Source organism: Ovis canadensis, chromosome 2 (genome assembly GCF_042477335.2).
Source record: "Ovis canadensis isolate MfBH-ARS-UI-01 breed Bighorn chromosome 2, ARS-UI_OviCan_v2, whole genome shotgun sequence".
NCBI classification, from domain to species: Eukaryota; Metazoa; Chordata; class Mammalia; order Artiodactyla; family Bovidae; genus Ovis; species Ovis canadensis.
Genome location: NC_091246.1, coordinates 157,586,699 through 157,875,056, shown reverse-complemented (window position 1 = coordinate 157,875,056; position 288,358 = coordinate 157,586,699). Strand labels below are relative to the sequence as shown.

Below are 288,358 nucleotides of genomic sequence, written 5' to 3'. Positions count from 1 at the left end.
GAGTAACAGGCAAATTTGGCCTTGGAGTATGGAATGAAGCAGGGCAAAGGTTAATAGAGTTTTGCCAAGAGAACACACTGGTCATATCAAACACCCTCTTCCAACAACACAAGAGAAGACTCTACACATGGACATCACGAGATGGTCAACACTGAAAACAGATTGATTATATTCTTTGCAGCCAAAGATGGAGAAGCTCTATACAGTCAGCAAAAACAAGACCAGGAGCTGACTGTGGCTCAGATCATGAACTCCTTACTGCCAAATTTAGACTTAAATTGAAGGAAGCAGGGAAAACTACTAGACCATTCAGGTATGATCTAAATTAAATCCCTTAAGATTATACAGTGGAAGTGACAAATAGATTCAAGGGATTCAATCTCATAAACAGAGTGCCTAAAGAACTATGGACAGAGGTTCATGATCTTGTACAGGAGGCAGGGATCAAGACCAAATTGCCAAGAAAAACAAAAGCCAAAAGTCAAAATGGTTGTCTGATGAGGCCTTAAAAATCGCTGAAAAAAGAAAGCTAAAGGCAAAGGAGAAAAGGAAAGATATGCCAATTTTGAATGCAGAGTTCCATAGAATAGCAAGGAGAAATAAGAAAGCCTTCCTCAGTGATCAATGCAAAGAAATAGAGGAAAACTGTAGAATGGGAAAAACTAGAGATCTCTTCAAGAAAATTAGAGATACCAAAGGAACATTTCATGCAAAGATGGACACAATAAAGGACAGAAATGGTATGAACCTAACAGAAGCAAATGACATAAAGAAGATTTGGCAAGAATACACAGAAGGTGAAGGTGAAGGTGAAGTTGCTCAGTCATGTCCGACTCTTTGTGACCCGTAGACTAGCACCTACCAAGCTCCTCCATCCATGGGATTCTCCAGGCAAGAATACTGGAGTGGATTGCCATTTCCTTCTCCAGGGGATCTTCCCAACCCAGGGATCGAACCCAGGTCTCCCGCATTGGAGGCAGATGCTTTAACCTCTGAGCCACCAGCAGAAGAACTATACAAAAAGGATCATCATAATCCAGATAACCACAATGGTGTGATCATTCACCTAGAGCCAGACATCCTGAAATGTGATGTCAAGTGGGCCTTAGGAAGCATCACTACGAACAAAGCTAGTGGAGGTGATGGAATTCCAGTTGAACTATTTCAAATCTTAAAATATGATGCTGTGAAAGTGCTGCACTTTATATGCCAGCAAATTTGGAAAACTCAGCAGTGGCCACAGGACTGGAAATGATTAGTTTTCATTCCAATCCCAATGAAAGGCAATGTCAAAGAATGCTAAAACTACCTCACAGTGGCACTCATCTCACACGCTAGTAAAGTAATGCTCAAAATTCTCCAAGCCAGGCTTCAACAGTTGTGAACTTTCAGATGTTCAAGCTGGATTTAGGAAAGGCAGAGGAACCAAAAATCAAATTGCCAATATCCGCAGGATCATCAGAAAAGCAAGAAAGTTCCAGAAAAACAACTACTCTGCTTATTGACTACACCAAAGCCTTTGACTGTGTGGATCACAACAAACTATGGAAAATCTGAAAGAGATGGGAATACCAGACCGCCTGACCTGCCTCCTGAGAAATCTGTATGCAGGTCAAGAAGCAGCAGTTAGAACTGGACATGGAACAACAGACTGGTTCCAAATAGGGAAAGGAGTACTTCAAGGCTATATATTGTCACCCTGCTTATTTAATTTTTATGCAGAGTACATCATGTAAAATGCTGTCTGGATGAAGCACAAGCTAGAATCAAGATTGCCAGGAGAAATATCAATAACCTCAGATATGCAGGTGACACCACCCTTATGGCAGAAAGTGAAGAACTAAAGAGCCTCTTGATGAAGGTGAAAGAGGAGAGTGAAAAAGTTGGCTTAAAGCTCAACATTCAGAAAACAAAGATCATGGCATCCGGTCCCATCACTTTATGGCAAATAGATGGGGAAATAATGGAAAAAGTGAGAGACTTTATTTTGGGGGGCTCCAAAATCACTGCAGATGGTGATTGCAACCATGAAATTAAAAGATGCTTGCTCCTTGGAAGGAAAGTTATGACTAACCTAGACAGCATATTAAAAAGCAGAGACATTACTTTGCCAATGAAAGTTCATCTAGTCAAAGCTATGGTTTTTCCAGTAGTCATGTATGGATGTGAAAGTTGGACTATAAAGCTGAGCGCCCAAGAATTGTTGCTTTTGAACTGTGGTGTTGGAGAAGACTCTTGAGAGTCCCTTGGACTGCAAGGAGGTCCAACAAGTCCATCCTAAAGGAAATCAGTCCTGAATATTCACTGGAAGGACTGATGCTGAAGCTGAAACTCCAATACTTTGGCCACCTGATGAAAAGAACTGACTCATTGGAACAGACTCTGATGCTGGGAAACATTGAAGGTGGAAGGAAAAGGGAACAACAGAGGATGAGATGGTTAGATGGCATCACTGACTCAATGGACATGAGTCTGAGTAAGCTCTGGGAGTTAGTGATGGACAGGGAAGTCTGTTGTGCTGCCATCTATGGGGTTGCTAAGAGTCAGACATGACTGAGCAACTGAACTGAAATGAACTCCTGCCTGTAGGCAACCCCAGTCATCCCGACTTCTTCATCTTATCCCAGATTCTTGGGGTAGCTTTTTATTTTCTTTGACCTTAATCCTGGTACCACACTTATGTGCCCAAGTGTTGGATTGATTCAACATTCTGACCCCCCTTTTCAGTGTGATTTTAATCCTGTCTGCAACTTCAAATGCAAGGACTGTTCCTTATCATCTCTCCCCAGTGCTGACTCTGGAAAAGATTTCATAGATGTTGCTTGTGAACACCTAAGGACTAGGCGATGGTCAAGTGACAATGCTTTGTCAAGTGACAATGCTTGAGACAGCGTATTAAAAAGCAGACATTGCTTTGCCAACAAAGGTCTGTCTAGTCAAGGCTATGGTTTTTCCAGTAGTCTTGTATGGATGTGAGAGTTGGACTATAAAGAAAGCTGAGCACCAAAGAATTGATGCTTTTGAACTGTGGTATTGGAGAAGACTCTTGAGAGTCCCTTGGACTGTAAGGAGATCCAACCAGTCCATCCTAAAGCAAATCAGTCCTGAATGTTCATTGGAAGGACTGATGTTGAAGCTGAAACTCCAGTACTTTGGCCACCTGATGCGTAGAGCTGACACATTGGAAAAGAGGCTGATGCTGGAAAAGATTGAAGGCAGGAGGAGAAGGGGACAACAGAAGATAATATGGTTGGATGGCATCACCGACTCAATGGACATGAGTTTAAGTAAACTCCTGGAGTTGGTAATGGACAGGGAGGCCTGGCGTGCTGCAGTCCATGGGGTCACAAAGAGTCGGACACGACTGAGCAGCTGAACTGAACTGAACTGAACTGAATGCTTGAGAACTAGATGACTGATAACTGGTTAATCTACCTAAGGTGGAGTCTGTGGGAAGGACTGCTTCTGTTGCTGCTGCTGCTGCTAAGTCGCTTCAGTCATGTCTGACTCTGGACTTATTTCTTCTTCCAGGCTTTAAACTAGAATAAGAAATGCCGTTCAACACCTTCCCTGGCAGTAGGCATCCGTAAGTCTTACAAACCAGGAACTGAGCTACTTGAAGTAACTTAAGGGAGAAAAGTAAAAGCCAAGTATAGTTAGGACAGACTTTGATTTGAGAGAAAAACATTAAAAACACAATAAGTTCAGGCGCTCTCATAGCTCAGAGTTGCGCCAGAGCGTCATGGAATTGAGAACCGTAGCAGATGAGCTGCAGGTGGTCCCGTACTCAGGGGCACTCTCTTGCGCTCACATGCACTTGAGGAGAAGACTGCAGTGTTGCATCTGTGGAAATCTGACAGCATGCAGATCTTCCTTTCTGAATTTTGACAGGACAGTGAGTGTGGACGACTGGAAAGAGGAAAACCATCAGAGTTATTTTTGCCTCAGCAATGTGTGCCGAAGAATCCTTTTGTTCCCTCAAGTAGCTAGGTGTGGAAGGTCCCTGTCATTGATGTGTCAACCTGAGTATTTCATGCACTGCAGATATTACTGACCTGAGATGGAGGCAGATAACAAGTCAAGTTTCCTTGACTAACTTCCCTACAAAACATCCCTTTTTCACTGACAGGAGTGTGCTGATTGTTCATTTCTCTCGTAGAAGTAAAGAATTCAGGAAATAATGTACTCAAGATGGTGACAGTCACCCAGTCATCAGACGAAAGTAATCCCTGAGTCGGGAGTTGAAACTGTGTCTTCTCCACTTTTAGATGACTAAGGACTTTTTACTCCTACACAGGACCCACATGCTTCAGTACAATCTTAATATATAGCAACAGAAAAACCTGTCTCAACCCTCCACCCTGGGGAACAGGTAAATCAGTTGCTCAGTAGAGGTGGTCTTTAACAAAAGGTCAAATAAAATTGTTCTGGAGACTCTGGGAGACTTTAAGTAGCTGCTTAAGACAGGGAGCCACTTGCAAAGGTGAGTCCTTTATGCAGGGGTCTCCCTGCTGCCTCCATGTACGTTAGGTAACCCCACATTCCCCTCATTTGCCTGCCCTCTGCTTCAATCCAAACCCCACTCATACACAAAGCCTTGAAAGAAATTGAGGTAAGCCAGAGGTTATCAATTTAGTGAAATTTTGTTTAAAAACAAAAAATAATAATTCTTGATGAAAAAAAAAGGACTATGCTTCACAGAGTTGGCATTCATTTTTCTGTTCTGCCACTGGGGTCAGGTAAAAAGGTAGTCAGGTGGAACCAGAACACTTTAAATGTTTTGAGGTTGAAATTTGAAGGTAAGTTGCAACTATATTTCTGGATAAAACTCTGGATTGTTTTTATAATGGTAACTTGTTTCCTGAATGCTTCATGAAAAAAATTGGGTTGCAGTATCCCCCCAAACCCTGCCAGACTGGTAGATGATGATTCTTTGCTCCAAAATAATTTGCTCCAATGGCTTACATTTTAAATGGCAAGATATAGTAAAACTATGAAATACTTGATCTTTATGAAAATCTCTTAAGGCAGGAAATCTAAAAGAAGGCTAGCAGATTAAAATGAAAAAAGTGAGCAAAGCATTTCACAAGAAGGAAAAAAAGTCTTTGCAGAAAGGTTTTTGTTAACAGAACAACAGTTGGAAAATCAAGAGACAGTATACAAAGAATGCTTTTTTTACAGCTAAGAGACTGAATGAAGGATATTTACAGGCTCTTCAACTTCCAAATCTTAAGATGGACATGACTGTCATGAGGAAGGAATAAACTCAATTTGGTACAAGCCAAGAAATCCTTTTAGAATAAAAAAAGCCAATGAAGAATGGAACAATAGCATCCATGCCAAAAAAAAAAAAAGTAAGACATCTTGAATATAAAACACAGCAAGTTTATATTTAGAGGTTTCTTTTTACCTTCTTGCTTTTGAATCCAAGCACATTAAGAGAACCGCTTAATAAAACTAGCATTTCACAAACTCCTGTTTCAGCATCTTAATAAATAGGTCTATGATATGTTAGGGATTATATAATATACAGATGTTGGGTACGGGAAGAGACTCTCCTCGGTTGTGAACAGAAGTAACAAACACTGAGTTACAAACCCTGCTTAAAAACAGATTAAATGGATTGTCCCTGTGGATTAAAAAAAAATGCTTTTCATTTTCACCCTCATATTAATATTTCTTACCCAAGGGTATAGGAAGGAGTGTGCTTTGGAAATGATAACAAGTGCTTTGAACTTTAATGATTCTTATAAAATTAAAGTCTTTTGTCAACAATTCTAAAGTTATTTCTGCATTCTCAATGGACTTACAGAATACAAAAGCACCATCTTGTGGCTAAAAAGGAAAAGTACTTCAACACAAGCCAATGAATCACATTTTTTTTCACACATACTTTTTATGAAATATTTGTCAAGTTTAATTTTAAGCGCTTGGTAACTTTTTTCTAAAACAGATGGCTAACTGACTTAATACAATTTAGACACGAATGTATCTTTAATACATTTGTATATGGATATGATTCAAGATAACAAATCCCAGTATGTGATAACCATATGAGATTGAAATTCCTTAGTCAAACTGAAACAAAAATATAATTTAGCTTTAATAAAAAGAAAATTTAATCTTTGTGTTTTATTAATGAAACTTTTAATATAGTTTTAACTTAGAAGTATAGTCAGTTGTTTGTCCAGCAGGAAGTAGAAATTGCTCTCCCAGAATTATTACAAATAATTTTTTTTTAATGTTAGCATTTGTATATGGTAAATTTCTTTCATAGGGAGAAGAAAAGTAATGAGATAAGAAAGATTGAAATGGCAATAGATATTCCGACAGAATTTGACATAATATGAGATACAAAACCAGAGGATATTTTTGTCTTTTAGCAATACTGAATATCATGTCTTCTTATACATTGCAACTTCATTACTATTTTACCACTGCTCTCACTTTAGAACTGGGATAACCAAAGTACACAGAGATGGAGTAAACTGCCCAAGTTCATAGTGCCAGGGAAAAGCAGGAGCAGAATTTGAATCAGGACGTCAGGACCCCCCTCCTCATTTATCTAGTTCCCAGACCCCGTTCCTCAGCTATGGCTGGGCTGGCTGCACCAAAATCATCAGGGATGTTTTTCCAATTTTTGGAAATTCTGATTTAGTAGATAAGAACCTGAAGTCCAAGTCTGAAAAATTCCCTGTAATTCTAGTGAGAAAAAGCTAAAAATAACAGGCAAGATAAATATTGAGCAAAGAAGGACAAAATTAAACATCAGTAAATTCTCTTCATTTTGGTTATGTCTTAGAGTATCACAATTCATAATGCCACTTTCAAAATCTACCAAAAAAGCACACCTACTTTTAAAGTTTTTCCAGATAAGTTGAACTCCTTTTGTCAATTACTCCTTTGTTACATGAGTTCAGTTCAGTTCAATTCATTTCAGTCGCTCAGTCACGTCCGACTCTGCAGCACGCCAGGACTTATGGCACCCCACTCCAGTACTTTTGCCTGGAAAATCCCATGGACGGAGGAGCCTGGTAGGCTGCAGTCCATGGGGTCGCACAGAGTCGGACACGACTGAAGCGACTTAGCATCAGCAGCAGCAGCAGCAGCAGCAGCAGCAGCAGCAGCAGCAGCAGCAGCAGGCCTTCCTGTCCGTCACCAACTCCCGGAGTTCACTCAAACTCACGTCCATCGAGTCAGTGATGCCATCCAGCCATCTCATCATCTGTCGATAAACATGCTTAAAAGTAACATCAACAACTACTACCTATGTAGAAGATATTATGCTAGATGTTTTAGTTTATCACTTTTAAATAATGATAAAATATACAATAATCTTTATTGCAAATCCCATATAGCCAACTGATTCTCATAGAATACTTTTGTTGATTTTTGTCCATCTCTTTATCTATAGCCAACCTATGGTTGCATGTTAGAAACAATTGTAGTGCCTAAATGTAAATTGATAATTCTATTTAGGTTATTAAATGAGATAATAGTGAAAAAAAAAGAAGACATGTGTTGGACTTCATTCATTCATCAATGATTGAGTGACTATTTTGCTGAATTGAATAGCTTTTCAAATACTAGAAGACTATGTCCTCAGTTTTTGCACTATTGACAATGTGACAATTAAAAACATGACACTTCTATATTTAATCCTTTAATATAATATTCATCATCATTTCCTTGAATATAGAAATCAACCAAAGGATAATCCCTAATTTATATGGTCAGCAATTTGTGTACAGTATATACTATTGTATGTTATTTTCACCCTATGAATATCATTGACATAATTAACTTCAAAAACATGTAATACTAAGTACTACGAAATAATTAGGAGGTCATGAATTTTTAGTATATGTTACCTTTGAGTTTAACATAATTTATTTAATTGAAAGTTTATATAATTTAATGTTTAATAATGACAATGTTTAATAATCAGATTTCCAAATTCCTGAAAATTTAGCAATCGGCTCTTGCAAGCCAATGAGAGTAGATTCTAGCATACTTCTAACTATTCACATTTTATAGATGAGAAAACTAGGTAATCCAAGTGTGATCTATCCTATGTCTTAAAGAATATAAAACACAGATCATGATTAAAAACTCTTCAATTCCAGTTGTTACTTTTGCCCAGTCTCTGTACTATCTACCTACATGGTCTACCTGTATAACATTAGGCAGCTCTTGCTTATATATTGCTTTAAAATATTTTTCAAACATTTTTATGTGTGAAACTTTATTCCTGTAATTTGAATTTTGTGTCCTTTTTCTTCTAAAAATCTCCCATAAAAATCTGATCTATTTTTACTGTCAGTAAACTCTCAAAATTTTGTTATTTGACAATTAAAATTCAACTATAAATTAATTTAAAGCTACCTGTTGTCAAATTTCAAGATAGCCTTTAGAAATTAACTTAAAGTTAGCATTAGGTCCAGAGAAGGCAATGGCGACCCATTCCAGTACTCTTGCCTGGAAAATCCCATGGGTGGAGGAGCCTGGTAGGCTGCAGTCCATGGGGTCGCTGGGAGTTGGACACGACTGAGCGACTTCACTTTCACTCTTCACTTTCATGCATTGGAGAAGGACATGGCAACCCACTCCAGTGTTCTTGCCTGGAGAATCCCAGGGACGGGGAAGCCTGGTGGGCTGCCATCTATGGGGTTGCACAGAGTCGGACACGACTGAAGCGACTTAGCAGCAGCAGCAGCATCATTAGGTCTAATACAGAATACTGTTTTCTTTTGGGAAGCATTTTATTTAGATTTCTTTTTTTGAGTTATATATTAACTGCTTTTCTTAAATATCAAGAAGGTTAAGGAATCTACGACAGAAGTCACTTATAAAAAATAGATCTTATCATTACAAAATTCACACCAGCGGCGAGAGAATTAAATAAGATAGTAAGAAAGATGATTTTTTTAAGAAATTGATATAAAAGAAAATTCAATTATTTCTCTATTGAGAATTTAAATGTTTCTAAACTCCATGTAAATTTTAAATCTAGTAAATTTTTCAATAAAGGAGCATTTAAACTTTGCTTATACAACTTTGTTTCTTCCTTTCTCACTTATATGAAATGGAAAATAGAAACTTTCTGAATATAATGGTAAGTGTAAAATTTTGTCTGCACTTTTATCTCACTAAGGAAAGTTACCTTGGTAAAGATGTGGTAAATTTGAATTTGAAAACTAATAATTAATAGCTTGGCAGCTACTTTGAAGGAAACTAACCCAAAGTTATCCTCATCAATTTTTGATGAATAAGAAAAGGAACTAAATAATTGCACAGCGATATAACCACATGAATTATTTGAACTGTAATTTGATTATGTTTTACCCTTAAGATTAAAAATAATAATGGCTAAGCATTGACATGAAAAATGACCCTAAATATTAGAAGATTAGGCGGTATGTGATATTATATGAGGAACACTAAGAGTTTTCCCAGTCACTGTTTAAAACAGCCCTACTCATCACTGGTCTACAATGGCTGCCTGAATTCCCATATTACTCTTTCAGATATTTCAAAAAGACAAGACATGCAATCCAAGTTGTTACCACCCATTAACATCTCTACAGAAACTATACTGTCATATTAGCTAGTCACTCTGAAGAAACTACTCAGCAAAATCAAGTTGTGAAGTAACTGGAGTAAAGAAAATGAACGTCTATGAAGTTAAACATATAGAAATTTTCCATCACCTATGAAAGGCCACAGTGAGGGGAGATGGTTCTGCTACCCCTGGAACCATAATAAAGGGTCCAAATAGAAAAAAGGGCAACACTGAAATAGTGTTACATTGCTAAAATACATAAGTTGGTAGGAATTTTGTTTCCCTTGGAAGAAACAAATAAGAGGAAATAAAATTTTAGGTCTTTTATACTTTATATCTTATTCAACTTAAATAAAATTCATTAATTCATAAGCCAATTGATTAAGATTTTATTATTTCACTAGAAGTTGTTTTATTTTTCTTAATTTTTGTTTTGTTAAACAAGTCAAAGTTATTGTGTTTATAAAGAAATAGGTGAAACATTCCATCTGTCTTTCAAATTAATAGAATGGGAATCAGTAATTAATTTTAGCTTCAGCTTAATGATTAGCTACACTTGATCTCAAGAGATAAGCTCGTAAACCTAGGTTTGTCCCAATAGAAAAAAGATTTCAGATTAAATGAACCTGATATACATACTATTCTTCTCTCCTACCCTTCTGGAGTATCATAAGCAAATCCCACACATAATTTCACTTTCTTCGTAAATACTTCAGCATGTGTTTCTAAAAAACAAAGGCTTTTTTTTTTTTTACCTCTAATCACAATGTGATTATCACGAAAAAGTTCTCAACGTTGTCAAATATCCAGTTAATATGTAAATTTCCCCTATTGTCTCATAATTTGTTTATAGTTAATTTTTTCAAATTGAAATTCAGTCAAGGACCACAGACTGCAATAGCTATTAAGTCATTTTGAATCTATGTATTTCCCCCCTCTAGCTTTTCTTTATGGTCTTTTCCCCCAATGTACTTACTGAAGAAGCAGAGTTTTTGTTAGTAGTATTTTTCATACTCTGGCTTATCCCCGTGGTGTCAGCTAGCAAGTTTCTCTGTCTCCTCTTATATGAGTTGATAGTAAGATCTTGAGGCTTGATAAGAATAATGCTCAATGTTTGGCAAGACTGCCTCACAGGTGATGACATGTATACCTTACCTCCTGCTACCACAGTGTTTTGAGTGTTTTGGCTGTTAAGACTGATAAGGGTGTCAGCTTGGTTCATCCACCTAAAAATTCCCATCAGCACAAGCTTTCCCCTGTTTTAGCAAACTTCAATAATCATTCTCCAAATACGTTGTTTTATTAAGGAAAGCAAAATGATGATATTTTGATTTCGTTATAGGATGGAGTGGTGACTTCCAAGCTCATTCAAGCTGAACCAGAAGACAGAATTTGAAACATTTTTCTTTAAGGAAGGATTCTGCTCACATGTTTTGTTTAATCTGATAACCTGCTTTTAGACTTTTCTAGCTTAAGAGATTTTCATAAAGATCAAGTATTTCATAATTTTACTATATCTTGCCTTAAAAATATAAGACACTAGAGCAAATTATTTTAGAGAAACAATTCTCCTCCATAAAAAAAAAAAGCAACATCAAGAGAATGAGGAAACAAACTACAGACTGAAAGAAAACACTTATAAAACACATATCTGATGAAGGACGGTTATACAAAGAACTCTTAAAACTCAATAATAAGAGAATGAACAACTCAAATAAAAACGGACAAGAAACCCGAACAGATACCTCAACCTGAGATGTCAAGTAAGTATATGGAAATATATTTAACACCACATATTAGGGAAATGCAAATTAAAATGACAGTGAGACACCATAACACACTGTTAGAATGGCCAAAATGCAAAAAGGATATGGAGCAACAGGAACTCTCACTTCTTGCTGTAGGGAATATAAAATGATACAGCCACTTTGAAGATGATTTGATGGTTTTCTTAGAAAACTAAACATACTCTTACCAAATGATCCATCAATCTTACTTCTTCACATCTACCCAAAGTAGTTAAAAACTTGTGCACACACAAAAACCTGCATACCAGTTTTTATAGCAATTTTATTCATAACTGCCAAACTTGAAGCAGCCAAGATGTCTTTGGGCAGATAAATAAACTATGGTACATTTAATAAACAATGGAATATTATTAAGCACTATAAGGAAATAAACTCTTAAGCAATGAAGAGACATGGAGGAAATTTAAATGCATATTACTAACTGAAAAAAGCCAATCTGAAAAGACCATACTGTATGATTCTAACTATGTGACATTTTGGAAAATGCAAAACTATGGTGACAGTAAAAGATCAGTGATTGCCAGGGGCTAAAGGAGAAACATGGATAAATGGGCAAAGAACAGAGGATTTTTTAGGGCAATGAAAATTATTCTGTATAATACTACAATGCTGGTTATATGTCATTACACATTTGTCAAAACTCATAGACAGTACTATACCAAGAGTGAACTCAAATGTAAACTGTGAACTTTGGGTGATGATGTGTCAATGTAGGTTCATCAATTGAAGTTAATGTACCCTGTGGTCCAGGATGCTGATAGTGGGAGAGGTTTGGGAGGGAGAGACAGGGTAGAATGTAATGGGAATGCTGTACTTCCTGCTCAATTTTGTTGTGAGTCTAAAACTGCTCTAAAAGTAATGTTTTTATTTTTTTAAAAGACACATATACAGAAAAAAAAACCTCCCTTTATCAACTATTCAGTTACCCTGAGACACAATTCATACAAAAAGTCAAGATAAACAAGCTATTTCCTGTTACTTATCAGAATAATGAGATATTCTCTTGCATTTTCCAAAGGTTCATAGATTTTTAAATACTTAAATAAAATAACTTGAATGATAGGAGAAATAATATATAATGTATATAGTCCATGTCTTTATTTGCAAACAGGCCCATAAAACTTTTTCAAAGTCATACTTATTTTTCATTATTATATCTTTAGAAGAATTATGTATATTTGTTGCTGTTCAGTTGCTAAGTTGTGTCTGATTCTTTGTGACCCCATGGACTGCAGCATACTGGGCTCCTCTGTCCTCCATTACCTCCTGAAGTTTGCTCAAATTCATGTCCATTGAGTTGGTGATGCTATCTAACCATACAAAGCAGTTAATAGAAGTATGCAGTGGATAGAACACATTAGGAGTCAAAACACCTGTATTAAAAATGCTTAGTGATACCACCTGGTCAGGCAACCTTGAGACTGTGAAGTGAAGTGAGGTTGCTCAGTCGTGTCCAACTCTTTGCAATCCCCATGGACTGTAGCCTACCAGGCTCATCCGTCCACAGGATTTTCCAGGCAAGAATACTGGAGTGGGTTGCCATTTCCTTCTCCAGGAGATCTTCCCGACCCAGGGACTGAACCCAGGTCTCCCGCATTGTGGGCAGACGCTTTACCGTCTGAGCCACCAGGGAAGTCCACCTTAACCTATCTTCACTTTACCTTCCCCATATGTAAATAGGCATGATAATACCTAAGCCTTATGACAGGTAGACATAACGTATCTGAAATGTTGGTGCTTGACCAAAAAATAAAAGGATTATCAAAACAGATTTCCACTTCTGAAATAAAAAGTCATAAGACAATCTACTTTATTTTCCCTGCCTCTTCAAAGACAACTTTTGGAACAACCTAAATAGAAAAGCATCTATCTGATGTTTACAGAAAGTCAGGATGTCTAAATAACATTTTTGATAACCCTTGTCAAGTTAGATAGTTCTTAATTGGTTGGGAATATTCTATTCTTATTATTAAATAGGCCTAGACCATACTTGTGTTTTAAAGACAGGAAAATTATCAGAGATCACTCATAGAGGGTTTTCAGCCTTGACATAATGAGTACTATGAGCTTGATAGGTCTTTGCCTGGGGAGAGGGCTTCACTAGTACTTTGTGCGCGTGTGCAAAGTTCACTTCAGTCATGTCTGACTCTTTGGGGCGCTATTGACCTTAGCCCGCCAGGTTCCACTGTCCATGGGGTTCTCCAGGCAAGAATACTGGAGTGGATTGCCATGCCCTCCTCCAGAGGATCTTCCCCACCCAGGGATCTAACCCATGTCCCTCCTGTCTCCTGCACTGGCAGGCAGGTTCTTTACAGCTAGTGCCACCTGTGAAGCCCTTAGTGCACTGTTGGAAGTTTATTCAACAACTTCAGATGGTAAAGAATCTGTCTGCAGTGCAGGAGACCTGGGTTCAATTCCTGGGTCAGGAAGATCCCCTGGAGGCCCACTCCAATATTCTTGCCTGAGAATTCCATGGACAGAAGAGCCTGGTGGGCTATAGTCCATGGGGTTCCAAAGAGTTGGAAACAACTGAGTGACTAACACTTTCACTTTCATCCCTTTTCTCTACCCACTAGATGCCAGTAGCAAACCTCCCTACACATTTGTGACAACCAAAAAATGTCCTCCTGACATTGTCAAATGTCCTTAGGTGAGGGGAGGAGAGCCTAAATCACTCCCGGCTGTAGAGTAATAGTGACCTTCAAAATGTAAAAGATAAAATCATCTTAACCTTTTTCTAGAAAAATTGCCCTCATACTTTAAACTTTTCCTGCTTAAAGTATGACAGGCTTTTTTTGACCAGAACTGTCTTTGTGGTTTTTCTCTGAAACTTACCATAGTTTTCAATTGTATGGAAAGATAAGTAATAAAAGGCCAGGTATTAAATTATTTTGAACCTTTATACTCATATTTAGTTTCACTATTGTTCTGCTACTAGCAGCTTCATGGGAAATAGATGGGGAAACAGTGGAAACAGTGGCAGACTTTATTTTTGGGGGCTCCCAAATCACTGCAGATGGTGACTGCAGCCATGAAATTAAAACATGCTTACTCCTTGGAAGAAAAGTTGTGACCAACCTAGATAGCTTATTCAAAAGCAGAGATATTACTTTGCAGACTAAGGTCTGTCTAGTCAAGGCTATGGTTTTTCCTGTGGTCATGTATGGATGTGAGAGTTGGACTGTGAAGAAGGCTGAGTGCCGAAGAATTGATGCTTTTGAACTGTGGTGTTGGAGAAGACTCTTGAGGGTCCCTTGGACTGCAAGGAGATCCAACCAGTCCATTCTGAAAGAGATCAGCCCTGGGATTTCTTTGGAAGGAATGATGCTAAAGCTGAAACTCCAGTACTTTGGCCACCTCATGTGAAGAGTTGACTCATTGGAAAAGACTCTGATGCTGGGAGGGATTGAGGGCAGGAGGAGAAGGGGACGACAGAGGAGGAGATGGCTGGATGGCGTCACTGACTCAATGGACGTGAGTCTGAGTGAACTCCAGGAGATGGTGATGGACAGGGAGGCCTGGCTTGCTGCAATTCATGGGGTTGCAAAGAGTCGGACACGACTGAGCGACTGATTTTCTAGGCAAGAGTAATTGAGTGGGTTGTAATTTCCTCCTCTGAGAGATCTTCCTCACCTAGGGATGCAGAGTAAGTATGTTCAAACCTATTCTCTCTCCACACATTGAACATAATCTTTAAAAATAAGATTATAAACTCTTTCAAATCATCAGTTTAAATAGCAAATCATAAAGTTTTCATGCTATATTTTGACATATTTTCAGTGGATAGTTTGAAGATCACAAAAATTAATCAGTTTTCCATAAAAAGTCAACAAACACGCAGTCTTCAAACAAGGACTTTATAGGAGCCCTAGAAGTAAATACCCCCTTCTTTCAGTCTAGCCTAACCTCAAGACTCCATGAAGACCTTTATCTATTGCCATCTCGTGTACCAAGAATGACAAGCATAGTCTGAATTAAAACTTGTTTTGATTAAACCTACAGCAAGCTGTTCACCAGAATTTCTAACAAATAAGCCCTTCTGTTCACTTGTTAGAGTCATAATCAACAAGAAGCCAAAATAAAAATGCTGTTAGTCCATTAGGTTCCTTAATCACTGAGAAAAAGAAAGATTGAGAAGAATGAGTCACTGAGCTAGCAAAGAGTTAACCATTGGTTTAAGATGGGTCACATGAAAAAAACTAAAATATTTCCTCTCTAAAAGTCAATATTTAATACCATGCTATATGGTTATACATTTTAATGTCCATGTCAAAGATAAACCTATACACTGTTGATCAAAACTTTCTCATAAGAAGAGAATGACTTTTAGTGAGGAAAAACACACATTTAAATTAGTATTCCCATAACTCTGCTTGTGAAACTTAGTATCCACTCAATAAAAATCAGTCCTTATTGATCAATTACAAGGCATCAAAGCAATATAAATCCATCCATTTGACAGATTTGAGAAAATCTGGGAGAGGGAAGAAAAAACATGAAAATAAGTAAAACTTCCTTTGAATAATTTTCCAGTGGCATCCCCCCACAAATGACTATAGTTAAAAAGGAAGAACAAGTTTAACACTAAGTTCTAAGATAAATTTTCTTTTTGATCTTTGTGGGGAGAGCTTAGATATTTGTAAATATTCCCTGTTAACAAGATAAGGCTTTACAAGTGAGAAAATCCTTGAAGGGAATCATCTTATATTAGATGTCACTGTTAATATAACTGCTAATAAAAGTAATGATTACAAAGATGCCATAATTTGCACACATACTGTATGCTTTAAATATTTAATCTTCACCACAAACATGAATGTGGGATTATTATCTCTGTTTATAGGTAAGAAAAATGAATGCTATATTAAGCAAGAATTTTTTTCAAAGTCATATAGCCAGTATTATCAGTTTCATAATTCACATTTTTATGTGTATATGTGTGTCCTTCTGAGAAATCTCTTCCAAACATGTAGTAGAAAGATTTTTCCCTATGTTTTATTATGGAAATTATTTTAGTTTTAGCTCTTACATTTAAGTCTATAGTCCATTTTGAGTCTGATATGGGTTATGAATTTCACTAGTTTGCATCTAGATCCAAATTTTTCAATCTCATCTGTTCAATAAAAAATAATGAAAAAAAATACTATTCATTCTCCATTAAGTTACCTTGGCACCTTTATCAAAAATTAATTGAGTGTATATGTGTAGGTCTGTTTCTAACTTATTCTGTTCCATTGTTCAATGTATCTATCTTTAAATCAGTACTATATTATTTTATTTAGGATGACTTTATAAAAAAGTTTTGAAATCAGGCAGTGTGAGTCCCCTCCATTTTTGAATATTTTAAATTATTTTGGGTAATATAGGTCCCTTGGATTTCACAGTTTCTACTAAAAAAATACCCATTGGAATTTTGATGAAAATTAACATTTTTATCATTATTGAGTCTTCTGATCCATAAAAACATTATTGCTCCCAGTTATTTGCCTTCTTTGTTTTCTGTCAATAATATTTCATTGTTTCCAGTATAACAGTCTTGCATATATATGTTTATACATACATTAAAAAAATTTTTTTACTAAGTATTTGGTGGAATTTTATACTATTATAAATGGCATTTTTAACTTCAATTTCCAGTTTGTTTCTATATATGGAAATATAATTGATTCTTATATGTTGATTTTTACATGCTTTTCCATATCATTAATATAATGTTATGACCATTTCCTTATTTAGTCTTTTAACATAGAAAATTATAGTAACTGCTACTTAAATAATCAACCAACCTTGCATTCCTGGGATAAATCCAGGTTGGTAATTATGTACTATTATTTTTCTGTATTGAAAGATTTAATTTGTTAATTTTTTTGTTAATCATTTTTATGTCTTTACCTATGAGAAACACTGGTTTCTCATTTCTTATCTTGTAATGTCTTTGTCTAGTTTTTCTACCAAGTATCAGGGTAATACTGACTTGATGAGTTTAGAAGTCTGTCCTCTCTTGTTTTTCTGGGGAGAATTTATAAAAAGTTGGTAATGTACATCATTTCTTTCTTAAACGTTCAATAGAATTTACCAGTGAAGATAGTAGGATTGGAACTTTCTTTGTTGAAAGATTTCTAACTACAAATACTACAAATGTAATATCTTTAATAAATATAGGACCTTTAGGTTATATGTTTCTTCTTTTTCTCTTTTGTTTCAGTTTGAATGCTTTCTATTGATCTATTTTTAAGTTAACCAATTCTTCCCACTGTTATATCCAGACTGCTGATAAGCCCATCAATTGAAATTTTCTTCTCTGTTAGCATGTTTTTCATTTCCAGCATTCTTATTGGATTCTTTTTTTATCTCCATATGCCTGCTGAAATTTCCCATCTGTTCATGCATGTGTTTCTCTTTTCCACTACACTCTTTAACATATTTAACATAGTTATTTCAAAGTACTTCATCTAATGTTCCATAATCAGGGTCACATCCTGATTTGATTCTGTTGATTGTTTGTCTCTTGCTAATGGATTATTGTTGTTGTTGCTGCCACTTTTTTACTTATTTTATAATATTTAATCAAATGCAGGCATTGTATATAAAAGAAAAATAGTGAGATAACTGCTTAGTATTATGTAACAGCCTAAATGGGAAAATAATTTGAAAAAGAATAGATATATGTATATGTATGACTGAAAAAGCAATGTATTACAATCCCAGGCAGGGAAATCATTGAATTGTACACTTTAAAATTGGGAAATTTTATGATATATGAATTATATCTCAATAATGCTGTTATTTTAAAAAGAAAAATAGATTGATAAATAGTGAGATAAATTTAAAACAGCAAATGGACACATTTCTTTTTCTGCCAGTCCATGAGTGTGCAGGATGAGTCAATCTATACAACGGTGGAACTCGGTTTTTGTTGTTGCTCTAACTACCTTTGTGCTAAGTCGCTTCAGTTGTGACTGACTCTTTGCGACCGCATGGACTGTAGCCCACCAGGCTCCTCTGTCCCTGGGATTTTCCAGGCAAGAATATTGGAGTGGGGTGCCATTTCCTCCTCTAGAAGATCTTCCTGACTCAGGGACTGAATCCAGGTCTCTTAGGTCCGCTGCATTGGCAGGTGAGTTCTTTACCACTGATGCCACCAGGGAAGCCCCTAATTACCTTTAGTTTACCATAGATTTCAAATTCCTCTGGTGGTATACTGCTTCTACCTTGTGCTTAGCGTGAGAACTATCTGCTGAAGGGTGCTTATCAATATTTCCTTTCCATTCCCACCTTTCAACAGAGGTTGCATGCCCATCACAATGGAATCTCTCTCCAGAATTTTCTCCCTCCCCAGAGACAGACCATCTGCTTTAGTTTGTTATTAAGTGCAAGGTTTTTGTGAGTGCCTGGGAATTTTCAGTCTCTTGTTTGACCTTTTCAGGACTTTTTCTCTTCTCCCCATGGCAGCCCTGATATACCTTATATCAGTGAAATATCTTATGCAAAGTTGAGTTGCATGGCCCTATCCTATAACAGAACTCTGCTTATTATCAGTGCAAGATCTTGGCCTCAACCAAGTTTTTCCATTCACTAGTGGCAGACAACTTTTTCCTTCAACTCCTACCCCAGTGCAACCAAACTTTGCTTGATATCAATCAGGGCCTATGGAGAGTTACCTGCCCTTCCCCAGTGGCAGACAGCTTTCGTTCATGTAAGAAAAAGATTCAGAAAAGCACCAGACATTGCACCTTTCCCTCGATAGCAGGCAGTCACCATCCACATGCCTGTACCACTAAAGAGTTCCCCTCAGGTTTCCTTGCTTGCCTCCAATCCTATTCATGAGCACACAGGTGGGGCTCCTGGACAAGCATTGGTGAGCACTGGCAGGCTCTCTTTAGTGTGGTGTTTTCAAGGAATCTAAATTGTTATGCTCACTCAAATTTGACCTTTAAGAGTTTGCTAAATTTTTAGTTTGTATTAGTCACGGGTCTCCAGAGAAACAGACCAAACAAGATGTATATGTATGTGCACACACGTGTGTGTGTAAAGAATTTTATCATAAGGAATTGGTTTATGTAATTAGAAGCTGAAAAGTCCAGACCCAAAGGAGCTGATGGTATACTTCTAGCTTGGGTTTGAAGACCTGAGAAGCAAGAAATGATGCAAGTTCCAATCCAAATCTGAAGGCTGGAGAAGACCAATATCTGAGCTCCAAGTGAGGCGAAGAGAAAGAATACATTTTTACTCAGCCTGTTATTCTATGCAGGTCTTCCTGGATTGGAAGAGGCCCACCCACATCAGGAAAGGTGACCTACTTTACTCAGCTTACCAATTCAAATATTAATCTCATTCAGAAACATCTTCACAGACACATCCAATAACCATGTTAATAAAATATAATAATAATAAACAATGTTTAATCAAATATTTGGGCATCCTATGGCCCAGTCAAGTTGACACAAAAATTAATTTACACACATTGGTTTTCTTCTTATCTGATTTTATGGCTGACTCCTCTTTTTTACTGTATTCTATCAAAGGCAAATTTTGTGTGGCCCTTATCTCCTTGGGGGCTTTCCAGGAGGCTCAGAGGTAAAAATTCTGCCTACCGAGCTGGATACACAGGTTCGATCTCTGGGTCGGGAAGATCCCCTGGAGGAGGAAATGGCAACCCACTCCAGTATTCTTGCCTGGAAAATCCCATAGACAGAGAAGCCTGGCGGGCTATAGGCCATGGAGTCACAAAAAAGTTGGACACAACTTAGTGACTAAACAAAAATATCTCCTTGGAGGGGCTTGTCATCTTTAGAAATTCAGTAACACCAATTGTCTCGAGTCTCTGATAAGTACAAACAAGTTATAACTTTGTAAATTATCCCATGCTTTTGTAGTTAGAGTAGGAGCAACCTATATTCAAAAATAGAAGCAGTATTCCTGCACACTCCTCACATTCAGAGTAAAAAGCTTCTGAATCAAGACATGTTCACTGAACACCTGTCAAGTTTTGTTTTTTACAACTGGAAAGCTAAATGATAATGTAATGATATAATGTCTCTACTCAATGTATCACTAACATAGTACCTGAGAAGGATGGGTGGTATAACAACAAATAATACCAATATTAATAGTTCAGTGAAAATAATTTAATAATAATATTCCTTACTCTAAGAAACCAGGTCACAGAAAATAGATCCATTTCTCACAATAAATATATTATTAAGAGCTCAGTAAAAAAAAGCAATTAACTGTTTTATGAAATTGTTATTTGAAAATTGTTTTAGCTTCTCTGAAAATTATCCCAGAAATGTTCCCTAAAAAGTAATAGCGTCAAGGAAATTTTGTAGGCAGCAGCCAATTTCCACTTGCTTTTCTCCCCATTTTCCCTCTTACAGGCCATGGAAAGATGTCAGTGCAGTTGGAATCTTTAATAGAAAATTTTCACTCACTCTAACAGTTTAGCCCACTCAGTACAAAACAAACTAAGGGCCAAGGGTCAGTGCCAACAGTTCTTTGCTGTTTGTCTTATTATTGTTAAAATATGATATATGACAACTGTCCCCTGAATCTCAGTTTCCTGAAGACAATATGATAAATTTATTTCAACTATTCTGATGCAGAAAGCTAATTAAGTAAACTAGTTTAGCAACTGATCACGTTTCACTAATTTCAACCATCTGCTTCAACATTTGTTCCTATGTGTACTAGCTTTCATAACTTCTTTCCTCTATTAGCAATTAATGAAATTGTTAATAAGCTACATATATGATATGATGTTGCAACGATTTACCAAAGGGTTACATTATGAGGTAAATTTAACAATTGTAGAAAAATGACTCTGATAATCAAATGTTGTACAACAGCAACTAGTTTTCTTCTTAACTCATATTTCTCAATTAATCATTTAATTAACACACATTTTATACATAACCCATAATTTTAAACTCATGGTCATATTTACCACCCCTTTTTACATGCTAACTGCTTATATAAGACACATATTAATGCAACACAACCTCTGTGCAAATTCTGAGGCTTGATTTTAATTCACTGAGCTTTTTCATAAGATTTCCTTTCAATTATTGTGGAATGCATAAAGAGGCAAGCTATGCCACTATCCAGTTCCTATGCTGTGTTCAGAGAATGGTCTATGCACATACACTTACATCATGATTTTAATATTTTTAAATGAGATTAACTTACGAAGACCTTGAAACATAAGTCCTATTGAACTACTTTAGCTTCCTACAATAGCTTGATACATTCAGTAACATTCATACAAATGAAAAATATAAAATATCATTAGACTTTACTAAGTATTGGGCTTTATTTTTATGGCAATTTAAACAAATAAATATATTATCAGCTCTTTAATATGCTTGCATGAAATACATGGTCAGTGCTAAAAGTTCACCTCATCAATATTGTCTCCCTCTGATTTTAGCCACTACTCTTGCCCAAATACACATGCCTATACAGTTGATCCTTGAACAACAGGAGTTTGAACTACTTGGGTCCACTCACACCAGGATTTTTTTCAATAGTTGATACTACAATACTACACAATCCATTGTTGGTTGACTCTACAATGAATATGGAGGAACCACCAATATGAAGGGCCAGCTATAAATTCTATGCAGATCCAACTGCAGTAGGTTGCACCCTAACCTCCTGGGTTGTGTATATGCATGCTCTCACCCATACTGAAAACTACCCCCTTCTCTCTGATGACCACCACCTTCTCTTTCCATATCCACAATTAAAATATTGTTATAGAGGGGAATAAAACTGGATATTGTGAAATATCCAAAACATCTTCACAAAGATTTGCATCTTTGCAAACTTTGTTTATAGATGTGTATAGACATGTATAGCTGATCCTACACATTCCTCTTCCAAGTTGTCTGGATAACATAGACCTAAGTTAGGAATTTTTAAAATGACTTTATCAATTTACAGGGAATGATATGAATAAGAAAATATATCTGAGATCATAATATAACAATGAAAATATATAACAGGTTTCCAAATGACTTGAAAATGCAATTTGGAGTCTCAATGAATCATAAAATGGATACATTCATAGAATTATTTCCATCTTCCACTATGCAGTGTTCATCCTATGACTCAGGTACATGAAGACTGGACACAACTGAAGGACTGATTAAGCAAACTTACAAAACTCTGTTTAAAAAGGAGATTACAGCAACTCATTCTAAAGGAGAGAAAAAGGCACCAATTTGGTTCAAGTTCAGAAACTCAGCGTTGGTGAGGCCAAGCAAATGAGAAAATCCTCCATTCAGGGTATCGCTAGCTTAATTCCATAAACATGTGTTTTTATCTCCTTTAACCCATGAGGAGGTTGAAGTTTAAAGAATCTTGGTCAACGTCATAAAACTCAAAGTATAATAATTAAATTCACAGCAACTTGCCTAGAAACATTACTAGTATTAATCTGTATCCAGATCATTAATTACCCATCAATCATTCCCTGTTCCTCAGTCAATTTGCAGATTATATTTGTCCTTCCCTGTCTAAAAAATTTAATACCAAACTATTGGGAACACCTGTACATACTTCTTATGAAAAACTTACTTCTCAGGTTTTGCTTGATATTATAATTCATAGAGATAAGCAAGAATGCAGTATATTGATACAGTTGCATTTAGAATGGGGATTGAAGTAATATAGTATGATACTAAGCAGTCTTGTTCTCCTGTGTTTTACATGTTTTTGTATAATTTAGCAATTCAAATTTAAACTAATGCCATTTTACCATTGGTATATAGACATAATTTAAATAACTAAGAGAATAAAAATAAAAATAATTCAAAACATAAGAACTACATCCTTGGAAGGAATTGGGAGCCATATTAGAAAGATTAAACTCAAACTGATAACATAGTCTGGCCTTCTTTAAATATGCCCCTTTTTATGATGGAGGTAGCTTTCATTTTACAATGGGTACTCCATGGCTTAATTAAAACAATCAGGTTGAAAATCCCCTGAAACTGAGGCAATAGAACTTAGAAACACTGTTTTCTTCAAATAGTGCAAGAATAAAACTGTTAATCTCTCAGTTGTGTCTGAATCTTTGTGACCCCATGGACTATAGCCCACCAGGCTCTTCTGTTCATGGAATTCTCCAAACAAGAATACTGGAGTGGATAACCATTCACTTCTCCAGGGGATCTTCCCAACCCAGGGATCAAACCTGGGTCTTCTGCCTTGCAGGCAGATTTCTTTACCATCTGAACCACCTGGGAAGCCCTGGTGTGGGAATAGTAGGGAGAATAATTCCACCCTAATCTAGGGTTCACTGAAATTGCTCATCAACAAATTGCTTCATCAGTTATGTTTATATCAGTTTCACCACTTAAAAAGATTAAAGCCACTTTATATTTTGTATTTCATCCTAAGCAACATGCACTCTTAAATCTAGTATCCACAATTTTGAGAGCACACTAATCATAATTCTACAGTTTTTCAGTAACTCAGTGACAGAACTAAAATGTTATAGTATGCCCCAATGAAAAAAGAAGTTGTGCATGGGCCATGAAAAAGAAAACTTCTCTTCCTTACATCAAAAGAAAAAAGGAAAGGAAGGGAGGGAGGAAAGAAGAAAAAAATTGTGTCATGATTACATAGTATGTAAATATCACACCCAAAGTCATAAAACCCAATAAATCTATATTTCACTAAGGACCAAGTCAATAATGAATGAGTGAGAAAACAAGTGTGCCCAGTTTAAAGCATTGTCACCATACATAAGGCATGACTGACTGTTATGGCCCAGGGAAATTTGTGTTTTAATGGGTACAACTTGAGTGCATTTTGATGTTTATTAAGCACATATGAGAGCTTCTAAGTTTCACTTGTCATTTTCTAACACTCTTTACAATCACAACTTTTCCATTGTCTGAAATATTCTACCCCTTTCTTTTTTATTTTATAATTTTCTTACCTTTTTCCTTTCTATTCCAAGAAACCTGAGTGGTTCAAGTTAATTTGTTATCAATTTTACCACAGAAGATACATATCAGAAGACAAAGAACTAATTCATTAAGACCACAGTAAAGAAAAAATAAACAATTTGGCAGAACCTGAAATAGTTATAATTTTAAAAATGTGGTAAAACATAGCTGCAATATTTAAGCACCAAATTTAATCTGTAAACCAATTTAAACTGAAGCCAAAGTCAAAAGAAGATTAAAATGTTGGTGTCTACTCCCCTAGCTATTCATAGTCCTAAGAATGGAGCTTCCTGTCCCTACTGGTAAAGAACCCTCCTGACAAAGCAGGAGACCTGAGACACAGGTTCAATCGCTGGGTGGGGACAACCCCCTGGAGCAGGGCTTGGCAACCTACTCTGGTGTTCTTGCCTGGAGAATCCCATGGACAGAGGAGCCTGGCAGACTACAGTCCATAGGGTCACAAAGAGTCAGACATGACTGAAGGGACTGAACACTTAGCACATGGTGAGAAGCAGGATATAAGCAGCACCAGCAGCCACAGTGGAGGGCCCCCAAAACAGCTAGTGTTCTAGACAGAGACTCTGGTAATCTCATTCTGGCTCCATTCCCCTTTCCTAAAATAACCTCTTAATCTTGACCTCCATAACCTATGCCATGGATAAAGATGGAGACACACACCACAAAACTGGACAAGTGCGGCTCATTGGCCGGCAATGGGAAATCTGGTCCTAAAAGTTTCCTAGATCAGGGATCTAACTCTGCTGGCTCTGAAGGAGTAAGCACTGAGACTATCCCTGCCCTTGACCACCACTCTGAACACAGCCACTGGGCAGCCATATTTTATTGTGAGGGTGAGACAGAGGAGTTCCAAATTAATGGCTTTGTTCATTAATAATATGCCAATCATTTTCTATAATGAGCAAAATCTAATATGTCTAGCAATGTCAGGAAAAGCAACTATTTAGCCTTTTTTTTTTAACCACATAAGTGAAGCAAACTTATAACAATGACGTTTTTGAAAACTATCTTTTAAAGAACAGCATTTAAACCTTCTGTAATGACAATTTCAGGGTTATCATTTTGATTATTAGTTACTGACTTGGGTATAGTGAAATAATACCCTAGGAAGGCAGGTAGAGCTGCATAAACGATCCCTAGTCACTGTGCTTCTGCATGAAGAGTCTTGTGTCCTTCCTTTGAAACCTGCTATTATTTCTCATGACTGTCAATATGTTACCACTTTTCATCTGCTCCCTTACTCTCTATATGATTGTCTGGGTAAGGTTTTGAAAGAGTGCCAACCTCTCCTCTGGAGTAAACTCTGGACTGTCATTTATCATTTAGAGGACTGTTTCACTTACTCCCTGGTTCACAATTTGATTTCAAATCATGGGCTAAAATCTGCCTTTTGGAGCCATTGAGGTTCACCATATTGTATATGTTATTGTTGTTTTCCCAGAGAGCATGATACGTTTAAACTAGATTATCTTCTGTTACCATAAACAAGACATAAGAACTTGCCAAGAGGTTAATATATAGCCTAATAGCTTTAGAGAAATTCAGGGAACCTTGAAGTTTCATTCTCATAGGTGTCTTGGGTTTCCACTGAAAAATGTCACTTAAATAAGAAAAATATACCTATTTTCTTCATGACTAGCTCTGGTTATTTAAATCAGGCCAACTCAAATATATACATAAAACCTTAAAGCAAATCTTAAATATGCACCAAAGTTTATAGCTTTCTTCATGAGCTTTCTCTTACTTATTCCTAATAGAGTCCTTCATTTCGACTTTACTGAACCCCAGTCTTCTGAATCTGTGACCCTTAACTTTATTTCTTCCTCTGGTGTCTGAGCTTCAGGTTTTTTCAGTGAACCTGACTTGGATGTCCTTCTGGCTTTTGACTATGAATTACCTCTGGTAGAAATCTCTTACTATAATAGCTCCAGGAAAGGAAGGAAGGAAGGAAGGAAGGAAGGGAGAGGGAAGGAGGAAGAAAGGGAGAGAGAGAGGGGGGAATAAAGGGAGGGAGGGGAAAAAAGGGAGGGAGGGAGAAAGAAGCAGCAAATAGATATCCAGTCACAGGAGCTCAGACATTCATCCTCTACACTTTATATAGAGAGAGTATTTAGACTTCCAATTTCAAAGTCATTGTTAATTAGAGCAAGTTAAACTCCAGATGATATTTTGTCCAATAGGAAGCAAGTTACTTTCTATCTACCAACAAAGTGAAAGCCACATAGAATAGGAGAATGGGAAAATTATTTCATGACATTTTTCTTCATCATATGCATTTAACGACTTCATAGGATTAAGTGTGCACAAACTTAATCAGAAGCATGTGAAAGATAGTAATCACTGAACAAGAATATTTAACTCTTTTCAAAAACATGAAAATTGCCAGCCACAATTTTTAATAACTTGCTGACTATTCTGTAAGGATTCCGAGGGGACTTTTCCTATTGTCTTAGAAATTCTGTTGAAGCTCTAATAATGAAAATGGTAGGCAAGAAGTACATTTATCTTCTGAAAAATATACTACATACTCTGTGCTAGACCTAACTAAAAGATGGCAGAAACAATCTAATGATTCTATCAATTACAATGATCCACTTCTACCTCTATAGAGTAGAAAATAAACTGGAAAAAAAAAAAAGAAAATAAACTAGAAAGGGGAGTTGAAATGGTTCATCCAATAGTGTTGTGTCATTCATTTCCTTTCCCAACCTGTAAAGAAGAGAAAGAAATTGCTTCCCAATCACAAGTGAAGAAAGTTTGGAGTGCCTACAATTCAAACATGCATTTAACCTCCTAGCGAAATATTTGCTAAGCTAAGGAAATCTTGCAGAACCAGAAGTAAATGAGATAATGAAGAGATTGGAGAGTTTGTAAAGTGCCCATGGAGACCAGCAACACAGTTGAATGAAGAGATTGACATCTGCTGCCTGCTTAGAAAATGTTGAAGGCAAAGGGCCTGGAGGGATTGTCAGAGGAGACAATTCAGCTGGGAGATAAACCAGTCTTTTAAGCAGATGATGAGCTTAAAAAAACATAAGCCTCCTTAGGCTGGATGGTCACCCACTTAAAGTAGCTGGACTCAAGGCAAGTCATTGGGATCTTGTCCAAGATGGCTGCCTTCTGGATTAAGGATCTCCAATAGAGTGGGGTGTTCCGCCAGAGTCAGGTAGGATGTCACACAGAACTCACTGCTATGTGAGGGAATGGGAGCAGGTTCTGGACAAACAAGAATTTTGTTATACTATGAACCTAATCTCCTGGCAAAATCATCATGTGTTTTGGACAAGAGGCTAGTGACCATTTGCCAAAGGAGTTTTAAAATTCCAAATATTAGTATGAATTTTAGATGATGGATTGTGACCAATTCTAAAATATGTTCTGAAAAAAATCTATGATGCACTATACTGCACAAACAGATCTGTGCTTAAAACAGCACCAAAAATCACATTAGAGCATTCTACCACATCCTGTACTATCAATATTCTACACCTGATCTGGCTCTAAAGGCTATGTAGTGAAAGAATTATGAGAACAAAACCATGAAGTGGTTGTTAACTTAATGAAATAAGATGTTGATTTAACATTAAGTAGGGATATTTCACCCTTATGGCAGAAAGTGAAGAGGAACTAAAAAGCCTGTTGATGAAAATGAAAGAGGAGAGTGAAAAAGTTGGCTTAAAGCTCAACATTCAGAAAACTAAGATCATGGCATCTGGTCCCATCATTTCATGGGAAATAGATGGGGAAACACTGGAAACAGTGGCTGACTTTATTTTTTGGGGCTCCAAAATCACTGCAGATGGTGATTGCAGCCATGAAATTAAAAGACGCTTACTCCTTGGAAGGAAAGTTATGACCAACCTAGACAGCATGTTGCAAAGCAGAGAGATTACTTTGCCAACAAAGGTACATCTAGTCAAGGCTATGGTTTTTCCTGTGGTCATATATGGATGTGAGAGTTGGACTGTGAAGAAAGCTGAGCACCAAAGAATTGATGCGTTTGAACTGTGGTGTTGGAGAAGACTCTTGAGAGTCCCTTGGACTGCAAGGAGATCCAACCAGTCCATCCAAAAGGAGACCAGTCCTAGGTGTTGATTGGAAGGACTGATGCTAAAGCTGAAACTCCAGTACTTTGTCCACCTCATGGGAAGAGTTGACTCACTGGAAAAGACCCTGATGCTGGGAGGGATTGGGGACAGGAGTAGAAGGGGAAGACAGAGGATGAGATGGCTGGATGGCATCACCAACTCGATGGACATGAATTTGAGTGAACTCCAGGAGTTGGTGATGGACAGGGAGGCCTGGCATGTTGTGATTCATGGGGTCACAAAGAGTTGGACACGACTGAGTGACTGAACTGAACTGAGGGTTATTTCAAGTAATAACTTGGACTTTTGTAAACAGATGTTGAGGAGGACTTCTAAGAAATAGTATGACAATACTCCCAAAGTGGTAGATTCAGTTCAGTCGCTCAGTGGTGTCCGACTCTTTGCGATCCCATGAATTGCAGCCTGCCAGGCCTCCCTGTCCATCACCATCTCCCGGAGTTCACACAGGCTCACGTCCATCGAGTCACTGATGCCATCCAGCCGTCTCATCCTAGGTCGTCCCCTTCTCCTCCTGCCCCCAATCCCTCCCAGCATCACAGTCTGAGTGATGCTTCCAATGAGTCAGCTCTTCGCATGAGGGGGCCAAAGTACTAGAGCTTCAGCTTTAGCATCATTCCTTCCAAAGAAATCCCAGGGTTAATCTCCTTCAGAATGGACTGGTTGGATCTCCTTGCAGTCCAAGGGACTCTCAAGAGTCTTCTCCAACACCACAGTTCAAAAGCCTCAATTCTTCGGTGCTCAGCCTTCTTCACAGTCCAACTCTCACATCCATACATGACCACAGGAAAAACCATAGCCTTTACTAGACAGACCTTAGTCGGCAAAGTAATGTCTCTGCTTTTGAATATACTATCTAGGTTGGTCATAATTAGCACAACTAAAAGCCAAGGACCCAGCCCAAGTAGGTATGATCATTCATCCACTTACAGGCAGGGAAAACCCTGGGATTTATGGCAGGGTCAATCACAATACTAAATGTGATTTTTACCCTCCTTTCTAAAAATAGCCCCCCTGATTGACTACAGTGAACCTAATGAATGAACGAAATGACAGTCCAAATCTGACACTTTCAAACAAAAATTAAAGGCAATACTTCTGAAGCTAAAGTATTATTCAGTTCCAAATCTAAAAACAGGAAGAGATGAAAATGTGTATTGTTTAGGAGAGGGGAAAGATTTTGGATTTAAATAAGTGATTTGATCATGAGGTGAAACCTTTCATTGTGAACCACATACCTTCTGTACTTTAAAAAGCCAGAAAGAAAAACACCAATACAGTATACTAACACATATATATGGAATTTAGAAAGATGGCAATGACCACCCTGTATGCAAGACAGCAAAAAAGACACAGATGTGTATAACGGACTTTTGGACTCAGAGGGAGAGGGAGAGGGTGGGATGATTTGGGAGAATGGCATTGTAACATGTATACTATCATGTAAGAATTGAATTACCAGTCTATGTCCGACGCAGGATACAGCATGCTTGGGGCTGGTGCACAGTGATGACCCAGAGAGATGTTATGGGGAGGGAGGTGGGAGGGGGGTTCATGTTTGGGAACGCATGTACACCTGTGGTGGATTCATGTCAATGTATGGCAAAACCAATACAGTATTGTAAAGTAAAATAAAGTAAAAATTAAAATTAAAAAAAGAGAAATGCATGCATAGGCATCCCAAAAAATATGTACAAGACACGTATGGCAGCATTGATTCAAAAGTTCACCAAATAAAATGGATTAAAAAGTTAAAAAAAAAAACCTATTGCTTCTTTTCTAGACACAATTCTGCCAATTTTAGATCCTCCTCAAATGTCACAATTTTGATTTCTAAAATGATTTTGTTTTGATATGCCAAGTCACATCCTATTGTTTTAAAAGTCTTTTAAGTTTATTCAAACTACTAGAAATGACCTTTTGAAAACAATACCTGGAATATCCAACAAGAAAAAAATCTCTAAATTTGAAATTCATTTTAGGTTTAACAATTTGGAAAAATTAAGAGGGAATAACTTGGAGTTTTTTATTTTGTTTATCTCAAGGTTTAACTCAACTCAGCGGCTTTCCAAACACCAAATGTGGGGAGTATTTTGCTCTTCTTCCCGGTAGAGGTTTGTTTTTTTTTTTTTTAAAGAAACCTTTTATAATCATTCTCATTTTCTTATATTTTTCATAAGTGTATTAAATACATAGAGGATTGCTAGGTGATTAAGATATCCTTCTGTCTTTCTGAGTCCTAGAAGTCAGTTTCAAAATATTTCAGTTTTAGAGGTAAATAATGCCAAACACATTTTAAATTAATGTAAGAGGGAAATCAGGCTTCCCCAGTGACTCAGCAGTAAAGAAACGTAGGTTCAGTCCCTGTGTTGGGAAAATCCCTTGGAGGAGAAAATGGAAACCTACTCCAGTATTCTTGCCTGGAGAATCCCATGGACAGAGGAGCTGTCAGGCTACAGTCCATGGGGTCAGAAAGAATCAGACATGCCTGAAGCAACTGAGCACACACACACAAAAGAGGGGAAGAAAGTGCTATGTTAATAGGTCAAGATTTTAAAAGGTCTGCCCTTTTTGCTATTTTTAGTATATGCGTGGTAGGTAAGTGTGGCCCAGCTGTAGAAACATATCAAGGCATGTGTAGACTAACTTGAGCTTCAGAATTTAAGGCTCCTGTGGTATCTTTTGGAGAAGGCAATGGCACCCCACTCCAGTACTCTTGCCTGGAAAGTCCAATGGACGGAGGAGCCTGGTAGGCTGCAGTCCATGGGGTCGCCAAGAGTCGGACACGACTGAGCGACTTCACTTTCACTTTTTACTTTCATGCTTTGGAGAAGGAAATGGCAGCCCACTCCAGTGTTCTTGCTTAGAGAATCCCAGGGATGGGGCAGGGGGGAGCCTGATGGGCTGCCGTCTATGGGGTCACACAGAGTCAGACACGACTGAAGCGACTTCGCAGTTAGCAGTGGTATCTTTTCCTCTCCTGAGACCAGGCAGAACACACCGGGCAAGACAGGGTTGGGAATAAGTGAATTCTCTCTCTGAATCCTTTGTAACTAAGGAATGACTGTTTTTCTACCATCATGTCCAAATGACAAAGAAAAAAACTGAAAAAAATAAAAAGTTTGCATCTGTTAGGTACCACCTACATCTGCCTACATATCTTCATGACGCAGACCAAGAACATGTGTATGTCACTAGCAGAGGGGGCTGGAGTTCATAGCATGAATCCCATTGGCAAAGACGTATTTTAGTGGGTTGAATTACACCCATCTGATAAACAACATTTGGGTTCACCGCAGGGAGGGCTTGGAAAGAGACAGGCTGCTCATGAGGAGATACTGACACTTGGGAAGAAAGCAGGGAGGAAATGCAGCATAACAAAATCCCATTTAGCTACTGAAGATGACTTCTCCAGCATGAGAGTATGCTGATCATTACTATCTTGGAAGAAGTTACACAGATATTGATATGCTCAACTTTAAAAAAAAAAAAAGGTTCATTCTGCAAATACCTTCTTTTAGATTAAGTTATTTTCAAATAAATATACCTGTAGAATTATGCTGCAAAAAAAAGACTATAAGAACCAAATATCAGAGAATTTTAAAGACATTTGTGATAAAATCCTCCCACAGACTCAATTGGATTAAAACTAATTCCTCTTATCCTCCAACCTACTGAGAATTTGCTTATCCCCAAGCCCTGTCCTGCTCACTTCTCTTATATAACCTATAATGGAAAACAATCTAAAAAAGATATATACACACATGTATGTATATAACTGAATTACTTTGCTGTACACCTGAAACTAACACAATGTAAATCAACTATATTTCAATATAAATGAACCTAATTCCACTTCTGAGTCTGTCTAAAATTTTGTGTTTGGCTAGGTGAGTTAGCAATCGCTTATTTTTGAAGTCTATTTTAGCTTTTAAAGTGTATATATTGGATAAAGTGTATATAGTGTAGTATATCTGAAAGCAATCAATATTTTTTCTATTGACCTCTTACACAGCAATGTTGCTAAATTGACTTAGAAATTCTAATGATTTAGTTATAGATGCTTCATAATTTTTTATGTAAGCAATCCTATCATCTGATATAAATACAATGACAATTCTATTTCTTTCTTCCGAATTCTCATAGCTCCATTTTCTTGACTCACCACACTGGCAGAGCCCTGCAAGAAAATGTTAAAAAACAATGAATATTCAGTTAGATCTTTCAGTTCCTTAAATCGAAAGTAAATCTTTCAGCATTCCTGGTTCAGGATGGTATTTCTGGATATGTTTTCTAGATATTCTTTATCAAAAGGAGAGTCGATCCCTTTCTAGTCACAGTTTGCTAAGACTTTTGATCATGAATAAGAAATTTATTCTATGATAAGCTTTTTCTCCATCTATTGAGAAAGCCACATGATTATTCTTTGTTAATTTGTAAATGCACTGATTTTTTTTAAATGGAAAACCAATTTTGCATTCCTTGAATAAACCCAGTTTAATCATGATGTATCCTTTTTGGATATTACTATATTGGGATTTCTGATACTTTGTTTGGGGTTTTTATATCTATTTTCATGAGTAAGATTGGTCTGTACATTTTCTTTTGTATAATGCCCTCCTGAGGTTTTAGTGTCAAGGTTATATTTGCCACATAAAACAAGTTGATGAATGTTCCTTCTTTATTCTCTGGCAGCATTGATCTAAATTGATGCAGTTCTTTTAAACTGATAAAATTCATCAAAGATGACAAGTGGCTTGGGAATATTTTTTGTGGCAGAATTGGATTTTTTTCTGTTGCTTTAAGTTTACTTATATTTTAAATCCAGGATTCAGTGGTTTTAATAGTCAAATTATTGTTCTTTTTATGTTAGTTTTGGTCAGTTTTATATTTTGGGGATCTTATCCATATTTAAATTTATTACTATGTAGTTCATAATACACTCTTTTAATATTTTTAATTGCTGAAAGACCTATAATGTAATTTCTTCCATTTTTATATTGATTATCTGGCCTTTTAACTTTTTTTTCATCATTCTTACCAAATGTTTATCTTAGTCTTTGCAAAAAAACAAATTTTGGCTTTGTTTATCCCTATATTATGACTGATTTTTATTATATTATTTTATGCTTTATTATTTACTTTCAGTGGATTTAACTTGCTTTGCTTAAGTTGTTGAAACTGATGCTTGCTTTTTTGATGTTCAGTCATTCTTTTTTAACATATAAACATACAAATATATATCAGCTTCCTTGGTGGCTCAGATGGTAAAAAATCTGCCTGTAATGCAGGAGATCTGGGTTCAATCCCTGGGTGGGGAAGATACCCTAGAGAAGGGAACGGCTACCCCTTCTAGTATTGTTGCCTGGTAAATCCCATGGACAGAGGTGTCTGGAGGGTTACAGTCCATGGTATCACAGAGTCAGACACGACTGAATGACTAACACGTTCTTTCACTTTTCATACATATATATATATATCACAAGTTTGGATGTGTAGTGTTTTTGCAATCATTTATTTATACATTTTCCAGTTTTTATTTTAGTTTTTCCTTTGACTCATTGGCTACTTGGAAGTATGCTCCTTTAATTCCAAATACGTAAAAATCTTATGGTTATCATGCTGACTAGTTTCTAGCTTAACTGCATTGTAGTCTGATAAGATACTCTGTTTTCATTCATTTAAAATATTTGAGACTTGATTTGCAGTCTAAAATAATGTGTCTCTTGTGGAGGCATGGGGTGAAGATGGCAGAATGAAAAGATCTTGAACTAACTATCTCCCACAGACAGGGCAAAACTACCACTACACTCAGGACAATTCTCTGAGGGCAACATGAAGACCAGCAGAACAGCCCTTCCACAATCAAGAATATTAAGGAAAAAACACATTGAGATGAGGAGGAGGGGCAGAGATGCAACCTAGTCAGTATTCACACCCCCCAACAGAGGACTCACAAGCAAAAGGGATATCACAAACTCCCAGTACTCCCTTAAGGAGCAAGCAATTCAAGCCCCATACTAAGCACTCCCCAGGGCTGGGGTTTGGCACCAGGAAGATGAGCTCCAATAACTGGCTTTGAGAATCAGTAAAACTTACCACCCAGAGAGGCAGACGTTTGTAGGTAGCCGAGACTCTGTTCTTAAAAGGCTCATGCAAAAAATCACTGACTCTCAGAAAGATAAAAACAAATATCATATATTAATACACATATATGGAATCTTGAAAAATGGTACCATTGAATATATTTGCAGGATAAGATTGGGGACACAGACAAAGAACAGACTGGTGGACACACAGGGGAAAGAGAGCATGATATATGCATATTTATGGCAGGTTCACACTGTATGGCAGAAACCAACGCAGTATTGTAAAGGAATTATCTTCCAATTAAAAACGAAACAAAGCTCACTGACTCTGGATCAGCTGCCCTTACCTGACCTCCCCTGTGTTGACTTGCTCACAGTATACCTGCAGCCACAATGATCAGCCATTACAGAGGGCAGGATCATCTAAAAGCCAACTCAGCATCTGCTATTGGCCAGACCCATCTTCAATCCCTGAAAGAGAGGTGAAGAGAGCAGAGATTTGTGTTCAAAATTTCCATCAGTCACCAAGCTGAGAGTGGTATCTGTCTTATTATTGGTGAAGGGGCCCGCAGATTTTATAGCAGTATGGAGACAGTCAACTGGTTGGTTGCCTGGAGGATTTATGGAAAAGGAGACTGTAGCAATGAGGAATAGCTGGTGCCCTCTCACAGTAAGCAACACTAGGTCCTCCCATGTAGGGCTTGGCCTGCAGTAGCCTCGTGTCTGCCAGCTTCCAGAAAAGCCAATTGTGGGGCCATATTGTCCTCATACTGGTCATACTGACTTGGGCCGAGACCATTACTAATCAGTGGGTCAATCAAAAATCAACCTGGGTCATTGGTAAACCCATTACAGAGTTGGTGCATGTGTGTGTGTTAGTTGTTCAATCCTGTCTGACTCTTTGTAACCCCACGCACCCAGGTTTCCTGCATTGCAGGCAGATTCTTGACTGTCAATCCACCAGGGAAACCCAAGTGATGCTGTTGAAACAAGCTATTTTCCAGATTTGCAATGCAGAAGACCAGGCTTCAATCCCTGGGTCAGGAAGATACCTCAGAGAAGGAAATGGCAATCCAGTCCAGGATTCTTGCCTGGAGAATCCCATGGACAGACGAGCCTGGCGGGCTACAGTCTAAGGGTTTGCAAAGAGTTAGAAACAACTAAGCAAATAACACACACACACACCCGCAAGAATACCTCTTAAATTGTATTGAATAATTAGTTGCAGCCTGATGAGTGTCATAAATTGCTCTAGCAAGTTGGGGGAAGCAAACCTCTATGTAGCAGATTGAAAAAGCACCTGATATTCTAGCTGACCTGCCAAGACTTCCCCGGCATGACTCCAGCCTTTACCCAACTTCAGCTCTCCCAGCAAGACTGCACCCCTAAACACACACTCAAAAAATCACCGTTGTCCCTGGGCCCTGGGACACTCCAAGAAAAGCCCTGGTCTGTGCCCATGGCAATTTTAGCTCTACTATCAAATCTACCAAGCATAAGCAGTCTGCAGAGAGTGCGGTCTACACAAGGCCATGCTCCTAAGACGCACAAAGATAACTGTTCCAATTCACAGAAATTAACAGAAAGTGAAACAAAATGAGAAGACAAAGGAGTGGATTCCAAATGAAAGAACAAAATATAACTCCAGAGGAAAACTCTAATGAGAAGTCATTTACCTACGAAAGAATTTAGGGCAATAATCACAAGAATGCTCACCAAACTTGGAAGAACAGAGAAATATAATAAGAACTTCAGTAGAGTTACTCAGCTATTAAAAAGAATACATTTGAATCAGTTCTAATGAGCTGGATGAAACTGGAGCCAATTATACAGAGTGAAGTAAGCCAGAAAGAAAAACACCAATACAGTATACTAATGCATAAATATGAAATTTAGAAAGATGGTAACAATAACCTTGCATGCGAGACAGTAAAAGAGACACAGATGTATAGAACAGTCTTTTGGACTCTGTGGGAGTGGGAGAGGGTGGGATGATTTGGGAGAATGGCATTGAAACATGTATAATATCATATAAGAAACGAATCGCCAGTCTAGGTTCAATGCAGGTACAAGATGCTTGGGGCTGGTGCACTGGGACAACCCAGAGGGATGGTATGAGGAGGGAGGTCGGAGGGGGTACAGGATGGGGAACACGTGTATACCTGTGGAGGATTCATGTTGATGTATAGCAAAACCAATACCATATTGTAAAGTAATTAGCCTCCAATTAAAATAAATAAATTTAAATTAAAAATAAAAAGAAAATACAAAAAAGAATGAATCAGAACTGAAGAATACAATAACTCAAATGAAAAATACACTAGAGGGAATCTACAGCAAATTATTAATAGGTGATTCAGAAGAACACATAAGCATCCTGGAAGATAGAATAATGGAAACCACCCCTCTGTCAGAGAACTTCCAGATAGTTGGGACAAAAACTTATTCCATTTTGATATTGCAAGCATTTAGCACCATACCACAAAGACGGATACTGTGGATGAATAAATGCAAAAAGAGGAAAAAGGAAGGACATTTCTCCAGATACTTGATGATCATAAAATGTTCTCCTGCTGTGAAATTCCTTTCTTCTTGAGTGATGCAATGCACCTGGACTATAGGCTTTAAACTGTGTGCAGTAGTACATCTGGAATATCCGGACAGTAAGTAAAGTAGCTGCTGCTGTTGTTCAGTTGTTAAGTCGTGTCTGACTCTTTGCGGTCCTATGGGACTGTAGCATTCCAGGCTCCTCTGTCCTCCACTATCACCAGGATTTGCTCAAATTCGTGTCCATTGAGGAAGTGATGCTATCCTACCATCTCATCCTCTGTCACGCCCTTCTCCTCTTGCCTCAATCTTTCCCAGCATCAGGATCTTTTCCAGTGAGTCAGCTCTTAACATCAGGTAGCCAAAGTATTAGAGCTTCTGCTTCAGCATCAGCCCTTCAAATGAACATTCAGGGTTGATTCCTTTAGGATTGGTTGGTTTGGTCTCCTTCATGTCCACAGGACTCTCAAGAGTCTTCTCCAGCACCACAATTCAAAAGCATCAATTATTCAGTGCTCATCTGTCTTTATGGTCCAAATTTCACATTCATACATGACTACTGAAAAAACTATAGCTTTGACTATATGGACCTTGGTTGGCAAAGTGATGTCTCTGCTTTCTAACACTGTTTCTAAGTTTGTCATAGCTTTCGTTCCAAGGAGAAAGCATCTTTTAATTTCACGGCCGCAATCACCATCCACAATGATGGCACTCAAGAAAATAAAACTGTCACTGCTTCCACTTTTTCCCCTTCTATTTGCCATCTTGAAGTGATGGAACCAGATGCTATGATCTTAGTTTTTTGAATGTTGAGTTTTAAGACAGGTTTTTCACTCTCTTCTTTCACCCTCATCAAGAGGCTCTTTAGTTCCTCTTCACTCTCTGTCATTAGAGTAGTATCATCTACATATCTGAAACTGTTGATATTTTTCCCTGCGATCTAGATTCCAGCTTGTAATTCATCCATCCTGGCATTTTGAATAATGTACTCTTCATAGAAGTTAATGACCAGAGTGGCAATATATAGCCTTGTATATTGTGTATATGTGCTTGTGTGCATGCTAAGTCATTTCAGTCGTGTATGACTCTGTGCGACCCTAGGGACTATAGCCTGCCAGGCTCCTCTGTCCATGGAATTCTCCAGGCAAGAATACTGGAACGGGTTGCCATGCTTTCCTCCAGGGGATCTTCCTGACCCAGGGATCGAACCCACATGCCTGTGGCTCCTGCCTTGCCAGAGGATTCTTTACATTTGAGCCACCAGGGACTTTTCCAACTTAGAAGTAGTATTTTCTTTCATGTCTGGTTCTAACTGTTGCTTCTTGACTCACATACAGGTTTCTCAGGAGAGGTAAGATGGTCTGCTACTCCCATCTCTTTAAGAATTTTCCACAGTTTATTGTGATCCACACAAAGGCTTTAGAGTAGTCAATGGAGCAGAAGTAGGTGTTTTTCTGGAAACCCAATGTTGACAATTTGATCTCTGGTTCCTCTGCCTCTTCAAAACCCAGACTGAACATCTGGAAGTTCTCAGTTCATTTACTGCTAAAGCTTAGCTTGAAGGATTTTGAGTATAACCTTGCTAGCATGTGAAATGAGTGGAATTGTACAGTAGTTTGAACATTCTTCGGCATTGCCCTTCATTGGGTTTGGAATGAAAATAAAGGAGATAATTCTATGTGAAAATGAAATGAGAAACTCTTTTTAAAAAAGAAGAGAAAAGAAAAAATACCTATTTCTTCCAGTTATAAACAGATCTCTACATTAAACTTTCAATAACAGTTAGTTAATATGTCACTTTTTTAATTAAAAAATTATCATTTTGAAAAAAGTGAAGGAAAGTAATTTTTTTTAATGAAGTTTGTTTGACAAAGCTCAGTTAGATAGCTGGTCATCCATATTTTCTCACAAGGAGTCCCAAAGACAACATTCTATACTTTTAAATGTTCAGTTTTCGGCCTGAACCCTGAAAATTATCTCTGTTAACATGGCTAAACATTCACATAGCAAGCATTGTAGACTGAATTTCTGAATAAATACACACGTGTTCCTGTCTTTTTGAACAGCATGTCCTTCCTTGAGAAAATAGTCACTGCTATGTAGATTAACTGATTAGTTAAGTCCATACCACTCCAAATTTAAAATAGCACGAAGGGCTATATTTTCAATCTCATAAGTAGGGAGTTTTTGATTTGCATTGAGAGGTGCTTCAAAGTGTTAACAATAGCAGAATAAGACAAATCATTCTCTGTGACTAGGGAGTTTCTCCAGCTAATGATTGAGAGGAAATCAAAATGGTATCCCAATATTTTAGGGAACCTAAAGAGAACAAGGAAAGAGAGATCAAGTCTCTCTGTTTGATAGTCTTGTGGTCTTTGGTGGTTATGTTAATAAACTACAAATGTCTGTGTACAACTTGTCTGACTGCAAAGAGGGTCTTCAAAAGACTTTAAAAGTAACAGAGGTAACTTCTATTCAAAATGTAAAATTTACTTTTGCCACAGAGTGGAAGCATGTAACCAGAACAAAATCATCAAAGAAGAAATAGTCACAGCACTCTCCACCCACCTAACTCAACCTCCTACAAGCCAGTGCTGAGACGGGCCTTAGGTCAACAACAAGATCTCATTTTACTCTCATTAATATGGAGAAGATTATTGTGGTTTGTCAGAGAGAACTTTGAGCTGAACAAGGTGTATAGGGAGATACTGAAAAGCACAGGTTAAGGAAGATGAAGTAATAGTCAAGCCAAAAGTGAATAAATTGTACTTACATACAGTGTAAAGTTGCAGTATTACACAGCTCCAAGGGCACCATTCTCAAAGAACAAATTACTGGTGACTCCATATCATGCAGTTTATTTCCCCTAAGGACTTTGCCTGGTGAGGATACATGGAATCATGGTTGAGACAGTAAATGCTCCATCTGACAGGAGAAACAGTGAATGGTGACAAAGTCAAGAGTTCAGTAACTACAGCTACTGCTGTAGATATGTTAGAACATAAGAAGACTGCAATAGGGGCTGCTGATTCTCCAGTGCAGCTGTGGCTCTTGTAATTCTTTGAAGTAAAGCACAAAAATCTGTAGCAAGCTCTGAAATTGAAGCGTGAGAAGCATTAAATTTGAGTAAAGAAATTCCTTGATGTAACTAAATCAGTGACCTCATAGGGCTGAATGATTTAAGGAGAGGCCAAAGGCCTTGTACACAAAATGTCACCAGGGTCAGCCATTATATGCCATTCCTCCCATGTAGCCTATGTTCAGTTTTAACATTAAAGGACCTTGAAAGCAAAAGTACTCAGCAGTACCGAGTATCCCAGTCATACAACCATGAAGATGACTCCTTCTTGGCTTTTCTTTCCAGGCTGGGCTCCCTCAGAGGCAGAAAGATACAATTTAGTGAATGAAATTCCCCATAAAATCAAATTCTAGTAAGTGTTACCACCCCATTGGAGCTGGGGGTTGAAATATACATGAGAGAAAAGAAATAATTTAAAATTATTATTTTATGGACCCTGAATTCACATTCAATTCAGTTCAGTTGCTCAGTCGTGTCCTACTCTTCGTGACCCCGTGAACTGCAGCACCTCAGGCCTCCCTGTCCATCACCTACTCCTGGAGTCCACCCAAACCCATGTCCATTGTGTTGGTGATGCCATCCAACCATCTCATCCTCTGTCATCCCCTTCTCCTCCTGACCTCAATCTTTCCCAGCATCAGGGTCTTTTCCAATGAGTCAGCTCTTCACATCAGGAGCCCAAAGTATTGGAGTTTCAGCTTCAATGTCAGTCCTTCCAATGAACACTAGGACTGATCTCCTTTAGAACCCAATCTTAATCCCAAAAATATTTTGTAAGCACTTAATGTTCTCCGCTGGTGGCTCAGATGGTAAAGAATCTGCCTGCAATGTAGGGTCCTAGATTCGATACCTGGGTCTGGAAGATCCCCTGGAGAGGGGAATGGCTACCCACTCCAGTATTCTTGCTGGGAGAATTCCATGGACAGAGGAGCCTGGCTGGCTACAGTCCATGGCGATGCAAGGAGTCAGACATGACTGAGCAACTAACACACAAACACACGCAGCAGCACTTAATAGACTTTGCTTTTTAGGGAAATTTTATTTCCACAAAAAAAATAAGAGGAAGTACAGAGAGTTCCCACATATTCGCTGCCCCACACATGCACAGCTTCCCCCACTATCGAGATCTTGTATCAGCGTGGTACGTGGTGTACTCTTAATAAATCGTAAGATCTCCTCTTGATGAAAGTGAAAGAGGAGAGTGAAAAAGTTGGCTTAAAGCTCAACATTCAGAAAACTAAGATCATGGCATCTGGGCCCATCACTCCATGGCAAATAGATGGGGAAACAGTGGAAACAGTGACAGACTATGTTTTTGGGGCTCCAAAATCACTGCAGATGGTGACTGCAGCCATGAAATTAAAAGACGCTTACTCCTTAGAAGGAAAGTTATGACCAACCTAGACAGCATATTGAAAAGCAGAGACATTACTTTATCAACAAAGGTCCATCTAGTCAAGGCTATGGTTTTTCCAGTAGTCATGTATAGATGTGAGAGGTGAACTATAAAGAAAGCTGAGTGCCCAAGAAATGATGCTTTTGAACTGTGGTGTTGGAGCAGGCTCTTGAGCATCCTTTGGACTGCAAGGAGATCTAACCAGTCCATCCTAAAGGAAATCAGTCCTGAATATTCATTGAAAGGACTGATGCTGAAGCTGAAGCTCCAGTACTTTGGCCACCTGATGTGAAGAACTGACTCATTTGAAAAGACCCTGATGGTGGAAAAGACTGAAGGCAGGAGAAGGGAACAAAAGAGGATGAGATGGTTGGATGGCATCACCGAGTCAATGGACATGACTTTGAGTAAACTCTGGGAGTAGGTGAAGGACAGGGAGGCCTGGCGTGCTGCAATCCATGGGGTAACAAAGAGTTGGACACGACTGAGCAACTGAACTGAACTGAACTGAAGATATCTCCATCCTCTCCATGGAATTTGTGGCACCTAGAACATGCAAGTTTCACGTGCCAAAGGTTGATCACAAATGCATACATGAAAGGCAAGAAAAAGTTGAACACTTCTCAACATATATTCATAGAAAAATACAGTAGTCATATCACGAGGGAATAATAGGGTTCATTCCACATATTATCATATGTACTTGTATTTCCTTTCAAAGAGTCAGTCAAAGTGGAAAAGAGATGGGACAAAATCATTGTAAACAAATAGGAGACGATCAATTGAAAATGTTGTTTATCATCCCAAAGTACACACTGTTATGAAGAATTTGATTGACTCTGTCTTCATAATACAGATTAAAAATGAAAAGTAATCAAATTAGTGTCTGGGATTTTTTAAGCAATTTTTTGGCACTACAATGTTTTAATAGATTCTGCTTAATCAAGTGTGCCTTCTTAAATTGACTTTTGACAAAATTATCATGAAAATCCATGATTATAACCTTGGGATTAGTAAAATCTTGAAACACCTTCTGAGTCAGTCTTAAAAAGATAAAATAATCTTTATCAGTGCAGGACTAATAATGTTCTGTTGTATGAATCATAACATTTCCAAGCATGAGAAATTGAAGAAAATTTTTTTCAAAATTTCATAGTCCTCTCATATATTGTAAATACATTTTTGTATCCATTTATTGAGCAAATGCATAGGAACAAAATTCCTATGACTTTAAATGAATTTTTTTGTTTTGTTAATTACAATGCTGTATTAGGGAAATGGTTGGGTATGTATTTACATATGTATGAAGAGGAGAAAGAAAGGCAGACTGGTGTTGTCATGTCAGTGCTCACTGCAAATATATCCATGGTGATACCATAGCAGCCTCACAACTTCAAAGGGTCTATAGGTCACAATTTTGTAAGTATTGGTTCATTATGTTCTAGTTTCCTAAGAGCTAGTTAAAGTATATGGAAATTCTCCCACATTGAACCTATAAGATGAATCCAAATAGCCATTCAGCCATTTCAGAAAAGTCAAAATCATAGCTGACACTTGTTGAATGTGTTTTATTGCCTATGTACCTCTAAGCACTTAAAATGTTAATTCATTTAATCTTCACAGCAGCACTGTGAGGAGGTGCTCTTATTACCCTTCATAATACAGGTGAGGAGACAAAAATCCAGAGAGGTTAAAATGCCTGTCCCAGATCGCAGAGCTAAAGAGGGTAGAACCAGAATTCAAACCCAGATTGTCTGTCTCCAAAATCTCCACCTCATCTACCTCAGTTGGGTAGCGTATTTGGGATGGCCTAATCCTGGATCAGACGAGAGTGTTCCATACAGCACAGGACACTCAGGTTTCCTTCCCTTCTCCCAGTCACTGCCAGTAACAGTCCCCAGTCACTGTGACAATTAAGAGCGGTTCCCAATCCCCAGCTCTTACAGGCATCCACTTGGAAGAGGACTCCTCTAGGTTAAAAATACAATAAGCCTTATTCTCCAGGCAATGTGACAGCTCTCTGAGGGTCTACACACATGCACGCACACACACACACACACACACACACACACTCCAGTATACATACACATATTCACATACTGATACACAGCTAGGATCTTCCCTTCAGGGAAAAAAAGAATGTTAACCAAGTTAAACACTTTCTTCCTCATGTTATTGTCTCAATGAACACTGCCTTCCTTCCATCTCTAATATCTAGAGGGTACAGGTAGGATGAAGGGAAGATAAGGAAAAGAGAACAGAAAACAAAAAACCTAAAAGCAAAAAAAAAGAAGTAGGTGAAAACAGAAATCAAATACGAGACAGAAGAAATTGTATGTCTAGTACCTATTGAGATAGGAATTCACTGCTCATAAGTCACTGAATAAAATAAAAGCAGTCAGAAAACCAAAACTATTATCAGACTCAACTCCCCTTAAAAGGTGTTTGTTCATACCCATAAAGGTATGAATATTTTAGAACCATTGAATTTCAGAATGGAGATGGCCCAGCAATAGCTACCGTGCAAACCCCTCACCAAATGGGAAAATGCCCCCTGCAACTTCTATAACAGATGGCCACGCAGCCTCTGCCACATGTCATTTCCAAGAGTAGGCAGATCATTATCTCCTTTTAGAAGGAATACATGTCTCTTTTGTGTAGTACTAATTGTTAGAAAGTCGTTCTCATTTAGAACAGAAATCTGCTACGCCTCGGCCTCATTTCTAGCCTCTGGAACCATATGGAATGAGTTAAATCTTTCTTCCACATGATAGCTCTCCAAAATTTTGAAGCAGTTATTATGTTGCCCTGTGTCTCTTTTTACCCAAAATAAACATATGCACAGCATAGAATCTGCCCTCCAAAAATCAGTATACCTGGTAGTATGACCAGTGTCCTCAAAAACCCTGTTTCATTTCCTTCTCAATAATAATCTTTTTTGGAGCACTCAGAATCAGCACATCTGGTGTGTGTTTGTTTGGGAGTGCTCAGTGAACTCTGTACATACATATGTGCATAAATATGAATATGTACACACAAGCATAAACCACACATGGAGTTTGTGTGTTTGCACATAAATATATAGACACATATGTGTGCACACATGTAAAACATACACATTGCTCATCTCTCCTTTTCTCTCAAATATTTCTTCTTTGCATGGCTCCCATCCAGTCCAAGTTCATGGAGAGAGTTCATCTACTTCCAGGCTTATTTCATCCGCCTGGAAATAAGGTGGGGACTTTAGGGTTATATTTACATTCCTTAGTTCAACCATGAGCAGATGCTTGCGTGTTCCTATCTTCTACGTGCCCAGCCTTGAGTAGCTAGCTAATCTTCAGCTTCCAAGGAGAAGGAAACACTTAGAATTCTGTATCAGAGGAGCTGAGTAACTCTGAAGATGTGATCATGTAAACAAAATTCGGGTCCTGTGATAACTGCAAGCCTGACATTAATCTAAACCCACTTGTCTTTTCCTCTCTAAGTTTTATTTCCAGTTAAATATTTCTTCCCATCATTTCTGGTTAGTTCACCACTTGTCCATTTCCTATCCTATTTTCAGAAAGCAGAAAAATGAAATCCTCCTTCTTTGATATTGAGGAAATGTCCAAAGGGCCATGAGTTCAAATCGCTTTTATTTCTCGTATTTTAATTTGAGTTTTACAGTTCAGTACTTCAGCAAACCTCCAATGCAAGGGTTGTTTCCAGGTTATGATAATGTAATTGGATCCAAAGTCATTGTCATCCTTTCATCCCACAGAAAGTTATTTTGATCTTGCTCCTGGGGGCAGAAATTGAGTTGGAGGTGGTGGGGAGAGATATGAAGCAGCCTCTAGCTCTTTTTCAAGGATTTCATTTCATCCTACTTCTTCACAGCACACAAAAAGTGCCCTCAAGTGCCCTCCATAGCACCTGCCTTCTTCCCCTCCCACATTTCCCTCTCTATTCCTTCTCCACTCTTCCTTCTCTACTCTTGGTTAAAATAGAGGCTACAGAGAGAACAGAATGGTTCCAGGTTGAGACAATAAGAAGAAGACAAGTCAGGACATGCCCTGAGGGCATCTTTGGTACAGCACCTGGAATCGGGTAGAGGTGGTCCCAGCTGTGGACAGAGGGCTCCTCGGGGCTCAGGGCAGAGGGAGGGAGCCAAGCACTCATTTTACTTCACCTGACAGTTTTGCTCTGGCCAAGCCCTACAGAGACTCACCCAGGTCTTTGTCTCTTTAACTCAAGCCTTGCCTATGAGTCGTTGAAACTTAAGTGGGTGATATCGGAGAGTAACTGAAGTTGAATCCAATTTCTGCCAAAAGAGACGGGGGGAAATTTTTGGATCATTAGTGACAGGTTTTTGAAGGATAAAGTCCCTAGCATGCCTGTGGTTATTAGAGAATATTTCCTTCCACCAAGCAAACAAAGAAACACCCACCCAAGAAAACCCTAGTATCTGTAGAAACTACTAATGCCTCAAGAGCCAACCCTCCCACTTCCTATAGGAAGCATCTCATGACATCCTCCTCTCCACCAAGCTGGATAGAAACCATCATCCCATATCTGCTTCTCCATCACCCTTTGTCACTCCGTTCATGGGCACTGTGGACTGTCTACATCCCACTCCTTTCTGTTGTCACTCAGTGCGTTTTCCCCTGGATTAGAGGCATTGGTTTAAAAGTCAGTGGGATGCTCAAAGCTCTCTGACTGTCTTTGCTCCTGTGATGAGTTAGCTGCACTTTTCTCTCTTCGTAACAACTGATTCCAACTTTCACCAAGTGCCTTGTCCCCTGCCTACCAACTCCCAACTCCACTGTCTATCTCGTGCTTATGTAAAATCACTGGAAGCCCATCGTGTACAAATTCCCTGAACTTTATTTCCTTCAACTCCTCTCATTTTTATCTGCCCTGGAACAGGTACAATTTCAAAATGAAACATGCCCCTAGTCATTTCTAAAATGAATTAAATAATCCACCTGTGTTCTCAACCCTATTTCCTGTCTCCTCTGGGACCTCACTTTAATTTGATAAGGCTTTATCTACTCTTTGTCTTCAACCTTCCCACCCTTATGCCTTAGACTTCAAAAACATTCAAGTCTAGCTCATCTGAAAACAAAAAGCAGTTCATCAAGCCACTGATTAAACCCCTTTTATTTCCCTATTTATTAAAAAATTATACTATAAATGCATTTATAAAAGTATTTATTTATTAAAAAGTATTCTCTTTTTATAAAAAACTTAGTTACAAAAATTATGTGTTTAGAAGAGATATTACAGTGCAGTGTATGCAGTTTTCTCAATGAGTTGTTATCACCATCAAGAGGCCAAAAATTAGTTCTTGGGGGATGCCTCAAAAACATTCTACAATATTGCAATGGGTTCTGGCCCTCCAAAGCTTAGGGTTAGGGTTATAAATACAAAGTAGTATTTCTTAGTATTTAAATTCTCTCTCTTCAGGGAGAGTTTTAAATTAATTTTTCTCCCAAGGAGTGGACTCTGATAATGAGAAAGAGATCGAGAAACACTGACGTAGAGGATCCAGACGACATCATGAGTCCACATCTTGAACCCACCGCTACTTGGCTGGCTATGTGATCTTTGACAGGTTACTTAATCTCACTGTGTCTCAGTTTTCTTACCTATAAAGTGGAGATATCAGCACCTAAATCATAAAGCTGATTTTAAGTAAAGACTACGTGAGGTAATATAGGTAGTGCTATAAATGTTAGTCCACTCTTTCAACCAGTTGAGTCATATACACAATAAATTGGCTAGGAAATCTGGACCCTGCCAACCTCTTCATCTCCTTCTACACCCCTCACTCATGCTACTCTAGCTACCCTCACATTCTTATCAGTCCCCAAAATGCCAGGCTTGCTTCCAATTTCAGATCTTGATTTTTCTGTTTTTACCATCTGGAATCTCTTCCCCCAGATTTTCTCATGGCTCACGCACTCTCTTACTTTATTCAGGTTACTGCTCAGATGTTACCTCTTAAAAGAGGTTTCCCTGATTTATATTCTCTTTTCTTTCCCTCTTTCCTTTAATTTTCTTTCTAGCATGCATGAGTACCTAAAATTACACATTTTTGTCTGTTTATTTTGTTGTGTGTGAACTGCAACAGGATGGAACTTCTCTGGTTTAGTCACTATTGTATTCTTGGTGCCCAGAACGCTGTGAAAAGTAGCATTGATTGAGTAGTAGACTCTAAAGATAGAGTGGTAAGTAAAAGAAATTCAGTCTTTGCTTTCATGGAACCTAAAATCTAGTGACGGTTAGACATTAAACAAGAAAATATACATTAATGCTTAAGAAGTAACCACAATTACACAAGAGCCTGCTTTCCCAGATATTCCAAAGCAACACAGTACAAGTCATAGATTCTGCATGGTCCAGATGAGACCCTCTGACAGGACTGCAGATCCTTCTTAGGACAGAGAGCTAGGACCTGATTTCTTGTAAAACTTCAGGCTATACTAATGGCTACTCCCATTTTTGTGCTATCTGAAGGGCTATGAAACTAAAATGCTTAACTTGTCTTCTTGTTAAGAATTATTTTTATTTTTCATTTTTTAATGCTTTAGAGAGGTATAATAGACATACAGTGAAATACATGTTTTAAGGTGTATGACTTCATAAATTTTGATGTTGTGTTACACAGGAAATTATCACCAGGATCACAATAATCTATCATCCTTAAAAGTGCCTTTGTGTCCCTAATAGATAGAAAAATTAATTCATTAAAAATGGGCAAAAGGTATGAATAGGTCCTTTATCAAAGAATTTATGCAGATGACCAACAAGCACATGAAAATTTGCTCAATATCATTAGTTTTTATTGTTTAGTGGCTGCTGCTGCTGCTGCTAAGTCACTTCAGTCGTGTCTGACTCTGTGCGACCCCATAGACGGAAGCCCACCAGGCTCCCTCGTCCCTGGGATTCTCCAGGCAAGAACACTGGAGTGGGTTGCCATTTCCTTCTCCATTGTGTGAGAATGAAAAGTGAAAGTGAAGTCGCTCAGTCGTGTCCGACTCCCAGAGATCCCATGGACTGCAGCCTACCAGGCTGCTCCGCCCATGGGATTCTCCAGGCAAGAGTACTGGAGTGGGGCCTTCTCCGGTTTAGTGGCTAGGAAAGCATAAATTAAAAAGCACAGACTGATGCAACTGCATGCCTAAAGGAAAGACAAACATTGAAAAGCCAAATGTTGTTGAATTTGGAGCAATTGGAACTCTCATACAGTATTGGTGGAAATATAAACTCTGTTGATATAATTTTTTGAAAACTACTTTGGCAGTTTCTTAAAAGTTAAACATACCCTAGGCTTTTAAAGATGGGGTAGAGGCATTTAGTTGGCTCAATGGTAAAGAATCCACCTGTAAATGCAGGAGACACAGGTGACACAGATTTGATCCCTGGATCAAGAAGATCCAGTAGGAAATAGCAACCCACTCCAGTATTCTTGCCTGGAAAATTGCATGGGCAGAGTAGACTAGTGGGCTGCAGTCCATGGGGTCACAAAGAATTGGACACAGCTGAACGACACACAACTGAGCAACTGAGTGACAGATTACACACACATGGAGAGGCATTTATAGTGTGCTTTATCTGTATTCTAAGAGTCTGTGTATTTAATAAAGCCCATCCTTTTAGTAGGAAATGATCCTGTATATCTAGAAAAATATCTTTTAAACAGTCTAAACGCCTACAATTAAAGTTTAGATTTTATTCCATGTCTGATTAGACTGATGGCAAGAAGGGCAGTGAAAGTGAACAGGGAGCGTTCATTCTAGGGAATTCTAGTGAATAGGGAGCGTTCTGTTTCCCAGCCCACAGCTTACCTACTACCAATTCTCCATATAGCCACTAGTTTTCTATTTAAAAAACATGAGTGTATCACACTCTAACTCCAAATGCTTCTATTCCCTGAAAGAAAAAAATTTCTAAATCCAAAGTTGACCTAAGAGCATATCACAACCTAAGTGCAGCCAACAATCTGTGGCTCATTTCTTGGCAATCCACTAGAGAATCCAGTTATTTCAAACAGTTATTCGGCCATGTCATTCTCAAGTCTTTCTCCCTTAGTGCTCAGCTGCTCTTTCCTCTGCTGGAATATTCTTCCTAAGTTTCCCCTTTCCTATCTGTAAGGTGAATTCACACTCAATCATTACCACCAGGAAGCCTTCCCAACCACCCTGATAAATTATTAATAGTTGCTTGTTTCACCTTTCCCATTTTAATATAAATATTTTCCTTTGCCACTGAACCAAGCATAGGTTTTGATCCATTCATATCAAACTCATTTGATACTCTAGTTAAGCATTTAGATTCCTGTGCCCTATATTCAACCTCAAAATTGTTGAGAGTAGAAGATGAGAATCTGTATCCCTGCCCATGAGATTTTTTGATGGAAAAAAATTGAAAATAACTACATTAAACTGTGAGTTTCAGCTTTTTAGTTTTCCTAGAGCCTAGTGCATGGTTGGTACTCAATAAAAACTTGCTCACTATATACATGGTTACATATTCCACATGTATTTCAATCCCAGCATGTAACTATCTGAACTTCTTTTTTTTTCCAAACTATCATTGTTCTCTATACCTTTTCTGTCTGTATTAGTACAGCCTTTATCAGAGTCATCCTGAGCTATTTTCCTTTCTCCTCCAAATTTATAGTTAACCAATACCAATGGCTCTGTTGACTTAGTATCTGAGTTAAAAGTCTTGGGTTTATTCACAACCTGTTTCTTAGGGCAACTTTTTCCCCTTCTGATAACTAGTACAGTTCTTTATCCAAGGTGGATGCTCAATAGATGTCTTATTTTTAATTTATTAAATTTTTCTCAATCAAAATAAAATATTAAAAAATTTAAGTTGGTGAAGGACGTATGAAGCACAAATGTTGGCCTGACTCCACTCTTCAAATGTCTAAGCACAGTGTATTATCTTTCAATGGTAGAGGGCTTGCTTTCTTCAAACTTGGGCTAAATGGATTATGATTTACCACCAATAACATGGGAAAATTTTTCAAGGACATATGTTGGAGGGAAGATCACAGCAGTCTTCATTCTCTGGGCTTTAGACGATGAGGCTGTTTGTTAACCAGCTTCCAAATCTTATAAAAGAGGACATATATCCTAAGCTTCTGTGGCTGCCAGTTGTAGTCATCCATCTTTACTGGAAGAATCAGTTAAATTGTGATAAAGTTATCATTTTTATATTTATGCTACCCATGGATTTTATAAAAACTTTAGCTTTTAAATTATTGTTTTCAACTTTCTTTTTTTCATAAAATAAAATATTAAAAAATTTAAGTTGGTGAAGGACCTATGAAGCACAAATGTTGGCTAGACTCCACTCTTCAAATATTAATGAAACCTGAGGTCTAAGCACAGTGTATTATCTTTCAACTGTTCACAAGACCATGTTATTTTCTTGAATACAATTCCTCTTTTTTCTAAAAAAGAAAAAAGAATTCTGAAGGAAAAAAATGATCATATTAAAATACAAAAGCAAAATGATATTTAATATTTACTTAGGTTTCCCATTCAAATTTCACAAGTGAATAATTTCTTCATCTCATGTCTTTAACTGGAATCTCTAAATTTAAATCTAAATTCAAATTCAGTGATGCATCTGTAGATTCTCATTATTCTCTAAAGAATACACATTTGAAGATACTTTCCTTTTATATCTTTTATAATTAAGGGTAAGCAATTGAGTAAATATTGTAAAAGTCAATAGCTATTCGTTATTGGGAATATACTTTACATAGTCAAAAAACATACAAATATTCTGAGAGAGTTACTTTAGATACAAATCCAGGGAACTGAAACCAGAACTTCTAATATTCCACATTCTGATTGGGGAAATTTGAGAACATAAATTTTGAAAAATGTTTATTGAACTACTGATTATCAGTAAGAATGATTCAGAGATATTCACCATGGAAGCAGAAGAAAGGTACACAGATTCTACTCTAACTATATGTAGAACTGTCCTGCTAAATAGTTTATGATTTGGTCTAGGAGAATCCAGTGTCAGGCACTCAGTAAATTCTCAATAAATGATAGCTATCAACATAATAATTCCTATAGCAAACAGATAGAGTTTAAGGACAGATTCTTCTACCGATATACTCAGTTACAGAAGAAGAAACAAAAATATATATTTTTAATTTTTTACTACATAGGTGGACTCAAAATTAGAGAATTAGGGAACCCCCTTCAAAAGCCTCCCAAGGACCACTTCATAGCTCTAGGGTTTTAAAATAATACCCACTTGAATTAAGTATGTGCAGATCCTTGTGAAATTTGACCAGGTAAGTCTACCACTGGGGATGACAACCGAGTACCTAACCCACCTATATAATTAGCTCTCTTCTGGTAATATGGAAATTAATACAACTAGAGATGGGAAAACCAGACCACCAAACCAGCCTCTTAAGAAATCTGTATACAGGCCAGGAAGCAACAGTTAGAACTGGACATGGAACAGACTGGTTCCAAATAGGAAAAGGAGTACGTCAAGGCTGTATATTGTCACCCTGCTTATTTAACTTCTATGCAGAGTACATCATGAGAAACGCTGGACTGGAAGAAACACAAGCTGGAATCAAGATTGCCGGGAGAAATATCAATAACCTCAGATATGCACATGACACCACCTTATGGCAGAAAGTGAAGAGGAACTAAAAAACCTCTTGATGAAAGTAAAAGAGGAGAGTGAAAAAGTTGGCTTAAAGCTCAACATTCAGAAAACTAAGATCATGGCATCTGGTCCCATCACTCCATGGGAAATAGATGGAGAAACAGTGGAAACAGTGTCAGACTTTATTTTTGGGGGCTCCAGAATCACTGCAGATGGTGACTGCAGCCATGAAATTAAAACATGCTTACTCCTTGGAAGAAAAGTTATGACCAATCTAGATAGCATATTCAAAAGCAGAGATATTACTTTGCCGACTAAGGTCTGTCTAGTCAAGGCTATGGTTTTTCCTGTGGTCATGTATGGATGTGAGAGTTGGACTGTGAAGAAGGCTGAGCGCTGAAGAATTGATGCTTTTGAACTGTGGTGTTGGAGAAGACTCTTGAGGGTCCCTTGGACTTCAAGGAGATCCAACCAGTCCATTCTGAAGGAGATCAGCCCTGGGATTTCTTTGGAAGGGATGATGCTAAAGCTGAAACTCCAGGACTTTGGCCACCTCATGCAGAGTTGACTCGCTGGAAAACACTCTGATGCTGGGAGGGATTGGGGGCAGGAGGAGAAGGGGACGACAGAGGATGAGATGGCTGGATGGCATCACTGACTCGATGAATGTGAGTCTGAGTGAACTCCAGGAATTGGTAATGGACAGGGAGGCCTGGCGTGCTGCAATTCATGGGGTTGCAAAGAGTCAGACACGACTGAGCGACTGAACTGAACTCAATTGAACTGAAGCAAAAAAAGAGAATCTTTTTATTTATATGAAAGTTCATCTGTTGGATAAAGTGTATTTTGAGAACTCTTAAAGGTAAAAGTTGTTAATTTGTTTTCCATTCTTTTCTATTTCTACTTTGTCATTGCTGTGAACATCATGGGAGTCCAGCTAAAAGTGGAAGAAAAAGAGGAGAAATGTATAGGTGGTCGGGACCACCAGTAGAGATTTTTTACTAAGTTTCTGAAGATACTTAGTATTGAGTCTATGCTGCTGCTGCTGCTGCTGCTGCTGCTGCTGCTGCTAAGTCGCTTCAGTCGTGTCGACTCTGTGTGATCCCATAGACGGCAGCCCATCAGGCTCCCCCATCCCTGGGATTTTCCAGGCAAGAACACTGGAGTGGGGTGCCATTTCCTTCTCCAATATAGAGGGGCTTATAATCAACTTCTGTTATCCTTACAGATTCTCACTGACTCACTGGACAAAAGATGTGGAAAATACTGGGACGAAACCTTTAGAGAAGCTCTCTCAAGTGTGACCTATCGGTAGTCATGTGTATTAATAGTCAAATCAGTACTTGAGACAGGTCTATCATTTCACTCCTTCTTTTCTAGGAATTTCGGCAATGTTTCTTGCCTCTCGTATACTCTTCATGTCTTATCCTGAATTCTATGTCGAGGGAAAGGAAGACTAAGCCACAGTTAATAAGTAGCTTTACTTAGGGTAGATAAGCCAAGATTTTCCTTTAATTTTCTTAACATTTTTCTCTCCTATTGTAATTTATGTTTCAATTAATATGGACAAACTAGAGAAAGAGGAATAAATCATTGTTCTTAGATCAAATGAATACAGAAGATATAGGATATTTTTCAAGCAGTATTTTAAACCTGTCAGACATAGTAAGGATGTAACAAGTGTTGACTTTTCAAATAGGAGTTTGAGCAATTCCAGCTGCCGTTTGGGGTGGGGATATGGTTAGATAAGACTTAAATCTTGGAAAGTATTTTCAAAGTATTCTATATTCATAGTTTTAAAATATGTAATGCAAAACACTTATCCATGACACTGAAAAAAAAATTTCCTACTTTATTTGGGAAGGTGGATCCTAAATAGTTGTGTTATGTTGCAAAGGTTCTATTCATGGTAGTTTTAAGGTCATTGGGGGCAGAAACAATATCACCTGCTTCATGCTTTGACCGTGTAGGGAGTTCTTAGTGAACAATTTTTTATTGATTCAATCCATAAAAAAGGAAAATAAGAACAGCAAGAAAAAAATAAAATGCTCAGATGTACTTCTTGTCCTATTGCCGAAGCCATGTTAGTCATCAGTCTTCTATTCAGGTTTTGTGGAGAAGGGGTATGCTTTCTCCCACATGCACCCCACATTCCTATCACAACAAAGTATCAGCAACATTACTAATGGCAGTGACTATCACTTAGAGAGTACATTCAAATGACAAGAACTTTCATTTTCTCTAGTCTTACTACAAAACAGAAATAAGTTCCTTTTGTATAGCTAAGTAAACACATAAAATGAGCTACCTTGCAAGGCCATACAGCTAGAGAAGCAGTACTGTATAGTCCTTAGGCACATGGACTGTAGCATCACATGCTCATTCATTCCAAATCCAACTACTGCCATCATTTTTTCACCTCTCTAAGTTTTTCTTTTTGCTACAAAGTGATGGCTAGAATCATATTTTTCCCATTGGATTGTTGTGAAGATTGAATAAAATACTCAATAGAAAGAGCTTAGCAAAGAGTTGGGGCATATGGGGTACACACATACACATAATCCTGACTTTTCAATCATGTTGTTGTTGTTGTTTAGTCACTAAGACATGTCCAACTCTTTGCAACCCCATGGACTGTAGCCCGCCAGGCTACTCTGTCCGCGGGATTATCCTGGCAGGAATACTAGAGTGGGTTGCCATTCCCTTCTTCAGGGGACCTTCCCTACCTAGGGATTGAACCCATGTCTCCTGCATTACAGGCAGATTCTTAACCACCAGGGAAGCCCAATCACGCTGGTTCTTAGAAATGCATGCTTCCCATAAGTACTATGACCATAAGTAATCTCTCTTTACTTCTGTGTTTTTTTCTAATTCATCTGTTTTTCACCATCCAGCTAGCATTTCTTTTTCTGGAACACAGCATGAACAGAGATAATTATGTTCTTGTTTATCCTTCAGGTCTAAGGATAACTTCACCAAAAATCATCCCCAAAGAATCCAGGATATAGTTTTCTCATACTATTTACTCAGCATTTTATGGTGCTTATTACCTATCTATGTCCCCCACTAGACTGTGAGAGCTCAAAGATAAGAACTAGGTCCTTCTTACTCAATATCTTTCAACACTCAAAACAGGGCCTGAGTGATGGGAGAGACTCAACAAAACATTGGAAGGACGAGTAAATGGAGGCACGGATGCATGGAGGAAATGCCTAAGCCACCAACGGCTGCCATGGGTGCATTCCAAACTGGACGGTAGGCGCTGAGTGAAAGGAAAAATCGGAGATTCAAGAAACACATTGCCATGCCTGCATTTATCTGGTTCCTTCCCATGGGGTAAAATACAACCTTATTTTGTCTATGAAAGACAATGTGTAAGTATAAAAAAATTCACAATCTTTCCTTCCTATAATCCCAAGTCTATGGGAGCCTAAGTTTATCTCAAAGCAGGGACACTATACTGCTCCTAAGACTGCAGTAATACGTGGCATCACCATCTGTAGATCATCCAGAGGCACTTGGAGAACAGCGCTCCTGGGCAGTGCCTCTCAAACTTTAGGGACAGTGTTTATTGCAGGTGAGGTTAAAATGCAGACTCTTGAAAAAAAACAGGTATATGTATATGTAGAACTGAATCACTTTGCTGCATCCCTGAAACTAACCCAGCATTGTAAATCACATATACTCCAATATAAATCACCTATACTCTAATATAAAATATAAGTTAAACTTATAAAATGGCAGATTCTGATTGAATGGTTCTGGGGATGCATAGGTTTTATTAGGTTTTACTCTGTCTGGGAAAAATTTCACAAAAATTGTGGGCAGTGTTCAAAAACCCAAAAAATTACAGTGAGGCATTTTATTCTAGGGCAACCAACTCCAGTATTTTTGCCTGGAGAATCCCCATAAACAGAGGAACCTGTCAGGCTACAGTCCATGGAGTCACAAAGAGTCAGACATGACTAAGCACAGCACAGCACAGTGTTGCTCAACTTTGGCTGTACATTAGAAAGATGCGGGAAGCTTCTGAAAACACGGTGCAGACTAGTGGTCATCTTTACTTCTTCCCCGCATCAATCGATCAGAATTTGGGAAGATTTCTTCAGTGAGATTCCATTACAAAGCTGTGGGAACCAGGATTCTACCTACCAGTCCACCAGCGCCACTCAAGGGGCTGATCCAAACTTCTGATTCAGTCTGCAAACTGTTGCACCTGTGACAAGATAAGTACCCAAACTGAGTAAGAGTTTAGACATTTTACAGCAACGTGACAAATTAAGTTTATGTCTACTGAATCTAGCAATAACATAGATGAATTTGCTTAAAACAAAAAGCTGACTTCCAAAGAAACATTTTGATTACCCGGCCCCAAAGAGGCATTCTGAATAATCAAACACCATTCTCTGGTAAGGAGGATTGCCCGGACCCTTCTCTAAGCTCTTACCTCTCAAAGCTGAAACATGGAGGCCAATAATTGCTGGGGCAAATTGCTTGGAGAGCTGGGTACAACAGGGTTAATAAACAGGACTGTGGTAGGTGGGGTTACAAACCAGGAACACATGCCCTCCGAGTTAGATAGCTTTCTTTAATTGCTCTGAAAACAAACACACTCTCACATAACACGGAAGGTGAGAGCTGAATGAAGTTTTCTGGGTAATGGCTTGAAATGTTTTCCTTATGAGAAGTGGTGTTGAGTTACAGTGTGCAGACCAAGAACTGGGAGGAGAGAAGCCGCAGCCCCATCCGGGCCCCCACCTTTCCTGGGGCTTGTAGGGAGGTGGACGTGTGCTCGTGGAGATGAGATGAGTGATCTGTTGAACTGTCTGGTGGCTGGAATCGACTGCTCCCAGAGTGACCAAAGGGCAGTATCAAGCAGGGCTTCTCCAGGGGCCAGCTGAGCAGGAACGGATGCTCTGCTGTGAAATGCCACGCAGGCAGAGACTGACAAGCAGTAGGAGCTGAGCTCTCCCCTTGGACGGCTGCTTCCTGCTGTGTTCACGGGAGGGGGGCGCTTTCTGGCAACTTGGCTGCTGCAGCTACTGCTACTGCTACTACTTCAGCTCCCTTTCCACTCAAGGTAAGCAGGCTCAGAGGGAGGGCAGGCTGCAAGGGAAGCCTTTGTACCATGAACAAGATCCGAAAGTTTTTCCGAGGAAGTGGGAGAGTCCTGGCATTTATATTTGCAGCTTCTGTCATCTGGCTGCTCTTTGACATGGCAGCTCTCCGCCTCTCATTCAGCGAGATCAACACTCAGATCCTGAAGGAAGACATTGTTCGGAGGGAGCGGGTAGGGTTCAGAGTTCAGTCAGACCAGGTAAAGAGCCTTGACAGCAGCAGGACGGAGATGAAGCCCCCACCAAAGGGACACGGGAAGGGCATGTGGGGCGAAGAGAATTTTAGGAAGACTGAGGAGAGTAAGCTCAAGGTCGAGGATGATTTGGACCAAACCCAAAAGGAAAGAAAAGTACAGAACGCCCCGGGAAGAGGCAAGGTTGCGCCTTTGTGGCATCCTGCATATAGGCAGACTCACCCAGTGACTTTTACCAAGTGGGAGACAGAGGGGCGAGACATCCAACCTGCAGTTTCCTCTCACCCCATGACACCAGAGCAAACGACAATTCAGGGGCTTGAGAAAACTCCATTCATTGCAGCAAGGGGAACTCCACTGGCCAAAATATCTGTGCACACAGGACCTGTCAGTATGAACAAGCAGGGCCCGAAGAGCCATGGTCTCAACAGTGACACATCAAAGCAAGCAGCTGAGAGGTACCCGGATGTGACCACCAGTCTTAGTAGATCAAAGCAGCAGTACCAGGCAGGAGTAAATAAAAGGACCTACTCTGCCAGCCCACCAGTGCCAAGACCCAGGGAAGCCATAGCCTTAAATAAAACTGAGACTCAGAGCAAAGAATTGAATGCAAATAAACACAAAGCCAATAAGAACCTTACCTTTTCCAAGTTCATTGCCAATTCAGATCGCTTAAAGAAGCCATCTATTAATAAGCTACAGTGGGGAGGCTTGCTGAAGGATGACGGAGGCAAGGTGGCTGATGGGAAGAAACTCAATTTGTCTGAAAGCCATGTTGTAATTATAACCAAGGAGGAGGAGCTAAAGACAGATACCAAAGACATCCCCAATTCCAACACCACAACTACATCTACTATAGTATCGGGCAAAAGCCAAGAGAAACACATTGGCATGAAGAGCAATGAGGCATCTTTCTCTTCACTTGCTCTACAGAGAGCAGCAGTGTCTCAAACCAGTCAAGCCTTAACTCGGGGACAGGAGCTAGGAAGGACCAACTTAACTGCCAAGACCCAGCCTGCACGACTCAACCAAAGTCAGACAAAAGCCCTTTCACCTGAAGATGACGGAATGCACCGTGTGTTAAGAATTGATGTGACGCTTTCTCCAAGGGACCCCAAAGCTCCAGGTCAGTTTGGACGTCCAGTCGTTGTTCCCCACGGAAAAGAGAAGGAAGTGGAAAGAAGATGGAAAGAAGGAAACTTCAATGTCTACCTCAGCGATTTGATCCCAGTGGACAGAGCCATTGAAGACACAAGACCTGCTGGGTAAGATCCATTTCTCTTCTCTTTCCTCAGCCCCAGGTATTTTGGGTCTTATACAGAAAAGATTTATTTTTAGATAACTCTGTGTGATTTTTGGTTGCCTAGAGAGTTAGAGAAATAGTAATCACTAGGCAGAGTTCAGATAGTCTACCATCCTCCCAGAGAAAATTCTGCCATCAGCAGACCCAATGAACTCTCTTGATTCCTTTGCTTCTCTGAGACTTTGGCCCTCATCCCTGTTAGCTCATGGTTCTGTTCCCTTTTCTGTATTGAAAACCTACTAAAATGATGAGAGGAGCTCAATTTCTAATAAGGTGTGTATGAATGGTAGAGCTTAAAATGTAATTTCATTAAAACAGTGACAATGAAGTGAATTCTCAATTTTGGAATTCTCAATTTTGGAACTTTTTATTACTAGCACGTTTGTCAGGAGTCTATTTGGAAAAGGGGCGTGGAAAAGGAGCCTTCTAGGCCTCTCTGGAATCATATTTTAAGCAGCAGAATTCTGCCTAATTGGGAGTAATGATTATCACAATAGCAAGTAAAGAAGTGACTCTACTCCCTAGAATTTAATAGCCTTTAGAGATGAGGATGGTAGATAGCTCAGGAGCTCGGTGATGCAGGAATAATAATGTTGGAAAAAGTCAATCAGCTAATAAGTAGCAAACACCTGCAAGACGCACAAGAATATATTTTATATTTCTAGAGTTTCACTATTTATGAAGCAACTGCATACAAATCACATGGATTTCATAAGAGCCCTACAAAGGAGGTGGCACATATTATGGGTTCAAATGAGCAAATGAGAATACTCAGAGACTAAATCACTTTCCCAAAGTAATCGAGCTCTACTGCTGCCCAATGAGTCTTCATGAACCAGGTTTTAAAGAATTAAATTCCTGTAACAAAAAGGTAGATCACAGAACCTGATCTGATTCAAACATAGTTGGTTCCTGGCTCTTTTCAGCTCACTCATAAGTGAAGGTATGAACCATATGTTATAGCCTCATGTTTAATTCCCATTGATTGTTAATACAGCTCCATACATGCCTTGATATTCGATTCCTGAGCCAAATAATGTTTGCCAAGAAGTTGAAATTAGGGAGTGTCAAGATTCAGACTTACTACATGTAGTATGTAAATAATGCCTTTGTTTGGCCTCTGTAAAAGTAAACAACTCTTCTTTGTGATCTGGATATCAGTGTTACTAGGAAGAAGGCAGACAGAGATGTGCCTGCATTCATACTGCTAGGAAGGGCCTCGTTGTTGTGATGTTAATCATTTTCAGCTCTTAGCCATTGACAGATGTCTATCGGCCATGCATTAATCACCTGTTTAGAACAAGCACTCTGCCATTCATGTTCCTCTCCCTGGTGAAACTCACAACCTTGAGGAGAACTCAAATATACCTAACATCCCAAAATAAAAATGAAGAAACTGAGGCCCTGGGAGGTTGTATTGTCTGTGTTCATAGAGCTAGTAATTGTAGAGAAATGATTAAAATACATGCTCAAAATTATGTTGTGCTATTGATTGCCCATCTTTCGCTAATTACTACTACAAAAAATCCCCCAAATTGTGTTGGACCAGCTCTGATCTGAAATCCTGTATATCACCTGTCAAATATATCACATATATTTATGATATACCATATCACTATACTGGGGCTTTGCATGTGCCACAGTGATAAAGAATCTGCCTGCCAACGCAGGAGACAGAAAAGGCAGGTTTGATCCCTAGGTCAGGAAGTTCCCTGGAGTAGGAAATGGCTACCCACTCCAGGATTCCTGCCTGGGAAATCTCATGGACAGAAGAGCCTGGTGGACATGGACATGGACAGAAGAGTCCCTGGGGCCCCAAAGAGTCGGACACAGCTGAGCAACTGAACACACACACATATCACTAAATTACTACGTATATTCACTACATATGGCAAATTCACATATGCCAGTATACAGCATATACTATATATGCCACTATGAATGGCATATTACTATACATACCCTATGTAGCATATACTATATGGCCATATACTATCCATGGCAACTTTCAATACAAAATGCCAGGGAATGAAGTAGTAAAGTAGCTTTATTTTAATATCCCTTCTGTGGTCTGGCAGACTGCTATGGAGCTTGGGGAAAAAATCAGACACTGCACAGAAGTCCAGGCTTCAGTTCCAAACCAGAGAAAGGGCAATTGTATGAGAGCCAAAGCAAGCAATAATGATGTTATCGTGCATATGATTTATTGGAGGCTCAATGGCTTCTAGTGCTTGTTATTTTCTAAAATTTGATCTCTGGAAGCTAAGGGTTGCTGCCCAGGAAAGTCACAGTCAGGCTCTCTTTTCTGAAGGAGGCTGTCCCAACTGTAGGAGAAAGTGACACGTGTGCTTGAGAGCATGAGTCAGACAGCGTGTGGCCAGGGCCCCTCCCTCTTATCACACAACCTACCTTGGCTAAATATAGGTGCCCCTAGCAAGCTGCCTATCTGATGCTCTACTTTTCCAACAGGATGGAGGTGACAGTTTAACCAACAGGGATCCTATGTACAGAGCCCCTTTTGTGCCATTCTTTCAGGAAATAGAATAGATTATTTTTCTTTTCTTTTATCCAAACACTGACTACAACTATGTGCAAATTATGTTTTCAAATGGATAAAGGTTGGAAGAAAATATAAGCGAAAAACATTTGATTCTTCAGGTTGGCATGATTTAAAGTTTTCTTATTTTGATTTTATTTTTTTTTTCCAGCTTTGCTCAAAAGGTATATGAGATGCTTGTAAGTACACACTTACAAGATTTTTTGAGATAATAATTTTTAAAAGTCTGCACGGGGGAAATTGCTATAGACTATAGTAAGAATATATGTATGTGTGTGTGAAAGAGAAGAGGGGGAGAAGAGAAAAGAAAGAAATACATACGAATGCAGAAGAACTGGGCTTAAAATTAGTTGCAGTAACAATCCACTGAAACCTTTAAAGTTTAAGAGATCTGGGGACTATCTCCCTTACTGCTTCTCTCATTTCCCCCAAATTTGTATCATAACTGGCTATTGAATATACATTGAATCAAAACAAGGATTAAGAACCATAGGTTTGCTGGTATGTTTGTTTTGATTTAGTTGCCCGCTGGTAAGGATAATAAGTAGTTACTAGTTCTTAAGAATGATGATTTAACTGATATGCTAGGATGAGAGTAACATAGAGAAGAGAGAAGCAGGATTTCTAGGACAACTTCTGCTATTGTTCTAAAATCAGACTCTTTTTGAAACCTGCTCTTCCTTCCTTTTCTCCTGAGTCCCAAAGAACCATTGTAAGGTGTTGAGACGCAGTAATGGCCTTTTTCAAAAGCACAAACCCCTTTCTGTCATCAGCATTATTTTACTGTCCTTTTTAGTGCCACCCAGATTTCTACCCCTTGCCCTGTGGCTATCACTTATGGTGTGTGCCAATCTCTCCAATGTGGGCCTTCAGCATAAGGATAGTTAGTCTCATGATCTTTTTCTACACATCAAGTCATTACTACCACTGATGTTCTTCTTAACTGGTCCCTTCCACAGCTTCCTACTGTCCTCACCTTGCAGTCTTCACCATTTCTCTCCAAACATCTTATCCTGACATTGCTTAACATCTAACTGTATCTCATCTCCACCTGTACCGTGATTTGACTGTAACCTCTGTGCTTCAGGGACGAGGGACCCTGGTGGGCTGCTGTCTATGGGGTCACACACAGATGGACACGACTGAAGCGACTTAGCAGCAGCAGCAGCAGCAGCAGCAGCTCTGTGCTTCAGTGACCCTTAATTCTCTTGTTGTTACTAAAACACTTCTTACTAAGTGCTCTTCAGTAGCCAGAGCCTTGAGAATCTGTTTCACCTTGTCAGTGAAATGCAAAGCTTCAGGAAGAAACTCTGTCGCTTACTTCATTTTGTATCCCCTTAGCACAGAGCACCAGTGTGAAGAACCCACCTGCCAGTGCAGGAGATAGGGGTCTGACGCCTACGTTGGGAAGACCCCCTGGAGGAGGAAATGGCAATGCACTCCAGCATTCTTGCCTGGGAAATCCCATGGACAGAAGGAACCTGGAGGGCTCCATCCACGGGTTCTCAAAATAGTCAGACACGACTTAGTGCCTAAACAACAACAGAACTGAGCACAGGGCTGGGCACTCAAAAGATTCAAGTTTATGCAATGTGGTTTTAAAGACAAGTTTCTCTCAAATGAATTTTGAAAATTGATGCTATTTCTAAAAAAAATGAATGATAGATATCTATTCAAATTAGGTTTGTGAGAAGTCATTTTACAAATTAGTAATAATGACTTAATAGTAACTTCCTAATTTTTCATTTTGGATATATAGAATATGTTAGTGTCTTGTTTAAGGTAAATATGTCCTCTTCTAACACTATGATCTATTCATTGTCATGTTTATTTACTAATTCATATTTCTGTTGTTTGTCTTGCATTTTAATGTTTTGATTTTCAATAGATGAAAATCTCCTTGCTTCATTCATAAGAAAGTTTTCTGCCCGTCAGTAAAATGCAATTTCATTTTTGCCTAGAATTTTTGCCTATAAAATATGCTTCAAATAAAATATTTTTTGACAGTCATTTCACATTTCCATATTTAACCCTTTCTTTATAAAAAGATAATCCTTGCAGTTCCTACTCGTATTGAAGCTTGGTTTAGCCAGCAATAATCAATACACCCACACAAGATTTACTAAGACAGGGTCCTGCCTACTGGAAATGCAAGCCAATTCACCTTAAAGAGGTCTGTCCTGTGGCCTGCAGCTAGAGGGAAGATGAAACTCCAAAAAGGAACCTATTTTAAGAGTGCACTTCCTGAATCTGCATTTAGAGAAAAATGACTCAAGGACACATTTGCTGCCAGCATTTAGTTTTTTAGAGGACAGTAAGAATTATAGCATGCTCCTCTAGCGCTGCTACGATGTCATGATGTTAGTCGATTGTTTAATTTAATTCTTTGCTTTTCCTACAGTATTCTGGCAAGCCCCTCAATAAAGCAATTAAAATGGGACTATTCTCTTAGCCCAGAGCTGGGACTGTCAACCAATAATTTGATTCCTTCCTACACAGCTAAAGAGAGTTTTCTTTTGGCACATATGAAAAGCAAAAGATAGCACCGTGCATTTGCCACAAACCAGTCTAATACGGAGGGAAAAGAAAAACCTTTCTAGATCCTTAATTTTTGTCCCCCCTGTTCTTCCAATCCTCGTGAGGTCAAAACCCACAACTAATGAATTACTAGAGGAGGAGCTTGAAGAGAGACAATAGACCGATCACATAGCTCTGCACACTTTTGGCTTCTAAATGTGTGTATCAGGCTGGAAGAAAAAGAAACGTAACAGCGAAATGAAGCTCAATATCCTTAATTTTACATTGGATTAAAATTTCCGTTGGTGAAATGAGATAGCTTTTGTGATTTCAGTGATAGGAGAACATTATGTAAAACTGACTGGAAAAGCTATGAGATCTCCCTAAGAAACCAAACAAGGGCAGGGGAGAAGAAAATCTCAGAAGATGGATTTTAATAGGTTGTTTCCTGCTTTTTCTTCTATAAATGTACACAAAGCAATGCTGCACGTTGCTTTTGAATTGTGTGTGTGTGCGTGTGTTAGAGGCCAGTGTGCCATTTCACTAAAAAGCTGTGTCTGAAAGCTGGAAATACACAGCAGAGTTTGTTTAAAAGGTGCAAGATAGACCATAACAAAACAAAGGTTAAATGTGGCCAAAAGATGACTATAGAGTTTTTGATGTTTTTAGTTATCACACTCTCCTCACAATTAGGGGGGTGATAAGGAGAGAAATGATCAGAAGGTATAAAACATACTTCTGCTACTGACTTGAAGAGAAGAAAACAGGTGAAAAATGACTAATTAGTGTAAAACTGAGAAATAGTAAAGCAACTCAATGACTCTGTCTCCTAAATACAGCCAAAGACCTAGAAATATTTATGGGAGAAAGGAATTAGCAAATGTAGAAATTTGAACCTGTGTACACTTCTTTGTCAGAGAAGGCAATGGCACCCCACTCCAGTTATCCTGCCTGGAAAATCCCATAGACAGAGGAGCCTGGTAGGCTGTGGTCCATGGGGTTGCTAAGAGTTGGACACAACTGAGCGACTTCGCTTTCTTTTTTCACTTTCATGCATTGGAGAAGGCAATGGCAACCCACTCCAGCGCTCTTGCCTGGAGAATCCCAGGGATGGCAGAGCCTGGTGGGCTGCCCTCTATGGGTTTGCACAGAATAGGACACGACTGAAGCGACTTAACAGCACACTTCCTTGTACAGACCTCATCTAAGGCCCAGTTTAACCATCATAAAATAATTCATTGAATTCTTACAGTGATATTGCAGTGAGTACTCTTGTCCCATAAAATAGCTTTCTTTTGGGCTGTTCTGGGTGAACCATTCAGAGCAGAGTTTCCTAAAAAGAGAACGGTTTCAGGTCAAGGCTCAGAAAATTGGGGGGAAAACAGCAATGTTTAGAATCTCTGTTTTGTTGTTTGCTTTCAGAAGAAAGGGAGCATTTTAGAATCTTCTCTATGTTAAAAAAAATCTGTATTATTCTACACTAAAATGCATTCTAAATTGGCCCCACTTCTAAAACATTAGTGTATGGATATGTGTGAGAAGGAGCTATAGAGAGAGAAGCAGAGTATTCATAAAGGGCTTTACTACTTGCCTTCTCATTTGTTCCTTAAACCCATTCCTCAAGACAGGTACTGCCACCATCCCAGCTTCACCTTAAGAGAAGCTGAGACTCAGGGAGGAGGCTGAGGTCTCAGATGACAGCAGGTGAGGTGATTGGGGCAGTTCATTCTATTCCACATCTGTTTGCTCATTGCTTGTCATAACCTGGGCAGCTGGGACCTTTCACCTTCCATGCACATCATCTCATCTGATCCTTAAAACAGCCATACCAGATTGATAGAGTGATACAGATGAGCGAACAAAGCACAGAGAAGGGTAACTTGCCCAGGGACTCACAGCTCATGTATGACAAGCTTGGGATCCAACCCTTAGTCTTCTGGTTCTCCTCACTCAGCAGTAATTCTATACCCCAGGCTGGCTCTCACGTTGACACCTGCTCTGCCCTCGTGGCAACCATCCTATCTCCACCTCTCCCGAGGCTGTCCAGGTCTCTGTCAATAAGGGATCTCTCCCTTGCTAAGCCTCACCAAAATAGTGCCTATTTATGTTCCATGTAGTGATTGTGTATGTGTGTGTGTGTGTGTGTGCATTTGTGTGTTTTATATGTGTGTGTTTATTCTAACCAATCCTCACAGCCACATTATGAAAGACACACTTTCGTATGTGATTTACAGGTCAGAAAAGTGAGACTCCGAAAGAATAAATGATAGATCTGCTGTCCCAGCAACCTAATAGCAGATTCGCAGTTCAAAAGAAAGTTTTCTGTCCAATCCTAATACTCTTTCCATTGGATACAGCCCCTCTCTCCTTTGTTTCCCTATAATCATATGACTTGAGCAGAAATTAAAACAGCTGTCTTCATTGTACTTGGGAGGGGGTGGGGAACAGAGTCAGAAGTATTTGAGGAGAATTAGTTTTGCACATCAGTTATCTCGTCAGGGAGAAAATTTATAGGAAATCATCTTCTATTCAGCATTAAGCAAAGATGATTATTTAAAACTGCCCAACAACCACAGCTTAGCAATGAACAAATACCTCTGAGCTCCTTTCTACTCTGCCATCTCACATCTGAGCATAGATCCTGCCTTCAAGGCAAATAGAACAAAATGTTCCTCGGAAGTAGAGTGAACTACTCGGGCAAGGATGGGAAAGGCTGAGCCTGGCCTGAGAGAGGGCACAAGTGTTTGAGCTGCAAACTGAAGGGAGTTAAAGACATAAGGGGAGGGGGTAAAAAGAGTGATCCATTGAGAAACTGAGTTGGGTGCGCCGGCCCCGCGGTGGGGCCGTGTGCCGCTCGTTGCCTACCGCGGCCCGCGCCTCCCCCCTCCGCGTCGGGGGAGGGTCCCGCTGGGCCCCGCCGGGCGTCCGGCAGGTGGGGGGCCGTGTGCGTGCGGCCGGCCCCCGTGGTGTGAGCCCTGGGGGAAGGGGGGCTGAGACTGGGGAGAGCAGAGAGGGTGGAAATGAGACCATAGAACTAACCATGAGTCCAGATCAAGTAGGACCTTGTTAAAGTGCTTCAAGGACCGATGGGAAAATACCCAAAGACTTAAAACCCCAAACAACAATTTAATTTACCTTTTCTCAGATGTCTTCTGACCCAAAGGGAAGCGCTAATGGGTGAATGAGGCTAAAATTGCATAGAGCATCACAGAATATTAACATTAGATAAAACTTCCTTCAAAAGATCTCGAATCCCACCCCTTACATTACAGAGAAGGCTGGGGAGGGAAGTGACTTGCCCAAGGTCCTAGGACCCTCCAGGAGAGACAGAACTACCTTCAAGGTGCCCTAACCTCAACCTAGAACTATTTCTGTTACATCATGCCACCTCCTGCTCTCCCCCCTCCCATCCATCCCCGCTCTGACAGCTGCCTGCTCAATAGACTATTGTCAAAGTGGAGAATGCTGTGGCTGGTGACTTCTATTTCTAAGCCTGAGTCCAGTAGTTTTGACAGGTAGACGGTTGCCTCAGGACTACAGATTCAGCCTTTGGAGTGTGAGTAAAGTCTTCTCACTTGGTAATCACAGGCGATTCTGATTAAATGTCAGGGCTGGGCTTCCCTGGTGGCTCAGATGGTAAAGAAACTGCCTGCAGTGTGGGAGACCTGGGTTCTATCCCTGGGTTGTGGCGATCCCCTGGAGGAGGGGGTGGCAAACCACTCCAGTATTCTTGCTTAGAGAAACCTATAGGCAGAGGAGCCTGGTGGGCTACAAATCATGGGGTCACAAAGAGTTGGACACAACTAAGTGACTAAGCACAGCACAGTCTACCCTTGAAAGAACAAAACCTGAAAGTAAAAGTTTTATAGAACAACTGTACCTCCTTATCAGTGAGAAGAATAGAAGAAGCCTGGATAATTCTAAGGTCTTACAGAAAAGAATATAATTCTGGACAGAGCTCCTCAGATAGATGCTCTATTCTCTTTCTGATCCTCCCGAAGATACCAGAGCTTGGGGAGGGAAGGCCCCAGAACGCTCACACTGAGGCAGTAGTTGAATTGCAAATAAAAGCTGACAGCATATTCTCCTCAACCTTCTGTTCAAACCTGTGAACACTGAGACTTGACCCACATAGTCCATTTTGACTGTTTTGGAATAAAAATGAAAAATTCATAGACATGAGGGAATATTATCATCCTCTCAATCATCTGATTTAAAACCTTTATTCGATAGGATACATTCAAAGCAGTTCAGTGGCTGAGCCTTCGGCACACACAAGGCAAGAAGGCAAAACACATCACTTTCTGAGTCTCTTGGTAAATGACAAGTCCTAGATGGATTTGGATTAAAGGATTGCCTGGGAAAAGGGCAGTGCACCCCGTCAAAATGTGTGCATGTTTTGTGGATAATCATATGACCTTGCTGTTTTTGTTTTTTCTTTTTACCATGTATTTTACCATTTCTTTTACCATGTACTTTCTTTTCATAAGGTATTTTTATCTCCATTGTCTCATCAAATTTTCACAGACAGGCTGTGATGAAGACACTGTAATTTCATCCTGAAAATGAGGAAACTGAGGTTCTGAAAAGTTCTGACTTGCCTATAGTCATGCAGTCAGGATCAGAAAGGTCTAAATCCTGAGTTCCTTGTCATCCTTCTCAAGTCCAGGGTGTGTCTGTCTCACCACAGTAGTGTATCCACAGTGGGCAGGACAGTGGAGTCCCCACATTAGTCTCCATTTGTTCTGAGTACTTGAATTGACGATAGCAATCTTTGGGTCAATTTGTAAGTCTAGCACAAGGTCTGCAGACTCTAAACACCTCACTTGTGCCATGCATGGGCATATAGGAAACAAATATGATTTCTTAACCTCAAAAAAGATTTTAAACTCAGAAGCATCTTGTATTAACTTACACTTTACCTGAGCTGCAACTCTTCCTTCCAATATAGCAGAAAGGTTTCCAACGGGCAAATTGGAGGAAAGGAAATTTGCTTCAGTTGGGTCAGTGTAGGACAACATTTAAATAGTTTCACCACCTATGGAAAATCGATGACTGTCAGTGTGTAAGAATGATGTGAGTTAATAAGACCTAAAGACTTTCTAGTTTGACACATTGTGCCTTTCAACAAAACGAGCATGTTGGGTTTTCTAGACACCTAGAAACATGTTTAACCTGTTTAGTAATGCAGAAAACCAGGTAGCTTTATATGTAGAGTGGCCCACCATCTCAGCCACCCAAACCAAGACATGCTACAAGCTTTGTATTTGAACCTCCCCCACTCCCACATTGCCTTCTGTGTCCCTCTTCCACATCTTGAATGTCACCCTCTTTTCCAGGGACCATATGACCTGTAAACATAATCTTCCATAGGATCACCCTCAATGTAATTCCCCAAATGCGTCTAAAATATATTCTTGTTCATAACCGGCAGAGGGGCCATCTTCTGGGATAGAAATCTACATATTCATCTATTGAAATTCTTCATGATCAGTGCTGATGGGGAAATTAAAGCATCACCTAAGATTGAGAGGTGAGGAAGGACAGATTATTTGATGAAGAGTGCTGCCTTTCCCAAACCTCTCAAATTTCTGACGGTTCTGTCAACTTCTAATTTCAGAGTGGTTCACATTACCTCCTAGAACTTTCTTCTAAAAGAGACCAAAACTCTACTGAATTATACTGTGAAAAGATCCATCGACTTTAGCCTGCTTGCTTAATTCTCCCCAATGTATTTTCATTTGTAATTAGATGTTTCTGAAGTCAACCACATTTTAATGATAAGACAACTTTGGGACTTCACAACTAAGGCTTGTTGATTCACATAGCTCAGGCAGAATTTATGCAGCTGACCCTTCCTTTTTATAACTGATTTATTTTTTTTCAGGGACAAATGTAAAGAATATTTAGGTGTGAAATGAGTATTTCCCATTCATTTACACTATAAAATTAGAGATGAGGGAGTCACAGGAGGTCATTGATGTTTTCTATACTCTTCTTTCATTCAGGCTAGTCAACTCGTCTTCGCTTTACTTTCTCTTACCCAACCTAGAGCCTAAGGTGGACTATTTAACCATGCTACACTAGTACCTTCAAAATCTTCCACCACTTTTGTTTCTACCTCATTTTCTCTGATGATCCCTAGATCTGGATTAAACCGTCTGTTCACATTTCCATACACAGCCTTCCTAATGAATGGTGCTGGGTAGGTCATTTAACTTCTCAAGCTTCAGTCTGCTCTGTTTGAAGAACAATATAATAGTATGCATTTCAAGTAGTTGTTAAAAAGATTGAATTTATGTACATAATAGTATTTTACCAGCTGTAAGTTCAGTTCAGTTCAGTCGCTCAGTCATGTCCGACTCTTTGTGACCCCATGAATCGAAGCACGCCAGGCCTCCCTGTCCATCACCAACTCCTGGAGTTCACTCAGACTCACGTCCATCGAGTCAGTGATGCCATCCAGCCATCTCATCCTCTGTCGTCCCCTTCTCCTCCTGCCCCCAATCCCTCCCAGCATCACAGTCTTTTCCAATGAGTCAACTCTTCGCATGAGGGGGCCAAAGTACTGGAGTTTCAGCTTTAGCATCATTCCCTCCAAAGAAATCCCAGGGCTGATCTCCTTCAGAATGGACTGGTTGGATCTCCTTGCAGTCCAAGGGACTCTCAAGAGTCTTCTCCAACACCACAGTTCAAAAGCATCAATTCTTCGGCGCTCTGCCTTCTTCACAGTCCAACTCTCACACCCACACGTGACCACAGGAAAAGCCATAGCCTTGACTAGACGGACCTTAGTCGGTTGAGTAATGTCTCTACTTTTGAATAAGCCATCTAGGTTGGTCATAACTTTTCTTCCAAGGAGTGAGCGTCTTTTAATTTCATGGCTGCAATCACCATCTGCAGTGATTTTGGAGCCCCCCAAAATATACCAACTGTAAAGTGCCATGCAAATGTGTTTTTTCTACTCATCTATTGTTTGTGGACTAAGCACAGTGCCATTATGTTGTCTCACAGAAATGTCTGCTTCCACAAAATGCCACATCTACTGCCAGCTGCTTTTATTCTTGTGGACTTATGACTTCCTGAATAGCTATTACTGGAGCCAAACTGGACTAGAGCTTGAGTCCCAACTCCACCATTGACTAGCAGTATAATCATGGCATAGTCTCCCCATGATTTCAATTGTTCTTCTATAAAGAGGGAAGAAGAGATGCTGTTGGTTTGAGGTTTAAATGAAATAATGCAGAAGGCTGATAATATTATTTATGATCATCATAATTTAATTATTGCATTACAGAGAGTATCTGAGTTAGAAAAATGGCAAATACTCTTTATGAGTGTCCACTGGGTACCGTCATGTGGAGAGTTACCCAGGCAGGAGATGGAAGACTGCCAGTAGTGAGGCTTGATGCACTTCAGGGTATGGAGAAAACCCAAGACCAATTATAACCCACCTGAATACCAGCTCCCACTATAGTCATGTTCTCATTTCCATGCCAGCAAAATTATTTCAACTGTGGCTACCCTGGAGCAAAAAGAGTCTCAGAAAGGACCCCTTAAATAGATACAGAAGCTACCTATTTAAGAGTTTAAGTAGTATATAATACATATCATATATATCCATAAATACATTCACATGCAGTGGGAAAGAATATTTCCTTTGGCACTTGGCAAAAGGCCAATTGAGAAGGCAATCATAAACTGCTTTGTAGCATTAAGTGAATTAATGTTAATTAAGTAACATTAAATAAGAGAATAGGAATGTTCTCTTGTGGTCTATAACTTAATTAGGAAAGCAGTAGCTACCATTTGGTGAATTCCTGGGACTAGAAACTGGGCTAGATATTTTATTTACGTGCATTCTCACTAAGCTGTAAATCTCTTTTCAATAAGACATGTTACCTCATTTTCCAGATGAGGAAACTGAGGCACAGAAAGATTAAGTAAAGAATCTAGATGACAATTTGAAAAATTTTGTTGGTGAGCTTCAAAATAGTGTCTTAACCACCTATAAAGCTGGTGTCCTTTCCATGACAGGGTGATGTCTTCACAGGAAGTTCTCATGCCTTGCACGGTTAGGCCTCTTAGCAACAATTGTCATTGGGCCAATGCCCGAAGCAACAGGTTTGATCCCTCAGTGGAGAAGATCCCCTGGAGAAGGAAATGGCTACCCACTTCAGTATTCTTGCCTGAGAAATCCCATGGACATAGGAGTCTGGCAGGCTACAGTCCATGGGTTTGCCAAAAAGACAGAAATAACTTCGCAACTAAACAAAACCAAAAATCCTTCCTATGCTCTTTATTTGTAACTCTTTCCAACAAAAGTGCACAAGAAAATCATCATATAGATAGATGCACTGATAGATAGATGGTGTGTGCATGCTAAGTCACTTCAGTCACGTCGGACTTTTCGCAACCCTATGGCCAGTGGCCAGCCATGCTCCTCTGTCCATGGAATTCTCCAGGCAAGAATACTGGAGTGGGTTGCCATGCCCTTCTCCAAGATAGATGATAGATAAACATAAAGAAATAGATAGATTGTAGATGGATGGATGGATAGATAGGTGGGTAGATAGATGATTGATAGATAGACAGATAACTTGAGTGTATGTGTATTTACACACAATTGCACCTTGTGGATTTTTCTTAGAGGACTTACAACAAGAAACATTTATTTTCTCATAGTTCTAGAGCCTGGAAGGGCACCAGCGGGTTGGGTTTCTGTGAGGCCTCTTTCCTCAACTTGTAGACAGTCACCTCTCTCTGTGTCCTCAGAGAGAGAGACAGAGAAAGAGCTCCATTTCTGCCGTCTTTTCTTCTTGTACCTTGTGGATCTTGGCACACTTTTTGTGCTCTGCTTCTGTTCTGGCCCAGGTGTGCAGAGCAACTTGTTCACAATAACCTCCCAACCACCAGCGTCATCATGTGCTTTGTGGACGAGGTGTGGTCCACTCTCCTGAGGTCTGTGCATAGCGTCCTCAACCGCTCTCCTCCCCACCTCATCAAGGAGATTCTACTAGTGGATGACTTCAGCACCAAAGGTAAGAAAACTACCCCCTGGAAAATCAAAGTTTGATGTGAGGCAATAACTGTTCAGATACAAAAATTATAGGATAATTTGATAAGGAATGAATGTTTTATAAATGCCCAATCATTGTTTGATATTGTGGCTTAGAGGCCTAAGTCCGAACATCTGTGGATTACAGAAAGTCAGCTCAACCATCCATGGCCTTGTCCAGCTAGTCACCGCAGACTCTCCTTCAGCTGTGACTTCTCTGCTGTGTAGGAGTGATTTTCTAATTACAGGTCTTTGGAGATGGGTACTTTGAGGTTCTGGAGACCAGAAGATGTTCTCTACAATTGCATAAAAACCTTTTAATGAAATCTAACAAGCAAAGATGCCACAATTAACAGTTAGTTATAGAAGACAATGAAATGTAAGCCCTATGGCTTCTGCTTTATTATATGTTCAGCTAAGGGTTGAGAAGACAAGTTGCCAATGGGACCAGAAAAATGAGGTTCCAACAGAGTTTAAAGGCAGAATTCACCACTGTCTTTACTTCTTTGTTTCTTACAGTGAAGAATCTCTCTCTTTGGACTGTAAAAAACCGGGTATGTAAGTGGTCCCATGACTGCCAAAGGTCCTAGACCACAGTATAAAAATCCCCAAATGCAACACAATCCAGAAAAACTTAAAAAGTAGCAAAGAGACAGCAACCTTAATAGAACACTTCAGTCTTGGTCATGACAACAAGGACATGAGCCAGTTCTCACTTCTCTCTCTTAGAGTGCCTACCAGGGTCACACTGAGCTCCAGGAGCAGGGAGATATATAAGGAAAACTGGTTGAAAACTTTGAGAAGTAGTCTTGAAAGCATCAACAGAAATAAAATCTAGTTACCAAGCAGATAACAGTCCCTTTAGGAATGGCCTATTCAGATTTTGTGGCCCTGAAGGATCTATGCTGCTGCTACTGCTGCTAAGTCACTTCAGTCGTGTACGACTCTGTGCAACCCCATAGACAGCAGCCCACAAGGCTCTCCCATCCCTGGGATTCTCCAGGTAAGAACACTGGAGTGGGTGAAGGATCTGTGAAGTCCTCTTTAAGAGAAAGATGACGCAATTGGTAGGAAAGCGAGCAGCAGAAGTATTCACAGAAGCCATTCCTACCTGGGATATGTCAATTGCTTAATCATACATAGAAATAACTGTAAGCTACATAAATATACCACCACCCCCCTACAAAGAGCAAGAGAGCAGAGGTGTGATGGAGAGGGTGTCATAGTAGGAAGTGACAATCGTCTTAGCCAATTGCAGTTGCAATATCTTTCTTTTGCAAATTTTTCCATTTGCATACCATGCATAGCGTCTCTCCTAGGTCTTAGAAGAGGCCTTTACAAGGGGAAAAGTTTGTGCAGAAACTGAGCTTCATTTATTTCAAGGTAAATTTGTACCTGTCCTGACAAATGCTCAGAAAAAGTAAGTCTTCCTCTTGGTAACTCACCTACACTGAAAGGCAGATTTGAGTTTTAGGAAAACAGAAACTTAGAGTATTGAACCCAGACAAAAATCCATCTAAGAAAATGACATCATGGCTCAAAGGATAAAATATAGTGACTATGGTAAATATCATAGTTTTGGGTATTTGATCTGGTCTTATCCAGATCTTATTTTTAAAGTATTTCCTTGTCTAATTTCTCCCTGATGTAGACTACCTAAAAGATAACTTGGATAAATACATGTCTCAGTTTCCAAAAGTTCGGATTCTTCGCCTCAAAGAGAGACATGGCTTAATAAGAGCCAGGCTGGCAGGGGCACAAAAGGCAACAGGTAAGAAGCTGCTAATTTTTTGTTTAGGCTACTACATCTTTATTTTGGTTTAATCTTTTCCAAATACATATCAAATTTGAAATAATAGTACAATGAGCACTCCTATGTCCATCATTTCATTCCAGCAGTTTCTAACTTTTTGCAATATGTATCCCACTAAACTATTTTAATGATACACTGAGGGGTCACAATGCTGAAAAACTCCAGCTAGGTACATTTTAATTACTTGCCACTATTCACTAGAGGGCATATTCCCAAACTATCACAGAAGGACATTCTTTTTCCTAATTAACATTGTTGTGGACCCCTTTATGAATGATAATAAAAATGAATTACCTAAAAAAGAAATGGGAAAAATATATAACTATATACACAATTATATATACATATATCTAGATATATACATAATTACATATATGTGGGTGTGTATCTATTTTAACACTCATATATATGAAGTAGACAACAAATTAACAATTACTCTGGCAAACTGCTGTGACGTTTCAAAACATGTGTTCTCAATTTCTGTCCCTGTCTCCCTATGGATGGCAGTGTCTATGACCCACACCTAGAGCAGCAATAATGGAGGGCTGATTTCTGAGTGTAGAAAGAGGCAGAAAGATCTATTTGAATGGAATTAGTAATAGACTCATCTAAGGATAAATTTAGTGGCCCTAAAGTGCACCTGAACGCTGTGGGGAGTTTAAGGAAATTCAAGGTCCTGCACCAGCTTTAGTTCAGTTCAGTTCAGTTGCTCAGTCGTGTCCAACTCTTTGCAACCCCATGAAGTACAGCACACCAGTCCTCCCTGTCCATCACCAACTCCCGGAGTTCCCTCAAACTCATGTCCATTGAGTCGGTGATGCCATCCAACCATCTCATCCTCTGTCATCCCCTTCTCCTCCGGCCCTCAATCTTTCCCAGCATCAGGAGCTTTGCAAATGAGTCAGCTCTTCGCATCAGGTGGCCAGAGAATTGGAGTTTCAGCTTCAACATCTCTCCTTCCAATGAACACCCAGGACTGATCTCCTTTAGGATGGATTGGTTGGATCTCCTTGAAGTCCAGGGGACTCTCAAGAGTCTTCTCCAACACCACAGTTCAAAAGCATCAGTTCTTCAGTGCCCAGCTTTCTTCACAGTCCGACTGTCACATCCATACATGACTACTGGAAAAACCATAGCTTTGTCTAGACAAATACCTTTGCTGACAAAGTCACGTCTCTGCTTTTTAATATGCTGTCTAGGCTGGTCATACCTTTGCTGACAAAGTCACGTCTCTGCTTTTTAATATGCTGTCTAGGCTGGTCATAACTTTTCTTCTAAGCAGTAAGCATCTTTTAATTTCATGGCTGCAATCACCATCTGCAGTCATTCTGGAGCCCCCTAAAATAAAGTCAGCCACTATTTCCGCTGTTTCCCCATCTATTTGCCATGAAGTGATGGGATCGGATGCCATGATCTTCGTTTTCTGAATGTTGAGCTTTAAGCCAACTTTTTCACTCTCCTCTTTCACTTTCATCAAGAGGCCCTTTAGTTCTTCTTTGCTTTCTGCCATAAGGGTGGTGTCATCTGCATATCTGAGGTTATTGATATTTCTCCCAACAATCTTAATTCCAGCTTGTGCTTCTTCCAGCCCAGCATTTCTCATGATGTACTCTTCATATAATTTAAATAAAAAGAGTGACAATATACAGCCTTGACGTACTCCTTTTCCTATTTGGAACCAGTCTGTTGTTCCATGTCCAGTTCTAGCTGTTGCTTCCTGACCTGCATACACGTTTCTCAAGAGGCAGGTCAGGTGGTCTGGTATTCCCATCTCTTTCAGAATTTTCCACAGTTTATTGTGATCCACACAGTCAAAGGCTTTGGCATAGTCAATAAAGCAGAAATAGATGTTTTTCTGGAACTCTTTTGCTTTTTCCATGATCCAGCAGATGTTGGCAATTTGATCTCTGGTTCCTCTGCCTTTTCTAAAACCAGCTTGAACATCTGGAAGTTCAAGGTTCATGTATTGCTGAAGCCTGGCATGGAGAACTTTGAGCATTACTTTACTAGCATGCGAGATGAGTGCAATTGTGCGGTAGTTTGAGCATTCTTTGGCATTGCCTTTCTTTGGAATTGAAATGAAAACTGACCATTTCCAGTCCTGTGGCCACTGCTGGGTTTTCCAAATTTGCTGGCATATTGAGCGCAGCACTTTCACAGCATCATCTTTTAGGATCTGAAATAGCTCAACTGGAATTTCATTACCTCCACTAGCTTTGTTTGTAGTGATGCTTTCTAAGGCCCACTTGACTTCACATTCCAGGATATCTGGCTCTAGGTGATTGATCACACCATCGTGGTTATCTAAGTCTTGAAGATCTTTTTTGTATAGTTCTTCTGTGTGTTCTTGCCACCTCTTCTTAATATCTTCTGCTTCTGTTAGTCCATACCATTTCTGTCCTTTATTGAGCCCATCTTTGCATGAAATGTTCCCTTGGTATCTCTAATTTTCTTGAAGAGATCTCTAGCCTTTCCCATTCTATCGTTTTCCTCTATTTCTTTGCATTGATCACTGAGGAAGGCTTTCTTATCTCTCCTGGCTACTCCTTGGAACTCTGCATTCAGATGCTTATATCTTTCCCTTTCTCCTTTGCTTTTTGTTTCTCTTCTTTTCTCAGCTATTTGTTAGGCCTCCTCAGACAGCCATTTTGCCTTTTTGCATTTCTTTTTCTTGGAGATGGTCTTCATCCTTATCTCTAGTGCAATGTTAGCCAAGGCTGTAATTCAGGGACTGTTCAGGGCCCTCATTGAGCAGGGCTGACCAGGCTAGTGAGTCCTCCCAAACTCCCCTGGAGCACTCCCCAGCTCTCACAGGTAGAGTACAGGCAGTAGATGGCTCTGGGTCTGAAGAGTCTCTGTAATCAGAGATTCGCATTGATGCCACTGCAGAATATTTTCTAGAATGCATAACCAAAGAGATCAAAGATAAGAACTGAATCCAGAATCTGATAGGCCTTGAGCTACTGATTTATCCTTTAGGATTCAGGGGAAAAAGAAGAGGAACCACAAGCAAGGTTGAGATCAGCTAGTCAAGGACATGGGAGAAGGCAATGGCACCCCACTCCAGTACTCTTGCCTGGAAACTCCCATGGACAGAGGAGCCTGGTAGGCTGCAGTCCATGGGGTCGCAAAGAGTTGGACACGACTGACTGACTTCACTTTCACTTTTTACTTTCATGCATTGGAGAAGGAAATGGCAACCCACTCCAGTGTTCTTGCCTGGAGAATCCCAGGGACAGGGGAGCCTGGTGGGCTGCTGTCTATAGGGTCGCACAGAATCAGACATGACTGAAGCAACTTAGCAGCAGTAGCAGTAGCTGCAGTCAAGGACATGCAGAAGCAGAAGTCGAGTTGGCCCCATTTTGGTCTCAGAGTACTATCAGGCTTTCTGAGAGTCTTTTAGAGTATTCCACAAAGAAATAAGGACAAATCTGTAACTCTCTAACTTCAAGCAATGTCCACTCCACATTCAGGCTCCAGGGCATGATAGATTTTTCTCTCTGGTTCAGTCATCAGTTGTTTACTGTGAATGAGGAATTAGGTCAAGCTGGATTTCAAAAATTAAAAGACAGGCCTTGGTCAGTGGGTCTCAAGGGAAAGTCTTTTACATAAAGGCAACAGAAGTAAAAAGAAAAGAGGTAATTTAGATACAAAAAACAAGCCAGATATCATGATAGTGTTGAACACACCAAGCCAGTTATAACCCTGACTAGAGCAGCCTGCAGGTGGGCAGGTTTAATAGTGCTCTGATTCTGGAGGGTCACAGTAGAGATCAGATTCTCATTTCCTATATAAAATGGCAGTTAGCAAAATAGCTGTAATGCTGTGAGCATTCCAAAGAGTCAGTTGGCTAATTTTAAATATGTGGACAACAAGTGACATCTAACTTGTGGCCAATGCTGACATTCCCTGAAGAGCAACAGTCCTTTTATAAATTTCTACAGCTCGTTTCTTCTGCAGGTCAAACAGGTAGCTTCCTTAGCATCACTTATAAATCATTCTTTAAACTTAAGTAGGTAGCAGGTCCACATTCGTCAAGGAACTCTAGACACAACAGTATCACCAACTGGTGCTAACAGCAGTATCCTAAGCTGGTCAGCTAAATCTAAGCGGGATCAAAGCTCAACAAGGAGCCAAAGCTATTTGGCACAATGAGCATGTCTGAGTTGGCACAAAGAGCATGTCTGAGTTGGCACAAAAAATTGAAAACCAAGTAAGTTACAAGCAAACCCATCTGCAAACAATCCAGTATGTCTGGAATCTACTCTCAGAACAACCTTCCAGGTAGTTGTCAATATGGAGTTAGTTATTTTGAGCTCTAGCCTGAACAATCATTGAAAACCTGTCATCATAATAGCTATCTATCAGGAATCTAGGTATTAAGTATACTTTAGAAATATCTCCATAAGGTAAAGCTCAAAGAGATTAAGTAATCTATCCAATGTGGCCAAGAAAAGCAGAGCTATGATGAAGGCAGTTCTGGGGAAATTCAATCCTATGTTATTTCACCATGCCCACAAGTGGGAAAATATATGCACATTTGAGGATCCCTCTTGCTGCCACTGAGGACTGAAGAAGTAGATCCAGACCCTTTGACCCAGTAAACCGCCATGGAGATAGAGAAAGGCAATCTAGTAGAGACTAGACTCTTTAAACGCCCGGACTGAATGGACCAGGAGTAGGAGTGGTGAGACAGAAGACTGTCTTTTGTACATTCTATACAGCTAGACCATTTGTGTTTAGTTGCTCAATCTTGTTTGACTCTTTGTGACGCCATGGACTATAGCCCCTGCCAGGCTCCTCTGTATATGGGAATTCTCCAGGTAAGAATACTAGAGTGGGTTGCCATGCCCTCCTCCAGGGGATCTTCTCAACCCAGGGATCAAACCCAGGTCTCCTGCATTGCAGGCAGATTCTTTCCCATCTGGGCCACCAAGGAAGCCCAATAGGACCTAGCAAACATACTTGTATGCCCTGTACACCTAGATGAACCCTAAAAGCCTTCCCAGGATAGGGAGAGGTCTATGCAACAGGGCACCCTTAGGAAACAATAGCTTCCATTATCAAGCAATCCATAACTCCTGGAAAACAGGAAACCCCCCTCAATCCCAGCATGATCAGGAGATGTAACTGCACCTCCAAGAGTAGTGGATGTGGTGGGGAGGGGGCTTCTGGCTAGCACAGCCTGTTCCTATTTAAAGAGACATCTCAAGACCACTTCCCATAAAGACTTTGGCTAAGGTTAGTCCCTTCACCTTTATGCAAAAATTCCATTGTTAATCAGGTAATTAGTAAGATCTATTCATTAAGAAGTAGTTTAGAGATTTCAGTGGATAATAATCTATTATCCAGGTATTTATTTGCACCTTTTTCTTTGCCTGCTGCTGTCTTCTGCTTTTATTTTAAGCTTTCCCATACTCATATCTCTGTCTCTTTCTCATTTGCGGGGGTGGCGGGGGGGGAGGGGAGAGGCAAGAGGGTGTATGCAGATATTTTCTAGTATCGGGCTGCAAGTAGTTTTGCAAACTTGGCAAAGTTGCCTAAGTGTTTCATTCCTCTTAAATGCGGATAAAACTTAGACCTACACTTCAAGTTTGTCACAAGGATAAACCTTAAATAGGACAATAAGACAATCATTCAGAATGTTCAGAACAGTATCTGACACAGAGTAAGCATCAGATCAAAAATCAGTGATGTTATTGTAGGTTTTTCAGATGCTGAGGGGTGTAGCTAAGAGTCAGAGCGGTCAATTAAAACAATAAACCAAAATAAAAGTAACAGTCAAGTCTTCAAGCACTTCTGCAATCACATAAGTGAAAAGTATAGATAGGAAGCCAGACAAAAGACAGCACTGACTCCCTCAGTGCTCCCTATTTTCCCATGGAAGAATGGGCTGGTAGATCAGAGCAGGTGTGTACATCATCTTACTGACCAAAGAGCCTGAAATAAGGTTCCTCCTCCTTTGGAGCCTAGGGCCCAGGATGAAAGAAAGGGGGAAGGGCTAGTAGTAAGAAAAAAATGTCTTGAAGATCTACCCATCACCCACAAGGTGAGAAAGAAGTCTTGGCATGAGACAGTCTCCAACTGGATGAACCTGGGTCAGGAATGCAGTTCTTTATAAGTGCATGTCCAGCTAGGGGACTGGAGGACCTGAGTCCTTGACTATATCTTCCTTCAGAGACTCTAGGGTACAAACTGTGAACCAAGTCTGGTGTGGAGATGGCAGCTTTCCCTCAAGAGGCCTGCCAGGTAAAGCTTTTATAATAGCTTTGGGCCTCGGCTTCCCAGGTGGCGCTAGTGGTAAAGAACCTGCTGGCTAATGCAGGAGACAATAAGAGACGTGAATTTGGTCCCTGGGCCAGGAAGATTCCCTGGAGAAGGGCATAGCAACCCACTCCAGTATTCTTGCCTGAAGAATCCATGGACAGAGGAGCCTGGTGGGTTTCAGTCCATAGGACTGCACAGAGTTGGACACAACTGAAGCAATTTAGCATGCATGCATACACGACTGGGTCTGAGATTACACATAGGATTCTGGCCAGAACCCAGATTCCTCTGGTTGTTACTCACACACACACATGCAATCCACTTGCACAGAATCATTTAGAACAATGTAGACCATTGCTAAAATTTTCATTGGAAAGAGAGAGTGTTACTTCACACAACTAATAAAACAAAAAGAATTCATAATTATTCCTGTCTTCCAAGTTTCTTTTCTCTTCTCGTGTAACTCTTTTTTTTTTAATTATGGTAAAATACATATATAAAATTTCCTATCTGAGCCATTTTTCAAGTGTACAGTTCACTGTGAAGTACTTTCACATTGTTGAGCAACCAATCTCCAGCACTCCTCTTATCTTGTGAAACTAAACTCTATACCCAGGTCTTTAGTTTCTTTAGGTAGATATATTCCTAAGTATTTTATTCTTTTCGTTGCAATGGTGAATGGAATTGTTTCCTTAATTTCTTTTTCTACTTTCTCATTATTCGTGTATAGGAATGCAAGGGATTTCTGTGTGTTGATTTTATATCCTGCAACTTTACTATATTCATTGATTAGCTCTAGTAAATTTCTGGTGGAGTCTTTAGGGTTTTCCATGTAGAGGATCATGTCATCTGCAAACAGTGAGAGTTTTACTTCTTCTTTTCCAATTTGGATTCCTTTTATTTCTTTTTCTGCTCTGATTGCTGTGGCCAAAACTTCCAGAACTATGTTGAATAGTAGCGGTGAAAGTGGACACCCTTGTCTTGTTCCTGACTTTAAGGGAAATGCTTTCAATTTTTCACCATTGAGGATAATGTTTGCTGTGGGTTTGTCATAGATAGCTTTTATTATGTTGAGGTATGTTCCTTCTATTCCTGCTTTCTGGAGAGTTTTTATCATAAATGGATGTTGAATTTTGTCAAAGGCCTTCTCTGCATCTATTGAGATAATCATATGGTTTTTATTTTTCAATTTGTTAATGTGGTGGATTACATTGATTGATTTGCGGATATTGAAGAATCCTTGCATCCCTGGGATAAAGCCCACTTGGTCATGGTGTATGATCTTTTTAATGTGTTGTTGGATTCTGATTGCTAGAATTTTGTTGAGGATTTTTGCATCTATGTTCATCAGAGATATTGGCCTGTAGTTTTCCTTTTTTGTGACATCTTTGTCAGGTTTTGGTATTAGGGTGATGGTGGCCTCATAGAATGAGTTTGGAAGTTTACCTTCGTCTGCAATTTTCTGGAAGAGTTTGAGGAGGATAGGTGTTAGCTCTTCTCTAAATTTTTGGTAGAATTCAGCTGTGAAGCCATCTGGACCTGGGCTTTTGTTTGCTGGAAGAACTAGTACAGCCACTATGGAGAACAGTGTGGAGATTCCTTAAAAAATTGCAAATAGAACTACCTTATGACCCAGCAATCCCACTGCTGGGCATACACACCGAGGAAACCAGAATTGAAAGAGACACATGTACCCCAATGTTCATCGCAGCACTGTTTATAATAGCCAGGACATGGAAACAACCTAGATGTCCATCAGCAGATGAATGGATAAGAAAGCTGTGGTACATATACACAATGGAGTATTACTCAGCCGTTAAAAAGAATTCATTTGAATCAGTTCTGATGAGATGGATGAAACTGGAGCCGATTATACAGAGTGAAGTAAGCCAGAAAGAAAAACACCAATACAGTATACTAACACATATATATGGAATTTAGGAAGATGGCAATGACGACCCTGTATGCAAGACAGGGAAAGAGACACAGATGTGTATAACGGACTTTTGGACTCAGAGGGAGAGGGAGAGGGTGGGATGATTTGGGAGAATGACATTCTAACATGTATACTATCATGTGAATTGAATCGCCAGTCTATGTCTGACGCAGGATGCAGCATGCTTGGGGCTTGTGCATGGGGTTGACCCAGAAAGTTGTTATGGGGAGGGAGGTGGGTGGGGGGTTCATGTTTGGGAATGCATGTAATAATTAAAGATTTTAAAATTTAAAAAATAAAAAACTAAAATTAAAAAAAAAATAAATAAATAAAAAATAAAAAATAAAAAATAAAAAAAAAATAAAAAAAATAAACTCTATACCCATTAAACAATTCCTTGTTCCCCCTCTGTAACACTTTTAAAACTATCTCCTAGTCTATGTCTGACGCAGGATACAGCACGCTTGGGGCTGGTGTATGGGGATGACCCAGAGAGATGTTATGGGGAGGGAAGTGGGAGGGGGGTTCATGTTTGGGAACGCATGTAAGAATTAAAGATTTTAAAATTTAAAAAATAAAAAACTAAAAAAAAAAAGAAAAGAAAAAACTATCTCCTAGTCTTACTAGTTCCCCCACTTTAATTTCTTTTCACTGTTATAATGTGGAATGATTTTTCCTCTTCATCATTTCTAAGGCTAAAGTTGGAATCTCAGATTCTTCCTCATCTTCCACAAAACAAAGTTTCAGTCCTCTACCCCCAAGAGTTAATGGGATTTACCCTCCTTAGAAAAGACAAAAGCGACTACCTTTAATACTAAATATTCCCTTCAGAGCCTTGACTCGCCATTCTAAGTGGCTTATCAATTTTTTTTTCAACCATAAATGATACTTGCCCCAAAAGACTACTAGAAACCAACTTTTTTTTTTTCATTTCACTATAGAATTAAATTAGAGAGACAAAGAAAAATTAGTAAGAAGAAAAAACTACAAAATTCAGTAAGAAGAAAAGACTACTATGCTTACTACCACATTTCTGGAACAATCTCCAGAACCTATGAACACAAAATACACACACTAAATATATTGCATTTTCAAATTGGTTTTTTGTTTTTTTGTTTTTGGCTCTCTAGGTGATGTGTTGACATTCTTAGATTCTCACGTGGAATGTAACATTGGCTGGTTGGAACCTCTCCTGGAAAGAGTTTACTTAAGCAGAAAAAAAGTAGCCTGTCCAGTAATTGAAGTCATCAATGATAAGGATATGAGGTAATATTGTCATATTCCATGGGATACTTCTAAGTGACTTTTTAACCAGCAGCAGAAGGTAGTGGTCATACTCGTAAAATGTACAACTTTGCAGATCTAAGTAGTACATGGTTTATCTGTTTAAATAAATTGAAATACTTGATATATATCATGAGATCAAAGCAGATCTATCCAATTGTTTATTTGATCATCACAAATTCTCAACCCTAAATGTTAATAAATACTAATACTCAGTGTCCAGGACTTTCCTCTTTCTATTCAGCTGAACACCCAAATATTTATTTTTCTTAAGATTAGTTTTCTTTTTGTGGTATGTATATATACATACACATGTATATTCTTAAATAGGGGTTTTTCTCCCTCAAAATGGCCAGAATATTATTAAAAGAAAAGTATGTTAAAAGCAAGCAATCCAGCACTATTTCTATTTATATTCATATCTTTCATCGAAATGTTATTAAACGCTTTGTGGTGATCTAAAATCATCTTCATAAGTGCTTGTTTCATTCCCATGCACAACACATGGTGTCAGGTTGATTATGTGAATGATCTCAGGTACCATTTTTGTTTCCCTTGACTAGTTACATGACAGTGGACAACTTTCAAAGAGGCATATTTGTGTGGCCAATGAACTTTGGTTGGAGAACAATTCCTCCAGACGTTGTTGCAAAAAACAAAATTAAAGAAACTGATATAATAAGGTAAGTGTGTGAAACTTAAGACTAGGAAGGAGTCATGTATCTTCTTACAAAGGCATAGGAAGCAATTCCACAAAACAGGTATTAGCTGTCATTTATAGAACACCAAGAATTACAGTTCTAGCCAACAGATGACCAAAAGCAAAAATTTTTCCTTGGAAATTACTTTCCCACAGCCAAAACTCACCTTTTAAGTGGGTAATTATATCTTATTCCCCCCTCAACCTGAGAAATTCACTATTTCTGTTCTCTGGGATTTGCAGACTAAGAAACATAAGCCACTTAAACGTGCTGCCTAAATTCTGTATAAACACATATAACACTGAAGTAAACATGAATGAAAATTAAGAATAAATAATAGTAAAAAAATTCTCATTCTAATTCTTTTTGAGTCTAATCCTATACTTTCCCTGGGAGGAGTGCCAAATTCTGTGAATAAAGTGAGAACCAGACACAGAAGCTAGATGTGAATTAAAGTTGGGGCTTTATTGCTGGAGAAACTGGATTAAAGAACAGATTTTAGACCGGAAGCTAAAGTGGGGGCCTCCTAACTCTCCCGCAAAGTCGAGACCTGTAGGATGAGCACTCTGCCAGCTGCAGGCAGAGCAGCAGGATCCCTGGAGCTTTCCTTATTGGAGAAAGAACTTGAGCAGACTTAAGCCAGAAAGTCCCAAAAGAAAGTTTGAGCCCAGCCTGTACATTGCAGCATCTTTTCTCTGAACTCACCCCTCCAAACACTGCCTTATATTCTTCCAAATGTGATGTTTCACAACTGATACTCCTAAAAAGTGAAGGAAAAGTACGACCAATTATTAAGCACTGTGCAACCTCTCTATAACTCTAGGAGAAAGATTGTGGTTTTTCCATTATAGAGATAAGGAAATAGAGACCTAAGAGAGTTAAGTAATTTTCCTGGGGATATTTGTGGCTGTTGTTCAGCCGCTAAGTTATGTCCAACTCTTTGCAACCCCATGGACTGCAGTACACCAGGCTTCCCTATTCATCACTGTCTCCCAGAGTTTGCTCAAACTCATGTCCATTGAGTTGGTGATGCCATCCAACCATGTCATCCTCTGCCATCCTCTTTTCCTTTTGCCTTCAATCTTTCCCAGAACTGGGGCCTTTTCCAATAAGTTGGCTCTTCACATCAGGTGGCCAAAGTATTAGAGCTTCAGCTTCAGCCTCAGTCCTTCCAGTGAATATGCAAGATCGATTTCCTTTAGGATTGACTGGTATGATCTCCCTGCAGTCCAAGGAATATACAGCTTGCAAAAGAAGAAATTGGGATTCAAATCCAAATCTGCCTGGATATAATATACTTGCTCTGATCCTACACCTAAAGAACCACTTTGTCTGTTTTAGACTCCAATTCTGAGAATCAGTGTAGTGATTGAGTTCAGATTTATTCAACATAATGTTAGAAAGAGAATGAGTTCTGGATAGTCTGGAAAGGGCATTTGAGATTCAGATAAAAAAATACACATTCATGTTTGGGAATGCATGTAAGAATTAAAGATTTTAAAATTAAAAAAAAAATAAAAATATACACATAAATCATGAGGGAAGAGAGCTAGGTGTGGGGTGAGGTTTATATTACCTTTGAGATTGCTGCAGAGCTTCCATACAAACCTCTTTCAGCTGGCTCCATGCGAACCACCATGGGCCGTGATTACTGCCTTTTCTAACTGCTGACTCAAATGTAGTTTCTCTTCCCCATGATTAATAACAGGAGTGAAGACTCTAGAGTCAGACTCCTTGGGTTTAAATCTCAACTCTACTATGTACTAGTGGTGTGAGCTTTAAAAAGTTACTTAACCTCTTTCTGTCTCTGTTTCTTCATTTTTATATTAACACTAAACAGAAGTAGCTACCTCTTGGATTGTTTTGAGAATTAAATCAGATAATACTATATATAAAGTGCTTTAAAAAGTACTTGCCAAGAACTTCCCTGATGGTCCAGTGGTTAAGCCTCTGAGCTCCCAGTGCACGATTCCATCCCTCGTCAGGGAACTAAGAGCCACAGTTCTGCAGCCCAACCAAGAAAAAAAAAAAAGAAAATATATGTATATATAAGTGTTTGCCACATAACAAGCTGTTGTAAAGTTTCTGTATTGTTGAGGCAGTATAGTGGAGAAGAGATCTTAGAGTCAAGCCAGACCCCCTAAATTTGAACCCTAGGTGTACATCCCACAGATGGGTTGGTCTGTGAACTTGGAAAATTTTCTTGCCTTTTGGGGCTGTAGTTTCTTAGGGGTACATACTCAAAGGATTTTTGTGAGGCCTGAATTAATACACCTATAACATTTAAAACAATGCCTAACTCATCTTTCCTAAATAGCACTAAATAACTTATTAAAAATAACATCTCTGGAGAATTTGTGTTGAAGTGTCCAAGCCAAGTAAGAATCCTAGTTCCAGACCCTGTCTTTGTTGCCTCTAATCAAGTTCTGCCACAAGAACCAGGGAACTTGTCACTTAGGTGTTCTTGGTGACTTTATCCAAGACCTCCCCGCATGTGGTAACTGTTATAAAATGCCTCTTGTTAGGGAACACTCTTAAAAGTTGAGGTCCCCTGACATGCAAGATTTAAAAGCCAACTTTTCTTTTTGTAGATGTCCCGTCATGGCAGGTGGATTATTTTCTATTGATAAAAATTACTTTTTTGAACTTGGAACATATGATCCTGGGCTCGATGTTTGGGGTGGAGAAAATATGGAGCTCTCTTTCAAGGTATCGCTGAGTGTTTCTCAAATTATCTTTACAATTAAGAGTCTAGCACTTTAAAATGGTTTCATTTTACTAATACAATCAGATATGTGACTGCCTCTGGGAGGAAACTTCACAGAAATATTAGGGCCTCTGGATTAATGTCTTCATATCCCAGATTGAATTTGGAAGAATCAATAACCCTCATGAAATTTATTACCATTCCCTCATATTGCACAACACAGTTTCTGCATCTGAATGTGAGGGAAATAATTGTCTGCCATTTCGTGTAAAGGCTGTAGGATGAATATTTGATGCAAATAACTCATATATTTTTCTAAAATATTAGAAGTAATGATATTATTTAGTAATAGGCCATCTTGGAGAGCACAAGACAGAAGAATAAAAAGAGCCGCTAGAGCAGGCCACCAAAAGGCCATACTACAGCGACTTAGGGAAGCTCAGATAATGCTGGGTATTTATATAACCATTGATTAATATGTGAGAAATCAGTGGCGGCAGCCATAGTGCAGAGTATCCCACATTACCTGCTTTCCTATGGAGTTGGGTTTATATAGTAATAGGGTGTGACTTTGAACCCTTGATCAGGAAGGATGGTCTTCAAGTTGTATTCCACAAGTCAGGTAGATCATCCCAAATGTGAGAAGGAGATATTGAGAAAACTGAAACATATACTCTTTCCCTTGATTCTACTAAAGCAGGAACTTATGTTACACATTTCATACATTGGGATTCTGTGAGGATTTTCTTTAGCGGGGTGGGGGGGGGGAAGATTTACAATTCAGGAGAGGAAAAGAGAAAATATGCAATCTAATAATGCTACAATGGTTCACAGCAACAGAATAAAATTAAATATACCTGTTGAGTTTAATTTTTTGTTGAAAAGGATATTAGAAAAGTATTGCTCCAACAGGGGGAAATCGTCGCCAGGTGGCTTTTTTGTTATTGCTAATTGCTCATGATTTGTGGACAATCATTTGATAACTGGTACATATTTTTAAACTGTTCCAGGTGTGGATGTGTGGTGGTGAAATTGAGATCATTCCCTGTTCCCGAGTGGGACACATATTCCGGAATGACAATCCCTACTCCTTCCCCAAAGACCGGATGAAGACGGTGGAGCGGAACTTGGGGCGGGTGGCTGAGGTCTGGCTCGATGAGTACAAGGAGCTCTTCTACGGCCACGGGGATCACCTCATAGACCAAGGGTTAGACGTCGGAAACCTTACCCAGCAGCGGGAACTTCGAAAGAAGCTAAAATGCAAAAGCTTCAAGTGGTACTTGGAGAATGTTTTTCCAGACTTGAAGGCTCCCATTGTGAGGGCGAGTGGTGTGGTAAGTTCAAGCAGCAACTTCAAATCTGACTTTGTGAAAATACAAGGTAAAAACATTTTTGAAAATGTGTGGGAAAGAATGAATTATTACTTTATAAATAAGCACCAAGTGTGAGTGCAGAGGAGACAAAGTGTGGTTTGTTTTGACTGCCCATATTAAGTAAACCTGAGGAAGGCTTCCAGGAAGGCATGTTTATTGATTAATTCAGCAAACACCTACCAAGTGTCAAGAAACCAGGCATTATTTAAGAACTGGACTATAGGGTAGTGAATAAAGTAGATTGATCCCTTCTCTGTGGAACTTAAAGCTGGGTAGGATAGAAAGATAATAAAGAAATAAGCAAGTGAAGTATAAATAAAAAATATAGTAACTTTTAATCAGGGAATTGGCCACAAGTGATGAATTTTTCTTAAGAGTAGTCAAATCTATGAAGACATTGAAGGCCAGGTCTGAAAGACCAAGAGTCCACCATGCTGTAAAGAAGAGAGCCTCAGACAAAGGATGTCACATATGCAGAAACTCTGACATGTGACAGTTTGAGGCATTGAGGAACTGGAAAGAAGGTGGATGTTGTTATCAAGGTTTGAAGAGGCAGGAGGAATGGCATCAGATGAAGTTCAAGAGAGAGACGGAGCTGGATCCCGCAGGTCCTTGTGGGCAGAGTACGGATTTTCTCTCTCTCATCTTTATCTGTCTCTTTCTTTTTTCAGGATGCAATTGGAAGTTACTGAGTAGGGTTAAGCAATGGGATGACATGGTTTATTTAGAGTTTTATAGATTTCAAAGAGGGATTGAAAATAACAGAAACTGTCAGACAACAGCAGAGAAAATTCCGGGGCACAAAATAACATACTAAAAAGAAAGAAGTCAAACTTGATAGGTTTGATAGAGTACAAAGCTAAGAAAAAATTAAGGAAGGAGAAAAACTCTTTTAAGAAAAAGCCATTTCAAACCCATTCTAAGCCTCAGACTTAATCTGAAGAAGATGGCAAGAGATGAGGATCTTTACCATACACTAAGTTTAGAGATGATTAGTTAAGCCTTGACCTAGAGGTCTTCCCTGGTCATGCAAATTTTTAATCTCTTTTACTATTTTATTTCTCATTTAATTTTTACTTATATACATTCCCAGTGCTGTTTTCTTTTTCTTCTTGCAAAATGATCAGACTTGGCCCTCAGTAAGCCTGCTCTTTTTACATCATTTTTTTTTTTCAGTTCTCCCTAGCAAGTGGATTGTATAAACCAATCTTTCTCTGCCTACCAAATTTCCTGATGAACACTTAAGCAATTTCCCTTAATGGCATAAGGGAGATTCTGAAAAAGTGCAAAAGAGAGAAAAACAGTCTAAGAATTTGTTCTGCTTTCATAAAATTCAACTGACACGTAACTATATGTAACTGGTTTATACATAACATAATTGTTCATCTTTGTAGGTCAAAATGCAATAACTGCTATTTCAGAGGTTCAGCTTGATTATTTTATCTTAGATAATTCTTTAGGAAGAATACCCTGAGTTTATATACTGTTCGAGTAATATGCGTGTAAAATAAATTTACATTTTTTAACTCTATTTCTTAAGCAGGATAAAGAAAAAGAAATTCTCATCATAGTAATTTGTTCCTGTCCTAAAAACACAGAATCTCAGTAAGAGCATTACTGGAATTTAACCACCAGAGGGAACTAAAAAACTATCTTTTGCCTCCTCTTTGAGGTTAGCTTGTCTAATAGTTTCCATTCGAATTTTGAAAAACTCTTCTAATGAAAGCGCTTTCTTTTGATGCCTGAGCTACAATACAACAAAATGCAGAAATGGTTTTAATAAATTCTTTCTTTCTGTTTCCCTCCTTATTTGTTGTCTTCCTTAGACAAATTTTAATAAAGATGACATTGGTTCCCTCTGAAGCAACGAGTAGGGAGCATTATTACCATTAAAAAAAAAGGACCTTTCTCCAGGAAAGTCAGAGGAAGGTTAACTAAATCATTGTTTTGGATAGATAATCTTGTAAATTTGCAAGAAACTGAAATCCACAACTTTCGTTACTTGCTCCGTATCCTTCCTTCTTTTAACCTACACACCTACGAAAGTTTGACTTTTTAAAAATAAGAATAACTCTTTTCTCACTGAAACAAAAATATTTGAAAATAATAAAAGAAACTTAGCAATAATTTGAACTTATATTGGATTTAACTCAGCAAACAGCTTCTAGTCTGGTGTTTACAAATTCTGGGATAAACCACAGAGAACTCCAACCTCCTAAATTGGAAAATGAAATAATTCAAAATGGATAATGTAAAATGTATACATACTTCCTGATTTTAAAATAAGATTGATATGGTTTACAATAAAAACATAGATGTATTTTTTTAAGTGAGAGCCCAGTTTTCAAAACTATTCCTAATGAAAGAATATCAATTCCTTAGCACTTCATGGACCATTTCTATATAGTAATTTCCAAAAAGAGGGAAGAGAAACATATCTTCAAATGAAGTGGGGGAGAGGGAGGCAAGGAATAGAAAAGGTTTCTCTCTTTCTCATGCCTTTTAGTGCTTGGAAGAAGGGATTGTGAGAAATAAATACAAAGCAATCAATTAACCAGGGGTTCCCAAACACTGTTCTGGGCAAAGTTATGCTGTCAAAGAGGATTCTGTGGTCACATGTATTTGGCAAACTCTTGTATCGCATTCTCTCTGCACTCATGCTGGAGGTTCTGAGAGGTTCTGGAGTAGGGCAACCTGGTCAGCTGTCCTGAGGCCAGAGTTTTCCAAACTCACTTGAAGATATTTTCTGCATAATCTACAGGTACAGGAGGTTTTGTTTGTTTGTTTGTTTTCTGTTAAGATCAACTGGGACACCATTTCCTTTCTTTCAACTCCAGGATTATTCTACCTCCACACATGACTGTTTACTCTCTTCCCTGCCGTTCCTGGTGGTAGATCCCTCCTGTGGGTTCTGGCTGCTCCCACTAATGATGGAGTGTGTGTGTGTGTGTGCACGTGTGCACACACTCAGTCACCCACTCATGTCTGATCCTTTGCAACCCCGTGGACTATAGCCCACCAGGCTCCTCTGTCCCTGGACTTTTCCAGGCAAGCATACTAGAGTGGGTTGCCATTTCCTTCTCCAGGGCATCTTCCCAGCCCAGGGATTGAACTTGTATCTGTTGCACCTCCTGCATTGGCAGGCTGATTCTTTACCACTGTGCCACCTGGGAAGCCAATTGTCTCCTCCCAAATCTGGCACTTTAAATTGTGAATAGAGCTCCCTTTGAGGATTTCTGTTGGAGAGTCTGTTCTTCTAGAATTGTTTTGCATGCAGGTCACCCCAGAAACAACAAAACTGGTAGATTTTAATGGTTTTTTTTTTCCTTCAGTGATTTGAAGGTTCTGTTAGGGTTCCTACTCAATGCAAGTGGTGTGTGCATCTCAAACTCAAATGACGGTTGATGTAAGGTTTCAGATTCCCTTGGGAGAAGCTTCCCCTTTGTCTCCCAGTGCTAATGAATAAACTGTTTTTCCCTGTACACCATTGCAGCCAGGGCCTAACGTTTTAGCTTTCCATCATGTGTGGAAGACCTCAACTCCAGGTTTTTTCATGTTCAGTCTCAGTCCCCTGCTTACCAGTATCTGCCATTTTACCTCTTGTTTTTAGGTTTTGTTCTTCACTTTCTGGACCCTAAAGATGCCCCCCACTTTCTTGTAGGGAAAATTAAGCATGTAAAAGTGCAAACCAACCCACTGAACACTGTGTTATGAAATCTGACAACTCTGTGAGCACCCCAACTTACGTCCTGCAGTTCTCCCTAGTTAGAGCTCTTGGTTAGTTACCCTGCAACAAGAGGGGACACAAATAGTGTCCCTAGCCACAGAGACCACACCACTTGCCAGCACAGGGTGCTTCCCTGAGTATAGACTGAGCTCTACACAGCTCTTCCAGAAGTCTGAAAAGTTCAAATTGTGTTATACTATTAACCCACCTTCTCTTTAGACCTGCCGAGAATGTCAGAGGGAGCAAGGGAATCAACATTTCTCTGAGTTAAATGGTGACTTACAGGCAGCTGCCTCCATGTTGGACCCTGCAAATCCATTAAAAACCTGGGGGCCTGCCAGATAGTGTCTTTAAGCTTGGCTCCATACTAGCGTTCGTGACTTCCCTGTAATGAATTGTAGCTTGCCTGAGTCATTAGGAAGATTCTGACCGGGAGTCAGCTGGAATCTGCTGTTTTTGAAAGACTCAATTTATCTATGATTCACTGCCTAAGCAGTCAGATAGCTTGGAGGGGTCAGCCAGGGAACAGAGCCCATAACCACTGCTCTGATTAAATTGCAAGTATGTGCACTGACTTTTAATATATGCATCAGACAAACTTGAGACAAGAAAATAACTGCTTTTCATGCCACCTTTTGCTCTTTTCCTGTTCAGCATTCCAGGAAAGGGTTAATTAAAAGCTTCTGTGTGTTGGCTCTGTGGCTGAATCACAGGCCTAAATTGACAGATTGAAGCTGTACTTCAGCAAGATTACATTATGTCCCTGTTAGAGATAGCAACCAATAAAATCGTATAGTACTAAGTAATGCTAAGCTATTAACATAACTATCTTTAACCTTATTATTGTTTTATATTCTGTGTTTTCTGAATGTCTTGTTCTACTTTAAAATATTTTGTTCTTAATGTGTATTTTATGTTTTGCTTCCTAGCTTATTAATGTGGCCTTGGGTAAATGCATTTCCATCAGAAACACCACAGCCATTCTGGAAGACTGTGATGGGAGCAGCAAGGTACACTGAGCTGGGGTTTTCTCTCTCATAGTCGGTATAGCTGATGGTGCTAGTGAGGTTGATAGGTGAAGGTATAACACCTTCATCACTCACTTGAGATGTTCTTTTTGCCTATGGAAACAATAATTAATTTTCGCATTTTTGTATCATCATAAGGTTGGTGACATTTAGGGTCCACCTCTACATGTAAAAGAGAGTGACAAAGGGAAGAAAGGTGGATACTCTAGTCAACCCACCATGGACCCAGTTCTGGTTCCACCATTTGTAAAAATGCATTAACTGCAAATTCCTTAACCCTTAGGTGAATGGCAATGGTAATAGTGCTGGCCCCAAAGCTGTTGTGAGGATGGAATTAGATACTACACAGGAAGCCTATATCAAACATTTGGTGCTCTATAAATATTCACTGCTATAGTAATAAAAACAAAAATGAGAAAAGTAACACATCACATATAAAGACAAGATGATAAAAATAAAGTCATACAAATTCTTATATAATTAACCTAAGGGAGCAGTTTTATTCTCTGATTCCACCCGTCCTTCCCCCTCCCCTACCCAGGTACTCCTAAGGAAGTAATGCCAATAGCACAATTCATGATCCATGGTGGAAAACAGCCAGACTTCAACAAATCTGAGCACAGTATTTAGGGGAGGGAGTAGGGCCTGGGAAAATAGAGCCCTGACTCTGCAGAGCTCTGAGCAATGGCACCTCCCTCTCCAACATATGCTCCTACCCACTCTCATTCTGTTCGGACAGTTATCAGCTTGTTCTCACAGGAACATGGATTCAGGAGTTGAACTCAGCCCCCTAAAACTGAAGATAACTCTTTGCCAGAGAAATTATCTTATGATGGGAATCTAGGCTTGCTTTGCCTTGTGTTAGAGATATTACTTTATTTTCAAATACATCCCATGTTTACGTCTTAATTCAAAGCTGCTGCTAGGAAAATAAAAAGACATTTTTGTTATCTCTGTTGATATAATTCAGCCATGGATTGTAAACTTGAAGTTAATGGAATTCTTTCTTAATTAGAAAAGAGGAGACAGAAGGGAAGAGAAAAGTGTCAAAAATTAATTGAAAGAAATAATTTTCATGCATTAAGAACTCAAAGAGGAAATCAAGTCATAAAGTATAAGACAAAACCATAAATAGTCCAAATTATATGAAAGTAAACTATTAAATAATATGCAAATATCTAATTAGTATTTAAAAAAAAACAAGCATAGTAATTCCCATTGAAATCATTTAGGACTGGGACTTGGCTCTCCCTCTAGCCCCAGTGGCTAGGGGCCTGAATTGCGTGGTGGTTTGAATGCTCCAATACTTCAAGTACCAGGTTAGCCTGGCACTCAGAACACCTAAAAGGGCACCCATTCACAGACATGTACTAATTGTACTAAATTTTGTTTTATTATTGCAGCTAACACTTATTGATGTCTTACTGTGTGCTCAACACTTGTCAGACGTTACTCCATGTTTTTGAGATAGACACTATTGCTATCCAACTTAAAAATTAGAAAAATGAGATTCTGTTCCATTCAGTTCAGCTCAGTTCAGTTCAGTCGCTCAGTCGTGTCCAACTCTTTGCGACCCCATGAATTGCAGCACGCCAGGCCTCCCTGTCCATCATCAACTCCCAGAGTTCACTCAAACTCACATCCATCGAGTCGGTGATGCCATCCAGCCATCTCATCATCTGTTGTCCCCTTTTCCTCCTGCCCCCAACCCCTCCCAGCATCAGAGCCTTTTCCAATGAGTCAACTCTTTGCATGAGGTTAGACAGGGTAAATAATAGAGCCATACTGTCAGAATTGAAAGTGGCAATACCAGGATTTTGAACATTTGAATAGAGTGCCTATATTCTTAAGCATTACTAATAAAAATGTTTAGCAAAGAGTTTGCTGCCGAAAGTCACCTTCTCCTTATACATTTTCCCCACAGCTTCAACAATTTAATTACACCTGGTTAAGGCTTATTAAACACAGAGCGTGGTGCTTAGCTCCTGTGCCTGATAACGGGGCCCTGAGGCTGCACCTTTGTGATAACAGAAACAAAGGGCTAAGATGGCTGCATAAATCAACATCAGTGGTCCGTCCAGAACTGGTAAGCAAAATATTTGTACCTCTTCCTTACCACAAATCCAACTTTCCATTAAATGCGACATAAACCCTCCTTGTCAGCTTCCTCAGTCAGAGGCTTTAAATGTATAAGGGACAATAGAGGCAGTGTAAAGTTCTTACACAGAGATAAACAGATTTTTTTTAAAATAAATTGTTGAGTCCTTTTTTATTCTTTTAACAAAATTTACTTCAAATCAGTTCTGTTCGTTATATTTCTGTTATCATCTTTGTTTCTGAAAGTCATTTGCTTCTGAAAGTCAGTTAGCAATGCCAAAAGTCAGGCTTATGGCTTGGAACTGGTTCTCACTGATTACCAGAAAAGTTTATAGGGAGAGTAGATGGGGAAAGCAAGAAGCAGTGTGTTTCCCCAAGCCCTGCGCGTAGTATGAATCTGTCTCCAGTTCCTGCCTCCTTTGCTTAGAGAGATTTTCTCATGTCCTCTGGTTCCTCAAGACTTAGGGTCTGGAGAGTCTAAGGGTGCTGGAGTCTCTGGGTGCTGGAGTCAGTTCCAACCAGCTTGCAGGTGCTGACCGTGTGCAGCTCTTGCCAACTTCACACTCAGTGATGTCACATTGGTGACTGAAACCAACCGTGACAGGAGTATTTACAAAACCCCATGCTAGAAATCAAGGGGTGGTTTTCCAGAGGTCAGGTTGTAGATATTAACCAGAACAACCATGCCCTATCCTATTCACTGCCCAAGCACTCTGCTTTCCCCAATCATATTTTAGTAAGATACAAAGTCATAAGTTTTCTGTAGGATCTTTGAATGGCAGGAATAATTTCAGGCCTGCCTTCTCAAATTTTTTTATGTCTCACTAGCAGGTAGCCACCAAACCCACTGAATGAGTAGTGAGTATCATTTTGATTGGAGTCCATCATTTTGCTCAGGGATGACCCCAAAGCATGCACACTTTTTTTCCTTGGAGTGTCTCCATTCTTTCTGATGTCACAGCCCGTGATTGCTCTCTTCATGACATTTTTTTTCCCTGCTCAAGATAAAATTAGGACCTAAGCATCACACTCTCCAATCTTCCTTTTCATACCTCATCCCTATTATATTTGAGGGATCTCTTTACAACTCACCAGCGGATTATTATAGCTAATCCAGATCTTCTCAATGTCATCTTTTTTACAAATCCTTGAGGTTACTCAAACATCATATTTCTAAAATTCTAAAAGGGTGGCAATATTCTGGGTTTTTTCTTTGGCTGTGCTGGGTCTTCTCTGCTACAGGGGCTTTGTCTAGTTGCAGCAAGCAGGGATCTCTCTCTAGTTGCTGTGCATGGGCTTCTCATTGAGGTGGCTTCTCTCGCCGTGGAGCACAGGTTCTAGGGAATAAAGACTTCAGCAGTTGTGGCACCTGGGCCTAGTTGCCCCACAGCAATCTTCCCAGATCATGGATCGAACCTGTGTCTCTTGCAATGGCAGGCAGATTCTCAGCCACTGGACCACCAGGGAAGTCCAAGGGTGACAATAATTTTGTAAAAGTATCTTTAAAATAAATTATTATAAAGTCACCTCTATTTGATAAAATTTTAGAGCATTTCAAAACCTGTGTGTGTGTTAGTGGTTCAGCTGTGTTCAACTCTTTGAAGCCCCATGGACTGTAGTCTACCAGGCTCCTCTATCTATAGAATTCTCCAGGCAAGAATGATTAAGATGACCTTTGTCACAGTTATGGATATTTGAGAGGATTGATAGGTGAAAAAATTGTAAACTCATGAGCAAGTTGTAAGCAGGTTATTGACAATTTCTAGGATGTTTAATAAGTATTAATCAATAACAGAACCCTCTGAAATGCCTGTGACTTCTAGTTATATCTGGACTTTCTGGACACTGGGCATTCTATCAGAGAACATGGTAAGGAACTCATAAATAAAATACATCATTTTTAACACATTTTATTCTAAATTTGCATTCTAAGGCATGAACTTAAGAAATTAACTCATTTTTTGTGATGGTGTTTTTTTTTTTTCCTTCTTTACTACCATCCATGAGGGAGCCAGTCACCATATACAGTAAACACCATCTGGAGCTATTTCCTTTAATAATATAGTTATCAGCCATATCATCAGAAAATTCATCTTTTGCTTCATGAAGAACTAAAAGTTGTAGCTTGGAGAGTGTGAGAATTTAGTTTAAGATAAAGACAAATTTAATACTGTCTAAAGTCTTGTCTATGTTATTAATTCATTTCAGGGGAATTCCTAAAAAATAAAAATTGAAATCACCTTTTTTAAAAATTGGTAATTGGTTTTAATTTCTTTACATCACAATTGTTAAATTCAGCCTATGGCTTATTATCAGATCCCCTTTCTCTCCAGGTGACCCACATTGTTTTCGGAAACCATCATCAGTTGTTATGCTTGGAAGGAAGTTTTACTCAGAAGACCCTGAAAGCTGCTCCTTGTGACCCAGCAAAGCCAAATCAAAAGTGGAAATTTGAAAACTATTATGAAGACTGAAGAGGAAGTGATATTTTTATCTAGTAAACCCACTAGACACTGTGAATTTGACAGTGAACTTGGTGACCATACTTCTCCATGCTAGTTTAAAATTTTCAAAATTAATAACATTTAAATGGAAGATTTTTTTTTTTAATCACAATATTTGAGATACCAAAATTTAACTCAGGGAGACAATTCAACATTGGATTGGAGTCCTTCTTCAGCACTAGGTGGCCTTTTGAATTGCCTGCTTTCCACTCTGCTGGAACAAAGCCTGCTAGTTATCCCATGCCATCTAACAGGTAACTAGAAATGAAGACGGAAGAACTTGGAAAAGCACAATGATATTCAATGATGGCTGATCAAAACCAGCTCTTTTGACCCACAAGTAGGTATAATTAATAAGAACCTGGTCCTTTAGTTGCCAGTTTTTCGTCAAAAATAAAACAGGTAGAAGGAAAGAGAGAAAATTACTTGAGTTCCTAGACTAAAAGACCTCAGAAACACACAGCCTTCACCTTGGAAATCTCTCCCAACCACACACATGTTTACCTAATGTTAGGAATAATATTAATATAATACTCCTTGATGGCAGGGTTTTGATCTAGATGACTGTATAATATTTTTCTTACTCTGAGTCAGTGGAAAATTTCTAAGTGAGGAAGTCAAATGCTTATTCAATTCTAGACATGGATGTTTCCATTCATTATGTGCTTTTAAACTGCACTTTAAAAAATGGCCATACAAGTAGCTTCTAGATGTATGTGGATATTAAACAAGAAAAAAAAAAAAACGCAAAGAAATACAGACTGCATCACTTCACACAGTAGTAACTGAAAATAAATTTCATCATTGAACCTACTCTAATATAGAACCAAATAAGAGGAGTTAAAATGAATAAAGCAGAAATAGAGCACTAAAAATATGAAAGTTCTCTTATGTGAAAATACTACTTTATATTCAGTAGCATTCACACAGATGAAGTATGCTAAAATAGGCTTTCCAAGTTTTCAAGGTAGAAATAAAGTGAAGGAGACATAAAGAAAGGGGAAGAGAATGATAACCACAGTGAAGAAGAGAGTTAAGAGAAAAATGTCCTAGATTTAGCCAAAATAAGGAAAGGGATCTTGCACCTCTGTGAAAGAGAAAAGAATAAATGCCTAGATGTAGACCTAAAGATTACACTGATAAATTTGGAGACAATCCCAATATTACTTTGATCCAAATTGAATACCTAATCTTAGGTATGCCAAAACTTAGTCATACTGAAAGATATGTTAGAAATTCTGATAACCTTTGCATTCATTTTGTAGAAATTTGATGTTCAGCAGACACATAACCTATCTAAAAATCCCAGGCCAGTTAGTAAGAGAATCAGGATCAGAATTAGAATCAGGATTAGATTAAATTAAATATCTGGAATCAGGATCTCCAGAGATGAGGCCACCAGCCTAACCAAAATTGCTCCATGACACTCTTAAAAAAAAAAAAAAAAAAGCATAAATTTTCTGGTTGAGGTTGGGTGTCTGGAAAATAATCATGCTACATGCTTGTTAATATTAAAAAAAAAAAAAAAGAAAGAAACCTGTGCAATTGAGTTGACAGTGAAACTTGGTGTCCTTAGTTCTGATTTCCTATTAAAACTTTAATTTTAATTCCCAATTAATTACACAAAAGCAGAGCAATAACTATGAACTGGAAGGGGAAATAGTTTTGAACATTTGTATCATATTTAAGATATTTTATGTAAATAATTGATATTTCAGATGAGATGAGAAAATGACTAGAAAATGAGATAATTCTTTTCAAAAGAGTGCCATGTAGGGGATAAAACATAAGTTAGTTGCCAAAGGACTAATTGAGTTGCTGACCAAACTCAGTGTGCTGGATGCCCTATGCAATTCTTTGTGTGAGTGAAAAAATGTTGAAAGGTTTTCTGCCAGTCTAATGAATCTCTTTTTATTCAAAAACAGTTTCCACCAAAATTGTCAGCTCTATTCAGAAAAAGATGAGTTATGTTTTGGATAGGTTTATCTTTGGATATACCAGCTGAAGAAATTCAAATGTTTTTGCTCAATAGAACCCTCTGTGACCTGTTTGGTGTATTCTCCTCCTGGCTTTGCCTTGACATACTTATTACGTGAAGCTGTATTTGAATCCATATTGTCAGTATAGCAAAGAACTATTTTCATACATCACATGTTTGTTCTTGGGTAGAATTTTTAAAACAGCTTTTACCATGTTTTTCCCACTTATTCTAAGAAGCAAGGCAATAATCAATAGTTAGAAATCATATGGACCTCCCTTAAAAGAGTATTGACTAATTGTGAAAACTACTACCAATGTTCTTTTAAGCAATGTGCTCTCAATTTTTGTTTTCTGAAGACTGTAATAAAGGTATAAATGCCTCTAGATATTCTGGTACTTCTAATGGTAAACTCTTGGATGAGACATATTAGGGTCTTTATCAGCCCTGAGTTCTTCAATAAGGGGTTCTGTTCTTAGGGCCTTTATAGAGTTTTCCCTGGATTAGCTTAAGCTATTTATTACCTTTTCCTAGAAAAATATATATGCATCTTATTACCTTGAACACAAGCATAGTTGATAATATTTTACAGGTCTTATTCGCTCAAAACCTAATTTACCAAACCATTTGAGTACTTCTGAGCCTTCCAGTTTGCACAGCTCTTTTCTCATTTTCAACCGCTACTCTCTTGAAGGATGACACAGCTGTTGTTGGTACAACTGTGTTTTATCACCAGCATCAACTTTGCTCAGTTCTGCTTGTTGATATTCAATCAACTGTCATTCACAAGGGCAAAAACTACCATGCACCATGATCATAAAGTGTCATTAGCTTTCAACTAATTTGGAAATACTTTCTTGAATAATAAAGCATATTTCCTTTAGAATAATAACCTTTAAGATTGTAAAGGGGAAAATAGACCAGTTATAGTGTAGGAATTCAATTTTCCCAGTCAATCTTGATTTTATGGATGGCTTAGAATGATTTTCAAGAGGCTACTATGCAAGAGAAGGGAGTTGAGGTACACCAGATGGTACAGTTTTTGTTTTAATATCTTTATCTTCCACATTCAAACATAGAAAACAAATTCCATCTCAAAAGAAAGTCCACTATCTTGAATAAAAACAAGGAAATTACAAGAAGTAAAGAGAAAAGAGATGGGACTAATTACCTTGAGTATCTACTATGTGCTAGGCATTGTTTGTGCCTCATCTCAGTCTGCACAACTCAATAAGGTGAGTCTCCTTCTCCTCATTATGCAGACAAGGATGATTGAGAGGGATTGTCTAAAGGCATCACACTAGAAAGAGTTAAAATCCAGATTCCATTCTATCAGGCTCAAAAAAAAAAAAAGTGAGCCTCTTTCACAAAATCATTCTTCTATGATTTTTTAAATTCTTTTTCCTCTTTTTCCTCTACCTCTTCTCCTTCTTTTTCTTCTTCTTCTCTTTTTCTTCCTATTTCTTCTTTTATAAGTAGGGCAGGCAACCTAGGTGGGCTCAGTTAAAATCCTATGGTACAGAGTCTTTTTGATGATGAGATATGATTTTTGGTGATTTGATGTGACATTTTGATCAAATCTTTTTGGATGTTGAACCAACAGGAAATAGAGGCTTCACTCCTTACTGTTAAACAACTGAAGTATAGGCTTAAGGATAGTTATACACACATTTCTCAGTGGTCTTATCTCCTGACTTCATGCAAGACTTATTCCTTTCCATTTCCTAGAGCAAGTATGAGAGAGAGAAGTGGACATAGAGAGATTGCTTCTCTGTGAATGATATTACCAACTCTTTGTTCCCTTAACCATTAATCAAAGCTGACAGATTGCTTAATTTGAGTGCAGGTAGGAAGTGGAAAATCAGAGTCCTTAAATTTAAGACAAAAACCAAGTCTTGTAACTTTCACTTCACTGTGTAGATTGTCACCAAAGTGCTTTTATAGAAACCTTTGCATGAGTGTATTCAACAATTGCTAGAAGCCAAGATACCTTGACATGAGAAAAGGACACTAACTACAGCTTATATACATAAATATTTATTTTGGACAAATAGTCATTCCACAGACAGCTTGAACAAATCATGTAAAAGAGTATCTCCAAACCTTTGGCCACCTGATGCAAAGAGCCAACTCGTTGGAAAAGACCCTGAAGCTAGGAAAGATTGGATGCAAAAGGAAAAGGGGATAACAGAGGATGAGATGGTTAGATAGCATCATCAACTCAATGGACATGACTCTGAGTAAACTAGTGATAGTGAAGGACAGGGGAGCCTGACATGCTGCAGTCCATGGGGTCTTAAAGAATCGAACATGACTTAACAACGGAACAACATCAAAAATATCTAACTCCTGGTGAAGTTGAAAGGATGGAATTTCAGTGTTTCTGGTATTTGTGTCTAAAATAAGGGGAAAAAATACCATTACACTAAGTAGATTTAATGCCCCTGCTTTCAACCTGAAGAGTCAACTGGCAGCTATCACTATGATTTGGGTCTCTTTGAAAGTTTATGTGAGTCTTGCTTTCCAAAAACACAAAATTCTTATTTTCCAACAAATAGAGCAACTTCTAATATACTGAGTTTCTAATGACGTTTGCCATCGAATAAGTAGTAACAAATAATTTCTTTGAAAATGAGGCTTTCCTATTTTGTTATTGATGGATGGATTTTTCCCAGTCAAGGATATTGGTCCTAAATATCTATATAAAGTCTTTATAGTAGATATTGAAACTAAAACATATATATATATATATATATATATATATATATATATATATGGCTGCAAGAATACACAGAAGAACTGTACAAAAAAAGATCTTCACAAACCAGATAATCATGATGGTGTGATCACTTATCTAGAGCCAGACATCCTGGAATGTGAAGTCAAGTGGGCCTTAGAAAGCATCACTATGAACAAAGCTAGTGGAGGTGATGGAATTCCAGTTGAGCTATTTCAAATCCTGAAAGATGATGCTGTGAAAGTGCTGAACTCAATATGCCAGCAAATTTGGAAAAATCAGCAGTGGCCACAAGACTGGAAAAGGTCAGTTTTCATTCCAATCCCAAAGAAAGGCAATGTCAAAGAATGCTCAAACTACTGCACAATTGCACTCATCTCACACGCTAGTAAAGTAATGCCCAAAATTCTCCAAGCCAGACTTCAACAATACATGAACTGTGAACTTCCTGACGTTCAAGCTGGTTTTAGAAAAGGCTGAGGAACCAGGGATCAAATTGCCAACATCCGCTGGATCATGGAAAAAGCAAGAGAGTTCCAGAAAAACATCTATTTCTGCTTTATTGACTATGCCAAAGCCTTTGACTGGGTGGATCAAAAGAAAATGGAAAATTCTGAAAGAGATGGGTATATCAGACCACCTGACCTGCCTCTTGAGAAACCTATATGCAGGTCAGGAAGCAACAGTTAGAACTAGACATGGAACAACAGACTGGTTTCAAATAGGAAAAGGAGTACCTCAAGGCTGTATATTGTCACCCTGCTTATAGAACTTATATGCAGAGTACATCATGAGAAACGCTGGGCTGGAAGAAGCACAAGCTGGAATCAAGATTGCTGGGAGAAATATCAATAACCTCAGACATGCAGAAGGCACCACCCTTATGGCAGAAAGTGAAGAGGAACTAAAAAGCCTCTTGATGAAAGTGAAAGTGGAGAGTGAAAAAGTTGGCTTAAAGCTCAACATTCAGAAAACAAAGATCATGGCATCTGGTCCCATCACTTCATGGGAAATAGATGGGGAAACAGTGGAAACAGTGTCAGACTTTATTTTGGGGGGGGGCCTCCAAAATCACTGCAGATAATGACTGCAGCCATGAAATTAAAAGTCACTTACTCCTTGGAAGGAAAGTTATGGCCAACCTAGATAGCATATTGAAAAGCAGAGACATTACTTTGCCAACAAAGGTCTGTCTAGTCAAGGTTATGGTTTTTCCAGTGGTCATGTATGGATGTGAGAGTTGGACTGTGAAGAAAGCTGAGCACTGAAGAACTGATGCTTTTGAACTGTGGTGTCAGAGAAGACTCGAGAGTCCCTTAGACTGCAAGGAGATCCAACCAGTCCATTCTAAAGGAGATCAGTCCTTGGTGTTCATTGGATGAACTGATGCTGAAGCTAAAATTCCAATACTTTGGCCACCTCAAGTGAAGAGTTGACTCACTGGAAAAGGCTCTGATGCTGGGAGGGATTGGCGGTAGGAGGAGAAGGAGACAACAGAGGATGAGATGGCTAGATGGTATCGCAACTCAATGGACATGAGTTTGGGTAAACTCCAGGAGTTGGTGATGGACAGGGAGGCCTGGCATGTTATGATTCATGGGGTCGCAAAGAGTCGGACACGACTGAGCGACTGAACTGAACTGAACTGATGCTTCTATATTTTATACTTTGAATTGACAGAAAGTAAAACCAAGAGTTTCTACAAATAAAGAAACATTTTTAAATGTTTGGGATATTTTTAAGTCTCTTTCAAGTACACAGCTTTGTCTGCATCTGGCCTTCTGTACGAAAGAATCTCATATGGACTTTTACTCTGGCTATTATTTTCCAGATGTGAGGAGTAAACAAACTAAATTATCAGGATCCTTGTTATTCAGTTTAGGTTTATACATATGTCTTAATTCTCCTTCAAACAACTGCCTGAATGTTGCTCAGTTCAGTGGCTCAACCATGTCCGACTCTTTGCGACCCCATGGACTGCAGCACGCCAAGCTTCTCTGCCCATCATCAACTCCCAGAGCTTGCTCAAACTCAAGTCCATTGAGTCAGTGATGTCATTCAACCTTCTCATCCTCTGTCGTCCCCTTCTCCTCCTGCTTTCAATATTTCCCAGCATCAGGGTCTTTTCCTACAAGTCAGTTCGGCACATCAGGAGGCCAAAGTATTGGAGTTTCAGCTTCAGCATCAGTCCTTCCAGTGAATATTCAGGACTGATTTCCTTTAGGTTGGACTTGTTGGATCTCCTTCAAGTGCAAGGAACTCTCAAGAGTCTTCTCCAACACCACAGTTCAAAAGCATCAATTCTTCAGTGCTCAGCTTTCTTTATAGTCCAACTCTCACATCCGTACATGACTACTGTATGGAATGTTCCTAGTTTTATGCATATTAGCTATAAGAGGTGGGCATAGAAAAAGAGAAGGCAAAGGTTAAATTAGTGAATTTTGTTATTGATTACCTAAGTTTCTAAGTAAAAGTTCAATTACCTTTTAAAATCATATCCAAAACTCTTTCAAACTGGTAGTTAATCACAAAGCTCTTTGATTTTATAGTTTTGCATATATTTGGGTGATTTCCACTGCTCATTACTACCCATGTGTTTATGCTGATTGGATGTTCTACTTACCTTGTGTTCTTCACACATTTTGGCATTCATATTTATTATGTTACTGTCTGATGTTCTATAATATTAGCAAATGTTTGCTATACTTTTGACATTACTTTTTATAGCCCTCTTAATTTTATGGAGCAGTGAAAGTTTAGGCTTTAAAAGAAGTAGTGCCTTTCTCATATGGTCAGACATATTTCTTCTTTATGATATGCTGGTGTTTCTTCTTTTTCTATAATTCTCTATTATTACTTATTTTAAATGTTTTCTTATCATTTTGAAAAACTTAAATGCCCATTCTCCATTTGAAAATGTTCCAAAAGTACTACACCATGTAAATACATAAAACAATTACTATAAAAATGTCAGCATAGTTTACAGCAATGTTTTACCTTAGAGACTACAAAGATATATATATATGTTTCAAGTTGTTGGAATTAAGATGCATCTAAAACAATAGTTCAATTCCTGTAAAAATAATAGAAGTGTTTCATGAACATTACATATCTACCCATCAGAAATTGTTTTTGCAATTTCATATACAAGTATTTTAAGACCTTTTTGAAATAAATAATGCAAATGAGTTAAAATAAGGTGTTCTCTTGATTTTTGAAAAAGCATTTATTGATGGTCTTAATAGCTACTGATGTGCAAGGGTCCTTCTAACTTTTAAAAGGCAACTACAGAAAGTAAAATCTAGACACCAAAAAAACAAGGATACAAACTTTTATTGAGAACAAGCAAACACAGAAGTTCTTCGTTTAAACTGTTAATAGGTAGATCGATAGAGTCTGATGTACATGCTGTGTCTTTAAAGGTAGCATTATATGAAGGGTAAGTTTTATATTGACAGAGAAATAGAGCTGTTATTACTTCCTGTTCACCCAGCATCTAAGGAAGATAAAAAGTCAGGCAAGGAATATCAGCATTTTCATAATAAATCAGTTCTCCCTCCTACCAGCTACCAGAGTCCTTCTTCCATCCCTGAACCTTGGATCCCAAAGGCAGTAAGCCTTCACATGTCGCTCCCAATTTGTATTCTTAATGTGTCCTATATGCTTTTCAAATGTCAAAGACCCACCCGCTACAATTGGAACCAGACCGTTGTCTTTCCTAAGCTAGAAAGAATCACAGAGCCACCTATCACTGTTATGTGCTTCTGGTTCCTTAATTCTGGGGTATACAGCAACATGGCAGCACGGGGCAATGAGCACTGATGCCAAATGATAGTTTAATGCTCTGCAACTACGTTGCCTCCTCCGTGAGCATTAAGCATTTACTCATTGAACATACCCTGCAATAGTCTTGTTGAAATCTTTCATAGCTGGTTAATCATCTGATAAGATATCACAAAGCTAAAAGGGCCAGGGTTGCTATATTTTGGAGCCCAATCAGAGATAGTTGATTGGCCACATCGAATAACCACAGACCACACACCTCACTCAAGTTCCACTGGAAGTTGCCACCTCTGCTGAAATAATTCAAAATGCAGGCTATGTTGATTGTAGGTTAACAATTGGTCCTGTCCTGTGGTGGATAATACAATACTGTGCTTTGAAGTTAAGTAGAAAATTATAGGGGTCACCAGTAATCCAAAAAAGAAAATAGGTTGTCCAGGTAAAAAGATTTAAAGGCACTAAATAAACAGGTAACTGTCCTAGTGCATCAATCTTCTACTTAAATTTATCAATAAAGACCTGATTTTCCTGACTTTATTCTGAACACTTACATTGTTGAGAATAAAATGTATAGATTCTATAGACTAAGCATGACAGACTTTGATATGGTCAGGTTATAAAGTATCTGCTTGGAAAAAAACAAAAAGAAAAATTCAAAATTGAGTCTCATAAACACTAAATAATAGTGTATGATACTATGGAAACATATTATATGACAATAGAGAATTAAAGAAAGTGCCTTTAGAATGTGTGGGATTTGTTACACATAAATAAGCAATAATCTGAGAAGGACTAACCCAGGGTTTTTCACAAAATGAAAATAAGTAAACAAAGGGTTGAATAGTACAATGAAGACTGTATTACATTCAGACAATAAGGAATTGTCTTTTTATTCCCAGGGCCAAAAAAATGTCTTTATCTGTGGTGACAGAAAGTTGAGGGTAATATATATAGAAGCATGAAATGAAAAATTATGGATCTAAAAATATAAATATAGATTCTCCCTTTTCATAAATATTCAATACATTATTTGACACATTGGTTTGAGTGAAGCTTCACAAGCACAGTTTTAAGCATCTTGATTTGGGCTGAGGTCCAGTAAATTATATATTCCCAACAACCATCAGAGCTTTCTCACTAAAAATACACACTCACACTCTACTTTGAAAATATTCTAAGATAATTATTTCCATTTTCATAGTAACTAGTACAGTTATGACTAGAGTTGTCTCAGGTTTCTAAGGAAAGAAAATTATTCTGAGATTCTGTTAATAAGAGAAAGTGTAGTAATAGAGAGGGGTATTTTCTTAAAATTGTGCTAAAGCTGTCATTTTCATGTTTAATGACTTTAACTGTGCTAGACAAGATTTTGTTTTCAGTTTCAGAAATAAACTATCTGATATAACTAGTCAATTGCCCACAAATCTTCCAACCCCTCCTTCCAGCAATCTCACAATGGGTTTAATTCATCTTGAGAGCATAAAGCCAACGTTTAGTAAACAGAATTTTCCTGACTGACAATTGCTCAGCCCCTCTAGTGAGAAAATTTAGTGAATGGTAACACCTAGGAAGGCAACCTAAACAGAATTTCACTCCATAGATACCAAAAGAAACAACTTAAAATCTGAAGGTAATAAGAAAGGCAAAGTATTCTGGAAAGTTTATTGCCAGAGTCTATAAAATCACGTCTTAAATAAAGAGAGATTTGATACCAGACTTTCTATCCCCCTCAATGTTCAGGAAGAAAGACACAAAAAAGAACTACATTTTATTTCAAATAGTACTCTTTCATTTGATGACTACATTTCCCAGCATTGCTACTTTTAAAGGCAAACTTTTATAAATGTTGGATTTCCTGGTGGTGCTTGCTGTTTAGTGATTAGCACCTAAGGCTATATTAGTGAAGTTTTAAAAAACAAATGTCCAAGAACGAGCCTAAAGCTTTTTGACTTGAGATTACCAGACTGAATTTTTGCTAGGGTTATTTCCACATTACTCTACAGTGAAACAGAGATTCAGCTTCCACTTCTTTAAAGGCAACAACTCATATAAGGCAACAAAGATATATATCAGGAAAACCGAATTAGCTTTTGCTTTAGTGGACATGAGAATGTCTCAGTTCCAGTTAGTTTATCATAGACTCGAATTCATCGATTCTTTGCTTGGTGTTCCCCTTTCTGATTTTCCTATAGGATATCGTATTGTATCTTGAATAAGCATTTCTGGAGAAATCACCCTTCTTCCCGAAGGTCGGCTGCTCATCAGGTGTGACAGGTTGGGAACTGGGGCTACTCAGTGGGGAGTCCTCACTTGCATCACCCTCCTCTTTTAATTGAGTATCCTCTTCATTTTTTTTCTTAAATTCTATCACGCGAACTTCATCTTCATCATCTTTGCAATCATCATCATCATCGTTATTAATTTCTTCATCCCAAACCTCTTGCTCTTCATCCTGCTTAGAATGTGAGGCATCAACCTGGCTAGGTTTCTGAAATCCTAACCATTCAATTTCAGTTGCCTGAAGAGCTGTGTTCTCCAGCTCCTCATCTTCTCTCTCCTCTAGAGGTTGTTCAGAAATACTTTCCTTTTGTCTGCTTATTTCTTGGTTGCTGCTGCTCAAAGGAATCTTCTCCCACTGATGCCCTGTAGTAAAATCAATTGGTAGTTGATATGTGTAGAGATTTCAAAATACCCACATATTCTCCAGATTATATTTCTGTACAACCATTTTCCAGCATATATTTTATGATATATTGTTCTGTGGGTTATTAATACGTTTTACACAATGGAACAGGCTACCCCATCAAATTATCTCAGAAAACACTGCATTAAACACAAGTAAGCTTCCTCAGAATTTATCTGAACCTTTAAAATGCTAATGAATATTAGGATCCAGCAACCCAACCTCATTTTACTATGGAAATTTTTGTTATGGATGACTGTTGCAAGGTGATCAAACCAGTCAGTCCTAAAGGAAATCAACCCTGGATATTCTTTGGAAGGACTGTTGCTAAAGCTGAAGCTCCAGTCCTTTGGCTACCTGATCCTAAGAGCTGTCTCATTGGAAAAGACCCTGGTGCTGGGAAAGATTGAAGGCAAAAGGAGAATGGATTGGCAGAGGATGAGATGGTTAGACAGCATTATTGGTTCAATGGTCATGAATGCGAGCAAACTCGGGGAGCTAATGGAGGAGCCTGGTGTGTCAGACACAACTTAGCAACTGAACAACAACTAGCGACTGAATATAGTGAGACTGGTATTCCATGAGACACTTTTTAAAATCCTGTCTAGCTTATCATGACTGGGTATATGAATATGTTAAAACATACACACACACATACACACACAGGGACCTGTTTCCTAAACACACATGGATATTTCTCAAAGAAAATTAGAAAAATATCTCACAGTGAAAAAAGACTTCCTTCCAACAGTAAAAATAATGAAATAATGACTGCCAATGACTGTTCTCACTCAGAATAGCAAATTCAGTATTTGCCACCATGCTTCTCAGAGCTGTCCTAAAATAGCAAGGTGTAGAGAAGGAGCAGGTAACCACAGATGGCCAAGAGACAGGCGTTGGGCTAATCAAGGCACCAAGTCCACCAAAGGACACACAGTATAGTCTAGGATCTGCCACTGACTGCTAGCGAGTCAAGATTTAAAAATCACACTGAGGTCATATCTAGCTAATGCTAGATTAGCCTACTGTTTTAGACACATCCTCAGCGGACAACTAATTGACTCAAGTGGTTTGGTAGTATGTAGTGACTTTAAAAAGGCTCATTTAATTCACTGCAATTTTCACTTTTCAAACAGATCCTATCAGCATATCCTCAATAACATTTATTGAGCATGCAAAAACCAATTAATAAGGAGAGTGTAGAGATTGTTTTCAGAGCTTTCACCCCTAAAGGACTTCAGTGAGAAGCTTCAGCCTGCAGTGTGCCTGACTCAAGGTTATGTTTACTATTCTCTTTCAACACCATTGTTGTTTATTTGCTAAGTCATGTCCAATTCCTTTACAACCCCATGGACTGTAGCCCGCCAGGCTCCTCTGTCCATGGGATTGCCCAGACAAGAATAGTAGAGTCTTTAAATAAAACGAGAGGCACTGTTTCTGTTTGCCTTTCTCCTCCACAGCTTCCTATTTTCACGGAAAGATGTTAACAAGTCCATTTCCATCGAAGATTTTTCATTCTCTTTTCATTTTATTTTCCCAACTATAATTGTAAAGTTAAACAAACAGATAGAAGTAAAGATGGATCATCACTCGTCATTACTTGTGCACAGCTCCTATCAGGCCACTGGCATCCAGTCAGTATTCTTTACATTATAAATACACATTATAATGTTTACTATAATCTTGTTTGGTTTTCTTTTTTTCACAAGAACCAAAGAAACTGATCTTTTGTCTCTTATTCATGACTCGGGCATAGAGTTGTCATGTGTGAAATTACTTCTGTCTTTAAAGTATAGTATTTTTCTCAGTATTTTTAACATTTTCCTAGTTTTCAACCCAAGAGTATTTGCTCCAGAGACTTTTTAGCTGTTTGCCACTGTGAAAATAAAAGATACCAAAATGTGTCCTTCTAACCCTACAGCAGAAACATATGTTCCACCAAACACAAAAGGATTCATGCAGGGAAAAATTCACCCTGAGACTACCCACTTTTAAAAATCAAGACTGCTTTTATTCTTTATTTAAAGAAAATGAAAGATCTTAGAGAACTATTGTCTCCAGCTGACCTTCTGGTCAGAAACTTGAAAGGGACTCTAGATAAAAGTTGAGATCTCTGTCTTTGAGAGTTTGCTTGCTCATTGGCAGCAGAAGGGTTAGGGCAAGAGATTATTTAGTTCATTTCATAGGGTTTAGGTCTTAATAAATTAACTGTGATAATGTAAGAACATGACAATGACTGCGGCTTATGACATGATTCCATGAGGGACTATGCAGTGGACCACTGTATGCAGTCAGCAGACAGACTGAGAGGTGTCCAGACAAGGTGGACAAACTCAGGAAACTGCTAACAACCTTGGCATCTACTATTTTATATGGTGTTCTAATATTTCAATCAATAATTCTTCAATGTTTTGCTTGTTAAGGTCCTAAATAAACTAAGTCACTTAGGTCTACCAAGCTGGTTTCAATTTTGAGATAAGATATTTATGCCTGCAAGAGATGATATGAATAATTAATTAATAGATTTTTATCTTGCCCTTTATTTGGAAATTATTTGAATGTAAGTGTTTCCTTAGAAGTCTGAAACACTTTGTGTCTCTTAGACTCTTGAGTTTATTTGTAAAATAATATAATTATGTAAAAATCCATGGTCTTTTTACTCAGGCATTTTCTGAAAGGACACAATTAGAATTAACTTCATCACTCGGAAGATTTCTTTGACAAGAATTAGGTAACCATTTTGTACTTACCTCAGAGGCCTAGAATTTTCCTATAGATCAAATAAATTTATAAGATTATTTTAAACTGTGTGCCAATGGTAAACTTTTAGGATAAATCAATTTTTGAAACATTTGCAATTTGCAAGGTGCCTAACACAGACTTGAAGACGCTAAATCAAAAGGAAAGGTTGATACTGTTGACTAATTTATTAAGATGCAGATGTCATATCATCAAGTCAAAGTGTGCCATGCAATTATACAGATCCATGCAGTTTCAGTCTTGAAGAGTCTATAATGCTTTCTAAGGTAGAACCCACAGATAAGTCCAGACTCCCTTTTCTGCCTAAAACAGCATGACTTCAAAATGACTTCTGGATTCCTTTTTTAATACCACACTCACACAACATCCCATGCAAAAACTGCCCTCCATATCCAGTCAAACAATTTCTGTGTACAAAATGGAAGTTCTTCTTACCTTCTCTCAATGCCATTTCATCAACACTTGTTTCTTGGAGAGAAAGATCTGTGATAGCCTTATGAACAACATAGAGCTTCTCTTCTGGTTTTTCTGGAGGAAAAAACCCCATAAGAGAAATATTTTACCATTTAAGTAGTTTAAGATAAATAAATTACCAATTTAGACCCTGATGAGGTAGATTATTTTTTGTGGTCACTAAAATAACTATTTCACTCTTCGAACTCATTTCTTCACTGAGTTCTTTACTTGTAAACATAATGATAATCTTTTCTTTAATGTCTGTATAAGGTATAGTACCATGAATTCTGATACTTTCAGATAGATTTAGAAAGAAAAATTGAATTTATGAATTTCTTTTAACCAGACAATAATGGAGCTGCCCATATAATGATAAATAACAGAAGTTAACATTTAGCAAACAATAATTTTCACAATAACTCTACAACTATCAGTACTATTATCTGCCTTCTTCTAATGAGACAACTAATGCTTCAGGAGGCCAGGAAAGTTGTCCAGGATGACAGAACTCTCAAACAAATGAGCTTGGATTTGACCCAAGGCAGAGGTTTAGTCCTTATGCTCTGAAGCCCCAACAGGATAAGGGGCCACATTTGGACAAGGACAAGAGTGGAAGGATGTGCCATTTACTCCTTCATAACAGTTTATCCAAAGACTCCTGAATGAGTTCACAAATCAAATCAAAGCAAATTAGAGAGAAGGAAAATGCTTTACCTTTTAGAATCTTCTCATCCATGGATGAGCTGAGCAGTATGTCCTCTTGTAATTTTTCACTTTTCTCTTGATTTCTTTCTGTGGGTACATCAAGTCTAGGTTCTACCGTGCAGTATGGTGGGGTGCCATCCACGTCACTGGCTTCTTCTATGATTTTAGTAATCTTTTGTTGACCGTTTTCAGGGGGTGTATCCCCGTTACACTCCACCTGACTGAATGTCACTGGTACGTCTGTCATAATGTACAGTTGAGTCCCAGTCGGAGAGAGCTTTGGGGAAGATCCTTGATCCTTGATAAGTTCTCTTGCCTTCAAATCCAACTCCTACTCTAAGAACACAAATTACTTACTTTAGTGCATAAAAACAAGCTTCTTTTCCTAAAGATATCCAGATAGAGAGTAGAACAAAAGTAACAGAATTTGTCAGATTTGCACCAATCCACGAGCAAGAGTCCAGCCAATCACCACCTTGTTTGTTGCTCAGCAGTTCCACTTGCAGAATTAATGGCAGTCTTTTGATTTACATAAGCAAACAATCCGAGGCAATCAGGCTTTTGTGTTGGCATGTAGAGGGGGACTTTCAGCTTGTCAGTCCCCCTCTGGGAACAGAGATTTTTGTCCCTTTTCATAATGGTCCTTTGTCATTTTCCTTGTAACAGGAGCCACAATTGTTCCACAGCTTTAATCCAGAGAGAATGACCACCTTGAGGCATATTAGTTCTGTGTAACCAGCTTAACATTTCCAAACAGATTTTGCTCAAGTAAAACCTCAGCTATTTTGTAAAGGACAATGGCATCATTTCTTATTTTTTAAAGAATAAAAACAGCTTATCAAAAACATGTAAACAAGGCAACTTTATTGTACATCACTCTGGCAGCAGATTCCACAGTATGCTTTCAGGAACCCACAGAAATAGACCTAAGAAAAAACAAACACAAATTCTGCCATTTTGCTAATATCAAAATTTTTACATTTCAGAGTAATTTAGTTGGTCTATAGCTTCTTATTTTAGTTTATTCACTTCTATAATAGCTCAATTCATCCTGTAAAACCCTAGAATAATTGCCTCCGTGAAATTTTCCCTTTCCCCAATCAGAATTACTTGCAATATCCCCTACTGATGTTGCATGATGCTTGTAAAATGAGAAGATACCAACACTGTCTACCCTTGGGGGAAACAGGTGATTATATAAAACATTTGTCCCCTACCACTCCTCCTTTCTTAAAGTAAAATATTAATTCTTAGTTTGTGTGTGGATTTCTTGTAGACAATCATCTGTTCTTATTTTTATTATTGTTTTAATTCCATCATGGTGCTTTATTTTTAATTTTTATTGGAGAGTAGTTGATTTACAATGTTGTGCTAGTTTCTGCTGTACATCAAAGTGAATCAATATAAGTAAATCCACTCTTTTTTAGATTCTTTCCCCATATAGACCATTACAGGGTATTGAATAGAGTTTCCAGTGCTATACAGTAGGTCTTTATTAGTTATCTATTTTATATGTGAAAAGCCAGTTGCTTAGTCATGTCCAATTCTTTGCAACCTCAGGGACTATAACGGGCCAGTCTCCTCTGTCCATGGAGTTCTTCAGGCAAGAATACTGGAGTGGGTTGCCATGCCCTCCTCCAGGAGATCTTCCCAACCCAGACATCGAACCTGGGTCTCCGGCATTGCAGGCAGATTCTTTACCTTCTGAGCCAACAGGGTTGCCTATTTTATATATGGTAGTGTGTAAATTTGAATCCCAATCTCCCAATTTTTCCCTTCCTGCTTTCCCTCCTGGTAACCATAAACTTGTTTTCTACATCTGTAACTCTATTTCTGTTTCATAAATAAGTTCATTTGCACCATTTTTATGTTAATTCTTCTTTGTTGAATTTCATCTAGTGCAAAATAATTCCAGAGCCTTTGTTCATGCTCCTCCCTCAGTTTGGAATGCCCTTCTCTTCCTCAAGGCAAAACCTCTGGCCTAACCGGCTGCTCTAAGTGCTCAACTCTCAGTTGAAATGCTATTTCTTTAAAGTCACTTTTCCTGACCCACAGGATTAAAATGGGACTCCTGTTACACATTATCTTGTCCTTCAGAATGCTCTTCACAGTTGTGATTAAATAAGTAATTGCACAATTATCTGCTTAATGTCTCTTTCACCAAGTAGAATCTGAGCTTTATCTGGACAGGGACCATGGTTAACTTCTTTACATGTGTCCCCAACATGCAGCATCTTCCTTGAAATAAGTGGGTATTCAATAAAGAAAAAACTACCATTGAGGAAATGAATAAATGTTACTCCCTAGAGGATACATTTTGGATCTTTTCTAAAGGGAAGAAGAACAGAGGTTAGAGGGTAATTCACCTTTAAAACTGTATCTAGGGCTAAGCCCATTAGCATTTACATCAAGGATGACAAGTACAAGGCACTCTGGTCTCATCCCTTTCTCCCATATACTTGGCAGACATCTCTGAGATTTTAGAATTCTCTCCCTTGTCATTTCCAGCTGCTTTCTGTCTAACACACTGATTATTTGTTTCTGTTCAGGTGGAAAATAAATTTCCCTCTGAGATCAAGTAATCTATCAAATTAATCTATCTGTAATAAAAGATAGATTCATAAGAAAAGGGAATAGAGGTTTAAATATCTTGTTAAAAAGTAAATTGAGGCATTTTAAAATTTTTAAGAGGTTTTTCTGAGCAAAAATAAATTCTAATTGAGTAACGTTCCAATTCTAATTGAACTGGAAGTGGCTAGGAGCACTCCACAGGACAGGAAACGTGGAGACTTTTACAGAGAAAAGGCAGAAGGGAAGTAAGGAAATTATTGATTGGTGGCTCAGATAGTAAATTATCTGCCTGCAATGCAGGAGACCTGGGTTCAATCCCTGGTTTGGGAAGATCCTTTGGAGAAAGAATGGATACCCACTCCAGTATTTTTTTTAATTAATTTTTTTTTTTATTGAAGGATAATTGCTTTACAGAATTTTGCTGTTTTCTGTCAAACCTCAAAATGAATCAGCCATAGATGCTGGGAGGGATTGGGGGCAGGAGGAGAAGGGAAAAACAGAGGATGAGATGGCTGGATGGCATCACTGACTTGATGGACGTTAGTCTGAGTGAACTCCGGGAGTTGGTGATGGACAGGGAGGCCTGGGTGCTGTGATTCATGGGGTGCGAAGAGTCGGACACGACTGAGCGACTGAACTGAACTGAACTGATACATATATCCCCTTCCTTTTGAAACTCCCTCCCATCTCCCTCCCCACCCCACCCCTCTAGGTTGATACAGAGCCCCTGTTTGAGTTTCCTGAGCCATATAGCAATTCCACGGACAGAGAAGAGTAGCAGGCTACATTTCATGGGGTCGCAGAGTTGGACACAACTGAGCAACTAACATCTTCACACTTTCATAGCTTCACACCTATTTGGCTATTTGTGACTGGTTGTCCTTAACATTTTGATCTTGTAAGCTTGAAGCATTTACACGCTTTTACTTTGGTTTGCTTATGTAGGCCACCAGACACTAGACCCGCATTAGTCCAAGGGCCACCTTGTTTGATTACTTTAACAATGTATGTGCTGTGTGTGTAGCTCACCAGGGTCCTCTCTCCATAGGATTTCCCAGGCAAGAATACTGGAGTGGATTACCATTTCCTAGTCCAGGGCATCTTCCCAACCCAGGGATGGACCTGGTGTTTCTTGCATCTCCTACATTGGCAGACAGATTCTTTACCACTGTGCCACCTGGGAAGCCTTTTAACAATAATGCCTCATATGGGCTTCCCAGGTGGTTCAGTGGTAAAGAATCTGCCTGCCAGTGCAGAGACACAGGAGACATGGGTTTGATCCCTGGTTCGGGAAGATCTCCTGGAAGAGGAAATGGCAACCCAGTCCAGTATTCTTGCCTGGAGAATCCCATGGACAGAGGAGCCTGGTGGGCTACAGTCCACAGGGTCACAAAGAGTCAGACACGACTGTGCACACGTCAATGATGATCATGAAGACATGTGGGAGACCCCGGGAGACCAAGTTAGTCCCTAAGATGACCTAAATCACTCCCTTAATTGCCATCTCCAGAGGAAGTCGAAAGAGAGAAAGGTGTGTGCCGGAGGTGGAGCAGGGAGGCCTGGAAAGGCACAATGAAAAGGGGTATGGTTTGTTGTGCAGATTGAAGTGGCTGCCTTCTCCATTGACAAAGAGTCTGTTGTGATTTAGAGTCATTCTTCTCCTGGTATAGAGACACCTCTACAAAGGGAGATCTTTAAAAGTGCCAATTTCCCTTACAAAAGATAGCATTCTATTTTTTGAGCTTCTCCAGTGTCTGTTACTTCTCAAAAATAATTAGCTCAAAATAATACTTATGTCAAAGAGACATATTTTGGGATGGCATATTCTAATGCTCTTCATTTTTTTTTAATATTTTTATTTACAAACTTTCACATAGCATTTATTATACGGCGGGCACTGTTCAACTGCTTCACAAATAGTAACACATTTGATCTTCAAAACAGCTCTGTAAGGGAGGTACTATTTTTAGCCTCATTATGCAGAACAGAAAAATTCAGCACAGAGAGATTAAGAAACTTGCTCAAGGTCACACAGCTCAAGTAAACCTACTGTTGAGAGTTTGGAACTTAGATGAAGCTCAGAACCATCTCTGGTCTGGGTGCTGATGTTTCCTTGGGCCGCTAAGAGCTCCACCACTGGGCTCCACCAACTTGATGAATTAACTGCCAAGGCTGCAGAAGCAGCTCTAGCCTGGAAAGGGCAACAGATGACCTGAAGTAGTATCAAGACCTTCCTGAGACAGACACCCAGGTGCTGAGGATAGGGTTGGGAGGATCAGGGAATTTTCTCCCACCAGGTATGACAGAGCTAGTCTCTTAATTCAAGAATCAGAGTCCAGAGCTTCAGGACCAGGTTTGCCCACCCTCACTAATTTAGAACAGTCCAGAATCTAGGGCAAGAAGAAAATATTAGGGGAATCAGATGAGGGGACGCAGAGATTAAGACCTAACGCTAGGAGTATGTGGGTTCATATTAGATTGTGAGATCCTGAAGGGCAGTACTAATTCAACCAAATTCCCAGCAGTAAACACAGAAATAAAGAACTGCTCACATTAGCCATAAAGTTTTGTCTCTGTCTGTCAGTTCTGAGACTGCTAAGCACTTCAGTTCAGGAACACAGCAGATTTTGGTCTCTCTCTCTCTCTTACTCTTAGATTTCAATGATCTTGTAACAACTTGCAACTTATAGCTTAGTTTTTATGGGGATTAAAATTTAGGGGCCAAGGATTATGTATTTTCTAAACCTTGTGTTTAATTCTTCTGGCATTAGAATTATTTTAGATTTATAAATATAGAAAAATGATCTAGAGTTCTATCAGCCTCAGCTAACCAGTGTGTTCGCCTCTATAAAACAGAAGCTAAAATGTTTGGTAACGTGTAAGTTTTCCTACAAGAAGTTGGCAACAGAAGAAACATTTAGCTCCAAGACAAATCTAACTACCAAATAAAATGTAGAGTATTTTATACAAGACGCATGCTGTCACCATTGTTTGTAACAACCTATGATTTTTAAAGTGTGTTAGAATTTACATTAAGGATTCTCAATTGAAATACTATTGCATAATCCTCACTGCATGAAACATGACTTTTTTATTTTTTTGAAAAATCAAATGTTTTTATTAGCATCATTTCCAAGTATTTTAACTGACTTACCTCTCTTTCCCCTTTAATCCTAGTATATCCAACATTGCTTTATTAGATTGTGCATATATTGTAATAAGTAAAGTCTGCTTGGTCTAGGCCACAGCTGAACAGATTATAACTACAAACTAGTGAAGAAAAATAAATTCACTTCAGTCAGAATATAGTATGATTATGTCAAGCCTCAATTAACATCAATATACCAATTTCACGGCTGATCTAAGAATCAGAAAAATATATTTTTGTTTCAAGTACTTGTGAGATTTTTCCATGTACACTTTTTTCTATAACGCTTTTCCAAAGTAAGTCTATATGGTTTCTCAAAAGAGATGTATAAAAGATACTTTTCCAGCATGTTAGTCAGAACAAAGCCTAAAGCAATTCTGTATACTTCATAGAGCAAAATCACCCATTTTGAGTTTAAAAATATGGTCAAATTATCTTTTGCATCTGTATTTTTTTCCTGAGAAAGGAGACTCTTAGAAAACATATGTAAACATGACTTTTTAAAAAAGAATTTACTGGAGTATTTTCTTCTTTACTTATTCTTAGTAAAGGATGTCATATAAATGTAACCATTCTGAAATATATAATGAAATGTGATAATGAAAGAATCTTCGCATGGGAATGTAAAACATATCAAAATTACTTTATGTGAATACCCACATTTCACTTGTCAAATGCCAAATGATTAATGTTAAGGCTATATTAGGTCCAGCTAAGGAGATAGGATAACCTAATTTGGTTCACTTAAGGGACCAATATTCCAGATTGAAGGGACAACCCAGCTAACGTGAACTGTTACGGAAGTACAAAGTATCATAACATCATAAAATAAATCAGTAATCACATATCTCACTTCAAAAAACAATTGTCTACTACCTAGCATAAATTAGGTTACGTGACCATCTTGTGCCATCCTCATGCGAAGATGTCATGTCCAGCTACTGTGAAGCATCAGCTGTTTATTTGGGCAACTGGGATTTCTTTTGGAAGGAATGATGCTAAAGCTGAAATTCCAGTACTATGGCCACCTCATGTGAAGAGTTGACTCACTGGAAAAGACTCTGATGCTGGGAGGGATTGGGGGCAGGAGGAGAAGGGGACGACAGAGGATGGATGGCTGGATGGCATCACTGACTCGATGGACGTGAATCTGAGTGAACTCTGGGAGCTGGTGATGGACAGGGAGGCCTGGCGTGCTGCGATTCATGGGGTCGCAAAGAGTCGGACACAACTGAGCAACTGAACTGAATTGAACTGAAGGTCTTATAGTAAAGGATGGTGTCTTCCAGGCAGCCAAGAAGTCATGGGTGGTACTTGAGGTTTAAGAATTTAAAGTAACAAAATATGAAACTTCAACTGTGTCTGACTAAGAGCATGTTTTCCAGTCTGGGTGGTGGGTCAGGTTGGAAGGGGATGGTTAACTATTAAAGTCTTTTTTATATCCCAGGAAAGATACATATCTTTGCAGCCATAGAATCTGGGGCTGGTCTTCCCAGTGAGTCACTGTTTATCACTTTTTTTAAGTACCAGAAGAAACAGGCTAGGAATTTGGTGAGGATTAGAGGAGAGTGTATCCCTGAACAAAGAAGCCACAAAGTAAATCCCTGTGACGAAGGCAGGCAGGGTGGGGGTGAGGAGGGAGAGCACCAACCAAGAATTGTAAATAAGGAGGCTTCCTTTGTGGCTCAGATGGTAAAGAATCCACCTGCAACTCGGGAGACCTGGGTTTGATCCCTGGGTTAGGAAGATTCCCTGGAGGACCACATGGCAACCCACTCCAGTATCCTGGCCTAGAGAGTCCCCATGGACAGTGGAGCCTGGCGGGTTACAGTCCATGGGGTCACAAACAGTCAGACATGACTGAGTGACGACTATACACAGCATAGCACTCAAATTAAGGGCTAATGAACATTATCATCAGCTACCCCTGCAGTGATCAAGAGGATGGACTCTGGGCATCAAATGACCTCCCATGAAATCCTAGCTCTGCTCTTTTGTAATCCTGAGCAGGTGTACAAATCACCCATGTTCAGGTTGCAGATTTCAGAAATTCAATTCAAAGAATCTTCAACTTTGTGAATTTAGCAGACCATTGCATTAGAAAGTCCAGAATTGGCTTTGTATTGATACTTGTTTCAGTCTGAAGATTTAAACAATGTCACAGGTAACTTTTCTCTCTCAGTTCCAAGGAAACGGTGACTATTAGGAGGTGTTTAGGTGAAATTTTTTTCTAGGTTCCATAAGATCTCCAGCTGAGTGCAATAGGATGGATGATGACCACCCCTTACTTGTGTCCAAGCCCTAATTCCCATACTCTGTGAATTGTTACCTTACAGACTTTGCAGAGGTGATTAAATTAAATTAAATTAAATTAAATTAAGGATCCTGAGATAAGGAGATTATCCTGGGTTATCAGATTGAATCCAATGTAATAATCACAAGAGTCTGCTAAAATGAAGGCAATGTTAGATGACACAGGCTTAGGGGCTTCTCAGGTGGCACTGTTGGTAAAGAACCCACCTGCCATGCAGGTGACATCAGAGATGTGGGTTCAATCCCTGGGTCAGGAAGATCCCCTGGAGGAGGGCCTGGCAACTCACTCCAGTATTCTGGCCTGGAGAATCCCATGGACAGAGGAGCCTGGAGAGCTATAGTCTATAGGGTTGCAAAGAGTCACACACAACTGAAGTGACTTAGCACACAAACATAAGAAGGTGACAGGAAAGCAAAAGGCTGGAGTTATAAAAGGAAGGGATCATGAGCTAAGAAACATGGATAGTCTCTAAAGGCTGAAATGGGCAGGGAAATGGAATACAAAGCCTTGAAAGGAAAACAACCCTTGATTTAGACTTCCAACATCCAGAACCAAAAGAGAATAAATTTGTACTGTCTTTAGCTATTACATCTGTGATAATTTGTTATAGCAACAGTAAGAAGCTAATACATGGAGCTGCTTCTTTCTCTGCCTTTATTTTAATTGATTGAAATGAAAAACTGATTGAGCAGAAAATTGATCTTTTCCAACTATTCATGGGGCATATATTTTTGAATCTCAGTTACCTTGGATTACTTCATACTGGCTGAAAAAGGCCTCTCATATTCTCATAATAAGATCGTATTTTCTTCTTTCTCATCTGTCCATCAGTACAGATTTTGTTGGTTTTTTTTTTTAAGCAGTTTTCTAAGAACTATCAGAAAATTACAAACTCCCCAGCATCCTGCTATTTTTCTATCAGGTCTCTTAAAATTCAGTCTTTAGTAGGAAATGGTCTGCATCAAGATTCGAGGGGAACAATTTAAAGTGATGATGGTCAGTTGCCCAATCAGGGCTGAGAGAATTCTCCTTGCTTCTCATCACTCCTAGTGATCCAATCCCACATCTTAAGGTCTATAATCTGCCTTTCATTCTTTGTGTCCATTTCTTTGACATATAATGTTTCACTGGCGGAAAGTGAAAGACATTCAATTGAAGACAAATTCCACAGAAAGAATTATTCTAGCTTCAGGAAATATTCTCTATGTTTTTTATTGTTCTGCTTTCCTCTTATTCCTCAGGTAAATACTCCCTCAGCTCAGTTCCGTCTCTCAGTCGTGTTCAAATCTGTGACTCCATGAATCACAGCATGCCAGACCTCCCTGTCTATACCAACTCCCAGAATTTACCCAAACTCATGTCCATCAAGTTGGTGATGCCATCCAGCCATCTCATCTTCTGTCGTCCCCTTCTCCTCCTGTCCCCAGTCCCTCCCAGAATCAGAGTCTTTTCCAATGAGTCAACTCTTCACATGAGGTGGCCAAAGTACTGGAGCTTCAGCTTTAGCATCATTCCTTCCAAAGAAATCCCAGGATTGATCTCCTTTAGAATGGACTGTTTGGATCTCCTTGCAGTCCAAGGGACCCTTAAGAGTCTTCTCCAACACCACAGTTCAAAAGCATCGGTTCTTCGGTGCTCGGCTTTCTTCACAGTCCAACTCTCACATCCATACATGACCACTGGAAAAAGCATAGCCTTGACTAGATGGACTTTTGTTGGCAAAGTAATGTCTCTGCTTTTTAATATGCTGTCTAGGTTGGTCATAACTTTCCTTCCAAGGAGTAAGTGTCTTTTAATTTCATGGCTGCACTCACCATCTGTAGTAATTTTGGAGCCCCCCAAAATAAAGTCTGACACTGTTTCCACTGTTTCCCCATCTATTTCTCATGAAGTGATAGGACCAGATGCCATGATCTTCATTTTCTGAATGTTGAGCTTTCATAACAAATATTTCCCTGGCCACCCTAAGCTTGCATTATCAAGATAAATATTCATGTAAAACAAGGGTGCACTTCTTTCCCATAATTCCAGCTCAAGTCCCTGGGATAGCCCTCACTGTGTCATTTTGGGATATAGGTTAATTCCTGAGCCAACTGTTGTAACTTGGGGATAGAATCCTCCAACGGGCCATGTCTGGGTCAGGGGTCCACTCTTGAGCAGAAAAATTGGTAAAATCAATGAAAAGGACTATAGAACAAACAAAAGCCAGACACTAGCACATGCCTACCTTTTGAAGAAATTCCAATCTTTCATCAGTAGAAGATAGATTCTAATAAAATGTTCATCCTAGATTTGTAAAAACTAAATGAGTTAATTCAGTGAAACGGTTTAGCACAGTGTGGCACAGTAGACATTCATTCTTTTTTTTAAAATTATTTTACTGTTAGTTATGGTACTATTATTATGACTGCTAACCTTGTAGCTTTGGAAAAGCCACTTAACATACCTGAGCCTATTTCTTCATATTAACAGAACTGATGACACATTCCTTGTCACGTGACAATAAAAAGCAAGTTAATGTGTACCAGGTGCCTAGCACAAGGCAGGCACATGAGAGAGAATCATGAAGAGGAGATGTTATTTTTATTGTTATCTGAGAAAGAAAGCCAATCTTACCTACACATGCACAGATTTTTTTTTTACAAACCAAACTCTGAAATTTGGCTTTGGAGATAGGTAGCCTTGGATGATTGAAAGGCCTTTTTCACTCGGGAAGCAATGCAGGGGCTGCTCCTGAGACTGACACACATACGTCTAGTTTAGATCTAATGTGGCTTCAGTCTTCTCCCTTCCTACAGTCCCTGGGAAGACTTCAGTCATCAACACCCTTTAGAATGACTTGGGGGCATGTGTGGGCGGGGGGTGGGGGGGGCGGTCATTGCAAAGAGTAGTGGTTTCTGTTCCACATAGCAGTACACACCTGTATGAGTACCATGGCTTCATCCTTTCTGCCTTAAATTGGGATTAGTGTGTGAGCCACTATGGCCGCTGCAAATACCCCAACACATTGACCTGGTGAAAACTGGCCCTAACGTGTATGAAGTACTAGGTGACTATGAAAACCTTGATCCCGAGATCTCTCTCCCTCACACTGTCCTTGCACTAGAAAATGAATTATGTTTGAGACTTGGAGAGCAATCACACAAGGTGATGAAGGGGAAGCCCCATGAAATGAAATCATTTCACTCTATTGTCCTGTTCTAAGAGTATTCTCTCCTAGATACATGAAGAAGTGTCCCCAGTGTGCTGGGCTCTTGAGAGCTTTTAGCCAGACAATTATAATCCTGTGTTACTTACAGTGGTATTTTTTATGCACTTTAATGAAAAGAATGGTTTCTATATTCAATTTCTTTATTTGCATATACTCCATATATGTTAGTGGGATAGAAAAGTAATTTGTGCAGGTGTTTATAAAACCACAGAAAGAGAACTTTAACCGTAGAGGCATACACATTCTTTGGTAGTTGGATATCATTTTATCATCCTCCTGGGGAAGCAGAGCTGTATGAAGCTCATATTACTGTCAGCAAAATCCCTCCTGAACTACTTTGAATGTCACTAAGAATTTAAGGCAGCATGACATCTTGTTTGTTTGTTTGTTTTCAGAGAAGAAAGGCAACAAAATAATTAAACACATTTTTTCTTCAGGAAAAAGAAAAACAAGTCATCTCTGCTTTTTGTACCAAGGCGCTATGATGTGACCAGGAAAAAATATAATTTCTCCTAAAACGCTACTGGTCATTTAGCTCAGAAGACTCTATCTCAGGGTAAGCAAGAAAATTTCACACACTCTCAATGAGTGAAATGCATCTGCAGAGAGATTAGAATTTCTTGTAAAGCCTTGTGCTGAATCCAGATGAGGATCATCGGACAGCTGTGAAGATTCTCCTGACCTTTAGGTGAGGAGAGCAATAATTTGAGAGCTCTGTTTAGTGATTAGTACATTTACCCCCAGAACTTTAAGTCAAAAGGGAAATGCACTTCAGGAACCATACGTAGGAGAAGAACAGACACTCAGTTTACAGGATCTCTACAACCAAGTGATGTGACCATTATAATTGTCTTCTAACTGGTCCCCAACTCCAGTTTTCAATCCGCTGTCTCCCACCTCCAAATGATAATATAGTAAATCCCAGTTACATTATCTGGTTCATAGTAGAGGTTCAACAGAAACATGATTTAAAAGATTTTCTCTTTGCACAATCACACACAGAGAAACTCAGCTTTTGCTCATTGTTCCAGTGCATGCCATACGCAGTACCATTTCCTTGTAAAATAACACCACAACTTTTCGGATTAATCACCCCAGCTTGTTGTTGTTTAGTTGCTAAGTCATGTCCAACTCTTCAAAAGTCCATAGACTCTACCTGCCAAGTTCTTCTGTCCATGGAATTTCCCAGACAAGAATACTGGAGTGGGTTGCCATTTCCTTCTCCAAGGGATCTTACCGACCCAAGGATCAAGCCCACATCCCATGCATTGGCTGGTGGGTTCTCTACCACAGAGCCACCAGGGAAGTCCCACCCAGATTGTCCCTTTTTTTTTTTTTTTTTTCTACACTTGCCACAGAAAAGTATTCCATGTTACCAAATGTGATTCCCATTTCCATTCTTAGCTTATTCTTTCCCCCATGCCTGGAACTTTTAGAACTTCAGAACATCTGCAGAATGCCTATCTCATGGAGTTTTTGAGAAGATTAAATCATGTAACAAAATGCATGTGGATCACCCAGTACAGTGCTTGACATATAGTGAGAGCTGAATAATAGCAACAATGCTACTTATTAATAATATATTGTCAGATCCTTGCACACCACCTGGTTCATGGTCTATGTTATATATACAATACAAGATTTGAGCTGGCAATAGACGTTTCTGGCATTAGAATGTCACAGTAAAAATTCATTTTAATATATCTCTGATCCTTTGTCTTTATTTCATAAATCTGTCTTTATCTATTTAAATTAAGTATTAGGGCTTCCCAGGTAGCTCAGTGGTAAAGAATCTGCCTACCAGTGCAGGAGACAAGAGTTTGATCCTTGAGTTGGGAAGATCTCCTGTAGGAGGAAATGGCAACCCACTTCAGGATTCTTGCTTGGGAAATCCCATGGACAGAGGAGTCTGGCGGGCTACAGTCCATAGGGTTGCAAAAGAGTTGACACGACTTAACGACTAAACAATAGCAACAATTAGGGATGCAGGAGCTGGGTTTTCTGAGTCTGGTTTTCTAGTGTCAGATTGTAGTGTTGCTTTAGAAGACGCCCCCTACTGGCAAACAGGCAGAGTTTAAGTGAAAGTGAAATGAAAAGCTCAATGGTGCCACAAAAAACTGTTTCCTAAGCATTCTGGTCTTCACGCTTCTGGCTGTTCACTGGACAGAACCTCTCAGTAAAATACACATTGGCCAATATAGTCTTCACATAGGGAGTTTTATAGATCAGCTCTGACTAGTTTGGGGGTAAATATTTTGGGTCAGATATCCCAGAGCAGAAAGCATCAACAGAGGAGGAGCATGTAATCAGACAGGATGTGCCTGGTTTAACCTTTTTAGGAACCCGGCACCTCTCTCCAATACTCTTGCCTGGAAAACCCCATGGATGGAGGAGCCTGGTAGGCTGCAGTCCATGGGGTCGCTAAGAGTCATATACGACTGAGCGACTTCACTTTCACTTTTCACTTTCGTGCATTGGAGAAGGAAATGGCAAGCCACTCCAGTGTTCTTGCCTGGAGAATCCCAGGGAGAGGGGAGCCTGGTGGGCTGCCATCTGTGGGGTCACACAGAGTCGGACATGACTAAAGTGACTTAGCAACAGCAGCAGATTCTAGCCAAGTAGACAGACCCCCATCCCATCCCTCAGTGTGCCTCCTCACCAGCAGCTCTTGGGCAAATCATTTAACCCATGAAAGTCACAATTCTGATCTGAAAAACTAAGATCATGATAGAATGTGCTCTCAGAGGCCTCTTGCAAGGGTTTAATAAGATCCTATCCACAGATTTCAGTGATTAGTGTCTAATACATGCTCTCAAAACAGACCTGTTGCTGTGAATAAGGGAAAAAAAAAAAGGCTTTACTTCTTTCACTTTACAATATCCCAATGTTGAACCCCCATTGTTAACATTCTTCAGTCTGGTGTTCATGGGTAGACTTGCAACAATCTTTACACTTGTCTGCCTTTTTAATGAAAAAAAAAATGAGCTGTCTAATAAAACCAATACATTCTCACTAAAAGTCAAGGTTCAGAAAGACTAAAGGGGTGGAAAAGTTCTATCAACCTCTATAAAAGGCTGGTTTTAGGGAAAGAGCTAATGTACACTTAAAAGCCTAAAGATTTTACTATCTAGAGTAAAAGACATAATTTAATGGGGAATATCTCCCAGGCTATGTTCTCAGGAGATTATGGCTGAGAATAAAATTCATGCCTGAGGCTGGCTTTTGCAACCAATTTTAAGAAGGAACTTACCACTTTTTCCATCCCAAATCCTGAGAGAGAAATAAAAATTGAGTAACAAAATGACAGGACTCAGAACTCATAGTTATCCTTAAGGGGAAAGTGGAAGACATTCAACAGTGATTTGTTTTCTTTTTCATGTCTAATCACTCTGCTCACAGGCTTTTGGATAATAAAAGTATGTGTATAGATAGAGAGTTCCAGTGTTCACAGTCTTCTACAGTCATTCATTTGATATGAATGAACCAAATCATTTCAGGCTGAGCCCAGTGAGGAGCTTTTTAAAGACAGTGTTGGCAGTCCAGGATCTTGGCTGTCTTGTCGCTCTCTTGATGTGGGCTCAGAGCACCTGAGGGTGAGCCAGGATGTGGCCTTTTGCATCACAAAGAACTAGTGCAATGCCTGCCACCAAGGAACTACTTCATAAGTGCTAGCAAAATGAATAAACAGAGTATCTTACCCAATCCACTCCATTTATAGAGGAAAAACTCAAACCTCCTATAAGCGGATAGATTCATGAAGCAGAAGTTAGGAAATAAAGAGGGGCAAAGAGCCAGGCAAGTAACCAAGCTTTAGACAATCTTCTTAAAAATGAGCTGAACTCAGTTAGGTTTGAGTTGCTGTGTACACCTTGATGATGGTACACCTGTGTGTTTATTTGTCTCTCTTTGGTTAGTAGCCTTCAGGAGTAGAGAAGTTTTCAACTTGTAGTCAAACTTAGCAGCAGCTTATCTCACTAGTTAATGTATGCAGTTCTCTGCTCTCATTTTATTTTGGGGGTTAAAGAGGGGAATAAACTTGACATAATGTATGTAAGTAGTTCACAGGAATGAAAGAATTACCACTGACACTCCTGCCTCTTGGTCAGAGAATCGAAGTGACTCAGGCACGAAGGAATCTTTGAGTTGAACCTTTAACACTGACTGTCCAATAGTTGAATTTCCTTTTACAGCACCCACTCAAATCACTTGACTGTTCTCTTTTTTAATATCTTTAAATAATGGAGAATTCAGCACTTCATGAAGGCAGCCATGCTTAAACTGATCTGAGTTCTGAAAATGTATCCTTGTGTGGAGGTGAACTTTCATGCCCTAAAGCTTTCACACATCAATTGTGCTTGATTGAACTCTTTGGAGCCACCCAGAACAAGTCTAGTCTGTCTTCCACCTGACAATCTTTCAGATATTTGAAGACAGCCTTCATGCCCGCCCCCATCACCCAAGTCTTCCCTTTTCTGGAATAAACTTCTCTGGTTCCTTTGGCTGTTCATCATGTAACATTGTACTGAGCAGCTTTACACGGTCAAACATTCTTCCCCGAACATACCGCTGTGTGCTATGTACAGGGATGAAAAGGTTCAGATACGGCTAGTATAAAGACACTGTCAACTAAAATATTAAAATAGTTTCATTATAATTAATAAAAAGCCATTGTTCTAAATCTCTCCCGTGAGTATTCACCACTGCACATCACCTGGCACCCTCTTGATACTGGCATGACCAATATCCAATGGCTGTTCCTAGAGCAATGTGTTAGTAAATGACTAAATCATATTAGTTGCTGCTGCTGCTGCTGGTAAATCACTTCAGTCGTGTCCGACTCTGTGCGACCCCATAGAGGGTAGCCCAACAGGCTCCCCCATCCCTGGGATTCTCCAAGCAAGAACACTGGAGTAAGTTGCCATTTCCTTCTCCAATGCATGAAACTGAAAAGTGAAAGTGAAGTCACTCAGTCATGTCCGATTCTTCGTGACCTGGTGAACTGCAGCCTACCAGGCTCCTCCATCCATGGGATTTTCCATGCAAGAGTACTGGAGTGAGGTGCCATTGCCTTCTCCTATATTAGTTGCTAGATGTTCTAAATATGACCCATTTCTAAGAGTCTTTTTCAAGGTAATGGCCAAATTAAAAAAAAAGAAAACATAACTTAAAGGAAACTTAAAGGAATTCCCAGGTGTCTCAGTGGTAAAGAATCCACCTGCCAATGCAGGAGACTCAGGTTGAATCCTTGGGTCAGGAAGTTCTTCTAGAGGAGGAAATAGAAGCACACTCCAGTATTCTTGCCTGGACAATCCCATGGACAGAGGAGTCTGGCAGGATATAGTCCATGGTGTTTCAGAGTTGGACATGACTGAGCATACACAAAGAAAACTTCCAGTGTTTATACAGAACTTATGTGCTTAGCAATAATGGCAAGCATTTTCATACATTATTATCATCTAAATTTCATAGCATCGACTGTGCAATAATCATTATTCTTATTCTAGAAGTAAAAATACTAAGATCCTTAGAGGTCAAGTGTCTTATTCAGCATTTTACAACTATTTAGTGCTAGGGCCAGAATTCAAAAACAGATCAATGGTCAAATAAATTTGGAAAATGCTACAGGTTCTTTATCCTCATGGAAAATCATGATGAACTTGAGCACATTAAAGATTCTAAAAAAATTTTTAGTAGTGAAAGCAGTTTAGGGCATTTCCTGGTGGTTCAGCAGTAAAGAATCTACCTGCAAGACAACAGTTCAATCCCTGGTCCAGGAATATCCCACATGCCACAGAGGAGCTAAGTCCCCTGCACCGCAACTACTGACCCTGTTCTCTAGAGCCCGAGAACTAAAACTACTGAAGTCCAAGAGCCCTGGGACCTGTCTTCCACGACAAGAAAAGCCACCTCAATAAGAAGCCTTCACACCCCAAGCAGAGAGTAGCCCTCTCTTATCACAATTAGAGAAAGGCCCAGAAGCAGCAACAGATTCAGCATAACCCCAAATAAATAGATAGAGGTCAGCCCTGGGATTTCTTTGGAGGGAATGATGCTGAAGCTGAAACTCCAGTACTTTGGCCACCTCATGTGAAGAATTGACTCATTGGAAAAGACTCTGATGCTGGGAGGGATTGGGGGCAGGAAGAGAAGGGGACGACCGAGGATGAGATGGCTGGACGGCATCACTGACTCGATGGACCTGAGTCTGAGTGAACTCTGGGAGTTGGTGATGGACAGGGAGGCCTGGCATGCTGCCATTCATGGGGTCGTAAAGAATCGGACATGACTGAGTGACTAAACTGAACTGAACTGAAAAATTATTTTTTAAAAAAGAAAGTAGTTTAACCCAATGTATGTGAAGTTTTATTGTTATATAATACCCAAAGCAGTTAGATGGACCAGTGCTCTAATTACTTTGGAAGCTGATCCTCTCTGTTGATTCACAGTAATCTAAATGATGACTAAAGCTCCATGGAGAGCATTGTTAAAGATCGGTTCTCTTTTCCTACCTTTGAAAAAAGCGTTTTGAACCCAAGAGCAGAAACTAAAGTTGACCTTTTTTGGTTACTTTTGGTTAAATTCATAACTTCTTCCAACTTGTCAATATCATGAATTGCCATCTTCAGTTCAGTTCAGTTGCTCAGTCGTGTCCAACTCTTTGCGAACCCGTGAATCGCAGCACACCAGGCCTCCCTGTCCATCACCAACTCCCGGTGTTCACTCGGACACACGTCCATCAAGTCAGTGATGCCATCCAGCCATCTCATCCTCGGTCGTCCCCTTCTCCTCCTGCCCCCAATCCCTCCCCCCAAGCATCAGAGTCTTTTCCAGTTAGTTAATCCTTCGCATGAGGTGGCCAAAGCACTGGAGATTCGGCTTCAGCATCATTCCCTCAAAAGAAATCCCAGGGCTGATCTCCTTCAGAATGGACTGGTTGGATCTATTTGCAGTCCAAGGGACTCTCAAGAGTCTTCTCCAACACCACAATTCAAAAGCATTGATTCTTCAGCACTCAGCCTTCTTCACAGTCCAACTCTCACATCCATACATGACCACTGGAAAAACCATAGCCTTGACTAGAAAGACCATTGTTGCAAAGTAATGTCTCTGCTTTTCCATATGCTATCTAGGTTGGTCATAACTTTTCTTCCAAGGAGTAGGCGTCTTTTAATTTCATGGCTGCAGTCACAATCTGCAGTGATTTTGGAGTCCAAAAAAATAAAGTCTGACACTGTTTCCCCATCTATTTCCCATGAAGTGATGGGACCGGATGCCATGATCTTCGTTTTCTGAATGTTGAGCTTTAAGCCAACTTTTTCACTTTTTCACTCTCCACTTTCACTTTCATCAAGAGGGTTTTTAGTTCCTCTCACTTTCTGCCATAAGGGTGGTGCCATCTGCATATCTGAGGTTATTGATATTTCTCCTGGCAATCTTGATTCCAGCTTGTGCTTCTTCCAGCCCAGCGTACTCTGCGTGATGTACTCTGCATATAAGTTAAATAGCAGGGTGCCAATATACCGCCTTTTCCTATTTGGAACCAGTCTGTTGGTCCATATCCAGTTCTAACTGTTGCTTCCTGACATGCATATAGGTTTCTCAAGAGGCAGGTCAGGTGGTCTGGGATTCCCATCTCTTGAAGAATTTTCCACAGTTTATTGTGATCCACACAGTCAAAGGCTTTGGCATAGTCAATAAAGCAGAAATAGATGTTTTTCTGGAACTCTCTTGCTTTTTCCATGATCCAGCTGATGTTGGCAATTTGATCTCTGGTTCCTCTGCCTTCTCTAAAACCAGCTTGAACATCTGGAAGTTCATGGTTCATGCATTGCTGAAGACTGGCTTGGAGAATTTTGAGCATTAGTTTACTAGCATGTGAGATGAGTACAGTTGTGCGGTAGTTTCAGCATTCTTTGGCATTGCCTTTCTTTGGGATGGGAATGAAAACTGACCTTTTCCAGTCCTGTGGCCACTGCTGAGTTTTCCAAATTTGCTGGCATATTGAGTGTAGCACTTTCACACCATCATCTTTCAGGATCTGAAATAGCTCAACTGGAATTCCATCACCTCCACTAACTTTGTTCGTAGTGATGCTTTCTAAGGCCCACTTGACTTCACATTCCAGGATGTCTGGCTCTAGGTGCGTGATCATATCATCGTGACTATCCGGGTCATGAAGATCTTTTTTGTACAGTTCTTCTGTGTATTCTTGCCACCTCTTCTTAATATCTTCTGCTTCTGTTAAGTCCATACCATTTCTGTCCTTTATCGAGCCCATCTTTGCATGAAGTGTTCCCTTGGTATCTCCAATTTTCTTGAAGAGATCTCTAGTTTTCCCCATTCTGTTGTTTTCCTCTATTTCTTTGCATTGATTGCTAAGGAAGGCTTTCTTATTTCTTCTTGCTATTCTTTGAAACTCTGCATTCAGATGCTTGTATCTTTCCTTTCCCCTTTGCTTTTCGCTTCTCTTCATTTCACAGCTATTTGTAAGGCTTTCCCAGACAGCCATTTTGCTTTTTTGCATTTCTTTTCCATGGGGATGTTCTTGATCCCTGTCTCCTGTACAATGTCACCAACCTCAGTCCATAGTTCATCAGACACTCTATTTATCTGATTTAGTCCCTTAAATCTATTTCTCATGTCCACTGTGTAATCATAAGGGATTTGATTTAGGTCATACCTGAATGGTCTAGTAGTTTTCCCTACTTTTTTCAATTTAAGTCTGAATTTGGCAATAAGGAGCTCATTATCTGAGCCACAGTCAGCTCCCGGTCTTGTTTTTGCTGACTCTATAGAGCTTCTCCATCTTTGGCTGCAAAGAATATAATCAATCTGATTTCGGTGTTGACCATCTGGTGATGTCATGTGTAGAGTCTTCTCCTGTGTTGTTGGAAGAGGGTGTTTGCTATGACCAGCACATTCTCTTGGCAAAACTCTATTAGCCTTTGCCTTGCTTCATTCCATATTCCAAGGCCAAATTTGCCTGTTACTCCAGGTGTTTCTTGACTTTCTACTTTTGCATTCCAGTCCCCTATAATGAAAAAGACATCTTTTTTAGGTGTTAGTTCTAAAAGGTCTTGTAGGTCTTCATAGAACCATTCAACTTCAGTTTCTTCAGCATTACTGGTTGGGGCATAGACTTGGATTACTGTGATATAGAATGGTTTGCCTTGGAAATGAACAGAGATCATTGTCATTTTTGAGACTGCATCCAAGTACTGCATTTCAAACTCTTTTGTTGACTGTGATGGCTACTCCATTTCTTCTAAGGGATTCCTGCCCACAGTAGTAGATATAATGGTCATCTGAGTTAAATTCACCCATTCCAGTCCATTTTAGTTTGCTGATTCCTAGAATGTCGATGTTCACCCTTGCCATCTCTTGTTTGACCACTTCCAATTTGCCTTGATTCATGGACCTGACATTCCAGGTTCCTATGCAATATTGCTCTATATAGCATCAGACCTTGCTTCTATCACCAGACATGTCCACAACTGGGTATTGTTTTTGCTTTGAGTCCATCCCTTCATTCTTTCTTGAGTTATTTCTCCACTGATCTCCAGTAGCATATTGGGCACCTACTGACCTGGGGAGTTCCTCTTTTGGTATCCTATCATTTTGCCTTTTCATAATGTTCATGGGGTTCTCAAGGCAAGAATACTGAAGTGGCTTGCCATTCCCTTCTCCAGTGGACCACATTCTGTCAGACCTCTCCACCATGAGCCGCCGTCTTGGGTGGCCCCACACGGCATGGCTTAGTTTCATTGAGTTAGACAAGGCTGTGGTCCTAGTGTGATTAGATTGACTAGTTTTCTGTGAGTGTGGTTCCACTGTGTCTGCCCTCTGATGCGCTCTTGCAACACCTACCATCTTTCTTGGGTTTCTCTTACCTTGGGCGTGGGGTATCCCTTTATGGCTGCTCCAGCAAAGTGCAGCCACTGCTCCTTACCTTGGATGAGGGGTATCTCCTCACCGCCACCCCTCCTGACCTTGAACATGAAGTAGCTCTTCTAGGCCCTCCTACACCCGCGCAGCCACTGCTCCTTGGACATGGGGTAGCTCCTCCTAGCCGCCACCCCTGACCTCGGGCGTGGGATAGCTGACCATCTTATGTAGTCACTATTCCTCTTGTTTAATTCACCCTAACACTGGCTGATCACATTCTCTACATTTAGACTCAGAATTATAAATGTTAAACATAGAAGAATTGAGGACTTTCAACTCTAACATGTAATGAGATCAGAAGTCATCACCTCCATCCTTGTGATTAAAAATCTTAGATAACCTAAAATAAACCACTGACTTCTCTTAGACCTATCAAAGAACTGAGGTTTCAGGGCAAAAACCTGACCCTCATATCTGGTGAGAAAAGTTCATTCAGAGAGGCACAGTTGTTATCTGCTGACTTACAGCAGAAGGTACTGGAGCCATAAACTGTTAGGAACACTCTCATGATAACTTTGACAAATTGATAGAAGCTGAATGATTAATATGAGAGGAGAAATTTCTGGTGGGTACAGTCTCAGAGGTGCCCTTACACATTTATGGGCTTTTCATCCACAAATTCACCCAGATTCTCAGGGTAGAGCTCTGAGAAAGATCATCTGCTGACTCTGGCAGAAAAAAAAAAGGGGGGGGGGGGGAAGAAAAATAATAGTGAAATATGCCCGAGTCTTCTTCGTAATGAAGGCCTACACTCCTGGGAAAGACTTTCCCCGAGGTTTATTCTCACTGAGGAGGGCATTCCTATCTCTCCAGTCGCCTCTAACTGCCCTGTTTTACCTAGGGGAGAAATTATAAAGCTATGCTACTGCAGAAACATTTGTGAAGGTGGCAGCCCAGAGACACTGCTCCCACAAGGACTGAGATTTAATCATATAATTATTGAATATTTCTGCTCCCCTTATCTCCATGTGGTGGAGCAATGAAGCTCCAGTGTAATAGTGGGTTGCCAATGAAGGATCTTCAAGACACAGATTCTTTCTGAGGAAAACTACACAGGGAAGCCAAAAGGCAAGATGAGAGACAAAATTAAGGAAGATTTTGAAATCTCTGGCACTGTAATACTATAGTGAACACTAAGCACAGACCAACTACTAGCCAGATTAACATAAATCCTTATACTAAAGGCCTATTACCGCCACACATCAACATGAATCCTGCATTAACTTCAATTTACATTTTTTATGAAGGTACATTCTACTTTTGTACACTTTGAATAAAATTTTTTTTAATCCTGTAAAAAAAATAAATAAAAATAAAAGCCTATTACCTATTTATATGACTAGTTTTCAACCAAAATATTACTAAGCATGACAAAAGGAAAGCAACAAACATACCCTGAAGAGAAAAATCAATCAGAACTAGACTCAGGTATGACAGGTCAGACTGGTATTTTACAAAATAATAACTATGATTAATGTATTAAGGGCTTTAATTTTTTTAAAGTAGATAACATTCAAGATCAGATAAATGATGCAAGCAGAGATGAAAGTTTTAAAAAGAATTAAAAGAGAGGTGAAAATCCTAAAAGATAATTACAAGAAAATGTTCCAAATTAAAAAAAAAACAGTCTAATTTATGGAGAACAGTACCTTAAAATTCTGAAAATAGAGCTGCCATTCAATCCCACTCTTGAGCATAGATGCAGAGAAAACTCTAATTTAAAAAGATATATTCTCCCCAGTGCTCACTGTAGCTCTATACATAATAACCAAGACATGGAAGCAACCTAAGCAACCACAGATGAATGGATAAAGATGTGGTATATATATACACATAATGGAATACAACTCAGCCATAAAATAGAAGGAAATAAAGCCACTTGCAGCAACTTGGATGGACCTAGAGATTATCTTACTAAGTGAAATAAGCTAGGCAGAGAAAGACAAATACATGGTATAGCATGAATGTGAAATCTAAAAAAAAAATACAAATGAACTTATAAACAAAACAGAAATAGATCCACAGACTTCAAAAGCAAACATATGGTTACCAAAGGGGGAAGGGGGAGATAAATAAAGAGTTGAAATTAGCATCTACACACTACTATGTATAAAACAGATAACCGAAAAGACCCTACATCACCAACTTGATGAACATGAGTTTGTGCAAACTTGGGAACTGGTGATGGACAGGAAAGCCTGGCGTGCTGCAGTCCATGGGGCCGCAAAGAGTCAGACACAACTGAGCGACTGAACTTAACTGAACTGATAAGAGAAAAAGTTATCTTTTTAGACTGAAAAAACATACTATGTATATATACACACATACACACTCACACTCACATATATATATGTGTGTGTGCATGTGCTTTAGTCACTCAGTTGTGTCCAACTCTTTGTGACCCCATGGACTGTAGCCCGCCAGGCTCCTCTGTCCATGGGATTCTCCAGGCAACAATATTGAAGTGGGTTGCCATGCCCTTCTCCAGAGGATCTTCCCGGCCGCGGTGGGGATTGAACCCCCTTCTCTTACATCTGCACTGCCAGGTGGGTTCTTTAACACTAGTGCCATCTGGGAAGCCTATGTCTGAAAGTGAAAGTGAAAGTGAAGTCGCTCAGTCATGTCCGACTCTTTGCGACCCCATGGACTGTAGCCTATCAGGTTCCTCAGTCCATGGGATTTTCCAGGCAAGAATGCTGGAGTGGATGGCCATTTCCTTCTCCAGGGGATCTTCCCAACCCAGGAATCAAACCCGGGTATCCCACATTGTGGGCAGACACTTTACCGTCTGACCCATATGTATATACATATATATGAATCACTTTGCTGTACAGTTGAAACTAACTCAACATTGTAAACCAGCTATATTTCAATTAAATAAATAATAAGTCAGTAGCAACCTCCAAACATGCAAATGTAAGAAGAAAATAATAAGAAAAATTAACAACATTTAAGAAGCACAGGGCAGTTTCAAAAGGTATAGTATGTAATTGGCATACTAGTACAAAAAAAAAAGAGTGAGAGAGAGAGAATGAATATTTAGAGTATAATGACCAACAACTTTGCAAAATTAATATCAGATGCCAAATCAAGAAGATCAGAGAATACCAAGCAAATAAATAAGAAAAACAAAGCAAAAATTTACCCATATCTTATTCAAACATATGCAGAAAATTGAACCCAAAAAAAGAAAATCAAAGAAGAAGCCAGAAGGATGATTTTTTTACCAAATATGTAGAGGAGAAAGAATAAGAATAGCCACAGACTTCTCATCAGAAACCGTGCAAGTAAGACAAGAGTGAAACACTTAAAGAGTGTTTAAAGAAAAAAATCCACTCACCTAGAATTCTATATCCTGTGAAATCATCCTTTGAAAATGAACGACACATTTCTCAGACAAATGGAAACTGAGGGAATTCATCACCAGCAGACCTATCCTGCAAGAAATGGTAAATGTGGAAGAGTCCTGGGAAGTAGCATTTAGACCTTTCTCTTTGGATAACATCATTCTGTTAAGCAGCCCTTCTTCAGACACATTTCCAACAGGATATTTATCATTGCATTAAATCTATTCTTTCTCATCCTTACCCCAGAAACTTTATGAAGGAACTTCCAATATGCCTGGGGAAGATCAGATACACTCATGCAACAAGCAATATTTCTTGCTAAAATAGGAAATGATGTTACTCTGTCATGAATTGATCTCAGTGAACTTTTGATGGATCTTCTAGGTTTCTCTGAATCATCTCTTTAATAATTCATTCTGGAACCTTGCCCAACATTAATTTAAAGCTCCCTAATCCAGAATAGCAGAGCATGCTCTTTTTATTTCTCTTTTTAAAATTTGAATCTACATTTGCATTTTCCTCTCTTCAACTTTTCCTTTATCCCTCAAATCCCTTCACAAAGCACTCTCCTCGTTTGCACCCTAGGAAATTGTACTTCTGATTGCCACAGCAGGAAATTTGAACTCATTTTTAGTAGCAGAATTATCTTAAATAGTTTTATCTCATTTTTATCTCCTATTCTGCCTTACCAGTGTTTATTTTGTACAGTTTAATATAAAAGTCAGTCTATCTCATGAAAGGGCAGTTAGAAATTTAAAAGGTCTACCCTCTTATTTCAGCCAGCAACTTTATACCCTTATCGCAAAAAACTCTCTGTTCCTGAGTCTGTTCTCTTGATGATCTTATTCCGGTCCTAAATGTAACTAAAGTTGTTTGTTCATCCTTGACTTTCTCATAAGTTACAGGCCACTTTGGACCTTAGTCTTTTTAAAACTGATCTTCAGATCTTTTCTTCCCCCTTTGCTATTACCTTAATTTTTTTCAAAATCAGGAGCCTTTATTTTTACTGATCTAAATCTGAGGTCATTGAAGAGTGTGGAACATTTTCTATATGGCAACTCAGGCCAAATCTCTTCCTTCTCTGTACATCTACTACACTATATATGAATGCAGATGAATGAAATCCACTTACTAACCTATATTCCTCTTAAATCATAAGCACAGGCTGAATGCAGGTTAATAAAATGTGTACATCAGGGTATTGAAATAAAGCAAATCAGTTTCCTGTATCTTGATAATTTTTTTTTATAATTTCTACTTTTACTTATTTGAGATATTTAATTATGAAAGAGCTTAGTGAAATAAGTCAGATAGAGCAAACAAATACTATACAACTTCACTTTTATGTAGAATTTTTAAAAACTGGACACAGAAACAAGGATTAGAAATGGTGGTTACCAGGGGCTAGTGTAAAATAATGGGGAGGTATTGATCAAATAATACAAACTTCCAGCTATAAGACAAGTAAATTGTGGGGATCTATTGACACAGCATGGGGATTATAATAATGATGCTATATTATATTCTTCAAAGTTGCTAAGAGACTAAACCCTAAATGCTTTCATTACTAAAAAGAAACAATGATTATGTGATGTGATATGATGCTGATGTTAGCTAACCCTAGGGTGGTGATCATTTTATAACAAGTAAATGTATCAAATCAACAGATTGTAAACTTCAAACTTGCACAATGTTGTCTATGTATTTATATCTCATTAAGTTGGGAAGAAAAAAGGAACAAAAAGCTTGAAATAGTTGTATAATGTATAACACAATAATAGTGTATAACATAATAATATAATACAATGACTGTATAGTTGGAAAACATTTTGCTTCTAAAAAATCTGGAGCCCTGTCTATATCTAATACTGACTAAACACAAGGGCAGAGGTGGTCCTTTAACCTCTTTAATCTTTGTTTCCACATCTCTAGAGTTGGCCTAATAAATGAACACATTGCTAATTTCAACCTCATAAGGTTCTTGTAAGGGTAAATGAAATAAAGTATATGGTCTTAACCTTGAAAGCCTCAAGGCAGTGAATTCAAAGTATGGGACATAAAACATGATGTTTCATGGCTATTGGACATGTACTAAGTAACATTAAAGCACACAGTAAGAAAACAACTTTAATTTTTTTAATTATGTAAAAAAAACTCTGGTACTAGTATCATTTCATACTTTACTAGAACTTCTTTTGTAAACAAAGGGGAAGTAGATCACAGTCCACCCTTCAGCAGACAACATTTATCTAGAATTTAATTACATTGTTTTGTTTTAATTGTACTTATTTTTGTAGTCCAGTTTAGGTCAGTTGCTCAGTTATGTCTGACTCTTTGCAACTTCATGGACTGCAGCACACCAGGCCTCCCTATCACCAGCTCCTGGAGCTTGCTCAAACTCATGTCCATCAAGTCAGTGATGCCATCCAGCCATCTCATCCTCTGTCATCCCCTTCTCCTCCTGCCTCCAATCTTTCCCAGCATCGGGATCTTTTCCAGTGAGTCAGCTCTTCACATCAGGTGGCAAAAGTATTAGAGCTTCAGCTTCAGCATCAGTCCTTAAAATGAATATTCAGGATTGATTTCCTTTAGGACTGACTGGTTTGATCTCTTTGCAGTCCAAGGGACTCTCAAGAGTCTTCTCCAACACCACAATTGAAAAGCATGAATTCTTCAGCACTCAGGTGTTTTTATGGTCCAGCTCTCACATTCATACATGACTATTGGAAAAACCATAGCTTTGACTAGACAGACCTTTGTCAGCAAAGTAATGTCTCTGCTTTTTAATATGCTGTCTAGCTTGGTCATAGCTTTTCTTTCAGGGAGCATTTTTTAATTTCATGGCTGCAGTCACTGTCTGCAATGATTTTGGAGTCCAAGAAAATAAAGTTTATCATTGTTTCCATTGTTTCTCCATCTATTTTCCATGAAGTGATGGAACTGGAGGCCATGATTTTAGTTTTATTAATATTGAGTTTTAAGCCAGGTTTTTCACTCTCCTCTTTCACCTTCATCAAGAGGTTCCTCAGCTCCTCTTTGCTTTCTGCCATAAGCATGGGGTCATCTGAATATCTGAGGTTACTGATATTTCTCCTGGCAATCTTGATCCTGGCTTGTGCTTCATCCACCCCGGCATTTCACATGATGTACTCTGCGTATAAGTTAAGTAAGCAGAGCAACAACATACAGCCTTGATGTACTCCTTTCCCAATTCAGAACCAGTCCATTGTTCCTTGTCTTGTTCTAACTATTGCTTCTTGACCCAAATACAGATTTCTCAGGAGGCACGTAGGTGGTCTGAAATTCCCATATCTTTAAGATTTCCCACATTTTGTTGTAATTCACACAGTCAAAGGCTTTGGCGTAGTCAATAAAGCAGAAGTAGATGTTTTATTGGAACTAACTTGCTTTTTCTATCATCCAATGGATGTTGGCAAACAGTTTAAAGGCAAACTCTGGTTCCTCTGCTTTTTCTAAATCAAGCTTGGATATCTGGAAGTTCTCGATTCACGTATTGTTGAAGCCTGGCTTGGAGAATTTTGAGCATTACTTTGCTAGTGTGTAGTTCAGTTCAGTCGCTCAGTCATGTCCGACTCTGTGACCCCGTGAATCGCAGCACGCCAGGCCTCCCTGTCCATCACCAACTCCCGGAGTTCACTCAGACTCACGTCCATCGAGTCCGTGATGCCATCCAGCCATCTCATCCTCTGTCGTCCCCTTCTCCTCCTGACCCCAATCCCTCCCAGCATCAGAGTCTTTTCCAATGAGTCAACTCTTTGCATGAGGTGGCCAAAGTACTGGAGTTTCAGCTTTAGCATCATTCCCTCCAAAGAAATCCCAGGGCTGATCTCCTTCAGAATGGACTGGTTGGATCTCCTTGCAGTCCAAGGGACTCTCAGGAGTCTTCTCCAACACCACAGTTCAAAAGCATCAATTCTTCAGCGCTCAGCCTTCCTCACAGTCCAACTCTCACATCCATACATGACCACAGGAAAAACCATAGCCTTGACTAGACGGACCTTAGTCGGCAAAGTAATATCTCTGCTTTTGAATATGCTATCTAGGTTGGTCATAACTTTTCTTCCAAGGAGTAAGCGTCTTTCAATTTCAGGGCTGCAGTCACCATCTGCAGTGATTTTGGAGCAGCAAAAAATAAAGTCTTCCACTGTTTCCACTGTTTCCCCATCTATTTCCCATGAAGTGATGGGACTGGATGCCATGATCTTCGTTTTCTGAATGTTGAGCTTTAAGCCAACTTTTTCACTCTCCTCTTTTACTTTCATCAAGAGGCTTTTTAGTTCCTCTTCACTTTCTGCCATAAGGGTGGTGTCATCTGCATACCTGAGGTTATTGATATTTCTCCCTGCAATCTTGATTCCTGCTTGTGTTTCTTCCAGTCCAGCGTTTCTCAGGATGTACTCTGCATAGAAGTTAAACAAGCAGGGTGACAATATACAGCCTTGACGTACTCCTTTTCCTATTTGGAACCAGTCGGGTTGTTCCATGTCCAGTTCTAACTGTTGCTTCCTGACCTGCATACAAGAGGCAAGTCAGTTGGTCTGGTAATTCCCATCTCTCTCAGAATTTTCCACAGTTTATTGTGATCCACACAGTCAGAGGCTTTGGCATAGTCAATAAAGCAGAAATAGATGTTTTTCTGGAACTCTCTTGCTTTTTTCATGATCTAGATGATGTTGGCAATTTGATCTCTGGTTCCTCAGCCTTTTCTAAAACCAGCTTGAACATCTGGAAGTTCACGGCTCACGTATTGCTGAAGCCTGGCTTGGAGAATTTTGAGCATTACTTTACTAGCATGTGAGATGACTGCAATTGTGTGGTAGTTTGAGCATTCTTTTGCATTGCCTTTCTTTGGGATTGGAATGAAAACTGACCTTTTCCAGTCCTGTGGCCACTGCTGAGTTTTCCAAATTTGCTGGCATATTGAGTGTAGCACTTTCACAGCATCATCTTTCAGGATTTGAAATAGCTCAACTGGAATTCCATCACCTCCACTAGCTTTGTTCATAGTGATGCTTTCTAAGGCCCACTTGACTTCACATTCCAGGATGTCTGGCTCTAGATGAGTGATCACACCATCGTGATTATCCAGGTGGTGAAGATCTTTTTTGTACAGTTCTTTTGTGTATTCTTGCCACCTCTTCTTAATATCTTCTGCTTCTGTTAGGTCCAGACCATTTCTGTCCTTTATTGTACCCATCTTTGCATGAAATGTTCCCTTGGTATCTCCAATTTTCTTGAAAAGATCTCTAGTCTTTCCCATTCTGTTTTCTTCTATTTCTTTGCATTGATCGCTGAAGAAGTCTTTCTTATCTCTTCTTGCTATTCTTTGGAACTCTGCATGCGGATGTTTATATCTTTCCTTTTCTTCTTTGCTTTTCACTTCTCTTCTTTTCACAGCTATTTGTAAGGCCTTCCCAGACAGCCATTTTGCTTTTTTGCATTTCTTTTCCATGGGGATGTTCTTGATCCCTGTCTCCTGTACAATGTCATGAACCTCAGTCCATAGTTCATCAGGCACTCTATCTATCAGATCTAGGCCCTTAAATCTATTTCTCACTTCCACTGTATAATTATAAGGGATTTAATTTAGGTCAGACCAGTGCACTAAGCGCAGGTGGCTGCGACCGGCGCACTAAGCACAGCCAAGAGGAGCTACCCCACGTCCGAGGTCAGGGGCAGAAGCCGGGAGGACCCCATGCCCAAAAGGTGGTGGTCAAGAGGAATTACCCCACATCTGAGGTCAGGGGCAGCGGCCGAGAGTGCCAGGCTTCGACGACGCAGTAACAGCCAAGAGGAGCTACCCCGCATCCGAGGCTAGGGTCAGCAGCTGGGAGGGGCCACCCCATGCCTGATGCCAGTGGCAGCAGCTGGGAGGAGCAACCCCATGCCCGAGGCCAGGGGCGGTGGCTGGGAGGAGCCACACCATGTCCAAGGAGTGGTGGCTGCATGGGCACAGGAGGGCCTAGAGGAGCTTTCCCATGTTGAAGGTCAGGAACGGTGGTGGTAAGGAGATACCCCTCGTCCAAGGTAAGGAGCAGTGGCTGCACTTTGCTGGAGCAGCCATGAAGGGATACCCCACGCCCAAGGTAAGAGAAAGCTAAGTAAGATGGCAGGTGTTGCAAGAGCGCATCAGAGGGCAGACACACTGGAACCACACTCACAGAAAACTAGTCAATCTAATCACACTAGGACCACAGCCTTGTCTAACTCAAAGAAACTAAGCCATGCCCGCGGGACAACCCAAGACTGGCGGCTCATGGTGGAGAGGTCTGACAGAATGTGGTCCACTGGAGAAGGGAATGGCAAACCACTTCAGTATTCTTGCCTTGAGAATCACATGAACAGTATGAAAAGGCAAAATGATAGGATACCAAAAGAGGAACTCCCCAGGTCAGTAGGTGCCCAATATACTACTGGAGATCACTGGAGAAATAACTCCAGAAAGAATGAAAGGATGGAGCCAAAGCAAAAATAATACCCAACTGTGGACATGTCTGGTGATAGAAGCAAGGTCTGATGCTATATAGAGCAATATTGCATAGGAACCTGAAATGTCAGGTCCATGAATCAAGGCAAATTGGAAGTGGTCAAACAAGAGATGGCAAGAGTGAACATCGACATTCTAGGAATCAGCAAACTAAAATGGACTGGAATGGGTGAATTTAACTTAGATGACCATTATATCTACTACTGTGGGCAGGAATCCCTTAGAAGAAATGGAGCAGCCATCATAGTCAACAAAAGAGTTTGCAATGCAGTATTTGGATGCAATCTCAAAAACAACAGAATGATCTCTGTTTGTTTCCAAGGCAAACCATTCTATATCACAGTAATCCAAGTCTATGCCCCAACCAGTAATGCTGAAGAAGCTGAAGCTGAATGGTTCTATGAAGACCTACAAGACCAATACACCCGTGGCGGATTCATGTCAATATATGGCAAAACCAATACAGTATTGTAAAGTAAAATAAAGTAAAAATAAAATTTAAAAAAAAGAAGAACTAACACCCAAAAAAGATGTCCTTTTCATTATAGGGGACTGGAATGCAAAAGTAGGAAGTCAAGAAACACCTGGAGTAACAGGCAAATATGGCCTTGGAATGCGGAATGAAGCAGGGCAAGGACTAATAGAGTTTTGCCAAGAAAATGCACTGGTCATAGCAAACACCTTCTTCCAACAACATAAGAGAAGACTCTAACCATGGACATCACCAGATGGTCAACACCGAAATCAGATTGATTATATTCTTTGCAGCCAAAGATGGAGAAGCTCTATACAGTCAACAAGAACAAGACCAGGAGCTGACTGTGGCTCAGCTAGTGTGTAAGATGAGTGCAATTGTGCAATAGTTTGAACATTGTTTGGCATTGCCTTTCTTTGGGATTTGAATGAAAACTGAATTTTTCTAGTCTTGTGGCCACTGCTGAGTTTTACAAATTTGCTGGCATACTGAGTGCAGCACTTTCACAGCATCATCTTTTAGGACTTGAAATAGTTCAGCTGGAATTCCATCACATCCACTAGCTTTGTTCATAATGATGCTTCCTAAGGCCCACTTGACTTCACATTCCAGGATGTCTGGCTTTAGGTGAGTGACCACTACCTGGGTCATTAACATCTTTTTTTGTACAGTTCTTCTGTGTTTTCTTGCCACCTCTTCTTAATATCTTCTGCTTCTGTTAGGTCCATACTGTTTCTGTCTTTTATCAAGCCCATATTGCAAGAAATGCCCCCTGGTATCTCTAATTTTCTTGAAGAGATTTCTAGTCTTCCCCATTCATTTTTTTTCCCTCTATTTATTTGCATTGATCACTGAGGAAGGCTTTCTTATCTCTCCTTGCTATTTTTTGAAACTCTGCATTCATATGGGTATAGCTTTCCATTTCTCCTTTGCCTTCCACTTTTCTTTTCACAGCTATTTGTGAGGCCTCCTCAGACAGCCATTTTGCCTTTTTGCATTTCTTTTCTGTGGGGATGGTCTTGATCCCTGTCTCCTGTACAGTGTCACAAACCTCCGACCATAGTTCATCAGGCACTCTATTAAATCTAGTCCCTTAAATCTATTTCTCATTTCCACTGTATAATCATAAGGGATTTGATTTAGGTCTAATCTGAATGATCTAGTGGTTTTCCCTACTTTATTCAATTTAAGTTTGAATTTTGCAATAAGGGGTTCATGATCTAAGCCACAGTTAGCTCCCAGTCTTTTTTTGCTGACTGTATAGAACTTCTCCATCTTCAGTTGAAAAGAATATAATCAACCTGATTTCAGCTATATTTGCTTCCAAATTCCATTTCTTTTTCAAATAAATGAATTGAAATAAAAAGAAAATTAACAGTACAGATGGTTTAAGGCTTGGAATAAATCATGAAGTTAGTATAAAAAGAATTAAGGAATTATCCCATAATTCAGTGTACACATTTTCATGTTTATACTGGTATTATCAATGAAATTATATTCTTGTTATTTATTACAAAAATGATTCTTTGAAAAATCAGCATTTGGTACCCATTCCTATACCAGATTCCCAATGTTTTTACACAGAATTTTAAAATAATTAATCAATAAATAATAAAAATGCAAGTTGCATTTGACTTTTATCTCCTTTAAATTACGGATACCATCCTAACTCTTCTGTGTTAGGACAGAATTGTAGAACCAGTAATTGTCAGCATTGAGTGCACAAGTACTGCTAACTAAATATTTCAATGTGTTAAACTGACATTCAGGGATATCAGGAAAGTTTCTGATTTAAGATATCGGTACCTCCCCAACTCTTCTCAAGGTATCTCCTGGTGTTGACTAGCAGGACAATTTCCACACCCAACTCCTACTCTCATCTTTGAGGTTAGAGCTCAGTTAAGGCAGAGATGAAGGAAACCAGTCTGACTCACAGAACATTTTACTGTTTAGCATAATGTCTGTCAATACCCTGTAAGCAGGCTGTGTGATGCCCAAGACTAGAGCAAGGAAGTGTGCTTTTCTCCAGAGTTTATATATACTACAATTGCAGTTATATATCATTAAGTATAATTATGATGTCTTATCTAACCCCGTCCCAATTCAGTCCCTGTTCCCCATCACCATGACAACACATATCCTGTAAAGAGAGTCTTGATCAGCAGTCATAAGGTGAGACTTTTTGACTTTTCTCTTCATGGATCTCATTCACATTCATATTCTATTCATGTGCGATCCTGACTTTCTAATGTCTGAAATATGTAAATCCTTTATAACCAACAGGAAAAAGAAAATAACGTCTTTACATTCTAATTAATCACAAAGAAGCTTGCTCAAAATCCTAAGCCAAAAAGGAATGTAAAATATTTCCAGGAACTTCATCTTGGGAGATATTTCAATATTCGTGAAAAGCATTATTGACCATTATAATATCTTATATGGAAAACCAAAGCCTGCAGATGAAGGCCAGCTAAAGGCAGATTTAAAATTCTCTGCCCTTGAAGCTGTGCTAATAGAGCTCATACCACTTCCATTTGATTAGGTTCTTCTTTAAGCCTGTGCAATCCTCTCAACTAGTACAGTGCTGTGCTTTCCCTTTATTTCTGACTCTTACTCTTAAGGCCCTTGACAATAACAACAACAACAACAACAAAAAAATGACATGGCTGACTGCCAAAATAACACAATTGACTAGAATTCCAAACTCTGACATATGTCTTCTATCCTAGGTTGTTCAACAGTGCCTAGCTTCCTGAACCTTCTGAATGTTGGGCAGGTTGGCTTCTGGCTGATAAGCACTTTCCCAGTATTTCACCTGCCCTCAAGAAGGAATCTATTGTAACTACTTGTGAAAGATCAAGTTCCATTTTGCCCTCTCTCTGTGATTTCTCCCATCATCCTCCCAACTACTCAACGAGAAAGTCTTACTATTTGCATTATAGGGAGAAGGAAACCTGAGCTTTGAAAGCTAAGTAAGCTATTCAAGGTTATGGATCTTGTGAAAAAGCAGCAAGTTAAAACCCAGGTCTGTCTGACTGCAAAAGTCCTTTTCTTTCTGTTACACTGCTGCTGCTGCTGCTGCTGCTGCTGCTGCTGCTGCTGCTGCTGCTGCTAAGTCGCTTCAGTCGTGTCCAACTCTGTGCGACCCCGGAGATGACAGCCCACCAGGCTCCTCCGTCCCTGGAATTCTCCAGGCAAGAACACTGGAGTGGGTTGCCATTTCCTTCTTCAATGCATGAAAGTGAAAAGTGAAAGTGAAGTTGCTCAGTCATGTCCAACTCTTCGCGACCCCATGGACTGCAGCCTACCAGGCTCCTCCATCCATGGGATTTTCCAGGCACTAGCCAGCTCCAAAACAGTGTTATTCATAATGTCAACCTTAAGAGTGTTTTACAATATTTAAAGAAGTATTTCAATTGACTTGTATCCAATATTAGCTTATCACTTCCCTTAAGAAGCAACTATTTTCCCTCATCTGTTCAATAAGAAAATTCAGTCTCAACAGATATTTCATATTCTCTCTGTCAAACTTGTGATAGTAAAACAGCTCTTCTGTTCAATTGTTATCACAGTTATTTCATGTACATGTGATCATAGTCAAAGATGTCTGCTATGCTCTGTCCTTTCTGCAGGAAATACAGAAAATAAGTCAACTTTCACATCTTGCTAATGCTTATAATTTAGTCCATTCCTCAGACTCCTAAGCTTCTGTTTAAATTCTGTTTTTCTATTTACATTATTGATTTTTTTCTTTACCACTAATAATTTTTGCTGTTGCTATTTTATCATATTCAAGAAAATCTTCCTTCTAAACCTCATTAAGAGTATTTCCTGCAGACCAGCAGCACTTGGAAATGTAATAAGCTTGAGTAATCTGAAAATAATACTCCTCCCACTCTTAATTTTTTAATATTTTTTTTTCTTTCTTTCTTTAAAAAAATTTTTTTTGGCCATACCTCGCAGCATGGGGTATTCCCCAACCAGGAAGTGAAACTGTTCCCCCTGCAGTGGAAGAGCAGAGTTTTAAACACTGGACCATCAAGGGATTCCCACTCCTTCCATGTATATATAAACAAACCTTGGGGAAATATTCTATGACCCTTTCCACTTTCTCAAAAAAGACATGTTTTCATCTAGAGAAAAACAAAGCTTGGAACAGTTGGCTGCCTACTGAACACTTCCATATGGAAATCTGTGATTCCCAAATTTTCTGACTAGTAATGCATGTTGGCATCTGTTTATTGCATCTGGAGGATGCTGGTATTATACAAATTATATATGTATATTCATTTTCCTAAATAGTGTTTCCTTCCTTCACCATAACTTTAGGTCAAAACTCTTTCTGTTTAGTATTTCCAAAATATGCCCTCCTTCTATAATTCTACCACCCTTCCCTGAATTGAGTGCTTCTATGAAGTTTTAGAAGCCCTTGGACCAGAGTTTTCTGAAATACAAACAAAATCAGAAGGAGAAGCCCACTACTATTATCATTTAATGGAACTGCTTATCGCCACCACTCTTTAGTTCCACAGAGAGCAGACGCATGTGTCTCTTTGAAGAGTAAGCAGTGAGTTCTAGGTCATAGGCAGCCCATTATGTCCTCACAGTGGTTTCTGTTTTCCCAATTAAACTCTGATTGATATAATGACATAATTTAATAAAAAGTGAGATTAAGAACCTAGGCTATCTGACCATGAGCCCCGTGCTCTTTCTACAAAGAAATAAATGGCACACTTATGACGGTAAGGAAATTTTCACCATCTTGAACATATATATATTACCCATGGCTAACCAAAGTTTCAGTTAGTACTAAGGGGCAACTTACATGTCATTCTAGTTCAGTGTCTCATTTTACAGATGAGAAAACTGAGGTCCAGAATTATCGAGACTTTCCAGAATCACCCAGAGAGAATGTGCCATTGCCATAACATGGATACAAATCTTCTGAGCTACATACAGAAATTATTTTACTTGATTAACACATTAACTTTCACATTACTACAAAGGAAGAAAGAATCTGGGGACTGGATACAAGAGAGGAATAGGTTCGGGTCTTGCTAAGAAAAGGAGGACAAATCCTGAAGATGCTGCCCTTTTTGAAGGAAATTAAGAGTATAAGGAGGTGTTAAGATTAATGCTGTCCTTTGAAATTGTGCCAACATAATTCACACACACACACACATCAGTTATTTATCAAAGCCAAGTCTGTTTGTAGGAATAAAATTATGGGTCTAACATGGCTTCCTTCTTCAGGATTGAGGAAACAAGTCTGTTTTGAATAGTAAAAGAAACTGAGGTATAAAAGAGTGGAGATGCTGGTTTCCCTTCTGTGCCTGAGTAGGACATTGATTATCTGCATCCACTGTCTGGCAGGTGAAGAGCTGGTGGGTGACTTGCTCATGGAAATTCTCCAGAGCACTGCCATTCAGGGTGGGAACTACAGATTCCCAAAGGAGAAGAAAAGATAAACTCAGAGTAATTTCAATACACATAAGTTCCTAACAGAGAATTTTCTGTGGACTAATTATTAATATTATCAGGAGAGGCACTGAGAAGGTAAAATGGATTCTAAAATTCCCAAATGGAGTTATTTTAAAGGCAAATGTGCTCGCTCTTTTCTTCACACTGGCTCCCTTCTCTTCACTACCTGCCCCTTTCTGGGTCACTGCATATCGCAGCTGAAAGGGGCATCTGGGGCCTTCTCTAGGGCAGCCCCAGACATCTGGGTGGGGAGACAGAGGAATTGCTGCCATTTCTGCATGAAGAGAAGAGTCACCAAAACAGAGAAATTGCAAATATGGTTCTAAGCCCTGTCTTATTTTCGGGTGTTTCTTTAATTCTTCTTTCAATTTATTCCACAGAAAAAAATTTAAAAGACGAAAAAACTTGAAAAAGTTTTGCAAATATCAGCCAAGAACACTTAAAGACTGCGCTCTCAAAATACCTTATTGTAAACAAATATTCATCTCAGTAGGCAAGAGCCGAATGTCTGATTTAGAGGTTATCCTGAGACAGTCAAAAGAGTCGGAAAAACCTTAAATCCAATGTGATTGTACCCTAAGAAGTGGGAAAGGGCAATTTTTTCAGCCACAACATTTAGCTTGCAAGATCTTAGTTCCCTGACCAAGGATTGAACCTTAGGCCCTCGGCCGTGAAAGCAAGAAGTTCTGCCCACTGGATTGCCAGGGTATTCCCAGGAGAGAGAATGGAGAGGAGGAATGAGGAGTCATGATGCATGGCTAAGAAGGCCGAGGTCAACATTTGCTTCAACAAGCTTGATGAGAAAGCTCAAGAAACAGCTTGAATTGAACGTAATCAAAACTAGCTAATAAAGTAGAATACTAATGTGATATTTGATAGAAGGCTGAAATAATTCTAGAATAGAAGAATAGAGAAAGAATAATTGAAAAATTAAAGACAAACATAAACATTTTGCTGGACTTAGAAAACTAAATATAATCGTATGTCAATACAAGTCATAAACTGAACTAAAAATCTTAACAAAAGAGAATAAAAAAGAGAAAACATTGAACTCTTTCTTGAGGTCAAATATATCACTTCCTGTAATATTTGTGGCTTGCCATTCCCTTCTCCAGTGGACCACATTCTGTCAGACCTCTCCACCATGACCCACCCATCTTGGGGTGCCCCGCGGGCATGGCTTGGTTTCATTGAGTTAGACAAGGCTGTGGTCTTAGTGTGATTAGCTTGACTAGTTTTCTATGAGTATGGTTTTAGTGTGTCTGCCCTCTGATACCCTCTTGCAACACCTGCCATCTTACTTGGGTTTCTCTTACCTTGGTGTGGGGTATCTCCTCACGGCTGCTCCAGCAAAGCCCAGCCGTTGCTCCTTACCTTGGACGAGAGGTATCTCCTTACTGCCACTGTTCCTGACATTCAACGTAGAATAGCTCCTCTAGGCCCTCCTGTGCCTGCGCAGCCACCACTCCTTGGGTTGCTCCTCCCAGCTGCTGCCCCTGACCTCGGACCCAGGGTAGCTCCTCTTGGCCGCGCTTAGTGAGCCAGCTCGTGGAGAAAGGAATAGCAAGCCACTTCAGTATTCTTGCCTTGAGAATCACATGAACAGTATGAAAAGGCAAAATGATAGGATACCAAAAGAGGAACTCACCAGGTCAGTAGGTGCCCAATATGCTACTGGAGATCAGTGGAGAAATAACTCCAGAAAGAATGAAGGGATGGAGTCAAAGCAAAAATACCCAGCTGTGGATGTGACTGATGATAGAAGCCAGATCCGATTCTGTATAGAACGATATTGCATAGGAACCTGGAATGTCAGGTCCATGAATCAAGGCAAATTGGACGTGGTCAAACAAGAGATGGCAAAGGTGAATGTCGACATTCTAGGAATCAGCAAACTAAAATGGACTGGAATGGATGAATTTAACTCAGATGACGATTATATCTACTACTGTGGGCAGGAATCCCTCAGAAGAAATGGAGTAGCCATCATGGTCAACAAAAGAGTCCGAAATGCAGTACTTGGATGCAATGTCAAAAACTATAGGATGATTTGTGTTCGTTTCCAAGGCAAACCATTCAATATCACAGTAATCCAAGTCTATGCCCCAACCAATAACACTGAAGAAACTGAAGTTGAATGGTTTTATGAAGATCTACAAGATCTTCTAGAAGTAACACCCAAAAAAGATGTCCTTTTCATTATAGGGGACTGGAATGCAAAAGTAGGAAGTCAAGAAACACCTGGAGTAACAGGCAAATTTGGCCTTGGAATGCGGAATGAAGCAGGGCAAAGGCTAATAGAGTTCTGCCAAGAAAATGCACTGGTCATAGCAAACACCCTCTTCCAACAACACAAGAGAAAACTCTACACATGGACATCACCAGATGGTCAACACCGAAATCAGATTGATTATATTCTTTGCAACCAAAGATGGAGAAGCTCTATACAGTCAACAAAAACAAGACCGGAAGCTGACTGTGGCTCAGATCATGAACTCCTTACTGCCAAATTCAGACTTAAATTGAAGAAAGTAGGGAAAACTACTAGACCATTCAGGTATGACCTAAGTCAAATTCCTTATGATTATACAGTGGAGGTGAGAAATAGATTTAAGAGTCTGATCTGATAGATAGAGTGTCTGATGAACTATGGACTGATGTTGGTGACATTGTACAGGAGACAGGGATCAAGAACATCCCCATGGAAAAGAAATGCAAAAAAGCAAAATGGCTGTCTGGGAAGGCCTTACAAATAGCTGTGAAAAGGAAGAGAGGTGAAAAGCAAAGGAGAAAAGGAAAGATATAAGCATCTGAATGCAGAGTTCCAAAGAATAGCGAAAAGAGATAAGAATGCCTTCTTCAGCGATCAATGCAAAGAAATAGAGGAAAACAACAGAATGGGAAAGACTAGAGATCTCTTCAAGAAAATTAGAGATACCAAGGGAACATTTCCTGCAAAGATGGGCTCGATAAAGGACAGAAATGGTATGGACCTAACAGAAGAAGAAGATATTAAGACGAGGTGGCAAGAATACATGGAAGAACTGTACAAAAAAGATTTTCATGACCAAGATAATAATGATGATGTGATCACTAATCTAGAGCCAGACATCTTGGAATGTGAAGTCAAGTGGGCTTTAGAAAGCATCACTATGAACAAAGCTAGTGGAGGTGATGGAATTCCAGGTGAGCTGTTTCAAATCCTGAAAGATGATGCTGTGAAAGTGCTACACTCAATATGCCAGCAAATTTGGAAAACTCAGCAGTGGCCACAGGACTGGAAAAAGTCAGTTTTCATTCCAATTCCAAAGAAAGGCAATGCCAAAGAATGCTCAAACTACCGCACAATTGTACTCATCTCACATGCTAGTAAAGTAATGCTCAAAATTCTCCAAGCCAGGCTTCAGCAATACGTGAACCGTGAACTCCCTGATGTTCAAGCTAGTTTTAGAAAAGGCAGAGGAACCAGAGATCAAATTGCCAACATCCGCTGGATCATGGAAAAAGCAAGAGAGTTCTAGAAAAACATGTATTTCTGCTTTATTGACTATGCCAAAGCCTCTGACTGTGTGGATCACAATAAACTTTGGAAAATTCTGAGAGAGATGGGAATACCAGACCACTTGACCTGCCTCTTGAGAAATCTGTATGCAGGTCAGGAAGCAACAGTTAGAACTGGACTTGGGACAACAGACTGGTTTCAAATAGGAAAAGGAGTACGTCAAGGCTGTATATTGTCAACCTGCTTATTTAACTTATATGCAGAGTACATCATGAGAAATGCTGGGCTGGAAGAAACACAAGCTGGAATCAAGATTGCCCGGAGAAATGTCAATAACCTCAGATATGCAGATGACACCACCCTTATGGCAGAAAGTGAAAAGGAACTAAAAAACCTCTTGATGAAAGTGAAAGAGGAGAGTGAAAAAGTTGGCTTAAAGCTCAACATTCAGAAAACGAAGATCATGGCATCTGGTCCCATCACTCCATGGGAAATAGATGGGGAAACAGTAGAAACAGTGTCAGACTTTATTTTTTTGGACTCCAAAATCACTGCAGATGGTGACTGCAGCCATGAAATTAAAAGACACTTACTCCTTGGAAGAAAAGTTATGACCAACCTAGATACCATATTCAAAAGCAGAGACATTACTTTGCTGACTAAGGTCCATCTAGTCAAGGCTATGGTTTTTCCTGTGGTCATGTATGGATGTGAGAGTTGGACTGTGAAGAAGGCTGAGCACCGAAGAATTGATACTTTTGAATTGTGGTGTTGGAGAAGACTCTTGAGAGTCCCTTGGACTGCAAGGAGATCCAACCAGTCCATTCTGAAGGAGATCAGCCCTGGGATTTCTTTGGAAGGAATGATGCTAAAGCTGAAACTCCAGTACTTTGGCCACCTCATGCAAAGTGTTGACTCATTGGAAAAGACTCTGATGCTGGGAAGGATAGGGGGCAGGAGGAGAAGGGGACGACAGAGGATGAAGGGGACGACTGACTCGATGGACGTGAGTCTGAGTGAACTCCAGGAGTTGGTGATGGACAGGGAGGCCTGGAGTGCTGCGATTCATGGGGTCGCAAAGAGTTGGACATGACTGAGTGACTGAACTGAACTGAATCATTCATCAACTCCTATTTTTCTCAGATATCTCAGTGAATCATTTTATCATGTATAATAATAAACTTAATCCCTTGTCACTATAGTTTGTTAGTCCTTGTTCATCACTCTAGAAAAACACTGACTAAATCTACACCATTATCCTTATGACAATCTTTTAACTATGAAAGATAACTACCTACCCTCAGCAGCCCCAAGCCTCTAACCAAATATGCTTTAAAATATTCTCAGATTCTCCAGTAATGTCATGTGATATTGTTCCCAGAACTTTAGACATTGTCAATGTCTGATTCTTCTTTAATTTGTAAACATTCTATTTCAAAGTTTTATCCAGGGTCAGACATGCCTCACTTCATATTGGCATTATACTCTTATTAATATAGCCTGAGATTTCATTGACTTTCAGCTTTGTTATCATCTTTTGACTCATGATAGCCCTGTTCCTGAGCATTTTAAATGACATTGTTGCCCTGAATTTTGTTCCTGCATAATCAGACTTTAAAAATATCCAATTTCTTCTTTAAATAGGGCTATGGAGATTCTGTGGAGAAGGCAGTGGCACCCCACTCCAATACTCTTGCCTGGAAAATCCCATGGACAGAGGAGCCTGGTGGGCTGCAGTCCATACAGTCGCTAAGAGTGGGACACGACTGAGCAACTTCTCTTTCACTTTTCATTTTCATACATTGGAGAAGGAAATGGCAACCCACTCCAGTGTTCTTGCCTGGAGAATCCCAGGGACGGGGGAGCCTGGTGGGCTGCCGTCTTTGGGGTCGCACAGAGTTGGACATGACTGCAGTGTCTTAGAAGGAGCAGCATGGAGATTCTGAGACTATCCAATTGCCCTCTATTAAATTCCATTTTATTGGCTTAGCTCCATTATAGCTTTTGATATCTTTTCCAAAATGCTTCCCATAGAACATTCGTGTGCTCACAAAGGTAGCAAGAACACACAAACATACACACACACAAGCACACACACATTTCCCATCATGTTATAAGTTTGAGAAATTTTGGGTTAAAGGGAGGCTGAATACTTTTATCTCTGCACAAACTCTCAGAGCTTAGAGAGAGAAATATGATAAGCTGTTTTTCAAAAATTATTTACCATGAAATCCTTTTTTGTAAAATACCTACCAATTGTTGCAGAAAGAAAAATATCTGTGTGACCTCAAGCACATTATGAATCTTCTAGAATCATGGCCTCCTAATCTAAAAAGTAAAAATAATAATATTTGTCTTATAAAGTTATCACAAATATTAAGTTCAGTTCAATTCAGTTCAGTCACTCAGTCGTGTCCAACTCTTTGCAACCCCATGAATCGCAGCATGCCAGGCCTCCCTGTCCATCACCATCTCCTGGAGTTCACTCAGACTCATGTCCATCGAGTCCGTGATGCCATCCAGCCGTCTCATCCTCTGTCGTCCCCTTCTCCTCCTGCCCCCAATCCCAGTGGAAGTAGGGAAGTTATTTAGTCTTTTGAAACATTCAGTAATACAGACAAAACATAGCTGATGGCTTGGACTATCACTGAAAGTGGGTCCAGAGAAGAAATGGTGACTGTAAGAGGTGATCAGATTCAGGATATATTTTGGAAGTAAAGTCAATGGGTTTTTTGATTGATGTGATGTGTGAAATCAAAATGAGGAGTTGAGGCAACAATTTTTGTACTTTATTCTTCAGCCTATTTCATACCAGTCTCTGCACTGCATGGTAGGAGTTCAAAATTGATAACAAAAATAAAGTATCTAAGTAAGAGAAGGTTTGAAAATGAGGAAGGGTCTACTTGATATTAGAGAATTATAGAAGAATGCATTGTGAGACCGGTATAGAAATAAAAGTAAAAGCTGTCTCTAATTCTGTGATCACTGTAGAAAGACCAGGGCTTCTGCATCTGTGGGATTTTCCATGTCTTTCCTCTATTTATTTACCTCAGTTCCTATATTTTAAACAGGACAATACATTTTTCACAATGTTTCATTAAGTGCTACTGACTTATTATATAATTTTGATAAAATTTGGTCAGCATAGATATGGACAAAGAAAAGGTAAAACAAAGTGAAAATAAAAAATATGTAAAGGCAAAGGGGATGAAAGAAATAGAGGGGGAAAGCCTGAAACATGCCTGGAAAATACAAAGCAAATGCATTTCTAATCATCAGCTCTTGTGTACTTTTGAACTGAGGAACTTTTGAGCTGAGTGAGCTAAAAAGGTGGCCAAGACTGATAACATGTCTTTGTTAATAGAAAAATTTTAAATGAATCGACTTGAGGGAGGCAAATTTAGAAGTCCTCTAATAAGCTTCGCAGCAAAAAAAAAAAAAATCAGAACCTTACATTTGGCTCATAAGTTAGTTTTCTTATTGAAAGAAGAGTCTAGTGAAACAAATTTTACAAAATGCTAAAAGAAATCATCTACAGAGAGTTGAGACTCCAAACCACTGCACTTCAGGCCTTTCTATTTTTTTCTTTTTCCATCTTCTTTGTTGGTTAATCTAGAAACTATGCATCAGGCTTCTAGGCAATACAAAGGTCTGAATGCTTTGTGATAGACACTTGAAAAAAATCACATTATGTCTGTCAAATCTTATATTTGTGGAGGTGAACAGTAAAAACCAGGAGAATGAGTCTGCAATCTGTATTTGTTCTACAAGGATAATGCCCAGAACCCTTTGTGCTAGAGGACGCTTAGCAGGATCTCAGGCCATGTCCTTGAAGTATTAATACAAATATGATTGCACAAGACTTCCCATGGAACGTCTGCTTAGACCTTGGTATTTTGGTAAACCAAGTTTCGCAGCCTTATAAATGCTGCAGGAAAATTTTAGTAAGAATCTCATGAAAGTAGATGGATTGTAGAAAACATTACAAAGCTTTACTTCTTTAAGTCTCAAGGCAATTGTAAGCATCTGATTTTACCACCTCATTAATCTGGGTAACAGTCAGCTCCTTTTAACCATGGATAAAGAGTAAGAGAAATTTAAAGTTTCAAAGTTCTAAACTCTTCTAACCCAGTTTTTCAAGCAGTTACAGAAAATATTTTGTCAACATAAATAAATAAAATAAAGTGGTACTTGAGTTAAAAATGGAATATTTATATAGAACTTTTCATAGTGAAATGGCCAAGGTAAATGGGATAGTGGGGTCAGTTGGAGAGATATACATTATTTATATATAAAATATGATAAAAGTAGTGACATTAAAACAGAGAACAACTTCTCCTTTTTATTGGTCATCAGCAAATACAGGTGTGCCCCTCTGGAAAAAAATATTTTCCATCAATGGGGGAAAAATAACTAGTATATCTGGATGGTTAAAGTAACCCTGGGGAAAAAATGTCAAAATCTAAAGCTTAATTCACATGTTTAAGCTGCTTTAAACATCTTGGGGCTTCCCAGGTGACGCTACTGGTAAATAACCTATCTACCAATGCAGGAGACATAAGGGACGTGGGCTCGATCCCTGGGAAGATCTCCTGGAGGAGGAAATGGCAACCCACTCCAGTATTCTTGCCTGGAGAATCCACATGGACAGAGGAGCCTGGCAGGCTACAGCCCATGGGGTTGCAAAGCGTCAGACACCACTGAAGTGACTTAGCACACTCGCACAAGCTACTTTATTGGGAAGCATGCCCTACTGCAAAAAAAGCACAGAGTATATAGTAAGAAAGACATGTTTGCCTCCATCCTCCATCATTAACCAGCCAGGTCATCTCAGGCCAGTTGCTTTACTTTTCTGAGCCCCAATGTCCTTAACTGTAAAATTAAGCTCAGAAATTAACCTCATTGGAGTTGCTCAAAGATGTAAATGAGATATCACCTTGAAAGCATTTGACTCATGATATGTAATGCTTCGGGGCTTCCCTGGTGGCTCAGGTGGTAAAAAAGACTGCCTGCAATGCAGTAGACCTGGGTTTGATCCCTGGTTTGGGAGGATCTCCTGGAGAAGGGAATGGCTCCTGGCTACTCCAGTATTCTTGCCTGGAGAATCCCCTGGACAGAGGAGCCTGGTGGGCTAGTCTGTAGCCCATGGGGTCGCAAAAAATCAGACACAACTGAACAACTAACACACACACACAATACCTAGGATACCTTCACATCTAATTCTTTGCATCATCACTATTATAGTTGGCAAAACTATATCAATTTGTACATAGAGGAGAACAGCACCTATTCAAGAAATAAGAAAATTAAATGAGTCCCATAATTTTATTTTCCCTTAAAGTACTGAATCCTACTCTGTAATTACACTGAGGCACTTTATTATTAGCAATGAGTTGTGTGTGCTCAGTCCTTAGCTATGAATTAACCATCTCTTTACACAAATACACATCTTTCTAGCTTAGAAGCTCAGGACAAAGGATAGTGAGAAACTTGCCTTTTTTTAATAGACTTAGGGATAAATGGAATAGTGAAAGTAAAAGGCTACAAAAATAGATGATTTCTTCTGTCTCAAAGACATTTTAAAAGAGAATATCTAAAGAAGAGCACCACGTGTGGGCTTATTTAAGGTGAACATATTTGGAAAGTAATGATCTAAGTTATAAATACTCAAGTAGGGTTATTTATAAATAAAGAGAAGTTCTAGAATCAATAAAGAATTTTCCAACTTTCACACTTTTAAAAGAGTTGGGGAGATAAAAGCCAAAGTGTGGCAGTTTTTAAACATAATTAACATTTAGTGACTCTTCCTTATAGACCAGGCACTAAACTGAGAGCTTACAGTAACAATCTCATTTCATCACCCAATAGCTTTGTGATCTGTGTAATAAATTTTGACCTCGATTTTAAGCATAAAGAATAGGCCAAAATCATACAATTATGAGACGCAAACACTAGCATCTGATTCCAAAGTCCAAGCATTCAACCCTTTCACTATGCTCTTTAACAACACCAGTAGATCTCATGAGCTTCTGCTCAAACATTTCCACTTACCAATAAAAGCCTCCTGATGTTTAACCATAATTTACAGGGTGAAAGTCTTCAAAACAAGCAGCATAATATTGGACACAGTCTGATAATTTGTGTTCATTTTCTTCAAGAGCTTGTGAAACTCTCCAGATTGAGCTTATGTTTTTTTTTTTTCCAAGTGAATTCATTTTTTAAAATTCCATTTTCTTTTCCTCTTGCAAGTATCAGTAGATGTGAATTTCAATAAACTCTGATTTATTAGATTGATTTGCAGGAATCCCCTCTTCTTACGTAATCTCTTGCTTTCAGTGAAGATATAAATTATTTCTTTATATAGGTAGCATTTATTGAGTGTAAGTATGTATCAGGCACAGTGCTAAGCTCTATGCGTAAGTTACTCAATTTGATCCTCACCAACCTCTATATGTTGCTATTACCTCTGTTATGTCTGAAGAAACTGAGACTCAGAAAAGGTAAGTGTCTTGTCCAACATTATAAAGCTTTCAGAAAGAGATAGGGTTTGATTCCAGGGCTATGGGACTACAAATTCAAATTTTAGTCATTATAAAGTTGGGTTAATGTCACTCTTCATTAGCTGAGTGTACCTTGGGTAAGACAGAAAACCTTAATGACCCACAATCTCCTCATATGAAAAATGGAAATGATGATATATTGGGTTGGTCAAAAAGTTTGCTCAGGATTTCTGTAATATCTTATGAAAAACCCAAATGAACTTTTTGGCCAGCCTAATAACTAGCTCTTAGATTATGACCAGTAAATATGAGATAATGTATGTGTGATAGCTTAAAGAGTACTAGAACATATGTAGTAAGTATTAAATAAATACAAACTAAACTTTTAATTTTACCCAGCGGTGTTTTTTATTAGAAATGATAAGTACTATACAAATATGTTTGGGTATATCTCAGATTTTATGAACACCAAGTTTCAATAATGGCAGGACAGAGAAGCTTCCTGGAAAGACTTCTATCTAATTATCTACTGTTAAAATGCTACTGTTGGTGTTAGTTAATCTTGCTTGGACTTGTCTTTTGGATCAAACCTCACTCTCCGTGTGAGCTACTGTCCAAGTCCTAAGGAGAAGTGAGGCTATAAGTAAAAGCTCCCACAGTATTTTTGTGACCCAAAATATCTGTAAGACCCTGATGGGAAAAAAACGGAAATGCAAGGTGTCACTCTCTATGATCAAAGTAACATGGAGGAAAGACAGTCCCCTAAAAATGTTTTTCTGGGAAGAAGTTCATAGTGTTTAAACCCTTCCTCTTTCTTTGTTGTTTGGGCTTGCCTCTTTAGATGGTATCTCATATCAAACCACAGCAAAAGACCATCCTGCAGGCTTACATTGAAAAAGAAGCAGGCCTTGAATTTAACCCCATCTTTCTAAAATCATTTGGTTTGGAATTTCAGGAAAATACGTCAAAGTTACATTTATTCTTTAGTTTTCCTTGAAATCTACCAAAAGTGCCCAAAAAGTTTTAATGGGGAGGAACATTACACTCACAAGTTCAGAAAAGAGCTAATAAACAAGAACTTAAAAAAAAAAACAAATCGAAGGGAACAATCACGCAAAATCTACTGAGTTCAGTTCGGTAAAATGTAGCCAAAAATGAGGGAAGAAGATATAAACTTAAGCATCTTGAAGTAAGCCAAAGGATCACTCAAAGACTCTTCCAATGGCATTTTATATAACATAAGGAGGATTAAAGGCGTGGCTTCTGAAGAAGACTCATGGTACAGTCCTAAGAAAGTCAAAGCCAACAGCATGCAAATAGAACAGGAGAAACTGCCAAAAGGCTGGGATATCTGACCTCTAACTACCATCTGGAGATAACATGAGGAAGAGGATAAAAGAGGAACAAAAACCAGATTTGCAGTTAAGGATGAATGCAACTGAGCAGAAATAAATCCGGAATGATCACTTTCAAGACCATGGTAAGCCAATATGCTCTACTGAAACCCAATATGGTCTCTGCCTAGTTCACCTGCTCACATTGAAGGGAAACATGCTATCAGGTCAGAAAACTATGTTGAATTGCTGAGGACTTGTGAGGCAACATCCCTGATCTGAAGCTGTCCATGACTTCAGCTCAGACCTGGGGTGCATGGTCCCCACTACTCTAAGGCACAGGTGAACATTAACTTCCTCATTCAGGAAGAGGAATAAGAAATGTAAGATTGCAACATGGGAACCTCAACCAAAGCCACGATTGTTTTAAAAAATGAATAAAAAGAAAAGAACAGCAAAAAATCTAAGAGTACCCTGTGAAATGGAAAAAAATTAAGCTCTTATAAAATTAAAAGGATTATGAACTCTGAAAAGGGATTCAGTGAAGAGCTACAGTGATCAAGAAGACACCAAAAAAATACATCACCCTGGTTAAGAGTAACCAGAAACAATAGATTGTATCATCAAAGTCTTCAGTTGAAACTATTAGGTATAGAATAAAAAATAGCTATGCACTATATATTTTTTAAAATAAAAATATTGCTTTTTTTAGATGAGCAAGGGTGATGATGAGAATTTTTAAAAGAACCAAGTAGAACATTTAGAGAACATAACCACTGAAATTAAACATTCAGTGGATGGACTAAATAGTTTAGATCCAGATGAAAGAATAATCTGAAGAAATTATCCAGAATTAGTTAACTGTGAAAAAATCAAGATGGAAGCATAGAGAAACTAGGAGATGGAAAATGCAAAATAGAGGTAAAAATGCAGAAGCACAGAATGGCATTATCTAACACACATCTAATCAAATATGCAGAGGGAGAAAAATAAAATGGAGGTAAGGTGATATTCAAGAGATATAGCTGAAAAATTTCCAGAACTGATAAAATATAAGAAGCCCTAGATATAGAAAGCAAAATATATATCAGTCAAGATAAATAAAAGAAATCAACACCTAGAAATTAGCAGTAAAAAGGGTAGATAATAATAGACAAGAAGAAGACACTAAAATTATTCACTTAGAAAAAAAAAGCTAGAAAGGAAAATAAACTGATAGAAGATTTCTGAATGGCAAAAACTTAATAAGGTCATAAAATAAAATCTTCAATGTGTTGAGAGAATATGCTACATGCCTAAAATTATGAATCTATAAAAAAAATCTTTATTTTGAAAACTGTGAAATGAAGATTGTTTTTATATTTAAAAAAAGAAAGAGGATTCACCACTAGATATTTACTAAAAGATCTTTTTCTGGATCAATATTTGGAAAAGAGAAAATTACCTCAGGACTGCCTGAGATTCAAGAAATAGTAAAAATTGATCAAGATAATGGTAATAAAGATTGTCTTTACAAAATAAGAGTTATTATATTTAATTTGTATAATTAGACAGAATTGAAATACTGGAAAATAATAGAATGCAAGTCAAGAGGAGGATGATCAGAGTTAATGGATAATATTTTGTATAATATTCTTTCTTTCATCAAAAGAGGAGGTTAACTGTTTTTATAAACTTCAGACTTTGCTAGGTTATTAAGTGCACAAGGTACAAGTTTAAGGGTGCCCATTAAAAGAGTTAAAATAGAAGGCATAATCTTAAATTCAACCCAATAGATGCAAAAGCAAAAACAAAATCCATTCACATAAAAAGGAGCATTTTCTGAAGCATAGAAAAAACAAATCAATAGCTCCAGCACCATATAAAATACTAAGACAAAAAATTCACTTATCAAAATAAATAAAATGAAACTAAATATTACAGCAAAAAAAGTAGACTTTTTAGGGATAAGCTTCTTTTAAAAATTGAGCTATACTCTGTTTATAAGAGACATCTAAAAGTTAAAGATCCAAAAACATTGAAAGCATGGAAAATGATACACCAGGCATATAACAAAAATCCTAAAGTTCCTATATTAATATCAGAAATACAGACTTTAATACAAAAATTACTCTGGGGACAAAGACATCTCTACAAAGTGATGAATGTTGCCAGTCATCAGAAAGATATATTAATTCTAAACTTTTCTACATCTAATAAGATAACTTCAGAATACATAAAGCAAAGTGGAAGATTTTCAAATACATGTCTCATTGACCAAGCACAGAAAGGTGAATTATATATAATTTTGTAGCCAGAAATTAGAGAATATACATCTGCTCCAGTACATGAGGAACAAGAAAATCTTGATCTGTAACAAGATAAAAAGAAAATCTCAGTTAATATTAAACAAAATGCATGATGCAAATCATTTTATTTGCAGTGTAGTTGATTAAGAAATGGGCTTCCCTTCTGGCTCAGCGGTAAAGAATCTGCTTGCAATGCGGGAGACCTGGGTTTGATCCCTGGGTTGGGAAGATCCCTTGGAGAATGGTAAGACTACCCACTCCATTATTCTGGCCTGGAGAGTTCCATGGCCTGTATAGTCCATGGGGTTACAAAGAGCTGGACACAACTGAACGACTTTCACTTTAATTAAGAAATAAATAACAAAAAGTTAAATAAAGCATCCCATACATTTGGAGATATAAAACACAATTCTATAATTATAAAATAAGTAATAAGCAAAGTTAAAATATTTAGTACTAAACAATAAAAAATACAAAGATCAAATATGGGACAAAACCTATGGGATGCATCCAAACTAATCATTAGAAAGAAATCCATGATCTTTAATTATTACTTTAGAAAATACAAATCCATTATAAGAAATTAGAAATACAACAGTAGGCTACGTTTGAAGAAAGTAGTAGGAAGAAGAAAATTTTAGAAGAGCTAAAATTAATGTGCTGTATGCTCAGTCATGTCACCTCTTTGCAGCCCCAGTCTCCATTGCCGATGGAATTTTCCAGGCAAGAATACTGGAGTGGGTTGCTATTTTCTACTCCAGGGAATCTTCCCAACCCAGGGATCAAACCTGAATCTCCTGCATTGGCAGATGGATTCTTTATCACTAGCATCACCTGGTAAGCCCCAAAATCAATCAAACAAAAATACAATAAATTCAACAAAGATAAAAGTTTATTCTTAAAGACTAATAAAACAGATGAGCTCCTACCAAGATTGAAGGAGGAAACAATATTAAGTTTTTTTTTAAAGATAATATAACCAATAAAAAAGGTGGGCTTCCCAGGTGGTGCCAGTGGTAAAGAATCTGCCTGCCAATGCAGGAGAAATAAGAGATCTGGGTTCAATCCCTGGACCAGGAAGATTCCCTGGAGAGGGCATGGCAACCCACTCTAGTATTCTTGCCTGGATAATCCCATCAACAGAAGAGCCTGGCAGGCTACAGTCCATGGCGTCACAAAGAGTCAAATGACTGAAGTGACTTAGCACACACATATGCACAACCAAAAAGGTAGAAAGAAAATAAAATGATACTGTGAAAAATATCGTGTTAAAGACTTTGAAAAGTGATACAAAATGAAGGGTTTTAGAAATAAATTATTAAAAAGTTCTCAAGAAGAAACAATTCTTGAATAATCCTAAAAATAGTATAGAAAAATCAAAACAAAATTTTAAAGGTTTTCTGCAAAGCAAATAGTAGACATAGGTGATTTTAAAGTTGAGTTCTACCAATCCTTTGAGGACCAGACTATGCCAGCCTTTCAGAAACTCTCTGAGAGAACAGAAAAAGACAGACATTGCTCAGTTCTTGCTAACTCTAGAATTACTATGATAGTCCACAGGGCCACAATGAGGAAAATGGTTCAGTAAAGAGTCAGTACTAGAAAGTTTTGTGTATGCTTAAACTTCAAATATTCGTTGGATCATAGACAGAGCATATCAACAGCCTCAGATATGCAGATGACACCACTCTAAAGGCAGAAAGTGAAGAACTAAATAGCCTCTTGATGAGATTGAAGAGGCAGAGTGAAAAAGCTGGCTTAAAATTCAACATTCTCAAAACTAAAATCATGGCATCTGGTCCCATCATTTCATGGCAAATAAAAGGGGAAAAAGTGGAAGCAGTGACAGATTTTACTTTCCTGGGCTCCGAAAATCAATGTGGAAGATGACTACAGCCATAAAATTAAAAGATGTTTGCTCCTTGGAAGGAAAGCTATGACAAACCTAAATAGTATATTAAAAAGCAAAGACATGACATTGTCAACAAAGATCCCTATAGTCAAAGCTATGGCTTTTCCAGTGGTCATGTAGGGATGTGATAATGCGTGTGGGCATTCCCTCAGTCGTGTCCAACTTTTTGTGGCCCCATGGACTCTAGCCCACCAGGTTCCTCTATCCATAGAATTGTCCAGGTAAGAATACTGGAGTGGTTTGCCATTTCCTACTCCAAAGCATCTCCCCGACCCAAGAACTGAACCTGTATCTCTTTGCACTTCCTGTGATGGCAGGCAGATTTGTTACCACTGTGCTACTTGGGAAGATGCTACCGATGTTGACAGTTGGACCATAAAGAGCACCATAGAACTGATGCTTTCAAACTGTGGTGCCGGAGAAGACTCTTGAGAGTCCCTTAAAAAACAAGGAAATCAAACCAGTCAATTCTCAAGGAAATCAATCCTGAATATTCATTGGAAGCACTTATGCTGAAGGTGAAGCTCCAGTACTTTGTCCACCTGATGTGAAGAGCCAGCTCATCGGAAAAGACCCTGATGCTGGGTAAGACTGAAGGCAAAAGAAGGGGGCAGCAGAAAATAAAATGGTTAGATAGCATCACCAACTCAATGGACGTGAATTTGAGCAAACTCTGGGAGATAGTGAAGGACAGGGAAGACTGGCATGCTACATCCATGGGATCTCAAAGAGTCAGGACACCACTCAGGGACTGAACAATAGAAGCAAACTTCAAATAGTATAAGGAGGATGGGGCGGGAGTGGGGTGATTGGATATCTGTAACCAACACACACAGGAAAGAAGAAAATCAAGAAACCATTAGCTTAAGAAAGGGATTCATTTAAAAAAAAAAAAGAAAGAAAGGGATTCATTAAAATAGCTAAAATGCTAATGAGAAGGAAAGAATTTTTTTAACTTAATGAGCAATTTCAAGGTGAAATAAATTTTAAAAGGCTTAGATATTAAAAATGATTCTTAATTTTACAAAAATAAGTAGACTGATGAAATTTAAAACATCAAGTTATTGAGCATTATATATGGTATAACTCATTTATATAAATATATTAAATGTTTTTGGTTTGGGGGATATTAAAAACTACAATTATATATATATATATATACATATATATATATATATATACATATACACACACACACATATATATACATATATTTTTTAAGCCACAATTTAATATATCAATGCCCAGACAAAGGCCTGTAAGAAAGCTCTCCAAAGTGTTGACAAAAACTCCTCTGAGCAAGTGAGTAGGAGTTAACTGTGAATATTTTTAACATGATTTAATAAAAATACAAAATTTTTTCTCACTGCCAGGCAACTATGCTCATGAACACTCTCATTTTGTTGCAGGAGTGGGGGGCCCCTTCCAGGGCCTGAAAGTGGGCTCTTGTCTAACACTCAGAAATGAATCATCCGAGGAGACACATGTGTTGACAAAGCAAGAGATTTTATTGGGAAGGGCTGCCTGGGCAGAGAGCAATAGAATAGGGTAAGGGAACCCAGGAGAACTGCTTGGCCACATGGCTTGCAGTCTCAGGTTTTATGGTGATAAGATTAGTTTCCAGGTTGTCTTCAGCCAGTCATTCTAACTCAGAGTCCTTCCTGGTGGTGCACGCCTTGTTCAGCCAAGATGGATGCCAGTGAGAAGGGTTCTGGGAGGCGGCTGGACACATGGTGTCATATTTTGACCTTTCCTGAACTCTCCCAGGTGGTGGTGGCTTATTAGATCCATGTTCCACCTTTTCAGTTGTTTTACCTCCTGTCGTAAAACAGCTCATGCAAATAGTTACTATGGTGCCTGGCCAGGGTGGGCGGTTTCAGTCAGCATGCTTCCCCTAACAATTTGAGGAATGTCAATAATCCATGCTTGATTCTTGTTAAGCATGTTCCATGTTCTGGCACCTTACAAAGGGATTCTGCTCTTGTAAACTTGACATTTTCAAATTCTTTTTTATCTCCAAAATAAGCCCAATGGGCACACGTATTTCTATCGCCTTTTTAAAATGATTGTCATCACTTCTCGGCCTTTTGGCTAAGATAAAATATAGTATCTGTTGTTATCAGTTTAAAATGACTGCCAAGTTTTTAATCTGTTCCATGGCTAGCGATACATGCACAATATTTGGTTGTTGTTGTTGTTTGTTTTTAAGGCAAAAGCATCAGTAAATATCTTTTGGACCACTTTGAATGTGAAATTCTTCCCCTTAAAACAGCGGCAATCAAAAACCTCCAATTGCACAGAAGTAAAGCATGTGGATTTATATACAATCTCAAATTATAAAGTCAACATACATACTGCAAACATGAACATACATTAAATCCAAAGATTTTGCTAAAAGCAGTGAGTATCAACTCAGTATTGGCCTGACAATATACCACTTCTAAACTCAGTGTATCTTTTTCCCCAAGTTTGTCAACTCTGATGACAGAGAAAGGGAAGAAATTCATTATTACTGGCCTGACAATTCTGTGACAGATTTTAGTCTCTTGGGTATTTAAATACAACCGTTCAACAGATTTGAGCACCCATTAGAGGTCCAGATGAAGCTGACAGCCAACATCGTTTGATCTTAAGTAAAAGGAGCGAGAGGAGTTTGGGGGTGTAAGAAACCAAACCAGTCTAGATACTTCCCATGTGTATATACAATGGTTGGTACAGTGGGAAATAGAAATGAATACATAAATAAATCTGCCTTCAAATAATAAGGCATGAGATAAAAATACAAGTCACTATTCAATATAACAAAGAAGAAAATCAGTACTATTAATATCAGCAAAGAGAAGCAAAAAGACCAAAGATAGGTAAAGGATAGAGAGTTTATATCAAGAAGAAAATTCAAATGGAAAATTATGGGTGTGGTATGGGTGTGCATGCATATGTATATTTGCACACACATAGAGTGATGAGTGTGACATTTGAGCCAATTTATTAATAATGAATTTCAGAAAATCAGACATGAAGAGGCGGACCTATAGGCTGAGGGAGCAGAGTAAATAAGACAATAATGTCAAGGAAATTAGGGTGAAGGGAGGTTCAATTCAGTTCAGTTCGGTCACTCAGTTGTGTCCGACCCTTTGGGACCACATGGACTGCAGCACATCAGCCTTCCCTGTCCGTCACCATCTCCTGGAGCTTGCTCAGACTCATGTCCATCAAGTCAGTGATGCCATCCAACCTTCTCATCCTCTATCATCCCCTTCTCCTCCTGCCTTCAATCTTTCCCAGCATTCTGATCTTTTCCAATGAGTTAGTACTTTGCATCAGATTGCCAAAGTATTTGAGCTTCAGCTTCAGCATCAGTCCTTCCAATGAATACTCAGGACTATTTTCCTTTAGAATTGAATGGTTTGATCTCCTTGAAGTCCAAGGGACTCTCAAGAGTCTTCTCCAACACCACAGTTCAAAAGCATCAATTCATTGGCACTCAGTTTCCTTTATGGTCCAGCTCTCACATCCATACATGACCACTGGAAAAACCATAGCTTAGACTAGAAGGACCTTTGTCAGCAAAGTAATGTCTCTTCTTTTTAATATGCTGTGTAGCTTAGTCATAGTTTTTCTTCCCAGGAGCAAGCGTCTTTTAATTTCATAACTACAGTCACAATCTGCAGTGATCTTGGAGCTCAAGAAAATAAATTCTGTCACTGTTTCCATTGTGTCCCTACCTGTTTGCCATGAAGTGATGAGACCAGATGCCACAATCTTTGTTTGTTGAATGTTGAGTTTTAAACCAGCTTTTTAACTCTCCGTTCAGAGGGAGGGAGGGAGGTTGCACACTACCAAATACAATCTGAGGCACTTTTGACATGTAGTTGATCAATCTAAAAAGTCTATTAAAGCAGATAATCATGAAATGGCATACATTTATGTTAACCTGGAGTATACATGTACATGGAGAAGGCAATGGCACCCCACTCCAGTACTCTTGCCTGGAAAATCCCATGGACGGAGGAGCCTGGTGGGCTGCAGTCCATGGGGTCGCTAGGAGTTGGGCACAACTGAGCGACTTCATTTTCACTTTTCACTTTCATGCATTGGAGAAGGAAATGACAACCCACTCCAGTGTTCTTGTCTGGAGAATCCCAGGGATGGAGGGAGCCTGGTGAGCTGCCATCTATGGGGTCGCACAGAGTCGGACACGACTGAAGCGACTTAGCAGCAGCATACATGTACAGGGGCTTCCCAGAACGCACTAGTGGTAAAGAACCCATCTGCCAATGTGGAAGAAATAAGATATCCAGTTTCAATCCCAAGGTCCAAAAGATCCCCTGGGAAAAGGAATGGCTACCCACTCTAGTATTCTTGCCTGGAGAATCCCATGGACAGAGGAACCCGGTGGGCTACAGTCCCTAGGGTTACAAAGAGTCAGACATGACTGAAATGACTTTGCATGCATGCATACAGGTATAGATTCACGCATCGCCATTTTGGCCTAAGGCCATGTACTCTTCTTTCAGTATAGATCCACTAACTGGCACTCCAACGTTATCCTTCTTGTAAAAGCATTATCCAGAATACTCAGTCTTAGCTTCTTTAAAATGAAAGGAAAATTAAAAGACCCTTGAGAAGAAATCTAATTGCAGAATTTTGGATTTTTGCTATTTTCTTCTAACATTTTATATTGTCCAGCCAATTTTCAACAACAGTTTTAAAATTACCAGCCCAGCTGAGAATAAAAATAAACAAACCTTGAATGGCATATCCCCATTAGCAGGAGCAGAGGTGCGTGAGCATACCAAAGGTGGATGAAGGTAGAAACGGAGAGCTTGAGTCACTCTGGTGGGGCAGTTAAGCAGATGTCTGTTGAGAAAGTCACTAAGACAGAGACACAGGCAGAGAAGCAGGGAAAATAAGGCTGGACAGGAAAATTGTGACCATGTTGAGAAGAACATTTAGAGTTCTGCTAAGGGTTTATGATTTGTTTGACCAACAACAGAATGTTTTACTGGAAAATGACTTGCAGTTCACTTCAACCTTTGGAAGATAGATCTAGCAACTTTGTAAGGTGAGTGGAATAGGCAGAGACTTGAGTTAGAGCATGGATTGTGCAGGGAGTTTTGTTAATAATCTAGGTTGAAGCCAGAAGTTGCAAACTGCTTTTCATCAGGCTACCAACAGCTGGCAAATATATTCTGGTTAGTTTGCAATGTGTCTTCTAAAATTTTAAATTTAATTTTGAACATTTAGAAACCAGGAGATCATGTAGAAAGAAAGAAAGAGAGGAAGGGAAGAAGGAAGGAAGAAAAGAAAGAAAGAGGGAAGGAGGGAGGGAAGTCTGAAAAACAATTCAGCAGGGCTGAGCAGCAGCTGGCTTCCTGGCCATGATCTGCTGGGTCTCACCTACCTTTCCGTGCTGTTCTGACACTGAGAAAGAGTGTCTCTTCAAAATGATTTGTGATTCAGCCCATATCACTCATTTGTATATTCTCCCTAATCTCTGTAATCATAGAAAATCACTGTTCATTCAGTATAACTGACATACAGGATATGTAGGATAAACAGGGAAAGTTAGGGTCAGACAGTTAGATTAAAAGCAAGAAATTATGTCTGGGAAAATTGCTGAGGTACACATCAGTGGTATGTGAAATTATAACAGAAGATGAGAACCCCAAGAAAAGAATATAGAGAGTAGAGAACCTAAGGAATATCTCACTTAGGTGGCTGAAAGAGAAATCAGAAAAGGAATAGTCAAGAAGGCAGTAGTGTTTCATAAAGGAAAGAGTCTGACTGCAGGTATCAAATGTTACAAAGTGGTTGAGGAAGATAAAGTTTAATTGAAAGAACCATAGCCTTGTTCTTTAGAAGGTTGTCAATGACACTTTTCTAAGATTAGCTGTTAACAGAAGGGAAAAGATACAGCAACAGATGCAAGAAGAAATCAGTCAAGAGAAGATGTATATATACAGATGTATACATATGTATGTATGTATATATACATATATACACACAGATATATACATATATCTGTATATATACACATATATTTAAGGGAAATATGTTATGACAAATTTCTCTAAGTTTGGAAGTGTAGACAGCAAGTCATCTTGGAATATGATTTGTTAATAAGGGAAGAATCACTAGCTTGGCTCTTTAATGAACTAGTTGTAACACAAGTCACAACCTACTCTACCAGGTGTAAAAAAACAGGACCTTTCATCAGCAAACAACGAGCATCTTCGGTATGTGAAGTTGGATATCATTGGAGGAGAATCAAGAAGTCAGAAAAGAAACACTGGTTCCCTCTCTGTAGACTCTAAAGCCAGCTCTCTAAGACCTTTCATGAATTGAAATTGTCCTTAATGAAGTCCACTAACAGGAAAAGATCACAAAGAGATTTCACCACAGGGAAAGGAGCAGTCTCAGATGGTGGGTTTTGCTTAATAGCAGAACCTTGCTGGGTACGCAGAGAGGGGTTGCTCCTGTGTGCAAAATTAGACCACAGCTCCTTCCAATTCAGCCATCCAATTAAGAAAGGTGTATTGAAGACAAAAGATGGAGTACATATAAATTATATTTTTAATTAAAAACATGTATACCTAGTTTAAAAACAGACACAACTTATGAATGAAAATTAAGAGAGCCGAAATCTTGGAAACTCACATTCTTTTGGCTGCATTAACTACCTAGACTGGCCTCTTTCCAAAAAATACCAAGAATTCTCAGGACAAGGGATGATGTCAGTCCCTTGAACTCTACAGGGCAGGATTTCAGTAATGATGTTTTGTGACCATAGCAAAAACAACAGTAACAGAACCTGGGCCCACTATTGGCATTTCAAATTCTCCACTTCTTTTTTCAGGAAGTTTGGAAGCACTATCAAGTAAGAAAGTTCCCATTATTCTCTGGGAATTTAGAAATGAAGGTGAAACAGGACCCATGAATCAAAGTCTCCTCCTTCAAAGCTGAGCAGATTGTGGATTCTTAAAATTAAATATTGAAGAGATATGATTTTATTTTATTTCATGCTGGAAAAGCAGGTCTAACTGGTCAAAACCAGAATAAGAAAAAAATTTTAAAAAAATACAAACATGTACAGGCCTGATGGAAGACATCACTGGTTAAGTTAAAAGATGGGAAAGATGGGAAAAACATGGTTTCACTCCTGTCAGTACCTTATCTCTGAACCGGGGCAAAGTGAAAGAGAGACAGAAGTTGTTGGAAGAAAGGAATTAAAGAAATTCCTTTCAAGTGACTTCCACTGCAGTGAATTAAGGGTTGGGGTTACACACCAAAAATGAGGAGAAATAGAGGCTGGAAAGTGTAAAGATTTCACTTAGCCATGATGGGAAATCAAACAGGAAATTCATAGGAGAAATTCAGCTTTTTTCTAAAGACATTTTTAATAATCTTTGTATTTCTCATAATTTTTAGTATACTTCTCTTCTTATAACTCAAAATCCAACCTTTTTTACACATCCAGAGTTGGCAAACAAATAGTAAGTTTCTAGAACAGTGCTTCTTGACTATCTGTCAGAGAATCTCTTGGGGAGCCTGTTTAAAAGGAAGATTCCTGCACCCCGCGCAGCCTTATCTGACAGATTACCTGGGATCTGGTGCCTGGGAATCTGCATCCTAACAAGTTTCTCAGCTGATTCTTGCGCAGCAAGCCAGCACTGGTCTGATGATGCTGTTTCAGAACCACTATCTTAGCTCATGTCTAGTCCAGCAAGTCCTATGCATGACTATTCACCCACATCCTGTTTTTAATCAGCGGCTATGTCTACAGTTTTAAAACTAAAATAAAAGTGTCACACATTGTGGTGAGGAAATGGCAACTGTGCCTTCAAGTGCAGCTAGCGAGGATCAGACTCAAGCCCAAGCTCATCTTCTATGATTTTGTTATTTTTTATTTTTAAAAAATAGTTTAAAATCCACTTATTTACGGATGCTCAAGAATGGTAGGATTACAATATTGAAGCATAGTTATAATAGTAACCTGCATTGTTTGGTCAATTAGATTTGAAGATGTAGCAACCTAGTTACTTAATTCTGGGCATTTGGGGACAAGGGAATTACAGAATTTTACTCTCCGAACAGTGCAAAAACTAGTCCTCTGCTCATTTCCTCTCTGGTTTAACTGGTTCACTGATACTTAGAGATTCAAGTAGGAAACAAGTGTGGCAAAAATGGAAGACACTTTGTGTTGGCCATTGAGAAGGAAGGTGGGTAGCATTCTACCTTCTCTGCTCTTCAGTCTGAGCACAGACACTTTCATCAGTAATGAATTTCTGATCTGGGCAGAATGTTCTCATGTCAACATTACCAAACTGACACTGTTGTGAAAAGGAAAGCTCACTTCAAATTCAAGTGATTTGCTTACATGAAAAACTTTGTAGTTTCCTTTCTCGTATGTCTGACTTTCATGCATGCTAAATGGCTTCAGTTATGTCCAACTTTTTGCAAACCTATGGACTGTAGCCCTCCAGGGCCCTCTGTCCATGGGATTCTCCAGGCAAGGATAGTAGAGTAGGTTGCTCTGCCCTCCTCCAGGGGAATCTTCCTGACACAGGGTTGGAATCCGCATCTCCCGTATCTCCTGGGTTGGCAGGCGGGCTCTTTACCACTACTGTCACCTGGGAAACCCATCTGACTTAACATCATAAAAGTGAAGCTCTTTGTTGTCCTCTTCTGAAGGATTTGTGAAAAATAATCACATTTCTAACTCCAGTCTGAGTTTAGTAGCCCTAGTATAAGTTCTTAAAGTACATTACATATCTTTCAGTTCAGTCACTCAGTCGTGTCCAACTCTTTGCAACCCATGAATCGCAGCACGCCAGGCCTCCCTGTCCATCACCAACTCCCGCAGTTCACTCAGACTCACGTCCATCAAGTCCGCGATGCCATCCAGCCATCTCATCCTCTGTCGTCCCCTTCTCCTCCTGTCCCCAATCCCTCCCAGCATCAGAGTCTTTTCCAATGAGTCAACTCTTCGCATGAGGTGGCCAGAGTACTGGAGTTTCAGCTTTAGCATCATTCCTTCCAAAGAAATCCCAGGGCTGATCTCCTTCAGAATGGACTGGTTGGATCTCCTTGCAGTCCAAGGGACTCTCAAGAGTCTTCTCCAACACCACAGCTCAAAAGCATCAATTCTTTGGCGCTCAGCCTTCTTCACAGTCCAACTCTCACATCCATACATGACCACAGGAAAAACCATAGCTTTGACTAGACGGACCTTAGTCGGCAAAGTAATGTCTCTGCTTTTGAATATGCTATCTAGGTTGGTCATAAGTTTTCTTCCAAGGAGTAAGCGTCTTTTAATTTCATGGCTGCAATCACCATCTGCAGTGATTTTGGAGCCACAAAAGATAAAGTCTGACACTGTTTCCACTGTTTCCCCATCTATTCCCCGTGAAGTGATGGGACCACATGCCATGATCTTCGTTTTCTGAATGTTGAGCTTTAAGCCAACTTTTTCACTCTCCACTTTCACTTTCATCAAGAGGCTTTGTCTTTACCTTGGAATTTATCATGAGGAATTCCCTGGTGGTCCACTGGCTGTAACTCCACACTTTCACTGCAGGGGGCTCCACACTTCCCTGGTTGGAGAACAAAGATCCCGAGTGCCGCATGGTGTGGTAAAAAAAAAAAAAAGTATCATTCTATGATATAAATATGTGTCTTCTAACAGAACTCTACCCAAAGTCTTGTCTCTTTAATAAATATTTTCTTAATCTAGTATCTGCAGATATATAAGAAAAAAGGAAAAGTGCACATGCCATCCTTGTAAGTTAAGTTGTGCACCTAGGAAAGGCTAATGGAAAATCTCACAAAAGATATCATAAAGTGGCATTCTTTACCATCAGAATTTGTAGGTAGGTCTCCTCCCTGTTACAGATGGAGAAATTTGATTGTGTCAGCATCATTATTGTTTCTTGTGATTTGTCTTTTCTCTTTGGTTGCTTTTTAAATTTTTTCTCATTGGCTTAAGTGTTCCATGGCTCTACTCTAATGTGTGACAGTGGGTTTATTTTTATTTACTCCCCTCGAGTTGTTCTTGGGTGTTTACCAATTCTGCTATATTCTCAGTCAGATCTTCAAATATTGCCCCCCTCTCATTTTCTCTATTTCATCTTTCCAAATATCCATTAGATGTATATTGGGGTTTTTCATTCTCTTTGGCTTGGCTTTAACCTGTCTTTGATACTTTCAATCTCTTTATCTCTATATATATATTAATGCAATTTCCTCTATCATTCAGTTCATAAATTCTCTGTTTCTATGTGTGATATGCTGTTCCATCCATGGTGAAGATTTAATTTCAGTGGCATATTTTTAGAAATGAAATGTGCTTATATTTATTTATATCTTCCCAATTAATGTTGCTATTTTATTCCAAGATGATTTTTATTCTTTTTATTCTCTTTAATCAATTTCAAAATCCTTATATTTAATAAACTTTATTTTTAGAGCAATTTTATATCTACAGAAAAATTGTGAAGATTGTATACAGAGTTCCTCTATACCTTGCACCCAGTTTCCCCTCTTACTGACATTGTACATTAGTATGGTACATTTCTTATATTTAAGAAACCAATATTAATATATTATTATATTAACTATATAAATGGATTTAATGGACATTAACTAATGTCCATACTTTATTCAGAATTTCTTTACCTAATGGCCTTTTCTGTTCCAGGATGCTATTTGGATATCACATTATATTTATTCATCATATCTACATAGGCTACTCTTGGCTATGACAGTTTCTCAGACTTTACTTGTTTTGATAACCTTAACAGTTTTAAGAAGTACCAGTTGGCATTTTGCAGAATGTCTTTTAACTATGGGGTTTTTTTTAATGTTTTTCTTGTTATTAGACTCAGGGTAAAGACTTAGGGGAGGAAGAACACAGAGATGAAGTGCCATTTGCACTATGTCATATCAAGTGTGCATATTATCAAAATGTCCCGTCATTACTGATGCTGATCTTGAGTATCTGATTGAAATACTGTTGTCGAGTATCTCTATGTAGAGTTACTTTTTTCCCTCCCCTTTCTACATTCTACTCTTTGGAAGAAAGTCACCATGCTTAAGAAATAAGACTTCTGCTCCACTTCCTTGAAAGTATAGTACATTAATTACATGGGAATCCTCTTACACAGGAGATCTGTCTCTTTACACCATTTATTATTTATTCAGTCACCTATTTATATCAGTATGGATGGACTCATGCAAGGATATTTATTTTGTTTGGGGCTACAATCTACTATTCTTTTATTCTGTTGCTCAAAGTGTTCCATATTTGGCCACTGGAAGCTTATTCAATTGGTTTCTATGACTCCGACACATTCCCATCACTCAGATTTTATTCTTTTTCTTTAATACTTCCTTATTTTCTAGCACTATAAAACACTTGAGAATCTTTTTGTACATTTCTTGCGCCAATCCTAGAATCAGTTATTTTTCCAGGGAATGCTGTTTTCCTTTATTGGAGGATAGTATTAGAAACCAAGATCTTATGTGTGCTCATTGCTACCAGGATACCTTTGTTTCTGGGCCTTCTCAGCTGACAGAGCAAGTTACTATATGTGTGTATATTAACCCATGTATATAACATATCTATAAGTATTTCTCTGTATAATCATCTTTACCTATATTGATATTATAGTAGGTAAATTCTGATGTCTCCAACTCTAGTTACCTTTTCCATGTGAATCATTCTAAGCTCTTCTGTTGCTTATCTGTAAATTTTCACTCTAACAGTGAAAAGCCTGGTTCCCATAATCAGCCATTTATTTATTAATAGTTTAATTACAATATACATGTATACCAGTGTCAGAATGTTTAACTATATCACTCCCGTGGGAAACAACTGTTTCAGTTAGAGTATAATGTTTATGTGTCATTTTTTTCTAGCCTTTAATATTATAGACTTAAGTCATTTCCAAAGTTACTTGGGTCAGCTTCTTTTTCTTCCACTTTCTTAAGTTGTTTCCTACATTATTAATACAGTTAGATTGACTTGTCACATTCTGTATTCAATTCTGGGATCCCCCAACTTCTAAGTGGGTTTTAATAATTTGCATACATTGAGTCATTCTTTGTGCTGAAAATCCTATGGGTATTGACAAATGCATAGTGTCATATATTCGTAATTATAATGTCATACCGAGTTGTTTGCTCTTCTTAGTCTGCTCAGCTCCCACAACAAAATTCCACAGACTGGGTAGCATACGCAACAGAAATTTTTCTCTTTGTTCTGGATGCTGGTTCCAGATCTAGTCCAAGATCAATTTTGGGAGGGTTCAGTTTTTGGTTAGAGCTCTTTTCTTGGCTTGCAAGTGGCTTGGTCATCAGACAGCTTGCCTACCCCAAGGCTCTGCTAGGCAGTCAGCCTCTAGAACTATGAGAAAAAAATAGATATCTGGGAAATAATAGATAAAAAATAGATATCTGTTGTTTCACCACCTAGTCTGGGGTATTTTATTTCAATAGCCCAGGTAGACTAAGAGAATGCTATAAAACTCACGGGTGCTCCATCTATTCAACCTTCTCCACATACCCAAACACCCCACACCACCCCCCCAAACCCCTGCAAACCACTGATTTTTTCACAATCACTACAGTATTGTCTCTTCCAGAATGTCATATAAGTGGAACTATACAGTATGTAACCCTTTCAGACTAGCTTCCGCCACTAATCAACATGTATTTAAGGTTCATCAAGACTTTTCCTGGCTTGACAGCTCATTTTTACAATAGTTGAATAATATTCCACTTTTTTTTAATCCATTAACCTATTAAAGGACATTTCAGATCATTCCAATCTTTTTCTGTGATTGAGAACAAAACTGTCACAAATATTTCTTCTTGTTTTTTTTTTTTTTGTGAGGACATAAGTTTTCAAGTCAATCAGGTAAATATAAGCATGAAAAAAGTGAAAGTGTTAGTCGCTCAGTCGTGTCCAACTGTTTACAACTTCATGGACTGTAGCCTGCCAGGCTCCTCTACCAGGGCCAGAAAACAGGGGCGGGTTGCCTTCTCCAGGGGATCTTCCTGACCCAGGGATTGAACCTAGGTCTGCCGCTCTGCAGGCAGATTCTTACTGTCTGAGTACCCTAGAAACCCCCAATATAGGCATACTTAGGAGATGCTGCAGGTTCAGTTCCAGACTCTGAAATAAAGTAAATGTGTGCATGCTAAGTCACTTCAGTTGTGTCCGACTCTTTGCAACCCTACGGACTGCAGCTTGCCAGGCTTCTGCATCCAAGGGATTCTCCGGGCAAGAATACTGGAGTGGGTAGCCATTTCCTTCTCCAGGGGATCTTCCCGACCCAGGGATTGAACCTGCGACTCTGATGTCTCCTGCATTGGTAGGCGTGTTCTTTACCACTAGCACCATTTGGGAAGCCCTAATAAAGTAAACAGCACAATAAATAGAGTTACATGAATTTTTGGTTCCCCAGTCCATATAAAAGTTATATTTAAACTATATGCTGTCTATTAATTGTGCAATGTCATTATTTAAAACAATGGCCTATGGGACTTCCCTGGTGGTACAGTGGAGAAGAATATGCCTGCCAATGTAGGGGACACAGGTTTGATTCCCTGGTCAGGGAAGATTTTACATGCAGCAGAACTGAGTCCACATGCTGTAATCTCTGAAGCCCACGCACTTAGAGCCCATGCTCTACAATAAGAGAAGTCACCATAATGAGAAGCCCATGCGCTGGAATGAAGGCTGGCCCCAGATCGCCTCAACTAGAGAAAGCCTGCATGAAGCAGCAAAGGCCCAGTGCAACCAAAAATAAACAAATAAGCTAATTAGTAAAAAAAAAAAAAAGGATTAAAAATACCCACCAATGTATATACCTTAATTTAAAAATACTTTATTGCTAAAAAGTGCTAGCCATCATCTGTACCTTCAGTGTGTTGTAATGCTTTTGTAGGTGGGGTGTCTTGCCTTGATGTTGATGGCTGCTGACTGATCATGGTGGGGACTGTCGAAAGTTAGGATAGCTGTAGAATTTTTAAAAATAAGAAAAAAATAAAGTTTACACATTGATTGGCTCTTCCTTTTGGGAATGATTTCTCTATCATATGCAATGCTATCTGATAGCATTCTACCGATAGTAGAACTTCTTTCATAATTGGAATCAGTCCTTTCAAGCCCTACTGCTGCTTTATCAAATAAGTTCATGTAATATTCTAAATTATTTGTGGTCCTTTCAACAATCTTCACAGCATCATGACCAGGAGTAGATTCCACCTCAATAAATCACTTTCTTTGCTTATCTCTAAGAAGTAACTCCTTGTCAATTAAAATTTTATCATGAGATTGCAGCATTACAGACACATCTTCAGGCTCCATTTCTACTTCAGATTTTCTTGCTATTTCCACCAAATCTACAGCTATCTCCTCTACTGAAGTTTTGAACCCCTCAAAATCACCTACAAGGGGTGGAATTACCTTCTTCCAAACTCTGGCTAATGTTCATATTTTGGCCTCTTCCCATGTATCACAGTTGTTCTTAATGGCATTTATTTTTTTTTATAGTGATTATAAGTATTTTTATTTTTTTATTTTTTTATTTTTTTTCTCTTATCTTTATTTATTTTTTTATTTTAGTTTTTTATTTTTTAAATTTTAAAATCTTTAATTCTTACATGCATTCCCAAACATGGACCCCCCTCCGAACGGCAAATGTTTTCCTAAAGTTTCTTTGCCCAGGTCCATTAGAAGAATCACCATCTATGGCACCTAAAACCTTACAAAATGTATTTCTTAAGTAAAAAGACTTAGAATTCAAAATTATTCCTTGATCCATGAGCTGCACCATGAAGGTTGTGTTAGCAGGCATGAAAACAGCATGAATCTCATTGGATATCTCCAACAGAGCTCTTGGGTTATCACACACATTGTCAATGAGCAGTAATGTTCTGAAAGAAATCTTTTTTTTTCTGAACAGTAGGTCTTAACAGTGAGTTTAAAGTAGTTAGTAAGCCATGTTGTAAGCAGATGTTCTGTCATGTAACCTCTGTATTTTTCCATTGATAGAGCACAGGCAAAGTAGTTTAACATACTTCTGAAGGGCTCTAGGATTTTCAGAATGGTTTCAGCTTAAAGTCAGTTGCTGCATGAGCCTCTAACAAGAGAGTCAGTCTGTCATTTGAAGCTTTGAAGTCAGACATTGACTTCTCCTCTCTAGCTATGAAAATCCTAGATGGAATCTTCTTCCAATAAAGCTGATCATCTATATGGAAAATCTATTGGATAGTGTTATCACCTTCATTAATGATCTTAGCTAGATCTTCTGAATAACTTGCTGCAGCTTCTGCATCAGCATTGCTTCTTCACCTTGCCCTTCGATGTTACAGAGATGGCTTCTTTCCTAAAACTTCAGAAACCAACTTCTACTACCTTCAAAGGTTTCTTCTGCAGCCTCCTCACATCTCTTGGCCTTCATAGAATTAATGAATGCTCTGGATTAGGCTTTGGCTTAATGAAATACTGTGGCTAGTCTGAGCTATCCAGACCACTCAAACTTTTCCTATATCATCAATAACACTGCTTCACTCTCTTATTCATGTGTTCGTTCTAGTAGCACCTTTAATTTTCTTCAGAATTTTTTTTTTCCTTTGCATCCACAACTTGGCTAACTTCAGGAAAAGGTCCTAACTTTTGACCTATCTCAACTTTCAGTATGGCTTCCTCCCTAAGCTCTATCATTTCTAGCTTTTGATTTAAAGGAGAAGGTGTGTGACTCTTCCTTTCATGTGAACACTTAGAAGCCCATTGTGGAGTTATTCTCTGGCCTAATTTCAATATTGGGTATCTCAGAGAATAAGGAGGCCTGAGGCAATAGGGAGAGATGGGGAAACGGTTGGTGGAACAATCAGAATACACATAACATTTATCAGTTAAGTTTGCCATCTTATATGAACACAGTTTGTGGCATCTCAAAACAACTCCAGTAATAACAGCAAAGATCACTGATCACAGATCATCATAACAAATATGAAATATAATAGTAAGGAACAACATTTAAATATTGCAAGAATTCACAAAATGTGGCACCGAGACATGAAGTGAGCAAATGCAGTTTGCTGATAGACTTGCTTAATGTGGGGTTGCCTTCAATTTTTTTAAAGACCTTCAATTTATAAAAATTAAAAAAAAAACAATATCGGTGAAGTGTAACAAAATATAGTGCAATTAAGCAAGGTATGCCTGTACCTAAAAGTGCAAATGCTAGATCATACGGTAAAATTATGTTTAGCTTTGTAAAAATACCGCCAAACTGTCTTCCAAAGCACTATACTAGTTTGCATTCCCATCAGCAATGAAGGAATATTCCTGTTAGTCTGCATCCTTGCCAGCAATTTATATTGTCATTTATCTGGATTTTAGTCATCCTAACATCCATGGAGTAGTATCTTGTTACTACTTGGGATTTAATTTGTAAATCCCAAGTGACAAATGATATTGAGCTCTTTTAATGCACTTATTTGCCACCTACATACCATCTTTGGAGATGTGCTTGCTCACATCTTTTGAACATGCTTTAATTGGGTTGTTTGCATTCTTATTTTTGAATTTTAAAAGTTCTTTTTATATTTTGGATGCAAGTTCTTTTTCAAATATGTGTTTTGCAAATATTTTCTCCCAGTGTAAGATTTTTCTTTTTATTCTTTTAACAGTATCTTTCCTAAAGTGGAAGTATTTAATTTTAATAAAATCCAATATATCTGTTTTTGCTTTTACAAATCACCTTTTTGGTGTATGTAAAAAGTTATCATCAAACCCAAGGTTACCTAGATGTTCTCCTATGTCATCATCCAGAAATGTTATACTTTTATGTTCTGCATCTAGGTCTATGATTCATTTAAGTTAATTTCATGAAATGTGTAAAGTCTTGCATATGGATGTCCAATTGTTCAAGAACCATTTTTAAAAATACTGTCCTTTCTCCATGAAACTACATTTACTTCTTTGTCAAAGATCAGTGACTATATTTGTGCAGGTCTATATCTGGGTACTTTAATCTGTTTCATTGATCTACAAGTCTATTCCTTTGCCAAAACCTGGTTGTCTCAATCATTATAGATTTATAGGGCATCTAGAAATTGTGTATTGTGATTCCTCTAATTTTCATCTTCTTCTCTTCCTCCTCCTCCTTATACTACTTCTTCTTTGGTGTTACCTTGGCTATTTTATCTTTTGCTTTTTCATAGAAATTTTAGAATCTGTTTCTCAATGATTACAAAATAGCTTGCAGGAATGTTGACTGGGATGTCAGTGAATCTATAGTTGAGTTAGGAAGAGCTAATATCAACACTATTGCGTCTTTCAACCCATGAACACAGAATATCTATTTAGGTTTTCTTGGATTTATTTCATCAGCATTGAGATATAAACAGATCTGTATAGATCTGTACATATTTTGTCAAGTTTATACTGAAGTGTTTCATTTTTTTGGTACTATTGTGAACAGTATTGATGGTTGAGTTTGAAATCTTAGTTGTCCATTTCTTGTATACAGGAAACCAGTTACCATATTTTTGTACAGTGATTTGTGTCCTATAACCTTGCTATACTCACTTATTAGTTTCAGAATGTTTGCTGTTGATTTGGGGGGATTTTTCACATTGACAATCATATTATCTGAAAACAAAGGAAATTTCACATCTTCTTTCCCAATTTGTATCTTTTATTTCCTTTCCTTGTCTTAGTGAACTAATTAGGATTTTCAGTATAGTGATAAATAGAAGTGGTGAGGGGATATTCTTTGTTTGTACCTCATCTTAGGGAGAAAGCATCCAGTTTCTCATGTCATAATATTAGTTAGCTGTAGGGTTTTTTATAGATGTTCTTTATCAAGTTGTGGGGCTTATTCTCTACTCCTAAGATATACATGCTTTTTATTCTTCAAACTGTCTTATTTTCCCAAGTTCTAATAAATGTGTTATTTGCAAGATCACCTGACAATTTGCTCATAGTTAATCATATCGTTTTGAGTTTTATAGTTTTGATTATGAAAATTTTGTTTTTCTGTGGAATTCCTTTCATCTGCTCACAAAGATGTACCCACATAGACTTGATAAAGTCCAGTATATCGATCAGTGAATTCACTTAAATACATTCAGATTCCCTGAGCAGAATTTAGAAGCAAGTAACTGGTTCACTCTTTTAACATTCTTTTAAAATCTTCTGTCATTTCATGCAGCTGGGGAACAAAGCTGGGACGTCTGTCACAGAGCTGGATATAGTTTCCTCCTCAGCTTTTTGGCTGGTTATACAATCTTGGCCAATTTCTTTAATTTAAAAAATCATTAATCTTAACATTTCTTTATGTAAAAATTAAAAATTGTGACATTCACGCTTTCTTTTTGCTCAGAGAAGTTTAGAGAAGACTCAATGTCTTAAATTATCAATTTGGGAACTCCTTGAATAGTGTTGTGAATAGCTTCTAAGGTAGCTCCCAATCCCCTCCTCCTGATGTTCATGCCTTTGTGTAAGCCCAGCTTTGTGAGTGTGGGTAGGTCCTGTGACTTGTAGCTAACAAATAGATGGCACAATTGATAGGATATCACTCTTGTGATTATGTTCTGTTCTATGGCAAAGGTACTGGGATGTCAGTCTGGTTACATTTGCATTATCTCACTTCCCTCGTGGCTCAGATGGTAAAGATTCTGCCTGCAATGTGGGAGACTCAGGTTCAGTCCCTGAGTTGGGGAAAATCTTCTGGAGAAGGGAATGGCTACCCCCTCCATTATCTTGCCTGGAGAATTTGATGGACAGAAGGGCCTAGCAGGCTACAGTCCATGGGGTCACAAAGAGTTGGACATGATTGAGCAACTCATGCTTGTAGTATCTCTTTCTCTCTCTTGTTGGATTTTGATAAGCAAGTTGCCATGAAACCTATGGCTATAAGGAATGCTTCTGACAACAACCCTGAGGAATTGTGATAGGAAATCCTTCCCCAGTCAACCCTGTAGATAAGAACTCAGTCCTGGGTGACATCATGATTGCTGCTCTGTGAAACTCTGAGGATGTTACAAAGAGTGTGGCGTCTGGATGACCACAGTTCAAAAGCCAATAAACAGGCCAGTTTGATGGAAAGGAAAGCTTGCTTTATTTCATATTTCAGCAACTAGAGGGGTGGTGGGCAGACATCTGTCCAAAGGCTGTACCCCCTGACAACTGGCAGACCCCCCCACACACACACACAACCAGAGGGGCAAGAGTTTTTAGAGACATAAATGAGGGTACATAGAGAAACATTACTGTCATCTTTGACAGTCATCTTCAAATTGATCATCAGTGGTCTAATCAATGTCAACTTGGTTGTTTCAGGTACAGTTAATTTTCAGTTCCAGGGTCTGTTTCTTCCCATTTCTTTGAGGCAAATTCTTGGAATTGTGGCAGCTTATGTCATTGGTATAGTCTGGTCATCATGTAGTTAATTTTTTCATCTGGTGTTTTAGTATCTATAAGACAGCTTCTGGGATATGGTTCAGAATATTATCTATAATCCTTAAGAAGGAAATAAAGGTCCTTAACTATGTTTAATGACTACATTATTATTATTTGCTCTCCTTTGACTGTTTTCCTTTGTTTCTACCTTTTCATTTCTCTGATTAAACTTATTCATTGACTGAAGTTTTCCACAGGCAAAAGCAGGCAGAGGATGTTGCGGGATTGGAGGTCAAGGACCACAGGGTCCTGCTTCATTTCAAGGATACCCAGCTAAACATTGCCCATACTCTTGACCCATGAACCTTTGAGATAATAAATATGTTTTAAACCTCTATGTTTGCAGCAATTTGTCAAACAACAGAAAGCTAATACAAGTGCAAAGCCTCAATTAAATAGGTAATATATTTTAAGAAGCTCAAAGAGGTAGGTGTTAATCGGTCACTCTAGGTTTTTCAAATTCCATTTCATTTAAAGTAAGTAAAGACAGAGAGAGACAGCAGAAAGTTCTGTCATTGAAAAGTAGCATTCTTTATTTCAGAAAGGTGTCAAAATTTTATTTTATTGCTCATAGTTATGTAAGGAATAGGATATGAAGCACCAATAATTTTGTGATCCAAAGTATAGTATAATTGTTATGTGTTATTTACTATGCTTAGATTGTATACATCCACAAATATTTATACTTTATGATTAGTATACACAAGCAGTTTCCAACTGTGATCTTCAATTCAGACTAGGATTTTTAATATTGTTTATATCATGCACTAAGATGGAAAAGCATTAAAAAGTAGAAATGATAAATAAAAGTCATTTCAAAAAATATAGTTCCAACCTGTCTGACATGGTGGTGTTCCTATAGTCACATGACAAGAGTGATTCCTAATAGGTTTGATTCAAATTTGATTTATCAATCAAAGCCATATTAGAAAAATGCATTTTCATAACAAATTTTCAATTAACAAATTCACCAATATTACATATTTGACAACTTTAGGGTTAAGAAAAAATTCTTCACTTTTCTTTTCCCAGTAAATTATATCCAAGTAAGTCACTGTGGTCATTGCGCACCAGAAAATTTGAGAAATGACATCTTCTAAAGCCTCACTGAGGTCAGATTCAGGTTGAAAAACTATGCTATGGGAAATTTACCCACATTTCCACTCAACATCAGGTTTCTTACAACTTGTGAACACACAAAACATGAGATACCCTTCCTTCCTGTACTTTGGTTAAAAAATGCTTAACTTTTTTTTCCAGAACATATCTAACTCGACTCTCACGCTTCTTATCGCAGGCGACAGTGCAACATGCCGGGCTTCTTCCCTCTACCATTTTGGGCTGATGCTTACTGTAAGATGGTATCATACTATATTTAACACTTAAAACCACAGAGAAGCAAATGACATGTTGTCTGCTTTTCCAGATGAACTGTGGTAGTTCTTAAAACATTGTTCACGTAGAATACTTTAAAAGCATCTTTCTTAAAATAAATGTAGTATTTTTGCCCCTGCACTTGGCGAAAGAGGACAAACAGAAAATGCTACCTTCATGTAAGCAGATCTTTAACATGACAATTCTCGTCTGTGGTGAGAAATAAGCAATATCTGTCAAATCACAATTGATTTGCAAGCCCCTGTTGAAAATAAATGTATTGCTAACCATGTAGTTATTATAAGTTATGTGCTTATATCTGAAAACTTGCTTGTAGACCTGAGAAGAGTCACCTTATATATGTTTCCCTTCATATTCACCAAAGAGGGTTTTTTCTCCTGTTTATAATATCCTTATTCATGCAATCTACAATTGTACATTTTAAATATTGGGGTTGGGGCAAATGGTAGTCCTGTGGTGGTAACTACACAGAACCAGCAAAGAGGTGAACAACATCCAGAGAGACTGAGCAGGTAAGCTCGAGCTGGGAAAAACTGGCTCCCAAGATTAGCCCTTCCAGTGACCATGGGGGCTTCTCTGAATACCTGCTTCCTTATCTATATGCCTAATGTCTCTCTACAGGTTTATTTCTGGAATCACATGGACAATACCTTCCACCTACTATGCCTTCAGTAAATGACAGACAAGATTGCCGTTGTTCCTGTGAAAGCTCTACTCTTCACATGAATGATTCTTATGCAGAGCCCATTGGATACTCCTGAATTCAAAGAATTAATAGAAAGTATGTCCCATTAGAAATATTTTCCTATTTTATTTTATCATTCATTTCTTACCCTACAAGCTTCCTTGCCCTCATCTCTTTTTTTCTCAAAATGAGTCACTCTTTACTCAGTTTATTAAAGTGTATCAGTTGCACTCAAAGTCATCTATCTCTCACACATACACACACACACACATGCACACACAGCATTCACAATCAGTAGGGTCTGTATATTGCATTGTCCAGAATATCTACCCTAGAATATAGGTAATGAGCAGCTGTATCACCAGAACAGAGAAATCATGAACTTTAATGGACATTGAATAAAAATGTGATTGAAAGGTGAGGAGTAAAGTGATACCAACATAACTAATAGACAAGAGAGTGCTGCGGCAAGAACTACTAAGAAAATATAAAGTGAGGAGCAATGTGAAAAAAATTCCACAGGAGGAAAATCTTTTTCCTAACTCTAACTTTTCAAATTTTAGATATGTGTTCAAAAAACATCACAAGGCTATAGGATCTTGAGAGTTCCAGACTTGTCATCAGTGTTTAGGAAGAGCAAAAGTTGAATCAGGTAGGAAAGACATCCTCATCCATTTTGTTTAGGCCACCAATATAAAAGACCTTATTATAGTCTCCTTTAGTACCCATCTTAGAAAACATCTTCCAATGGATTTTATAAACCTTAAATCCTCCTATTAAATCTACTTCTTGCTTTATTATCACTGTGGATGTAAAAAAGGGCTGATGATCATCTTCGCTTCTAATCTTTCATAAATTTGAACAGAAACATTCAAAATTGCCTATTAATTAAGCCTCCCCATAGTCTACTGAGCTTAAGCAAATAAAGTTTTGTAACCTACCAATTAATCTACAGAAGGTATTCCAAATAATTACATTCTGTCACATTCTTATTTACACTTGATTCTAAAAAGTTCCCAACTTTTCACATGACTAATCTAGAAAATAAATATTACCCTTGCCTTCATAGGCAGCATTAAAATGAGCAGGCACTTGAGTTAATTTGTTATATTTTGTAATTTATTATTATTTCATTTTCCTACTGCCTGCTTAGAACTTGAACCATTCTGGTTAAAAAACGATTGCAAAAGCATACACAGTGGTACCAAAGCTTAAATAAAGTTCACTACTGCCATGAAATGAGATGTCAGTTTTGCAATCCATCTGCACTTTCCCACGGGTGGAGTTGATCTAAAGGAATCTGAAGATATTTACAAAATAAGCTAATATGAAAGGGCATGACAACCCATTAAAAGCGACTCTCTTCCTCTTCCACAGCGTGGTGAAGGCCTGGGATGAATTTCAACAGCTGTTTCCGGACACTTCCCCTTCTGCTTTTCCTGGGCAGGGTCCCATACATGCCTGAGAAGTTACCTTCGCACAAAGGAGACATGGACCCACTGCTGGCAGAACTAATGCTCCGATTCCTCCTCGAAGAAGACCTCTTCAGAAAATCATCTCCTTCCCTGGGGACAAAGCACTCATCATCTGTGCTTGTCTGGCGGCTGAAGGCTTCCTGACTGGAGTCTTCAGACACACAGGTCTGGTACCCATCCTCACTGTCTATCGTCATGGAGCTCAGCCAGCTCTTACAACTGCTTGCACTGGATAATCGATTCCGGTCCAGGAGGGCGGGGCCAGGCAGGGGTCCAAGCAGTGTGAATTCATCTATGTCCATATTTTCCAAACTTGGGCAGTTAGTTGCATCACCTGGAACGCAGAAAAGAAAGCGTACTGTGAAATAGATCTAAGCATCACCTCTTACAAGTAAATACATCAAAATTTCTCTTTGAAAGGCACAAGAAAGAGTAAGAGTGAATAATTCTTTTCACCAAGCTTGCACAAATAAGTGACTGTCTATGAGATCATTTGATAAGCTTAAGACTATGATTTTTCAAGCTATTTGTCCATAGACTGTGTATGCTCAGTTACTTCGTTGTGTTTGACTCTTTGTGACCCTGTGACTGTAGGCTGCAAGGCTCTTCTGTCCATGGAGTTTTCCAGGCAAGAATACTAGACTGGGTTGCAATTTTCTACTGCAGGAATCTTCCTGACCCAGGGACCAAACCTCCATCTCTTGCATTTCCTGCATTGGTAGGCGGATTCTTTAGCACTGTGCCACCTGGGAAACCCTTGTTTATGGATTAGTTTCATGTAAAGGATTGCATGGTCACAAAAATGGTCTAGATTAAATAAATTGAAACAAAATTCTTCACATTAGAACAGTTCAACTCATCTAACAGTATTCCAGTGCAACTTTTGAATTTCCAAAAGAATCATTTCTTACATTGAAGTGACCCTGCCACTTTTTATTAAAATCATCATAGAAATTGGTTCCAAAGAATATACTTGGAGAAATGCCCTCTTATGGATTTTCTCTATTTTAGTTCCTTTGGTTTTTAGTTACCGTATTTTTAAATAATTGCAAAATTATTATAACATAACTTGAAGTGTATGGAAAGCACAGTTATAAAACCTGCACCTTACAGACTGATTATTAGAGAATTTAAAGATGTTTAGAACAGAAAGGATATCTTAGAGCCTCGATATTCCCAGTTTATTCTTAGAATGCTTTAATACTCAAATTCTTCGAAATGGTAGTGTACCAGAAAACATCCCTGTCCTAAAATAAATAATCACTTGAAAAAATTGAATGTTATCTGCTTGGCTGAATTTCTTCATCAACCCTTTATAATCTACATCTGGGCTCTCCAAACTCAAATTTTAATCTCACACCAACAGCCTGTTCATATCCCACTTGCTTATGTACTGTCTGAGTTGTTTGGTATGCTGCTAAAAGAAAGGAGATTATTTGTAATACTAGCCAGAAAAAAAAAAATCATTTGAAGGTGACTTTGCTTCAGGAAAAGTAATAGAACATTACACACTCAGAAATGTGTTTTTTAAACCTCATGCTCATCGTCTCTACTGCTGCTCTCCTTTGCCCTTGGTTGACAATATTAAAAGAGACTGTTTGTTTATTTTTCCATTTGATCTGCAAAGTTGAGTAGGGTCAGCCCTGTAGTGACCAGTTATAATGCGTTCTTTTTTGTTAACAAAACCTACTTTATTTCATCTGGCAACAAGTTGATGAATGTCTTCTGATTGGAGAGCATATGGCTTGTAGAGTCTCATGCCCTCGATATTTATTCTAGGTCTATAAAAAGTAAACTAAAGAACTCTTTTATCTCTCAAAAAATATAGACAATGGCCAATATAGACAATGAGGAGCCAGTCTCCTTGAACCTGAACAAAGGACCTTGTCTATACAAGGCCATGCCCATAGAACCACAGAACTGCCTACACTTATCAGATCAAACCCCGTCTCCCCTCTAGGATGCCCTCTGCAAGTCTGTAGACCCTGAAGTTTACAGAAATCCAGGAAGTAGCCATATATTTGTGCCTCTGCTGCTGCTGCTAAGTCGCTTCAGTCGTGTCCGACTCTGTGCGACCCCAGAGACGGCAGCCCACCAGGTTCCCCCGTCCCTGGGATTCTCCAGGTAAGAACACTGGAGTGGGTTGCCATTGCCTTCTCCAATGCATGAAACTGAAAAGTGAAAGTAAAGTCACTCAGTTGTGTCCAACTCTTTGCGACCCCATGGACTGCAGCCTACCAGGCTCCTCCGTCCATGGGATTTTCCAGGCAAGAGTAAAGAGTGGGGTGCCACTGCCTTCTCTGAGTTGTTAGCAAATTTTAGATCCCTCAGAAAAACACTGTTATACATTTTTAGGAAAATTACTTTGTAAACACAAATAGAGAAGTAACTCATATATGTTTCATTTTCTGAAAAGAAAGAACTTGAACACAAACTTCTGTCATAAATTAGTGCCGAATTAAGAATTAAATGTATCTTTTTTCTATAAACAGATGATCACTTTAACAAACAGATATTGTAAGGTTATAAATAGAGACTTTAGGTCAGTCTTATCTAACAAATATATAAGCTATATTTCACACCCACATAGCTAGTGGTTTCAGTGCATTATTTGTACACATAAGTTCATTCTTCAGGTTATACCAGTCACACAGCAAGTGCCAAGTCAACAAATGTTAAATTCAACCCTTCTTCTCAGAATGCATACAATGGCAAGAAGCATGTATTTACTGTTTTAAAGATCCTTCACATTTCCTGGGTTTGAGGGCCATGAAGGAGAATACCTCTGCGTTATTGTAACTGACACAATTTGAACAAATAATACAAGCTCCACCCAAGAAGCATGCTACCATTCCAGTTTCAAGAGTTTCTCAGAACTACGCAGCCCCTGAGCCATAGGCATTCTCAGGAATCTAAGTCATCTGCCAAAGTAATAAGAAAATGGGGCAATCATTCATATCGCTCTTCTGAAATCCCCAGGTGCTTCTTACGAGTGTGTGCATGCATGCGTGTCCATGTTTTCATGTGCACGTGTTATGTGTATGGAAGAGGGGACGTCATGTGACTTACCCCTCCTCCAAATACACTGGTCACTCCAAAAGCCAAGCCAAAGGAATACAGACTATTTTTGACCCACGCTAGACAATTTTTTCCTTGTAATGATGACAATCTTAAAACAATTTAGATACAGAAGTACTGAAAGAATGAAATATAAGTGTGGTTTCTGAACCGGAAATCACATTTACCATGAAGCAGGCGCTGTTCCTGTAACTGCAGAGATCTGAACTCCACCCATTTCTTCTTCAAGGTTTGCTGAGAAAGAAGAAAAAAAGTGCTAATTATTAGGAAACCCCAGAGAAGACAGCAATGTACTTTCAGCTGTTCAGATTTGTCAATTCATTTTTTTTTTCATTTCTTTCTAGTGCTAACAATCCCTCTCATTCATTTGATAGATTGTGTGTGTGTGTGTAATAGGGGAATATTGGGAACACCCATTTCTCAAGAAATAGTCTAGTAGCACCAACAAATTGAAACAATGACATTGTTTCAATAGAGACGACAGATAATAGAAACAATGACATTTATGATTTTTTTATTTTAAATTATTGGAAAAGCAGATTGCTTGGGTTTGTGTCCATTTACTGGCTGATTCAGCAAGACTTTAAACTCTAGGCTTCTCTCATCTATAACATGAGGACAACAGAACCTAAACCCTTGGATTTTCATGAGGATTATAAGTATTAGTAGATGAAAATGGGTGGAACAGTGGATACAGCTTAGTAAATGTTCCAAAAATGCCATGATCATTTTGAATGGACACAGAAGATGTGGTACATATATACAATGAAATGTTACTCAGCTATGAAAAAGAATGAAATAATGCCATTTGCAGCAACATGGATGGGCCTAGAGATTTTCACACTAAGCAAAAAGCAAGTCAGAAAAAGAAAGACAAATACTATATGATATCACTTATATGTGGAACCTAAAAAAAAATGATACCAATAAGCTTATTTGAACTGCCTTATGACCCAGCAATCCCACTGCTGGGCATACACACCAAGGAAACCAGAATAGAAAGAGACACTTGTACCCCAATGTTCATCACAGCACTGTTTATAATAGCCAGGACATGGAAACAACCTAGATGTCCATCAGCAGATGAATGGATAAGAAAGCTGTGGTACATATACACAATGGAGTATTACTCAGCCATTAAAAATAATACATTTGAATCAGTTCTAATGAGATGGATGAAATTGGAGCCGATTATACAGAGTGAAGTAAGCCAGAAAGAAAAACACCAATACAGTATACTAACACATATATATGGAATTTAGAAAGATGATAATGATGACCCTGTATGCGAGACAGCAAAAGAGACACAGATGTGTAGAGCGGACTTTTGGACTCTGAGGGAGAGGGCGAGGGTGGGATGATTTGGGAGAATGGCATTGAAACATGTATACTATCATGTAAGAAACGAATCGCCAGTCTATATTCGATGCAGGATACAGGATGCTTGGGGCTGGTGCACAGGGATGATCCAGAGAGATGATACGGGGTGGGAGATGGGAGGGGGGTTCATGTTTGGGAACTCATGTACACCCGTGGCAGATTCATGTCAATGTATGGCAATACCAATACAGTATTGTAAAGTAAAATAAAGTAAAAATAAAAATTAAAAAAAAAAAACAGAAACAGATTCACAGACATAGAAAACAAACATGCTTATCAAAGGGGAAATGGGTCAGGAGAGGGATAAACTAGGAGTATAGGATTAAGACATACACACCATTATACATAAACTAGATGAACAACAAGAATTTATCGTACACCACAGAGAACTACATTCAGTATCTTATAGTAACATGTAATAGAAATATGAAAAAAACATATATGTAAAACTGGATCACTTTGCTGTACATCCGAAACTAACACAATATTGTAAATCAACTGTATTTCAATTAAAAAAAAAATACCACCATCATTCTATAAGCCTGGGTCACTACCACTATATTTTCTGCTGGATATCTATTTATTTTCTATACACAAAAAGGGAAGCTGACCAGCTCTAAAAGATATCCTTGGAGGGCTAAACTTAGAACATTTCTTAACAGTTCTTGACCTCTTAACTGCTTCCTTCCTTGCCTGCCCCGTGCATGAGAACAGTGGCCCAAGGAGGGATGAAGTGGCTGTTGTAATGGTCACGACTGCTCATGAGGCCTGGCCCACAGCCAGGCTGTGGATGGGAATCGAAAGTCAACAAAGCAGGAGGCACATGACAAGGCAAAAAGGCTCCTTCTCCCCTCTCTCTGCATTTTACTCCATCCCTTCCTTTGCCACTTCAGGTCCCCACAGCAAGCCCCCAGATTTAGGTCCCCCACCACTCAGATTTGCCTGTGGACATTTATCAGGAAGGAAAGGCAGCCCAGTTAGAAACAAGTGGTCCTTTGTACACATCAGTCTGGAAGGGGCAGACGAAGGCTAAAATGGGAGACTGGGGGGAAAGTACATCTGGAAGAGGAAGACTAAAGGAAAAGAAAATATTACAAGAATGTCATTAAATGTTTAAGGGGGACTCTGGCTGTTCAGGGAATGAACAATCACTGGGCAGGACTTTCTCAGCCTTGATAACAGTAACATATAGCAGCACTCCTTATGCCTGTCAATAAAATATGTAATCAATAAGTCAAAGACATAAAATTCCTTGCTCAGTTAATTCCTTGTTCTTTCTATACTATAACACAGTCTACCTGGCTCTAAGACTGCTGGGCCACCTGAATAATAGCTCTTATAAACCTGAGGTCATGTGAAGATCAGAGTCAGGAAACCAGGAAGTACAGAACCAGCCTTTTTTTCTTTCTTAAAGAGGTTTATCTCTTACCAGAGAATAGAGTCCAACTGGGGAGCATAAGGATAGACCAATACTCAAAACTAATTAGAAGTAGAAGAGGAAGTTGTATTTCTGTACTTACTACCTATAAATACAAAGTCAGGGCTTGCCAAATAGTTTCTGTGAAAATACAGGTTTTTAAGTATCATCTGTTGATTTGTCCCAGTCATCTCAGTATGTCATCACTCAAACCAAGAAAATACCAGTGTAAAGAGCAGCTGTGTCAAAGTGACTGAGAGCTTTTAGTCTGTAATGAAGCTTCCCTATTTTCCTCAAAGTCTGTTTCTGTCTATTATTAACATCACAGGGGTGTATTTGGACAAATCTAACCTCTCATTATTAGAAGAAAATTGAAGCATAGGTGAGATCTAACCTTACTAGGCCACATCAGCTCAGCTCACTGTGCCTAGGTCAGTGCCTATCATACTGAAGCTGCTCCTTAAATGTTGGCTAAATGAGTAAATGAAAGGGTGGCTTTCTGAAACAACACTCAGCTGTCACAGGCTGGATATTGGTTGAATATGTCTCCAATGTTTTCATTCTCCATGAGACTTTAGATAAACCTTTCCATAGCACTTTATTACTTATATCCCACCTGGGCTTCCCTGGTGGCTCAGACAGAAAACAATTTGCCTGCAATGCAATGCAGGAGACCCTGGGTTTGAACCGTAGGTTGGGAAGATTCCCTGGAGAATGGAATGGCTACCCACTCCAGTATTCTTGCCTGGAGAATTCCATGGCCAGAGGAGGCTGATGGGCTACGGTCTGTGGGGTCACAAAGGGTAAGACATGACTGAGCAACTAACACTTACTACTTTTATTGTGCTTTCATAGATAACTGTCCTAAAAGTTCCAAATTAAAAAATAAAGGTTCAATGTAGCAAAACGTTTCCCAAGGGCTACAAACTCAGTAAATATCAGAGAATAGCTCCCTCAGTTAGCCCACTAGATGTGCTATTTCCATGTCAAACATTTGAATCATAGGTCACAAGAAAGGGAATCCCTGAAAATTTAGCTCAGAAGGGACCATTGTTTCTGAAGAAGAGGTCGTGGCCACACAAGGAACCTTCGTGAGACACGATGCCACTAACGTAGCAGGATGCACAAACTAAATGTCACTGTGTGAAGGGGAAGCCATCCTGACTGGTTAATAGGTCAGACCCAGACATTTCTAGCCCAGTGATGAGCTGGAAATTTCACAATTACAAGATTAGAAAGGCAATAGAAATGAAAGATGATGAACAGGAATGAACCCAAAGTTCTACTAGACCTGGAGAAAAAGAAAGAAGTCAGGAGAAAATTAGACCCTATGTGAGGCAGAGACAAAGACAGGTTTTCTGCTTGAGAGAAGAACCTTGGTTAAGCTCTACCACCATGAAAAGGAGGCTGAACAAAGCTGCTAAGGGTGACTATAGCTAATGGAAAACATGTACCCACAGGGGCAGGAGCACATGAGCACAGCCTCACGACCCAAGCTGCATACTGGCCCCCAGGGAAGGCATCCAAGCTGCCAGACCTGGCTCTGTACTGGAAGTCTTGAGTTGCAGAGCAGAGGCCACTGCCCAACTCATACTGAGTGGCACAGAGAGGCCAAGGAAAGCAGGCAATCCACACTCCAGAATTCCACAGAAGTTTAATGATAAAAAGGCAACAAAACTGATCATCAGTCCATGACTTCTCTCCAAACAAAAAATAGAAAAGTGTTCAAAAACTTTAAAATAAAGAGTATTTGCAATCCTCTGAGAGAGAAACGTGATGTTTCTAAGAACAAGAAATTTGAAACAAAGGAAGAAAAGAAAAGATAGGCATGAAAAAGAATTATTTGAAAATAAAAAATTAATTTTTAAAACTCAATAGAAAGAACACATTCTATACAGAACACAGACAACATTACTGAAGATATTATGCAGGAATTAAAAAATAATGTAACAATGAAAAGAACTGAGAAAAGAATGCAGATATAGTAGATACATACACATACATACGTATAAGTGAATCACTTTGCTGTACACCTGAAACTAACGTAACTGATTGCAAATCAATTATACCTCAATTAAAAAATTAAACAAAAACATAATGTGATACAAAATCTGAAAGAGTGGTTAAGAAGCATGCAAGGTAAATCAAAAGATTCTGAAATGTGCCTAGCAGGAGTTTCAGAAGATTATCCAGGGAATGATGAAGAAGGTATATTCACCGAGGTCAAGCTGATAATTACCCCAAACCGAAGAGTCACAAAAACTGAGGACTCTGCAAGTTCCCAGCAAGAAAAATTTAGAAATGAATCCAAGCCTAATGAGACTGTGGTGAAACTGTAGATCAGGAAAGACAAAAGAACTCCTTAAAAGCAACCAGGAAAAAGATGAATAATTGACCAAAATTGAAATACTGGGTTTTGAAAAGATCCCCAAATAGGAAACCCTCTAGAGAGAATTACCAAGGGAAAAAAAAAAGACATAAAAAGTAGTACAAATGAAAATGGGAACATAAGCACAGCTTGTTATAAAAGAAAAAGATGAAAATAGAATGTTTATTATCAACTTCATGCAATAAATTTGAAAACTTCAAAACTTTACTAGCAAAAACATCATTCAATAAAGCTGGCTCAAGCAAACAAACAAACAAAAGCAGAAACCTTGAGCAGTCTTATAAAGAAACCAAAACCGAGTTTAGAAGTATTCACATCAAAAAGAACCCCAAGGCCAGGTGATTCAGATAGTGTTACAAGAATTCTACCAGAGGACAAAAAGGGGAAGAGATTCCTCAGCTCATGCTAAGAGCCTAGTAAATTCGATACCGAAACTAAAAAAGAAGATGAAAAAAAGATAGTCTGAGAGAAGAAAATTACAGGCCATTCTACCTGTAAAATGAAGTTATGCTCAACAATTCTAAAGAAAATGTCAGCAGGCCAAATCTATAAGTATATAAAAAATATAAATTATGACCACAATTTACATAATTATGTTATACTTATTATAATTATGTAAATTATGGATGTATTATAGAAATGCAAGGGTGTTTTTACATTAGAAAATCTTTAAATGTTATTCACCAAACCGATAGATTTTTAAAAATAAATAAGAAGACCATCTCAACACTTACAGAAAAAAAAATGTATCTGATACAAGATAATACACAAGCACTATAAACAAGACTAGCAAACTTGGTATAGAAGGGAGCCTTCTTAACATGAAAAGTATATCCCTAGAGATAAGAAAGAGTCAGAAGAACTCCCTTTATGGTCAAGAGCAAAGCAAGAATGCTTACTAGTTTAGTTTCTATTCATCACTGTATTATAGACCTTACCCAACATAGCAAAATAAGAGCTGAAAATCATTCCTAATAGTTAGTATCTTCATGAGAAACTCAAAATAATCTATAGATAATTAGAAATTATATAGTCTGGCAAAGCATTTGAGTATAATAACAGCGTAGAAAAATTTATTTCACACATCTATGCATAAACCTCAAAACAATATTTTCAATAAAGTAATTATATGAGAAGAAAAATCATTTTACAAAAGAATAAATCTAATAAAAGATGCATAAGATCTATCTGCATAAAAATATAGGACCTTATTGAAATACAAAAAATAATTAAAAATTATCTAGTGAGATAGTCTGTCAGTAAGAAAGCTCAGTAGCATACGGATATCAGGTTTCCTCAAACTGATCTATATAAAACCATGATACCCATCAAAACTCCAAAATTAGTTATAGAATATGACAATCTGATTCTAAAATGTGCAAAGACAATTAAAGAGCCAAGAATAACCTAAAAATCTTGCCCAATCAGACATCAATATTTATTATAAAGGTAGAATAGCTGACTCTGAGAGAAACAAATTAATCAATGAATCAGAATTAGAAGCCTATAGGATCCTTCATATATGGAACTAGTGTAAAAACAGAAGTTTCATTTCAGGTCCACTGGGGAAAATGAAAGACTGTATAAAGTAAATGGCACTGGGAGAACTGAGTTTCCAAAGAGAAAAAATAAAATAAAATTGGAATCTTATCTTATACTATGTAAAAAATTAATTCTAAGTGAATTAAAGACTTCAATATTAAAAAAAAATGCTTTAAACTTTTAGAAGAAAATATAGAAAATGCAAATTACCTACAAAAGATAAACAATTAGGAGATCCCTCACAAACAAAATATCAAATAACAATACAATAAAAGGACTAAGGAGACAAAACATCAGCTTAGAATAATCCAGTTACCTGTAAAACTCTTTCAATAGCAGCAGGGAAATACATATTTTTCAATAAAGACCCACCCACCCTCACTGAAAGAAACACTATGGCAAGAAGGAAAGTGAACCCAAAAGTAAAGAACAGAATATAAGAAATGGGGCAAGCCCATCAGTTCACAGGTTGGTATACTCACTCATTACCAGCAGTTAGGAATAAAAACCTGTCTTTTTTATTTTGAAAATTGATAGAATTTTCTAAAGTAAGCAATAATAAGGAAGATGGAGTCCTAAATGGACATTTAAAGATGTTGAGATTCCTGATGTTCTGGGAGAGGATGGAGGTGTTGAAAATTTTCTAGGTTAGAAAACAATAAAGTATGTATATTAAAACTTTAAGAGAAAATGTTCAAAGCACAGAAAATGCTTATAAACATGCATATATGTGTCGTGCAAGAGAGTTCTTTATTCCATGAAACATAAACCTATTGCTTATATTCTACATTTCTTTCCTTTTTTTCTTACAAAGGGCTGAAACAGCCAGTTTTATTTTTTCAAAAAAGATTTTCACTAAGACCCTCTACTGTAGAAACAAATCAGCTTTCGACAGTTTTAAAAAACCTAAAGATAATATGATGAGCTATTTACTCCTTACAAAATTTCAATGATAAAATGTTAGAGACTCTTCTTTTAATTTGAAAACTAACACTCACTATTTGCAATATCCTGAAGGTCCTAACCAATACTATAAGAGAAGAAAAAATAAACTAGTTGACTAATTGGGAGTAAAGGGGCAAACTTTTATTATGTGCAGATAATATGTTTATATAAAAAAATCCAAGGGAATCTGCAAACATACAGCCAGAATAAAGGGAGTTCAGCAAGACTCCTGGATTTAAAACTTTATCTAAATATCAATAGCAATAAGCAGTTGAAAAATTAAAAGATCACATTAATTACAGCAAGAAAAATTTAGAAATAATTATATTTATTAATTAAAACCACAATTTAAATTTATTTATTATGTGGGAATAAATCTATCAGTGCATATGTAATAAACATATAATATGTGATATATAATCAGTGTAAATATAAAATGGATGAAGAAAATACAGAATGTTTTTGAAGTACATAAAAGACTCGAATGGAAAGACACAGACCCTGTGTTTGAAGTAAGGAAAGCAAAAATCATAAAAATGTTCATTGATCTCATTTATTCTATAAAGACAATTCAATTCTTATCATAACCTAACAGAGGATATTTTTTTCAAAGAATTTTATAGATTGATTCAACAGATCAGAGGGATAAGCAAAATGATAAGAATATAAAACTAATGTTGACAAAGAAGAAAACAGGGCTTGTTGATAAATTAGATGTGGAAAAAGGGAGGAATACAAGATAATACAGAAATATGGTAACTCTACCCTCTTGGACTCAATAATTAAGATGCATGTGAGTGAGGTCCTAGATTTCATGGCCTGCCAGAATTTCCTCACGCTAGGAAACTGAGATTTTTAAGACCCTCAAAGGGCCCAGAGAATATTCACTGAACATCCTGCACTGTGCAACATCTCCTGAGAACTTCAATTTCTTCTCCAGAGTTGACAGTGTATTTGCCAACAAAAGTAGATTCAAGGATATCCACAGGAGTAGAGGAACTTGATCTTTGTAGAAAGAGGGAGGCGAAATGGAAGGAAACAAAAAACGAAAATCCCAGGCCTTCCTACACACACATACAGCACTTGGGAAATCGACAGCTCCTCCATCTTTGTTTTTTCCCAAACAGAATGTAAATCAAAAGAGATCACAGGTGCATTAATGAAACTTCTTCAGGCAATGTGCTTTCCTGTTGCCTTTCTGAGCCCCATAGACACACAGGAGGAGGAAGGAAGGAAGTGATTTGCCCTGGTTTGTAGAATTTAATATTCCTGCAAAGGTAATTGTATGGCTCTTGATAATTCAGCAGTTTAGACTCATCATGACATTTCATCTTCAAGGGCTATCTCAAGTCTTCAAATAGATGTTTATTCTTCCACTCACACATTCAAGGATGAAAAATTTGCCCCACTGTATTAAATTAAATTACCTTTAAAACTTGCAGCTTTGCCTCAAGCTCTGTTCTTTTGAGAATCATTGTTCCATTAAGAGTCTCTATCCTGTTTTAAGAAAAAATGGAGGGGAGTGGGAAATAACATGAGTGATTCTCTCAAACAAGCACCATCCCTTACAGAGTACTACACTTTGAGCACAGACTGTCCTCAAAAAGCAACATAAATGTCACCATTCTCATGGCACTTCAAGTATCTGGACCTAAGCCAAACCTTCTGACAACATTCAAAGAAAGAATATGGAAACACACACACACACACACACACACACACCTTTTGAGAGGGTGACTAGAAGAAAAGGCTCTGTTTTATATGTAAACTGTAGCTTATTTTATAAAAGCCACTCTGGGGCAATGGTGGTTGTTCTCTACTAGAACATATTGTGTGGTCTGGCTGAACCACCTCTTTCATTTGGTAAATATTCATGGGGCACCTACTATGAGCCAGACTCTAGACATCATGCTAAGCGTGAGGAATACAGCAATTGAAAACCTGCGCTAGGGACTTTCAAACAATGAAATCAAAAAACTACGTCTTGAAATGGGAAAATCTCTTCTTCCTTAAGATTCTAGAAAATTTTACCTCTGTAAGTTGCCTGAAATTTAGAACTAGAACAAATAGGATCAAAACTACTGAGATATTAACTTTCAAATGACTCATCTCAAAACTTTTAAGTGTACAAATTTTAATCCTAGAATTATCAATTTAATGGTGTTCTTTCTCCCTATACCAAATGCCTTTCTAAAAATAAAGAGACTTGTTCTATCCTGAGTGATTCATTTGTTTTGTGGGCTCAAGTTAGAAGCCTTTATTTTGACTACAAAACCATCATTCTGAATAAGATAAATATGACGTACAAATTACAAAACTAAGCATCTTTTTAAGTATTGGTTCAGAGTCAATAAGCTGTAACTCTATAAAGATGCAAGAAATTTGTCACAGCCTGGTAAAATAATAATATTAAATGCAGTCTATTGGGTATAATGCTGTTTCGATAGCATTATACCCAAGACAATGAGATGATAGCAAGCCAACACACCAGTTTTCTCATTACGGGCTCTTGACTCTAGATGTTAGGGAAGATCCATGTGAATCTGTTTGGTACCTTACTGTTAATCTGAGCTACCCAAGCAACAGATATCTGTGGGCAGAACTGTAGGCATAGCTTGGCTGCTGTCTTCAGTATTTGTACAAACTGTCTATCATTTCCCTGCCCTCTGGATTTCCACCTATCTCCACCCACTACTCTTTAATTATACACCTGCGGTCTGCCCACTTCACCCATTTGGAATACAGGTTTCTGATTCTAACCACCAGCACGTTCCCCTGAACATGTTCCTACCTCATGGATTGAAATTTCTCTGGAGCTAGAGTGGTCCCCATCCTCTATCCTGAACTCACAGCAACCACAGAGTTGGACACGGTCCTCTTCCACCATCAGTCATCTTTCAAAATTACTCTCACAAAACCTCTCCCAACCCCCCAAAAAACCATCCTCTGAAGTTTTAGACTAGAATCACAAAAGAGTGCCCAGGGAATTTTTCATTGGCAGCTTGCAAGGAACAGCTGTGGGATAGCTGGAGAAAGGATCCTGGCATCCAGAGCAGATGGTCAGATCCCAGTTCAGGCGCTTACTAAGTGGTTGGTTTTAACTAAACCTCATTTCAGCCTGAGTCACTTCACTTATAAAGAGGAATAAAATCAACTTCACAAGATGACTGTAAAGAATAAATGAGATAATCAGAATAAATTCTAAGCTATTACACCTGACTGGTGAGACCCATGCTCTGCTTCCTGGAGAACACTCTGTCTTCATTTCTTACTCTACTCTTCTTAATTCACCAGCCACCAATTAATTAGACTGGCTATCTCTCTATCCCTTGAAAATACCAAGCCTACTTTGATAACTCAAACCTCTCTTTTACCTGAAATGTTCTCACCAGGAGTTCATCTAACCATCCCTTCTCATTATTTCACTCTCAGCTCAAAATTCATCTTCTCAGAAAGGACCATTTGTAACACTTAAGCTAAAATTGCAGCCCTCTCACTCAGTATTTTATCCCATCCCTTTTTCTACTTTCTCCATAATAGTCATCATAATTTAAATATCAAAATTACTTATTTTTGTGGTCTTCTCTTACCTATCTCTTTCCATGATTAATAAAACAATAGAAGAGTCTTTGTCTCCCCGAGCCTATCACAGAGCTGGAAATATAGTATTTGCTCAATAAATATTATTTTAATGAATGGGTGAATTCCATCTTTGTCTTATTAGGTTCTAAGGGTGGAAACGTCAGTTGAATCTCTATTGGGGAAACAAACATCCCATTAGTAAATTGGGAATAACAGCAGATGTCAGTGTATATGTTGCAGGGCAGGAGGGCTGAGCAGACTGTTCTTTCAGACAGAACACTAGGAGATAAAAACAACTGGCTGGTGGTATAAGAAGAAAAAGCTCAGCCCTTCTGAATTTCCATTTGCTCTAACCACAGGATTATGTAAACCACGGAAACTGGATTCATTCCTCTCTGTCTAAACAGAATGTAGGCCAGTTTAATTGAATTTGAATCAAAAATAAAATTTTAAAAATGCTATCCTTCCCACTCAGACATTGGGCTACTGATGCCCTCTGACTTCAGATGTTGACAACATGTTCAAGTTTGAGGAAACCTTGAGAAACAAAAGGAACTGATAAAAACGTCTGTACCCAATCCCCAAGCTATGGTGTGCCGCCTCCCTTGTGATCCTGAACAAAAACCCTATTCATTCATTCAACAGGCATTATGAGAGACGGTAACAATTTTTTAAGCCCCACGGGAAGCAACCAGATAGTTACATTAACAGGTTTCCTGACGATCTGATCAGGTCAACAACTTGTTTGTGGGTAAAGCCTTCTGTGCTCACACCATTGATTTTTGCAAGGACATCACCTGGGAGATGCCAAGAAAAACGAGTGTTAAAATGGTTGGTTAAATAATCTTTCCTGACCCACAAATGAAACAAAACACACACGCCCCAAACCTTGGCAACATAAAGGAGCTGAGGAAATTCAAAGCAACAATCACATCCTGACCTCCACCATCAAAAAAAAATTTGTTTTTCTTGCTATTTAAATAATTCCAAACATAAGCATAGTTCTGACTTACCAGCTTGCAGGCCAGCACAGTGTGCTGGGCTGTCCTCCTGGATTTTGCAGATCAGGGTGCACATATCTGTGGAGCAGGTGTTCTGGTTTGGGAGCCTGTAAGTCTGTAAAATGAGAAAGATACATAATTACTATTAAAAAACTCAAAATCTATTTGTCAAAAAAATTGAGCAGTATCAATTACCTTATGTAACATGATACATAAGTACAAAGAACAATCTGGGAAGCTTTTCTGAGTATAAACTGAATATAAGGACCAATCTGACACCTCCCACACATTCTGTAGCTGACCCCATTCATTAAAAAACAAAACAAAACAAAACCACATCTGGGGCTTCCCTGGTGGCTCAGTGGTAAAGAACCTGCCTGCCAATGCAGGAGACACAAGTTGGATCCCTGGCCCAGTATTATCCCGCATGCCAGGGGCCAACTAAACCCATGTGCCACACCTACTGAGCCTGAGCCCTAGAGCCTGTGCCCTAGAGCCTGCAAGTCGCCGCTACTGAAGCCGACATGCTCTAGAGCCTGTGCTTCGTAAAAAGAGAAGCCACTGCAATAAGAAGCCCGCTCCCTGCGACCTGAGACGAGTCCCCACTCACTACAACTAGAGAAAAGCAACACAGAGCCAGCACAGCCAAAAATCAATAAATAAATGTTAAAAGAAAACACATCTGGCTTAAGAAAGGAAGCAGTGTAAGACTGGCTTAAGATTTAAGACGTTCATGCCTAAGAGACCACCTGATGCTATTGGGTATTTAACAAGAAAAATTCAGTTTCTCTTTCCCCAGTAGGATAAAACAACAGTAGCCAAGAGCAGAGAGAAAAATCTCTATGTGGTTCTCCCAAGCTAAAGTACTCATTACAGGAGCGTATGAAACATTACACATCCAGCAAGGGAGATATGCCAACAATAATTATTTTAAATCAGAGTTCTGCAAATAATGACAATCTGCCCTTCATTAATTCAAAAGTTTTATAATTGACTCAATTATCTTCATTCCTGAACACTCGTTGGTACACCTGCCCTGAATACTCACCAATTCATTAGCCACTCGACTAAAAGAGAAAAAGTTATGCTTCATCTCTTGCCTCAATTTGGCAAAAGCAACTTGGTTTTGTTTTTCCTTTCAATTTGTACCAAGAACACAGCACCAGTGTTTGATGAATAGAGTGGCCCAGTGTTCTATTTTCTTCTTTTTCACATATTTAAGTTATAAGGTCTAGTTCCGTTTAGAATCAAAATTAGCATTCTGAGTTGAGTAAGTCTTCCTAATATATGTTTCCTAAAATTAAACCACATCCCAGTATTGCTTCCTTGTGGAAAAACTAATGTCCGATGTCCATTCCTTTATATTTTAGACATACAGTTTCCAGAACCAGCAGAACTACAAGTCAATCAATGTGATGAACTTCTAGAAACTTGACTTTGTTAACCTTAAAGGGATTTCTATTTACTCTAAAAGGCATTTAGAGTTCCCCTATCTTAAAGGCAGATGAGACTTTAAGAGATCATGTAATCTACTTTCAAGACCCTGATGCTAGGAAAGATTGAAGGCAGGAGAAGAAGGGGACACCAGAGGATGAGATGGTTGGATGGTGTCACTGACTCGATGGACATGAGTTTGAGCAAGCTCCAGGAGTTGGTGATGGACAGGGAAGCCCGGCATGCTGCAGCCTGTGGAGTCGCAAAGAGTCGGACATGACTAGCCAACTGAACTGAACTGAACTGAATTTACTTTCCATCAATATGAGAGATTCCTTTAACAGATTTTTTGTGCCAGGGAATCTTCTTGCCACCACCCAGGCCCTTCCAGAAATGAAGCATGGTCTGGTTCACGCAACACATGGACCAAAGCTATAAGAGATCTTCCTTTGGGAAACCACTGTTATAATGATTCTCATTAGCAGTGAGAATTTACGCTCCATGTCCAGGAAGCAGAGTAAGTACAGTGAAGGGGAACTGTTAATTGAGGTAGCATGCACTTGCGTATATGTTTGCCACAGGTGTAAAATTTGTGGTTCGAGATAGGCAGAGGTCCAAGAGCTTTGGAAAGAACTAATCAGTTGGACATTTTTCTTTTGCTCAGTCATTTCCTAGAGACACAAAAGTACACTACTTTCTCATGCCCAATAGCCTTCATTCTAACACTTGTCATTTGCCTACCTTCTACTGGAATCAGGCACATTATTTAGTACTTCACATAAGTTATCTCATTAAAAATGCCTAAGAACCTACTAAAGTAGCACTGAAAGAACACAAATTCAGCTGTAAATGAATCTAAGGTCTGTGTTCTGGTCTTGCAACATGACTGTCCATATCAGCAAAACATCGATGGAAACCAGTGGAGGTGAACTTGTTCTCTCCCAGCATGCCCTGTGCCCCACTGACCAGGATCCAAATACATGTTAACGAATGGAGGCACAATAAGGGTATATGAGATTCTACTTGGCCTTTAAAATGTTCTCAGGGCATGCCCCCTATTTGATAATCACTATAAGCCTTGTGAGTACTAGGTAATAGGTAATGCATAGAGCTAGTAATGGAAAGCATACACCCACAGGGAATTTGCAGAGGAATGGACCCTTGCATCACTAAAATAACATGCTACAGTCCAGAGGTGAAGCCATCATTCATGTGAATCCACAAAGGTTCAGGCCACTAAAACCTGTCAAAACTGTCTACTAATGACAGTTTTGATTCTTGCTCCATGCAGTGTTTATGGTATGAAGGAGAAATGTGGGAGAAGCAGTGATATGTCTATAGAAAGATGAGAAGAGATTCTCCTTGGTCACGTTAAGTAAGGATAAATGAGTAGTCTTTGCTCCTGTTTTCAGTAGCAATCACTGAACATCCTTGGGCATAATTCTCATTTGAAAAGAAGTGGTCACAAAAAGCACAGTGTCTCTACAATACAGAATAGGGAGTGTTTCATGTGAATGAGGAATAAGGGAGAGTACTATGCTTCTAAAGCCCAATGAAAGAATTAGAGATTTCACCAAATTCAAAAGTAGAATTCAGAAAGGAGAAGGTCTCTTCTTTTCTCTGAGAGCCTTCTCCCTGCTCATTACAGCTGAAGTTCCATTTTGTTTATTCTTAAAACGCATCTTACAGAGCAGCATCCTGTTCCTATTCTTAAAACACACTGAGTTTCCAATTGTTGTGCTGATAATTAGTCACCAAAGTTTTCTGAAGCCAGCACCAAAGTTAAGATATAAAAACTGATGTTTGGTATGAGGATATGATTATGCAGAATGCTTCTAAAAGAAATGCAAAAGTGTACTGGAAAAAGAACACAGTAATACTTAAACTACTTCTGTTGCGCTTAATTAGACATGCCTTTGTTTGACCTAATGCATCATGTTTACAAATATAGCCATGAAAAAGCAGACAGCAAGTAAGAAATTAAATTCTTAGGCTATTAAATAGAAATCCATAAAGACTTAAAATTTCCTACAGCATGAGGCAATACACGCATAGAGCCAAATATTCTTAAGCATTTTCAAATAATAGTAATAAAATGTTACCACTAAGGAAAAGAGTACAAACTTTTCATAAAGTCCAATATGAAAACTTTAGTATTTTCAAATATAATAGTAACTATAAATGAATAGATGCAGTCCATATACACAAATATATTTCTGTCAAGTATCTCTGAATACTGAAGTGTAGGCAAAATCTGATGCACAGTGTAAGAAATTATTGTGCAAAACCCATCACTAATGCTAATATATAAGATTCACTTATAAAGCGTACGTCATTCTCTTATTTGTGAGCTGACTGATAGCAAGAATTTCTGATCAGTCTCAGACCGACAAGAAGAATAAAGCAAAGAGAAACAAGAAGTTGAGTAAATCTCAGGGTGATTACTTTATCTGCTTGAATGTTTTCTTTCCTTGATGGTACCCAACAAACCGAAAAACTGCCAAAAACAGCCACACATAGAACACAAGTCACAGCCTCTCTCAATCCCTAAGCCCGACTTCATTCTTTCTTTGTAAATATCATGATATTGCCAGTGCCACTTTCTTAATTAAAAGTCTGGAAAATTTGAAAACTGCCCACCTGAATTTCAAATCCAAATGTTCCATTATCTTGTTTTTCCACAGTAACAAGCTTTCTGTAAAAAAAAAAAAAAAAAAAGCTAGGAATGAAGATCAAAGTGTCACATTTGGCACATATCTCTCATTAAAAATAACTGCCAATAAAAAATAGCTGATGTTTGTATAAATTGTAGTATGTATGACTGTGTGTGTGTGTGTGTGTGTGAGTGTGTGTGTGTGTGTATGAGATATCAACAGCCTGGAAACCTGTGTTCCTAAATATCTTGGTGAGACACCAAAAAATAAATGAAATTCTTTACCTTTGAGACCAGGAAAAGTCACCTACAGAACTTGATCTTGTCAGAGCAAGCTGAAAAATAAAAGTACACAGTTATTGAAAGATCCTTAAGACACAACTGCAAAATGTTCTAAATCACAAAGGACTCTACTTTGGCCCCACTCCTGGGAAATTGTTACAGAAAGACAGTAATTTCCACTCTCCAGTGATAGCAAAGGAGAGCTGGGAAAGGAACCATTCAGGTATTTCATTTGAAAGATTAAAACAGGCTTCGATAATAACACCCTATGGCAAAAGAGTTAATGTAATGTGGCAAAATTCCGAAGCTTCCAAAAAGAACTTCATATCTAATCTGTATCTAAAATAGCCTCTGAAAGTTTAACCACAGCAGTTTATAATCACACTGAAATCCAAAGAAAAAATAACACCCATAGAATGGCATATAAAACAAAATAGTTGATAGTTTGGGGAGATGCTGATGAAATGACTGTTTATTGTAATAGTTTAATATGTTACTGTTTTTAGAAGGATAAAATCATCTAATATCTAGAAGCATAATTTGGGTAAAAAGAGGGACTCAAAACCTCAATTATTTTTATGATTTATTTTTTCAATCGTTTTAAAAGAGTACAGTCAGATTTCTATTCAAGAAAGGAAAGGAACTTCAGAATGGTATAAACGTTGTAAATGGCATAAACTTTTGCTTCCCTGGTAGCTCAGACAGTAAAGAATCTGCCTGCAATGTGGGAGACCTGGGTTTGATCCCTGGGTCAGGAAGATCCCCTGGAGATAAGAATGGCTACCCACTATGGTATTCTTGCCTGGAGAATCCCATGGACAGATGAGCCTGGCAGGCTACAGTCCATGGGGTCGCAAAGAGTCAGACAGGACTGAGCAACTAACACTTTCACTTTACTCCTCTGCATGTTTTGGGAAAAGATCATTTAAAGATAAGCTTCCAGGATACAGTCTATCATTATAAATAAAGGAAAAGTTGCTGAAAGGTGTCATTTTTTTAAAGTAATTATAGTGAGTTTTGTGTGTATTGTGTTGGTTCTTTGCTTAGGCATTAACGAATGTTAATCAGCTCTTTCTCAAGTGTTGGTTCAGGGTTCCAAAACAGAAGTTCATGCTACTGGTTAGTCCAAGGTGTTTATTTAAGTGGCAACCTATTATGCTTCCTATATATCAGTGACTATAGAAAATATCAGGAGATAATGCAGGTGTCCAAACAAATAAAAGGAAAATAGAAGCTAACAGCCAAAAGGAGAAAAGTATGCAGAAGAAATTAATGCACAAATGAAGTCTTCATTAAGGCATCTGTTAGAGAAGCTACATCACTGTAAGGAAATTGAATTACCAAGTACAAAATGCCAGCATTCTCACAAATTTTCTTGAATGGTTCAGTGTTCAGAATTTGGCCACTGGTCAGTACCGTTAACCCAGTGAAAAAACTGACCTTTTCCTACAATAATAATAAATTTATTATACTTTCCTCTTTTATTAGTTCTGGACTGCAAATCATTTATATCATCTTGAAGACTACAACAAGAGAAGGCTCAGAACCAAAAAAAAAAAAAGTTTCTCTATATTTGCTTAAAAAAAAAAAAAACAACCCTAATGGTGGGAAAGATTGAAGGCAAAAGGAAAAGAGGGCAGCAGAGGATGATACGGTTAGATAGCAACACTGACTCAATGGACATGAATTGGAGCAAACTCCAGGAGACAGTGAAGGACAGGAAGCCTGGCATGCTTCATCCATGGGGTCACAAAGAATCAGACATGACAGCGAGTGAACAACAATCTATTTTTAATTTATAAGAACTAACTGTGGAAGGCCTATTAGAGTTTGCATGGTTTGTTTCAGCCTGATTTTGTCCTGATAGGTACCATTAACAAGGGTGGGGACCATTCAGCTATGCAGTCGGCTGCCTTCTTGTGGAAAAGAGCAATAAACTTGATTTGCCCAAGCATTCTCAACCTCTCAACTATACTATACTCATATTTTCTTAATTTATTTTCATTACCTCTATTTGCTTGGCTTTTATCCTTACTTCAGATGCAAAGTACTTAGGTAGGTCATGTCATGCTATCTGTAAATCATAACTAGTGTTTATATTTAAAAATATTATTCTTACTATCAATACTCATCAGATTATGCATATATTTATAGATATGGAAGCATATATGTATACTTATATGAAGGGCAGATGGGATTAAATACCTCACTTCTGTTCATAATTACTTGTAGCCTTTGGGCCTCTTAGGGGATGTATTCATTTTATTTCTACCCCAACACCTAGCACAGGGTTTGGAATAGAATGGAACCATATAAAGAGAAAAACAGAAGTAAACCACGAGATAACAATACAATCAAGTAAGTGGTAGTGGGAGATGCAAAGTTTTATAAAAGAGTCTTCAACTCTCTCCATTAAATTAAATAGTCATAGGAAAAGCTCAAAGGTAGAGTTTTAAAAATATAAAATAAAATTTTAAATGGAAGAAAACAAACAAAGATTAAAAAAAAAACACACCTGAATTCTAAAACAGCAAAAACCATAGCAAAAGAACTAATAGAAAACAAAGTCAGTCAAACTCTAGCTAATTGACCTGATTAAAATGGAAATATCTGCCTAGAATAATAGGAGATGCAGAGCAGATACTCAGCTCTTGGGGACTGACTTGGGTCATCAGTGAAACAAAGAAAAAAAACCAGACTAAATCAAATTATGAATTAGTTTCCACTCTGGATCAGCAATGAGCCTGTCATAGGCACCTAACATTAAATACACACATTAAATGAATAGTTCATTTTCATTCATTTAGCAGGAATTAATGAATTCTTAAAGTTTTGAGACTTTTTCCTCATCAATTTTAAATACACCTTTGCTAAGCAAATAATCATAGCATTGATGAGAATCTCAAGATTTCATCTCATCCTCCATTAACCTGTCTTCTAAATTTAAAAAAAAAATCATTCTAGATAAATTCAAATACAAAATTAAGTCCACAAGACAAATCCAAGACCTCTGTAAAAAGGAAATTTCCCCACCTCTCTTGGGCTAAACTTTCTACTCTAGCTAATTAGATTAATATGGAAATTTCTACCTAGATGAGATGCAGAGCAGAAACTCAGTTCTTGTGGACTGACTCGGGTTCAGTGAGAAAAAAAAAAAAATCAGACTAAATCTAATTATAAATTAGTTTCCACTCTGGATCAGCAATGAGCCTATCATAGGCACCTAACATTTAAAATTAAAAAAATTTTAAATAAATGAGGCACCATCAAATTCTCTGACACATGCCACATCCAGACACAGTACCTACTTGTTTTTGATCTGAACTCTCAGACTCAGGCAATGTGGAATGTTCTTAGGGTTCAACCAAAGGAATGTTCTTAGGAATGTTCAACCAAACTATCTGTCTAAGTGAAAAGAAGTATGTCTGAAGTCTTATTAAATATTTTTACACTTTAGAACAAGTTTTGTCTGCAGCCCTCTCCCTGGAGTGAGCAGCCTTCTTCTAGAATCTGACCAGTGGAGTCTCTGCTCCCTAGACTGCCCTCCCAACCCGAGCCCTTTCTCGGGGCTGGAGGGATGACACCAAAACTCCTGAATGAGGAACTGGTATGCAACAAACAGCATATGCTGGCAACAGCTGTCTTTTATTACACATTATCTAATATGAGAAATCTAGGTTTAGCAATTTGGCAGGGCTGCAAACTACACATTCAATTATATCTCCTGAGAAGACAAAGTTCCTTAACCCCTTGCTAGCTTCTGATCCCTGGGTTGGGAAGATCCTCTGGAAAAGGGAATGGCTACCCACTCCAGTATTCTTGCCTGGAGAATTTCATGGACAGAGGAGCCTGATGGACTACAGTCCATGGGGTCACAAAGAGTCGGATGTGACTGAGCAACTAACGCTTTCACTTTTTTTCAGCTTCTAATATAAAGATGCCTGGGGTTTGGGCTGAGGATCCCAACTCTTGTGTTTTTAGTCAGGTGATTTAAAAGCTTGCCAAAAAATGTAACCTAATTTTTGCTGCTATGAGATGATTCACAATGTCCCTCTTTAGTGGGAAACAAAGACCAAATATTTCAACTGTCAGTTTGCAAAAAATAATAATAATCTGTAGCAGAGCCAGATAGTCAGCCCTGCAGAGGAGCTTGTAGTTTCATACTGTAGCCACTTCTGCTGCTAAGTAACAGCCTGCTACTTCCTCTCCCCACTGTGTACTCATTTCCTGAAAGTGTCATGAGTGGGGGAAGGGACAGATACCTACTCACAGATGAGATATTTTTGTTTTTGTTATTTGTTTCAAAAGTCCACAAATTGTGTGTTCTGCTCCCTTTCCAGTACCCTACCTCATTCTCCCAATTCTTCCATGAATACAGGGTTTTCCCCTTTTTGAGTCAGGAGGCTTAGAATAACATGGCTCTGCAGAAATATTTTAAGATTAACAAAATAATGGAGCTGAACTCAATTTCTTAACTATAAGCGCTCTTGAGGAATGTAAATACTGTACAACATTGCAGCTTCTCAAGAAAATCTTTTTGTGGGCTCATGAGTCTCTTTCAAGAAAAATTTTTGGATATATTCTCTAAGAGCACCACAATATGGATTAGAGAATACTTATCAAATTCTTTTGTAATGAAGTTAACAGTTTTCTACTAAAAGTATTCATTAAATGTCAGAATATCTTGTTGTCATCAAGAACACTTAGGAATTTTAGTGACAGATGAGTGTGTGGCCAGAAATAAAATAAAAGCTCCTGAAGGGCAGAACCCAACTCAGAAATACATACTAAGTCAGCACAATATTCTATATCTGACTTATAACTGAAATCACCCTTCCAGAAGTTGTCTATTTAGGAATAATTTGATAACCAAAGAAAACCAAACAAAGAGAAACAGTTTGTGGTCCCACGAATGCATATTCAGTCTTCCCCTCTGTCAGTTTTTCACTATAGCATTCAGTGAAAACTACTTTCCAAGGGTGACCTACTGCCCTTGGGAAAATGGGTGTAAGGCCCATGGCTACTCTTTTAGTATCACAACATTCATCAAGATAACCTTACTTCATACCATCTCCTTCCTACAGCATTTTCCATTGCAGGGATTTTTTTCCTAAAACTGTGTTCAAAAGTGGGAGACCTCACTGGGTGTATGTCACCTCCTACAAATACAGATAATATGAACACAGAGAAATCTATTTTTAAATAATGTTGAGTGCAAACACCCCAGTGATTCTGAAGATTAATCTGAAACTATGGGCTAACCAGATACAGCTTGGCAGAAACCAAAGCCAGTGATAACAAGAAGTATGAATTGTTGATGTCAGCACTGAAAGGGTTGAAAATAACAGTGGGCAGAAAACACCTGCTTGTGGGATTGCTTCACAGGGATCTCGTTGCCTGCAATTCAGTCAGTGCCAAATGAATAGTTATTCTCTAAAGACCAGTTAAAGGAAATGAACATCCATTTGGAAAATTCTAAACGGTTGGAATAAACTTGCATCAAGTCTCATTGATGATAATTGTACAGAATCAAATATATCATATACAAATGTTTTGTTTTGCTTTTTATTTTCTTTAAGTAAATTTCACAACAGTAACAAAAAACTGTCTAAATAGGAGGAGTCTCACCATGGGAAAGAATATGAAGAAAGGGAGAAGAAAGGACCTACAAAAGATGTGAACATATAAGTAAAATAATTGGTGAGGAAGTGTGTGTGTATGTGTACATAGATACACAGATCACACACACACACACACACACACACACACACACACACACACACACACACCTGTGTCTCATATACCTAAATCATTCTCATCTTCTCCCATAGCCTCCCTGATTGCTTCTTTTTAGTTCACGCTTTCTTCACTCAGGCTTAAAATCAAATGTGGCTCCCTCTTCTTCACCGCTTTTCACGGCAAAGTCTTTGTGTCTCTTCTCAATTCCTTCGGTTCCTCTTTCTCCAACTACTGCAAAAATTGCTCCCTCACAACTAGGCTCTACCCATTTACTGACAAGCAAGTTTCCAGAGTAAGGTTCCTGAAACCTTGTATTCAGTCATGATCAGTTCCCTGCGTACTGGTCAGATTACTACTTCCTCAGGGGAAGTGTCCAAGTCTTATGAAAAACAGCCCAGCTCTGAGGTCTCCCCTCCTCTCCCATACAGACACTCATTGGGTCCACCTAACACAGTAATATACGATTACTTAAACTTCCCTAAGGGCCCCAAGATCTGTACCTCAGCATTTTAATTATTCCTTTGCTCCGGAATACCCTTCAATATCCAGTATATCTATCCTTGAAGGTTGTATTCAAAGACATGTACTTGGGTTAGAGCGTGTATGTTACTTTATATTGTATAACACCTACTTGTTCTGTCTACTCAATCGTAAACCCTGTAAGGCGGGAAATTTTCCTTCTCATCTTTATACACTCTACACTGCTATACACCTGAAAAGTGAATAAAGGTTTTGGTACTTCCCAAAGGGGCTTTATTTTCAGACAGTAACTTGATAGGAATTTATTTTTATTAAACTTAATGTCATAAAGGCACTTTGGAATTGAAAAAGATCAATCATCCAAACCAGAACAAATTATTCCCTTATCTCTCTTGAAAAATACCAAAGAATCAGCTATGTGCATCACTTAAAAAAGATCATGACTCTTCCACTATGCTATAACTCTGTAATCCTGAAATTAGAAGGCTTAAGAAGAACATACAGCGTGCATGCAAGATTTAAGGGCAAAACTTCATGCTTTAAAACAATTCTAAATATTTTTGTATTCAGATGTGTACGTGGAGCATTATAGCAAGCTAGCTGACCAAAATCTAAAGAGATTTTCTGGTTTGATTCTTTTTTACAAGTTGGAAATTGAAAAAAACTCGCAATAAATCCAGTTGGACATGGATTTTCCCAAATGAGTTTTCCTCTCTAGGGAAATACTTTGCAATCACAATTAAAATAATAACATAATTACTGAGTTATTTGGCACATACTACATGTCAGTCATTCTGTTAAACACTGTGCTTTTCTTCACTTACACCGCAGAAGAGCCCTGCAGGATGGTTCTATTACTATCTTCATTTCAGAAAAAAAGCAAACTGAATCTTAGAGAAGAAAATTGCTCAAGATTCTGCAGCTACCAAGTGGCAGATCTTGCACTCATTTATCCGATAAAAGTCTTAATTCCCAATAGTGTGAGGTACATCCAGTGCCCAGAACTAAAGATAATTTTGTCAATAAAACTTGCACTAAAAAATAATGTATTTTCCCTGGATTATGAATTGACATGACTATTAGAGACTGTGAGAGAGGCTGGGAGGGAAGGACTCAATGGGAGACATACAGGAAAAAAGAACAATAATTCTCAAACTGATTGTGTCTATAATACATACCATCTTCAAGTTGATATGCTTACTGATTTTTAATTCATCAGAATACCTCTTGTAGTGAGAAAATAATCTTCTTTCAAGTTTTGCCTTTCAAATGTTTCCTTATGGTCTTAAATCTTAAGACTTAATGACTAGAGTCTGAGTTCTCTGGGCCCCTTGCCTCTCTCTTCACCCATACTCTGAGCCACTAATTTCAAAGGATCTGAAATAACATTTTTAACATGCAGTCAAACAAACATATCACTCTTCTCTCAAGAGAACAAGAATACTGTAAAAGGTAAAAAATAGCACTCATACCTGCTTTCTTCCCCGAGGCAAAGTAGCCACAGTATCTGCCAGCATTTGAAGCCTTCTCTTGTCATCATCCATAGTAAAACTGCCTGTGAGCGTGGAGTAAGAGCTATGCCCTGGACCAGCACAGTACTCCATGAAACTGCCATTGCTGCTCTGTTTCCTGAGCTTTTGTAAAGACATTGTGAGTAAAGATTACTCCAGCTAGCGCATGGTTGAGTGGCCTTGCAGGGTGGGGAAAGCTAAAAGTATAACCCTCTGACAAGCAATCAAAAGTAGCAAAGCAGAAAGAGCCCATGTGACTTCTGTGGTTTGAGGTACTTGTTACACAAACACTATCTTGCAGTTCACTCCCATTCTCAGTACTTTTTTCTTTAAGCCCCTGAGAGAAGGCTAGTTTTCAGCATTAAAATATTTTTCTTTCTCTTCAAACAGCCAGAACTCTTTCATGTGCTATGGCAAGTTGTGTTCAAAACACCATCTACCTTTTTTTGTAAAAGAAAAAGAAAAAGTTCCCCAAATTCTGCCGTTAGTTTGACATCCACTCTCCTACTTAATATGGTCCAGTGTAGTGTAAAGGTCAGGATGTGTGGATATTGGTTCCTCATGAGTATAAGCAAGACCTACAGGGTCCAGTCATAATGTCCTCTCATGAAGTCCTTGTAATGTACTTTCACCAAAGTACATCTTAGCTCATTGATGTTCATGAAAAAAAACTTATATCTGCCACTTGGGCTGTGACCATTCAGCATTCCTCTGAACTTCCACTAGTTCATCCTCACTAAAATTATCCATCATGTCTACAAAGAGCAATGGGAGGGGAAGCACATTTAGAGCACAAAGTTGGCCATGTCTTAGACTAGACTTAGTTACGACATCATCAAGTGGTCCAAGGGAGGAATGGAGAGGGCATAAAAGTAATAGGCAAAACAAACAGGCACAAGAACATTTCCAGCTGGTTCCTGCCAACGCATATGCACCAAGGGCAACAACATGAATTACTCACTTTCACTGACGCTTTTATTGGTGGAAGTTGGAGAAATGCAGTTTTAAGGAAATTAGTTTCAGAGGAGGAGCAGGAGACATAAATAGAAGAAAGATTCAAAATAAAATCAAAAGGAGAAATTTGGTATAGTATAAAAAGAGAATTGTCATTTTCAAAATCATTGGGAAGTTCAATAGTAGAATGTTAAAGAGTCAAAAGTCTTTAAAATGGAAGTCAAAGCAAATTCAGCTCAGGCAAAATCTGCCAAATGTAAATCGTAAAATCTTCAGAGTTAATGGTGCTTAAGAGATGGAGTCACCTCAGAAATTTTTAAAATGCTATCACAGCATGACTCATGATGATTGGAACTAGATAACAACATGAACAAACTGATGTCCCCAAAGACCTGAATGAATGAATGAAAGTCATTCAGTTGTGTCCAACTCTTTGCTTCCCATGGACTGTAGCCCGCCAGGCTCTTCTGTCCATGGAGATTTCCCAGGTCAGAATACTCGAGTGGGTAGCCCTTCCATTCTCCAAGGGATCTTCCTAATCCAGGAATCGAACCCAAGTCTCCCACACTGCAGGCAATTCTTTACCATCTGAGACACCAGGGAAGCCCTATAAAGATCTAAATCAGGGATGACAAACACATATGCCTTCAAGGTTCAGTTGGATAAAATAATATAAATGTGTAATACAAAAGGGAGTGGTAGAGACTTTGGCAACTAATGAATATGGTCAATTAAAAAGACATTTATGGGGTGTGTGTGTGTGAGACAGAGAGAGAGATGAGAGAGAGATTGAGTTTTAAAGTATCTCCAGGTTACTATAAGGTACATGAAGTAAATTAACACTATTACTTGAGGACAGCAGTCCACCCATCTTCTGGGAATTTTATAAAATTAGGTAAATATTTTAATATTTCAAGATACCAAATATAAATGACATGTTTGTCTAAGGACTCTAAGCCAACCAACAATCAGGTTTTACTGACAGATATTAAAATTGTATCACTTAAGTGTGTGATACTAATCTTAAGCTAATATAAATTATAGAAATCTATTGAAAGAATAGATTCTAGAAAAATATGTTAAATCAGAAATTGGAAAATAAAATTTTTACTAGATTTATGAAATGTGTTTAACTAGTAGAACATTTTAGATCATGAGATCCATGGCTGTAAAATCAGAGTCAAGGGCAAATTTGACATTCAGCCAGTACATACCAGTATGGTCACCCTTGTTAATTACATGTTTATGACTTTGTCTATTTTGATCAAAATAGATCAGTTTCCTGTTCTGATTATCAGGACATGTATCACACTAATTAGTAAATATTTTAATAACTTCGTTGTTCAGTCTCTCAGTTGTGTCAAATTCTTGCGACCCCATGGACTGCTACATGTCAGGCTTCCCTCTCCTTCACAATCTCCCTGAGTTTGCTCAAACTCATGTCTACTGTGTCGATGATGCCATCCAACCGTCTCATCTTCAGTTGCCCCCTTCTCCTCCAGCCCTCAGTCTTTCCCAGTATCAGGGTCTCTTCCAATGAGTGAAAGTGAAAGTGAAGTCGCTCAGTCGGGTCTGACTCTTTGCGACCCGTGGACTGTAGCCCACCAACCTCCTCCGTCCATGGGATTCTCCAGGCAAGAATACTGGAGTGGGTTGCCATTTCCTTCTCCAGGGGATTTTCCTGACCCAGGGATCGAACCCAGGTCTCCCACATTGCAGGCAGATGCTTTAACCTCTGCACCACTAGGGAAGCCCTGGTGAGTAAGCTCTTCATATCAGATGGCCAAAGTATTGGAGTTTCAGCCTCAACACCAATCCTTCCAGTGAATATCAGGATTGATTTCCTTTAAGATTGACTGGTTTCATCTCCTTGCTGTCCAAGGGACTCTCAAGAGTCTTCTCCAGAACCACAATTAGAAATTTTTTATTTTAATAACTACCCTGATCAAAAGTATCCTTTGTGATAAATGTGGGGAAAAACTAATGTTTCCAAACAAATGTGATTTCAACCTTCAAGTCCTGATTTCCAAAGATTTTCTACTATTTACTTCATTTTCTATAAAATTGCCACTAAGATAATTATAATACCCTGAAACCATCTTCCCCTTCATCATCACCTTTATTTCATAATAAAATGAAACCAGATCAAGTTTTCTACCTACTCAGAAAAATTCAGGAGTACCTCATTGTCTATAAAACAAATTAAAGAATTCCAAGTTCTTATCTAACTTCATCTCTGAAATGTCATATCATTTCTTTAAGATGCATCAGTAGCTTATGGATGGGAGGTCTTACACCTCTGAAGCAATGTCCTGGAGTGACGCTGTGTGCTGCCAACAAAGAGCAAGACATGGTGACTGCCTTCATTCTCATATCAATTTTTTCTGATCATTCTTTTAATATTTTACAGTAAGATTATAAAGCTAATTGTACACAAGTCTGTTTCTACACTATTTACTCTAACCACCTCATGTTCTACATCCAACATTCTAATATCACTTTTTTCAGATCATTCTTTTAAGACTTAATATTTTACAGTTAGATTATCAAGTTAATTTAACTTATATGCAGAGTACATCATGAGAAATGCTGGGCTGGAGGAAGCACAATCTGGAATCAAGATTGCCAGGAGAAATATCAATAACTTCACATATGCAGATGACACCACCCTTATGGCAGAAAGTGAACAACTAAATAGATTCTTGATGAAAGTGAAAGAGGAGAGTAAAAAAGTTGGCTTAAAGCTCAACATTCAGAAAACGAAGATCATGGCATCCGGTCCCATCACTTCATGGGAAATAGATGGGGAAACAGTGGAAACAGTGTCAGACTTTATTTGGGGGGACTCCAAAATCACTGCAGATGGTGATCGCAGCCATGAAATTAAAAGACACTTACTCCTTGGAAGAAAAGTTATGACCAACCTAGACAGCGTATTCAAAAGCAGAGACATTAATTTGCCAACAAAGGTCCGTCTAGTCAAGGCTATGGTTTTTCCAGTGGTCATATATGGATGTGAGAGTTGGACTGTGAAGAAAGCTGAATGTCGAAGAATTGATGCTTTTGAACCGTGGTGTTGGAGAAGACTCTTGAGAGTTCCTTGGACTTCAAGGAGATCCAACCAGTCCATCCCAAAGGAGATCAGTCCAGGGTGTTCATTGGAAGGATTGATGCTGAAACTGAAACTCCAATATTTTGACCACCTGATGTGAAGAGCTGACTCATTTGAAAGGACACTGATGCTGGGAAAGATTGAGGGCAGGAGGAGAAGGGGAAGACAGAGGATGAGATGGTTGGATGGCATCACCAACTCAATGGATAGAGTTTGGGTGAACTCCAGGAGCTGGTGATGGACAGGGAGGCCTGGCATGCTGTGGTCCATGGGGTCGCAAAGAGTCGGACACGACCGAGTGACTGAACTGAACTGAACTGATAAAGCTAATTGTACACAAGTCTGTTTCTACATTGTCTAATTTCCTCTAACCACCTCATGTTCTATATGAACACCTATATCTAGATGTTCAGTAAATGTTTGTTAATAGAAATAAAAGGGTAGAGGAGAAGATATTTAACAAAACTAATTCAACAACATTGTTCTAAAGCATTAAAGAAGAAAAACTAAACTGGCGGAAAAATTTTGTGCTATTAACTCATATTCCAAAGTTCTATAATTTTCTATAAACAGTTATCTGAAAGATATGGACTGAATTTTTTACAGTATTCAAACTAGTCAAAAAATCTTGAGATGAGATCCAGTTTATTTTACCAGTGCTATACTAAATTTTCAAGATAAATACAAATCTTGTATGAATTGTCCAAGAGCATAAAACAAGATGCATTCTCTAAAGCTAATTAATCTGATCCTGCCTGAGAATCCCATGGACAGAGGAGACTGGCCAGCTATAGTTCATAGGATCACAAAGAGTCAGACACGACTGAAGAGACTTAGCATGTATACACAAACTATATATAGAAGGCATAAAAGAAGGGAGGAAGGAAAGAAAGGAGAGAGAAAATTAAGCTAATCTCACATTAATTCTGATACAAATGTCCTAATAAAAATATCAATTTGAGCCAAATATCATATTAAAAATAATATTCTCAACACAGTAGGATGTGTCCCAGGAATACAAAGATACTTCAACATTAGGATATAAAATATTAACGTAAATCACTAAATCTCCAGATGAAAGAAAAAATTCAGTGCAATGGACACCAAGACTGGTATGATTTCTTTGCTTTGAAAAATCCTAAGTTAGGAATAGAAGGAAAATTTTCTTAACATAATGAAAAGTATCTGTCAGGAGCACCCACCAAAGTGTTGAAAATATGTTTCTAATACAGTGAGAAGGAAAGAAGAGATGACAATAACCCTCACCAATGATCACTGCTGTACTTCATATCACAAATAGGAGGTACAGAATTTGTAAAGAAAGAAACTAAACCAAAAGATTTGTTTGTGACATGGCTGCATAACCAGAATATCCAAGACAATCCACTGAAGAACAGACTTAGTAAGATAATTTTTCTAAATGTAAGATTCAAAGGGTATATAAAGAGAAGTAAATTTCTCATATAGCAGCAGGGGCTGATAGGAACTTGTAATAACAGAGGAAAGAAACACTCACAAAATAGCCAAAATTTCATAAAACAGGAATGAACTTAGCAAGCATTTTTAATATTTTATGAAGAACATTATCAAGTCCAGAGTAAGGGGAAAAAATACCATGCTCCCATATGAGAAAATCCTTCTTGTAAACATGCCTATTATTTTCAAATTTTCTAAAACATTCAATGTACTGAATTCAAAATCTACATAGGTTTTGTTTCCTTGCTAGTTTATAACATTTGACACATATTCTTATACCCATCTGAAAGAGAAAGTGCATAAAACTAACTAAGAATTTGAAAATAATGGTAGGGGATAGAGGTAAGGTGAACATTGAGAAAATTACCCTACTTGGGTATCAGTTCAGTTCAGTTCAGTCGCACAGTAGTGTCTGACTCTTTGTGACCCCATGAATCGCAGCACACCAGGCCTCCCTGTCCATCACCAACTCTCGGAGTTCACTCAAACTCATGTCCATCAAGTCAGTGATGCCATCCAGCCATCTCATCCTCTGTTGTCCCCTTCTCCTCCTGCCCCCAGTCCCTCCCAGCATCACAGTCTTTTCCAATGAGTCAACCCTTCGCATCAGGTGGCCAAAGTACTGGAGTTTCAGCTTTAGCATCATTCCTTCCAAAGAAATCCCAGGGCTGATCTCCTTCAGAATGGACTGGTTGGATCTCCTTGCAGTCCAAGGGACTCTCAGGAGTCCTCCAACACCACATTTCAAAAGCATCAATTCTTCAGTGCTCAGCCTTTTTCACAGTCCAACTCTCACATCCATACATGACCACAGGAAAAACAATAGCCTTGACTAGACGGACCTTTGTTGGCAAAGTAATGTCTCTGCTTTTTAATATGCTATCTAGGTTGGTCATAACTTTTCTTCCAAGGAGTAAGTGTCTTTTAATTTCATGGCTACAATCACCATGGCAGTGATTTTGGAGCCCAAAAAAAAATAAAGTCTGACACTGTTTCTACTGTTTCCCCATCTTTTTCCCATGAAGTGAAGGGACCAGATGCCATGATCTTCGCTTTCTGAATGTTGAGCTTTAAGCCAACTCTTTCACTTTCCTCTTTCACTTTCATCAAGAGGCTTTTTAGTTCCTCTTCACTTTCTGCCATAAGGGTGGTCATCTGCATATCTGAGGTTACTGATATTTCGGGTATAGAAAACGTTAAAAGCGTTAGGATTGTGTGGTCAAATAGGATAGGTAAATGAAAACAAAAAATCAAATATTGTCAATGAATAGAAAATCCCAAGACATATCCATGCATATTCATAAATTTATCATATCATTAACTTATTTGAATCATTGGGAAAAGTTTAGCCCTTCTAATAAATGGGATTGGTACCTGTATGGAAACAATTAAGTTATAGTCTTTTATTAAGTTATAAAAATAATTCCAGATGACTTAAGGAGCTAAATGTAAAAAATAATTTCTTTGATGTAGATATTTTTTAAAGTCTTTATTGAATTTGTTACAATATTGCTTCTGCTTTATGTTTTTAGCCATGAGGCATGTGGGATCTTACCTCCTCAATCAGGGATCGACTCCACACCCTCTGCATTGGAAGGCTAACTCTTAACCACTGGACAGCCAAGAAAGTCCCTAAAAATAACTTTAAATATTCAAAGTAATAGCAGAAAAATATAGAGTATTTCAGTAAGAGTAGATTAGAAAGTTCAGAGAGCATTAGTAACATAAATGTTAAAAACTTATGTTCAGTGGAAGCTATAATATACATAGGCTAAAGCTAAATGACAACAAGAAATTATTTGTGATACATAGTTGGTTAAAGGCCATAATACATAAGGAATATTTAAATTATTCTTTGAAGAAAAGTATTTTTAAATGAATAAAGACTCTGAAGAGATAACTTACAGAGAAAGCTCAAATCATCAATATACTTGTATGTTCAAACTTACAAGTAATCAGGAAAGTAAAACTTAAAACAACAGTCAGATACTAACTGTTGCCCACCAAAAAAATGAACAAAAAATTAAAACTGGTGGTATCCAGTACTGGTGAAGTTACAAGCAAATGGGCTCTTAGAACTTTGTAGTAATATAAATCAATAAAATTTTATTAGTGGAGTAATTTGACAGTGGGTTTCCCAAATGACACTAGGGCAAAGAGCCCGCCTGCCAAGGCAGGAGACCAGGTTCAAGCCCTGGGTTGGGAAGATCCCATGGAGGAGGACATGGCAACCCTCTCCAGTAATCTTGGCCTGGATAATCCCATGGACAGAGGAGCCTGGAGGCCTTCAGTCCACAGGGTCTCAAAGAGTCAAATACGACTGAAGCACGCCAGCACACAGTTCAACAGCATTGTGTTGACTTAGCACGCAGGCACACAATTCAACTACAGGCACACAATTCAACAGTATCAGAATTTTAAAATGTGTTCCAATAATTCTACTTTTAAGAATTTATTCTATAAAAGTACACTTACATGTGCAGAAAACAAGTATGTTTCTTATGACATTGTTTGTAATTGTGAAAAGTTGATGTTTTAAATGAGTATCAGTTGAGAAATAGCGAATAACTTGTGATAATTTAATTCAGTGGACTACTCGGCACTCATTGAAAAGTATAGACAGTTATGTGCAAAAACATTTTTAAGACAAATAAAGTAGGGGAAAAGGAGAACAATGGGCACAATATGATCCCATTTATTCTTTTTTCTTGAAGAAAGATCACGTATCTATATGTACTCAGTCACTCAGTCATGTCCAACTCTTTGCTACCCCCATGGACTACCCTGTCAGGCTCCTCTGTCCATGGGATCCTCCTTGCAAGGATATTGAAGGAGGTGCCATTTCCTCCTCCAGGGGATCTTTCCAACCCAGGGATCTCACCCTCTTCTCCTGTGTCTCCTGCATTGCAGGCAGATTCTTTTAACACTGAGCCACATACAGTGACATGTATAAACATAAAAATGATTACATAATATGGATGGTCCCCCACTTAAAATTGTCTGACTTAGAATTTTTCAACTTTACATTGATGTGAAAGTGGCATTCAAAAGAAACCAACACTCTTGAGAGTCCCTTGGACTGCAAGGAGATCGAATCAGTCAATCCTAAAGAAAATCAGTCCTGAATATTCATTGGAAGGACTGATACTAAAGCTGAAACCCCAATACTTTGGTCATCTGATTTGGTGAAGAATGTGAAGAACTGACTCATTTGAAAAGACCCTGATGCTGGGAAAGATTGAAGGTGGGCAGAGAAGGGGATGACAGAGGATGAGATAGTTGGATGGCATCACTAACTCAATGGACATGAGTTTGAGTAATCTCTGGGAGTTGGTGATGGACAGGGAGGCCTGACGTGCTGCAGTCCATGGGGTCACAAATGAGCAACTGAACTGACTGATACTTAGAATTATGAAATTTTATTTTCAGGCTAGTGACATAGGAAATAATACCTGTGATGCTGGGCAGGGCAACAACCCACAGCTCCCAGTCAGCCATGTCATCATGAGGATAAACAATCAATACATCTACAACCATTCTATTTCTCGCTTTCAGTATAGTAGTCAACAAATTACATGAACTATTCAACATAACATAGACTTTATGTTAAATGATTTTGCCCAACTATAGGTGAATAAATTTTTCTGAGAACATTTAAATTCAGCTGGGCTCAGCTATGCTGTTTGGCAGGTTAGATGTATCAAATGTATTTCAACTAACAATATTTTCAGTTTACGGTAGGTCTATCAGGACATAACCTCATTGCATGGTGAGGAAGATCTGCATATACTAATCTGTTAACAGTGGTTACCTCTGGAGGAGTTGAGAGAAGAGTGAAAGTGAAAGTGTTACCAGCTCAGTCATACCTAACTCTTAGCAAGCCCCTGCACTGTAGGACTCCTCTGTCCATGGAAGAATACTCCAGGCAAGAATACTGGAGTGAGTCGCTATTCCCTTCTCCAGGGGATCTTCCTGACCCAGAGATCAGACCCAGGTCTCCTGCATTTCAGGCAGATTCTTTAACATATGAGTCACCAAGGAAGAATATGGAAGGTCATGAAGGAAGGCTTTCAATTTTTATTCTATATATGGTTTGCACTTTTTTAAAAAACAAGTATGCATTCTTATTTTAGTTGGTCAACTTTTAAAATATTAATAACTCACAGAGAATTTTTAAAAACCAATCACATATTGATGATAGTGATATCATGATTTTCTAGCTCCTCATATTGTTTATGCTAGTGTTGAGAATTATTGTTCTATTAACTGAAGGTTTGGTATTTGGTTATAGGCTAAGATTTTATTTTGCTTAATGGGATTTTTAGGTAATTCTTTCATATTTCTTAATCACTTTCTTCCAACCAAGTAAAATTCCTCCTCAAAAAGGACTGATAAAATTTTCATAAAATAGAATCATAAAGGAAAGTAATGCCATCATGGGCCACTACTTTTTATGCAAGCAAAGAGCATTGGTTTGTCCTATCACAAACCGCAGTTCTCAAGTTGACATTACCAATTGCCTAATTCAGTTCTCATTAGTGATTTAGTATCTCCACCTCCCCCACTACATGCACACAGTTCCATTTCAAAATCCAAATCTTTTATCAAAATTCAAGGTAAACAAGTGACGACGTTCCTTCCTCTTCCTTTAACTAACGCCATGTGTCACCCTTCGGGTTCAAGTTTTACTTAACTTGTTCAATAGGTGTGGACAGAGTCACCTCATAGAAACAGGAAGGACTTCAGGGCTTAAGAAAGTAACTTCTTAGAAGCAATAAACCTGTCTGAGACTAGAATTTTGTGTAATACTTGGAACAATAAAATACTTACTTGAGATGCAGATAATTTCCCCCTGGCTTTTGAGTAAAATCCAAAAGCCTTAGCCCACTGTTTGAGGTCGTGTATGTTCCAGCAGATTCTATGATGTCATATCAAACCACATCTCGGTCACACTGGCCTTCCTTCTAACCCCCTGACAGATGCAGCTTCTCTTCAGGACTTTCACACTCACACTTCCTTTTTCCCCACCAGCCTTCATTTGTCTTGTTTCCTCTCTCTCTCTCCATATATATATATATATATATACACACACACACACACACACACACACACACACACACACACACACCCCTTCAAATCTCAGCTCAAATACTATCTACTAGAGAAGCCCTCAATATCCCCAACTGAATGGAGAAAGGTGTTAAACAGGCCACGTCCAAATGGAATGGCTCCAAAAAGAGCTATCACTTTGGAGTCTCTAAGCAGACACTCCTACAATCTGCTCACTACCCAGAGCTGCCTGGACTGGCCCTGCTCCCTGTAGGGGACTCGCCTTTGACAATAGTAAAGAATCAGCAGAGAAGGGCCAACAGGAAGCAACTTAGGGAAATGCTCCGCACCTTCTCAGTTTTTGTTTTGAGACAAGGAAGGTGGGTTGGGGGAGGGATGTGTGTGCACCAGAAGAAAGTACAAAAGAGGAATAAGGTGACTTTAGAGCACCAGAATCCTTTATTTTCTATCACTGTCTAACTACAATTTCAAAAAAAGATAGGAAATCTCAATTTCTTTGAGATTCAAATATAGTACAGCGAAGAACAGTATGTTAATCATCTGTATGTGTCCATAACCTAGCACAGAACCTGATTAACAATAGACATCAGTAAATATTTCCTAACTTTATTTAGCTTAAATAATAAAATCAAATAATTGCAGCACAAAATAGTAAATATGGAAGGTAAACCAATAATAATACATCCTTCTTTGATAAGTCCATGTTTATTAGAAGAGAACAGAATCAACTATACATAGAACTATAAGTCATCAGAAGATATTAGCTTAATTTACAGAATATTAGACTGGAAGGAAACTTAGAGCCATCTCATCTAACTCCCTTAATTTTCAGATTAAAAAATATAAGGCCTAGAAAATTCAGGTTTTGCCAGTGTCAGAGTAATTTAATGGCAGAACAATTACTGAATCACTAGATCTCCTTCACCTCAATTCTACAAATATTTACTGAGAATATAGTCATGGTAACAGCTAGGCAACGGGCTAAAGAGTTTAATCTCAGAAAACAATGAGAATAGTAATATAGTTCTCATTCTTTTTCAGGTGAAGATTCTGAGGCTAACACACTTGCCTAATATTACACAGCTAATACCTAGCAAAGCCAGGATTAGAATTCACAATATCCATTTCCAATGACAGGGTTACCACTGTGCAATACTACCTTCCCAAATTATGCCAGCATTGTCTGGATACAAAGATGAACGAGGTACAACCCTTACACTCATGGAGTTTATATCTGGTAGAAAAGACAGAGAAAAAAATAATGTCTCATTGTGAAGCAATTAAAATAGTGGTTCTAACAACTATTTTGAATTTACCAAAGAAGGACAAAATAGTATTTCCTCTACTATAGTTCAACTCATAGCCTTAAGAAATTTACAATCTATATCTGTATATCCTTAACCATAATGAAAGGAAAAGTACCAATTATTGGTTACTACCTTATGGGTTAAAACTATATCTCTCCAAAAGATATGTTGAAATCCTCTAACTCTCGGTATCTGTATGACTCATTTTAGAAATAGGGTCTTTGCAGTTAAGATGAGGTCTTAGGGTATCCCTAATTAAACGTGGTGCTTCCCAAGTGGCTCAGTGGTAAAGAATCCTCGTATCAAAAAGCAGGAGACAAAGGGTCGATCTCTGGGTCAGGAAGATCTCCTGGAGTAGGAAATGGCAACCCGCTCTCGTATTCTTGCCTGGGAAACCCCATGGACAGAGGAGCCTGGTGCGCTACAGTCCATGGGGTCGCAAAAGAGTCAGACAGGCCTCAGGGACTAAACAACAATTCAGTATGACCTGCATAAGTCCTTATAAGAAGAGGAAAATGCCATGTTTGAAACAGACACTCAGAAAGAACACAACGTGATGACAAAGGCAGAGTTTGGATTGTAAGCTTTGCCATTGTAAAGCAAGCAACAGCTGGATCAACAGCCTGCATCAGAAACTGCGAAGAGGCAAGGAAGGACTCTACCCGGTGTCCTAGACGGCGCCTGGCCCTATGACAGCTTTTGTAGCCTCTGCAACTGTGAGGGAAAAATTCTGTTGTTTGAAGGCACTAAATTTGTGATAATTCGTCATGGCAACTAGGAAACTCTTACATTCTTCTCCCTTACGTTTAGAGATATTATGACAATATTAACAGCACAATGTGCTGTCAGCCTCAAGAATAGGTGATTGCTCAGCACCTCATTGGCCAGGATATTAACTCAAAACACAGTGGACAGTCTTTGAAATAACAAGTGTTGAAATTTAATATTCAAATATATGACAAAGAATTGTGCTGCATTTGGAAACAGGGACCCTTCAGCCAAGCACTGTGAGCATTCTATTTCACTAATAAGCTGCAGGTGGGGAGGAGGAAATTAGAAAGGTTGTGAGATGAATGATTTAATGTGAGATAGTTGGACAGCTGACCCAGTTCCCAAAAGAGAAGTCTGGGGAAATTGCCATGAAGTCCGGACACTTTCAAGAGGGAGCAGCGAGGACGGCTCCCTCCTCACCAATGGAAAAGTACAGAAGCTACTGCCTCTTGAGCAAGCACCTGACCAGCGTGACCCTGCTGCTGTCAGAAACTAGTCTGTTCTCTCTTATTGGGCACAGATACTATTTTCTATTCAGGAGAACTGATTTCTGGTGTTGAGAAAACCCATCAGTTACTGTATGCAGACCCATTTACACCTTTGAATGTAATGAGGGCATTGTTGATGTAAAACCAGTGAAAGGAAAAAAAGGCTTGAGAAAAAGGCAGTAGCAATGATTTAAGCTCCAGAAGATCTTGTTTCCTTCTCTGGCTCTACCATCTGTCAGCCCTGGGGCTTGTTTAGGCAAAGTTAGTGCCAGTGAGGGGTACATTTCCCCATATACTCAATGCAGGGAGACATGCCACATTGATCTAAGAATTAAAATAAATGACATAGGAAAAGGAAAAGGTTTTTTGATAATGTAAAGTCCTATAAAAATGTAAAGGTTTTAAAAGTTCCCTAGAGGCTGCTAGAATTTGGCACACAGCCTACACTCCTCTGATGCCATATCCCTAAAAATCATTAATAGGGCCTCCCTGGTATTCCAGTGGTTAAGAATCTGCCTTGCAATGCAGATTTCAAGGGGACACTGGTTCAATCCCTGGTCCAAGAAGAGCCTACATGATAAGGGACAACTGAGCTGTGTACCACAACTACTGAGCCTGCACGCTAAGGCCTTGAGCCAAAACTACTCAGCCTCTGCGTCACAACTACTGAAGCCCAGGTGCCCTAGAGCCGTGTTCTGCCACAGGGAAGCCACCACAACGAGAAGCCTGCACACCATAACTAGAGGAGCACCTGCTTGCCACAGCTAGAGAAAGCCTCCTCACAGCAGCAAAGACCTAGCAGAGCCAAATGAATAAATAAATAAAATGAAGACCACTGCACACATTGACTCTATTACACACACACCAAAAGGCGGGTGGCCAAGTGTTTCAAATGCAGAGACTGCCTTCACATCAGCTACAGGGTCTACGTCAGACTCCAGCGCGTAATTTGTAGAACCTGCCCAAACCTGAGTCCAGCTTTCTTTCACTACTGTATATGTTTGTGTGCACCCTTACTTGCACACGACTCCTGAAAGGAATAATGACAACTGGTTCTGCTTGAGCTCTTAGGACCCTGGGTAAATTAACTGACCTGGGCTCACTGTCCTCAGCTTTAAAATGGGATCAATCATTCTACATATCACCCAGTAAAACATAGTAGGACCCAGTACATAGTGTTTGCTCAATAAATGTTTCTTGTTATTATTATTATTATTCGTAGTTTGCCCTGCAACTATCTGCGACTGTTGTGTTCCCTGAATATGCATGGTTTTTCAAACTTCATCTGGTCCACAACACATAGTTCACTTGGATTTACTTGTGATTGTATGGTGGTGGTTCAGTTGCTAAGTCATGTCTGACTCTCTTGCAGCCCCATGGACTATTTCTGCCAGGTTCCTCTGCCCATGGGATTTCCCAGGCAAGAATACTGGAGTGGGCTGCCAGTTCCTTATCCAGGGATCTTCCTGACCCAGGGATTGAACCCATATCTCCTGCATCACAGGCAGATTCTTTATCACTGAGCCTCCAGGCAAGCCCACGTTTGCCTACTTCACCTCTATCTGTGGAAATCCTACCCATTCTCCCTGGCCCAACTTAAATGCTACCTCCTTCATGAAACCTTGTCTGGTATCCCCAAGTGCATATGAGCGTCCCCTCCCCAGAGCACAGAAGCACATCTGAAGGATCTGTTCATGATAAATCATTCTTTGTTCCATCAAAATTCTGTGCACCTGCCTTTCTTTTGTAATAACTTGTAAGTGCACCTCCCCTAAGTCCTACCCTAAGAGAGTTTCTTTCTCGTTCATCTTTGTATCCCTCTAGCCCTTAAAAGAGTGACTTTCTTATAAGAGCTCTGTGGTACACATTTGATGGATGCATTCATAATCTCCCCAAAGCTCTGGCAGCTGATTTATTCTCCCAACGATTCTTTCCTTTGGGCAATGTAGGAGTCTGATGAATAATATTTACTGTGTGCTTAATACTTAAATGTAATTTATGTTTACTGGGTGTTTGGCTTAATAACAATGAGAGTGAAATAATTTGATAGTTTGAAAGGAAAATCTAATACAGGTAATAATATATATTTTATACTTTATTTCTATGATGATAAAGCGCCATCAATTGCAATATTCACCATCGATTTACCAACTTCTTTTCAAGGAAAACGTCCACATTTAATGTACCCAGAGATGGTAAGAAGCATCCTAATTTCAGAAATGTAAAATGTGAAGAAGTTGTGCATCAGAAATGAATAAGTACAGTTGGGGCTCTTTTCTCCCAAAATAGACCCCCCCTTGGGGTCTCCACCATACCCCAGGATATATACACGTTAAACTAGATTCACCCAGCCAGTCCTGTAGGGCAGAACGCAGCCTCGCTTCTCGTTCGTCTCAGGTTCCTTTCTTCTATTTGCTTGGACCTCACATTTTGTGACTTCTGCCTCTAAAATGTCTTCCCCCTTCCATGACCACCTGCTTCTTCCAAGCTCAGGTCCTGGATTCAGTCCTTAACACAAAAGAGCAGGCAAAGGGTCTCCCAGTATAGACTCTCCCAAACCTAACTGTCTAATCATGTCCTATCCCATGCCTACTGAATTAGGCTTAGATTTCTTAGCCTTTTACTAGGTTCAGTTCAGTTCAGTTCAGTTCAGTCGCTCAGTCATGTCCGACTCTTTGTGACCCCATGAATTACAGCACACCAGGCCTCCCTGTCCATCACCAACTCCCAGAGTTCACTCAGACTCACGTCCATCAAGTCAGTGATGCCATCCAGCCATCTCATCCTCTGTCGTCCCCTTCTCCTCCTGCCCCCAATCCCTCCCAGCATCACAGTCTTTTCCAATGAGTCAACTCTTCGCATGAGGTGGCCAAAGTACTGGAGTTTCAGCTTTAGCATCATTCCTTCCAAAGAAGTCCCAGGGCTGATCTCCTTCAGAATGGATTGGTTGGATCTCCTTGCAGTCCAAGGGACTCTCAAGAGTCTTCTCCAACACCACAATTCAAAAGCATCAATTCTGCAGTGCTCAGCCTTCTTCACAGTCCAACTCTCACATCCATACGTGATCACAGGAAAAACCATAGCCCATAATCTAATACTTAGCTAATTTTCCAGTATTAATTTTTAATCTAAACAAATTGGTTTAGAGACTTCCCTGGTGGTCCAGTAGTTAACACTCTGCACTTCCACTGAAAGGCGCATGGTCTTGATCTTTGGTTGAGTAACTAAAATCCCCCATGACATATGGTGCAGCCATAAATAAAGAAATTGTTTTAGAGGCTCCAAGATATAATAGCCTTCCTCCCAAGTACATACCTATCATTGTTATACCTCTGCATCTTTTTAAAAATATTCCCTCTTCCTAAAATTCCCTTCCACTCATTTGAAATTCCCTCCTACTCCAGTACTCTTGCCTGGAAAATCCCATGGACAGAGGAGCCTGGTAGGCTGCAGTCCATGGGGTCAGGAAGAATCAGACACGACTGAGTGACTTCACTTTCACTTTTCACTTTCATGCATTGGAGAAGGAAATGGCAACCTACTCCAGTGTTCTTGCTTGGAGAATCCTAGGGAAGGGGAAGCCTGGTGGGCTGCCGTCCATTGGGTTGCACAGAGTTGGACACAACTGAAGCGACTTAGCAGCAGCAGCAGCTACTATTAAGAGCTGAGCTTAAAAGCCACCTCCCCTGTGAAGCATACCCTGATGACAGCAGCCAGAATGTTTTAATACCACTACTGAACTTCTATAAAATTTACTATCTGCCCCATTCACATAGCCCTTGGCACATCATCATATAATATAGCTATTTATTTACATAGCTATTCTCATACTAGCATAGGAACCCCAATTTATATTAATATTTATTTGCAACCCTCATAGGCTTCAGCGTCTTGGTTTAGTAAAAGTTGGATGAACATATATTAAGTAAATAAGTTTTGGGAACAGAAAATTTAGGTTATTGGATGTCACAAGGAGGTATCTGAGGTGCCATGGAGAGAGTCAGACCAAATAAAAATTACTGAAATTAAGAATTTTATTTCAAGCTATATCAGACATTCATTCAGTGTGACATTCAGAAGCATGGCAGAGGAACACTGGGGAAGTGAAGAATGCACTAGAAGATGAAATAGCCACGTCCCTAACCGATTTGTTTTTCTTAGACCAAACAGAATATGTGCAAGGTAGAAATTATAAAATGATACATATTCTCAGAGTCAAGGAGGGGGAAAACCAGGGTATAGGTAATCCACAAAATACTGGTATTTTGCATTAGTAGTGTCAAGAAAAAGTATCATCACCATTTTACAAGCAAGGGAGAAGCAAGGAAAAATAATGCCATTTTACAAGAAGAGAAAAGGAAGCACTTTTTGTCTTTCTTGCTAGTGGTACAACTTCAGCGGATCAGCTCTGAAACACAGAGAATTTCAGCAATACCCTTCTTCTTAAGACTGGTGAAGAATAAAAATGAAGTCTGTGTAAGAGATTCATCTGGAGAGAGACAGTAATTACCGGCCAGGACTGATTAAAATTCTCACTAGGGCCTCAAAGAAGCACACTGAACATGGCTGAGTAACGGAAGGAAAGCATAACAACTGCTTCTCGGAGCACGTGTGGAGGGAGGAACAAAGACAGGAAAATATAACCCTGGCTTCCAGCCATGAGCTAAAAATCTGAATGAAGGGAAAGGCAGATTGCATCGATCTGTCACTCCTATCCGTGATGATACTCAGCTCTACCGCTGGGAAGGAGATTATTAATAGTCCAGGTCTTCTGCACACTGCTGCATTTCCTCTTCCTAAATAATAGCTATCAGAAAGGCCAAGTGTGTTTGTGTCACATATTTTGTCTCACTCATCTGCAAAAATTCTGTATATATTACACACCAATACAGAATCAAATAGGGAATGTTTCTTTCCCTCTTGACTCCAGAAAACAGACTCAAGATTTCACTCCCAGAACCAAGGGTTGCAAGGCGTGTTTTTTGCCAGGCTTCTGACTCCCTCCCCTCTTTCCCTGGCTTTGAGAGTCGGTTTACTAACTGGCATTTTAAGTAGATTTTTCAAAATTGATGTTTTTGAAATCTTCTTTTTAAAATGCAAGGATAGGAACTTCCCTGGCAGTCCAGTGGTTAAGATGCAGGGAGCACTGATTCAATCCTTGGTCAGGGAATTAAGATCCCACATGCCCCACGGGCATGTCCAAAATAAGTAAAATAAAGAGGTTCTATCTTTAAAAATAAAGAATAAATAAAATGCAGAGATAAAACGAGCAATGGTGTTCACTACAATTAACTGACTTGTTTTCCAACTACTGCTAACTGATGACTTTATTTTTCCAAAGGGTAATAATTCCCTTAAATGGTAAAGAGCTCTTAAGAGCATACCATTGTCAATTTGTCCCTCTTCACAGGATCCCTTGCTTGCTGTTTGCTATCCTTTTCTTAATGGTTTGACTTTTGAAACACACCTCTCTTTTAAACAACTGGAAAACTAAAACCCCCTAAATTGGTGAACTCTCCAGGAAGAACAGTATGGGGGATGGGGTAGGGGGCAGAAGGAACACACTAGGAAGCAAAATAGCCTTCATCATTTTCAAGGAACCACCTTCCTTAGGGTAACTTCCCTTTTCCTTCACTTTTGGAATTCGATTTCCTCAGAGGCAGGAATCATGTCAGGGAAACTTTGGACTGCATGGGACTTTAAAAATTGGCTAGTCCTTGCTCAATAAACCTTGAAGCCCTTTTGCCATTCTCCTAGGGAATAGTAGTTAATTATTTTCTCAGTTCCTTGGGCTTGTGAAAGTTTTAGGTACAGAGAAAAATGCAATTCTGTTATTTTGCTTTTAAGTACTGAAACTTTGTTAGTTTTATAATATTTAGTTTTGTGGTTGCCTTTCTTTTTATTTCCTTTTTTTAACCTTTTTTTTTTTTCTTGCAACATGGTTTGCAAAGAGACACACAAAATTGGCATGCAAACCAGGTTTGAAAAAAAGTAGGGCAGGCTGGGTAAAACCAATGGACTTCACAGAAGAAGTTGTACTTGGCATTAATTTTATTTATATTCTCTTTTTATTATTTTTTACAGCTGGTATTTGAACACGAATAAGCAGGACAATGGACTTTGTAGAGGGAAGGAAGGAAGAAGATAAGCATTGAACCCGAATGTTCACATCATAGACTAAATAAAATTTCTCCCAATTTTATGAATGTTTCATCATTAGCTTTAAGAATGCTGTATTTTTTTTTTCTTCCATGGTTAACTCCATACACTCTGCATGTTTCTTCTCATTCCATATTTCAGGTAGATGAGAAGCCATTATAAATTCTGAGCTGTGGAGACCTTAAAAATCAACCAATGCCCTCAGTATCTAATGCAGACAATTTGATACAAACAGGTAAGGCAACTTATCTGGAGACCTGGGTCATTGGGAGTAGCTGTAGAAAAAGGCAAAGGACTTCTAGTTCCCAGAGCCATACTCTTCCTGCCAAAGTGAAAGTTGCTTAGTTGTGTCCAACTCTTTGCGACCCCATGGACTATACAGTCCATGGAATTCTCCAGGCCAGAATACTGGAGTGGGTAGCCTTTCCCTTCTCCAGGGGATCTTCCCAACCCAGGGATCGAACCCATGTCTCCTTCATTGAGGGTGGATTCTTTACCAGCTGAGCTACAAGGGAAGCCCAAGAATATTGGAGTGAGTAGTCTATCCCTTCTCCAGCAGATCTTTCCAACCCAGGAATCGAACCAGGGTCTTCTGCATTGCAGGTGGATTCTTTACCAACTGAGTTATCAAGGAAGCCCAAATCGCCCTACATTTTCCTGGAGTATCATCATTAGAACCCACTTTGCTGTTTCCTCACCTTCATAAATTTAACCATTTAAATGTTCAATCATTTTTACAGTCTTTCAACTAATCTGTAAAATTTCAACATGCAGTTAGGTAACAATAAACATTCAATAAAATGTAAAATAATCAGGTCCCTTTTTCATACTGGTATCAAACGTTCCAGCTCTCTAACCTTACTATCTTTCTCTTCCTCCTAGTAAAAATAATTCTTTGCTTCTATTTTCTGCCTTTAGACCAAATTCTCATACATATTTCTGGCTTCGCTTTTTGTTCTACTCCTTTTCATGTGCTACAGATCAGATTGCTAAGATTTCTGAAGCCTGACACAAGAATCGTTCAGTACTCAATCCTGCTGCCTACTGCCTGTCATCCATCCATCAATTCAAAAATGAATATGTAGGAATGCATTTCACAGTCTTGGCAGGACAAATTTTTTAAAGACTGACTGATTTACAACATTATACCAAATTGCAAGAAATATACTTTGACAAAAAATAACCCTCAATACTAAAACATAATTATAAGACAGCAAAAACAAAAAAACACCTGGAAAAAGTCCGAGATAAATCAACTCTAAATGAAACTGTTTTTCTTTTTACTTGTTATTTTAAATTAAGTAAATCTAAGATTTTTTTGCCCTTGATTATTTGAGGTATAAAGGAAAAGAAATCAAATATAGATATAGTCACAATAACTGGAATTTCATTAGAAAATAAAACTAATATATTAAAGCAAAAAAAATCCATTTAACCAAAATATGCACATTGAATTAGTATAACCTTTTTATATTGGAAAGGAAAAATATCATGGAGTAAGGAATCTCACACTCTAATAAATATTCTCTCCACTGAGCCTTTTCCATCTCAGGTGGAAAGCTAGGGAAATTAAAAAGTTAATTTAAGACACACATAATAAAGTTTTTAAAAACACACATGGATATTGACACTTTTTGTTCAATATCAGTCTATATAAAAATAGGAATTTGGGGTAATCATTGTAAAGTGTGCCACCTAGAAAAAGTGGGTGTGTTTTCCTCTAGAAGAATAAACAGAAAGAAAGAAGTAGAAAAAAGGACATGGGGGAAAGAGGAGGAAAATAAGGGGATAAAAGGAGAAGAAGAAGGAAAATCAGCAGGGGGAGGAGAAAGTTGTGGACTTTTGCTGAGTTATGGTGAAGACTCAGTAGGAGAAAGATGGTCCTATTTAACTCTTAGGCTTTCTCCTCTTTAACTTCATAATTCATGTCTTTCTGTCCAACTCTCCCTTCATATTACCTTTCTATCCACACTGAACTTCATCTAGAATCTCAAAATCAAATAATATGATCAGAATATAAAACATCCTTGAGATAATCCCTCTCCTGTGCTTCATTTTACAGACAAAGACACTTACAAACACGGCCTTTAGTTCGCCCAAGAACACATAGAAAATTGTTTTAAATAAGTTAGAAGACACTGATATATTTTAAATGGATGACCAACAAGGACCTGCTGTATAGCACAGGGAACTCTACTCAGTGTTATGTGGCAGCCTGAGTGGGAAGGGGGTTCGAGGGAGAATGGATATGCATGTATGTATAGCCGAGTCCCTTTACTGTCCACCTGAAACCATCACAACATTATAAACTGGCTATACTCCAATACAAAATATAAAGTTTAAAGAAAAAAATTAGAAATAAATTTATTCCAAACAAAATTACTCTGGGAGGGAGGTGGTCGGATGGCCCTTTATATCAGCTTATCAAAAACCTGTAACTGAATATTTAGGAAACACATATTGTTTGTGTTCAATTCCATGTATATGAAGACACTTAAGTTGGAGGACTAAGAATAACTTTTTATTAAAAGTTTTCACAGGAGTATATCTTCTTGGTTTCTGAGGATCTTAACAAGAAGAGTTGGAGTTGAACTAGTTGATAAAAAGCAGACTTCCTTCACTGAATTTATTTCACGTAGAAGAAACTTAAATATGGAAAATATTAATAACTTTAGAGGAAAGAAAGCCCCAATTCTAGCATTTCATAGGTTGTGGATATATGGGAGATGATTCAGAGAAGTAAACAGGAAGAAACTAAAACTCTAATGATAGGGTTTGGATAAACCATAAATGACCTGATATCAGTCTTTTGGTTATCTACGAGAGGACATGACTGACACCCTCAGATGTCCAAATAAGAACAATCTGGTTATTCCTCTTCAGATGATTACTTGAGGTGGTACTTTCCAGAAAGGAAGACCTTCAACATTAGCATGTACTGTCAAGGGGATTTGTGAAGTGTCTTTTCTAAAGTTCTACAAAGGCAAGACATCTGGGGAAGAGGGTTGGATGAAACCCAGTGACTGAGTATGTGGGATTTCCCTGGTTAGTATTCGGTGCTTTCACTGCCGTGGTCCAGGTTCAGTCACTGGTTGGGGAACTAAGATCCTGCATGTCATGGGGCATGATCAAAATAAACAAATGAATAAAACTGAGCATGTAAGAATTGAGTGTTATCAAGTACTTATCTAGCCCTAACAAGTCAAGTGGAAGACTAATAATGTGGAAAAAAGAAAATATATCCTATCCTCAAAAGAAAAAAAAAAAAAGGAGGTAAAAAGGAAATTGCCTTAGTCCCTCTCCTAACATTTACAGAACAGAACACCACAGTGTTTGCATCTACAAAGACTGAAAGATACTATCAAAAATTATCAGTTTGTGGGGTCACAGTTCCTGCCAGAGTAACCTAATTGTCTTTGACTCACTTTTAATCTGAGTGGATGTGGTGAGAATGGCTGATGTGCTTAACAGCATTTAGTGTTGGTGTTAAATATAGAAAATTCACAAAAGATTCTTATCTACAGAGGAATGGAAAACATTGTTACATATGATGAAAGAGTCAGAGAGAAAGAAAGGTGGGAAACATCCCCCTTCCTGCCACACAGTTCATCTATCAACAAAGCTCTGACTGGCCTCAAAGGAAGCTCTGTGCCCAAAAGAAATAGGTGAATGTGTGGTGGGGACTGAAAATCAGATACATTATGAATAAAATTACCAATATATATATATATATATATATATATATATATATATATATATATATATATGTATTACCTAAAGGTATGGTGGAAAAATGACGCACTTCAAAATTGAAAACAGGATAGCTAAATATTCTTGAGAGGTACAAGAGAACCAATTCTGAACACTGTTAACATTTAATATGAGAAAAAAAAAAAGATTTGAAACAACAAATCACAAGAAAGTTTTCTTTAAAAATAGCAGTTTTCAAACCTTAATTGCAATTTTATGTGACCCTAGTGCTCATCCTAGCCTATACGTCAGTTAGCTCATGTTAGTATAGTTGAAGATGGAAAGACACATTGGAGGTTCTCTCTTTTAATAAACCTACCACACAAAAGAGCTCACCTCTAAAAGGAAATCAAGAAAATAAAAGCATAAGGCATATATATCAAAATACTTAAAGACTTCCCAAATCAGCATATTGAGTAAACAACCATTGGCAGTATTTGGAGTTAGTGTCTACAAGAGTTATCAGAGTTGATAAGGTTTAACACATAAGAATAATCACTGTACACCAATTTTTGAGGAAACAGTCTTTGGGCAATTATATCTCTTTGGTATCCTTTAATAAATCACATGGAAAACTTTTGGTTTTCAAAATATCATCATGGTAATTAGACACCAAAACCAATCATACATTGTCACCACTTGCTTTGCACTCTTAACATATAGAAAAACTGGAGTTAATGGTCTGAATTAGATACAACTTTACCCAGAGAGAATCGGTGAAAATTCAATTAATAATAACTTTTAGTAAAGGTCTACAGCAATGTTGAAGTTATCAAAACCTCATCTCTGTCCTGCATGAGCCTACAGTCTGGTAAAAAATCATCTTACCCATTTCCACAGCATACAAAACAGAAAAAGGTAAAAAGCACTTCAAGAAGACTGAACAGAGAGATTAATTTTTCTTGAGATGGGTAGGAGTTTCCTTTGAAGGAGGAAGAGAAGTTTAGAGAATCAGTATAATTCCAATAGTTAAGAGGTGTTGGCCAGGAAAGAACCAACATTTCTCATATGAATGAGCTATTCCATGTGAAGGAGAATCATTAAGGAAAACACAGAGAGAGAACTGACCAGAGATTGGTGAGGAGACTGGTGTTCCAGGATAGTAAAAAGGGAATATAAAAAAAATGCTTAGCAAGGGGTAATTACCATGCATCTTATTAGGGCTGGAAGTCTACTATGCCAAATAATTTGAACTTGATTCAGCAATCAAAGGGGGATGACTTTTTTTTTTTTTGGCTGTGCCACATGGCTTACAGGACCTTAGTTCCCCAACCAGGGACTGAATCCGGGGCCACAACAAAGAAAGTACTGAGTCCTGACCACTGGACCTCCAGAGAAATCCCCAGGGAGTCATTCCTTTTTTGAGGAGAGGTATAGGTTAACTAAACAGGAATTTTAGGAAAATGACTTGGAATGAATTAGGAATTGAAGGGAGAAAGCTTAAGACCAGTTCAGTTAATGTCATAATCTTATAAACAGGCTATAAAGGCTTGAACTAGATGAGTATCAGTGGAGGAAAAGGGGAAAAAATAGAAGCCAGAAGCACTGGAGAGAAATAAGTAATAGGACTTTGTGCCTCCTCCATACAAGGAGCAACGGATGAGGGCGATGATAACTGAATTATCGTGAGGAATAGGAAGGATGATGGACAGTGATAGCAAGGCTACTACTCCACTGTTTGACCCTAATTTCATTGACAGCACTCCAGTCAAGATCCAACAGTTCAGTTCAGTCGCTCAGTTGTGTCCAACTCTTTACAATCCCATAAATGGCAGCACACCAGGCTTCCCTGTCCATCACCATCCCCAGACCTTGCTCAAACTCATGTCCATAGAGTCAGTAATGCCATTCAGCCATCTCATCCTCTGTCATTCCCTTTTCCTCCTGCCTTCAATCTTTCCCAGCATCAAGGTCTTTTCCAAACAGTCAGTTCTTCATATCAGGTAGCCATACTATTGGAGTTTCAGCTTTGGCATCAGTCCTTCTAGTGAATATTCAGGACTGGTCTCCTTTAGGAATGACTGGTTAGATCTTCTTGCAGTCCAAAGGACTCTCAAGAGTCTTCTCCAATACCACAGTTCAAATGCCTTAATTTTTTGGAGTGCCAAAGATCCAACAGACAAGGCTGAAACTCTGAGGCCCATAAATCAAAATCACAATGGGAAATCTAAATCATCACTACAAACAAAGCTAGTGGAGGTGATGGAACTCCAGTTGAGTCAGTTCAAATCCTAAAAGATGATGCCGTGAAAGTGCTGCACTCAATATGCCAGCAAATTTGGAAAACTCAGCAGTGGCCACAGGACTGGAAAAGGTCAGTTTTCATTCCAATCCCAAAGAAGTTCAGTTCAGTTCAGTCACTCAGTCGTGTCGGACTCTCTGCAACCCCATGAATCGCAGCATGCCAGGCCTCCCGGTCCATCACTCCCGGAGTTCACTCAAACTCAGGTCCATTGAGTTGGCGATGCCATCCAGCCATCTCAACCGATGTCATCCCCTTCTCCTCCTGCCCCCAGTCCCTCACAGCATCAGAGTCTTTTCCAATGAGCCAACTCTTTGCATGAGGTGGCCAAAGTACTGGAGTTTCAGCTTTAGCATCATTCCTTCCAAAGAACAACCAGGACTGATCTCCTTTAGAATGGACTGGTTGAATCTCCTTGCAGTCCCAGGGACTCTCAAGAGTCTTCTCCAATACCACAGTTCAAAAGCATCAATTCTTCGGTGCTCAGCTTTCTTCACAGTCCAACTCTCACACCCATACATGACCACTGGAAAAACCACAGCCTTGACTAGATGGACCTTAGTTGGTAAAGTAATGTCTCTGCTTTTCAATATGCTATCTAGGTTGGTCATAACTTTCCTTCCAAAGAGTAAGCGTCTTTTAATTTCATGGCTGGAGTCACCATCTGCAGTGAGTTTGGAGCCCCCCAAAATAAAGTCTGACACTGTTTCCACTGTTTCCCCATTTATTTTCCATGAAGTGATGGGACCAGATGCCATGATCTTAGTTTTCTAATGTTGAAGTTTAAGCCAACTTTTTCACTCTCCAATTTCACTTTCATCAAGAGGCTTTTTAGTTCCTCTTCACTTTCTGCCATAAGGGTGGTGTCATCTGCATATGTGAGGTTATTGATATTTCTCCTGGCAATCTTGATTCCAGCTTGTGCTTCTTCCAGTCCAGTGTTTCTCAGGATGTACTCTGCATAGAAGTTAAATAAGCAGGGTGACAATATACAGCCTTGACGTACTCCTTTTCTATTTGGAACCAGTCTGTTATTCCATGTCCAGTTCTAACTGTTGCTTCCTGACCTGCATACAGGTTTCTCAAGAAGCAGGTCGGGTGGTCTGGTATTCCCATCTCTTTCAGAATTTTCCATAGTTGATTGTGATCCACACAGTCAAAGCCTTTGGCAAAGTCAATAAAGCAGAAATAGATGTTTTTATGGAACTCTCTAGCTTTCTTGATGATCCAGCAGATGTTGGCAATTTGATCTCTGGTTCCTCTCCCTTTTTGAAAACCAGCTTGAACATTTGGAAGTTCACGGTTCATGTATTGCTGAAGCCTGGCTTGGAGAATTTTGAGCATCACTTTACTAGCATGTGAGATGAGTGCAATTGTGCAGTAGTTTGAGTATTCTCTGGGATTGCCTTTGTTTGGGATTGGAATGAAAACTCACCTTTTCCAGTCCTGTGGCCACTGCTAAGTTTTCCAAATTTGCTGGCATATTGAGTGTAGCACTTTCACAGCATCATCTTTCAGGATTTGAAACAGCTCAACTGGAATTCCATCACCTCCACTAGCTTTGTTCATAGTGACACTTTCTAAGGCCCACTTGACTTCACATTCCAGGATGTCTGGCTCTAGGTGAGTGATCACACCATGATTATCTTGGTCATGAAGATCTTTTTTGTACATTCTTCTGTGTATTCTTGCCATCTCTTCTTAATATCTTCTGCTTCTGTTAGGTCCATAACATTTCTGTCCTTTATTGAGCCCATCTTTGCATGAAATGTTCCCTTAGTATCTCTAGTCTTTCCATTCTGTTGTTTTCCTCTATTTCTTTGCATTGATCACTGAGGAAGGCTTTTCATCAAAGAGGACTGAAATGCAAAAGTAGGAAGTCAAGAAACACCTGGATTAACAGGCAAATTTGGCCTTGGAATATGGAATGAAGCAAGGCAAAGACTAATAGAGTTTTGCAAAGAGAACACACTGGTCATAGCAAACACTCTCTTCCAACAACACAAGAGAAGACTCTACACATGGACATCACCAGATGGTCAACACCGAAATCAGATTGATTATATTCTTTGCAGCCAAAGATGGAGAAGCTCTATACAGTCAGCAAAAATAAGACCGGGAGCTGACTGTGGCTGAGATCATGAGCTCCTTATTGCCAAATTCAGACTTAAATTGAAGAAAGTAGGGGAAACTGCTAGACCATTCAGGTATGACCTAAATCAAATCCCTTATGATTATACAGTGGAAGTGAGAAATAGATTTAAGGGCCTAGATCTGATAGATAGAGTGCCTGATGAACTATGGACAGAGGTTCATGACATTGTACAGGAAACAGGGATTAAGACCATCCCCATGGAAAAGAAATGCAAAAAAGCAAAATGGCTGTCTGGGGAGGCCTTACAAATAGCTGTGTAAAGAAAAAAGGCAAAAAGCAAAGGAGAAAAGGAAAGATGTAAGCATCTGAATGCAGAGTTCCAAAGAATAGCAAGAAGAGATAAGAAAGCCTTCCTCAGCGATCCCAAAGAAAGGCAATGTCAAAGAATGCTCAAACTACTGCACAATTGCACTCATCTCACATGCTACTAAAATAATGCTCAAAATTCTCTAAGTTAGTCTTCAACAGTATGTGAACTGTGAAATTCCAGATGTTCAAGCTGGATCGAGAGAGGCAGAGGAACCAGCGATCAAACTGCCAACATCCATTGGATCATCAAAAAAGCAAGAGAGTTTCAGAAAAATATCTACTTCTGCTGTATTGACTATGCCAAAGCCTTTGTGTGGTCACAATAAACTGTGGAAAATTCTGAAAGAGATGGGAATACCAGACAACCTGATCTGCCTCTTGAGAAACCTGTATGCAGGTCAGGAAGCAACAGTTAGAATTGGACATGGAACAGATTGGCTCCAAATAGGGAAAGGAGTACGTCAAGGCTGTATATTGTATCCCTGCTTATTTAACTTCTATGCAGAGTACATCATGAGAAACGCTGGGCTGGAAGAAGCACAAGCTGGAATCAAGATTGCAGGGAGAAATATCAGTAACCTCAGATATGCAGATGACACCACCCTTATGGTAGAAAGTGAAGAAGAACTAAAGAGCTTCTTGATGAAAGTGAAAGAGGAGAATGAAAAAGTTGGCTTAAAGCTCAATATTCAGAAAACTAAGATTATGGCATCTGGTACCATCACTTCATGGGAAATAGATGGGGAAACAGTGGAAACAGTGGCTGACTTTATTTTTCTGGGCTCCAAAATCACTGCAGATGGTGACTGCAGCCATAAAATTAAAAGACACTAGCTCCTTGGAAGAAAATTTATGACCAACCTAGACAGCATATTAAAAAGCAGAGACATTACTTTGCCAACAAAGGCCTGTCTAGTCAAGGCTATGGTTTTTCCAGTAGTCATGTATGGATGTGAGAGCTGAACTATAAAGAAAGTGAAGTCACACACTCATGTCCAACTCTTTGCGACCCCGTGGACTGTAGCCTACCACACTCCTCCATCCATGGGATTTTGCAGGCAAGAGTACTGGCGTGGTTTGCCATTTCCTTCTCCAAATTGAAGAAAGCTGAGTGCCAAAGAATTGATGCTTTTGAACTGTGGTGCTGGAGAAGACTCTTGAGAGTCCCTTGGACTGCAAGGAGAACCAACCAGTCCATCCTAAAAGAAATCAGTCCTAGTGTTCATTGGAAGGACTGATGCAGAACCTGAAGTTCCAATACTTTGGCCACCTGATGCAAAGAACTGACTAATTGGAAAAGACCCTGATGCTGGTAAAGATTGAAGACAGGAGGAAAAGGGGATGACAGAGGATGAGATGGTTGGATGGCATCACCAACTCAATGGACGTGAGTTTGAGTAAACTCCAGGAGTTGGAGATGGACAGGGAGGCCTGGTGTGCTGCAGCCCATGGGGTCACAAAGAGTCAGGCATGAATGAGCAACTGAACTGAACTGAACTGAACTGGGAAATCTAATTCTCTCTTTATCTGACATTATAGAAACCATTTTCATTGGCAGTTTAAAAAGTATCAAAATACTATAGCTTTCCAAAAACAATAGTTCTGAAAGTCATACTAAATGTGCACCTTGAATTGGGCTAGATAATTGAGTGTCTGACCATTCCTTTAGACCAGTGTCCAGTGACTTGAGTATCAAAAGGCTGTCATGAGATTCACATTTTACTTGCTTTTTCTTCCTATATCAAGCACCCCCAAATGGTTACCCTGAAGTTATACTCTACTAGTGAATTTTATCAATAGGGAAAGAACGTGGACAGTGACAGGTAGGCAGCTAGAGGTTGGCCTTCAATGATCTATTCAAAAGTAATGGTTTCCATTTGCAATTTTTTAAGGAATCTCCACACTGTTCTCCATAGTGGCTGTACTAGTTTGCATTCCCACCAACAGTGTAGGAGGGTTCCCTTTTCTCCACACCCTCTCCAGCATTTATTGCTTGCAGATTTTTGGATCGCAGCCATTCTGACTGGTATGAAGTGGTACCTCATTGTGGTTTTGATTTGCATTTCTCTAATAATGAGTGATGTTGAGCATCTTTTCATGTGTTTGTTAGCCATCCGTATGTCTTCTTTGGAGAAATGTCTATTTAGTTCTTTGGCCCATTTTTTGATTGGGTTGTTTATTTTTCTGGAATTGAGCTGCATAAGTTGCTTGTATATTTTTGAGATTAGTTGTTTGTCAGTTGCTTCATTTGCTATTATTTTCTCCCATTCAGAAGGCTGTCTTTTCACCTTGCTTACCCAGCAATCCCACTGCTGGGCATACACACCGAGGAAACCAGAATTGAAAGAGACACATGTACCCCAATGTTCATCGCAGCACTGTTTATAATAGCCAGGACATGGAAACAACCTAGATGTCCATCAGCAGATGAATGGATAAGAAAGCAGTGGTACATATACACAATGGAGTATTACTCAGCTGTTAAAAAGAATTCATTTGAATCAGTTCTGATGAGATGGATGAAACTGGAGCCAATTATACAGAGTGAAGTAAGCCAGAAAGGAAAACACCAATACAGTATACTAACACATATATATGGAATTTAGGAAGATGGCAATGACGACCCTGTATGCAAGACAGGAAAAAAGACACAGATGTGTATAACGGACTTTTGGACTCAGAGGGAGAGGGAGAGGGTGGGATGATTTGGGAGAATGGGAATTCTAACATGTTAACTATCATGTAAGAATTGAATCGCCAGTCCATGTCTGACATAGGGTGCAGCATGCTTGGGGCTGGTGCATGGGGATGACCCAGAGAGTTGTTGTGGGGAGGGAGGTGGGAGGGGGAGTCATGTTTGGGAACGCATGTAAGAATTAAAGATTTTAAAATTAAAAAATAAAATAAAATAAATAAATTTTTAAAAAAGTAATGGTTTCCAAGTAGTGTGAATATTAAAAATAATAATAAAGCATAAGCCACTAACTTATCTTCCTTGTTAGCACTAAATAAAAGGGAGGACGGAGTCAAACAATACTAAGGATATCCACTTGGATTGAGAATTCAGTAGGCAACATAACAGAAAGCTTCAACATAACAGGTAGCCAGACATATTTAGCCAAAGACATTGACTGACAGAACTTTTCCAAATACACTTACTTATGAGTACAACAAGCTCTTTTCACATTGTGTCTCTGGTTCTAAGCCCTTTCATCATCACTGAATCTTAATGATGGCTTGCTCTAACTCTATCAAAGTCAAAATGGGAAGAAGAACAGAGCCCTTGAAGCTTGGCTTCCCCACTTAAGAGCCCTCTGAGGGAAGACCATGATTATGTGCATTGCAATTGGACCTCTTCTTGTGGTGGGGCGTCAGAGATTATTCCTAGTAGCCAGATTGGTCTGATTCAGGGTTGTCAGTTCAACTGACATCAAGAGAGAACAAGTATGTCAATTTCCTGTGAGCAGAGGAGTTGAGAGCGGACTGAGGAAACCAAGTGTGAGACAGCAGTACAGAGAAGAAGACAGAAAAACAAAAAAGACAAAATAAGACACATCAGAAATGGGTTCTGAAACAAACTCTGTGAAAAAGACCTTCCATCCTGTTCATGTTTGTTTTGCACAGCTTATTTGCTTGGCTTGGCCAAGAGATATGTTCTTCAAAAGCCAGGCCTCAGCTGCAGTTACAGACTAGTCTCAATACCAGAAGGCCAACATAGATTCTGTCAGTGCTCTGATCGACACCTATAATATTCATCCCCCCAAATGTAAGAGCAAAGAAGACACATTTGGCCCTCATTTTCCTGATCAGAGTTTCACCTTCATACTAATTTAACCACTGCCAAATATGCAAAACTTTTGAGCAATTCAGGTGAGCCGGGCTTTACATGCTGACTGTGCTTCCTAGAGGATGCAAGGTTTCAGTGCACCTGCTTACAAGAAACTCAGCCTAATACTGGCTGTGTTTCCCCTTCACAATCACAATGGCACTTCTCAGAAGCCTCCTGGACAAAGAAGACAGCTCAAAGGCATCCGCTAATTACCCCCAAGGGAATCATTTCATAAACACCTTTTCTAGGAACCCCTAGCAATTGTGTCTGGTGAGATTTTACACTCTGGATGCTACCTTTGAGATAACTAGAGCATCTTCACAAGCATGAACCACTACCTCCCCTCCCTTGTTGGCCCAGAGCAGTGTAAAGAGCTGCCTCTTCCCAACCTGGGTTCACAATTCAATTTCCTGGACAGTAACTGAGCACCTACTGTATACAAGTATAGGAAATAAAGGTCTGGACAATAGAGGGATGTGTCTACAATAAAAAGATACTTGTGACAGTTGAATTTTCCAAAGGTGGCCTCAACCATACAGCCTATCCCATGCAATCTACTTGCAATGTGATTATTGAGAGGCAGGATTTGCATTCTGTTTTTTTTTTTTAATTGAGGTATCTTGACTGAGCATGCACACACACACACAAACGGTTGCTTTCAATGTTGTGTTAGTTTTTGCTGTACAACAAAGTGAACTAGATACATGTTTACATATATCCCGTCCTGCTTGGTGTTCCCTCCCCCCATCCCACCCATCTAGATCACCACAAAGCAGTGAACTGAGCTTCCTGAGCTATACAGCAGGTTCCCATCAGCTATCTGTTTTACACTCAGCACTGCACAAACGTTAGTCCCAGTCTCCCAACTCATCGTACCCCTTCCCCCAGGTCCTGGATCCACGTGTCCATTCTCTCCATCTGCATCTGTACTCCTGCCCTGAAAATCGACGCATCGGCACCATTTTTCTAGATTCCACGTGTATGTGTTAATACACAATATACGTTTTTCTCTTTCTGACTTCACTCTGTATGACAGACTTAAGTCCATCCATATTTCTACAAAGGAACCAATACCATTCCTTTTTATGACATATGAATGCATTAAGAAGACATGGTACATATATACAATGGAATACTACTCAAGATAAACGTTTTTCCCCCTTGAGTCTGGGTAAGTCTATTGCTACTGCAGAACTGATGTTTTGTGACCCAAGAGTAAGTCGTAAAAGAAGATACAGCTTCTGCATGGTCCTCTAAGTAGGCTTAAAGCCCAGCCACCACAATCTGAGGAAGCCAAGTGGCTACAGGGAAAAGTATGTACAGGAGACCCAGCCACCATCTCATCGAAAGTCCCATAGAGAGCCAGCACCAAACACGGCACCTGTGAACAATTGGAACTCCAGGTAATTCTAGTCCCCAGGCTCTGAGCCACCCCAGCTGATCTTACAGCAAAGATGAGATCTTCCCACTGAGCTCTGCCTAAAAGGAAGCTCTATGAGCAAAACAAGTGTTGTCCTGATTTAAGCCACTAAATCTTGGGATTATTTGTTACTTAACAGTAGATAACCAGGACAGCGCATTCGGCATAATCTCACAGACCTTATAGTCAATTCAGGGAAATGAACACGCTCACTAAGCAGTGGCCACCCTGCTGCAGGGTCTCTGTTCAGCCTCACAGCAGGTGGTGTGCTCAGTCTCTCAGGCACGTCTGACTCTTTGTGACCCCATGGACTGTAGCCCGCCAGTCTCCTCTGTCCATGGGATTCTCCAGGCAAGCATACTGGTGCAGGCTGCCATACCCTCCTCCAGGGATCTTCCTGACCCAGGGATTGAACCTCCATCACCCGTGTCTCCTGCACCGCAGGTGCATTCTTTACCTGCTGAGCCAGTGGGGAATCATGTTCACAAATACCTATAAGACATCCATTTATGACACAAGTATCTTAAGAGATCCATAAACTAAAAGGAATATTCATACATGTGTGTATATCCTGATTTATGCAGAGACAATTCTGAAATACATTAAAAAGTTAATATTAGTTACCACTTAAAGTACTGCTTAGGGGTAAGGAATGGAAGTCTTTGTGTTTGCCCACCTCTTTGTGTGTTTTAGTCCTTACATTATACATGCAGTTACTTCTGTAGCTTCAAAAATAGTTTAATTCCTAAAATACAAACAAAATAAAGTGGGAAAGAGCTAAACTAGTGGTGCTGAGTACCCCATGAGAACTGTACTATGGACCCCATGAGGACAGGTTGCAACCAAGCAGCTGGGAATCACTGAATTTTCTCTCTGTGTGTGCCTCAGTTTTGACATATATACAAATAGAGTAGCAACCTCATACAGTATTTGTGAGAATTGAAGTGCTGTACAAGTTCCTGACACAATACCAAGCAATCAATAAACATAATAAAAATATCTATATAGAAGCTCTACACAATCAGCAAAAACAAGACTAGGAGCTGACTGTGGCTCAGATCATAAACTCCTTATTGTCAAATTCAGACTTAAATGAAGAAAGTAGGGAAAACCACTAGACCATTCAGGTATGACCTAAAGCAAATCCCGTATGATTATACAGTGGAAGTGACAAATAGATTCAAGGGACTAGATCTGATAGACAGAGTGCCTAAAGAACTATGGACAGAGGTTTGTAACATTGTATAGGAGGTGGTGATCAAAATCATCCCCAAGAAGAAAAAATGCAAAAAGAGGCAAAACGGTTGTATGAGGAGACCTTACAAATAGCTGAGAAAATAAGAGAAGCTAAAGGCTGGACATGGAACAACAGACTTGTTTCAAATAGGAAAAGGAGTACGTCAAAGCTGTATATTGTCACCCTGCTTATTTAACTTTTATGTAGAGTACATCATGAGAAATGCTGGGCTGGAGGAAGCACAAGCTGGAGTCAAGATTGCCAGGAGAAATATCAATAACCTCAGATATGCAGATGGCACCACCCTTATGGCAGAAAGTGAAAAAGAACTAAAGAGCCTGTTGATGAAAGTGAAAGTGGAGAGTGAAAAAGTTGGCTTAAAGCTCAACATTCAGAAAGAGAAGATCATGGCATCTGGTCCCATCACTTCATGGGAAATAGATGGGGAAACAGTGGACACAGTGGCAGACTTTATTTTTGGGGGGGCTCCAAAATCACTGCAGATGGTGAGTGCACCCATGAAATTAAAAGACGCTTACTCCTTGGAAGAAAAGTTATGACCAACCTAGATAGCATATTGAAAAGCAGAGACATTACTTTACCAACAAAGGTCCATCTAGCCAAGGCTATGGTTTCTCCCGTGGTCATGTATGGATGTGAGAGTTGGACTGTGAAGAAAGCTGAGCACCGAAGAATTGATGCCTTTGAACTGTGGTGTTGGAGAAGACTCTTGAGAGTCCCTTGGACTGCAAGGAGATCCAACCAGTCCATTCTAAAGGACATCAGTCCTGGGTGTTCTTTGGAAGGAATGATGCTAAAGCTGAAACTCCAGTACTTTGGCCACTTCATGCGAAGAGTTGACTCATTGGAAAAGACTCTGATGCTGGGAAGGATTGTGGGCAGGAGAAGGGGACAACAGAGAATGAGATGGCTGGATGGTATCACCAACTCGATGGATGTGAGTTTGAGTGAACTCAGGGAGATGGTGATGGACAGGGAGGCCTGGCGTGCTGCAGTTCACAGGGTCGCAAAGAGTCGGACACGACTGAGTGACTGAACTGAACTGACTGAAAAGCAAAGAAGAATAGGAAAGATATACCCATTTGAACACAGAGTTTCAAAGAATAGGAAGGAGAGAAAAGTAAGCCTTCCTAAGTGATCAATACAAAGAAATAGAAGAAAACAAAAGAATGGGAAAGACTAGAGATCTCTTCAAGAAAATTAGAGATACCAAGGGAACATTTCATGCAAAGAAGGGTACAATAAGGACAGAAACGGTATGGACCTAACGGAAGATATTAAAAAGAGCTGGCAAGAATACACAGAACTATACAAAAAATCCTAATGACCCAGATAACCACGATGATGTCATCATTCACCTAAGAGCCAGACATCCTGGACTGCAAAGTCAAGTGGGCATTAGAAAGCATGTCTATAAACAAAGCTAGTGGAGACACAATTCCAGTTGAGTCATTTCGAATCCTAAAAGATGATGCTGTGAAAGTGCTGTACTCAATATGCCAGCAAATTTTAGGAAATCTCAGCAGTGGCCACAGGTCTGGAAAAGGTCAGTTTTCATTCCAATCCCAAAGAAAGGCAATGCCAAATGATGTTCAAACTGCCACACAATTGCATTCATCTCACATGCTAGTAATGCTCAAAATTCTCCAAGCCAGGCTTCAACAATACGTGAACCAATAACTTCCAGATATTCAAGCTGGATTTAGCAAAGGCAGAGGAACCAGAGATCAAATTGCCAACATCTGTTGGATCATTGAAAATCAAGAGTTCCAGAAAAACATCTACTCTGCTTCACTGACTACACTAAAGCTTTTGACTGTGTGGCTCACAACAAAAAGTGGAAAATTTTTCAAAAGATGGGAATACCAGACCACCTGACCTGCCTCTTGAGAAACCTGTATGCAGGTCAGGAAGCAACAGTTAGAACCGGACATGCAACAGTGGAATGGTTCCAAGTTGTAAAAGGAGTACATCAAGGCTGTATATTGTCACCCTGCTTAATTAGTTTAAATGCAGAGTACATCATGTGAAAAGCCAGGCTGGCTGAAGCACAACCTGGAATCAAGATTGCCAGGAGAAACATCAATAACCTCAGATACACAGATGACACCACCCTTATGGCAGAAAACAAAGAGGAACTAAAGAGTCTCTTGGTGAAAGAGAAAGAGGAGAGTAAAAAAAGTGGCTTAAAACTCAATATTCAAAAAACAAAGATCATGGTATCTGGTCCCATCATTTCATGGCAAAAAAAATGGGAAAACAATGGAAACAGTGAGAGACTTTATTTTCTTGGGCTCCAAAATCACTGCAGATGGTGACTGCAGCCCAAAACTAGAAGACACTTTCTCCTTGGAAGTAAAGCTATGACAAACGTAGAAAGTGTATTAAAAAGTAGAGACGTTACTTTACTGACAAAGGTCTATATAGTCAAAGCTATGGTTTTTCCAGTAGTTATGTATGGATGTGAGTTGGACTATACAGAAAGCTGAGCCCCGAAGAACTGATGTTTTTGAACTGTGGTATTGGAAAGACTCTTGAGAGTCTCTTGGACTGCAAGGAGTTCAAACCTGTCAGTCCTAAAGGAAATCAGTCCTGAATATTCACTGGAAGGACAGATACAGAAGCTGAAACTCCAATACTTTGGCCACCTGGTGTGAAGAACTGACTCAGAAAAGACTGGGAAAGATCGAAGGCTAGAGGAGAAGGGGACGACACAGGATGAGACAGTTGTATGGCATCACCGACTCGATGGACATGAGTCTGAGCAATTTCTGGGGGTTGGTGAAGGACAGGTAAGCCTGAAGTGCTGCAGTCCATGGGGTCTCAAAGAGTCGAACATGACTGAGTGATTGAACTGAACCGAAGATATTCTCCAATATTAACACTTCTATATGGAATCTAGAAAAATAGTACTGATGAACCTATTTGCAGGGAAGGAATGGATTCACAGACAAATACAGCAGGGAAGGAGATGGTAGAATGTATTGAGAAAGTAGCATCGACACATATACACTATGCATGTTTAAAATAGCTAGCTAGTGGGAAGCTTCTGTATAACCTAGGGCCTTTTGTGATGACCTGGAGTAATGAAATGGGAGGAGGAAGGAAGACTCAAAGAGAGGATATATATATATATAGTTATGACTGATTCACATTTCTGTACAGCAAAAACCAACACAACATTGTAAAGCAATTACCTTCCAATTGAAAAATAAAACAAATATCTAAGCTATCCTGAGTGGCTGAGAACTGGCACAGCATGTAGACAGAAAATCAGACAGTTGCTTTAGGAGGAAAGACAAGCTCTTTCCTCCTTAAAGGATATAAAGGAACCAGCAGTTTTAGGTGTAATTGCAAGATAGAATGTATGATGGCTTTGATAACAATTTGAGAACTTCTGCAAATGCCACATTGACTTACATTTTCCAAAATGTTAAAAGACCACTAAATTAAAATTTTTCCACCCACTTCCCCATTCTGCTTCCCCTTCAGAGTTTTCACTGGGGATGATGAGTTGTCTGCATGTTACAGATGACTGCCGGCCGTAGGAGATCAAGGAGATTAGGTGGTTTACGATAATTTTGCATCTGACGTTTAGCTTCTCCTTGTGTTTGGAGCTCCTAGTATTATCTCAGCTGTGTCAAAGCAACACCAGTCCTTCCATTTGTTCTCATATATAATTTTCCCATTCAAATTATATAGGATGGAGTAGGTCACCCAAAAGATGGAGTGTTGTAAGTTATCTTCTTCTTCCCCAATACATACCATATTCTAAAAAGTTTATGAAAACATAACCTAGCTCTGAAGGGCTGGAGTTATCTAAAGGAAATGAAGAAGATGAAGTTGTCCATGAGATTACATGGTGTGAGAGAACAACCATAGTATTTCATAATTGACAATGAGTGGTCTAAAGTTTTGTAGATTTCAGGGTAATGGCATCATCACTCTGCTTGCTAAGTCAAATGAGTAATAAGCAGTTCCTCTCTGACTCGAGAACCTCTGTTTCTTCCTGTTTGGTTTAACTTACCCAAGTACCTTAGAAACAGATAAAATATTATTTCAGCTCCTTAAAGATGGCTGGACTTAATTTTTTTTTTTAAAGAACTAGGTGTTTCACCTCTTGCAAATTTCTGGCATTTCAGGAAAATTTTTTATCTCCATTTTTGTTTCTTTAACGTAGAGATGATTCTAACTTCTCAATTGTAAGAAAACTCTCTATACTCACAATGAATTAAACCAAAAAAAGAAGAGTAAAAACTTTCCAAAGAAAAGAGAAATGATGCTAAAGGTTGTCAAGAGCCAACTGATTGTATTTTAATAAAATTTAGCCACTTTAAATCCCTTTTAGTATTAACAGGGATGAGATCAAATAAGCCAAGAGATTGACTAACAAAATTTGGCTGATTCCACCACTGTGCAGTGAATAAGGACAAATGTATGTATGTGAATTGTAATGAACATGGAGAATAGACCAGACAAACTGCATATTCCAAACTCTTGTTGATACATTGGGTGGAATGGAATATGGGTATGAAGTATCCCTAATTAGCTCTGTGTGAAGTTTTTTAAAGGGAAAAATGTACATACAAAGATTGTGACCACACTTACCTGGGACTTCTGGAAGTTGGTTCTAGCAACCAGCAAAAAAAAAAAATGTATAAAGGATTTCTGTGATACAACAGTCAGCCCTTTTTCAGGCCATTTTCCCCTCCATTTCATGTCTCTGCCTACGGCAATATTCTGAAAAAGTGGAAAGTCTTGTTAAAATAACAATGGGCATTGATTCCCTTCTAAGTGTTCTTCTATGCAAGCCTTTAGCACTCGTGTTGCTTCAATAGGAAGGCTACTCATTATAAGATAAACAAGGTTTGAGAATCTAATGTATAACACGATATGATAGTTGATAACACTGTATTGTATAATTGAAATTTGTACAATTATAGAATTTAAATGTTCTCACCAAAAAAAAAAACAACGGTAAACTTGTGATATGATGGATAGGTTGACTAACTCAATGTGGGTGATCCTTTCATGATGTATACATACATTAAATCATCATACTGTACACTTTAAATATCTTACAGTTTTGTCAACTTTACCTCAGAAAAGCTGGAGGTGAAAAAAAAAAAAAAAGAAGTCTATTGAGGTAGACGGTATTTCCAAACAAGAAATAGAGCCCCGCTAACACATGACCTACAGCTAAATACACCTTCTATTCTTAGCCTTCCAGGTCGTACCTCTTACTCCATCACTAGAAGTGCCTCTTCAATGATCTGATCAGAATCCATTTGACACCTCCTCTAACTTCATCCCTTCAAAATAAGGTATTTCTATACTTTTTAAAAATACATCCAAAGCTAAAGGACATACATGCTCATAAGCCCCTTATCTAGAACAGAGAGTAAAAAGTTGAATTTGTTTTTGTATTCTCCCTTATTTTATGTATTCTTACAATAAGTAAAAAATATTCTTATAAATAATGATTTTACTGAAAACGTTTTTATCGCATGCCAAGGCATCAATATTTTTTCACATTACATAACAAGTGCTGATATAAATAGTTTTAATCTGATAATCCAAGCACCTGTTGTCTTCCTGTCCCCACGTGGAGTGGTTTCAACTGAAATACTTCAGATCATTTTTTATGATGAAGAATTAACAGGGCCAAGCCCATAACAACCAACACTAAGCAGACAGTATGAACAAAAACAAAACACAAAACAGAAAGTTGGTGCCTAAGGATGGAGTGTTCAGGCCTCCCAACTGATTGCTGACTCTGAGTCTGGCAGCGTTTCTCCATCACTGGGGCCCGCCTGCCCTCAAGAAGACCCTTTGTTTGTCTTGTGTTTTGCACTGCATGTTTATGTCCACCGCCACCCTCCCCCACCAAATTCATGGGCTTCCCAGGTGGTGGTAGCGGTAAAGAACTCGCCTGCCAATGCAGGTTCCACTGCTGGGTCAGGAGGATCTCCTGAAGGAAGGCATGGCAACCAACTCCAGTATTCTTTCCTGGAGAATCTCATGGACAGAGGAGCCTGGTGGGCTACAGTCCAGGGTCGCAAAATGTCAGACACAACTGAAGCAACTTAGCATACACACACATGCCCCAAATTCATATATTGAAACCCTAATGCCCAATGTGATGGTATTTGGAGATGAGGCCTTCAGAAGGTTATTAGGTCTTAGGAGTGGAGCTCTAATGACAGGATTAGTGCCCTTATAAGAAACAGAAAAGAGAGCTTTCCTCTCTCTGTGCTCTCTCTACCACATGAGGACACAACAAAAAGGAAGCTGACTCCTGGCAGAATCTGACCACGCTAGCCCTGTGATCTTAGACTTCCCAGACTCCAGAAGTGTGAGGAATAAAGATTTGTTGTTTAAATCATCCAGTCAATGGTGTTTTATAGCAGCCTGAGATTAACACACATTGAAACCTGTGATAAACGTACAGTCCACAAAGTCGACCAGGCTATTTGGTCATGTTGCTGCCAGAGTGTCCCATAGCAGGAAGCACTGCTGGGAAGCACAAGCTTTCAGGATCAAGTAAATTGTGAATGGAGCACCATTTACTATTAAATATCATATATTATTTTAACGTTGTTCCATAAGCTGAGGATAATATTCAGTAAACCAAAGTTTCTTAAATTCTCTGAACCTCAGTAACCTCACCTGCAAAATGAAGACTATATTTGTTTTTGCAGGGTTATACTGAGAGATGAAAAAATGCCTAGGGCAGAGGTTGGAATATAGTAACTCAAAATTTAAAATGGCTTAATACTATGGAGAACAGTATTGAGATTCTTTAAAAAAAAAAAATAACCCAAAAACAGAGCTACCATTTAATCCAGCAATCTACCTACTGGGCATATTCAGGAGAAGATAGTAATTCAAAAAGATATATACACTTTAATGTTCATTGCAGCACTATTTATGACACGTAAGACATGGAAGCAACATAAATGTCCATCAACAGAGAAATGGATAAAGAAGATGTGGTATATATAACACAATAGAATATTACTCAGCCATAAAAAAGAAGGAAATAATGCCATTTGCAGCAACATGAACCTAGAGATTATCATACTAAGTGAAGTAAGTCGCACAGAGAAAGACAAGTGTCATATAATACCACTCATAAGTGGAATCTAAAATAATGAAACAGGTTTTTAGTTTACAAAATAGAAGCAGACTCACAGACAGAGGACACAGGTTTGTGGTTGCCAAAGGGGAAAGGTGAGGAAAGGGATGAATTGGGAGGTTGGGATTGGCATATGCACACTACTATATGTAAACATGAAATTAAAAGACGCTTACTCCTTGGAAGGAAAGTTATGACCAACCTAGAAGGCATATTGAAAAGCAGAGACATTACTTTACCAACAAAGGTCCGTCTAGTCAAGGCTATGGTTTTTCCTGTGGTCATGTATGGATGTGAGAGTTGGACTGTGAAGAAGGCTGAGCACCGAAGAATTGATGCTTTTGCACTGTGGTGTCGGAGAAGACTCTTGAGAGTCCCTTGGACTGCAAGGAGATCCAACCAGTCCATTCTGAAGGAGATCAGCCCTGGGGTTTCTTTGGAAGGAATGATGCTAAAGCTGAAACTCCAGTACTTCCGCCACCTCATGCGAAGAGTTGATTCATTGGAAAAGACTCTGATGCTGGGAGGGACTGGGGGAAGGAGGAGAAGAGGACGACAGAGGATGAGATGGCTGGATGGCATCACGGACTCGATGGACATGAGTCTGAGTGAACTCCGGGAGTTGGTGATGGACAGGGAGGCCTGGCGTCCTGCGATTCATGGGGTCGCAAAGAGTCGGACACGACTGAGCGACTGAACTGAACCGAACCGAACTGAGCTGAATATGTAAACAGATGATCAACAAAGACCTATTGGATAGCACAGGGAACTCTACTCAATAGTCCCTAATAACCTATAATGGAAAAAAAATCTGAAGATTAGATACATGAGTATGTATAGCTAAATCACTTTACTGTACAGATAAAACTAACACAACATTGTGAATCAATTATACTCCAATATAAAACGAAAATTTCAAAAAGTCTTAGTAGTAGTGGTAAGAGGAGAAGGAAAAGCGGTAATAGTAGAAATGGTCATAGTAGTTGTTGCAGTAGTCATAAGGTAGTCATAGTCATAAAGTAGTAGTAATAACATTAGTAAAGACACTGGAACACTACTGAAAGAATGATGAGAAGGGAGAAATTAAGACCGAGGACATTGTAGGCCCAGCATGTTCAAAAGCCATCATGCCAGGGATAAGAAATTTGAGTCAGTGGAGTCTGCTTCTAAGCAGAACAAGGAAGAATCTACAGAAAGCATCCTGGGAAAATGACTGCATCACTTCAACTTCGGCTATATAGATCTTCTCTAATGAGGCTATTCACAAGAAGGGTCCATTCTAGGAGGTCACTGATGAGATTTGAACAAACCTCCAGGCAAGTTGGATCTGCAGTCAGACACCAGAAGAACCCTTCAATCCAGAAAGGCACATTCAGGATTTCTGTTCACAATATCACTGCTTATGCAATTTCTCTGTGACATGTATTAAGTAGTACTGAGAAAGCACCCCAAAGTTTTAACAAACCATAGCACCACGAGAAACAAACGATGATTTCCACTTCCCTGTCTCTTGTCCGAGTCTGGCCAGGCTTGGCTTGGAGGACTGACTACTCCGTCATGCTGGTGCTTCTGGAGTCCCGGGGTGTGCTTGCGTCACACGCTTCACACACGTGTGTCTCCCATGAGGAGGGACTGGGAAGCATCAGACCCACACAGCCTTGCTCCTTCAGGTTTTAGCTTGCTCCTCCAGGACACTTGCCATGATCACCCTCTTCAAGGACCCATCTGAGTGTCTGTCTTATGCACTGTGTTCTGCTGTAGTACGTGGGATTTTTCTTAACACAACATCCTGTAACCAGCTCTCTCTTTTATAGAATTTCGGAAAGATTTAAGCTCTCTTGAGGCAAGGTCACTTTCCTTTTCTTCACTTGTATCTCTGTCACACAGCTAAGTGCCCGGCAATGGTTGATGCTCTCTCTATATTTGCTAAAAGAATGATTAACTGTGATGCAACGGTGGAAGGGTTTACATCAGAGATTAAGAGCAACAAGAATTCCAAGAAGGAACAGAGGGACTTAGGTGACATGGAGTAGAACTGCAGGCTGATACAGCTGCATACTTCTAAAGAAACTTGGTGACTCCAGATGCATCTGAGCCTACCTATAGATGGCAAGAGAAAGGTAAGAGAAACCCAAGTAAGATGGTAGGTGTTGTGAGAGGGCATCAGAGGGCAGACACACTGAAACCACACTCACAGAAAACTAGTCAATCTAATCACAGTAGGACCACAGCCTTGTCTAACTTAATGAAACCAAGCCATGCTTGCGGGGCAACCCAAGACTGGTGGGTCATGGTGGAGAGGTCTGACAGAATGTGGTCCACTGAAGAAGGGAATGGCAAACCACTTCAGTATTCTTGCCTTGAGAACCCCATGAACAGTATGAAAAGGCAAAATGATAGGATACCAAAAGAGGAACTCCCCAGATCGTTAGGTGCCCAATATGCTACTGGAGATCAGTGGAGAAATAACTCCAGAAAGAATGAAGGGATGGACCCAAAGCAAAATCAATACCCAGTTGTGGATGTGACTGGTGATAGAAGCAAGATCCGGTGCTGTAAAGAGCAATATTGCATAGGAACCTGGAATGTCAGGTCCATGAATCAAGGCAAATTGGAAGTGGTCAAACAAGAGATGGCAAGGGTGAACATCGACATTCTAGGAATCAGCGAACTAAAATGGACTGGAATGGGTGAATTTAACTAAGACGACCATTATATCTACTACTGTGGGCAGGAATCCCTCAGAAGAAATGGAGTAGCCATCATGGTCAACAAAAGAGTCCAAAATGCAGTACTTGGATGCAATCTCAAAAACAACAGAATGATCTCTGTTCATCTCCAAGGCAAACCATTCAATATCACAGTTATCCAAGTCTATGCCCCAACCAGTAACACTGAAGAAACTGAAGTTGAATGGTTTTATGAAGACCTACAAGACCTTTTAGAACTTGATGTCCTTGATGTCCAAAAAAGATGTCCTTTTCGTTATAGGGGACTGGAATGCAAAAGTAGGAAGTCAAGAAACACCTGGAGTAACAGGCAAATTTGGCCTTGGAATGCAGAATGAAGCAGGGCAAAGACTAATAGAGTTTTGCCAAGAAAATGCACTGGTCATAGCACACAACCTCTTTCAACAACACAGGAGAAGACTCTACACATGGACATCACCAGATGGTCAACACCAAAATCAGATTGATTATATTCTTTGCAGCCAAAGATGGAGAAGCTCTATACAGTCAACAAAAACAAGACCAGGAGCTGACTGTGGCTCATATCATGAACTCCTTATTATGAAATTCAAACTCAAATTGAAGAAAGTAGGGAAAACCACTAGACCATTCAGATATGACCTAAATCAAATCCCTTATTATTATACAGTGGAAGTGAGAAATAGATAAATGGCCTAGATCTGATAGATAGAGTGCCTGATGAACTATGGAATGAGGTTCATGACATTGTACAGGAGATAGGGATCAAGAACATCCCCATGGAAAAGAAATGCAAAAAAGCAAAATGGCTGTCTGGGGAGGCCTTACAAATAGCTGTGAAAAGAAGAGAGGTGAAAAGCAAAGGAGAAAAGGAAAGATATAAGCATCTGAATGCAGAGTTCCAAAGAATAGCAAGAAGAGATAAGAAAGCCTTCTTCAGCGATCAATGCAAAGAAATAGAGGAAAACAACAGAATGGGAAAGACTAGAGATCTCTTCAAGAAAATTAGAGATACCAAGGGAACATTTCATGCAAAGATGGGCTCGATAAAGGACAGAAATGGTATGGACCTAACAGAAGAAGAAGATATTAAGAAGAGGTGGCAAGAATACACAGAAGAACTGTACAAAAAAGATCTTCATGACCCAGATAATCATGATGATGTGATCACTAATCTAGAGCCAGACATCTTGGAATGTGAAGTCAAGTGGGCCTTAGAAAGCATTACTATGAACAAAGCTAGTGGAGGTGATGGAATTCCAGTTGAGCTGTTTCAAATCCTGAAAGATGATGCTGTGGAAGTGCTACACTCAATATGCCAGCAAATTTGGAAAACTCAGCAGTGGCTGTAGGACTGGGAAAGGTCAGTTTTCATTCCAATTGCAAAGAAAAGCAATGCTAAAGAACGCTCAAACTACCACACAATTGGACTCATCTCACACACTAGTAAAGTAATGCTCATAATTCTCCAAGCCAGGCTTCAGCAATATGTGAACCGTGAACTCCCTGATGTTCATGCTGGTTTTCAAAAAGGGAGAGGAACCAGAGATCAAATTGCCAACATCCGCTGTATCATGGAGAAAGCAAGAGAGTTCCAGAAAAACATCTATTTCTGCTTTATTGACTATGCCAAAGCCTTTGACTGGGTGGATCACAATAAACTGTGGAAAATTCTGAAAGAGATGGGAATACCAGACCACCTGACCTGCCTCTTGAGAAATCTGTATGCAGGTCAGGAAGCAACAGTTAGAACTGTACATAGAACAACAGACTGGCTCCAAATAGGAAAAGGAGTACATCAAGGCTGTATATTGTCACCCTGCTTATTTAACTTCTATGCAGAGTACATCATGAGAAACGCTGGACTGGAAGAAACACAAGCTGGAATCAAGATTGCCAGGAGAAATATCAATAACCTCAGATATGCAGATGACACCACCCTTATGGCAGAAAGTGAAGAGGAACTAAAAAGCCTCTTGATGAAAGTGAAAGAGGAGAGAGAAAAAGTTGGCTTAAAGCTCAACATTCAGAAAACGAAGATCATGGCATCTGGTCCCATCACTCCATGGGAAATAGATGGGGAAACAGTACAAACAGTGTCAGACTTTATCTTTTTTGGGCTCCAAAATCACTGCAGATGGTGACTGCAGCCATGAAATTAAAAGATACTTACTCCTTGGAAGAAAAGTTATGACCAACCTAGATAGTATATTCAAAAGCAGAGACATCACTCTGCCGACTAAGGTTCGTCTAGTCAAGGCTATGGTTTTTCCTGTGGTCATGTATGGATGTGAGAGTTGGACTGTGAAGAAAGCTGAGCACCGAAGAATTGATGCTTTTGCACTGTGGTGTTGGAGAAGACTCTTGAGAGTCCCTTGGACTGCAAGGAGATCCAACCAGTCCATTCTGAAGGAGATCAACCCTGGGATTTCTTTGGAAGGAATGATGCTAAAGCTGAAGCTCCAGTACTTTGGCCACCTCATGGAAAGAGCTGACTCATTGGAAAAGACTCTGATGCTGGGAGGGATTGGGGACAGGAGGAGAAGGGGACGACCGAGGATGAGATGGCTGGATGGCATCACAGACTCAATGGACATGAGTCTGAGTGAACTCCGGGAGTTGGTGATGGACAGGGAGGCCTGGCACGCTGCGATTCATGGGGTCACAAAGAGTCGGACATGACTGAGGGACTGAACTGAACTGATAGAAGGCAATGGCACCCCACTCCAGTACTCTTGCCTGGAAAATCCCACGGACGGAGGAGCCTGGTGGGCTGCAGTCCATGGGGTCGCTAAGAGTCGGACACAACTGAGCAACTTCACTTTCACTTTTCTGTTTCATGAACTGGAGAAGGAAATGGCAACCCACTCCAGTGTTCTTGCCTGGAGAATCTCAGGGATGGGGAGGCTGGTGGGCTGCCGTCTATGGGGTCGCTCAGAGTTGGACACGACTGAAGTGACTTAGCAGCAGCAGCATAGATGTTCCAAGTTAAAATTTACATTTCTGGTTGTGACTTGTATATTTACAAAGCAGCAGCCAAAATCAATAGCTGTCCTACCAGTAAGTGGGTACCCACTGAAAGGTGAGCTGGCTCAAGTGATGAAATGTTCCTGTAAATAGGCACAACACCACTTGCATTTAGAACATTGGCATTTGGGGTACAGTATTTGGTGACAGGCAAAACTGCCTTCAGAGAGAAAGAGGAGATGGGAAATGAAAGAAAGTGAATGCTGAGGAGTATGAATTCACAGGCATCGCCTTGGCTCAGCAGAGCAAAGCATCAAAACAACGCATATGCTACAATAACTAATGCCAAGGGACTCGGTGACATCACTCTTCAGAGATTCAACAACCAGAATGTCACATCCTGGGCTGATGGAGAACCCTGTGGAATCTTACTGAGTCTGAGGATAAGGAAAATGCTCCTCTCTACATAACGGAGTTCAGCGATGACTCAATGGAAAAATACAGCTTTAAGTACACTTTATTCAAGATCTTCAGACATGAATAATTATGTTCATATTTTAACTTAAAAACCACTGATATCATCTGAAAAGGAATTAAGAAAAATAGCATTCTTTTCTGTCATGCCTACATAGTGGTCACTCACTGTTGGGATATGGGATTAGGTGGTGGTGGACAGGCTAGTGCAAGGGAAGACGGGAATGAGACCCCCAGAATAATCTGAGACAGAAGCTGAACCTATAGACTTGAGTGTGTGGATCAGGGATCCAGTATGCTGAGAGCAAGCACATAAGGGCCTGTCTCTGGAAGGGTTTGATTATAGCTAAGAGGGCCAGTTGAGAACTGAAAATTCAGGGAAATAAATTCTACTGGCTATGGAACCGAGCCTACAGCCAGGAGATTAGCACATCCAACTTCAGGGGAGAAAAACGTTTGAATAAAATAGGCCTTCATACACCTCTAAGACAGACAAGGCCAATTGAAGTGAAGGTAGGAAAAACTGGAAACTTCTGTGTTGTTTTTTTTTTTTTTCTCTCTCATTTTTTTTTTTTTAGTTTTTTATTTTTTAAATTTTAAAATCTTTAATTCTTACATGCGTTCCCAAACATGAACTCCCCTCCCACCTCCCTCCCCATAACATCTCTCTGGGTCATCCCCATGCACCAGCCCCAAGCATGCTGTATCCTGCGTCAGACATAGACCGGCGAGTTTTTAAACTATAGAGAAGTTAAAGCAGCAGTTAATAGACAAATTATGTCTACATTTACTGCTGCTTCCTAAACTCTCAAAATTTATAATATAGCAACGAATTGGAAAGCATGTTCATGGACTTAAACAAAATATAGAGAAAATGCTAGAGACTGAATTCCAACATTCATTTCTTTGAAAACACAGTAAACAGACATTTTAAAGGTAGCTGAAAATCTATGTGGCATCTGTAAAAACATGAGTTTGGGCAGAAAACTGGCTTGTTTTAGGAAAACACTTTCATCAACATATCCCAAGGGATAGGTTGGCTTCCCAATGGCTGAGTGAGAAGCCCAGGTCAGTCCTTGCAGTTGCTCTATCAATTCCAATGCTCTGAAAGTGTTAGCCAAAAGCGTTAATTGTTCCAGTGTCTTTATTTGCACTACACTCCATTCCAGCTCTGCCACAGCCTCAGATCTGAGATCACATTTATGCGCCTTTCACCATTTTCAACGATCTACCTTTTTTCTTTGTCTCTGTGTTGCACCCCGTATTTCTTTCTTTTCTCTTATTTAAAATAATTTTCCCATTATTATGTCTGTTTTAGGCAGTTTGTAAAATATAAAAATCCATTCCACCACCAATTATCACTGTGAACATTTGTCATGACTTTTCTAGTTCTTTTTATTGTTATTAATTTTAACTAGATTAAACAGTTATGCATAATTTTATACATATATATCCACTTTTATTACACTTAGAGCACTATCTAATAACTGTTTTCTTTCCTCACTAATAACTACTCACAACATGATCTTAATTTAGTGTGATGGTTCATCCTATAGCTATACCACTGCTGCTGCTGCTAACTCGTGTCTGACTCTGTGCGACCCCTCAGATGGCAGCCCACCAGGCTCCTCTGTCCCTGGGATTTTCCAGGCAAGAATACTGGAGTGGGTCGCCATTTCCTTCTCCAGATATAATATAGTTTTTACTTATTACTAATTAATTCAATTTTATTAAACATTATTTCTAATAATTCACTATTAGAAATAATGATTGCTATAAAATGTGAACATAAATCTTTGTCCGCACAGTCATTTTTGTAGAACAAAATCCTTATATGAGAAAATATTGGTTTGAAAAATATGGCTGGTTTTAAGCCTCTTGATGATGGTGGTTTACTCGCTAAGTCGTGTCCGACTCTTGCGACCCCATGGACTATAGCCCGCCAGGTTCCTCTGTCCATGGGATTCTCCAGGCAAGAATACTGGAGTAAATTGCCATTTCCTTCTCCAAGGGATCTTCCCGACCCAGGAATCGAGCCCAGGTCTCTGGTATTGCAGGAAGATTCTTTACCAACTGAGCTATGAGGGAAGCCCAGGCTCTTGATAGATATTGCTAAATTAATGGCAGAAAACTTGCACATTAAATCGTTCATCCCTCCTGCAGAATTCCTGACAAACTTGATTATTAGCAGTTAAAAATCTTTGTTAAAAGGTGCTCTGTGAAAGCTGCTACCAAATTTTTGTTTTAATTTGAATTTTTGAAAATTTGTCCTTCTTTGAATACAAGAGAAGGTTAGGATTTTTCATATTTTATTAATTATTCTGTTTCCTCTTTTGTGATTTGCCTATAGATATATATGAAAAATCACAATTTCTGTAATGTGTTAATAGCTGTTTGTCTTTTCATTTGGCTTATAACATACAGAAAATTCTTTCAATTTTTTATTCAGCAATCATTTCCTCTGTCATTTCCTTAATTGCTTTTAAGTTTAGAAAATATTTTTCTATCTAATGATCAGATAAATATTCAAATATATTTCTTCCAAATTATTTTGGCTTAACTATTTACACTTAGCTTTTTAATCTATGTGGAATAAAGTGGTTATTTTTATGGGTATTCACTAAACTGAATTTTTTTAACCTAAATACTCTATTTCCCCAAAATAGCATTTTAAATTACCCATCCCCTGTCTCACTGATTTATGGTACTTAATTTATCCTATTAAGCTTTTCTGTTATTCTATCCTATTTATTTTTATTAAATTAATAGCTCTGATCTTTAGCTTGTACTGGTTCTTGTTCTCAGGTTTCAACTCTACCCCTTACTAGTTATCTAGCAGTAGACTAGTTATGGCCTCTATGACTCAGTTTCCTTACCTGTAAAATAGGCATATCAGTATTACTCCCATCATGACACTGTCATGAAGAGAACATTGATTAATAAAATAAAGAACTTAGAACAATGTTTGGCACATAGAAAGCACCATAGAGTGTTGGCTATTACTGTTGTCATTCTGCGTTAGCAAGGCAAATCTTTTTTGCAATCCTGATCTTTCAAAATTTTCATACCTCCGTTATCGGTTTTTTTAAATAACCTTTATTTTCAAATGAAAATAGATTTCTTTTAATAAAAGAAATTTCTGATAATAAAAAATGTATGTCCATTATAAGAACATTTTTCAGAAAATGCATAAATATAATTTTAAATCACTTAACACCCACCACTCAAAATATATGTTGTTAATACTTAGCTAGGAATTTTTCAAATATTGACTATTTATTAGTTGGGTACAACCTCTTATTTTGACAGAAGGTTGTTTGAGAGACCAAGGCACACAAAGAATGGGCATCTACAGCTAAATGTGAAAGAGTTAACATAATAGGCAAATGCAAGCTTTGCCCAAGGGGCTACATTTCGCAGAACCATCCTACATTGAATTTACCAGCTTCAATTTTATCTTTCTCTGCTTCTTTTAACCTGGTTTAAAGACCAACAAAAATTGTGAACACAAAAGAGTGTTCTAGGAAAACAGATCCCAGCTTTTGGGGAGTGCTTGGTTTTTCAGGTAATAATGAGTCACAGTAGACTTACATCATTCAGAACAGTAACTGTGGTGCAGAGTTTTCTGCGGCCTTAAGCTGACTGTACTATCAAAGAGAAGGCTTCCAGGAAGAGGTGTCTCTACTTACCCACCTGTGCTGCTGCCTAGTCATCTCAGGATCAGTATCAGCGACTATACAACACAGAGGATGCAGAAGACAGTGCAACTATCCTTTGGTAGACATTCACTGTCAAAGGGGAGTCATAAAACACCATTCTGTCCCGTACAAAAGTGGAAAATCTGTTATCTATTTAGAAACCAGATTTCTCTATTTTGACTGTTTATAATAATATAATAATATTTTAATATAAATTAACTCTAAGCAGACTATCTTTTAGAGTAGTTTTAGGATCACAGCAAAATGGACCAGAAAGTACAGAGTTCGCATACGCCCCTTGTCCTCATACACACACAGCCACCCCCACCACCAACATTCCACTCCAGGGAATTTGTTGCCAGTAATGAACCTGCACCAATGTATTATTATCACCCAAAGTCCAGAATTCATATTAGGGCTCACTTTGTGTGTGTACATTCTGTGGGTTTGGGTAAGTACCTAATGACATGTATCCACTATTGTAGTATCATACAGACAAATCTCACTGCTCTAAAATACTTTGTTCTCCACTGGCTCATCTCTCTGTATCCCCACTCCCTAGCAATCAGTGGTCTTTTCACTGTCTCCAAGTTTTGCCTTTTCCTGGATATCATATAGCTGAAATCTGGAATCAAACATTTTGTAGCCTTTTCAGGTAGCCTTCTTTCACTTAGTACTATATATTTAAGATTCTTCCATGTTCTTTCATGGCTTGATAGCTAGCTCATTTTTTAGTACTGAATAATATTCCATGGTCTGGAATACACAGTTTATTTGCCTACTAAAGAACATTTTGGTTGCTTTCTAGTTTGAGCAGTTATGAATAAAACTGCTTAAACATTCATGTGCAGGTAATAATGTGGATGTAATTTTTCAGCTCATTTGGATAAATACTAAGGATTGCAGTTTCTTGATTCTATAGTAAGTATATGTTCAGTTTTATAAGAAACTATCAAACTGTCTTCCAGAGTGACTGTATCATTTCTAATTCCCACTAGCAATTAATAAGAGTTTCTGTTGCTCCCCATCTTGACTAGCGTTTAGTGTTGTCAGTGTTTTATATTTTCACCATTCAAATAGATGTGTACTGGTATCTTACTGTCATTGCAGTTTGCAATTCTGTAATGAGATGATGCTGGGCATCTTTATAAATGCTTATCTGCTATCTGTATATCTTCTTTGAAGAAGTGTCCATTTTGGATCTTTTGTAATTTATTAATCAGCTTGTTTTTTTTATCATTTGGTAGACGTTCAAGTTCATTTGTATATTTTGGATAGCTGTCTTTTATCAGATATGTCTTTTATAAGTATCTTCTCCCAATATGTCTGGCCATTTTATTTTCTTGACAATATCTTTCACAGGTAAGTTATATAATTTATATCAATTAATTTTTGCCCCCAAGAGCACACAATGCAATAGGCTATGGAGGGCAAGTTTTCCTCCTACCCCAGATGTGACCTGTAGAGTCCCAATAGTGAGATAAAGAAGATGGATAACTAACAACTGAAGCCACCATCTCCTCCAAGGCTAACTAAAGTGAAAGTGAAAGTCACTTAGTCATGTCCAACTCTTTCTGACCCCATGGACTATACAGTCCATGGACTTCTCCAGGCTAGAATACTGGAGTGGGCAGCCATTCCCTTCTCCAGGGGATCTTCCCAACCCAGGGATCAAACCCAGGTCCCCCGCATTGCAGGTGGATTCTTTACCAGCTGAGCCACCAGGAAAGCCCAAGAATACTGGAGTGGGTAGCCCATCCCTTCTCCAACGGATCTTCCCATCCCAGGAATCAAACTGGTGTCTCCTGCACTAAGGCACAGGTGAAACATTCTGATGCTCTCCACTGTCATTCATACTGTGCCCTCTCCTTCCCCAGTTGAGTCTACAAGGAAGACTGAAACGGAAAAGAGAAGCAGAAAATCGTCAAAGCTGTGAGTTAGCCTTGGTAAGGGTGGGAAGGGAGTGATGATTGAAGTTTTTGTCTACACCTCTCGCCACTGAACAAGTGCAGCAGCTGCCAAGAGAACCATTCTTAAAACCAGAGAAGAGTGCCTACCGTAAGGGAATGCTGCCATTTCATGTCTAGATTTGACATCTGTAATAGGTGGTGGCCTTGCTAATCCACCCCGCCCCCACCCCGTACCTATTTGAACAGAAGGAAAAATCGAGATGTAGAGAAGGGAGAAGGCACAGTCCTGGAGCATGTTTCCATGCACCAAGTGAACTCAGGGGAAGTAGCCAGGTTTGTGCTCTCTTACCACGTTCCATGCATGAGGGCTGGCTGCTGAAGGAGCAGACCTCAGCATCAGGAGGCTGAGTGGCTCGCAGGCCTTCCTGTGGCAGGATTTCCTGTATCACTGACTGTCCACTGAAAACCCTTCTATGGATGCCTACCATCCAGAGAGCTGGCCAGTTCACATTAACCAGGAAAAGAGCCAAAAACTTACACAGAAGAACTACAGGTACACTATTAAATGTGAAAGACTTGTCCTCTTTTCTTCTCCTTCCTCCCTGCCCCAAATATGAAACTGTAGTAGCCTAGAAATGGGAGAGGGTATAGTATCCCAGAGACATAACACAGCCCTGTCCTTCTGATCTCCAAACCTTACTTCTGTCCTGTGATACTGGTGGAGGGTACCATTTTCAACTGGATGAGAATGAGTTTTTACAGCACGGAATCGGTTTTGTTTTTGTTTTACAGAAAAAGAAAACTGACCAAGCCATCATGGTATCTGCTCAAAGAAAAGGGAGATTTGACAAAGCTTAAGTAATTAGAGAAGAAAAAAAAACTGTTACTTTCATGCAAATGCCCTAGGCCAGTTCAGACTTCTCAGTAAACTCATTACTCAAAGTAAACAAAATAATATAATATTACCATCAAGAACAGAAGTGCTCCATTAAAATGATCATAAGTGGAAAGTGAACAAATAGGACACTAATATATTTTGCATTATATTTATGAATAAAAATTAGGAAACAATTAACGAGAAACTCTACAGGATTATTATGAATGCAGTTGTACAGCAGATGTAAGGTATATTAAAGGAGTAGAAGGGCTTCCCAGGTGGTGCTAGTGGTAAAGAACCTGCCTGCCAATGCAGAAGGTTTAAGAGATTCGGGTTCAGTCCCTAGGTTGGGAAGATCCCCTGGAGAAAGGCAAAGCAATCCACTTCAGTTTTCTTGCCTGGAGAATCCCATGGACAGAGGAGCCTGGTGGGCTACAGTCCATAAGATCGCAAAAGAGTCGGACACAGCTGAAGGGGCTTGGCATAATGGCACAAAGGTTCAAATCCTGACTGTGCTGTTTGCTGTCTCTGTGACCTCTCATAATCCTCCAGGGAAATGGTCACAAGGTTAACCTCGTTAACCTTAATTAACAAGGTTAGTATAAGGATGAAAGATGAAATGTGATGACTGGAGTGGGTAGCCTTTCTCTTCTCCAGGGGATCTTCCTAACCCAGGGATGAAGTCCGGGTCTCTCACATTGCAGGTGGATTCTTTACAAGCTAAGCCACAAGGGAAGCCCATAATACCTGTCAGCTGATAGGCATTCAAAAAAATGTTACCGCTATTTCCTTCACTACTTATCATGACTGTCAATTTCACAGTTGTTTATCCAGAGAACTGACAGCATTAGTTAAAACATATTTAAGTTGAAATTTGAATTTGTGTGGAGAAAACACTAAAAATTTCATGCTGCTGCTGCTGCTGCTAAGTCGCTTCAGTCGCCATAGATGGCAGCCCACCAGGCTCCTCTGTCCCTGGAATTCTCCAGGCAAGAATACTGGAGTGAGTTGCCATTTCCTTCTCCAATGCATGCATGCATGCCTGCTAAGTCGCTGCAGTTGTGTCTGACTCTGCACAATCCTATGGACAGCAGTCCACCAGGCTCCTCCGTCCACAGGGTTCACTAGGCAAGAATACTGGAGTGGGTTGCCAAAAAACTTCATAGTTCAGGGTAAACAAAATTCCTAAAAATAGCTCTCATCTGGTGACAACTTAGGTACTATAGTTAAGGACTACTTTCCAGATGAGAGAAATATAAAATGAAATGTTTAAAGTGTTGGGATTTGGCCCACCATCTACACCTTATCATCATGTATCAGGCCTAGAAGGACATTTAGAGAGGAGAAAGTGAAAGTGAAGTCGCTCCATCGTGTCCAATTCTTTGAGACCCCATGGACTGTAGCCTACCAGGCTCCTCCGTCCATGGAATTTTCCAGGCAAGAGTACTGGAGTGGGTTGCCATTTTTTTCTCCAAGGGATCTTCCCAACCCAGGGATCGAACCCAGGTCTCCTGCATTGCGGGCAGACGCTTTACTGTCTGAGCCACCAGGGAAGTTTAGAGAGGAGAGTAAGGCCCAAAGAAGCTAAATGACTTGCCTGCAGATACTTTGAGCCTACCTAACCCTTTCCTGTTCACATCCCTCACCTATTAACTTGTTTGCTGGTTCAGCCATACCTTACATTCAAGTGCTGATAAACGTCATCTTTGTCTTTTAATAAAGGCACCTAACTGGGACTTCCCTGGTGGTCCAGTGGCTGAGAGTCCATGCTCCTAATCCAGGGGGCTGGGGTTTGATCCCTGGTCAGGGAACTGGATCCCACATGCTGCAACTAAGAGTTCTCATACTGCAACTAAGACCTGGTATAGCCAAATAAATAAGCATTTTTTTTAAAGGGCACCTAACTAAGGAATCAGTCCCATTTCCTCTTCTCTTCAAGTGTCATCTTGGGAGAGAAACTGGCAGCAGCCATCTGCAAGCCAGCCAGCCAGTTCAGTACAACCTGACATCACAATGAATTACCAGAAAACGATTTCATTTAATGACAGTCTATTTGATTTGTGGTTCCTGTTTCCTTCCTCCCATTGACTGTTTCTCTCTTCATTCATCATTCCTTTGATGTAGGGTGGGTGGCAAAGAAGAACAAATCACTGAATTTGATACATTTCACTTTGTTCCATTTTAGACGTTTTTATAATGATTTTCCCAAGGAAAATCCATTCAACTATTGATTTAAATACTATTTGGGGATCAATTATAATTCCAATTAACTGTGCCATCTGTGTTGTTCATTACTATTCTTGGGAAACATTCACAATGGTGAGAAATTGTGTCTCCCAAGCTCATGTTTATTCATCTTCTGGTTTAGAATCTATCTTCAGATGCTGTCCCTGGACCCCCAGGATCCAGGAACTAGCCTCCTGGTTGATCCTGCCTTATATCTGCTGCAAACTATTTTCCTGGCTCCAGAGGAATTATCATTGACATTGCTTTCTCTCCCCACCACTAGAGGAAATGTTTACTAATTGCTTTATTATATGTCAGTCACTCTGCTAGGCACTTTGTATTGTTTCTTTAAATCCATGAGGTAGACAACAAGGTTGTCTCTTTCAAAAGAGAAGAATATAATTTCAGAAAGAAAAGCATTTTGCGAAAAAGCCACAAGGGTATTTGAACCCAGGTCTGGGCGCCACAGGCACTGCTTCTTTATCCGGGCTGCTTAGTCCCTTTCAGCACCAGGTGGCTGGTGGCTTCTGAACCAACAGTCCTCTGATGAGATCAACAAGCTAGAGAAACGCTATACATTCTTTCTCAAGAGTGATGTCCTCCAACACCTACCTTTTTACAAAGCAAAGGTTCCCAGGGGTACATATTCCCAATCCCTGCTGACTTCCTGAATCAGAATCACTAGAAGTAACAACGACAATCACTAGAAGTTCCAGAACTAGTCCTAGAACACTTTTTCATCCTAAAAGTCTGAGATCCACTGCTCTTTCTTCTTTGACACCAAAACTGTCCTTTAATAAAGTTTTCTTGGAGACAATGTCCTGACCCCTGGTGGTTGAACCAAAAGTGTGATCGCCTTGATGAGCATTTGAGGGAACACTATGATCTGCTCACGGCTCACCCTCTGGCTGCAACTTTTTGAGTAAGTTCCAGCTGCCTCTGCCTGAGCTCTGATTACCTTATTCAGACCTGTCTCACAGAAAGTACATAAAGCACCTCGTTTGGTGATCTTTTTTTGTAGCAGCTACAAAAAGAAATACCTTTTTTGATCAGTAAGTTTTTTTGATTGTCTATTCTTTGCAGATTGTACAGAGCTAAGAACAGAGGCCCTGTCCTCAGAAAGGCTAATGTGGATATAGATAAGAAAATAACAAGTCTTCTCTACCTTTTTTCTTACACACACACACACACACACACGGTAAATTTCCATTAGCTGCCTTATCCTGTCTTCATCATTAGAATATCATATTTGAACTCTAGTGCTCAGTCCATTTAAATTTGGCTTCTCACCAATTTCCTCTTTCCTTTTCTTTTAACAAGAACCTTCAACTTTCTAAATCAGCCTATTTTATTGGTATTTTTCCTTTCTTGCAGTAACATCACACTCCTGTTTTTACTGGACCTTTCTAACTGTTGCTCAAAATTGTCTGGATGTCACAAATTCAACATTTGCTTGAAAGAAGACATCCCTGTGATCAAATCTACTGACCATATGCTATCAGAGAAAGTAGAAGAGACGTAGTAACAAGAATATCAACCAAAGAGACCTAGTAAACAAGTAGAAGCTGAAAATATTTAGGAACTAAACCAGAAAGAACCAAGCAGCTCATTAAACACTTTCAATAAAGAATTCCCAACAATTATTCTGTCCATATTTTATTTATCTTATTATAAAACATTTCATTGGAATTTATTCATTTCCTCCCCTCCCCCACATCAAAGACAAGAACATAATGAGAATCAAGCACAGATTTCAAAGTTGAACTTACCATAGAAGTTTAGCTGGTAAATCTCAGCCAGAGATCCCTCCTTGTTGCCACACCAGAGCTATAAGGTATAATCTGGTCTGCTCCAAATGAATTTACAGCCCCCTGCAATGCAATAAGACACTGACATTCCAAAAAGGAAATTCAATCTCACCCTAATTCATGCTGCCCTTTCTCCTTCTTCCTGAAGGGGGTTCCCATCTATTTCGGGACATGGGCAAACTGTTTAGTATAAAATACCTCACAAAAAGAAACAACAAAAATTCAGTAATGCCTGTTGATCCCTGAGCCCTGTACCAATGGAAAATCAAGGTTCTTCCTTCTATACTGAATTAAGTGGAGAAAAAAAAAACCATTTCTTATCTGAAGTCACTCCCATCTAAATGTTTCACATGTGGATTTTATGGGGACACTAAGTTTTCACAGTTTCAAATGCTACTTACTATAAACTAACTTCTAATTTTATTCCCCTTGCTTTTGTTTTCAGATTAATGAGTTCAGTTTAATTGGAAGAAACTTCCATAATTTGTTCTAAACAAAATTTAAGACCTTTTGTTTACTTCATGCTGTTCAACTAAAGTCAGACTTACCTGAGTTTTCCCTTTAAAGCAAAGCAGGCACCATTCATGTGGTCTGTCCTTTCAACAGAAAACCATGTTAGTTTTTTATCCACATAATATTCATTTCCAGTCCCTAGAAGCAATTTCTAGAGAGAGCAAATTTGCCACACATACAGCAAGTAGCATATAAATATGCATCATGAAAATTTTTCCACTCACAGAGAAAACATCATGATTTGGTTTGGAAAACAAGTCATTTTATAAGTTGTGGAAAATAGGATCTGTTCCTGTCTTTAAGGCAAGATCTGCCGCTGATAGACATTTTAGTTATTCTGTGCCTGTAACCAGCTTTCCCTGAATTACCTTGAGATATTCATGGGGTGTGATCAATTGCAAGTTCATATATTGTAACCTCAAAAAGAAAAAAACTCTTTTTCTTAAATTTGTTCATAAAGGACAGCTATTCTTAATAGCAAACAGTTTTTTTTCCCAAATCACATTTGAACTGTTTAATTATTGAGTTTCCAAATATCAAGACAATTTATATAGCAATAAACACCTTGGAAAACATTGCAGCCTATGATTATCTATTGTGAGATAGAATCTCTCTTTTTCATCATCAAATATTTAAAAAATTTGTAGGGAAAGTAATCATAAAAGCTGAAATTTCTACCCATGTAAAAGAAACACATCTTGTCTGAGTTCCTTCTTATAAAACTATAGTATTTTCTACCAGTTACTATCAAGGTTTTGTATTTTGTGTCTAAAATCATACACACTCTAGAATCCAGCTGCTTCGGCGTGTGCTCCCAATTGCCCCTATGACACCCTTTATCTCCCTTCAGGATCTAAACCGATGTATCCTCACAGATCAACCTGCTTGTCCCAGTAGTTTCTTGCATGGCTGACAAAGAATCTGCATCCTTCTATACGCCAGTTGCTCTAAGTGTTATTAGGATCAACCCAAATTCCATTTTACCAGAGTCTCTTGCAAAGTCTTAAATCTTTCTGGCATCTGCTCTGCCCCTACCTGTACTGCAGGGCTGGAGGTGGCACGAAAAAGGCAGTGGGAACGGTGTGGCTGCCTTCAGGGAGATCCTGGCCCGGCACAGAGCTGGAGGAAGGCAAAGCCAAAGGAAGAAGAGGAGGAGGAATTTGTATGCCACTGCAAATGTGAAAGGGTGCCAAAAAAAACACCATTCTTTTTCCCAAGAAGTTCAAAGAGCTTTGCAAACATTAACTCAGGAGCCCAAGTAGTCATGCAGAAATTATTAATCTATTATGCCCTTAAAGTAATCACCGCAAGCAAAGCCATGAGGAAAGAGAGTCTATTCACTGTTTCACTAGACCTCAGATATTTATTGAGTACCTACTATGTGTGAGGCACCAAAGGCACAGAAACAAGCAAGACGGCCAAGATCTGTGCCCCACCAGGCTCTTATGCTAGTCCCCGGCCTTTGTTTGCCCAGTCAGAGTACAAAGCACCTGGCTACACTTCTTATTACACTTATTTACACTTTATTTTTGCCCAAATTGTTTAATGGGATGTGCTTCATCCTTCAGAATGCCTATAATGTGCTAAGTGCTGAGGAAACACACAAAAGATTACCTGTAAATCTCATTACGATGATCAGAGTTGGGGAGTACCAATTCAAAGTACTTTATTTTAAGAAGCCATAAACAAAGCTTTATTGTGAGTAGTCCTGTCTCTTGCAATGTTTATGGAATTACTATAGGCAGACAAAAAGAGTGAAGATCAGTATTATTATTCCAAGCAGTTTATATAAGTAATTTGACTCTAAAAAAGATTAATCAGATGAGCAAGCCTATTTGGTGAAGTGGAGAGGCTTTATCCATGGGTCTTTTTCTGACCTCTTTTTTGTTTTATGTGACAAAACAGCAGGTCAGATATAGAAAGTGACTTATGCCATTTCTAAGTATTTCTTCTTAGACAGCAGACTCAATATTTTAAGTTATATGGTTATCTATGACTAACTGGAACAAAGAGGCTGTTTTTTAAAAATGTGTGACTTTCTGATGAATCAAAAGGGATTTAAGCTGTTGTGTTTTTTAAATGCAAGATAAGAATTCTAGTCTGTTCTGGAAGTCTCTAACCCAGTTTGGATGGAACTTAGAGACCTTTGCAGTCCTTATTTAGCAACTTACACATATGTTGAAAGTCAGAGGGAATTATAATACCACTTAAAACTCAACTTCCCTCCCTCATAAACACTTCTCTGACTAAACAGAATACAAGAGAGGATGGACTTCCCTGGTGGTTCAGTAGCTAACACTCTACAGTGCCAGCGCAGTGGGCCCGGGTTCAATCTCTGGTTGGGGAACTAGATCCCACGTGCCACAAGTAAGAGTTTACTTGCTGCAACTGAGTCCACAAGCCACAGCTAACACCCAGCACAGCCAAACGGATAAACAAATATTTTTAAAAAGAATGTAACAAGGAAATAATATTGATCTGTTACCAAGTGAATTATTTAATACACACAGCCCATGAAATTCAAACTCTTTATCTTATTAACTCAGTAGCCCCTACACTGGGCCCCAAACTACCAGTCCAGCCTCAGGCTCATCTCCCTATTATTCTCACTGCAACATAGACTTCATAATTTTCACTATATCATACTTAATCACTGCCTTGAAGACTGCTCCCCACTCCCTCCAATACATGCATAATGAACTCTGCCCATCTGGAAAATTGTTCATTTTTTAAGATCAGATACTTCTAGTTACTTCTTCCCCAATTTTCACACCATTAGCTTGTTACGTATCTATTTATATAAGTATGTAACTAGAGCTTGCAAACTTCCTATAGAGAGAGAGTCCTTTGTATGTTCAATAACCAGTACTACAACTTTGTTAAAGCTGAATTTCCTACAAAACATCAATATAACACTTCCTGAAGCTGGCAAGGTGATGAATTAAACATGGGTTTACTTTGCAGGTGAAAGCGCAAATGGGATGTCTAAAGACCCTTTATTATGCAGAGCTGCTAATAAAGAGAATAATATAAGTTAAATAAATTATTATGTTAAAAAATATACTATTTTTATTAAAAAGCTACTACAATAATATCAACATCATTGCCATTTAGCTTTTTACCCTTTAAATGAGCCAAGACCATATTCTATTCCAATTATAATAATTACACTGAAGAGAAAATGGTATGCTCATGGACTTGCTACAGAGGACGAGAAAGCTAACCGTTGAAACAGTGACAATACTAGCTGAAGCTATTTATTTCTGGTTTCAAATGAAACTGGAGAAGAGAAGCGAGGGATAGGAAGGACCCAGAAAAAAAGAGGAAAGAAGAAAATGGAGGATATATTGCTGTCAAAAATTATCCTTCAGATTCACTTTTGCCATTTTTCTCTTTATGAAAGTGAGAAAAATTGATGTTCTTATAGGTTGTATAGAAAGAACATATTGACAGTCAGTTGAAGATAAATACTGCTTAGGAAACAAGCTGTTTTGTCTCTAGGGGTTCTTATAAAAATTATTTACAGGATATCCTTTCTTTTCATTCTCTCGATTTGAAATATTGATGATCTGTTTTCTAGTTTTGCGCAAATAAATTTCTGGAATTTGATAACTGAACAATGTTGATTTGTACACTAGTGTGAACTCTTGTATGGTCTGTCTTATGTAAAGTTAGTTGATAAAGCAGCGACAAGGTTTGAGAGGATTGATTCTAATTTTGAAATAAGTTCTACTTCGGATAAAATATTATTAAACAGCATTGCAGACTGCAGAGAAATCATTCATAAAAGGAAGAGTCAACCGAGGAAGCAAGCTAACTGCTATCCTATTTTAAGAAATTGCCACAGCCATCCAAGCTTCAGCAACCACCACCTTGATCAGTCAACAGCCATCATCCTCAAGGTAAGACCCTCCACCAGGCTTGCTGAAGGCTGAGACATGGTTAGCAGTTTTTTAGCATAATTTATAATTTAGGGAGGAGAAGGCAATGGCACCCCACTCCAGTACTCTTGCCTGGAAAATCCCATGGGCAGAGGAGCCTGGTAGGCTGCAGTCCATGGGGTCGCTAAGAGTCGGACACGACTGAGCGACTTCACTTTCACTTTTCAGTTTCATGCATTGGAGAAGGAAATGGCAACCCACTCCAGTGTTCTTGCCTGGAGAATCCCAGGGACGGCGAAGCCTGGTGGGCTGCTGTCTATGGGGTCGCACAGAGTTGGACACAACTGAAGTGACTTAGCAGCAGCATAATTTAGGTATATACATTGTTTTTTTAAGACATAATGCTATTGCACACTTAATATACTACTGTATAGTATGAGCATAATTTTTATATGCACTGGAAAACCAAAAAGTTTATGTGACTCAGCTTATTGTGATACTTGCATTACTGCAGTGATTTGTATCCGAACCTACAATATCACTGAGGTCGACCTCCTCCACATCACTTTGTGTGTGCGTGTGTATATTTTGTGTGTGCATATTCTAGTGTGAATCTGTGAATAGCATATATATTTAAGATGTCACACTTTTCAGTGGACACAGTGAAGTGCTTTCTCATTCCTTATTAGTTCATCTGATCCTCACAGCAACATTTTTAGTTGGGTATGTACCTTACAGATGAAGAGACTTCATCTCAGATAGATTGAGTAACTTGCAGAATTTATACGTAAACCCAGGCAGTCTGACAGTACTCCCAAGGTTCTTCCATCATAAATCATGTGAATACTTCAAAAATTATTAGAGATGCAGCTTTGATTCTTTACATTTCTCTAAAAATGCTAATATTGTACCCCTGTTTACTGAGCAAGAAGTATGCATAAAGGTTTTGTGTTTTTTTTTTTCCCCCTGATGATTGGAAGTCCTCTAAGAAGCCACATGTCATTCAGGGGATGCATTCCTTGATTAATTAGTCCTCATCAACACGCCAGCAAATATTTATTTTCAGATAAAACTCCGAACTCTCAACCTTCATTAATTCTTTAACAGGCAATGCAAATTCATTTTTCCTGCCAAATCCAGCAGAGGGCAGGATGCTCCCACCAACAGCCAGCTAGCTGGTGCCACCAGCCAAACCAGGGTAACTACTTGATAGAGAGTGTTGTGATGTTAGAGCAATCATCATTTTCTCACCTGAATCTGAGAACGGGTGTGGGCTTGAGCTGAGAATAGTGGCTGCTGTACAGGGTCTGAGAAATGTCAGAAAAAGTATTACTTTGAAGTTTGCCCACATTTTGTTTGGAATTTGATCTTTAAGATACCTGGAAACCAGCCAATTCCAATTATCTTCCTGAAATATCTTGCTGAAGTAGGCTACATGAGAGAATTAATTTAAAATGTGGCATGATAATTTCTGATTCTGGTGTTAGGCTGTCTGAGGTTACAGGTGGGCCATTATACTCACATGCCGTCTCAGGTTGCCATCTCAGCCTATCCTGCACTTACCGCCTCTCTCTGCTCTTCAGAATTTGTCATGGCTTCCCACTGCTTGCCCTCCTCTGCTTGTCTTCACTGCACAGTCCCCAATGATAAGGGCTAATGACCTCCTGCTCACTAATTCAATCCTCTCTTTCTCCAGGCCCAACTCAGGGGCCCACTACTTCTAGGAAGTTTCTGGAGATCCCAGCCCCAGTGATCATGATTGAGAAACTTTCATCAAGTGAACTACTAGGTGAAGGCTTTGTACCAGGGCTTGGGTCATAAAAAGTATTGCCCGTTCCCCTAGTCCAGGTCTTAGCACGGTCAATGCAAAATGAAAGGAAGCAAGGATAAACACCACAGTTCCCAGGAGAGACAAACCAGGGCTTCTGAAGGTGGTAGAAAACTGTAACAATCTGCGAGTGTTTCCAAACTACGGACTAGAAGTTTATCGTGGGTGTCATTTATATCTCCCTTATTTGTTCTCCCTCTCTCTTTCTGTATGTATTATATACATAATAATTAATAGGCAATGATTATAAACAAATATATTTATGCTTTTGTGCGTGTTAGTCACTCAGTGATGTCCGACTCTTTGCGGCCCCATGGACTGTAACCTTCCACGCTCTTTCATTCATAGGATTTTCCAGGCAAGAATACTGGAGTGGATTGCGATTTCCTTCTCCAGGAGATCTTCCCAACCCAGGGATCAAACCTGGGTCTCCCACATTGCAGGCAGACTCTTTACCATCTGAGCCATCAAGGAAGCTAATGTTATGTTTTTCTGTGTATATAAAACTAGTCGTGAAATTGATACCTATAATTCTAATACATAAGGTTCCCTCTAGTCTTCTCTCTTTGCTCATTTGTAACTCCTCTTTGTGACAGCGATAATTCAGCTCTCATTCTACAAAATTTATTTACTTATTTACTCAATTTCAGAATATACACAGTTTCGGAATTACTAATATACATAACTTCTGTGAAAAACAAATTTACTAAAATGAATGCAATATTTACATGCAGCTCGTTTATCTTTGGGCTTCCTTGGTTGCTCAATGGTAAAGAATCCTCCTGCCAACGCAGCAGATGCAGGTTTGATCCCTGGGTCAGGAAGATCCCCTGGAGAAGGATATGGCAATCCACTTCAGTACTCTTGCCTGGAGAATTCCATGGGTAGAGGAGTCTGACAGGCTACAGTCCATGGGGTCGCAAAGAGTCAGACATGACTGAGCAACTGAGCACTCACAGGTGCTTTTGTCTTTGACCTTGTAGAATATATTCAAATCACTGTAATATTACCTAGGTTTATTATTTTTATCAGTTTATTTTTTTATCCCATTTCTTATGGTTGCGGTATTCATTTCTAGTATACTTATTGAAAGTTGCTTAGTCATGTCTGACTCTTTGCAACCTCATGGATACAGTCCATGGAATTCTCCAGGCCAGAATACTGGGGTTGGTAGCCTTTCCCTTCTCCAAGGGATCTTCCCAACCCAGGGACTGAACCCAGGTCTCTCACATTGCAGGGGGATTCTTTACCAGCTTATTAGGAATCTTTTATATTGTTTGGATTCCCACACGTCTTATTTAGCACTCACATTTTTCATATGTGAACCACTACTTGGTCGTCAGAGTCAGAACAATACAAGATGTGTTTACAGAAGTGGCCCATTCATCCCTTCTACCCATTCCCAGACATCTCTACAGATAAATTAAGGTTTTAATTTTAATAACATTAAGGTTTTAACTTATTCTTGCCATATTCCTTTTTGCCCAAATGAGCAGATCTGTGTTTAATTTCTTCTATCTACTTCATTTTTACTTGAAGGGTACCACACTTCAGATATATTTTGACACTTTGCTTTTTTATATGAAAGCATATTCTGGATATCACTATATGTTGGTTCAAAATGGCCGTCCTCATTCCTTTTTATAGCTGCATAATACTCTCGATAGAGCGGATGTATCATAGTTTGTTCAACAGCTCTCCCACAAATGAGCGTTTGGGTGGTTTTCCAAATTTAGGGTTTACAAACAATGTTCTAATGAATAATATTGTGCATTGTGTTACTAGAGACAGTTCTTCAAAATAACTGTCTTGAAATAGGATTGAGTCAAAAAGTAAATGCATATGTGCCTTTGTTAAATATTGCTAAATTTTCCTGGAAAGCTTTTAATATCTGTTAATGCCCAAGCCCTACTCCCAAAAGTTCTTGTTTAATTGAAGAATATGGCCAAGCATTATAATAGTGTCATGTTTTTATACTTTCTATCACTTGAGAGGTATAATTTGCCCCATAAACCCATATACTCTTAGTGTACAATTAAATGATATTTAAAATAAATAGGTAGATTTGTTCAAACATCACCACGATTGGTATCTTTTCACAGCTTCCTAATCATTCTAACGACAATGAAGCATTTAAGGCCCACTACTGTTGGTGCTCTTTGCTACCACATGGTGTCGCTACTAAAGGCCCATCTGCTACTTGGAGGCAGAAGGCTTTTCCTGCACTGCAGCGCCTCTGCTGGTTTAGAGTCAGTGGAACCTGTTTCATGGGGAACAAACTACCCCGCAAAATCAGTTCTCATTCTTAAGAGTGAAATCAAAATCCTTAAGCTACAAAGGCTGCATTTGAAGGAGCTTCCAGCAAAAGTTACACCCTTGTCCAAATCAGTTCTCCACTAAACTAGTGTGCTAAAACCTTGTCATTAAGCCAGACTTCATTTGTGACTTCTTTAAGGATAATCTCTTTTACATGTCATTTGGTTCCTTCTATCTCAGCAACAATCTGAGGATAACCCTAAGAATGGAAAACCCAACATGAATTTTAAAGATCTCCAATATGAGATCCTCCTTTGAATGTCTCCCTGAAAAACCACTCATACTGTTCCTTATAGAAAGGGTGTAACTAGGGCAGACTCAGTCTGGGAGATGTTGAAAGCATTGCCTTAGTAGGAAATATTTGAACAAAGCTTTAATTGAAGACTACTAATTAACCTTGTGAAACAGGTAGATAAAGAGGACACATCCCAGCCAAAGCAAGAGACATGTATATGCAAAGAGCTTGCAGGAGGATAGAAAAGTAAGGCTTTGACTGGTGCAAAGAGAGATGATGGGGGACTATGCTGCTAGATAAGATACTATAGAAGCTGAAGGATTTTGCTCCTAATCTTAAAAGCAGTCCCACTGAAAAATAATTTAAGTTCTGTATTAGGGAAAGATAGGGGGATTGCATGATTTGACAACATTTACTAAGAAAAGTTCACTGACTGCAGCAAAGAAAACAGACTGGCAAAAGTAGCTAGTGGAAACCCAATTAGAAAACTAATGCTTTGAAACAGGGAGAAATGATTTTTTTAAAAAATCCAGTGGGTGACTGAAGTGGTGCTAATATTGAGAAATGCAGTAGCCTGACAGGACTTAATGACTGGCTGACTCTGGAGGCTGGGAGAAAGGTATCAAGGAGGCCTCAAGCTAACACACCATATACCACCCACCTCCCCTCCTCACTGCAGTCATCTTCAGCCCTCTTCATCATTCATTTTAAACTTTAAGCTCATAACTCTCTGTCGCTTTCTCCAAGCGACGATTCTTGATTATTGTTGCTTGGAGAAAGCGACAATAATCTTGAATTGTGATAATTCTTGATTATTTCAATACATCTGCAGGAAATCCTTCCATTATCCTGGTTGCTTTAGTTCTTTGATTTCCTCTCCTTCAATCATTTTGTATTCTCTGTCACCTTAGTAACAGATTCCTGTGGACACATACCTGACCTTTCACTCTTGTTAACTGAAATCCCTCCATAGTCTCATTTGCAAAAACCCCTCCTAGCCCTGCAATAACTTTTTGACTCTACTTGGCCCTGTATCCATTGATTCTTCCACAACTGCACTGTCCATCATCCCATCGTATGCTTACTTTCATTACTAAGCAACTTAAACTCCAGAATTATCCCAATCACCCTCTTTCATATACCTTCAACTCACTTAGATCCCTTGCAGTCTGTAGACACTCATGGCCAATGCACCATTATGATCATTAAGCGATACCCTTTGAGGTTGTATAAAAATAAGGCATATGCCTGAGATCTTATGTTTCCCCCTTAAGATCTAATCTCTTTCCTCTTCCTTCCCACTCGATGCCCTGAGAAGCTGATCTGTAAGTATCATTTCTATAGTGTTCTCATGCACTCTGCTTTCAAATGTGCAAACAGTGGAAAGTCCTAGCAGGATATAGAAAGGGTAGAGGATAATAGAGTTTCGGTTATTTTTTCTATTGGTTCTGTCCCTGCAAGTTCACCCAAGGCTGTCCACATCCTTAAATGAAGTCAGTTCACTGGCCCATTGTAGGGGAACTCATTCTCCTTCTGGATTTTGGAAATCTCTGCTTTCACCCAGGCCTTCCATCTAGAGATGATAGTAGCTCTATTGCTAGTCACCTGGATTCCTGCACATACCTATAGTTCGACTGCACTCCTCTCACAACTTTTGTTTTATATTTATTATCAAAGTACAAGCGACACAGTGTAATGCACACGAGCCTCTCTCTTTTGACAAATGTGTACACCTAAAAATCCCACATTCGAATTAAATTATAAAAAATTTCCATCACATCTGAACATTTTCTCATGACCCTTTCCAGTCAGTAAAACGCTATTCTGGCACAGCAAGCGCTATTCTGATTTCTGGTCACCATAAATTATATTTATCTACTTTAAACTTTCATAAGTTAAATTACATAGTTTTTATTCTTCTATGTCTTGCTTTTTGCTATCAACATTATGTCCATGAGATTCATAATATAGTTGTATCTGTGGTGTATAATGTTTTCCCAGTGTATGGATATACTATATACATTGAAGTAGTTCCTAGTTATTGTTTTTTATACATAAAGATATTATGAGTGTTCTTCTGGAGTGTTTTTGTGGGCATATGTTTTCTTAGATAATTAAAGAGGAGTGGAAATGCTAAGTCATAAGGGAAATCCATGTTTACTTTTGTAAGAAATCTCTAGTTTTTCAAAGTGATCAAATGATTTTATATTCCATAAGCAAGGCACGAGGGCTCCCGTTGCTCCATGTTTTCACAATGTTTGGGATTTTCTTTATAATTTTAGGCATTTTACTGAATGTGTGGTAGTATCTCATTGTGGTTTTAACCTGCATTTCTAATACTGAGCACCTGCTCCTATGCTTTTTGATCATTTGTCAGCCTTCTTTTGGGAGATGTCCCAGTCTTTGGCCCAGTGGGTAAGTGAGCATTTATCTTTTTATGAGCAAATTATACATAGTTCTTTTTATATTCTCAATGTAAGGCTTTTTCATATACATATATTTTGACGGTATTTTCTTTCATTTAGTGCCTTGCTTTAACCCACATTTTCTGTAGATAAGACACTATTATATCGATGTTAATTTCCTGTTTCGATCTTTATATTACTGTGGTTATCTAGAGAATGTCCTTGTTTTAGAAGATACACACTGAAGAAGGCAGAAGTTAAGAAGCATCATGTCTGATATAGGTAGTGATCTCTCTCTCTCTTTCTCTAATATATTAGAGAGAGATAAAATGCTATAGCAAATATGATAAAATGTTAACATGGAGAATCTGAGTGAAGAGTAATAAAGAAGTCTTTACACTAGCAACTTTTCTGAAAGTCGCAAATTATTTCAACATAAAATTTTAAAAAATTATTTACGATATGAAAGAAATCATGACAAGAAAGTCTCTTAGTGAGAAGGAAGGTGTTAGAGACTGAATCCTTGTTTGGCTGTGCCACGCAGCTTGCAGGATCTTAGTTCCCTGGCCAGGGATCGAACCTGGGCCATGGCGGCAAGGGCACTGGTCCTAAACACTGGGCCACCAAGGAACTCCTGGGCTGAATCTTCTTATGTCCCAGACTCGTGTGTTGAAGCCTTTACTCCAATGTGATATATTAGGAGGTGGGGCCTTTGGAAAGTAATTAGGTCTAAACAAGATCATGATAGTGGCACCCCAGTGATAGGATTAATGCCATTTTAAGAAGTGAAAGGGAAGCCAGAGTTCCCTTCTCTGCTATGTGAGGATACAATGAGAGGTCAGCCATCTACAAACCAGGAAGAGGGATCTCATCAGGCACTAAATCTGCCAGCACCTTAATATTAGACTCTCCAGCATCCAAAACTGTGAAAAATACTTATTTGTTTCTTAAGCTATTCACCCCCTGGTATTTTGTTATAGGAGCCTAAACTAAGATGGAAAGATTCCTCAGACTTATATACTAGTGGGATGACAAGTCAGATGAGAATGGAAGTATGCTGAAAATGTTATGTAGAAGCTAAATTGTAGAAAATTTAAATGCCACACTAAAGATAATTGATTATGTAACTAACAATAGAGCAACAATTATTAACAATAACAATAAAATTATAATACATTAATAGTTATTAACAACATGTTAGCAGTTATTGACTATTGGGACAATATGTGTGATGTACTATTTTAGGAAAATTAATATGGCAAAGGCATTCTTGGGGAGACAAGAGACTAGTTGGAGGAACCAATTAATAGATAATTGCAATATCCCAGCAAAAGAAGGTTTGAACTTGGGGGGTAATGAGAATGAAAAGGAAAGAATAGATATGAAAAGCATTATGATGCAGTACCTCTGGATGGGTCTTAGAAATCCATAACCTTTCAAAAGCTCCTCGGGAAATTCCCATACCCAGCCAGCCTTTGAGACTAGAAGAGGTAATAGCACCATATAGTGACATAAATGAAGCAAGACCACTGGACGGAGGAATTTGTGATCAAAGAGAACAAGACTGATGCTAAAGAAAGTAAGGGTTACCATAATAAAGCTGTGAGTTTAATTATCATCAGACAGAGCACTTGAACAAAACGAAAACTCAAAGTAGCAAATCCGAAAGGAATGTAACAAAATGGAAAAGGAATGTAACAAAATGGAAGACTTTATATTGACTAGAAATGAAACCAGAAATTTAGATGAAGGCTGATCAGCACTTGTAGGACTACATTTTTTATGTCTTTATTAAATTATAATGAATTTTAAGTTTTATTTTATGTATTTGGGGGAGTATGAATTAATAAAAATACATATGATGCAATACAAGCTATGTCTACTCTTATTCCTTTTCTTCATCTGCTTCATTGGCCTGAGCTGTCAAAAAGTCTCTCTTGCCTATTTCCTAAAGAATGAACCAAATGCCTATTCCTAAATCCTTCTAGTTATACACTTAATTCTCTGTAATTCCTACCTCATGAACCTCCGCAGGACAGCACAACACAGAATAGTTAGTGCTTTATGCTCAGTGTCAAACAAAATGGAGTGAAGTCACCCTTCCAGTCAGAAGAACCACAAAAAAATCCCTTTCTCCCGCCCCTCCCCACCACCAATAGGATTCAGATAATTGAATATTTGAATATTTTGTAAGAAAACAAAGTTTGGCTGATCCAGACAGTAAAGACACAAGCAAACAGTGGAATAAATGAGAGCTACATCACGCACTTCAAGGTGGTCGATAAATGATATCTTCCTCCCGCAACCAACTCCACCCACTATAAGAGGAGAGTAAGAGGTAGAAGAGAAACTGCTGTCATTTTAAAATAAAGTTCATTCGTGTTCTTGCTGGCAACCTCAGTTCTCTCCTCAGGCAACAAATTCATTTCTATTGGACCCTGTTGGGATACAGAGTGTTTTACCAAAGGAGTGCAGAGAGATTATAAAGTAACATTCAGGAGTATTTTCTGCTTATTGTGGGAGGAAGAGTGAGTAGGCAAAGACCTCTGGGAACAATCTTATCTCCCCCACTAATTCTACCAATTA

The 288,358-nt window shown here is 38.9% G+C and overlaps 3 protein-coding genes and 1 pseudogene across 8 annotated transcripts; 2 read left to right on the top strand and 2 right to left on the bottom strand.

The window, feature by feature from the left end:
- Positions 1-56,815: 56,815 nt before the first annotated feature.
- GALNT5 (polypeptide N-acetylgalactosaminyltransferase 5) lies at positions 56,816-99,918 on the top strand. The gene is made up of 10 exons (XM_069574379.1): positions 56,816-58,775; positions 72,762-72,928; positions 74,597-74,716; positions 84,092-84,227; positions 84,809-84,928; positions 87,538-87,655; positions 88,664-88,987; positions 93,683-93,763; positions 95,706-95,867; positions 98,212-99,918. Exons 1-10 carry the CDS (start codon positions 57,328-57,330, stop codon positions 98,350-98,352), a joined length of 2,817 nt encoding a protein of 938 aa, XP_069430480.1. The 5' UTR covers positions 56,816-57,327; the 3' UTR covers positions 98,353-99,918.
- A 6,494-nt stretch (positions 99,919-106,412) lies between these two features.
- ERMN (ermin) lies at positions 106,413-173,713 on the bottom strand. 2 transcript variants are annotated; one of them, XM_069574377.1, is made up of 5 exons: positions 173,624-173,713; positions 138,014-138,110; positions 113,494-114,410; positions 112,759-112,851; positions 106,413-109,523 (listed from the first exon to the last, which is right to left on the bottom strand). In XM_069574377.1, exons 3-5 carry the CDS (start codon positions 113,729-113,731, stop codon positions 109,006-109,008), a joined length of 849 nt encoding a protein of 282 aa, XP_069430478.1. In that variant the 5' UTR covers positions 113,732-114,410; positions 138,014-138,110; positions 173,624-173,713; the 3' UTR covers positions 106,413-109,005. The 2 variants fall into 2 exon arrangements, with proteins under 2 accessions (XP_069430478.1, XP_069430479.1); XM_069574378.1 differs by lacking the exon at positions 173,624-173,713 and having other exon boundaries at positions 113,494-113,820.
- LOC138434947 (U2 spliceosomal RNA) lies at positions 168,092-168,263 on the top strand (annotated as a pseudogene).
- A 12,297-nt stretch (positions 173,714-186,010) lies between the features above and the next one.
- On the bottom strand, positions 186,011-276,288 carry CYTIP (cytohesin 1 interacting protein). 5 transcript variants are annotated; one of them, XM_069574372.1, is made up of 10 exons: positions 276,143-276,288; positions 275,143-275,190; positions 274,556-274,657; positions 208,762-208,811; positions 208,464-208,518; positions 204,402-204,504; positions 204,092-204,185; positions 201,234-201,303; positions 192,301-192,367; positions 186,011-189,389 (listed from the first exon to the last, which is right to left on the bottom strand). In XM_069574372.1, exons 3-10 carry the CDS (start codon positions 274,556-274,558, stop codon positions 188,929-188,931), a joined length of 903 nt encoding a protein of 300 aa, XP_069430473.1. In that variant the 5' UTR covers positions 274,559-274,657; positions 275,143-275,190; positions 276,143-276,288; the 3' UTR covers positions 186,011-188,928. The 5 variants fall into 5 exon arrangements, with proteins under 5 accessions (XP_069430473.1, XP_069430477.1, XP_069430475.1 ...); XM_069574376.1 differs by having other exon boundaries at positions 274,556-274,632; positions 275,143-275,185; XM_069574374.1 differs by having other exon boundaries at positions 274,556-274,632; positions 276,143-276,287.
- Positions 276,289-288,358: the final 12,070 nt, after the last annotated feature.

Excerpts from the sequence above, each read along its gene's own strand:
- GALNT5 (XM_069574379.1), top strand. The coding sequence starts at position 57,328 with ATGAACAAGATCCGAAAGTTTTTCCGAGGAAGTGGGAGAGTCCTGGCA. Across the intron at positions 87,656-88,663 it reads ATATGGAGCTCTCTTTCAAG|GTGTGGATGTGTGGTGGTGA; the intron begins GTATCGCTGAGT and ends AAACTGTTCCAG. Across the intron at positions 93,764-95,705 it reads ACTGTGATGGGAGCAGCAAG|CTTCAACAATTTAATTACAC; the intron begins GTACACTGAGCT and ends TTTTCCCCACAG.
- ERMN (XM_069574377.1), bottom strand. The coding sequence starts at position 113,731 with ATGACAGACGTACCAGTGACATTCAGTCAGGTGGAGTGTAACGGGGAT. Across the intron at positions 112,852-113,493 it reads GGATGAGAAGATTCTAAAAG|AAAAACCAGAAGAGAAGCTC; the intron begins GTAAAGCATTTT and ends TTTTTCCTCCAG. Across the intron at positions 109,524-112,758 it reads TGAAATGGCATTGAGAGAAG|GGCATCAGTGGGAGAAGATT; the intron begins GTAAGAAGAACT and ends ATTTTACTACAG.
- CYTIP (XM_069574371.1), bottom strand. The coding sequence starts at position 216,626 with ATGTCTTTACAAAAGCTCAGGAAACAGAGCAGCAATGGCAGTTTCATG. Across the intron at positions 204,186-204,401 it reads CTGTGCTGGCCTGCAAGCTG|GTGATGTCCTTGCAAAAATC; the intron begins GTAAGTCAGAAC and ends GGCATCTCCCAG. Across the intron at positions 192,368-201,233 it reads CAAAGCTGCAAGTTTTAAAG|CAAACCTTGAAGAAGAAATG; the intron begins GTAATTTAATTT and ends CTTCTTTCTCAG.